The 281,690-nt window shown below is 42.0% G+C and overlaps 2 protein-coding genes across 2 annotated transcripts; both read right to left on the reverse strand.

Moving 5' to 3' along the window:
- Nucleotides 1–31,286: 31,286 nt before the first annotated feature.
- On the reverse strand, nucleotides 31,287–68,865 carry LOC126201769 (odorant receptor 2a-like). Its single transcript, XM_049936815.1, has 4 exons — nucleotides 68,827–68,865; nucleotides 46,940–47,053; nucleotides 32,351–32,506; nucleotides 31,287–31,377 (listed from the first exon to the last, which is right to left on the reverse strand). The coding sequence occupies exons 1-4, from the start codon at nucleotides 68,863–68,865 to the stop codon at nucleotides 31,318–31,320; spliced, it is 369 nt and encodes a 122-aa protein (XP_049792772.1). The 3' UTR covers nucleotides 31,287–31,317.
- Nucleotides 68,866–102,891: 34,026 nt separating this feature from the next.
- On the reverse strand, nucleotides 102,892–243,473 carry LOC126201928 (odorant receptor Or1-like). Its single transcript, XM_049936826.1, has 8 exons — nucleotides 243,219–243,473; nucleotides 226,074–226,223; nucleotides 209,203–209,684; nucleotides 202,014–202,113; nucleotides 194,142–194,255; nucleotides 179,391–179,546; nucleotides 113,630–113,929; nucleotides 102,892–102,939 (listed from the first exon to the last, which is right to left on the reverse strand). The coding sequence occupies exons 1-8, from the start codon at nucleotides 243,471–243,473 to the stop codon at nucleotides 102,892–102,894; spliced, it is 1,605 nt and encodes a 534-aa protein (XP_049792783.1).
- Nucleotides 243,474–281,690: the final 38,217 nt, after the last annotated feature.

Genomic DNA, 281,690 nt, shown 5'->3' on the forward strand with positions numbered 1-281,690 from the left:
TTTTTAGGTGGGGCAACACATTTCCAGGTGTGCAGAGAAGTTTTGCCTCGTGGAGGTGACTATTATTGAGCAACTTTATGGTTAGACACAGCATAGAATCCCATTGGGAAATGAACAACCTAATCCGTGTCATGCTTCGATGTGAACTCGAAAGAGTGGTACGATCCCTTTGCCTGTGTAGCTAAGCAACTGCCTCGCGTCCCGCCACGTATCATGCACGCTCTCCACCGTGCCGACTTAACGGCGATGCAGATGACCTCGTTCTCAATCGTTTAACACCGATAACTGCAGGATGGCGATCCGGGTACAAGTAGTGTCTGTCACATGGCACAGGGATATTTACCGTAGCTCTTGAAGAAGTAAAATCCAAACTTTTCTTGTAAATGTGACAATTGTCTTTAAGCAGCTTTAGTGTCGCTATTACTTACACGCCAGGTTAGCCGAGAGCGCTAACGCGGTGCTTGCGGGACTCAGGTAGGCGCGCCAGCCCCGGATCGAGTCCGCCCAGCGGTTTAACGAGAGGGTCCGGTGTGGCGGCAGGCATGGATCTGGTTTTTAGGTGGTTTTCCACATCCTGCTAGGTGAATACCAGGCTGGTCCCCACGTTCTACCTCAATTACACGGCTCGCAGACATCTGAACAAATTCGCACTCTTCCATGGATTACACAAGACGCCGGCATTGAGGGTACACTAATTCCTTCCCAGGGGGTACGGGGTGGCGACAGAAAGGGCATCCGGCCACCCTTTAAAATTAACATGCCACATCCGATTAACCAGCAGACCCTGCAAGTCAGGATTAATGCTTGGAAAGAGAGAGAGTGTCGCTATCACTTCTGGTGAAAATACCTCTTCGCACACTTAACGTTCATTTTTTCGAAGTTTGTCGAATCAACATCGTTCCAAGAAACGAATTTGGCAAGCTTCATAATTTCCAAAACCTCTAGTTCGTACAGCTGTTTTACGCATTCCCCACAAATCATTCGCTCACCATCAAACATAATTCTTTCTAGAAAGACCTCAAATTCTTTAAACTGTGACACTCGAAAGCTTGAAAGCGCGGCCCCTCACAGTTTTCTGGATGTGGTACCTTAGCAGACAGTGATTTACTGTCACTCAACTTTTTCATCATTGTGACGTTTATTTTGCGATTATCTGCTATCAAGCGTAGCGCAAAAACTCATATTGTTCAACTTCGTGAATCACAGATAATATAAGCTTATACATCTGTGGACCAGAGAGCTGCTTCGTGAAGAAATACGCTGCTGGCAACCTGAATTTGACTGAAAGTCCGCTTGTCCGCACTGGCTAGAATTGCTGATTTCCTTTGCACACATTGTTGTGACTCGATAACATCTACAAGCTGCTGCATCTGCACTGTATCTCGTTCTCCGAAAAATGCATCCAACTTCCTGTCATACTCGAATTGTTGCTTAATTGGCATCTCATCAATTACTAAGCTATATAGCAACTCCGCCTTCTTTAGACAGCTGCTTTGGATTTTGACTTTATCAAAGGCGTAACTCCTGTTTCTTGCGAAATATGACCATCAAAACGAGAAAAAGTACAGCTAGTGACTATTTTCAGCATAAAATATCTGCCATATTTGTAATCTTTGGGAAAGCAGTATTGCCAAGCGATGCACTTATTGTTTAATTACTTCCTCACTCCAGAGAGGCGATTTTTTATTAACACTATCTTGTTATTTGCTCCAGTAAGAACCGTATTTTAGGCGTCTTACCTTCTGATGATATATCGTTCTCACAGCAGGCTACGTTCCTGATTCTTTAGTTTGTTCTTTAATCTCCATGTTTAAGTTTCTGTGATCTTAGATCTTTTCCCAAGGCTTTCAGGTTGGAAAGCACGGCTTCTTCTGTTTGAACTGCACTTTCCGTGAATTCATTTAATGGAAGAATAGTGCTGGTTTCTTGTGCATGGCTTGCGCTTCTTTTACGTTTACTACACACCTGATCATCTGGAGGCTGTTTTTCAGTTTGTCGCTTAGATAATGTTGCTACTAGAATTTTATGGAAAAGATAATTCAAAAATGGGCTGGAAATACTACCTGTTTTCAGAATATTTCTGATAGAACCAGATTTATAATCTGCCACGGTAAAATGTTGACTGGAAACTACTGATGAACTTGACAGTGTATTTGGCGTGAAGTTATCTGGAGCAATCATTCGTAACCACGCATTTCTTAGGTCATTATCAATCGGAAATTCTTGGTAATTTGTGCCACTAGTTATTCCTTTTTCGCTCCTACAGAACGGCACGCAACAGTAAGGCATCTGCAAGGAATAATGAGTGTATTTCAGACTATTATATAAAGTAGTATCAACGTACTTTTCTCGCAAATTTTCAACGCAATCAGCAAAGCGCACAAAGGTAGTACATATTCAAACACTACAGTAATATTTTTACCATTATATGCGTTATGCATTGCTTACCTTCGTCAAAAGATGAATGCATTTAATCTTCAGACACAATAAATCAGCTAAATCTTATATTGCGTATTCACTGTTCACAGTCTTCAGAAGCACATGTGATTTTTGCACTAACAATTCCACCGTCCAGGAGTGCCTGGGCATAGCCAGGTAACATACTAGCGTGCAGTCGGTATGAGGCGCCAAGTGCGCGAGAAGTTGACAATTCCACGGACACTCTCAGCCCCATTTGATCTTAGAAAGTGCCAAGGCTGTTAGTGCATACTAGTGGGCTATGCTTGATGCATTATTCTGCAACAAATGTTAACTGAAATGTTTTTATGTCTGTTCTAGTAGTACCTGAATTCGTACGATGCTTTATAGAATTTGTCATGATACAGCATCAGCAGAGTGAAGTGAAACTCTACACATCGTCGTGTTTTGAAATCTCAAATAAATCTTGACTAGATTTGAAAGATTAAATATTTATTGCTTATTTGTCTTGGATTGTTATAAATAATTATATTTATCTAAGTCTGTCAACTTTTACACTTAACAAAAAAAATTCCCAACAGTTTGCGCAACTTGTTAAATAAAATTAATGTATCTTTTCTGTGTGATATGTCATGTTTTTTGTGGTCTGAAATCTTACCACTCCCAGCTCACTGCTTGCCACTGTTTTCAATGGCAGCAGAGTATGGGTGCGGCGGTGAGTGAGTTGTCACACCAGGAAAGGCAAAAAAGCCAAATATAGCTTTCTTTGCATGCTGCATACTGTTCAACTGCTTTTGTTCTCACGTGGTTCTGTTCTCAATCTTGGGCGTAAGAGAAGTGGTCAGGATCTGAAGAAGACCAGTTAGAATATGAATTGCAAATGAGGAACCACGTGGACGAAGGCACTGTTAGTGAAATGGCGCGGTGTCTCCATGGTGCACTGAACTGCCAGCTGCAGCTCAGCCTCACTAACCTCGGTGAAGTAGGTCAAGTCGTCATTATTTGGCTCGAGTCTCTCATCAGTGAGCAAAACTATGTCGAACTGTTTCAGGAGAGTCACCTTTCACGATCCCAGTTATTTCGGCTGCAGTCTCGTCTCGAATAGTTAGGTGACTGGGTACAGGATTTTCATAATATTAATACTGATATGAAGTAGTGTGTAGAAATCTAAGAGCTGCAAGACAAGATTACGAAATTCAAACATTGGGCTAATCTATTATGGTGGGAAGAAATTTCTCACGATCGGATAAGACTAGAAAATGATGGTGAATGTAACTGCATTTCCCAGAATGGAGGTCTTATAGTGATATGAAAGCATTTCAAACATTGACCTAATACATTATGCTAGGGATTACTAAATTGTCAATGGAAACATGTGATCAAATTGTACAAATCTTATATTTGTCTGTTTAATTACAACAGCAGCCTAATGCTTTCGAGATTCCTGATCTTGTAATTCCTCAGATCATTTACCCATTAATTAATGATCGGTTGGATAGTATAATTGATCAGGTTATGTGAAAATGATGTACCTTGAGTGTTTTGAGTGGTACAATTAATCACCATGGTTTGTCAGATAGGTTGAGAAATGAACTAATGAACAAACCCTATTTTCGGTTACAGGGTCAACAAGAAACCTTTGTGACTTTTGTATATTGAGAACATTAGACAGACCCAATTGGCATTATGTACTGAGGTCAGCGAAAATCAGTTCATTGATAATATTCTTGAAGAGACACTGCTGGAAGATCTTTCGCAGTTGGTTTTGTTAATAAACTCGGTAGTTTCCTTTGTCTTCTTTCCACTTCACTTCACTGACCCCTACTATATCTAGATTGAGCCTTTCCATTTCCCTTTTCAGATTTTCTAGTTTCCCTACCACGTTCAAGCTTCTGATATTCCACGCTCCGACTCGTAGAACGTTATCCTTTCGTTGATTATTCAATCTTTTTCTCATGGTAACCTCCCCCTTGGCAGTCCCCTCCCGGAGATCCGAATGGGGGACTATTACGGAATCTTTTGCCAATGGAGAGATCATCATGACACTTCTTCAATTACAGGCCACATGTCCTGTGGATACACGTTACGTGTCTTTAATGCAGTGGTTTCCATTGCCTTCTGCATCCTCATGTCGTTGATCATTGCTGATTCTTCTGCCTTTAGGGGATATTTCCCATCCCTAGGACAAGAGAGTGCCCTGAACCACTATCCGCTCCTCCGCCCTCTTTGACAAGGCCGTCGGCAGAATGAGGCTGACTTCTTATGCTGGAAGTATTGGGCCGCCAATGCTGATTATTTATCAAAATTTAGGCAGTGGCGGGGATCGAACCCGGGACCGATGACGTTTTGATTATGAATCAAAGACGCTATCCCTTTTTTTTTTTTTTTTTAATCTCATTTTGTTCTTTTTTGTTCGTTGCATCTGCTCGGTGCGGACGTCGTAAGACATCCGTTTAAGTTCGTTATTGATCGATTAGCTCAGTTTTTTTTTTTATTGCAGAGGGCTGCTAACCCTCTGACCGAACACGCTGAGCTACCGTGCCGGCTATTCCTAGACCACGGGTCAAGGGTTTCTGGTCAGATGAGTATCGGGTAATATCAACAGCAGCAGAAAATGGTATAACAGGTGTAGGATTCGTTATGAATAGGAAGGTAGGGCAGAGGGTGTGTTACTGCGAACAGTTCAGTGACCGGGTTGTTCTAATCAGAATCGACAGCAGACCAACACCGACAACGATAGTTCAGGTATACATGCCGACGTCGCAAGCTGAAGATGAACAGATAGAGTAAGTGTATGGGGATATTGAAAGGATAATGCAGTATGTAAAGGGGGATGAAAATCTAATAGTCATTGACTGGAATGCAGTTGTAGGGAAAGGAGTAGAAGAAAAGGTTACAGGAGAATATGGGCTTGGGACAAGGAATGAAAGAGGAGAAAGACTAATTGAGTTCTGTAACAAGTTTCAGCTAGTAATAGCGAATACCCTCTTCAAGAATCACAAGAGGAGGAGGTATACTTGGAAAAGGCCGGGAGATACGGGAAGATTTCAATTAGATTACATCATGGTCAGACAGAGATTCCGAAATCAGATACTGGATTGTAAGGCGTACCCAAGAGCAGATATAGACTCAGATCACAATATACACTCCTGGAAATGGAAAAAAGAACACATTGACACCGGTGTGTCAGACCCACCATACTTGCTCCGGACACTGCGAGAGGGCTGTACAAGCAATGATCACACGCACGGCACAGCGGACACACAAGGAACCGCGGTGTTGGCCGTCGAATGGCGCTAGCTGCGCAGCATTTGTGCACCGCCGCCGTCAGTGTCAGCCAGTTTGCCGTGGCATACGGAGCTCCATCGCAGTCTTTAACACTGGTAGCATGCCGCGACAGCGTGGACGTGAACCGTATGTGCAGTTGACGGACTTTGAGCGAGGGCGTATAGTGGGCATGCGGGAGGCCGGGTGGACGTACCGCCGAATTGCTCAACACGTGGGGCGTGAGGTCTCCACAGTACATCGATGTTGTCGCCACTGGTCGGCGGAAGGTGCACGTGCCCGTCGACCTGGGACCGGACCGCAGCGACGCACGGATGCACGCCAAGACCGTAGGATCCTACGCAGTGCCGTAGGGGACCGCACCGCCACTTCCCAGCAAATTAGGGACACTGTTGCTCCTGGGGTATCGGCGAGGACCATTCGCAACCGTCTCCATGAAGCTGGGCTACGGTCCCGCACACCGTTAGGCCGTCTTCCGCTCACGCCCCAACATCGTGCAGCTCGCCTCCAGTGGTGTCGCGACAGGCGTGAATGGAGGGACGAATGGAGATGTGTCGTCTTCAGCGATGAGAGTCGCTTCTGCCTTGGTGCCAATGATGGTCGTATGCGTGTTTGGCGCCGTGCAGGTGAGCGCCACAATCAGGACTGCATACGACCGAGGCACACAGGGCCAGCACCCGGCATCATGGTGTGGGGAGCGATCTCCTACACTGGCCGTACACCACTGGTGATCGTCGAGGGGACACTGAATAGTGCACGGTACATCCAAACCGTCATCGAACCCATCGTTCTACCATTCCTAGACCGGCAAGGGAACTTGCTGTTCCAACAGGACAATGCACGTTCGCATGTATCCCGTGCCACCCAACGTGCTCTGGAAGGTGTAAGTCAACTACCCTGGCCAGCAAGATCTCCGGATCTGTCCCCCATTGAGCATGTTTGGGACTGGATGAAGCGTCGTCTCACGCGGTCTGCACGTCCAGCACGAACGCTGGTCCAACTTAGGCGCCAGGTGGAAATGGCATGGCAAGCCGTTCCACAGGACTACATCCAGCATCTCTACGATCGTCTCCATGGGAGAATAGCAGCCTGCATTGCTGCGAAAGGTGGATATACACTGTACTAGTGCCGACATTGTGCATGCTCTAGCCGGCCGAAGTGGCCGTGCGGTTAAAGGCGCTGCAGTCTGGAACCGCAAGACCGCTACGGTTTAACTAGTTCTAAGTTCTAGGGGACTAATGACCTCAGCAGTTGAGTCCCATAGTGCTCAGAGCCATTTGAACCATTTTTGCATGCTCTGTTGCCTGTGTCTATGTGCCTGTGGTTCTGTCAGTGTGATCATGTGATGTATCTGACCCCAGGAATGTGTCAATAAAGTTTCCCCTTCCTGGGACAATGAATTCACGGTGTTCTTATTTCAATTTCCAGGAGTGTAGTAGTGATGAAGAGTAGGCTCAAGTTCAAGACATTAGTCAGGAAGAATCAATACGGAAAGAAGTGGGATACGGAAGTGCTAAGGAATGACGAGATACGTTTGAAGTTCTCTAACGCTATAGATACAGCAATAAGGAATAGCGCAGTAGGCAGTACAGTTGAAGAGGATGGACATCTCTAAAAAGGGCCATCACAGAAGTTGGGAAGGAAAACATAGGTACAAAGAAGGTAGCTGCGAAGAAACCATGGGTAACAGAAGAAATACTTCAGTTGATTGATGAAAGGAGGAAGTACAAACATGTTCCGGGAAAATCAGGAATACAGAAATACAAGTCGCTGAGGAATGAAATAAATAGGAAGTGCAGGGACGCTAAGACGAAATGGCTGCAGGAAAAATGTGAAGACATCGTAAAAGATATGATTGTCGGAAGGACAGACTCAGCATACAGGAAAGTCAAAACAACCTTTGGTGACATTAAAAGCAACGGTGGTAACATTAAGAGTGCAACGGGAATTCCACTGTTAAATGCAGAGGAGAGAGCAGATAGGTGGAAATAATACATTGAATACCTCTACGAGGGTGAAGATTTGTCTGATGTGATAAAAGAAGAAACAGGATTCGATTTAGAAGAGATAGGGGATCCAGTATTAGAATCGGAACTTAAAAGAGCTTTGGAGGACTTACGGTCAAATAAGGCAGAACGGATAGATAACATTCCATCAGAATTTCTAAAATCATTGGGGGAAGTGGCAACAAAACGACTATTCACGTTGGTGTGTAGAATATATGAGTCTGGCGAATTACCATCTGACTTTCGGAAAAGCATCATCCACACAATTCCGAAGACGGCATGAGCTGACAAGTACGAGAATTACCGCACAATCAGCTTAACAGCTCATGCATCGAAGCTGCTTACAAGAATAATATACAGAAGAATGGAAAAGAAAATTGAGAATGCGTTAGGTGACGATCAGTTTGGCTTTAGGAAAATTAAAGGCACGAGAGAGGCAATTCTGACGTTACGGCTAATAATGGAAGCAAGGCTAAAGAAAAATCAAGACACTTTCATAGGATTTGTCGACCTGGAAAAAGCGTTCGACAATATAAAATGGTGCAAGCTGTTCGAGATTCTGAAAAAAGTAGGGGTAAGCTATAGGGAGAGACGGGTCATATACAATATGTACAACAACAAAGAGGGAATAATAAGAGTGGACGATCAAGAACGAAGTGCTCGTATTAAGAAGGGTGTAAGACAAGGCTGTGGCCTTTCGCCCCTACTATTCAACCTGTACATCGAGGAAGCAATGATGGAAATAAAAGAAAGGTTCAGGAGTGGAACTAAAATACAAGGTGAAAGGATATCAATGATACGATTCGCTGATGACATTGCTATCCTGAGTGAAAGTGAAGAAGAATTAAATGATCTGCTGAACGGAATGAACAGTCTAATGAGTACACAGTATGGTTTGAGAGTAAATCGGAGAAAGACGAAGGTAATGAGAAGTAGTAGAAATGAGAACAGCGAGAAACAACATCAGGATTGATGGTCACGAAGTCAGTGAAGTTAAGGAATTCTGCTACCTAGGCAGTAAAATAACCAATGACGGACGGAGCAAAGAGGACATCAAAAGCAGACTCGCTATGGCAAAAAAGGCATTTCTGGCCAGGAGAAGTCTACTAATATCAAATACCGGCCTTAATTTGAGGAAGAAATTTCTGAAGATGTACGTCTGGAGTACAGCATTGTATGGTAGTGAAACATGGACTGTGGGAAAACCGGAACAGAAGAGAATCGAAGCATTTGAGATGTGGTGCTATAGACGAATATTGAGAATTAGGTGGACTGATAAGGTAAGGAATGAGGAGGTTCTACGCAGAATCGGAGAGGAAAGGAATATATGGAAAACACTGATAAGGAGAAGGGACAGGATGATAGGACATCTGCTAAGACATGAGGGAATGACTTCCATGGTACTAGAGGGAGCTGTAGAGGGCAAAAACTGTAGAGGAAGACAGAGATTTGAATACGTCAAGCAAATAATTGAGGACGTAGGTTGCAAGTGCTACTCTGAGATGAAGAGATTAGCACACGAAAGGAATTCGTGGCGGGCCGCTTCAAACCAGTCAGTAGACTGATGACAAAAAAAAAAGTTTCCTTTTGTGTCGGATATAGAGAACTTTAATTTTGCCGGTCAAAATTTCTTGAGAGTAGCCAGCTCGTGCGAGATTGTGTAACTTGTTTTATATGTAATAAACCGTGCCATTTCCTTTGGGACTGTCAGGTTAGATGTGAAGAAGGTAATGACAGATCAGGTTTTCGGAAATGGGGTTGGGAAAGACAAACAGGGTAGCAACCCGAGAGGTGTAACAGTTAAGTGGAAATCCTCCCTACCCTTTATCTGTGCCTGAGACAGATGGCCAAAGACAAGTAAACTGACCGAGTACCGTTCTAGGGGGGATGAAGGCGTTATGAGATGTTTAATGAGTTGTATCAGTTATAAGGCATATATTCGTAGTCCGTAAGGAGATCTTTGTGTTGCACAAAATATGAATGTAAACATGTCCAAAGACCCAAAGACGATGATGGAACATGCTTTCTCATGTAGAGAGGAAAGTGTGATATCTCGAAAGCACAATGTTCACACTGAATGTTTTCTTATAAAAAACTGTAATTAGTTTTTATTAGCCCGGAGAAAGACGTATTGAGATGTGTAGAGCTCCATCTCTGACAATATTGTTGTCAGCTATATTTTTTCTCCAAAAATTGAAGTGCAGTCTAGTGAAATTTTACTATCATTATCATAAAATCTGATGTGTAGTCGTACAACTTGTATTATGAAAACTCTTATTCCGACATGTCAGTATTCAAACACTTTTTGGAACCTCCTACTATCGGACATGTCAGTTTTCTTATAGAGAACAGAAAATAGAAATTTATTAATCTTCCTATAAATCATCAAAAATGAATTTTCTAGTATCCGACTCAGATTTTAAAAATATTTTATAACGTCTCCTAACTATTACTCTGCAATGCTCCTGTACGCAACAGACAGCAACTGCATAAGTATTTGTGAATAGGGAAGTGCTAAAATAATCCAAAAGAATTGACGGGCAGCAGTATGGTCGTCGGTTCACACACACAAACGTCCCTCGCCCCCTCACTGCCCCAACGTGATACGCACACGTGTCGGATAGGTCTTGCTGTTTGCCCCACCTAGCGTCAGAGGCATTCACACACAAGATTCGCTTCAGAGCACACACACGTCACCTGCAATTTAGTCAGACAGTAAGCTTCGCGACACAGTACTCGTTTGAAGAACAACGAGATATGGTTTTTCTTTTATGGAATAGCCGACGGTAATGCGCATGAAGCTCGACGGTTGTATGAGGAACGGTACCCGGCAAGACGCCACCCACACCCGCAAACGTTTACAGCAATTCACCGGCGACTTGACGAAACAGGCTCGTTAACGGGATATCATGGTGATGCTGTAACACCTCGAACACGATGGGGTGCTGCATTTGAAGAGACTGTTCTCGAGTGCTTCGAGGAAGCGCCTACGACAAGTACTAAAACGGTTGGACACAACATGGGGGTCACTCATTGGTTAGTCTGGGAGGTTTTGAGGGATGACGGCCAGTGTCCATTTAGTTTCCACCATGTCCAAGATCTAAATCCTGTGGTGCACTATGAACACAGGCTAGCTATTTGCCGGTGGTTTCTGCGACGTGCTGTACGAGATCCCGACTTCCTCGCCATTGTGTTGTTTACCGATGAGTGCACCTTCCATAGGGATGACCTTTACAACACACTAAACGTACATTACTGGACAAGGGGAAATACTCACGTCACGTACATCCACGGACACCAGGAACAATTTTCGCTCAACATTTTGGCAGGCATTGTGGGTGACTATCTGACTGGGCCGGTCCGTCTACCCCCTCAACTTACCGGGGCTAATTCACTTTTTGTAAGAAAATTTACCTGGCCTGCTGGAAGATGTTCCCCAGGACATACGGCTACGCATGAGGTTGCAGCATGATGTGGTGCCTGCACGTAACAGTCGTGCTGTGCGCGGATATCTAAATGAACTCTTCGACAGGCGAGTAATTGGCAAAGGTGCTCGTAGGACATGGCTGCCACGATCACCAGACCTCAGGTCACCGGACTTTTTCCTGTGGGGATTCTTCAAGGTTCTAGTTCACCCATCCAGACGCGAACCACGTAGAAGCGAAGAGGAATTCAAAATGCCGCCAATCACATCAGGACAATTCCAGGAATCTATGAAAGAGTTCGGCAAGACACCTTTCGACGTTACTAACCTTGTGTCCCGTCAGAGGGTCGCTAGTTTGGACACCTGCTTCAAATAAACAATGCCCTAACTACAAAAAAGGCTCTTTTCAGGGCTGAAACAATTTGTACAAGACTTTCTGTGTACGAACTAACAGCTGTTGACGGTTTGTTCCCGGTACTTCTTATCATGTGGAAGACTAGCGCGCTACCACCGATCGTGCGGGCCGCCTTGGGTACATCGCGATCTGCGGCAGGCAAAGCATTCGCGGTCATGCGCCGTCCAGAGCATCCGGTAACAGGGCAATCCCGCGGACAATCGGAGCGCTTGGCGCCAAGTTTCCGTAGTTTAAAACTGGTGCGTTGTCCACCTACACAGAATTAGTAATTTTGGTTCCTACTGGATCAGCTATCAAGGGTTAAAATTTCTTGACGCAATTTTTCTCCACTCCGTATAATTGTGAATATCTTTATGTATTTTGATAAATAATTCAAGCTGTTTGAATATTTTTGAACATAACAAAAAAAATTTGATGATCTGGATTCATTCGAACATAATAGCTACGTATCATTTGGCTCCTTTATTTTAATGGTTAATAAAATATTGTTTAATAGCCAGTAGAATACTATACTATGACTGACTGTTTCATTTTAATTATTGATAAAATCTTTAAACTTCTCGTCACCATCACCTCACATTTAAATTTCACGCAACTGTGATCTTGGATTTTAAAAATTTGTGACACATCAACCACAATATTTCTCAACGAATGCAGCACCAATTAGCAGCAGCTGGTGTAAACTAGCTCGCGTCCGCAGTAGAATATTGCTCGTGCACCCTGGGTAACACTAAATGAACTAGAGCGATTTTCGACAGCCAGACTATATCTTTGATCTCCTGGCTAACATACATGGATCCAAGAAGACCATTAAGTCTAGGTCCTTATCAGGCCCAAATGACACAGGACCTCAGGAAAATAATCCCATATCTGCCAACTAAATGTTGAGGGACTTGGCAGAGCCAAGAGTGAATACATCTCGAAGTTCCTGCTCGAAGAAAATATTGACATGGCCTTGATCCAGGAAACTCATATAGAAACCGAAACCAGCAACACTATAGGGGTAAAATCCATGGGTATGAACTACCATCGATCATATGGTGTCGCGATCTACTCGTATGTCCGGAACAACATCGTAAACGCCCAACTAGTACAGTCAAACACAGATGGCGATATCCACCAATTAACTACCAAAACATCCGATATAACTTTTGTTAACATATATAAGCCACCGCAAGTACAATGGCCCCAAAGGATGTTGTATGTCCATCCACACCCAGCTATATATGCGGGCGATAGAACAACAGATCAAACGTTGAACAACTTTCAAACTTGGCAATTCCCATAATCTCAGCTTAATTTTCAGTGCAAAAGACAGGGGAACTTTTAGATCGGTGGCATGGAACACGGAAACGAACGCAGACCTATGCTTTGTTACACAGGACACCCAAAACCGCCCAGTGACAGTTTCAAGGAGGGTATTGAACGACTTCCCACATACACAACATCACCCTATCATACTTGAGGTTGGCATAAAAATTCCAGTTATTCATTCCACTCCCAGATCCAAATGGAACCTGAAGAAAGCAGATTGGGACAAATTTGCAGCACAGTTAGATGAGATTGCCAAGCGGATATCTCTCAAAAGCTCTAACTAGGACCGGTTTGCAAGACCTGTCATCTCCATAGCAAAGAGGTTTGTAACACGTGGTTTCCGTAAGGAATATATCCCTGGTTGGAACTGTGAAACTGAAGAGCTGTATCAGGAGTTCCAGAACGGTGGATAGCCGGAGGTAGCAGACGAGCTTCTCAACCGACTTGTCGTAAGGAATGGGAAGAAACCACTAGCAATACAGTTTTTAAAAGATCTAGCAGGAAAGCTTGGAGCCTCTTGAGGAAACTAGGTAGCACTAATACTCCCACCAGGGAAATACCAGAGGTAACAGCCAACGAAATCGCCGCACGAATTCTAAAACTCTCCAGGGCTCCCAGCATGAAGCAGCACAGGAAAAATATGAAAAAGCAGCTAAAAACTCAACAGGAGCTCATCCAGAATACTCGAGACCTTTCACCGTAACAGAAATAAACAGAGCATTAGATGACACCAAATCTGGCAAGGCCCCTGGGTGGATACATCCACAATTTCTCAAAAACTGTGACAAACATACAAAGATGTGGCTGGCTAAATTTTACTCAAACATCTTATCAACAGGTTATCTCCCGCACAATCTAAAAAGATTATCTCAGTATTATCTCAGTATTAAAACCAAATAAACCGAAGAACCTGCCAGAGAGCTACCGACCTATTGCACTTCTTAGCGCATGCTACAAATTGATAGAAAGGACGCTTCTAAACAGATTAGGCCCTGTTATATTGGAAAGTGTCCCAGTGGAACAGGCAGCTGTGCTGACCAAGCATTAAGCCTCACAACGCATATAGAAGTGGATTTGAACGTCAACTAAAAACCACTGCTCTTTTTGTCGACTTAACTGCGGCCTATGATACAGTTTGGAGAGTAGACCTTCTTTTCATACTTCTGAGTAAAATATCATGCATCCAAATAGTATTCTTAATAAATAAAATGCTTTGTGACCGTCCTTTTCAAATAGTCGTGGGGGCACAGAGCAAAATAAGGAAACTAAATAATGGCCGACCTCAAGGATCGGTGCTCGAACCTACTCTTTTCAATCTATATATCTCTGATAGGTCTCAAACAAGATGCAAGAAATACGGTTATGCTGACGACCTAGCACTAGCTACGTGCAGTAAAACCATAGAAGAGGCCAGCAATATACTCACAGAGGACCTCTCCGGTGGGCAAACACTTTGCTGACTGGAGACTTACTCCTAACATGAATAAAAGTGAAGTGTCCAGTTTCCACCTCAACAATGAACAAGCAAATAAGCAGCCAGCAGTATATTTTAACAACCACCTCCTACGCTACAATCCACGCTCGAAATACCTGGGCATCAGACTGGATAGAACGCTGTCGTGTAAAAGGAACTTGGAGAACACCGCAGCCGGCGTTTACTAGGAACAACGTAATCCACAAATTATGCGGCACAAGCTGGACTGCAAACGCATACACACTTAGAACTTTAGCTCTTAGCCTGGTGTATTCCGTTGCTGAATACTTCTCCCCGGCTTGGCTAAATAGCTGTCACACAAAAAAAGTCGACGTCAAGCAGAATGAAACTATGAGAATAATCAGTGGTAGCTTAAGAAGTACTCCAGTTCCCTGGTTTCCTGTCCTGTGTCATATTGCCCCCCCCCCCCCCAAATACAAGCAGAAAATTTCAATAGAAATGACAAATGGAGGGACTACTGGGAGTCCACAATGCAAGTCCTTGGCCCCCACGTCATCGATCCTACTATCATGCCAGGAATGGAACTGCCTCGCCACGTATGGAAGACACTTAACAGAATTAGAACTTCACATGGTGCCTGTCAGGATGCACTTTACAAATGGGGATTTGCAGAATCATCGTCCTGCGACTGGGATGAACCTCGCCAGACTATCTGACACATTGCAACCACCTGTCCACTAAGATCATATCCAAGCTGCAGACACGGCGCTGGTCTGGATCAATGGCCTAGATATTACAATGTAGTTCTAATTGTCAGATATCATAATAATCCTAAATATGTATATAATTGTTTGTGTTTAAACTGTAAAATTATAAATATGTATATGTATTTAGCAGTATGTTTTGTAACTGTACATCATCATCACATTAACACTGACGTAGATATCTGTACTTGATTTTATGTTATTAGTTGATCCAAGTAAGCCACACGCTAAATAAAAAGTAGCAACTCCTTGAACTGTGGTCTAGAATGCACACTGTCGTAATAATAATGTAAGTCCTGTATTTGTCACAAGTGCATCAGCATTGCATCCATCTCGACGCCATCTATACACGACATATCTATTGGATGAATCGCTAAGCAACATTTTCTAACCATCAGCCTACCAACTGAAAAAAATGTTCAAATGTGTGTGGAATCTTATGGGACTTAACTGCTAGGGTCACCAGTCCCTAAGCTTACACACTACTTAACCTAAAGTATCCTAAGGGCAAACACACACACCCATGCCCGAGGGAGGACTCGAACCTCCGCCGGGACCAGCCGCACAGCTGCCAACTGAGAACGTCAACAACATGTCATCGTCGGAGAAGAGAACAGAATTATTTATTTTCATGTGCTTCAACCAGGAGGTGGCATACTTTCTTTGTCTTGTTGTATTGTTTTTGTGAAATGTAATTAAGTTTTGTTTCGATTTCTACACAAACAAAATTCCTACTACGTGACTGCAAATAAAGAGTGAAACGGAGGTGACCAGTGGTGATCTACTCAAAGGCGTGCAAAGGCAGATAGTGGTCTGTCTATTAAAAATTTTGAGCTGCACGAACACATGCTGACAATGCAAGCAGTGCCATCTGTTTGGATGCTGTGGAGGTCGTTGGTGGTCCTTCCTTTCTACTGCAGCCCATGGTAATAGAACGTTTACCTAAAGCCATTTTTTTTTTTTTTTTTTTTTGCCGGTTTTGAGGCATGGCCTCTGAGAATGTGACGACATGCGTCTAGGATGATCACGACGTTAACGGAACTTGTTTGCACCCCGGTCAGTTTCCGTTGAGCATGATACATTTTTATTTTTCAGCACAAGCTCAAAAGTACGCTGAATCAGTGGGGTCTCTGAAAAGCGCCGGCAGTGCACAGAAAGAGTGTTAGTTTCTGTCGTGACAGACTGCCAATTCTTCAACAATGGACGAGTTAGATTTTGAAGCTTTTGCCGACCATATACATCCGATTTCATTTTGCACCTATACTCTGGGGTTGGAAATGCCCCTCGTGAGGTGGCAGAATTGATAGTTACTGACGCCTTTGTTAGAGGGATAAACCTACATATTGCTGGCTTTCCTCCAAGCTTGCAAGAAGCTGTTCGTCCAGCATTGCTGAGAGAGGAGAATAGACATCTGATTCGTTTTCTTCTCTTGTCAGTGATACACGTCGTGTTTCTACAGCTGATACGAATTGTAGCAGCACTTGCTAAAAAGGAAAGCCGTTGCACGTAGTGTGTGACATCACAACATGGCGTCGTACGTTGTCAACAGAAGCTTATAGACATTCGCACTGCACGCTATTTATCGTTACTGAGCTCGTTCTTGAGCGTAATAGTGTAATTACTACGTGATTGAACGTGGTTTGTTTCTGTTTACTTTGTTCGGTGTTTAATTCTAGAAGAAATTTCGACGGGGCCCAAAAGTTATTGTATTTAAATTTCTGGTGGACGAAGCAATCAGGAAGAAATGGTTATCAAGAATTCACAGGAATAACTTTGCTCCCTATTCGAGAGTGAGTTTTTATTTTGTTTAAGTTCTTAAAAGAGACTAATTTTAATGATGGAGAGCTCAGTTTATTGTGATTCTTTTTCTTGATCTGACGACCCCCCCCCCCCACCTCTCTCCCCCCAGGTTAGCTCGTTTACATCACGTAAATTCGTTATATGGAGGGGCAGGTAGTGGAAATTTGAATAAATCTGGTAGTTGAATATAATGCAGATGGTAATCCAAGAACATCACACTGCATTGAATTCCTCTTTAATATTTGTTGCTAATAATAGAATTCGGTTTCTGAGGAATTGTGATATATACAGAATATAAATCACTGCAACATGAGCTTGCTGTAGTATTAAATTCTGCCTTCCGCTGCAAAAACTTTCAGTAAGCTGTCTGTTGAAAACCGACAAGACGTTTTGTACAGGTCTACCCAGTAAATCAAAACTTTAGGCAGCCTTGCAGATTTTCGCATTGGTGCTTGAGTTCCATCAGCTAATTCTAGGTCTGACGCACCAACAACATGTACAATAGTGGCTATAAAGTCCTCTACTTTGACGACATTTCTATGACATGACGAAATGCCTGTTGCCTTATGTCCATACAAACTAATATGGAGTAAGAGTTACTCAGGAGTTCTGCAATGTTACCTTGTTTTATGACACTGTCGGGATCTGAACGTAGCCACGAAGATGCTCCTGCAGTGTGGCTGATTTTTAGTGTGTTTGTCCAACGGCTGCAGACGATGTGTCGTGTGAGCAGCAAATGATAGTATTATTATACCATAATCACTAGCCAGCTGAATTGTCTCTAAATATTTTCTGTTGTTTATGTCAATCCAGCAAATACAAAATTCGTTTCTGGTCCTTTTTCTTTTTTCAATTTTCGTACAGTTTATAAAAATGTTCTAGCCATCGGACAAACAGTTCTGATGTTTTTCATTCATTAAGCATCCAAATGCTGTGTTTGGAGGAGCTCCCCTTTTTAAGAGAGCATTCGTTTAGCTGCACTTAAACATTAACATCTGCGGTATGAATTCGCCTGCCGCATTCATTACACATACACATCGTCATAAAACCCCTTTCTTCGCTTGTAACTGCGCCCACTTTCACGTAATAACAAATGATTTGGTTGTGAAGTGTGGATGATGTGGTCTCATCCACATTACATATTTAGTCAGCATTAAACTTATATTCATCTAATATTGCCTAATATTTATAAAAAAAAACCTCATTAACATGCTCTTTATTAAACGCCTTCCTTCGTGTCATCGATATTGCTTCGGGAACTCACAAAGACGAAGAAAGGTGATATTTCATAAACCTGTAACACCACTTTTTAACGATTATCTTTTTTCTTTAGCGAAGTGATGTGGTAGATGACGTTTCTTAGCAAGTTGGTAGGAAAGTGGCTTTAATTCAGTAACAGTTATTCCGAAGACACTATACTATAAATTAATTACATGCTGTGCTAATTCATCTTCCATCTCTGCTGTCATACCAGTATGTTTCCAAATTTTATGTTTTATTTAAATTCTTCAAATGACGACACATTGTAGACTTTGGTATATTACATCTTCTACCTCATTAAATCTAGTTTCACCATCTGACGTTTCGCTAAAGCTTCGTCTGCATCCTCCAGCTTCGACTTACTGTAAGCTCCCTTTGTCATATTGATCAGCTGAAACAATCTATTAACTAATTCTCTTCAAGTACGACTTTGGCAGTGAGACCTCTACCGTTTCAAACCACAACTACAGGCATAAGCTCAAAGTTTTTATCGTCTACGCTTAAGTGCCAGAATACCGCGAAAATTGACATGGTACAAAACAACTATTTTATCATCATATTCTTCCATAAAACTGCCTGAAAATGACCAAACGAATGCAACAAAAACAGTTAAACAAGTATATTCGCTAGTTATTTTTCTGTCGCGACAACCAGCGTTCCGCTCAATTGTTTTTGGTTACTCGCGGAGTTTTTACTTCAGTTTTGCACAACTTGACGTCGTATTAATTAATAGTGTTAGTGGGACGCGACTTAGGCTGTCGCATGACAAACGCATGTTAATGACAATGCATCCATTTAGACAAGGGAATTAACAAGTTAAGAGCCCACCATTTTTGATACAAAAATAAATTCACAAATTCATAAAACCAGGCCTAGAGAATTCTGCAGACTTTCACCGTAGCATTAGAGGCCCTAATGTTGTGTAAAGTCTTCCCAAGGATCTGGGCTAATTTTAGTTGCGCAAGTGTTACAGAGAGACAATTGTATCTGCTTTCCTATTATTATCCAACTACTTAAGGAGTGCTTCCTTTACAATGAGAATACACCACACTTTGGAGTCCGTGCGCTTTGAATTCCCACCGTCTATACCTTTTCCACTGAAACAACTCCAAAACCATCTGAAATGCTACACTTACTTGAGTAAAAAATTTTCATTTATAATATTTGTTGTAAAGTACACCTCGTGTTAACTGGGGGACACATACAGAGCGTCGGACAAGAGACAGAAGCTCTCTCTAATCGCAGCCCTCTGTGAATTATGACGTTTCATTCGTCCCTGTCCTGATGATTCGCTACAGAACAACACCCACCATGACCCTCTGACTGCTTGGGAATCAGCTCTCCCACTCTAGGACGTGCCCAACTGTACTCTGTGCACTGAAATATAATCAAAGTCTTAACTTTTAAAGCTACTGTCTCATTTATAAGTCTCTTTATATGCCCATTGCTTTGGAGAGAACTACATACACAAGTTCCCACAATTAAACGGAATTTTGTATATGCTAGGTTTCTAGGTCTCAAATCATCTTTGACAGAGCCGAGTAGTGCAGTAATCTTGGCAGGTGGAGAGAACGCACTCTCAGTGCTAAATCTTCTTCAGATTCTCCAAATCTTAAAACACATGCCTCCAGTACAACTAATAAAGGCCACATCTCTATGGCCCTCTTCATACACCTCCAGGGATGTTGCCAACTCCGTAGACAGACGAATCTGCTTCTCGGAACATCCGTTGCCCTTAAATACGACCGCGAAGAATTCAAGTTCCTGTGTTCGACTATAGGCGTCGGAAATAGCATAAGCTCTGCGCAGAAGTGTCTTAACGACTGCGTTGGTAGATTAGATTAGATTAGACTAGATTTACTTTCATTCCAATTGATCCGTAGTGAGGAGGTCCTCAAGGATGTAGAACATGTCAGAAAAACAACAATACACGACAAATATTCACAACTCAAACAAATAAGCTTATGTACCATTCCACAGGTCCCAAGTGGAATGATCGTCATTTTTTAATGAACACTATATGAAAGAGTCATTTTTAAATACTAAGTCACGGAATTTAAAATAAAAAAGTTTTTTTGTTTATATATATATATATATATATATATATATATATATATATATATATATTACATGTTTATTACCTTATAAATAAACAAAAAAACTTTTTTGCTACCAAACGATATATATATATATATATATATATATATATATATATATATATATATATATATATATATATATATCCGTTTGTCTGTTCTACCAAAGATAACCTATGCAAGGGGAATATTCTGTCAAGGAATGTCGTTGAGTAGCCTTTTTTCTCTCATAGCTGCCAAATGCCGACACACGGTGATCGATGTCTACATGAAAGTAGTTGTCACCCACCGTACCAACGCAGTGTCATCCTAAGGAATCTGGTACGCAGAACGTACGCTACTTCCCACACGGACAATGTGATACAGGAAGCTGTACACTTGGCGGAGGTGTTTAAGAAAAATGGCTCCTCCGAGAAGGAGATTTGTGTATCTATTAAGTTCGGACAATTACTGGAGGTGCAGGAAGGGGAGTATAGATCTGTGGCGTTTATTCCTTATGCTGGGGTTGATTTTAGATTTAGCATTAAGAGTACACTCGTACTATTCTACCCACCTGCCAAGATAATCGCACAACTCGACTTTGTAGAAGATGATTTGGGACTCAGGAAGCCTGTTATATACAAATTTCCGTGACAGCGTGGGAAAGTTTACATTGACCGTTCGATCCACACAATCCAGGACAGATACCTGGAACATAGCCGTCGCAAGAGGCGACAATAGCCTGAAAAATCGACGGTAGCGGAAAGTTCTTTCAACGAGACGAGATTATGACAGTTGCAGGTACTTCCGGTTTTCTTGGAACAGTGTTTATAAGGGGGAAACTGAAACCAGTTTGGCAGACAATTTAATTCAAAAATGGTTCAAATGGCTCTAAGCACTATGGGACTTAACATCTGAGGTCATCAGTCCCCTAGACTTAGAACTACTTCAACCTGACTAACCTAAGGACATCACACACATCCATGCCCGAGGCAGGATTCGAACCTGCGACCGTAGCAGCAGTGCGACTCCTGACTGAAGCGCCTAGAACCTCTCGGTCACAGCGGCCGGCTGACAATTTAATTAATGAAGCCAAGGGCTTCTTTGTTAGTAGAAAGTGGAACCGTGTATTATCTCGCATCACAACGTAACGTTTTTTCGTACGGCTGGCCCAAGTGTTTGCGGATAGTCTTGGAGTACGATACATTGTAGTCGCCGGTGTCCTACAAGGGTCGGAGCCACCATCTCAGTCCTGGATGCAGCACCTGTGATGGACAACGTGTGCGCCCTGTGAAGTATCTTTGACCGAGTGGTTAACTGTCAGTAACTGAAATACACGCATTGCAAGAACAAAGGTTTGTTCATTAATACACTAAACTAAGTATAGCTTCTGAGGACAATTTGCACTCGATAACAACTGAAATGTCTATATTTAATTATGCCTAACAGGTTTTCACTAGCACGAAGTCCATGAACGTCGAAGCCGCGAGGAGCAGGCAGGATAAGCAACTACACAGTTTCAAGAGGACGGGTGTTCGACGGCAGTCAGTTAATGAGCAACAAGGTGCCCTAACGTCACAGTCCAACGAGGCGGCATGCTGGTGGACTGTCATATGAGGAGCCTACGAAGCGGTAGTTTTGGGAGCGCCTGACGGAAGTCCAGCGCCGAATGCAGCTGGCAGCGATGGCGCTACGACATCTTTCGATGGGCAGTAAGAGCGGCAGGCGTTGTGTCTGTAGCAAGGAATCGTGGCGGATGACGGTCGGTCGGAGCCCGGAAAGTGATTGGCTCTAGAGGAGCGGAGGAACAGACGTCTAGAGCTGGGGACGCTCAGCTACCGAGCAAACCGATAGATGTCTGTATGGTCGCGCTGCCATGGTCCTACGCGAGTCCAGGGTGCCCATTTCTGCTGTTTAGCTCTGGAGAAGTCAGTTAGAGGTAACAGCGCTCTCGCAAACATATTACTCTTTTTCTACGATTTGTTAGAATTAAATGTCACTTAACGACGTTAAAAAGCCTTCACTTTTTATTAAGATAAATTTTAATGTCTACTTTAGTGAGACTCATGCAGAGCATACTGCGATGAGTCATGCAGTTCAGAAACGACAGTTAGTAGGTTCGCGTCCAACTGTGTACAACTTTTTTCCATTTTTGCGTGTGGAAAAGATTCACGGAATATCGTATCGATTTAATAAAAGTTTGTTTTGGAATATTCCTTGCTATTTACATACGAGCGCTCTCTCTCAGGAATAACTGTAAGATATTCTGACATCAGTCTCGTTAAAAACCAAAAGATTACACTGTTGTGCGACGAGCAGCATCAGACGAACAGCAGTGACATTTATATTGTTCCTTTTCACAAAAATTGGCTGAATACATCGCGATTTCCTAGCGTATATATCCACATAGTAGGCATCAAAATTTGCCTTAGGCTTGTCCACTATCTAATGTAGGTTCTCTGAATTTATCTCACAGTTTCAGTTTTTATGACGAAAGGTTCTTCAATTATGAAAAAATGTGTTGAATATAGCGTGAACCTAAACATTATGGTACGCTGCAGATCAGTCTGCTATCACCAATGCGTACAAAACCGGACGCCCCAATTTAAGCGCAACTGTCCTGCATTAAAAGGGCCTGGATATGGTATTTGATCCCATACCCCCACCCCTGGAAATTTTGGTTGTGGTGATACCGATCTGTAGCAAATCCAAAGTTCTAGCTTATGCTGGAACGTGATCGTACATCGAATAACATGGAATACTTCAGCAAATACTTTCATCAAGTCAGTACCAGTCCGAAAATGTTTCATAAACAAACATGAACAAAAGACTTAAGAAAACGATCGGATGAGAACGTATTGCTTTCTGCTTCTCTGCTGCGTCTCTCATAGCACTATGCTATATTTGAGTCACACGATTTATCTTAAAAATATATGCGGACTTTTTGATACCGATATGTTATGAACTGACATTATTTATAACAAAACGTAAAAAAGATTAACTTATTTGTGAAAAGTCTTCAATGTGCCGTTGCTCAGAATTAGCTTCTCCTGAACTAAAGAGCAGAAATAGTCACCTCGAAGTCACAAAAGGTCACGTTGGTGAGGCAGTAGAGGCATCCACTGGTTTTCTCGGTAGCTGATCGTCCTCATTTGTTTTAACCCTGGACTGTAGCGCAGGGGCCACCTAATTAAGAGTTCGCAGAACACTACAGGCGTGGCTTCACGTGGACATATCATCACGCGGACGCGAACTTCAGCGCTGTGTACCGGCGCGGCTTGTCCCTCACATGCTGTGGCGGCTGCAGGAGGTTTCAGCGACTCTTCTATTACCAACCGACCTGCTGTACGAGGCAGGGGTTGTACCTGGCCTGCGAAATATGCGCGTAAGTGTGGTGGCCGAACATCAGGGGCACAGACCCGTATACACCACACACTGTGCGGTACTGAGGCCTGTATGCTCTACAAGTGGTAGTCAAAAGAATACACGGTAGATAGAAAAACAAGTTCGTAAACTGTTCGTTATTTCACCTAAAATCATTGCCATAGCTATTTATTCATTTATCTCGCTGTGAGACAAGGTAGTCAATGCCTTCATGGAAAAACGGTTTCAGGTGACTATGGAACCACGACTGCACCCAGGCATGCTCCTCTTCATCTGAAGCAAATGGACGTCCTCGAGTGTTTTTTCTTCAGGGCTCCAAAAATGTGGAAATCGCATGGGGAGAGGCTGGGACTGTATGGTGGCTGCGTAAAGGTTCCCAGTGAAACTACTGCACCATAGTCGAAACAACCCTGGCAACATGAGGGCCGACCCACCTGTTGCCAAGATTGTTTCGAGAGTCCTTCATTCAACAGTAACGAAATATTTGTATCTAGAAGTCTTTATAGCACTATTTTACGACTTTCGACTATCCGTTACCAATGATACTGCAGAAAAGACTTCATGTATGATGTACCAACCTTGTATCACAATTTCTACTACAACTCTTTGCTAACAACCTTACTTATCACGTAGTTGGGAGTAGTGGCTTGTAATGAAAATAGTGCTTGTAAGTACGCCAGTAGATTATATAAAAACTAAATTCCGCCCGCACAGTCTCGGAAAGCCCAACGATACCGACCGGCTGCCGTGTCAACCTCAACCGACAGGCGTCACTGGATGCGTATATGAAGGGGCATGTGGTCAGCACACCGCTCTCCCAGCCGTTGTCTATTTTCGCGACCAGAGCCGTCACTCCTCAATCAAGTACCTCCTCAATTGGCCCCACAAGGGCTGAGTGTACCCTGCTTGCCAACAGCGCTCGACAGACTCTGATTGTGACTCATCCAAGTGCTAGCCAAGTCCGACAGCACTTAACTTCGGTGGTCTGACGAGAACCGGTGTTACCACCGCGGCAAGGCCGTTGGCCCAGTAGATTATACACAGTTTGAATATTACGTCCGTTTTGTTTTAAATAAATACGATTTGCAATACGCTAGTGTAGTGCATCTGTATATGCTGAGTATGCCAAAAATTCCTACGTGGATCGCAAGACACTGTTTACATAAATAGTGACACAATTAACAAACCTGGAAGAGATATAAATATGGTTCAATAGCTTTTGCACCAGCTACTTCTGCTATAAAGCCTGAGAATTTGACACTCGTTACATCTTCGTGTCTCTTACATCTTTAAAAATAGTGCTTGGCCACTACACACATTGGAAAGTCGTTACAATGAAGAAAACGTCCAATAAATGGTGCTGGTTTATTATTTTAGGGCTGCCTAACCATAGGGAAATTTAAGTCACACTGAGAATACAAAACTTTTTTAAAAAAATCTAATCAACTGAACAACTGACAATAAGGAACACAGGGTACTATTCTGAAACTTGTAGCCTACAAAAATAAAATGACTCCAAACACAGCGCGACTCGGGTTTAATTGGAAGACTGTAGGAATCAAAATCAGCAAAAAGCATCATTACGATTCATGATGTTGGTACTGGTTTCGAGCAGTCTCTCTGCAATGTTCAGCAACGACCGCACTGCGTCTAGTTGCAGGGACGTTACTTTGGACTGGACAGGCCATAATTCTGAAAACCAACGAACTTTCACGTGCCAAGGAAGCGCCGCTAAGAGGCCCTCTTTGTCATACGCATAAAGGAAGGCAAGTTTCGCTACCAAACACCTCATGGGAAAGCTGGGATAACCGGTAGCTTCCATGCATGTGGCTAGCGGATTAGCACCAGGGACTGTCCACAATAAGCATTCCGAGAAACTGGACCATTTCAGCAAAAAATGCTATCCAGGAGGCTCTCGTTCCCTGCTTTTGAGACACCGTGAAAAACCTGCTGCCGACCCTAAGGACAACCAAGCCCTCCTGACACACTCTCTTCTGGCGAAAAATCGAGTACTAGCCACTTCCAGCAAAATGTACCAGGCCCACACAATTAATTATCATGTAATCGTTACAGTGCTAAAACAAAACCAGAAGCTTCGTCCAAAGTTAACACTATGTACTGAGAGAGGCAGTGCAATAGATAATGCATATGATTCCCAGTCTGGAAGAATGGAATGCGATTCACCGTCTGAACATTACCATTTTGGTTTTGCATTGTTTTCCAAATATTTGAAGACAATTATCGGAATGGTTCCTTTGAGAAACGAATAGTCAGTTATCTTCTTCATACTTATTATATCCGAGCATGTGCTCTGTCATCTACAGAACATTAAACCGTAATATTTGATGCCTGTCACTTTTAGAAGCAAGGACTTTTGTTTTCAACAGTCATATAACTTTGAAACTATGTGGAGATATTTAAATTAGCTCAGACGTGTTAAGGATAGCCTCTCAAAGCTGTTGTACATTGATGTCCAAAATTAAATCAACAAAAATGGTTCAAATGGCTCTGAGCACTATGGGACTTAACATCTGTGGTCATCAGTCCCCTAGAACTTAGAACTACTTAAACCTAACTAACCTAAGGACATCACACATATCCATGCCCGAGGCAGGATTCGAACCTGCGACCGTAGCAGTCGCGCAGTTCCGGACTGAGCGCGTAGAACCGCGAGACCACCGCGGCCGGCTTAAATCAACAAACGGAAATTTTACAAGTGTTAATGCGTCAGGATTGGTCAGGAGGGGAAAGCAGTAGGCACCCGTCGAGGTGTAGAATAAAACATAGTTTAAACTGTATGAAGTTTTAATGCCGTAAAGAAAGGCAGGCCTGGAGAAGCCGCCGAGACTGAATGGGCAGCCGCCCACGAGTGCAGGAGAGGAGGGCGTCTGATCGTTTTGGAAGCTGTCAGCAGAAGAGAGCGAACGGCGTGTCCGCTCTCGGCAGCCGGCCGCGGTTCCACCCCCACTTGACCACCTCAAAGCCTCGGTCAGTTCGTAAGACGCATAGTTCGGTAGCGTTACCTCGTCAGCAACATGTGATTTTAGCTGCTGATAGTTCAAGACGTGAGTTTCGGGGTGATTCTATCCGGTTCTAGGCAACGTGACTGAGACGCTGCAGCTTACCGCCAGACAGAAGGCACTGACGAACATAACGTGAAAAAATAAAAATAAAACTTTATACTAATAAATCCATTCAGTATCGGCCCTCCCTGTACACAAGGTTTCGGTTATTTTGCACACAAAACAGTACAAACAGTAGAAACAACGTAAAAATTACAGAACGTAAACTGTTGCAACATACACAACAGTAGACGAAAATGTTCTTCGTTTCTTCCGTCTTAACAGATCTGCACACACATTGCGACAACTGGTTAATGTGCTCACTACGGGGCGTGATCACCTCTGGCAGAAACACAGGCCTGACAACGACGGAGCATACTGTGACTAAGGTCATCAATGTCATGTTGAGGCAACAATGCCCATTCTTCCTGCGGAGCTGCTCGCAAATCTTCGAGAGATGTTTGTGGGTGTTGATGTGATGCAACCCGTCTCCATAATGCATCTCAGACATGCTCTACGGGATTCAAATCGGAAGAGCGAGCAGACCACGCCATGCGTGCAGTATCTTCCGTTTCCGAACACTCGTTCTCTATAGTCCACCATTATGACGTCTGGGAGCACAGCACGTCGCAACGACTGTACATAATGTTCCAAGACCTCGTCACGATACTGACAGCAATTAACCTTTCCGATTCACCCGTACAATTTCATGAAGAGCTGTTCGAGTGGTCAACAAAATGCCAGCCCACACCATTAGGGATCTTTCCCACAATGTTCGGGTCTCAGAATCGTATTTCGATCCGAATCCGTCGAGAATCACTCTCCAGACCAAATCGGGGCTCATCTGTGAAAAGAATATTGGCCCGCTGTTCGACTGTCCAGGAGGCATGTACGACTCCACTCTATACGTTACCTTCTATGAAGACGCATCATAGGTACACATACAGCAAGTCCCCACAACATGTCCAGTGGATTCTCCGCTCCTGCCAGTCTGCATGAAATATGGAAGGTTGCCAAATTTTTATGATTCATGATACAAACTATCTGCCAAACTACTCGAGAGAGGTGATAACTCCCTATGTACAGCAATCTTTTAGAATGAAATTTTGCAAAGCGAAACGCCTTTCCCGCGCAACACTTCACCAAATATGTTAATTAAAACACATGCCTCTATTATTTCTAATGGTCTGAACAATAATTTAGGTTTCATTTTCATATGTCGCCACATCCAATACCGTTGCGCGATGGTAAATGGCTACCGTCACCTTTTCTGAACGGGATACTATTCGTAAGAAGGGATGCGTATTTAATTCTGTTATTCATTAATGCGAATAATAACTTTGTTATACGATTAAAAGGTATTTAAGCATTATTTGTCGTCAGTGGATGGGTTTGTGTAAGTGTAACAAAGGTATGTACATATTCTGAAAGAGATTTTGAGCCTCACAGAGACATGGAACAGACTGTCAGTAAAGTAAATCTGTACGTCACGAAGATATTATGGCAGCTGATGTAAGGAATACTCGACAACTTCGGAATTTGAAATCTTGTAAGCAGCTCTAAATTTTAGGAATAAAATATATTTTAAAATACTCCGTAATCATTTCCGGTGAATCTTATGTTATAAGGGCTTTGATATCCTGATACGGATATTCACTGTTGAAATGATAGTAAGCTGCAAGTTCATCGAATTTTGTTCCTGTATCCACATAGTCTTAGACTTACCAGCTTAAGCTAGCCAGGGAAGACGACCACACATGCAAATAGCAGTGACGACACATCTCATATCGATCTTTTTGTAAATGTAACATGAAGTCAGGAAGAAGGCATTACACCATTATTATAATAATCAGTAGTTCTGCATTCAGGCTGACTGGGTCGCAAAAGTAAAAGTCAGACATCAGGGAAGTAATGACTTTATTGTGACGTCTTTTGGAATTATCCATCATCAGATATCCAGGAGCAACTGCTGCAAACTGTGAATGTTTCTCTCTCAAACACAAGCAATCGCTCCTGGATGTATGATGATGGATAAATACCGTAACGCGTCATACGAGCAAGAAAGTCATTTCTTGTCTGATGCCTGGTCTTTACCTATTCGACCCAGCCAGCCGGAATGCAGAACTACTGATTATCAATCTTTCTGTTTTACTTTAGTCTTTCTGGGATTCCAAAATTTAAAGTAGCACATATGGTTCGTAAACCGCTTTTCTGAACTATGTATGAATGTTTTAAATGAGACTTTGTCTCACAGTTAATTAATTCCTCTTCTTCCGTACATTTTGCTGTAACCACCGAAGAGTAAATCAAGGAACTAGGGTTTCTGTTCCAGCTGCCGCAATTGAACTTTTCTTATTTTTTAAGCTTTTTCTGCTGAATGTCAGTCTGCAGAAATAGAATAGGTTCACAGCGTTTTATATACTTACTAATTTGAAGTTCTTTAATATAACAAAATCCATCCAGTCATACACACTCTTTCGCCACACAACAGCACTCGCTTTGCTAGTGATGACAGTTACACACTACTTAATCTAACTCAACAGGACAACACACACACACATGCCCCATGGAGGACTCAAACCTCTGATGGGGGAGGGGGGGGGGGGAGGGGAGCCGTACGAACCGTGGAAAGAAACCTCAGACCGCGTGGCTATCACAGTTAAGAGGAAGTGCACCATAGTAGCCCATGGCTAAATGCAGGTTCTTGGAAACACTTTTTAAATTGTTAATAATTGGTAATACTTAAGAGTTGTAAAACTAACACACATTATTATATTTCTGTTTCTGTTTCTAAGTCAATTACAAAGTTAAGCTACGATATTTAACTACTGATTCAGACTTCGTCAGAAATTACTTTTTCCGTATTCTTCAAAACCCACACAGTTTCATCCTCAACTTTCCTTCCGATTCTTTAACTTTTGTTACATGGGAGATCACGCGGTGTGCTCTAAACTGAAATACATCGAACTCGTGAATAAGAATTTAAAATAAACTGTAAAAGCTAGCAGAAGAACACAGAAAATGGTAATTTTCATCGTGATGTCGAACCTGCGAGCTGTCGCATAACTTTTTTCATCTCATTCCTTTCTGCATGACTAAACTGACTTGAAAAATGTAAATGGGTTGTTACAATATTCGTACAACTGTATCTCTCTCGCGTGGTAGACGCTTTTAGGCAATCATTTCTTCTCTCATTTACATACAGTGGGCATTCTGTTCGTTTATTTGGGCAAAAAGCAATAAAACTATTCAAAGGGATAAGAAAACTGCATTCTGTAATGTTTAACATGTCTTGGAATAGTTCTGAATTCCTTTGGTGAACAAAACAATAGGCTGAAGTTGCAGTAGGAATTCTATTTGTCAGTCTGTAATGGAATGCGTGGCCTGACCTAACTGCTGCTCCATTACTACTTTCAGTGATTTTTTTTTCCCATAGTAGCAATCTTGCATGAGATGTCCAACAATATTTTATAATAACTCCTCTTTTTTGTCTTTGCAGCTATAAATCGACCATTTCTTTCTAATTGTGTCCACAGCGATATGCTGAAAATACAGAAAGAAGTTTTCAGCTATCCCGAGCATTTCTGTTGCTATTGCTTACAGTTATTTTGAAATATATTAGCTTTATGATGCTTTCGACATTACTGTATCGTAATAATCAAAATTAATCTCAAATTATTTTCGTTGTACTTAAAAACAAGGCCAGTAATATAGTTTTACCGAGACCATTCCGTCAATTATTCGTTGGTGTTGTAGAGCTACGTGTTGAAATGCTGTGCACAAAATTTTATCCTTTATCAATACGTGTAATTCATGTGTAACTCTCAAGCGTCGTTTCACACTCTTCTTCCCTTTGATACTGCACTCGGCAGAGCCACGCTGTAGAACAAAGCGCACACTACACCCAGATTGACACTGCTGTGTTCGAATTTCGTCTGAACTTTCTCCACTCCGAACTACAGTACACGATATGCTTGCTTGCGTAACTTCCTACCGTACAGTTATGTATTCATAAAGTGTTAATACTGTTTATACTCTCATAGAAACACAACTTTATGTAACATGGATTCAATTATCTTAAAGACGAGTGAGCTTTTCGTAATACTAGAAAAGATTATCATTTATTTAGTTCTTTTAAGTAAGATCCTCAATCGCCGTATTGTGAAACTTGAAGGTAAAAGTTTGCATATAGTGGTGACCCGATGCATGAAGTTTCTGTTATTACAGTCATCGCTACTCCGGATTATATTAAGTATCTACACATTTATTTGCAAACCAAAGGCGTCAACATAATGTGATAGAAATCTCTGTGACATAAATTTCTAATTAAGTCTTGCAAAGTGCCAGTATGAAACATTAATATTTTGAACAATTTTGTGAAAATGCAAGATTAGATTAAGTACATTATTCACTCCAAAGACAGACAGTGTGGGTATACTCGTGGATTTAATACATATCAAAATAATACATAAATTTATTTCATATTAAATCAAAAGTCGTAAATGATTTTCATGGAGAGTTCATGAAATGACTGTTGACTGATATTTTATCAACAGAGCTCTGCTTTACATTTTCAGGAAACATTTAAATTTTTGTAGTACAGTTGTTTCTGCCGTGTTATTAAAACGTGCAGGACATTCAGTGTGGTCTTCAGGTCTGCCTCTTCGGTGACGTTTCATTTGCTTCTATGCATGTAGTAGAGCATGTTCAATAAGCCGTACGTTCCGTTCAAGACCTGTGAACAAAGCAAAATATAAATGTCTATTGCCACTACTTCACGATTCACACGAAAAGTAATCTCAAAAACATCGGGTTTTAACTGTCTCCAAGTTCCTTGCGAAATAAAAGTTACAACAATTACAATCAATAACCAAGAGAATCTAGATAACTAATTACATCTATATGACATCTCTACAGTGGATTCACTGAATCACTTGAAATACTGGAGTGATTTAGGAAATTTAAAATGAACCATTTCGACTAACTTGTTTTTTCAGAATGAGATTTTCACTCTGCAGCGGAGTGTGCGCTGATATGAAACTTCCTGGCAGATTAAAACAGTGTGCCGGACCGAGACTCGAACTCGGGACCTTCGCCTTTCGCGGGCAAGTGCTCTACCAACTGAGCTACCCAAGCACGACTCACGCACTGTCCTCACAGCTGGTCCCGAGTTCGAGTCTCGGTCCGGCACACAGTTTTAATCTGCCAGGAAGTTTCAACTTTTTAAATTTTTCTATACATTGATAATTCATCTGTGTACTCTTCATCAGTTTCGAAAGATTTGAAACACAATGTGTTCCTAAATTCTGTTTACGATCTTCTCGATCGTGTGCAGACCTCACATCCATTTCCAAAGGTGAACCGTTGCACTTTTGAAGGAATAAACATTTAAAACACCAGGTTTGCTCAATGAATGAATGACAGTACTGTACTGTGTTAATTTCTGCCTTTCTGGTGGCCAATTAATGCTGTCAGATACAGGTTTGAGCAGGATCCATGTCAGGACATGAATCGTTTCGCTGTTACAAGAACATATGTCCCCCAGTACTAACGTACAGTCTTTACATCTGACATACCACGCTCGGCCTCTCTTCCTACATCGATGACACGCATCATGCTCCATCACAACAACGGCTATAGTTGAGGATAACAGTGAAATTGCAGTTTTCGCCATATCTGTGATAACGCCTTACTTGTTTCTCACTCACCTGCAGCAGCATCTGCTTGGACAGTTTGCACGTCTTGCCCACCGTGATTACGATCGGTCGTACTGTCATCATCATGAAGATGCCCAGGCTGCGTTTGAATCGTGCGTCGTTGTTGACCCAGCCGCAGCAGAAGGCGGAGTACATCAGCCTCTCGCTCTGAAACAGGTTTGGAACACCAGTTACCCACATCAATAACTGTGCAAATATATTACAGAGTGCTGCGTTCGGTTAAGGTGTGCAAACGCTGTGTGGCCAGTTCCCGGCGATGTCTAATGTTAACATAGGATGGCCAAAATAAAACTGGACGGGAAAGTATTTTCGACATTTTGAAACAACTTAGTCTAAATAATAAAGAGATCATAAGAAACTAAAGCAGTCAGTTGAGTGTAAGTCCTTAAGTGTCTACGTTGTCGTTCTAATCGTCTTTAGGTTGGCATTAGTTAAATGCGCTCAACTGCCGCTAGATGACACCATTTTCTTTTTTTTTCAGGTTTTAGCTTTTTCACATCGGATTACCCTGCGCTCTTATGAATTGAACATGGCAGCACCACTCCCTCTCTGCACCGATAAGGAATAGCTCTCTGAAAACCTGTATGTCTTCTTTTATGGCGATACGAGAAAATCTGTGACAGATTTTGTATAACCGTCCAGTGACTGTTGAAGTAGTTCCAGACCAAACGTACAATTATGGTTCTGCATAGGACACCATCCAAAACAGGCCCAACTTTCGTAAAGTCTGTACAAGACGGGTCACAGAATAAACCAATCAAAAGAGCAAGCAGAATCGTGTCAGAATCTGCCAGCACGTACTGAATCGTCACGCTGACGAAAGTGAAATATTTTTGAAAGTATCATCACTGGAGATAAAATACTGGTTTATCACTCTGTTGAGAGCAGAGAGTTAGAGCTTGAATCACTCCAGGTCTGCAGCCGATACGAAATTCAGGAGGCAATTCTCTGCAGGAAAATTGTTGCTCAAATTTTTTAGGATGCACAAGGTTCAATTCTGGAACATTACCTGGAAAAGGGGTCAACGCTCAACAGTCAGCGTTACAGTGAAATGCTTTCTACCAACTTGATGACTACAACTCCAAACATATGCCACATTTTTTTTCTTTTTTTGAAAGCTTACGATTGTCCCTATATCACCCGTCATGACGTTCAAAGTCTTAAGAATATGTAACACCAGGTCTTTGATCATCCTGCTCAATCTCGTTGGATTTCCACTTCTTTGGTACAGTGAAAAATGGCTTACGAGGCAGGCGATTAATCTCGGGTAAAGAGGTGGCTTGCTGCTCAGGGAAAAACTTTTTTTTCAGAGAGACGTGGAAAACCTCGTGCAGAGACAGACCTAATGCATTGAAAAGCTGAGTGATTATGTTTAAAAATGATATTACTGTAAATGGTGACTCGTTGTCATAATAATTTAGAAAAAAACCTGTGCAGATATCTTTTGATTTTTAGGAGTGAATGCTTAATACCTCATTTTATTGCATCTAATTATCATCTGTGAAATGCGCAAGGGAACGATTGGCGAGAAGTACAAACGCGATGGAATGGTCATTTTAGACAGGCATTTCCTTTTACGCCAACGGCCTTGCCGCAGTGTTAACACCGTTTCTCGTCAGATCACCTGTCGGGCAGGAACAGCATTAGGATGGGTGACCACCGGTCTGCCGAGCGCTGTTGGCAAGAGGGGTGCACTCAGCCCTTGTGAGGCAAACTGAGGAAGTACTTGATTGAGAAGTTGCGGCTCCGGTCTCGTAAACTGACATACGGGTGGGAGGACGGTGTGCTGACCACATGCCCCTCCACATCCGCATCCAGTGTCATCTGTGGGCAGAGGATGACACGGAAGTCGGTCGGTACAGTTGGGCCTCCATCGCTTGTTCGGGCCGAGTTTAGTTTTATTTCCTTTTACGCAAAAGTCCCCATTAACTCTCAGCTAAGCTGCGTTACAGGAATTTACTTCAGTTCCAGTCAATACTGTACAGCAACTTAATGCGTCTGAACAACTGAAATGTGGTTGCTGTTGGCCTTAATAATACATCGGCAGCAGCTCCCGTGTTTTAATGGCATCACGAAAAATTCGCTATCGAGAGGATGAAAACAAGGAGATTGCTGTGGTGTGGCTGAACACGGGTATGTTAAAGTGTTGCAAATGTAGAGGACTCGTACCAACAACGTGGGGATAGTGAAACGGAAGGGTTAACTACATGGAATCATATCACGTCTTTATTAATGAAAGGTGCAAGAAGATAATGGGAACAGAAGACATGTAATTAGACAAGAGACGCTAAAAGCGACGCTGGAGGAAGGAGGAAGAGATTACTATTTAATGTCTCGTCACGACGATGCTGGAGAACCTGGTAGCAGGGGAATGGGGCATGTCGCGGGTACAGTGATGAACAGGCGTAGGACTGAGCTCCGACCAGCCATCCGACCGGTCTCAATAACATAGGCGTCACTGGGAGGAAGCGCTATTTTCGGGAGAAGAACGCAGTATAGCTTAAGTATACTGAGGAGTCAAAACAATGCGTTTTTTGTGGGCACGTGACGCAGACAGGAAAGTACACTGTCCAGTCACATTAACGTGACCACCTTTTAAAAGCCTGAATAATCACCGTTTGCAGCTCGGCCTGCTGCGAGATGTGCAGGAAGAAAGTGATTGAGGTTCTGGAAGGTTCCGACAGGGATACGGAATCATTCCGATTCCAGTATTAGGCAGATGCGTTAACTTTCTCGGTTGAGGATCCAGGGCGCGAACAGCCCGATCGAGGTTGTCACACACATCATCCAGGGAGTTTGGGGGCCAGGGAAGTACAATAAACTCATCCTGGTGCTTGTCGAGCTGAGTAACACGTTGCATTGTCCTGCTGGTAGATGCCATTCTGCCGAGGAAGAAACGAACTATAAGTAGGGATAGACATCTATCCCAAGGATAGATGCATATTTTGCTGATCCTTTGTGCCTTATAGAATGACGAGATCACCCGCGGAATGCTACAAAAACATTTGCCAGATCATAACGCTCTCTCCTCCAGCCTGAATGTCTCCGACGAATGTAGCAGGGTGTTTGCTTTCAGATGTTTCATACCGCGTACCCCAAAGTCGGTAACTGTCCGACGAAGCATAAAACGTGATTCATCTGAGAAGGCTACGTGTCGCCACTCAGTGGCCATCCAGTTGCGGTATTTGGTGGCAGTCCAGTTGCAGTACTCGCGCAAATTCCATTCTTCGTCGCCGATGAACAGCACTCGGCATAAGGGCTTGAACAAGGCACCTGCTGCACAGCCCATACGCAGCAACGTTCGCTGAACGGTCGTTGAGGAAATAGTGTTGGTAGCCCCTCGGTTCATCTGGGTGCTCAATTGCTCATCAGTTGCACGTCTATTCGTCCATACACATCTCCGCAGCCGTCGCCCACCCCTGTCATCTACGGTCCACAATTGCCTCCGGTTTTGGATAACTTCATTTAGCCATGCACGCTATACTCTAGCCACGCCAGCACGTAAACAGTTTAGAGATTTAGCCGTTTCGAAATTCTTCCACCCTTGGCCCGAAAGCCAATGATCAAGCCCTTTCCGACCTCCGATAAAAAGCTCCATTTCCGCATTACATAAGTGAGTGCACCGTTTTCCGAGTCCCTTTGACACTTTTTACAGAGGCGAGACGAATTGGAAGTTATTGTTGTTGTAAGAGCATGCCAGAAACAGAGAAGTATGTAGGCTGAACGCGTGCTACTACCGTGAGTATTTATACAAAGTGGCTGCAGGACTGTAAACCACTATTAGGCGACGTGGTGCGATATCCACGCCCCATCGTAAATGTGTTCGGAGGCATACCCGCCATGTGAAGCGGGATACGTGGCAGTCTGTGGCAGTTCTAACGACAGATTATGACGCTGTTAAGGGCACAATTTCTCATCAGTTGCACGATGAAGAACGAAGTGCTCGTATTAAGAAGGGTGTAAGACAAGGCTGTAGCCTTTCACCCCTACTCTTCAATCTGTACATCGAGGAAGCAATGATGGAAATAAAAGGAGTGGAATTAAAATACAAGGTGAAAGGATATCAATGATACGATTCGCTGATGACATTGCTATCCTGAGTGAAAGTGAAGAAGAATTAAATGATCTGCTGAACGGAATGAACAGTCTAATGAGTACACAGTATGGTTTGAGAGTAAATCGGAGAAAGACGAAGGTAATGAGAAGTAGTAGAAATGAGAACAGCGAGAAACTTAACATCAGGATTGATGGTCACGAAGTCAATGAAGTTAAGGAATTCTGCTACCTAGGCAGTAAAATAACCAATGACGGACGGAGCAAAGAGGACATCAAAAGCAGACTCGCTATGGCAAAAAAGGCATTTCTGGCCAAGAGAAGTCTACTAATATCAAATACCGGCCTTAATTTGAGGAAGAAATTTCTGAGGATGTACGTCTGGAGTACAGCATTGTATGGTAGTGAAACATGGACTGTGGGAAAACCGGAACAGAAGAGAATCGAAGCATTTGAGATGTGGTGCTATAGACGAATGTTTAAAATTAGGTGGACTGATAAGGTAAGGAATGAGGAGGTTCTACGCAGAATCGGAGAGGAAAGGAATATATGGAAAACACTGATAAGGAGAAGGGACAGGGTGATAGGACATCTGCTAAGACATGAGGGAATGACTTCCATGGTACTAGAGGGAGCTGTAGAGGGCAAAAACTGTAGAGGAAGACAGAGATTTGAATACGTCAAGCAAATAATTGAGGACGTAGGTTGCAAGTGCTACCCTGAGATGAAGAGGTTAGCACACGAAAGGAATTCGTGGCGGGCCACATCAAACCAGTCAGTAGACTGATGACCCCCCCCCCCCCCCAAAGGGCACAATTGTTACGGAGCACGCCAAGCGTACATTGTTGAATATCAGGTTCCGCAACACATGGACCGATGTTCTCATATGACATAGTCCACATAACGGCATCGTCAGTTGCAAATGCATTGGACATCGAATCAATTAGATTGGACGATGGAGCAGTGGAATCGTGTCGCATCGTGGGAATAACCACGTTTCTTGTCATATGCGAGAGACAGCAGGTCGAAGCAGGCCGCGGACGCAGGCCGGTGAGAGCAGTATTGTTCTGAGGGGAATACACACCTCGTCAGTGGCATCTATAATAGTAATCAAAGGCAACATGTCTGCTGTGGACTATGTGAACTTCATTATGCTCCACCTCCATCCCTTCATGTTTGTCTTCCCCGATGCAGATGGCATCTTCCAGCAGAAAATTGTCCGTGTCACAAAGCCAGAAACGTGTTTTTGTGGATTCAGGAGCATGATAGTAAACTCTCTTTGATGTCTTGGTCACCAAATTCGCCTCCACTGAACCAGATGGAACACATCTTGGACGCAATCGGTCGTCTGCTCCGCACCCACTAACGAACGACCTATAAATGAGAGCCCCGTGCGTAGGCACCTGGTGCCACATACTTCCCAAATCTTTCCACGGACTTGTGGAACCCATGCCACGTTCATCGCCGGTGCTACATTCCAGAAGTGGACAAATAAGCTATTAAGCATATCGTGTTACTGTTTTCGCTCACGAGTGTTTGTTTCCCTTGTTTCGATTATGTTTGTGACCGTGGCAAAAATCTGGCTAACTACTTTTTGCTAACTGGACATGAAATTCATTGAATTGAGGCGGAATAAACTATGTTTTGTTGTTCCATTTCTATTCATCCGTGAATTTCTCATTACTTAGCTATCCTTTTACTTGCTTTAGGTGTTTGTATTTACTGTTTGTGTCTGATATTCCCTTACTGATCGCCTACCTGTATTTCACAGATCCAACGAACGAGTCGCAGAACTTCATATTTCCATTATACTGACGCTTAAGAAAAGCATATAAGTATAGTCCTTGCCTCATGCGGTTTTGAATAATTAGTGAGGCTGTTGAACCTAATACACAATCTTAGATGTGGGAGGACAGCCAAACAGCTGTCTGATAGCGTGTTAGTGAAGCCTGAGATAGACGTCTCAAATGAAGTGACGTTCGAAAAAGAATACGAGACAGGAGAGTAGCATGGGCGGACTCGTGATCATACATGTTTTGTGTTTGTGGCAAAAACTTTTCTTTTCTCCTTTATACTTGTGAAAAGTGTGTCTACAGCACTCAAAGAATTTCTGCTTTCCCCTGCCTTCGTGGTCGCGAATTGCATCTCGAGAGTCAGCACGTTTCCTATCTCTGCTGCTTTAGTTTGTGGAGGCTTGCTGTCACTATTTGCTATTCACGCAAGAAGCGGTGCAGAAAGAAAACGCTGAGAACCTTTTGTTACGTGTGACTAAAGTACTGCTTGCGTTTAGCGAAATCTATTTCTAGAGTAGAGCCTTGTTACAGAAAATTAATATGGGATCTCCCATACAACGCTGTCTAGTTTTGTCTTAGTCCTCGACGTAGATCAGCTTTCCGAGTTACCAAAACATGTTTAGAGTCATTCCTATGGTCACGAGAAGAAAGCAATACCTTGCCAAGCTACTATTTTGTACAGTCATAGCTGCGTATAAAAATAATTAAGCTTTTTCAGTAGAGTGTTTCCTTCTTTTGAATTGTCTGTTCCTTTTTAAATATCCATGTGTTAAATTGCCACTTTTTTCTTTTAATTCAAGATTACAGATATGAAATCTAAAGACATATACTGCTCGCAGTTAAGGTCTGAAAGGGCCTTATGAGATCTTTAGGCGTGCGATCTGTAATTCATTCCTGTTACCTTGTGGCTGTGTAGTTTTAATTTTTTAGAGTACCTAATCTGAGTTAAATGAAGGGACGGAACGATGTTCTGGCAAAGCTCAGTCTGTCACCCTGGATCAACACTTGATTATTAACCAAGTATATTTCTTTTAAGCTCTTTTAGTTGTGATTTAATACTTTTAAGGCTTTTATTATTTACGTATGAACTGGATGGGTTATTAACTCATCTACTGAATAACGGAAAATTGTTATAAAATTTGTTAATTCTATTAACATTGATTGTCTCACAATTTGTGTCTAAAATTTAAAATTTTCCTTAAATATTTAAAAGAATAACTTTAAATGTCATTCTGATTGTGTGATTCATTAATAACTTTATTGTTGATCTTATAATGCCTCTTTTGGAGGAAGGGAAAAATTCCGTGTTAATGAAAATACTATTTTTCTGAAGAATCTAACTGTTCATAATTGTCAATGTTGTTGTAATGCTGGTCAGGCGAATATATGTTATAAAAAATCCTTCTCATTTGTGAGTATGCTGAGTTTACCACTGTCACCTCCTTGCTATCTGGCATTTAACTGACACTGATAATAAAAACCAAAGTTTTTTATGCTACGTAATGATCGATAATCTGAATCTCGTCCACACGATGAGCCGAAAGCGTTAATTATTTAAAAAGAGGATCTAACTCAGATTCCATTTGAAACGAAACTTCCTTTGTTGCTTCCGTTAGTCTGACTTCTCTTATTCCATTTCCTCCAACACTCATTTCGTTATTTACGTTTTTCTTTCGACCCGCCTCTCATAAAAAACATGAACATTACTTAAGAAAGAATGCCCATACATACACATAGCAAACATAACAATCTAGACTTCTGTGTTCTATAAGCGCCAGCTTTTCCAAGAAAAAATTGAAAATCTGTTTACTCGAAGCTCTTGATCTGCGTACCAGCATTGTATTGCTTTATTAGACGATAAAAGTGACAGTAACCAATCTAACATCACAGCTATAGTCCTCAGAAAGGCTGTGTTCACTTGCCGTATAGTCACCCGATTTCAAAACGTGTGATGTCTGGCCCAAACAGCAAAAATTCGTTATCGTAGTTTCAGATCTTTCATATGCTGCTGCAGATGCTGTATGCTTAGCATTTCTCGTAAATTGGAACGTTAATTTACGTGGACAGTGGAAGAATTGGTATTCTATTTAGGTCATCCTGCTGTCTGCAAACGGATGTCTGCAAACGGATATGAAACGGTATTTCTGTTATGGTTAACATAAAACAGGCTGTCGTAAGGCAGTGCTGTCAGAATGTCGCAGTTTAACTACGGCAGGTACCGACTTACCTGCACTGTCTTCACCTGTAAAGTCAATTGTGCCCGCAAAGCTCTGCTCTTCTTCTACCCTTCCAAGGGTGAGACATTTCCATCTAATTTAAGGTCCATGTATGTTATAAATTCCAAGATACAGTAGAATTCTTCCTGGATTTTTACGGACACTTCTTTTTACTTTCGACATAAGAACGTCTCTCTATTCCATGTTCATGCCTGGAAAAGCGACGAAATTAAATTTTCTTCTCAAGTAGATATCTCTAACCATTTTTTTTTTCTTATAACACAATCGTCTTACTTTTCGTATCGATCCGTTATCTACTGGTGAATTTTATTCCCAGTTGGTACTGTCGTAGCATCCATTGCCCATTATTCAGTAGCATATAACAATTGTTTCAGCAACATTTTGGTTTCCATATGTAGTCATTTCCAAATGCCTTTTTCGTTTTTCTTACACTTTACTGACAAAACCACTTATCTTTTTGACTGCCTAACTGCATCTGTCAATCTACGTAAAGACATCTTGCAGGTATCGTTACTTGTTTATCTTTGGATTTACACAAATTTATGTTTGCACTGTGATCAAGCTATAAGAGATTCATTTTCAGCTTACTTTCTTCGAGGGCTGAAGAGAAAATCTTGAGCATTCGATCTGCAGGACAGTCAGCCAGTATTACATCATCATCGAAAATTATGCAAGGTGCTTTTTCACCATTCATCTCCATGCCTTATTGTCTTATGATCATCGTCACTACATTTTGTTACACGAACAGGTTAAAACCCCTAAAGATAAAGCGAGTTGCCTTCTCGTACACCCTTATTAACCATTGCTTCTTTCTCAAAACTAGCTCTTCTTCCTAAACGCTTTGCTTCTAGATACAATTTCACCAGAAAAACTCGCCATTTCACGAAGAATTAATCTCTCACTTTTATTTTAGGAATCATTGGATTTTTTAAATTTTTGCCGCCTCTTGTAAAGGTATGTCTAGATTAAATACGAGAGATGGTACAAAACTCAGTTTACAGGATGGTATAGAGAAGAAACTAATATCAAGCTGTGCCAGATTGAAGACATGCTAATTTAAGACTCTAGGCACAGCTAATTTTTCCTAAAATTTCTCAGAGCATATAGGAGGAGGTAACTCTGAGTTATTAAAGTTATTCAGTCATGATTTTTAAGCTGTCGTGGTTCTCTCTTCACGTCTCCAGTGGAAGATGAACTCTATGCAGAAAATGTTGTGACATAACACCTAATACCAAACTATGTAGTTAGAATTGATTTAATATGATTTTCTAACCGTTTGGTGAATTTTTGACTGTGGCCAGAAACAGCTGATGTGGTCCCTATTGGACAGAAGGGATTTGAAGAGCGGACTTCAAAAATGAAACGCGTTATAAGTGTAAGTAGGGTGTTTAGGTTCTTATGTTGGTAACACCACGTAGCGCTCTGTATGAAAATCACTGACTGTGTGCAGTCTGTGGCTAGTTGGACTCACTGTTGGAATATTCGCTTGTGTAATGATGGGCAGTTGGATGGGAATAGCGCGTAGCGTTGCGCAGTTGGAGGTGAGCCGCCAGCAGTGGTGGATGTGGAGAGTGCGATGGCAGAGTTTTGAGAGGTTGCTATAAGCGGACGATCTGGACGTGTGTTCGCCAGAAAAAGGAAATTTGTAAAGATGGATGTCATATGTATATATATACACTACTGGCCATTAAAATTCCTACACCAAGAAGAAATGCAGATGATAAACGGGTATTCATTGGACAAATATATTGTACTAGAACTGACATGTGTGCTCAGCTGTTTGAAAATCAAATAACGTAAGAAGTTTACTAGCACAGTCATTCACATTTTCCTAAGGGGATGTTTCATAAGTTTCGCAGCAGTTAAACGAATTTTTTTGGTGTGGAAATATAGCAGATAGGTTATAGACTTCAGCAGTGGTGCCCTATCACATTGATGAGATTCATTGCACCACATACCCAGTAAGCCACCGGCCGTATTCTCCTATACGTATTAAAAGATTCGTGAACGTATACAGTCTATACCTTCATGTTTTTTGACTTCGAAGTTTCCGAGAAACTAAATTAAACCTGATCTTATATCTCGATCGCAGTTTTCAGAAGGATTCTGTTGAGTTTAAGACAAATTCTGCTGTAAATCGCAATTTTTTGTTCATTTAGTTATTTATTTGTTTATATCACGTGTCAAGGTTTGGGCCATCAGTCTATCCTACATCCAACCAGACATTCTGCAAATAAGTTTTTATTTCAGGGCGTTATGCAGTGTGTATTTAACTCAGCGCGACTTCGACTGCGGATGTATAAGAGCGTAATTAAGGCGAAACGTGCCGGCTAACTGCGACAAGGGGCGCTGCTGCTGCTGCTTCATGATGACGCACGTCCCCGTGCCGCAAATATCGTAGCCCAGAAGTTACGCCATCTCAAGAGCGAGGCACTCGACCACCCACCTCTCTCTCCATGCGATTATCAAGCCTTCGGTCCCTTAAGAAGGGCGTTGAAGGGCCGACAGTTCATTTCGGACACGGATGCTCGGCAGGCAGTTACGGACTTCTTTATCGCAGCAGAGCGCTGTGTGTTACCAGACGGGTATATTTAACTTGGTGCCTCAGTGAGGTGATTATCTCAATGCTCGCGGCAATTTCGCCTGATTGGCATACAGATTCTGGACTGGATGCCCCTCCAAAGGAAACGTCCTGGTCGCCCTTATATTTTGCACTACATTAATTTCGACATCATGTTATAAGATACAAGAAATATGCAACGCTATAAAATATTCAGCAATTACTGTAATACAGAAACAGAAAAAATAAACACAGTTTTTATTCGTTCGTGAGTATAACAACAGAAACAAGGTACAGGAAGCTGGATTTGAGCTATGAGGTCCAGCAGCAAGCAATTGACATGAGCTTAGGGGTGACAGAGGATAGAAAGAGTAACGCGATAAAACACGATTAATGAGGGAAGATGAAAAAGAAGTTACGTGACTGCTTGAGAAATGAAAAGAAAAAGAAGCTTAAATGGGTTAAGATAGGAGCATTTGTTTTACAATTTGGCAGAGGAAAACTGGACATATACGTCGACTTTTGCGGCAACGTTATGAGGGTGAACGAAGGAACGGCTTCAGCTACTACGTAAAAGCGACAGGGACTCTGACTGCGCGCAGAGTACTGGGTAGCCTATTACGGAGGCGCACAGCAGCAACGGTGAAGGACTTCGCAAATGTTCCTGTTTCATGGATGTACACAGGTAGAGTATTAGATATGCGAGATCTTGTGTTTGGATTATGATGAGATGACAGGCCCTTCATCTCTGAAGACAGGTAGCGGTGTGCACGTGCACTGTGAAGCCAATAAAGTCAAGTAATGTATTTGGTCGCAACCAACCTAATTTGGCGTATTAAGCAGCGATATGGTCAAGCAGACGGACGTTGCAGATATTACACAGAGTAGCATTCGTGTTCAGTTCTAACCGTCTAGTGTTTGCACTACTGGTGCCATGTTGGAATAGATCGCAATAGTGGAGGATCGGCAGAATAAGTGATAGCACAACTTCACGTATCACATCTTGTGGAAACACCTGTACGAGGGCTATTCGGAAAGTGAGGAACGATCGGTCGCGAAATGGAAACCACTGTGAAAATTCGACGAGGCTTTTCACAGACGTTTTGGGCACTGTCTCTAGTATGCACGTCGATCGCATCATGGCGCTCTTTTCAGTTGTGAGCGCACTGTGAGCGAGTAAAGGTGCCTAGAACAACGATGTCTCCCGTCAAGAAGGAAGGCCCACTGACATGCTTCGCCTTAATGAACGCAGCCCACGTAACACAACTGCCACACACTTCCTTCTTCATGCCAATTCTCAGCCGCACTTTGCAGGGGCAGTGAAGACGCTGCTGCAGCCTTTTCTATGGGAAGTGTTCGGTCACCCACAATACAGGCCTAATTGGCTCTTCCTGAGTATCATATCTGTTCACATGAAGCGTTGGATATGAAGACAACACTTGAGCGTAGGCTACGCGCTGTAGACCAGCGTAGAGAATTATCGGAAAGCACAGGCGGCTGCCTTCTATGACGGTGATGTTGGAAATTTGGTATAACGCTCCGACAAATGTCTAAGTCGGAGCGGTGACTATGTAGAGAAGTACCTGGAAGGTGTAGCTAAACATGCAAAGAAAACAGTTTTGATTTTCGCTGTGGTTTCCATTTCGTGACTTATCGTTCCTTACTTTCCGAACAACCCTCGTATATTCCGAAAAGTTTCAAGGCTTTAGAAGCAGTCAGAATTCTTCCCGTAAATGGCGACTGCATTTTCTGACCATAAGAGATGCTCATCTAAAGTTACAAAAAGGCTCTACACTGTTTTCTGATAAAGTATTGAAATGCTGACGAGAAGAAGAGGGGCAAGCTGTACGCGAAACTCAGAACTTATTATTTTCTGATGGGATGCTAAAATTACTTGTGACTTTTTGGCATTTAGTTTTAGTTTTGCACCCATCTTACCACTGAAGGCAGATCATCATTTTTGTGGACGATCGAAGTATTGATTTCTTCAGGTCTGGCTTTTGGGCTATGCACGAGATTGTGCGCATCAACGGGTTTTTAGAGAGCACAATCTATGACGTGTCAGTGACAAGAAAAACAGTAGTGAGCTCAGAACTGATCCCTCTGGTAATCACTGGGGAGTGTCCATCCAAGACGACTTTTCATTGTCGGCGACAATCACTTCAGCGTAATATCTTAAAATTTCTGCTGTTGCATTTTAATGAGCTGTTCGTTAAACTTGACGACCACAAATACTTTGTTCATGTCTAATAGTGTCAATACTGTGGCCTCACAACTCTTCATGTGTATTTCAGATGATCAGTAACCTTAATTAATACAGTGTTCGTCCTATGATGTTTATGAATGTTGGGGTAATATTTGTCATGTACTTTGAATTTGCTGAAGTATTCAGTAGTTTAGCCGTAAACAACATATACCTGAACTCTGGATACAACGGGTAAGACACTGATCGGCTGGTAATCACAAAGGGAAAGATTGGACTATGCTTCTTTCCATGGAGTGGAATATGTTCCATTCATGAGAGAAAAATTCCTTTCATGCCAACCACTCCCAACTGGGAGCCCCAGTGTTTGTTGCCTGAAAAAATCGAACCCTAATTTGGGTTCAAAAATGGTTCAAATGGTTCTGAACACTATGGGACTTAGATGTTAAGTCCCATAGATGATCAGATGTTCAGGTCATCAGTCCCCTAGAACTTAGAACTACTTAAACCTAACTAACCTAAGGACGACACACACATCCATGCCCGAGGCAGGATTCGAACCTGCGACCGCAGCAGTCGCGCGGTTCCAGACTGAAGCGCCTAGAACCGCTCGGCCACTACGGCCGGCCTATGCCTAATTTGGGACAAAGTTCAAACAGTCGTACTGAAAATGAACGCAGGGCTCGATCTTGCAATGTTTGGCTATAGACGTTGTGTTGCTCTTTTTGCTATTCGTTCTGCCTCGGAAGCAATTTAATGTAGTGCACTATACAGAATATTTTGATACCGCACAGCAGTTAGAATATTTTCGTACAAGTGCGCGTCGTTGACTATGACCTTGACGAATGGATCACCATGTTGAAATTAATTTCGTTTTTATGGTACAGTCTCTACTGTATTCGTAATTTTCACTGGGAGCTAAAATTTTAGACTCTCTCTTTATTTTTCTAGTTAGGGTTACTTCTTGAGAAAGTACTTCCTACTGCGTAATATTCAAAGAACTAATGGAGTTATTAAGTCTAATTTAGTCTACGTTAACGAGGAATTATCGTTATTTTTTTCTAATTTTGATGAAGCATTGTGGATTATCACGAAAAGCGTTTTACAGCTTTCATGCAGATTCCTACTGAAATAAACATGCAACTGCTCTGAGGAAAGGTGTGTTGAATATGTAGGTAAATGCTCGTGAACGGATAAGAACTATGTCCATAGCGCTTGACTGACCTCCATTTGTGTGTTTAATATCTGCATATAATTAGCATATTTCTGTAATGGTTGTTCAGATTTACTGTAACTAGCCTTCAATAAAATATTCGCTGAGTTTCAACTGCAGCTGCACACTAAAAATTCCAGCTAAAAAAATTGAAATGGCCGGCAGGCTATAGTTTAAGGCAGCTAAACGCAGATAATGGTTCCACTCACTAATTTTAAAATTATTACGAACTTCTACTAAACTACCCCAGTTATATAGACGCTATTAAGTCGATAAAGAGTGTTATTGCTCCTGTCGAGCACGAACAATGAAGAGAATGAAATAACTGCTTAACAATTTCATTAAATAAAATAATGAATAATGTTAAATATAACAGTCACAGACCACCCTGTCTTCTTCCACCCCCTCCCTCTCTCTCCACACTCTGCGCACAGTAGGCAAATTGGAGACGAGACATTACGTTTGGCATGTCCACAAATTAACGACATAACAAATAATTCTACATGTACTTGGTCGCTTACCTGATCGGACATGATGTGGGCAAATACGCAGTAAATTGTAGTTTCGTACAGAAGACCAGGTATTGAGAAAAGCGCATTTATGGCTTTTCCAATGTTTCCATCTCTCTGCAACAGCTATAGAAAGAAACATATTAAGAATTCAGCAAACAGTTCCAATTGGTAAGAAAAATAGAGGGTAGTTTACCTTAAATAATAGAAACTTAATTTAGCTTCTGTTCTGTACAACACTGATTAAAGTAGTTTATATAATGAATTGAATAAAACTGTACAACAGCAAAAAGTAGGGGTTGTACTTGGTAATTTGTAACAGAAAAACGTTGCACTTACTTTTTCTTACTGAATTGTCAGTAACATATACACTACTGGCCATTAAAATTGCTACACCAAGAAGAAATGCAGATGATAAACGGGTATTTATTGGAAAAACATATTGTACTAGAACTGACATGTGATTACATTTTCACGCAATTTGGGTGCATAGATCCTAAGAAACCAGTACCCAGAACAACCACCTCTGGCCGTAATAACGGCCTTGATACGCCTGCGCATTGAGTCAAACAGAGCTTGGATGGCGTGTACAGATACAGTTGCCCATGCAGCTTCAACACGATAACATGGTTCAACAAGAGTAGTGACTGGCATATTGTGACGAGATAGTTGCTCGGCCACCATTGACCAGACGTTTTCAATTGGTGAGAGATGCGAAGAATGTTCTGGCCAGGGCAGCAGTCGAACATTTTCTGTATCCAGAAAGGACCGTACAGGACCTGCAACATGCGGTAGTGCATTATCATGCTGAATGTAGGGTTTCGCAGGAATCGAATGAAGGGTAGAGCCACGGGTCGTAACACATCTAAAAATGTAACGTCCACTGTTCAAAGTGCCGTCAATGCGAACAAATGGTGACTGAGACGTGTAAGCAATGGCACCCCATACCATCACGCCGGGTAATACGCCAGTATGGCGATGACGACAACACCGCGATGTCGCCAAACACGGATGTGACCCTCATGATGCTGTAAACAGAACCTGGATTCATCCGAGAAAATGACGTTTTGCCATTCGTGCACCCAGGTTCGTCATTGAGTACACCACCGAAGGCGCTCCTGTCTGTGATGCAGTGTCAAGGGTAACCGCAGCTATGGTCTCCGAGCTGATAGTCCATGCTGCTGCAAACGTCGTCGAACCGTTCGTGCAGATGGATTTTGCCTTGCAAACTTCCCCATCTGTTGACTGCACAATCCGTTACAGCCATGCGGATAAGATGCCTGTCATCTCGACTGCTAGTGATACGAGGCCGTTGGGATCCAGCACGGCGTTCCGTATTAGCCTCCTGAACCCACCGATTCCATATTCTGCTAACAGTCATTGGATGTCGACCAACGCGAGCAGCAATGTCGTGATACGATAAGGTGCAATCGCGATAGGCTACAATCCGACCTATATCAAAGCCGGAAACGTGATGGTACGCATTTTTCTTCCTTACACGAGGCATCACAACAACGTTTCACCAGGCGACGCCGGTCAACTGCTGTTTGTGTATGAGAAATCTGTTGGAAACTTTCCTCATGTCAGCGCCACCATTGTGTGAATGATCTGAGAAGCTAATCATTTGCATATCACAGCATCTTCTTCCTGTCGGTTAAATTTCGCGTCTGTAGTACGTCATCTTCGTGGTGTAGCAATTTTAATGGCCATTAGTGTATATTTTATTAATGATTATTTCATTGTGTTTGATACTGAATTACATAATTATTTTACAATTAGCAGTTGTGTACTTCATTAGAATGTTGTACACATATGACTTTGCAAAACTCATTCTTGTGAACGTCTGATCTCTTTTTGATAAAGGAATAGCTTGTTATAAAGCAAAGGGTGTTATCAACTACCGAAATGGGGAAGCCATCATGCCTTTTAAATGCCACCTTTTTTCCATTCTCGTTTCCGTCTCTGGATTGCCTTTCCTTTCGCAAAAACGCGCGGTACTCTGGCCCAGCAGAGAGCATCGTTATATGGTTAGCAGGTGGCCTTCTCTCTTCCGTTTTTTGGTACACTTTTTCTTTGGAACAGATTTGCAGCAGGTTGAGTGGAGGTAGTAGGCAGCAAGCAGTGGTTGAGTAAGGTTCTGTTGCGAACCAGGCTCAAGGGTACATAACGAATTCCACGAAAGGTCACGCCACACATGCACAACCATTCGCCCGGGACTTCTGAGCTCTAGCAGCAGCCCCAAGATGGCGCTCACAAATTCCGACCACTTTCCGCTTCGACGCCACACCTGTCTGAGCGTCCTACTCGTCGTCAAGAGTGTGTATAACAGCCAAATTGAGCACTGACAGCCATGGACTACGTTGGTTAAATCTCGTATCAGAAGTTAATTGGATTGCATTCTGTTAGGTGTTGTATATCAAGTGCCACACGTGACAGTGCACCGAAGTTAAGTACCATTCAGTTACAGTTATTGAAAGATAACTTTATTAGCTATTTCAGGTTCAATGAATAAAACTATTTTCAAAATTTGTCCCTTCAGGTTTTCTGGTGGCAGAATTTAGAAGCCGTAATTATTCTTTTTCAGAAGTAAAATAGTGAAGGCGAGTTTGCACTGGTTCCCAGATCAGTTGCAAATACTGAGAAAATCTTAGTGAGAAAATCTAATTACAAAAATGATGATTAAGGTGAGTGTGAACTAAAGTGTTAAATGTTATTCCTACATAGAACTACCCCCATAAATTTCCATTAAATTCTCCGGAATAACTATGATTGCCGTAATAGTAATCAGATTCACGCGAGATTAACATCTTCAAAAGAAGTTCGATCTGAGTAAAAGCTGTTCTGTAAATGTAAATTTTATTACTCTTTGAGAGTTCGTAGCTAGACGCTACGATAGCCACTCAGTATTGTAGCAAGGTCATGCAGTATAGCAGGCGCGACCACCCATCCTTAAGAGACAATAAAAGTACACGGTATTCAAAAATAGAGCTGTGTGGTCGTTACAGACTTTTACAACTTTCTGAAATATGGATACCGCAATTCGTCCCTTAAATCCAGCAGTGAAAACGCCAAACGTTTAACACATCAAGCGTTACCGTCAAGTCTGAACAAATGACTACTTCGCGCCTGGTTTCTGATATCGCTTCTGTCATCATTTCTACAACTACGTCCATACTGTGCAAACCCCTGCGAAGTGCATGATAGCAAGGACTAACACTGTGTACCACGTACCAGTGTTTCTTCCGGCCCCAAACCAGTATGGAGCGTGGGCAGAATGCAAGCTGAAATGGCTGTGTGTTCGGTAGCGAAACATAGGGGACTGCAGTACATTCCAGGACATTGACTTAATACTCGTTTCTTTTAACTTTATATGTAGGCTTTCACTGGATAGGTGGCGTCTATCCTCAAGCGTCTTTCCAGTTCAGATGATCGACAGTTCCATGACGTCATTTCGCCCTTCACACAAACCTATCACCATTGTGCAGTCACTGTTTCTATCCGTTCTATATCCTCCATTATTCCAATTTAGTATAGGCCCTACACATTTGATCTGTATTTCAGAATGGATCCCACGAAAGTTTTGTCAGTAGTTTCCTTTTTAGGTCGACTGTATTTATCGAGCGACCTACTAGTCAACCAAAGTACCATCTAATTTACCTATAAATGAAAGTGTGATCAATCATTCCATTTCTTATGACCATAAATTGTTACGCCAAGGTACTTGTATGATATAACTGACTTCATTTATGACTCTTTGATATTGTAGTCACAGGATATTACATTTCTTTTTTTGGTGAATTGTGCAGTTTTATATTTCTGAACATTTAAATAAAGTTGCTACTCTTTGTACCATTCTGAAATTTTATCAAGATCTCATGGAGCATTTGTGCAATAGTTTTCAGGCCGTACTTTATCATTGATAACTGCATCATCTGCAATATCTCTGCCGTTATTCTTTAAAATGGCTGTGATCTGGGGACTTAGTGGGATATGGCCAAATGGGGGATGCTCCAGGGACCAGTGTTGGGGCCACTCCTGTTCCTTATTTATATAAATTGTGGGTAATTTTCTGATGACACTATTTGGGTAGTAAATAATGTTGTGTGGAACATTGGCTCGGTTTCAAATAGTGCAGTTCATGTCGTAAGTTCATGGCTTGTAGAAAATAAACTAACGCTGAATCACAATAAGACTCAGTTTTTATGGTTTCTAACACACAATTCAACAATTTCACAGAATGTGCATATGATTAGTGAAATTGAGCAGTTCAAATTTCTAGGTGTTCAGATAGGTAGCAAACTGTCGTGCAAAGCCCACGTTCAGGATCTTGTTCAAAGACTCAATGCTGCCATTTTTACTATTCGAACGGTATCTGAAGTAAGTGATCGTTCGACACGAAAATTAGTCCACTTTGCTTATTTTCATTCGCTTATGCCATAGGGTAAAAGGATACTTTTGTCTCAGAAACGGGAAGTTCGTGCAATAAGTGGTGTAAGTTCGCGAACCTCTTGCTACCCCTATTCACTAGTCTGGGTATTTTGACGTTCGCCTGTAAATATATATCTTATTTACTGTCGTCTCTTGTTAACAATATCAGCTTATTCCCAAGAATTAGCAGCTTTCACTCAGTTAATACTCGGCAGAAATCCGATCTGTATTTGGATCGCACTTCCTTAACTCTTGTGTAGAAAGATGTGCAGTATATTGTTGCATCCATTTTCAATAAGCTACCACAAGAATTCAAAAATCTTGGCAGTAATCCAAGCGCTTTCAAATCGAAACTAAAGAGCTTCCTCATAAGTCACTCCTTCTAATCTGTTGAAGAATTCCTTGAGAAATTAAGCTAATTCTCATGTAATATTGTTGATTGCGTTTGCTTAAACTTATGCCTTGACTTTTTCTGGGTTCATAAACATTTTATTTTATGTGTTATTACTTTTATGTTGTAATTTCATGTACTGACATGTTCAATGACCTTGGAGACTTGCTCCTCAATTTGGTCCTACGGAACTAGACGTGTAAATAAATAATACAAAAATAATCATTAATATACAGCATGAACATCAAGCGTTCCAACAAATTTCCCTGAGACACGCCTGAAAAAATTTCTATATTTGTCTATGATTCTCCATCCAGCATAACGTGATGCGTCCTCTCTGCCAAGAAATGCTGAACCCAGTCACAAATTTTGTTATACACTCCATATGATCGTACTTTCATTAACAAGCGTTAGTGCGGTTCTGAGTCATATTTTTCTCGGACGTCAAGAAATGCTACAACTATCCGACTGCCTTCATCCATAGTTTTCATGACTCATGAGAGTAAAGTGCGAGTCCGTTGTGGATCCAAACTGGTTGACATGGACAACGTAATTCTGTTCGAGATGCCTCATTATGTTTGAGATCAGAGTATATAATAAGATTCTACTACCGACTGATTTCTAAGCTATTCGAGGTTAGTTTTGTATGTCATTTCCCCCACCCTTCTGTACGTATGTGTTGTTTTTTTTCTTCTTCTTTTCCGTTTATAATCTGACATGGACTCCGTCACGCCTTGGAGCTATTCAGTTTTTGCGATCTCATCCATTTCTCACCGCAGTTGACACTAGTATCTACCTGTAAGACATTCAACTATGCTATGTTGCGAGGATAAGACTGTATCAATAATCCTGGCTCCTCTTTAATCAAGAAACGTTTGAAAACGGAGTTTAGCATTTCTGCTTTGGCTTTGCTACCCTCAGTTTTAGTTCCCAAGTCATCCGTAAGTGTATGGCCATTAATTTTCGTGCTGCTAACAGCCTACACTTATGATTAGAATTTCTTTGTGTTTTGAAAGAAATTTTTCTCTAAGATTCTACTATTACAGTCATTGAAGGATTCAAGTTTAGCGTTTCTGACAATCAAATATATTTCAACTAGTTTCTCTCTTTATATAGTCATATGATTTGTTTCACACAACTGTTCAGCATTCAGGGTCTCTTTGGAAATTTGTTTGCAGAGACTGAATACCATGGAAGGTCTCTCCAGTCGTGAACCGCTCTGGTGTGTGCGTATGTATCCAGCGTTTCGTCAAATATTCTTCCAAGCTTGCGCCACAGTTATGCTACATGCTCCTTTCCACTGCTAAGTGACCTGAGGTCCCCCTTCCTATATGAAACGCCTGCATTTTTGTCTAGTTTACTGAGCATTTAAATCTTTGTAGCTGTTTAAGTTGCACTTTTCACTTTAAAAACCATTGTTGCTGCAACTGTTTCAAGGTCACTGACATCTGTTTCAGTGCAGACATCCTCAAAGATGTCAAGCCTTCATTTCTTGCCTTTATATCTAATGTATTTTCGACGTGAGTGTTCGTCAAAAATATCTGGTGTAAATAGTTTTCAGAGAAAGTATTTAGTATTATTTTACACACCCCTTAAAACATGTAACTATGTCATGTAATTACACAATCATTAGTGTCCTCCAATAATGACAGTATAATTGTGGAATATATGTACTTATGAATTGAAATTTTCAGTTACATCTGGGGCGCGTCTGGTGGTCGACAGAAGGATTCAGTTATTAGCTTATGTGCTCTCTTGATATTGCGTCTTGTCCAGACAACTTCAGTTTCTGTTCCGATTGATTTAACTTGCTTGTTTACTACCAGTACGACGACTACACCGCCTCCATTTTCCCTTTAGATACACAATGACATTCGTTTCAAAAATCTGAATGCTGTTAATTTTAGGTTGTCGGCTTTGTGCACCAAGTATAATATGACCTCCATTGTTCTTCAAAGTACATCAAACATGAGCCCATTGTTGCAAATTCTTCAGGAGCTGATCACCCTAGTACGACAAAACGTCGAGCCTTTCGGAGCTACTAGGACTCATCAAGGTTGTTGTTACTGTCCGGGGACAACCCAGACAGCTACAACACCAAGATGAATCACTTCTCGTCTTTCGGCAACATCAATGTGTTTTCTTTTAAGACATGAAGATCACCTTTATTGATGATGATAAACAGCACAGTCGCCAGTTACAGTTGCATTTTCACAACACCCATGCTCCTTAAACCAAATGAAAACACTTTCAGTACTCTTTACTCTTCGTCTGCTATGTGCACGGAGAATCTTGGCCTTATCATAATAATAACAAGATCTGCCAAAATCTTTGTTAGCTACCTCATCAGTATGGTAGGTGAGATAAGCCATCACGGAACGTGAATCAAAACTCTCCAACTCAGCAGCAGCACGAGCTGTTTTTACAACAGTAACAATAAACCAACCGTTGCCATGACCAAAGATACAGGCAGCACTATGGGCGTCGTCGACGTGCGCGTCATCTGTTTTCAAGACCATTACTAACGTAGAAACGAAAATAAATTTAAAATACAGGCAATTCTTAAATTTTGCATGTTAACCATCAGTAATGGCGGTCGAAGACTTCCTATATGAGTAGTAACCCTCGTTCTGCCAACGTCATTGTCAAAGAAGGGCACAGTAGCGGGGAGATTTTCAGGAAAACCTCTTGCCCTTGTGGTACGGAATCGTCCCTAAAAGGCGAAAGAACCAGAAATGATCAACATCTGAAGGCAAAGGAAACCCTGCGTTAATGACATATAATCTGTATCCACAAGATATATGATTTGCAATTGAGAGTGTCTTTATGATTTCTCGATTGTCCAAAGATGCGGAGGTCTGCAACGCCGAGGCAACCGTGAGAAAAAGATGCAACAGCCAACGAAAGGTTAACGTTCTACGAGTCTGAGCATGGGACAGCAAAAGTTTTAATGCGGTAGAGAAGCTAGAAAGTTTGAAAAGAGGAATGGATAGGATCAGTCTAGATATAGTCGGGGTCAGTGAAGTGAAATAGAAAGGAGATATAGATTTCTGATCAGATGAATTCAGCTGCAGAAAATACTCTAACAACAGAAGGATTCGTTACGAATAAGAAAGTAAGGCAGTAAGTGATATATTATGAACCAATCACTGATATGAATGTCCTCAGGTAGCAAAACAGCACCAGCAAACCGACGATAGCAACAATAGTTCAGCCGTACATGCTGCCGCCACAAGTAGAGAATGAAGAGAGAGAGAAAGTAAATAGGGCATCAGCACGTAATGGGAGATGATAATCAAATAATCAAGAGGAAATGGAATGTCGTAGTAGAAAAAGAAATACAAGAAAGATTTACGCGATTATGTAGGCTTGGTAGCAGGAATGAGAGAGGAGGAAGACCTATTGGGTTCTGCAAAAAAATTTACTTAGGAACAGCGAGCACAACGATCATATATCAAAAGATGAAAAGGATTACTTGTTAAAGGTTCGGAGACACGACAGGATCCCAGCTGGATTATATAATGGTCAGACAGAGATTACGAAGTCAGCTATTAGCCTGTAAGGCGTATCTAGGAGCAGATACAGAATAGGATCACAATTTAGTGATTATGAAGAGTAGGATGCAGCTTAAGAGAATCGTCTGAAACAAGTGAAAGAAGTAGGATACTAAGTGCTGAGAAATAATGAAATGCGTTTGAAGTTCGCTAAGGCCGTAGATATTGCGATAATTAATACCGCTATATGCATTACAGGCTATATATACAGCGATCTAAAACTTGGAATCATAGAGGTTGGACAGACATTCATAGGTATAATGGAGAAAACTGCTAACAAACCATGGATAAAAGAAGAAATACTTCAATTGGTCAACTAAAGAAGCGAGTGCAAAGTACTGAGGGAAAGACAGAAATACAGCCATATAAGTCACTTAGTAAGAAATATGAACTGCACTGAAGCCAAAGTGAAATGCCTGTAGCAAAAACGTGAAGAAATCTAAAACAAAATGGTCGTCGAAAGTGCTGATTCATCCTATGGTATTGTCGAAGAACCTTCGCTGAAATAAAAAAAAAGTTATCAAAACTAAAATTGCAATTGTAATTCCGTTTTAAAAAGCATAGGAGAGACCGGCTACGTGGAAAGAGTACACTGAAGTCCTCTGTGTGTGAGAGTACTGTTTGATTGATGACATGTTACAGGAAGACATGGGAGATACAGTATTAGTCAGAGTTTAGCAGGGATTTAGAAGGCGTGGGATGAAATAATGCAGAGGAAATAGGTAACAACCCTACTGAATTTCTAAAATCAATGGGGTAATTGGTAACCAAACAACTATTCAAGATAGTGTGTAGAATATCTGACTGGAGACGTACCATCAGACTTTCAATACAGAAGAATGGAAAAGAAAAATGAGGAACTATTAGAAGGCGATAATGCTTTAGGAAAAATAAAGGTAGCAGAGAGGCATTTCTGACGTTGGCCCATTGGAATGGAAACAAGATGCAAGAAGAATCAAGACCCCTTCGTAGAGTATAATTCATCAGCTGCCAAAGATAGCACGGGCAGTTAATAGCTAGAACCATCTTACAATCGGCTCAACGTTTCGTTCATCCAAAATGTTGACGAGATTAACATACAGAAGAATGGAAAAGAAAATATACGATCTGTAAATGACGATGAGTCTGGTTTATAAAAGGTGAAGGCACCAGAGAGGTAATTCTGACGTTGCGTTTGATAGTGGAAGCAAAACTTAAGGAAAATCAAGACATTTACGTTGGATTTGTCGACCTACAAAAGGCGTCCGACAACGGAAAATGGAGCAAAATGTTCGAGATTCAGAGAAAAATAGGAATGACTATAGCAAAAATCTGGCAGTAAATATTATGTACAAGAACTAAGGAGGAACAACAAGAGTGGAAGAGCAAGGACAAAGTGCTTGGACTAAAAAGGATGTAAGATGGGAATGGATCCTTTTGACACTATTGTCCAAGGGTCACATCAAAAAAAAAAAAAAATGCGGAAATAAAGGAAAAGTTGAGGAGTAAGACTAAAAATTCTGGATGAAATGATTTGCTGGTGACATTTGTATCGTTAATGAAACCAAAGGAGAATTGCAGGACCTGATGAATGGAATGAACAGTCTAATGAGTACTGAATATGGAGGGAGAATAAATTGGAAAACGGAGAGTGTATTTAAGAGTGTCAGAAATGTGATTAGCAATAAACTTAAGACGAAATAGACGCAATCTTAGAAGCAAATTAAGGTGTGGCGTGAGAGACGAATCAAGGAGAACATAAAAATCAGACTAGCACAGGCAAAGAGGTACAAAAGAAGTTTACTGGTGTCAAATACAGCCTTAATTTGAAGAAGAAATTTCTGATAATGTACTTTCCAAGCACAGAATTGTACGGCAGTGAAACGTGTAAGAGCAACACCTATTCTGAGACGAAGAGGTTTGCACAAGAGAGTTATTTGTGAGCAGCCTCAAACTAGTAGTGAGAGTGATAACTAATAGAATATTTTTTGAGAGCAGTTCTTTGAATCTTGTACTAGAACTGCATAGTCTCCTAAATCTGTCTTTATCTGAACTGTGTGGAGAATCACATTGTCTAAAAACGTTTTTGTGGATCTCACACACAGATGCAGCCACTGATGTGTGGTATGCCTCTAAAACATTTACGGGACACTACGGTATTCACAACTTACGGGTAAGTTTCAGGAAGAGTAGTCTAGCTAGTCACGGAACCTTTCTAGTCTCGAAATGGTTCAAATGGCTCTGAGCACTATGGAACTTAACATCTGGGGTCATCAGTCCCCTAGAACTTAGAACTACTTAAACCTAACCAACCTAAGGACATCACACACATCCATGCCCGAGGCAGAATTCGAACCTGCGACCGTAGAAGTCGCGCGGTTCAGGACTGAAGTGCCTAGAACCGCTCGGCCACCGAGGCCGGCACCCTAGTCTCGAATTGAAGGGATTCCACTCGACTCAAAAACAGATATCTACAGTCAGTTCTAGAGAAAACGTTGCATATAGTTTCGTTGATATAGCGAGAGTCTGATTCGTCTTATCGATTATCTCGGCCAATCGCTCGAATGGATCAAGTACAAACTTTGACCCGTGAATAGGCATTGTTCGATCCAATGTCCGCCAGCAATCTATAGTTGGATCCACAGGCGTCCGCAAGAAGGGTGGGGATGAGGGCCAGGGTGGGGAGGAAAGGGAAGCGTCACTTGCCCCCTCCCCCGTCTCTTCCCTGGAATATGGTGTACTCAGAGCTGTTTTTTCTTCTTTCTTTTGTTTTTGCATTCATCACCGAATTCCCAAACACTTCCAGAATTCTCTGGAGTGTGATCAGTGTTGTGCGTCATCTGTAAAATTTACTCCTTGTAAGGAACATCTTGAAATTACACCAAAAATAGCAATTATAGAGTCTTGGTTCCCCGCTGGATAACTTTCTACGGACGTCCATGGCCAGAAGTATCCTGTTCCTATTCACTTAATAACAGCTGAAGTAGCCTTTTCAGAAAGTTTGACGAGACCTCGAGACATACACACCGATGATGATCTACAGCAGCTTTTATACAACAAATAAATCATCCCGTGCCCGAGTCAACACAGTACGGCTACATGGGGCAACATTTCGACTGCTACTAGTCTTTCTTTTTCTTTTTTAAGAAAAATTCTCTCAGTACTGATTCTTCCCAGAACGAATTTTCGCTCTGCTTGGATTTCCGACTTACCTGTCGTGATACCTTCTGAAGTAGCGCACCAAATACGAACACCAACGTCAGTTTATCCCACTAAAGACAATGCAAATTGTAAATTAATGTTAGCTGAAGATGGCCTTAGAGTACCAAACTGCTATTAATCAAAGATTTTCAGTCCTGATGTGGTATCCTGAAATGTTTCGATCGCTTTCACGTATGACAGACACACTTTCAGATTCGATTTACTTACTTTATGCAACGCCATTGTCGCTCACGGGATCTTATCAGATTTCATCTCAACGTTGGTCAATTATACAGGGTGTTACAGAAAGTTACGGCCAAACTTTCAGGAAACATTCCTCGCACACAAAGACAGAAAATATGTTATGTGGACATGTGTCCGGAAACGCTTACTTTTCATGTTAGAGCTTATTTTATTACTTCTCTTTAAATCACATTAATCATGGAATGGAAACACACAGCAACAGAACGTACCAGCGTGACTTCAAACACTTTGTTACAGGAGATGTTCAAAATGTCCTCCGTTAGCGAGGATAAATGCATCCACCCTCCGTCGCATGGAATCCCTGATGCGCTGGTGCAGCCCTGGAGAATGGCGTATTATATCACAGCCGTCCACAATACGAGCACGAAGAGTCTCTACATTTGGTACCGGGGTTGCGTAGACAAGAGCTTTCAAATGCCACCACAAATGAAAGTCAAGAGGGTTGAGGTCAGGAGAGCGTGGAGGCCATGGAATTGGTCCGCATCTACCAACCCATCGGTCACTGAATCTGTTGTTGAGAAGCGTACGAACACTTCGACTGAAATGTGCAGGAGCTCCATCGTGCATGAACCACATGTTGTGTCGTACTTGTAAAGGCACAAATTCTAGCAGCACAGGTAGAGTATCCCGTATGAAATCATTATAACGTGCTGCATTGAGCGTGAGCGTAGGTGGAAGAACATGGGGCCCAATCAAGACATCACCAACAATGCCTGCCCAAACGTTCACAGAAAATCTGTGTTGATGACGTGATTGCACAATTGCGTGCGGATTCTCGTCAGCCCACACATGTTGATTGTGAAAATTTACAATTTGATCATCAGAATCGAGGAAGTACAGTACATACTGACGAAATTAACATGAGCTCTAACATGGAAATTAAGCGTTTCCGGACACATGTCCACATAACATCTTTTCTTTATTTGTGTGTGAGGAATGTTTCCTGAAAGTTTGGCCGTACCTTTTTGTAACACCCTGTATATTTCAGGTACCACTTTGCAAGGTGTACTGTAATTACAAAAACAAATTAGTTTAGATTAGATTAGATTAGATTTACTTTCATTCCAATTGATCCGTAGTGAGGAGGTCCTCCAGGATGTGGAACATGTCAGAAAAACAACAATACATGACAAATATTTACAACTAAAACAAATAAGCTAATGTACCATTCCACAGGTCCCAAGTGGAATGATCGTCATTTTTTAATGAACACTAAGAGTCATTTTACAAATACTAATGCACTGAATTTAAAATAAAAAAGTTTTTTATTTATTTATAAGGTAATACAACTACTGTAATACTTATTTACAATGAACACATTACTGCACTGAAATGGTGCAGAAGTTAGGTTATACTAACACACACACACACACACACACACACACACAAATTTTCAATGAACACATTACTGCACTGAAATTGTGCAGAAGTTATGTTGTACTTATATACAAATCAGTTGGTTTTACTAAGAAATATTAATCTAATTCGTATTTAAATAGGACTCAATGCTGACCATTTACTGTTGAGTTCACATAACAGAAAATAATATTTAGTTTAATAACACAAGAATGTCAATGATCTGACGGGTAGGGTTAGCAGCAGTCTACGACTATTTGCTGATGATGCTGTAGTCTTTTTGTTACATTCTCTTTACTTCTGTGAAAGTCAGCTATTTTACTGCCTAAATAGTAAAACTTGACCACTGCCTTTAGTCTTTCATTTACTAATCTAATTCCTTGAACATCAAATGAGTGAATTCAGCTGCATTATATTATTCTTGTTTCGCTTTTTTCCAATGTCCCTCTTACAATCTGTTTTAAAAACATTATCTGTTCCATACAAGTGATCTTCCACGTATTTTGCTGTCTCTGACAGAATTAAAGTGTTTTTAATTGTTATTCCTGAACTTGAATACCTACTAAAAATTTCTCCTTGGTTTCCTGTACTGCCTGCTCAAATTGAATAACATGGAGGACGGGCTAACAGGCTACATACCCGTCTGACTCGTTTCTCAAGTACTGCCTCTTTTTCTTGTCCTTCTGCTCTTGCAACTACAGTCTCGTTTCTGTGGATAGCCTATGAGTTCCTGGTTTTTGTCCCTGATATCAATAGTCAAGATCGTTAAAAGCTTTTCGTTAACTTTCAGATATTATAAAGGTTATTGCCTTTTTTTAAATCTGCGTTAGTGGTGCGGTAAGTATTGCTCAGTGTGTTACTACATTTCTCTGGATTCCAAATGTTTCATCCTTAAATGGGCTTCTACTAGCCTTTATATTCATCCGAAAATAATGCGGATTAATATTTTGCAACCAAGACTTGTTAAATAGATGGCTCGGTAATACACGCACCTGTCAACACCTGCTTTCATTGGTACTGACACTACTACATTAATCTTAAAGTTTGAGGATATTTCGCTTGACTCATATATCCTGCATACCAACAGTTTTGTTATGGTTCTTTCTCCCAAGGATCTTAATAATTATGATTGAGAGTCATGTACTCCAGATACCTTTTTTCTACTGAGGTCTTTCAGTGTTCCATCAAACACTGCGCTCACTGTATTTCATCTCCCGAATATATTCAGCCACTTCTTCGTCACTTCCTCTAACATTCATTTTCATCTCCCGTCCTTTATATTAACTCTTCTACATTCTCTTTAATTTTATTATATTCGGCGCCTAGCACTCCCATACTGTTGCATGCCTCTACAGCTTTATATTTACCCTCTAGACACTCTTGATTTGCAGTTTTGCTCTTATTACCCGCCCCACTTCTTAAACGTAACTATTCCCTCTTTCCCTCTGCCTTTATTGTCTTTTAATGTTTTCGTCTTTCATTAGTTAAGGACAAAATCTCATGCATTATCCAAATATTTCTATTGGACCATGTCTTTCTGCTTCCTGTTAGTTGTTCCTCTACTGCCTTCACTATTTCACTGTCTCCCATCCATATAAAACGCTCTCCTTGTTTTTAAACCAATTATTAGGAATGATTAATATATGTTTTTGTAAAATTCCGCTATAAAGCTTCCCCTGCCACTCTCTTCACCTATTCCCTGTTCTCCTACTAAACTTACTTCTCATCATTTTCCTAGTGTCGAATTCCATCCCCTGCCCCAACCCCCAACACCCCCAACCCTCCCCACACCTCCACCACCATACGCAGACACACACACTCAATCATCGTTAAATTTTTGCCTTCCTTGTTGTGTTGAATAATTTATTTTATTTTATCTCATCATACATTTTCTCAGTCTCTTCATCTATACAGCTATACTGTCCAGTCACATTAATGCGACCCTCTGCCAAAGGCCTGAATAACTGTCTTTCGCAGCGCGGAACGCTGCGAGACACGGAAGAAGAGAGTTAATGAGGAGCTGGAAGTCATGGACAGAATTATGTAGCCATCCCGACTCTAGTGCCGTGGCCGTTTGCGCCAACAAGCAACGTTGCCACTGCTTCACTTGCATTCACGTAGGCCACTGGTAATAAAGAGGGGAAATATATTTGTGAACAAGCCTTCTCTTGAACATCCACTGACGGAAAAGTGAGGTGTTACACCTCGTACAGTTTGACCGAAAACTACCAAACTGATATTCCAGTGTTTCCATAACCGTGGCATGTGTTGATGAGAATTTCATCCTTATTAGAGGTCATTTGCAATGTTTTCAGCACAGAAAAGATCCATTTTCCCACATACCAGGAATGAATATATTTGGCCACATTAACAGAATTTTTCAAATGGAGATCGCTATTCGCGCCTAGCATACGCTGAGGTGACAAAACTCATGAGATACCGCCTAACATCAAGTCGGACCTGCTTTTTTCCGGCATAATGCAGTAACTTGACATGTAATAGACTCAACAAATCATTGGAAGTTCTCTGCAGAAATACTGAGCCATGCTGCTTGTATATCAGTTCATAATTGCAAAAGTGTAGCCGGTGCAAGATTTTGTGCACGAACTGATCTCTCGTTTGCGTCCCATAAATGTTTGATGTGATTCATGTCGGGCGATCTGGGTCGCCAAATCATTCGCTAGAATTGTCGAGAATGTCCTTTGAACCAATCGTGAATAGTTGCGGCCCAGTGACGTGATATCATTGTTTGGGAAAATGAAGTCCGAGAATGACAGCAGATGATCGCGATGCAGTCGAACATCACCGTTTCCAGACAATGATTATTGGGCCACAACCAGCTTGCACAGTGCCTTGTTGATGGGTCCATGGCTTGTGGGTTCTGCGCCACATTCAAACCAGACCATCGGCTCTAACCAACTGAAATCGGGACTCATTTCACCACGCCACAATTTTCCCGTTGTCTAGGGTCCAAATGATATGGTCACGAGCCCAAGAGTGGCACCGAAGGCGATGTCGTGCTGTTAGCAAAGGCACACGCGTCGGACATCTACTGCCATAGCCCATTAACCCCAGATATCTCCGCACTGTCCTAACGGATACGGTCGTCGTACATCCCACATTGATGGTTCAACTGGCTCTGAGCACTATGGAACTTAACTTCTGAGGTCATGAGTCTCCTAGAACTTAGAACTACTTAAACCTAACTAACCTAAGGACATCACACACATCCATGCCCGAGGCAGGATTCGAACCTGCGACCGTATCGGTTGCGCGGTTCCAGGCTATAGCGCCTAGAACCGCTCGGCCACTTCGGCTGGCATCCCACATTGACGACTGTGGTTATTTCACGCAGTGTTGCCTGTATGTTACACAACGTACGCCAACGCAACTGCTCGTGGTCGTTATGTGAACGCCGTCGGTTACTGGTTTGTCGATGGTGAGAAGTAATGCTTGAAATTGCCCGCCTGGCTAGCCGCGCGTTCTAACGCGCTACTTCCCGAACGGGAAGGTGTGCCGGTCCGCGGCACTAAACCGCCCGGCGGGTTAGTGTCGACATCCGGTGTGCCGGGCGCCTGTGGATGGTTTTTAAGGCGGTTTTCCATTGGCCTCGGTGAATGTGGACTGGTTCCACTTATGCCGCCTCAGTTACACTATGTCAGCGATTGCTGCTCAGACACTGTCTCCACGTATGCATACATCATAATTATTATAACAAGCAAACATTGGGGTTACACTCGTCTGGTATGAGGCGTCTCCAGGCGGTGGGGCGGGAGTCCACTGGGGGGGGGGGGGGGTCTGTATTGTACGATAACTCCGGATTCAGTGTGGGGTGACGGTGAGGTGGGTGGACTGCTGCAGCCTGTTGTGGGGTTGTCAACCACTGAGGGCTACAACGACACGAAGCCTCTCCGTCGTTTACACGTCCCCGGTTCAATACACGTACACACAATGCTTGAAAATTGGTTTTCTCCGCACACTCTTGACACTGTTGATCTCTAAATATTACATACCCTAACGATTTCCGAAATGGAATATCCCATGCGTCTAGCTCTAACTACCATTCCGCGTTCAAAGTCTGTTAATTTCCGTCGTGAGGCCATAATCACGTGGGAAACCTTTTCACATGAATCACCTGAGTATAAATGACAGCTCCATCAATGCACTACCCTATTATTCCTTGTGTACGCGCAACTACAGCCATCCGCATATATGCATGTCGCTACCCCAAGACTTTCGTCAACTCAGTGTGCATGTACTTGTAGCTTACCACGATCATTTGGACGTTAACAAAGGTGGCATGGGAGCATCACACTGATGTTTGACACACTCTGTGTACTCACATTGTACAGACAGATCCCGTAGACAGTCACCTGTAATAGAATGGCTGCAGAACAAGTGGTGAAAAGATGGACTCAGCACAACAGGTGGGGGAGGGCGGGGGGAGGGCTGCGACCATCACGCACTGGTCCTTCCAGAAAGACTACCCCGCGAGAAGATCGTCTCATTGTTCGACTCGCTCCGACGAATAGAGTGATGACGACAGCTTACATCCTGGCATTACAGGCAGAGTGTCGTCACAAACAGTGGGGAACTGATTACTGGAAACTGAGTTGAGATTTCAGACTGCCATGCGTCGTTTACCGTTGACACCAACCAAGACCACAGACGCATGCACGGTGAAGAGGCAGAGTCATCTGATATATTGAGTGGAATACGGTGGTGCTCAGCGACAAACCACCCTTCTGTTTGTGGCGGTCAGATCGACGTCAACCTGTCCGTAGACAACCTGCTCACAGGGAGCAGCTCTTCTCGAGATCCATACTTCTCCAAAACCAGAGTCATGGCGTGGTGAGATGCCGAATATGACAACATTCTACTGATTTGGTAATCTTTGAGAGGAGACTGAATACTCGCCAACTTGTGGAAAGAACGGTAAACCCTGTTGTCACAACCTTCGTGAGCAGAGCACCAAATGACAAATTCCAGCAGGATAATGCAAACTCTCACACTGCAGTTCACATCACAATCGCTTTGAGGTATGTACGAATCCTAGACTGGCCTGCTCGTTCCTCTAATCTGTGCCCAAAGAGCGTCACCGGGTTGCGATAGGATGAAGTGCACTTTGATGCTAGCCTACATCTGGGAATCTTCATGAAATGACGTAGCAAGTGTTTGAGAAAATGTGAATCAAGCAATGTCAATATAATACTCGCACTAATATCCTCATCCTCAAGATGACATTCAGAGGCTGTCAGCTCCCAAGCCATAATAAACATAAGAGCGTGTTCGCAGCTGTTGGCGGTCACATTTAACACTGATCTTGATGGTGGATATCAGTTCTGTACGGAATCAAAGTTTAGTCGTTTAATATCCGTTCTGTGATAAACACCTCCCAAAACACTGATAAGTATAGGACCGATCTCCATGGTGAACACTTTCCGTTTCCGTCATTATGTTTACATACGACCCGCATGACACTCTGTCACCTAAAGTAACAGTTTTATAGTACACTGACGACCTGTGTATTTAATCAACGGGGAAAACTCTACAGGGTGGGTTGGAAAACACAGGTCAATTGACCTGGAAAATGTGAATCAAGCAATGTCAATATAATACTCGCACTAATATCTGGAGAAGAATGGTTTGTTCTTATCACCCATTTGAAATACAGGGGTTCTCGTAGCTTTGGCCAACACATGCAAACCTGTCGCAAACAATTAAGTACCATGCTTTTACCAAATTCGTCGCACTTAATGGTATGTCAAATGTTGCAATCCATTTCTGCTGTAACAGGCTTGTTCTCCGTGTCCCGATGTTTCATCAACAAAACTCTTACCTCTCTTGTAGTGAAATATATGGAAAGTAGATTATTTATCAAAAGAAATTAATCCAAATAGCTATGAATGTCACACATTCATACAGCAAAGGAACTAGATAGTCCAAACATTCTGCAACTATACTCTTGCGAATAAAACTGCAAGTTCCCACTTAACACCGCAGTTGCGTACGTCGTTCACCTATTCATGTTGACGTTCTTGAAAGACATTATTGTATTGGCTTCCTCAGAAATAACACTCATTAGGCAAGGCGATTACCTCCTCAGAACTGCTTGATGTGCTGTCACTCGGACAACTCCCGTGGTATATAACTACCAGGTTAAATCGCTTTCATAGTACTCCTGTTCTACGCACTTTCATTTACAAACTATGAATGTTTTCAAAATGAATAATCTTTACATTAGACACTTCCACAATCCCACATCTACAGGGCGATCAGAAAGAGCCTGAAAGGCTTGTAAAGGTGTTGCAGGGGAGGTATGCTGATAAATACTTGTTAAGAAAAAAATCGATACCTTGAGCCGTGTTATTTAGCATTGGAGTTAGCCAATATGGTCATGGCACGGACAAATTCAAGCACTTTCACACGTTGAAATGCGATAATGCTCCGACGTCTGTGGGCACGCGAGCTACCACTTGTTGAAATGCTCATTACCATTTAAAATGTGCCTTTTCAAGCAAGGTGAGCAAAATGCACGCCTGTTCGGTTTGAGGAAACCATATGATGAACACGTTTGGTGACACTGTCTCTGGCAGACTGCTTGAATTTGCGTGCGCGACAATCTGGTTGGCTAACTTCAATGCTAAATAACTCGTGAATGGAGCAACGTATCGAAATTTTTTCTTAACAGCTATTTGCCAGCACAACCTCCCCTGCAAAAGCTTACAAGCTTTTCATACTGCTTCTGGCCACCCTGAACAACCAAAACAACAGCGATTATCACTCGTGACAGTAAGTAATTTGTTACAAACGTAATTATTAGTTATTAAGATACAGACACAGGAAATTACAGTCACATTTTCATCCACCAGATTTAAGGAAGTGGAACACACTGCTTTTCATGTGCGTTTCTATAGCAGTGAATGGGTACATACATGTGTTCCTATTCAAATCATCATCTCTCAAATAATCTTTTCACGTTGTTGGGCTTCATTACGGGATTTTAGAAATGCTCCCTATAAGATGCTTTTCTGTATGTTTTGTGTTTCTTTTTCTGTAGTCTCTCTCTTACAGACTTTTGTTATTTGTGTTTTCTTTTCACCTCCTGTTTGATAACAAAAGAGCTTCCATAGCATAGGACTTTAAAGGACGTCTGTGCAGCAGCGCTCGACTTCGAGGTACTCGCTTCGATTATTGGTGGTGAAGGAAACTTCCACCGCCATTATTTGAGCGGGAAGTGAAGGTCATATCGTGGCTAATGTTGCTGATCGCAAGACTTTGCATGAATGTTCTCTACTAGCTTCTAAACCTCTCTGCAATGGCTTATGAAGTGAGCGCATATATTGATGATGATCCATTTGTCGGATGCACACGTTAAACCAGGCCGACTCGTTAGTTCTGTCCTAGAGGAGTAGTGGTACAGGATTCCATCCTTACACTTCTCTCGCTATCCAACACAAACATGACACCACACTATACTAATTACAGTCACACTCAACAGATGAACGGAGGGGAAGTAAACCGTTTCGAATTAGACGTCTGAACAGCCCTATGTTTTCTCCCAGGTGACGTCCGCTCTTTCTTCTTTTTCCGGGAGTAAGATTTGAATTTGAATACTCAGCATTAAGTTGTGATCGAAAACATCCTCGTATAACTCTATTCAACCCAGTTGATTGTTTCTGCAGTATTTCTATACGTCATTGGGAGTGAATTCTCACTTCAGACTCAATAAATTTTATATACCCCACAAATTTAATAATTTTCTTTCGAGAATTTGTATTTGGTATCACCAAATAATATATCATTTTGAATTACTTAGTGTTATGCGTGTCCGTTTGGTATAAATGTATCAGGAGAGCGACGGACACAAAACGCATACCGCTCCCCCTGGATTCGTTCCAGTCCCTTAACCACTCATTGGTCCTCCATTCTAAAAGTTAGTATAACAATAAGCACAAAAATTGAGAAAAGTAGGTCAAATACTCTGTTAAATGATTTGTCTAAAATTGGCGAACTGAATGTTTCTCTAATCTATTTTATTTCTTACTTTCAGAAAAACCGTGTCTCAAAACATCTGACAGATTTCTTCAACCTTTTTTTTTATTTTTGAGGTTCGTTCAGAAAGCATTATCTTATTGACAGTCATCTACTCTCCTAAGACCTTCTGTTCCCTAATCGTCATGAATTTAGTACTTACTTCGAAACCATTTTGCAGTTAAATATCACACAGCTGTAGCTTTTTCTGCGGAAAATAACTAGACCTTAAGAGATAAACTTTTTGATATCTCATTTGTCTTCCTGATGCCTACTTTACTGAAGTGACCTATATTTAGTACTTTATTCGAAGGTAGCCATCTTAAAATCAAATACTATACCAGCACAGATTGTTATGCAAAGTGTCTAGGCCCTGAAAAGATGAATTTCAAACTTCGTTTATATAGCTAGCAGCAGCTGTGCACGATATATTTCCATTTTCCCTCAAGCTGTTAATTAAGTTTTTCTTCGTTATCCTGATTACTTTCTAGCAGTTAAATTTTTTTCCAAAACTAGATCTCACGCTGGTCAATTTAATGCCCGATTTGTCCATCTCCCCTCTCAGTTCGGCTACGAAAATTTGGACAAAAACGTATTGTGCAATTTACAGGGAGTCTTGTTTTCGATCCACCCATCTTATAACGAAATCTACGTCACGTTTACTTTTATAAGTAAAATGGAAAAATACTTACTACGGCGGCGACGAACAAGCTGGAGCACAGGTTTGCCATGTTGATGAATAAGAGAATGAATATAGACACATTCATTGAAGACTGCAAAAGGGCCACAGATCTATAACAAAATGAGCAACAAATTAGTATTATAGCTTTCTTATAGTAAACTTTCGGTCAAGTATTACACAAAATGTGTAATTTTGTTACGTATTATATCTGAAATACATAAAATTATATATAAAACAAGTTTTTGACGATTTTTAATGACTGGTATAATTTTGGGAACCTCCAATAAACAGCCAAATTTTCCAGTGTGTGTCCTTTCTATGCTGGAATCTTATTGTTTTGAACTTATGTGAGTTTCAGTCTAATATCAACGCAATACGAAAGTGTTTCACAGTTTTTATTACCTTCCAGAGCAATCAGCGGCTCCTTTTGTAGTTTTATCCACACTTTTTATATCGATGTATTATTTTTTGTAATATCTTACTGCCAGTCAACCATTCCCATTAACATTCTCATTTTTGTAAATATGCTGACACCTATCATCAGTTTTCTTTTCTATTTAATCTGAAAATCATATTCTTGTAAGCAAACAAAAAACGTTTCGAAAACTTAGAACGTGGACACACTTGTGTGTGGAATGAACTTAGTACGAAACGTTAAGTACATGATAGTACACGAATAATTGTACAGTAATTACAGAAATGTGCATTATATATGATCACCAGAAATGTGTACGATGTGAACTCCAGATTGCAGAAGTACCTGGGATACTGATGTGTTAGAGAGTAGCGCCTCGTGCACAACGATGTCGTTAAGAACGAACTAGCTGAGTTCGAGATGGCTGAAGAAATTTCTTCAAGTGATTCAGAAACTCTAAATCCTAGATTACCACACAGGGATTTGAAACCTGATTATCGCGAAAACCAGACCATTATGACAACCACTGCACCACCTCAATATGTAGGAGAATGTGCAAAAGATAAGTTCACCGTCAAGATAAAGCCGCGGCGCAGGATGGACCGTTCGGCGCCGGCAGAAATGCAAAACGCGGGTCTTGGCAGCCGAAAACTGAAAACCATGCGCTACAGCCCAAGACTGCGCCTTGCGGATTGCGCCCTGTAGCTGACGTTCAGCAGCTGCAATGCCAATAGAGCTATAGTAAAGGCAGAAGTCGTCAGCATACAGGGAAGCGGAGACAGAATTTCCTACGGCCGCAGCGAGCCCGTTAAGGGCTATTAAAAACAGGCAGACACTTAAAACAGAACCCTGTGGCACACCGTTCTCCTGGACGTGGGAGGAACTATATGAGGCCGCGACTTGCACACGGAAGGTACGATACGACAGAAAATTGCGGATAAAAATCAGCAGAGGGCCCCGAAGACCCCATCCATGAAGCGTAGAAAGGATGTGATGACACCATGTCGTATCGTACGCCTTCCGCATGTCGAAAAAGACAGCGACCAGGTGCTGACGGTGGGCAAAGGCAGTACGGATGGTCGACTCCAGGCTCACCAGATTGTCGGTGGCGGAGCGGCCTTTACGGAACCCACCCTGAGACGGAGCCAGAAGGCCCCGAGACTCCAGTACCCAATTCAAGCGCCGGCTCACCACCCGTTCAAGCAACTTGCAAAGAACGTTGGTGAAGCTAATGGGATGGTAGCTGTCCACCTCCAGAGGGGTCTTTCCAGGTTTCAAAACTGGGATGACAATGCTTTCCCCCCATTGCGACGGAAACTCCCCCTGGACCCAGAGACGGTTGTAAAGGTGGAGGAGGCGTCGCTGGCAGTCCACTGAAAGGTGTTTCAGCATCTGACAGTGGATGCCATCTGGCCCAGGAGCGGTATCAGGGCAAGCGGCTAGGGCACTGCGAAATTCCCACTCACTGAATGGAGCATTGTAAGATTCTGGGTGGTGGGTGTGAAACGAAAGGCTCCGACGTTCCATCCGCTCTTTAATGGAGCGGAAGGCCAGTGGGTAATTGGAAGAAGCGGAGCTAAGAGCAAAATGCTCTGCCAAGCTGTTGGCAATTTCGTCGGATTCTGTACAAACTGCTCCATGCAGTGAGAGCGCAGGGACGCTGACAGCGGTCCGATAGCCATAGAGGCGTCGGATCTTGGCCCAGACCTGCGATGGAGAGACACGGAGGCCAATGGTGGACACATACCGCTCCCAGCTCTCCTCCTTGCTTTGGCGGATAAGGCGGCGGGCCCGCGCAAGCAGCCGTTTAAAGGTGATGAGGTGTTCAATGCAGGGATGTCGCTTGTGACGCTGTAGCGCCCACCGGCGATCTTTAATCGCTGCAGCGATCTCAGAAGACCACCAAGGCACAGTCCGCCGCCGAGGGGACCCAGAGGAACGGGGAATGGCAGACTCGGCGGCAGTAACGATGCCGGTGGTGACCGATTGAACCACCGCATCAGTGTCATCATTAGAGAGAGGCTCAATAGCGGCAGTGGAGGAGAACAAGTCCCAGTCAGCCTTATTCATAGCCCATCTGCTAGGGCGCCCAGAAGAGTGACGCTGTGGTAGTGACAGAAAGATCGGAAAGTGGTCACTACCACACAGGTCGTCATGCACACTCCATTGGACAGACGGTAAGAGGCTAGGGGTACAGATCTAAAGATCAATGGCGGAGTATGTGCCATGCGCCACACTGAAGTGTGTGATAGCACCATCATTTAAAATCGAGAGATCGAGCTGCGACAATAAATGCTCAACGGTGGCGCCTCGACCTGTTGCCACTGACCCACCTCACAGAGGGTTATGGGCGTTGAAGTCGCCCAGTAGCAAGAAAGGTGGCGGCAATTGGGCTATCAGCGCAGCCAGGACATGCTGCGAGACATGACCATCCGGTGGAAGGTAAAGACTGCAGACGGTAACAGCCTGTGGCGTCCACACCCGAACAGCGACAGCCTCTAAAGGTGTTTGTAGAGGGACAGACTCGCTGTGCAGAGTGTAAAGGACATAGAGGCAGACGCCACCAGACACCCTTTCATAAGCTGCCCGGTTCTTATAATAACCCCGATAGCCACGGAGGGCGGGGATTCGCATTGCTGAAAACCAAGTTTCCTGAAGAGCAATGCAGAAGAAAGGGTGAAGGCTGATAAGTTGTCGGAGCTCAGCTAGATGGTGGGAAAAACCGCTGGACTTCCACTGGAGGATGATATTGTCCATGGCTGAGAAAGGCGTGAAGGGACTGGGAAGGCAATTTACGCCGCTTGTTCACTCACTGCCACCGATTCAGCACCCGTTCGAGTGACATCCATGGCGTCTGAGGGACCGGCGAGATCAAGGTCCTCAGCGGATGCCATAATCTCGACCTCATCCTCAGACGCAGAGCTCGAAGGGTGCGGTGGGGTCGGTGCCACCGCAAGTTGCCTTAGAGGTCTTTCTCTTGGACTTCTCTCGCTGAACCTTGGGTTTCACCAGCTGGGAAGGCTTCACCGATTCAGTCTCCGGGACGGAGGAGGATCGTGAAGCCCTACGCCCGGCCGCTGGTGGGGACTTATGCCACTGTCGGCCGTCATCCTTCCCGCTGGTGGAACCCTGGGAAGGGAGGGACCAAAGGGAACCCTTACGGGCGAGAGTAGCCGAAGAAGTTAGACGCTTCTCTGGCTGAGAAGCGGGGACGGACGTCCCCGATGGGTAGGAGGATGTTGCTCCTGAGGTAGGTGGTGCAGGAGCAACCGGTTGGGTAAAGCCCCCCACGGGCAAGGGGGCAGGGGGAGTCGTACTGCTCATCGAGCTGGCTGGAAGTCTCGAAACTGATGGGGCTAGCACAGTTGTTGTAGCAGCTGCGTAAGAAGATGTCATTCTCACAGGATGGAGTCTGTCATATTTCCTTTTGGCCTCAGTATAGGTCAGCCGGTCCAGGGTCTTATATTCCATGATTTTGCGCTCTTTCTGAAAGACTTTGCAGTCAGGCGAGCAAGGTGAATGATGCTCTCTGCATTTGACACAGATGGGAGGCGGGGCACATGGAGTATTGGGATGTGATGTGCGTCCGCAATCTCGACATGTGAGGCTGGAAGTGCAGCGGGAAGACATATGGCCGAACTTCCAGCACTTAATGCACCACATCGGGGGAGGGATATAGGGCTTGACGTCACAACGGTAGACCATCACCTTGACCTTCTCCGGTAATGTATCACCCTCGAAGGCCAAGATGAAGGCACCGGTAGCAACCTGATTGTCCTTCGGACTCCGATGAACACGCCGGACGAAATGAACACCTCTACGCTCTAAGTTGGCGCGCAGTTCGTCATCAGACTGCAAAAGTAGGTCCCTATGGAAAATAACACCCTGGACCATATTTAAACTCTTATGTGGTGTAATGGTAACGTTAACATCCCCCAACTTGTCACAAGCAAGTAACCTGCGTGACTGGGCGGATGATGCCGTTTGTATCAGTACTGACCCAGAGCGCATTTTGGACAAGCCCTCCACCTCCCGAAACTTGTCCTCTAAATGCTCGACGAAGAACTGAGGCTTTGTGGATAGTAAAGACTCCCCAACAGCTCTCGTGCAAACTAAGAATCGGGGCGAATAACTGTTACCTCCATCCTGAGACTTACGCTCCTCCCACGGCGTGGCCAGAGAGGGGAACGTTTTCAGATCGTACTTCTGAGCATTAAATTGAGCCCGAGAACGCTTAGAGACTGCTGGCGGCTGGCCGCCAGCGAGAGATGATGTACCACGCTTCAGTGCGGGTCATCCGCCCTGATGCCACCTACTCCGACCAAGGGCCCTCCCCACGGGCGCCACCCAGCCGCAGCAAAGGCCACCTGGCAGGATGGCCATTGCCGGGAGTCCTGATGCCCCAGGGAGACGGGCATCTTCTCCTTGGGATACGTGGGGAGTTAACGGCGCAGGCATCAGTAAAGCGATCCCTGTGTTGTCAGGGGGCTACAACCAACAGGGTACATGGCGGCCCCACCACAACGGACTGGCTACCGTGCTGGATGTTAGGTGACATGTGGTCCATGGTCGCCATCAGTGCAGAAAGTGGCACTGCACGGCGCAAGGTGGAAAGTGCACGCAGGAACGTATCCATGCCCAAGAGATGGAGAGCGGGCAGGACTGCAATGCAACGACAAAGAAGCTGGCGAAAGGTCTGATCGCTAGATGGACACAATGCACCAAGTAAGGCGCCCTTCCCCAATCGGCTCGCTCTTCGGAAAAATTTTGAGAGATGGAGGTCAAACCCAACAGGGGACCATCACATACGGCCGAAAAGTTTGAGACTCCTTGTAGTCGCCTCTTACGACAGGCAGGAATACCGCGGTCCTATTCTAACCCCCGAACCCGCAGGGGGAGGGGGAGGGAGGGGCGTCCCTCCCAGATACACACGGTTGCATACCTGACATTCCACCCTTTATACATCAGCTCCTGGATTTGTGAGGTGTTGATGCTGCTCTGCGTAGGGGTGACTGGATTATTTTTTATGAAGAAAGTTTAATAGCCAAGATTGAGTTCAACACTATTTATTCCTGAAGACCGGTTTCAACAGTTAATACCGTCAACTTCTGAACTTGAAAAAAGTTGTTGCTATATGTCCTTGTCAATTATAACCGTGTCTCATATGCCATGCTGACATTACACTGAGGTAGATGTAGGTAGAGGTAGATGATGTAGATGTAGGTGACAAAAATCATGGGATAGTGATAACACATGTACAGATGGCAGCAGTATCGCGTACACAAGGTATAATTGGCGTTACCTTTGTGAGGTGTTAAGGCCGGTGGCTGTGCCCTGTATCCGTGACGTTATCTTTCAACATGGTAACACTATACCCCTTGTAGTATATATGTAGATGCATATACTGGTACACATTTCTCGACAATGTAGGATAAACGATCCAGCAGAGAATGTGAACTTTCATATGGGCATAAATAAAAACTATACAAAATAAAATTTTAAAATGGAAGTACAGAAACAAATAAGATTCCTGCGAGTAACAATAAGAAGAGGAACAGGAAACAAAATTCTGACAACAAATGTTACATCAAAACGACCTCAAATCCATAATCTAGCAGCATTTCGAAAAACTGCACACACAATAAATAAAATGTCACATAACGGACAAAAGTATGAAAGAGGAATAGGAACACTACCACTCATTGTTATAATAATAACACCACGTAATACAGACCCTTTCACATTCTATATAGAATTTACCGCTGATATAGCCCCCATTTTAACCATAACATACGGTATATCCTCTGAATTAAAGACTAAGCCCAGTGACTGAGACACGCTGCCTCTATAGCCGCCCATAATTGCGAAAGTATTGTCAGTGCAGGATTTCGTTCACGAACTCACCTCTCAGTTATGTCCTATAAATATTCGATCGGATTAATGTCGGGCGATCGGGGTGACCAAATCATTCGCTCAAATTCCTTCTCATTAAAACATAGCTTCTAGCCCCTAGGTCGTCGCTGGAAAGCAACGAGTTTAGCGACCCACGGACTTCGTTAAAAACATACAGTGCAGGTTCGACTTACAAATGTTGGAAACGAGAAAAAAACAATAGTGCGCTTACGGCTCATGATCGTTGCGTTAACAAATCCACTACTTCCAACCAATTTAAGAGACCAAAAAAATAAACAAAAAATTTTAATCTTATTTGCATGTATGATTATGCACACCGCTACCAAAGTAAAATCATAAATAAGTAGATAAGGTTATTATTTCACAATTCAAGATACGAGATGACAAAAACGCCTAGCTACGAAGCTAGAAGAAGAAGAAAAAGAGGACTGAAGGGAAAACTAAATATCAGTTCCCTTACTTTTAACAAAAAGTATCCAAAATTTCATAGATAATTAAGGCACTGAAATAAAGATCATACTCGCTAATATCGTTCAAACACAATTATTTGCTGCATACTGCTGTGCGGTGTGGGATCCGTACTAGATAGGATTGGTGAAGGACACCAAAAAAGTTCAAAGGTTGTCTGTTCGTTTCATATTACCGCGAAGTAGCGGACAGAGTATCTCGGAAATGATAGGCAAGTTGGGGTGGCAATGATTAAAACGAAGAGTTTTCGCTGCGGCGAGAGCTTTTCGCGAAATTTCGATCCCCTGGACGCGAAAATATTTGTTTTGACATTCACCTATATAGGGAGAAATTATCTTTGTAATAAAATAAGAGAAATCAGAAATCGCCTGAAAAAATTTGTATGTTCGTTTTTCCCCGCATGCTGTTCGAGAGTGGAATGGTAGAGAAATATAGTGAAAGTCGTTCAATGATCCCTCTGCCAGGCACTTAAGTGTAAATTCCGGAGTTGTCGTACAGAGTCGTGTAGGTGTGGATGCAGTCTGAGTTATACCTAGGCCTAACTAAACTACATACCCATTTCACACGTTAAGGGACTAGAATAGAGGGCCTCTGCTGCCGAACGTTTCATCTGAATTACACTACAGGCCATTAAAATTGCTACACCACGAAGATGACGTGCTACAGACGCGAAATTTAACCGACAGGAAGAATATGCTGTGATATGCAAATGATTAGCTTTTCAGATCATTCACACAATGTTGGCGCCGGTGGCGACACCTACAACGTGCTGACATGAGGAAAGTTTCCAACAGATTTCTCATACACAAACAGCAGTTGACCGGCGTCGCCTGGTGAAACGTTGTTGTGATGCCTCGTGTAAGGAAGAAAAATGCGTACCATCACGTTTCCGGCTTTGATAAAGGTCGGATTGAAGCCTATCGCGATTGCACCTTATCGTATCACGACATTGCTGCTCGCGTTGGTCGACATCCAATGACTGTTAGCAGAATATGGAATCGGTGGGTTCAGGAGGCTAATACGGAACGCCGTGCTGGATCCCAACGGCCTCGTATCACTAGCAGTCGAGATGACAGGCATCTTATCCGCATGGCTGTAACGGATCGTGCAGCCACGTCTCGATCTCTGAGTCAACAGGTGGGGACGTTTGCAAGACAACAACCATCTGCACGAACAGTCGACGGCGTTTGCAGCACCATGGATTATCAGCTCGGAGACCATGGCTGCGGTTACCCCTGACGCTGCATCACAGACAGGAGCGCCTGTGATGGTGTACTCAACGACGAACCTGGGTGCACGAATGGCAAAACGTCATTTTTTCGGATGAATCCAGGTTCTGTTTGCAGCATCATGATCGTCGCATCCCTGTTTGGCGACATTGCGGTGAACGCACATTGGAAGCGTGTATTCGTCATCGCCATACTGGCGTATCACTCGGCGTGATGGTATGGGGTGCCATTGGTTACACATCTCGGCCACCTCTTGTTCACACTGACGGCGCTTTGAACAGTGGACGTTACATTTCAGATGTGTTACGACCCGTGGCTCTACCCTTCATTCGATCCCTGCGAAACCCTACATTTCAGCAGGATAATGCATGACCGCATGTTGCAGGTCCAACACGGACCTTTCTGGATACAGAAAATGTTCGACTGCTGCCCTGGCCAACACATTCTCCAGATCTCTCATCAACTGAAAACGTCTGGTCAATGGTGGCCGAGCAACTGGCTCGTCACAATACGCCAGTCACTACTCTTTATGAACTGTGGTATCGTGTTGAAGCTGCATGGGCAACTGTACCTGTACACGCCATCCAAGCTCTGTTTGACTCACTGCCCAGGCGTATCAAGGCCGTTATTACTGCCAGAGGTGGTTGTTCTGGGTACTGATTTCTCAGGATCTATCCACCCAAATTGCGTGAAAATGTAACCACATGTCAGTTCTAGTATAATATATTTGTCCAATGAATATATTTGTCTTCTTGATGTAGCAGTTTTAATGGCCAGTAGTGTAGAATCAATAATCTTTGAGTACCCAGGAAAGCCCTCTACCCCCTCAGCACCTTACATACAAAAAGAATCGATAAATTATGTACTATATTAATGTCGTAAAATAGCAGTTCTTCTGGCGGACTGATCTTATTCTTAATAAACTTCACTTCAGAACAAATATTACAGCTAGTTCCTTTATTTTGGAAAGTATATTTTAGAAACTAGCAAATATTTTGTATCTTATATCACAGAAAGAAAGTTTTACTCTATGTTGCAGACGTGTATTGGTAAAGTTTTTATTGTATTTTGAACCAATAAAACTGTCTACAACTAGAGCGGTTAATTACCTGAATCTGCTTTCTATAAAGGTTAAGGACACACTAATTCATTTCATGGGGCAACTAAGTTATCAAAATATTTGTATACTAAGACTGAGAAATTTTGAGGTACAGGACATTTTTGTTCTAATAAAACTGTATCTAGATAAACGTGATTTGTTTAATATATTTGTGAACATATCATCATAATCTGGTCCGATTTAAAACATAAGAAATTCATTCTACATATGAAACTTCCTGGCAGATTAAAACTGTTGTAAACACTGTGCTAATACAGAATTATTTATTATCTTGTAGAAGCCTAATTATGGTAAATTCTTATACCAGACACAAAATAATCAGTGTAAATTGTCTAGATGTGTCACTGTGTACCACACATTAATTTAAGCATAGGGTTTGTTAAAAGCTATTCGGTAGCGAGTTAATGGGAAGTTAGTTGCACTTGAACAGTTTTGTTATGTGTGAACGTGGTTCGTGGCGAAATCAGCGACGGTAATGCACTAATGACGACAATATCACATGTAACTTAAAGAGAATAGAAACAGTGTCAGTGTGTCATTCAGCGCATTTTTGGTAGTCTAATCCTTATTTAAATAAAAACTTTAAATATAATATATTTCTTCTGAAACTGCAACTACATCTTCAACTATCAACAAGATAAGTAAATTTCTTACGGGACGATTCCGTATAATTTTGTGAAAGAGTCTTATTTTTGGTATTAACTTCATTGTAACTCCTTTCATACTGGAGAATATTTTACATACAATTAATTAATGTTGGCTGTGATAATAAGCACTACGGTATCAGTTATTCTAGAACAGCTTTACATCAGCTTTATTGTGGACTTATTAGAAGTTAAGAAAGGTACAATCTTTAGCCAAATACTTCATTTCATATTTGGCAGTACATGCTCACCTCAATTATCATGTGAAGGTTGCCAGTGTACAGCCTACTGATATACTCTCATTGAAATTACTATTATTTCTGCAACTTTTAGTCTGATCTGTGGTAATTTTTTGAAAGACGTCTGCTTAAAACTTAGTGTGTTGCTTGTTAAGTGATAACAAGTTCTCTACAACTGGTTACTGTGCCTGTAACTGGTATAGAGGTGCATGTGTTATCATGGCAGCCTGCTATTTATTCTCATACAGTCCTCACATAAAAAAAACAATAAAGCAATTATTGCTGTAGGTTGGGTGCTCAGAAAAACATGGCCAATGAGAAGCGAAAGTGAAAAGACAATGAGACGTTCTTCTGATGTGAATTATTTCTGCAATGCTAACCTTATGATTGCCTGATGATGTATCACGTTCTTCACCAGTTGTCGATGAAGCCACTCATGTGCAGCGTTCTCTGTCAGCGCGTGTTCATCAACACACTGCCCACCGTTAAGTAATGCCAATCCTCTGCCATTTATTTTATATCTAGAATCAAGTCCCTCTCTCTCTTTTCTTCGTGTTTTCGGGTTAATATTTTCCAAGGCAGAAAGGTTGTCATTCAGAACTTCCAGTTCAGCTGCAACCATCAGCATCATATGGACAAAGAAGAGGTTTATACTGACGCACGACTCAGCTGTGACGAGAACACAGAAGGACTGGGCGACATACAGGATCTCGTACGTGGGCGACGCGTAGGCGTCGACCGGTAGCCACACCGGCGCCGGGAGCTGCCTCTGAGCCTCCTGCAGCCCCTGGTCGACCTTCGCGACGCTGCGGGACAGCAGCGGACAGAGGACCCAGCCGATCATCGCCGGCACCGCCACCATCTGCACGCGCAAAGATACTACGTCATCGCAGTTCTGCGTGGAGAGTTCAGAAGCAAAATCTATACATGAGCGTGGTCACAAACTATGGAACACCTCAACTATTAGCTGTTCAGCTGTTCAACTCCTCCTGGTTCAAGTCATAACCCTTGCTCGTCTTCTGTAGAGTGCCTGATCGGGCTTCGAGGGGAACAGTATCCGAAGAAGCGTAAAAAAAATTCTAATTTTTGTCTTAATAAATTCTCTATAGTTTTCTGAACAAGAAAGGGTTTACTTCAAGGAAATAGTACCGAAGAAAGCCGCAAGATTAGAGGAACTCAAAAGTGTCTGCACACATGACGACACTCCTATGTCACGAAGACACATCTGTTAAAAAGAGTGTTTTGTTTCTCACTTATTTATTTTTTATGCCTTTTTAGTTGCTAACGTCTTATTGATACAATGTTATCACAGAATTAATTATATGGCGGGACACAAAGTTCAAATGAGAATTTTAGCAAATGTATAGTGGAGCAGAAATGAAAACTAGTCTGGTGGAACTAAGTACTTTGAAAATAGATACCTGAATGATCTGCTATGTTTCAGTGATAGCGGAGTGTCGAAGTTTAAGGTTATGTAACTGATGGGTGGACTAAATATGCAAAGAACTTTAATTGCCATTGATCGTAGGAGAGTATTCGAAGCAGAGAAATCAGTGTTATAAACCTCCAAAGAAGCAAGAATAAATGCAGTCTAAAAAAAAAAGGGAGGGTGATCAACGCCAAAAAGAAGATGCATTAGTGTTACGCAGGGTAGTTACGCCAACAAGCTTTAACTAGAATTTTCTGGATGTTCACTTTTGTGATGTTATGTTACACACTGGTTAAAAACCATTAAAGACACAGGGTTTAAATTTTGTATACTACCTAAAAACGTACTCAACTAAAAAGTAGACTATTCTTATGACTTAAATTTGGAAAAAATAGTTATTAAAGCAAGTCTACGAATTAATTACTGAAATTTTTGATAATCATTAATAAAAAAATTTGAATCATGTTTTATGACGGTAACATCTTTTTAAACGTCCACTTTAAATACAATAGCGTAAATAAATTCCAGAAAAAAAAAACAAGTCTCTACTTTCCTTTTAGCTCAAGGTACGTGTTCCTAAGCTGAACATGCATCATTAATACGCTTTATTTGAGTTGCAACACAAAATGCAATTCCGAAAAAAAGGTGAGACCGAAAGCTGTGATTCGCTGATTCGTACAACAAATTATTCCCAAGAGATCTGTTAAAAGGTGGCAAGCATTACGTGTGCTTACAACTCTTCTTCATTGAGCTACACTATTTGGAAACTTGACAATTTTTTCAAGATTTGCCCTTGTGTTCACAAACCAGGCAACTTAAACCGTTCTTGATGACCGTAATGAGACTTTCACAATGCAGCGGAACGTACACTGTGTTATCCGACCCTTGGTATCTTGACTCACATAGGCGACAGTCTACCTACAGCTGGATATTTTAAAAAAGCAGAAGAAGTGTGCTGATAGATTGAAACTTTGACTCAATCGTTTAACACTTGGTCAGGTTATTTAGTGGTGCAGCATTGTCCTCGGAATCCGGCGAGCAGTTGGGAGCCGATAGGAAGTTCCATACATCGCGACGTTTATCTGTCAGTTACTGTAGCAAACTGACAAGAAATATGTCAGCCGTTGTCAGAGTGAAAAACCAGCAGTCTCACATACAGTATATTCGCAGCACCTTCATCTCATAGTCAGAGAAATACGTTTTAAATAATAACAGAAATATTGAAAGACGAGTTTCGTGATTGTACTTCATGTTGAATGAATGTTACCTGTAACACACAGTTATAATAAGCTACATCTACGTCTCTACTCTGTACACTATCTTATAGTGTATGTCAGCGAGTACTTCTGAAACATGGAGTGGTATGGCTCCTGAATAATTTACTAATACTCGCAATATCGAACATGTTCTCGTAGACTGACAAAGTCGTGGTAGAGGTATCTGACCATTGTAATCAAAAGAATAAAAATAACTTAAAAAGGGCTGGCTGGTAGCGAAATAATAGTCACAGGACGTTTCTGGACACTTCTTTTTATTCATTGCGCGTTTGGGTCTCTGCCCATCTTCATATTACCTAGTGATCAATATATATATATTACAATCTTGAAAAATTACACACGTGTAAAAATGAAGCCCCTATACCACACCACCATATAACAACAAGGCATTTAAGACATTTGATCCAAAGTGAACATACAACGTTGACGAAGTTATCAAGTGACGTCAAAACTGACATAGGTTTTACAATTCCACACAGAAAAATGAGATACCACCTAAACATGTGTGCTACTAACAGCTGAGTAAAGTGGCTGGCAGCCTTTCCCGCTTAGTAGAACTAGTTGGCGCTTGGTGGCCTACGATCTGTACTACTGCTAGGTGACAATCAAGGACACTGTTGCCGCTGGTATACGTGTGTTCCCTTTTGTAGAGCAGAAAAATGTTTTGGAATTGACCCACTGTATCGGCTGTCACGAAACAGTTTATTTCACCATTTAAAACAGTGTATTGAGTTCTTTGTTTTCACATCTTTATGAACGACCCTCTTTTCTTAATTTAGTTCCTCTATCCAATTTTTTTAGGTTAAGTTACATGTTCATTGTATACTATTCTTCTAATCTCTTCAACCCTGTTTTACCACTTTTCATAAATAGTATACAATACTCAAAATACTTATTCACTAACTCACTCCTTCCACCTACTCACATACGTTGTTGTTCTCAATTTAAGACATGAAACAAAAATTCTAAGTATATGTGCTTTCACATATAATGTCTTGATGAGCTAATCCTAGCCTATACTCAAATGGCCTATGTTGATTAGACTTCAAAACTGGAACATTTATTGTTTTCCTGTGCCACATTCTCTGTTTTCATCTCCTCTGCCCCTTGAATGTGTTTTCCCATTTCCAGACACTTAATCTCCCGTTTATGAATATTAATGTCCTTTTTTATTGTCAGTCTTTTTAGAGTTAAGTGGTAGGAAAGTTTGTCCTAATTTATTCAACTACCTTATTGCGTCTACTCTTGCCCTGTAAGCTTTGAGTCTGCCATATTCCTCAGTCCATATTTCTACTCAGATTTTAGGTACACAAGATAATATTCATTTGAGTTTCGAATATTGGCCACCTGAAAGGGCCCCTTCCATATGTCAAAAATTTTCGAAATCTCTGAATTTATCTCTTTCTGTTTCTCATAAGACTTAATTAAAATTAAATCCCCCATAGTTATTTAACCACATTTAATTTTTTCATTGTTTTTTCTTTGTCTACTTTGAAGTATTATTTAGCAGTCCCTTCTCCAGTTGTTCCTATTTGTGCTGTCACTTTATAACTATCTTTGATGGATACGACATAATTTCCTCCATCAAGCTCAGAGATTTTTGACCAAACATAGCCACACATGGTGTAAGGTTAGCGTTTCATCTTTGTTATCGTTCAGTACATCTTCCAGATTCACTACAAAGTTCACCCCAAGTCTGTGTTTCTTATTACAACAAGTTCTAGATAACTGCCTTACTTCATACAAATATCTCTCAGTTGGATTAATGGAAGAATCATGTGCTGCCATATCCTCATTTCATTTTTGAGATCTAAACAGCGGAACATTATCTGTTAACACAGTTTTTAGTTTTCTTTGGGCCTTCCTTTATTTCTTCTGTGAATACGACGCGTCCCTCATAATAGTCTACTTCCATTATAGCTCATATAGGTTTCCTATTCGCCTTCCGCATTGGGTATAGCCTCTCAAATTTTTAATCTGCGCCAAGCACTACATAAATGCAAATAAAATTCTGTTTGGATTTTGATACAGCCTCATATGGGTCTATTGACAGTAAATTCAAAACTTCTGTAAACTTCACACTATTTACACACAAACAAAATATCTTACTGATAACATTACCTTTGTGACATCTGTCACTGGACAACACTTGAGCTTTTACCTTCCTGACCACACTCTCTTTATTTTTTTCCTTGTGCTTCTTTGTCCCCACATGACTATAGCAGTTAATATAACTAATGCTCCTACTGCTATGTTCTTTGGATTAATTACCCCTCCCCCTCCGCAGTTGTTTAAAATCTTATCACAAGTTTTGAATAATACCCCTTTATATATCACATAGTTTCGGAAGCTTATCTCCTTTCTCACCCAAGTTTTGCTTTACCATTTTCCAAAATTTATCTCTATTTCATTCCCTGTTAATATTCTTGCAGATTCTTTTGATTTCCTTTCCACCTTCAAATCTCCTGATATCCAACATTTTTAAACAGGTATTTCCATAACAAATTACTGGCGGGCAAATGCCATTTGGTACAGGATTTTCTATCACTTTCACCGTATTTGATATCTCATTCAAACTGTTTGATAAATAGTTGTCATTTATTAATCTGCTATGCAGCAGAGGACACTTCTTTATGAAAGTTAATGCTCTATAATCAGCTTGGTGCCCCCACAAGTAGGTTTTGGCCTCTAAAACTAATAAATAATAGCAAGTGCTTCGTTTTCAGCCATGTTAAATTTTTTTTCAAACCGACTAGGAAGAATTATTGGTTTAGCTCACCCCTATTTGCCCTCAAATTCAACACCAAGACCATACCTAGCACTATATATTCCGAGACACACATGCTCATTGAGATTAGGCTGACTTTGTCGTACCACATGTCTGTTCCTGCTTTAAAAACTTAAAACATGCTGACAATTTTCTATTGACTTAAATGAGACTTTTTCCAGCGGCACGTTTCTTAAAGAGGGATCGCTGTAAGTTTGCTCCCTGACAAATTTATGGTAGAATCTACATAAATCAGTCATCAGTTTCGATTGCTTTTTATCTTTAGGCAGTCGACAATTTTCAATGTACTCATTTTTCCAGTTTTTTCTCTTATCCCTTTTGTGGATACAGTGTACCCCAAAAGTGTTAACACTGAATTTAAAAAAATTGACTTTATCGATCGTATAGTTATGTCCACTTTCAATAAAGCCTTAAATACACCGCTAAATTGCGACTATGCTCTCCACAATACTCGGTGGCTATTAACAGGTCGCTGGCATGTTCAGTACGGTTCTGACCCAATGCCTGATCTAAACCTTGTATCAATGTAGAGACAGAAACATTGGAATCAAAAAGACTCCTTTATACGGATAACATTCACCCTATGCATAATCCTAAATCGAAAGTGGTTATGTCTAAAAATTTTGGAATGCATACATAGTACAAAAATGCATGTATGTATGTGTGTACGCATGCGCGCGCGCGCACCTGTGTGTGTGTGTGTGTGTGTGTGTGTGTGTGTGTGTGTGTGTGTGTGTATTAATGTTCCAGATCTCCTCTTAAACCGCTGGACCGATTTCAACCAGTCTTGGTAAATGTATCCCTTGCTGTCAGGTAACAATCTCTGTGGAGATAAGAACCACCTATTACCGTAGTTTAGGATATATGACGCCATAAACAATGAGATGCTCCAAAAAATGTCACATCATGCATGACTTTTAAATTTATTACTTCTTTTATACTAACTCTGTTCGAAACATATTTCGCAGACAGTATCCACGTATGCCGCTGAAGGTATCTACACAAATACATCATTGTATGACACATAGCTCAAGGGATATAAACACTGAGATACGTGAAAAAAATGCAACGTCGATCATGAAGTTTTAATATATTTATGTTTTACTACTAGGACACTCCTGCTGTTGAGTCAACTTAAGAAAATAAATGACACTTGACTGTGCTTTTGATACGTCTCAACTGCAAAGTGCAAAAGACTGCAGGCGAAAACAATAGCCGTCTATAGAGCTATGAAGAGGCGTTGCCACAGGGACGGTGTAGACCTGTGAAGTGAGGCGTTTTCATGTATACATGGAAATGAAACTTTTTCATTTTCCTCTAAAAAACAGTCCATATTTTGTTTTCCTTTCTAATAGAAAATTGCTGTGTTTGTTAACTAGTCATTGTAGAATTTCATCTATATGCTGAGGTTTATCTGTTTGCCCTTGTAATGTGGAGTTCTGGGTGTTAGTGTCTATGACCATCGTTTGACCTGCAAATGTTGTCTTTACAATAATCAAAGAATTGTTGCAATAACCCTCATTTTTTCTGTAACACACAATTGTCTAATTCTGTAAATTTATTTTGCTGTGCTTCTCTACTTGCTATTAGTATTGGGTAGGAATTAACTGGGACTGGTTCGTGTGGTTTTGTTTCTGATTTCCACCTAGTCGTCAACAGCATTTCTTTCGAATATTCACTTTGAGACTCTGTTACAGCGTGTACCTCATTTATCAATGGCAGGATGAGCCCATCACTTATCTCTTCCTCTCCTTGTTGCCTTAGTCATGTTCTGTATCTTGTTTCCTAGTCAATGCTAGCACTCATCCCGCCCCAATTAACATTTCCTGAAATTTTTCTCTTACTGTCATTCACTCAATTTTAAATTTTTGATAATGTGTTTCACAGAATATTTCTGCGTTGCATTCAATGAACCGGTCTAATCGAATAATAAAAGCCATACTCTCAGGAAACACTAAAAACTACATTATATTTGCATTCTTCCTTTATTGCATGACTTAATAAGATTGCTAAGATTCTCTATAGCTCCAGCTACCATTAATAGCATCTTTGGCAGCTGAAAAGTTTCTCTAATATTTCTCAGTTGTTCAGTCATATTCTCAGAAACAGCGCTAATTTCCTCTCCCCCCCCTCCCCCCCCCTCCCCCCCCCCCCACACACAATATGTTAGAGCTTCTAATGCTGCCCATTACGTGTCTAGCCGTACTAGTGACTACCAGACTTATATCTACGATTGTCTATGTCTGATTTCTGTTTTATTCCTTCAACTGCCTCACTTATTTCAATTATAAATCCCGACAATTCTCTGCCTAACTTTCGCTTAATATCAGATAATTTATCTTAACGTTTTTCTTTCAAATTCAGTTTTCGTTTGTGAACGATTTGCCCAGGACTTGTGTATGCCCCTTAAGAACGTTTAGCCCAGATTTCACTTTATCTTTCAGCTCTTTTATATTTTTCTGCCCCTATCCAGTTTTTGTGAGAATCCCTTGTAGATTCTTTACCATTCTAGCAAGTAACTCACTAAAACTACTGAAGCATTTGACAAACCATGTCTAGAGTCTCTGTTACAGGATTGACTTCTAAGTTTTCTGTATAAAGTACCAGGTATATTGTCTTCTCTTTTCTCCATGACTTCTCCTTCGTCCTCCGTGGCTGACATTTTGCAGCAGGAATCTTATTAGACTTTCTTTCCAGATTTGCAGGTTCAGAACTTTCAAACAATATTTCATACCGTTTTAGCGAATCACAACTGCAGTGTTCAGTATTGGCAATTGTAATAAGCTGAAATACTGACCTCTCGCGGTCCAACCGACAAGTGTAACAGAACAACTCCAGGTAACAACATGCAATACTCACAACACATACTTAGATTGGTCTACTATGAACCGTCTAATTCAGTAGCATGTTTACAAAGGAGAGTATGCGGAACAGGAACATGCTTTCGAATTAACTCAACCTGGAAATAGGAACTCAATAAGGACCGTTTCATCGGTCAGGTAATGTTAAAATTCAACTGCCTAATCACTAGTTAGGACACTGTTCAGCTGAACACATCCATTACATTATACGTAAGTTTCATTCACTGACAACTATGAAAGGACACTGAATGGCCAAACAGTCATTTCACACAACACTGTTACATGGCGCTACCTTGAATGCACCAAATGTGAAGACAAGACACACTCACTCCCAAAAAGGCATTAGCACATCCATGCTACATTTAAACACATACAAATAACATTAATTTAAACAAGCCACTCAGTTCTAAATTTGTGACCGTGACAATTTTAGTTAACTGGTTTTAATAGAGTATGGGTCACGTAATAAGACTGAGCGACATGAAGTGGTTACAGGTTGTGTATGAAAGGTCAGTGGACAAAGCACTAATCGTCAATTTAATAAGGATTAGTCAAAGCACGCTACCTGTCGCGTTTTTTAATTCATCTCACGCTGATAACAATAGCTGCGTACATACTGCTAGAAGGCACTGCCGACTATACAAAAGTTTTGTCTTATTGTATTAGAGGTACTGACTTTTAATTCAATCAAACACATAACATTAAGCAATTCAGAATTCGCTCTAGTGCGTTACATCTTTCTTCTGCCTACTGCTTCATTCATTAGTGCCTGACTGAAAGAACAGTTGAGATCGCTGGTCCGTTATCGTATCAGAGACGTCGTGGAGTAACTACAGTTTGACCTACAATCCTACGTACAATCCTAACGATGTTTTTCAGAAATTCATTAAGTGGTTCTCTGAAAATGGGATCTCATTAAACTTTGACAAAACACAGTATATGGAATGACATCATTAATAAATATAGACTTCAATCAGAAATCGGTAGCTAAGGTAGAATATTCAAAATTTGTAGGTGTATGCATTGATGATGGGTTGAACTGGAAAAAACACACTGAAGAACTGCTGAAACGTTTGAGTTCAGCTACTTATGCTATTAGGGTCATTGCAAATTTTGGCGATATACATCTCAGTAAGCTAGCTTACCACGCCTATTTTCATTCTCTGTTTTCGTCTGGCATCATATTCTTGGGTAACTCATCCTGTGGACACTTATTTAAAGAGCTGTGGATCTACACTGTAGCCTCACAATATATACATTCACTTATGAAATCAGTTATTAACAATCCGAACGAATTCAAAAGTAATAGCAGTGTACATGGCTACAACACTAGGAGAAAGGATGATCTTCACTACTCATGGTTAAATCTAACTTTGGTTCAGAAGGGGGTAAATTATTATGCCACAAAAGTCTTTGGTCACTTACCAAATAGCATCAAACGTCTGACAGATAGCCAAATAGCATTTAAAATGAAATCATTTAAAAGGAAATTAAAAGAATTTCTGAATGGCAACTCCTTCTACTCATTAGATGAATTTTTGGATATAGTAAGTGGGTAATTTCCCCATGCCCACCCCAAAAAAAATATTAAGTGTCATGTAATATTTTGTGTAATGTAATATCTTATACAGAAAACTTTTATTAACCTGACACGGTCCACATCATTACGAAGTGTCGTATTCATGATCTATTGAACAAGTACTAATGTAATCTAATCTAATCTAATCCAACCTAGCGACTCCAGCACTGCAGTTACCAGCAGGCGCTTGTTCATTCCAACGCTGCGGAAATGCTTTAGTGATAGCTCAGAAAACGAGCCACTCAAATTTTCTCCGTGGACTATCACTAGATAGCACTGCAGGCTGATAAGGAACGATCTATAAAGCTGCCCCTTTGAGGAATCACAACGTCACACTTTCTCAAATTCCTTCCCAATCGGGCATGCAGTGAGGGAAGTACTATCGTGGGAGGAAGTACGAGGGGAGGGGGAATTCAGTGCGTAAAACAAAGAAATTTTTTCTCGGCCAGTTTCTCTCCAAATAATACAGAATTTCTAATTGGACGTCATGGAATATTCTCGCTTCAGCTCCTACGGTTTCATAACGTACGTGTCGGCGCTATACCTAGCCTTCAAAATGTCGTCTGTATTTGAGGTTCGTTTCAAGACACAGTTGTCATTGAGTCTTTATTGGCAGAAAACCACTGTATCGCAGATATTCACAGGCGCTTGGAGAACGTCTTCAGTTACCTCACAGTGAACGAAAGCACGCCTTGTCGTTGGACGAGGCATCTGTCATCATGGCAACAAGGTTCCACAAACCTTTCCGATCTCTCGCGTGCCGGCAGGCCGCACGCAGCTGTGACTTCTGCTGTGTTGGAACGTGCGAACACTCTCATTCGAGGTGACCGACTGATTAAAATCAAACGCCTCGTCTCTGTTCGTAATGCTGACACACTCGTCCACTAGTTGAGATACTCAAAGGTGTGTTCTCTCTTGTTCCTCGCCGCCTAAGAGAAGGCCGTAAAGAGCAACGCAGGACCATCTGTGCTTAATTGCTTGCGAGTTACGAGGCTGATCGTGACAGTTCTTTGTCGAACATCGTCACAAGAGCTTCACTTCCAACGGAAAACAAAATTGCACTCCATGGAGTGGTGCTACACAACCTCTCCTCTGAGAAAAAGTTCAAAGGCATACCATCAGTTCGTAAAATGTTGGCGACCGTCTTCTGGGACTCTGAAGCGTTATTCTGTTTAATGTTCTCCCTCATGGTGCAACGATCAACTCCGAAGTATATTGTGCTATCCTCAAAAACTGAAGAACCGGTTTCACCATATCCATCGCCACAAGAACTCAAGTAGACTTCTCCTTCTCCATAGCAACGCAAGGTCTCTAACAAGTCTGCGCACCCGAGAGGAGCTCACAAAATTTCATTGTACTGTCCATCCTCATACACCCCTACTGGCAGGATTTCGCGTCTTCCGACTTCCATCTGTATCGCCCAACGAGGGAAGCACTATGTGGGAAGGATTGGGTGGCTGATGGGGAGGTTATTGATGCAGCAGTACGTTGGCTCCGACGTCGATCAGCAGTGTGGTGCCATGCAGGCATGCAGGCGCTCCCAGTCAAGTAGCGTAAGGTCGTCGCATTGAACGGAGTTTATGATAAAAAATATGGTTTTGTAGCCCAAGGAACAAACAAACAAACAGGCCATAGAGGCCCAACAGTACCGACCGATCGCAGTGCCATCCTCAACCCACGGCGTCACTGAACGCAGATATGGAGAGGCATGTGGTCAGCACACCGCTCTCCCGGCCATTATCAGTTTTCGTGACCGGTGCCGTTGCTTCTCAATCAAGTACATTACTGGCCATTAAAATTGCTATACCGCGAAGATGACGTGCAACAGACGCGAAATTTAGCCGACAAGAAGAGGATGCTGTGATATGCAAATGATTAGCTTTTCAGAGCATTCACACAAGGTTAACGCCAGTGGCGACACCTACAACGAGCTGACATGAGGAAAGTTTCCAACAGATTTTTCATACACAAAGAGCAGTTGACCGGCGTTGCCTGGTGAAACGTTGTTGTGATGCCTCGTGTAAGGAGGAGAAATGCGTACCATCACGTTTCCGACTTTCATAAAGGTCGGATTGTAGGCTATCGCGATTGCACCTTATCGTATCACGACATTGCTGTGCGCATTGGTCGAGATCCAATGACTGTTAGCAGAATATGGAATCGCTGGGTTGAGGAGGGTAATGCGAAACGCCGTGCTGGATCCAAACGGCCTCGTATCACTAGCAGTCGAGATAACAGGCATCTTATCCGCATGGCTGTAACGGATCGTGCAGCCACGTCTCGATCCCTGTGTCAACAGATGGGGACGTTTGCAAGACAACCATCTGCACGAACAGTTCGACGACGTTTGCAGCAGCATGGAGTATCAGCTCTGAGACCATGGCTGCGTTTACCCTTGACGCTGCATCACAGACAGGAGCGCCTGCGATGGTGTACTCAAGGACGAACCTGGGTGCACGAATGGCAAAACATTTTTTCGGATGAATACAGGTTCTGTTTACAGCATCATGATGGTCGCATCCCTGTTTGGCGACATCGTGGTGAACACACATTGGAAGCGTGTATTCGTCATCGTTATACTGGCGTATCACCCGGCGTGATGGTATGCGGTGCCATTGGTTACACGTCACGGTCATCTCTTGTTCGCATTGACGGCACTTTGAACAGTGAACGTTACATTTCAGATCCGTTACGACCTGTGGCTCTATCCTTCATTCGATCCCTGCGAAACCCTACATTTCAGCAGGATAATGCACGACCGCATGTTGCACGTCCTGTACGGGCCTTTCTGGATACAGAAAATGTTCGACTGCTGCCCTGGGCAGCTCATTCTTAAATCTCTCACCAATTAAAAACGTCTTGTCAATGGTGGCCGAGCAACTGCCTCAACACAATACGCTAGTCACTACTCTTGATGAACTGTGGTATCGTGTTGAAGCTGCATAGGCAGCTGTACCTGTACACGCCATCCAAGATCTGTTTCACTCAATGCCCAGGCGTATCAAGGCCGTTATTACGGACAGAGGTGGTTGTTCTGGGTACTGATTTCTCAGGATCTATGCACCCAAATTGCGTGAAAATGTAATCAGAAATCAGTTCTTGTATAATGTATTTGTCCAATGAATACCCGTTTATCATCTGCATTTCTTCTTGTTGTAGCAATTTTAATGGCCAGTAGTGTAGCTCCTCCATTGGCCTCACAAGGGCTGAGTGCGGCCCGCTTGCCAACAGCACTCGGCAGACCCGGACAGTGACTGATCCAAGTGCTAACTAAGCCCGACAGCGCTTAACTTCGGTGATCTGACGGGAATCGGTGTTACCTCTGCGATAATTGTAGCCAAAAGAGTTGAGAATAATATTGTGTATTGGAATCCTGAATAAAACCAACCTGCTTTCAGTAAAAACAGTATTGAGTTGCTTATTTAATGCAATCTTAATATATTGGCCAGGCGTTCTTCAAATGTACGTTCTCAGAATTTCAACAGTAAACCTCTCCGTTATGCACAACGCCTCTTTTTCAGCTTGTGCCACTGGCTTCTGTTCAGCAGCACCATAACGCTATCGCGCTTGCAAAACGAGCCACTCTGTGTTGGGTCTTCTCTCTATTTCTTACTATTCCAGCCATTTAACGGTTCCATACTGATGAGCAATAATGAAGAACCGAGCGAACCAATATTTTGTAGCGGATCAGATTCTTGCTATGAATCTCGGTCTGGCATCTGCTCTTTCTACATCTACATCTACATCTACATGGCTGCTCTGCAAATCACACTTAAGCGCCTGTCAGAGGGTTCATTGAACCACCTTCACAATAATTCTCTATTATTGCACTCTCGAATAGCGCGAGGAAGAAATGAACACCCGTATCTTCCCGTGCGAGTTCTGATTTCACTTATATTCTTATGATGATTGTTTCTCCCTATGTAGTTAGGCTTCAACAAAATATTTTCGCATTTGGAGTAGGAAGTTGGTGACTGAGATCTCGTGAGAAAATCCCGCCGCAACGAAAAACACCTTTTTAGTGATGGCCATCCCAAATCCTGTATCATGTCCGTGACACTCTCTCCCCTAGTTCTCGATATTACAAATCGTACTGCTCTTCTTCGATCTTTCTCGATGTATTCTGTTAATCCTATCTGCTAAGAATCCTACACCGAACAGCAGTACTCCAAAACAGGACGGGCAAGTCTAGTCTAGACAGTCTCTTTAGAAGATCTGTTCCATCTTCTAACTGTTCTGCCAATAAAACGTAGTCTTTGGTTCGCCTTCCCCACAATATTTGCTATGTGTTGTGTCCAATTTAAGTTGTTCGTAACCGTAATTCCTAGGTATTTAGTTGGATTTACGGCCTTTATATTTGATTGTTATATCGTGTAACCTAAGTTTAACGGAATGCAGTCATATAGATTACAGCACACTTTTCATTGTTTGGAGTCAATTTTCACACCATGCAGATATCTTATACAAATCTGTTTGCAACATGTTTTGATCTTCTGATGACTTTACTAAACGATAAACTACAGTATCATCTGCAAGCAACCTAAGATGGCTGCTCACATTGTTTCCTAAATCGCTTCTATAGATAAGGAATAGCAAAGGATCTATGCCATTAACTTGGGGAACGCCAGAAACCACTTCTGTTTTACTCTATGTCTTTCCATCAGTTACTACGAACTGTAGCATCTATGACAGGAAATCACGAATCCACTCGCATAAATGGGACGATATTCCATAAGAACGTAATTTGGTTACAAGCCGCTTGTAAAGTACGGTGTCAAAAGCCTTCCGGAAATCTAGAAATACGAATCTATTTGAAATACCTTGTCGATTATACTCAGCTCTTCTTGTGAGTAAAGAGCTAATTGTGTTTCACAAGAAAAATGTTTTCTAAATACGTGTTGACTATGTGTCAATAGCCCGTTCTTTTCAAGGCAATTCATAATGTTCGAACACAATATAGGTTCCAAAATCGTGCTGCATATCGACATTAATGATATGGACCAGTAATTTATTCGATTACTCCTACTGCCTTTCTTGCATATTTGTGTGATCTGTGCAACTTTCCAGTCTTTGCGTACGAATCTTTCGTCGAGCGAACGGTTGTCTATGATTCTTAAGTGTGGAGCTATTGCGTCAGCGTACTCTGAAAGGAACCTAACTGGTATTCGATCTGAAACGGAAGAGTTTGAGTTGCTTGACTACTCCGAGGATACCTACTTCTAATTTACTCATGTTGGCACCTGTTCTTCCAATTTTGAAATATTTTATTCGTCTTCTTTGGTGAAGGAATGTCAGAAAGCTGTGTTCAGTAACTCTGCTTTATCAGCTCTTTCACCGATAGTATTTCCATCGCTATCGCGCAGAGAAGGCATTGATTGTGTCTTGCCGTTATCATACTTCACATACGATCAGAATCTCTTTGGAATTTCTGCCAGGTTTACAGACAATGTTTCGTTGTGGAAACTATTAGAAGCATCTCGCATTGAATTTCAAGCGTCTGTAAAGAACACTCAATCTCGGGAATTTTGCGTTCGTTTAAATTTGGCATGCTTTTTTCATTGTTTCTGCAACAGTGTTCTGATCTGTTTTGCGTACCATGTACTCTTCCACCATTGACACCAATCTTATCCTCGCGATATAGATAATCCGATTTGAATTTAGGACTGTGCTATTGTTCACTTCCGGTTTTACTGGTTTGGGACTTTACTGATTATGCCTCTTCTCTTTATTAAAACCAAATTAACATTTTCTCTTAGTGAGCGGCAAGGATGAACGTCCTCTTCTAACGTTCAGAACCGCACGAAAATGTGGTTGGAATAAAAATCACTCAACTCAGAAACAAAGGCAAGAGCCAACCGCATTCAAAACTGCGCGTCTCACTGTGAGAGGCATTTGAATGATCACCTGGTCAATGTTTAAAAGAGAATCTTTGGCAACGCGAAGTAACAAAATATCGATTCCGTAAGATCAAAAACATTTCGAAGACAAGGAAATTTTGCCAAACTCTTGATGTGGACTTCTTTGGGCAACATAAGCTCTACGTGAGAAGGATCGTTGATTTTGTAAGAGTACAATGTGAAAAATCACGAGTAATGTTACACAATCCTCATTTCATATCAGACTTCACTCTGTGCTTCCTGCACCGAATCAATATGTTTGCCAAAATGCAGTTTATGACATTGACATATCAATATCGCCGTTTGAAAATGTAATTAGGTGGCGTCAGATACTGGACTGTTTGAATGGAGAAGCGACGAAGTAGCTTTAGTCAACTGTGGATGCTGTTCTGTTCCGCTTCGCTTTAACCACTTCACTGAAGACTGAAGACTATATGAGCAGTAGAAAAATGGTGATTTTCAGACAGCGCAATTATTTTAACTGAAAGAGAGCGTAGTAGGATGTCACGGCCTACAAACACGTGTATTTTTGGTCCTATTACTTCGATAATTTGTTTATTCGTGTTACCAAAGTTCCTCTCTTAGACCTTGAATAAGTGAGCATTCAAATGCCTCTTGCTGTAATACGCGCAGTTCTGTACGTGAATGCTTGATACCAGCGTTTACTAGCGGTTCTGAGCGTTCGAAGTCACGATCTTTCGTTGTAAGAATAAAATGTCTGATCTTTCTCCGAATACAGAAAATAACTCATTTTAGAGATGCAGGACTTCGCCATGTGCACACCACACATCGCGTAATGCACGTCTGACACACAGACGCGAGCGCTACAGTTTTCGACCCGATAGCGCAAGTCGAAAGATCCGAAAGCAAAATCGTTATAGAATCGACTGAGTCTCTGGTTTAGACGTTCCACTCGAGCCTTAATCGGAGGATCACGATCGGCTCTGGGTACGACACTGCAAATTACGAGCCGTGGGTGGATTTCCCCACCGATCCAGATAGCCGTCTGCATGAACCGAGTATGGCCTTTGAACCCGGCACGTTTCTCTCGTGCCGACTTGAGTGGTTGTATCTATTGCCACCAGCAGAGACTCCTCCAAATCTCGGACGAGACCTCCCGGCAAATGTTAAAATACGACGCGTTTTAAAAAAATTCTACTCCTTGTTAAGTATACAGAATTCTTACATCTGTCTTACATCTCTTATATCTAATAATGGACACTACACAACAACTCGTTGCTGGGGAAAGAATGTAGTTCCGCGATTCATACTTCAAAATGTTTATTATTAAATAAAATATAATTCGTAAGAAATGAAGAAACATTAATAATAAAGCCGCTGATTGGATAACACTATTGAAACAATCTTGCACCTTTGTCAGTAAGTGTGGGTCTCTGAAACCCACCCGCCACCCTATACAGTGCGTCGTTGCGTAGCGCCCTAACCTTCGGTTCAAGAGCCAGAGTAATTCAAATGGTTCAAATGGCTCTAAGCACTATGGGACTTATCATCTGAGGTCATCAGTCCCCTATACTTAGAACTACTTAAACATAACTAACCTAAGGACATCACACATATCAATGCCCGAGGCAGGATTCGAACCTGCGACCGTAGCAACAGTGCGGTTCCGGAATGAAGCGCCTAGAACCGCTCGCCCACCCCGGCCGGCGCCAGGGTACTACTTGAGTAAAGTGGAACGTACTCGCCGCGAGGGATTAGCCGAGCGGTCGCCGGCACGGTAGCTCAGCGTGTTCGGTCAGAGAGCTGGTTGGCCTCTGTAATAAAAAAACTGAGTGAAACGATCAACAAACGAACTTAACCGGATGTCATGTGACGTCCGCAACGAACAAACACAACGCTCAACAACGAACAAAATGGAGAGAGGGGAAAAAAAAAAAAAGCTGTCTGGGGCGCTGCAGTCATGGACTGTGCTGCTGCTCCCGGCGGAGGTTCGAGTCCTCCCTCGGGCATGGGTGTGTGTGTGTTTGTCCTGAGGATAATTTAGGTTAAGTAGTGTGTAATCTAAGGGGCTGATGACCTTAGCAGTTAAGTCCCTTAAGATTTCAAACTCATTTGAGCATTTTTTTTTTTTTTTTTTTGGGAACTTACTCGAAACGTGTCGCAAAAATGGCTAATATTCACATTTCACCATTGCATGTTTCTCTAGTGGTCCGTGTTGTTACGTAATACGATTCGGAACTGTGTTAAGTGGAAAGTGCATATCGTCTCGCGACAGGTAGTGTAACAGACAGCCCGCAGTATTTTTCATTGGAACCAGGCTGACAATCTCTTTAAGCAAAAACAGTACAGATCCCGTTCGTACTTATGAAAAAGTATTACTATTTTCGCAGTAAGGTTTACATATTTAAAAAATCTCGCATATGTATGTATGTGTGTGTATGTGTAAACACTTCATTATGTTACTGGATTTATTTTTAGAATTATTGATTTTAAACTTTTTCCATTTGTGAGTCGAAACCGCAGTCCATAGTACGGCAATAATTGTCTGGTGAATGATCGCACTGGTGGAAACAGCAGCTTACGTTCATCGCATTGTTCTTCAGAGGATCTTCTGAGACAATCAGTAAACCCTCATACTGAAACACTGCGAATTCGGCTACATAGTTGGCTGCCGCTGTCCCCCGATATGTTCACCATACAACAGAAGTGGTTCGAAGAAACATCTGCCAGGCACTTAAATGTGAATTGCAGAATGTTACCTACTTGACAGCGTTATGATAACATCATGCACGTCTCACCAAAAAAGATTAATTTTTACTGTTGTGAGCCATGTTTGTTACCAGTTCAGTTCAGTTTATTACCATTCAGTCGACTAGAGTAGGCGAGGTGAAGACATACTGTTTCTAATCAAGAATGCTTTCCATTTTTATTGTCTGAATAGCAAGCTTCTATACAGTGTCTCATAGATTAAGGGTAACACTTACATGGAACATTCCGAGTAGGGATGGGTAAAAACCGACCTGTTAAAACATGTAACGGTATTTTACCTATGAATAAGCGGTTCTCTCGGTATTTGTTTGATCTCCGTTATAACAAGTGTGTTTTATATAAACGTAGGCTTCTCCCACCATTGTCACATTCAACAAAATTTTTCTGGGTTTGTGACCGCATTGTCAATACATACAAAACTACAGACCTTAGGTCCCTGATGAAAGCGACCTTCTTCAGGGTGTTTAAACAAAAACACCCTGAAGAAGGTCGCTTGCAACAGGCACCGAAACGTCGGTAGTTTTACATGTATTGAGAATGCGGTCACAAACCCAGAAAATTTTTATTGAAAGTGTGTTTTAGTTTTTACCAACAACCGGATAAAAAATGAAATATCAATTAGTCATGGCACCAGTGATAACTTTCTTTCGTTTTTAGTCATTTTTATTTAAAAAACTGTCATTGGTTTGAAATATTGTGCTATTACAGAAAATGGGAAAAGCCATCAGCCTTATTTTAATAACAGTGCCGACAGAAAGAGCAACAGACGTATGGCGTAAGAATTGCTACAGCACTGCTAAGACAGTAATGTCCCTGTTAACGTGTGTCATGGCTTAAGGTGCGAGTGTTTCTTGCAGTGTGCAAGACTCCCCCCGCCCCCCTCCCTCCATGGTCTAAACGGTAGCTTCCCGCTGTCATCGCCGGACACCCGTCGTATTGCAGAATGGCACCAAACCTACTCTGGAAATATTTTTACGAAGCGAAGTACAAAGCTCCATTTGTTTAAAAGATTAAAGATCTGTCTGCTATTTATATGAAATAATAAAAGGTGAAGAAAATTATGGTAACAGTAATACATTAAAAACTTAACAAAACTTCATTCGTAGTCTACATCTACATCTACATGATTATTCTGCAATTCACATTTAAGTGCTTGGCAGAGGGTTCATCGAACAATAAAAAGTACACAATAAAAACGGAATGTAATTGAGCTGCTGCCTGAGTTTACATAATATCCCTTTATCTGCTTGTAGCCCTTGAAAACGGACACATTAATACGAAAAAAAACAGACCTCTTGAACCTCGCTTTTCACCCTTTATCAATGATTATTCGCAATGGCGAAATGGTGGTATCCTTCCAGATTATAACATGATTTTTGAGCAGAATTCCAAAAAATTAGAATGAATAGGAGAATACAGCTGATTTTTTGTGGTGTTCAACCAATTATCACTTTTCGACAAAAGCAGCAAAGGTGGACAGAGTAACTTATATTTGCCTATTTAATTTAGTATTTTGTTTCTACTTATCCTGAAAATCAAAATGAGGATAATGGAGTGTAGTCAAATTAAACCAAGCTACGCTGACGGATTAGATTAGGAAATGAGACACTTAAAGTAGTAGATGAGTTTTGCTATTTGGGCAGAAAAATAACTAAGGATAGTCGAAGTAGAGAGGATACAAAATGCAGACTGGCAATGACAAGGAAAGTGTTCCTGAAGAAGAGAAAGTTGTTAACATCGAATATAGATTTGAGCGTCAGGAAGTCTTTTCTGAAAGTATATGCACGGAGTGTAGCCATGTATAGATGTAAAAGATGGACGATAAACAGTTTTGATAAGAAACACTGCGAATTCGGCTACGTAGTTGCTTTTGAAACGCGGTGCAACAGAAGAATGCTGAAGATTAGATGGGTAGATCACGTAACTGATGAGAAGGTACTGAATAGAATGAGGGAGAAGAGGAATTTGTATCGCAACTTGACTAGAAGAAGGGATCTGTTGGTAGGACACGTTCTAAGCATCAAGATATCGCCAATTTAGTACTAGTGGGAAAAGTGGATAGTAAAAATCGTAGAGCGAGAACAATAGATGGATACACTAAGCAGATTCAGAAGGATGTAGGTTGCAGTAGTTACTCGGGGATGAAGAGGCTTGCACACAATAGAGTAGCATGGAGAGCTGCATCAAACCAGTCTTTGGACTAAAGACCACAACAACAATGTATATGGAAACTGAGAGATTCAAAGTCTTTCAATCTATGTACGATGTCTACATTTAATTCAAAAATTAATAGGATTAAAAAAAAACGAAAATCAGGTATTTCAGAAACCTATCATTTTGAGAAGTTTTAACGGTCAGGTTAGACTGGTGTGCGAAAAAAAAACGATGTAACGGAAAACCGATTGTTTTAGCGATAAGCACCAGCCCTAATTCCGAGCAACCTCTGGTGTTCTTCTAGAGCGACAGCATATGTACCGAGACAGAGTGTCGCCCTCTCACTTCCGTCCTCATCAAGACACATTTCACAACACGTTACTGAATCAGATTTTATCACAATCCGCTATAAATGACGGACACACACTTGACTAACTGAGAACAGAAATCAGATAGTATCTCAGTAGTCCATCAGTATCTTCCACGAATAAACGTTGCAACGTTGTGACGTGGTATTGCGCTTGATATTCCGTCTTTTTTGCTATTTCAGTATTTTCCGTGATGCTGGCTTACGACATAGCTGCTGCATCTCGAAAAGCGGGTCTGGATGGATGGAGTTTCTAGAAGATGTTCAGTTAGGCTACGTCTTACGTTTCGGTCGTTGGTGTGAGACTTATAGGTATTCTTCGAAATTCTAAGATCAGCGAAATGCAACTTACTACAATTATTTCACTCTCGGACCGGAAGTTGTTGCTTGGTACTCCCATTCTGTAACAGATCCCGCAATAAACATACCTCAAACCTCCCTCTCCAATACACCATATTATTTCCTACTCTTTTTGGCTACAAAACGCTAAGCGTCGACACAATCTCCTTTCAATGTGACAGCCTTACACCACCTTCAAATGGTTCAAATGGCTCTGAGCACTATGGGTCTTAACATCTGAGGTCATCAGTCTCCTTGAACTTAGAACTACTTAAACCAAACTAACCTAAGGACGTCACACACATCCATGCCCGAGGCAGGATTTGAACCTGCGACCGTAGCGGTCGCGCGGTTCCAGACTGAAGCGCCTAGAACCGCTCGGCTACATCGGCCGGCTAAACCATCTTCCTGCAAGTGTACTTGGTCGGCGCCAGAGCCAACGTCTTGCTGCCTCAATCACCTCCCCATTATCCACATACTCCTTCCCACGGAGTGCACTCTTCATTGGGCCAAACAAAACGAAATCGGAAGATGCGAGATAGGGCTGTACGACGGGTAAGGAAGAACAGTCGAAAGAAGTTTCGTGAGCTCCTACCGGGTACTCAGACTTGTGTGAGGTCAACAGAGACGCCCGGTTAAGGTGACAAGTGTTTCACTGCGATCCGCCGATCAGCTCGAATGAGTGTGATCGCATGCCGGCCGGCACTTGGAACATCGGACAGGTTTGCACGACCTTGTTGCGATGATGATAGACACCTCGCCCAACGTGCTTTCGTTCACTTCCAGGTCTCCGTAGAGATTCTTCAAGCGCCTATGAACATCTGGGATGGTCTGGTTTTTCTCCAAAAGGAACTCAACGACAGCTCTCTGCTTGGAACGCACCTCCGCTACAGACGCCATTTATAAGTCTGCATATAGCAGCACCACCTATTGGAACTTCATGAAACTATAGGGGCTGAAGCAGTAATATTCCACGAACACTCACAACAAATTTCGCATTTGTAATCGAAATTGGCCTGGGAAATGATGTGTTGAATAACTTATTGGACGACCCTCGTACTACCACATCAGCTTTATTATTTTCAGTGTTACTTATCATTCTTTTCTGTACTTGTTTGTAAACACTTCCAATTTTAAGAAACTGGTAGTGAAAACAGGGCTCGCGTTTCGAGTAGAAAACCACGCTGTGCTCTAGCTGAGGCTCCCGTTGTGTTTCTTAGACTTACCTGACCGTAAAAGTGAACGTTGTTTGACAGCCTGAGGTACCGGCGCCGCGTCAGTTCATTGTCTCCACGGCTGAAGTGTAGCCTGGCGTCTGCCAGCAGTCGCACCGTGTGACGCAACGTGCCGCCCTGAGCCATGAAAAGCGCCGCCTAGGAGCAGAGGACACGTGCGGAAGTAGCGCTGCTTCTCTAAAAACAGCAACAGCGCCTGTGATTATGGGTTAAACTACTTACGAAGATCATTTCTTGCCGAGCCTGGAGGTAAACGTAAGTGCATGTGAGGTGAAGTAGTGAGCGGAAGTTCATGAAGAACTGAGTGAAAGCAATGCAATAAATAGTAGCTGATTGAGACACCAACCAAGGACATGAAACAAAAAAATGGTTCAAATGGCTCTGAGCACTATGGGACTCAACATCTGAGGTCATAAGTCCCCTAGAACTTAGAACTACTTAAACCTAACTAACCTAAGGACATCACACACACCCATGCCCGAGGCAGGATTCGAACCTGCGACCGTAGCAGTCCCGCGGTTCCGGACTGCAGCGCCAGAACCGCTAGACCACCGCGGCCGGCGGACATGAAACAGGACGGAAAATATAAGTACAGAAACATACATAACCTCTAACCTCGAAACAGCTCTCCACAAATACGCAATAATTTTTCTTCACGGCTAGTTTGCAGATGATATGCTGTCAAACAAATGACGAAAACGACCCCAAAAGTCGATGTTTAATAATACAGTTCAACTAGCGATGTAATTTTAAGGTGAATGTCCAAACAAAAAGAAGAAAATTGCAAATATTTTATTTCTTAGGCCTACAGTAGTTAAATTATTACAAATGGGATATTATACTTTACAAAAAATGGTTCTAATGGCTCTGAGCACTATGGGACTTAACATCTGAGGTCATCAGTCCCCTAGAACTTAGACCTACTTAAACCTATCTAACCTAAGGACATCACACACATCCTTTCCCGAGGCAGGATTCGAACCTGCGACCGTAGCGGTCGCGCGGTTCCAGACTGAAGGGCATACAACCGCTCGGCCACACTGGCCGGTTATACTTTACAGAAAATAAAAATTTAACGCACAGAAGATAACACATTGGTGTCGAAACATGTGTGATGAAATATAAAAATAAAAATAAACTAATTTTGTTTGCATAAGGCTGATTCCCAAAATAACCCAGCTTGTAAACAGTGTCGCTGACATAAGCCTGCCACTGGACACCAGATGTTCGTAACTGTCGGCCGTCAGTAAGTCACTTTAGACATTGCGTGGCAATTGTAGGTGGCATCCAAGCAGAAAAGGAGTAAACACCTAGCGGAAGTTAGATATAAGAAAGGATTAGCGGATAATGGTTCCATAGAAGCTGGCTACAGATCATTCGAAACGAAGTTATTAAACAAATATTTCCGCTTGTTGCTGCTGCCTTGGATCCATGGACACCTGTGTAAACATTCGGAAAACATAAGCGCGTCTTGATCCTCAGATGCAAACTCCGCAGTCAGGCAACAACTCTTATCAACAAGTTACTGGAAACTAACCCTACCAAGTGGCGATCCTTAGTTCGGATCTTAATACAATGGCAAACTAGCTGGAGGACTTGAAACCGCAGTCGTCAACATAAGCGATTAATATACAAGAGGAAAAATATGGAAGCACATTCGACTTACAGCGGTAATGCTTCACAGTAAATAAACCCCTGAGGTGAGATTAAGCAGTAGACACAGATGGGCGATGTTGGTTCTATTTAGTATTGTGACTCGCTATCGTTATACGATAACTCGCTGCGATAATAATTGTAACCTGTGAGCCTTCAGCTAGTTGTCCAACCATATGCATGTAACGCGACTTTTTAAGCAAAAACAAGTTGCAATGAAATAGAAAATAATGAAAATAATAAAAGGAGAGTTAGATTCTACTTAATAACTGATGTAGGTAACACTAAAGAGTTTAAGTTGAATGAACTAGTTTGTTCAGTCATTCAAACAAAGAAACTGTTAAAAATCGCGATCCTACAATAATTCATTTAAACATGGAGTAAAATTATAAAAATTCTCAAGTGCAGTTAATCATGCATAACTGCATCATTAGAACGGTAGTAGGTACCCCCAAGCCCCAGTTAACCATCACTGGTCGGCAAGAAAGAGAGCTCGTAATCGTTAAACTTACACACAAAATATTCACCAACACGTAACTATATAAACCCTACTACGGCGATCAACATTTTAAAATTCTCACACTCGTGACAAGATTCTCTCGCTCTACCTAGTATTAATTCCTAAAGCAAACAAAATAAGTTAAAGTTCAAAGTTGCACATCATCTAGCAGCCAACTCTCAGAAACTAAGACCCATTTGTATCGGAATATTTCTAAGTATGAAGCAATGTTAAAAATATTCACACTCAAATTTTGTCACCTTTATAAACCTGAATCTGCACTATCTGTTCCCCAACATATAGAGACCTGCACAGGCCGAGTGACGCAGTGAATGACTTCCAAGCGACTGCTTGCTCGCGCATTTAAGCCTTCGGTTCCCCCTCAAAAATTCACAACGTATTTAAAATACAGGAAGTGGACCACCGGTCAGAATATACGAGGGCGTGCAGAAAAGTAATGACTCCGAATTTTTTTTATGTGAAAACTCGTAAAGCATTAGAAATGTAACGAACATTATTAACATTCTACATTTTTATTTTTCGCGTCTACATATTTATTTCTTAACATAGTCAACTCGGCGACGAACACATTTATCCCTACGAACAGTTTGTTTATATTGTCACTGTAGAATGTCTGACTATCTTGACGGAGCCACAACCTCACCTCTGCTTGCACCGCTTCGTCACTGTCAAACAGTAGTTCTCGTAGGTGTTCGTTTTGGAAACAAGTGACAGTTGGATGGGGCGAAATCGGGGCTGTACGGAGGGTGGTCGATGACAGTGAACCCGAGGGGCCAGATTGTTGCAGATGTCGCAGCAGTCGTGTGTGGTCTGGCGTAGTCGCGCTGAAGGAGAGAGTGGGCGAACCCTTAGAATTCAAAACTCGGTTACAGCATGCTGTGTCTCACGCACAGGCATAGGGCTGCTAGTACATAGACACGAAGAATAAAGGTGTAGAATATTTAATAACTTTTTTCTTTGAAAAGCTGTAAGAGTTTTCAAATAAAAAATGTAGAGGCATTACCTTTCCGCAGAACCTCGTACATAAGTTACAAATATGTTATGTATGCTAAATTAAAGGTCCTTCTCTTCCAGTCCCCCTCCAACTATACCCATTGTAATGTAAAAGATTAAGCATATTAATTAAAACTGAATTTTACCCATGCGTACTAAAGATAAATAAGAGACAACGAACATGTAAAACAAGGTTAGCCTGCTCAAGAGATGCTCTTTTTTACATTGTAGAGTGGTAGCAAACCTTATGTTCAAATTACCATCTTCATACACATTAATATTTAATGAAATAAACTAGAAATCAAGTACTAACCCACACATATGTCACATGGTCAACGAGAAAGAAATATGGAAGGAGAACATGATGATCTGACTCATCTACATAATTAAAAATATAAAAAAACGCAGTAATTCAAAAAACAAAATATGTACAAATGTGTGTCATTCAGAGATGGTGGTGCTATAAGCTATCATCCAATACGTTGCTTGTGAAGATCTCAAGAATCATTTAATAGTTATTAGATTTTAATGTTTTTAAGATTATTCCTTTACTGTGACTACCTAACATATGTTTTCGTGATATTCGCACTATTAATGTCTTAATACACGCCATCTAGTGCTGTAAATATGCTTATGTGATTGGTTTCGCTTCGTAATGATCGTGAATTACTAATGAATTCGTTAAAATGGCTCTGAGCACTATGGGACTTAACATCTGTGGTCATCAGTCCCCTAGAACTTAGAACTGCTTAAACCTAACTAACCTAAGGACATCATACACATCCATGCCCGAGGCAGGATTCGAACTTGCGACCGTAGCGGTCACGCGGTTCCAAACTGAAGCGCCTAGAACCGCACGGCCACACCGGCCGGACCGAATTACTAATGAATTTCGAAGTATTTCGAAATAGTCATCTTCTGCCGTGTTCGAAGCGTCGTTACCTTCAAATCCGCTTACACACCAGACCATGCTTGCTGAAATCTAACCACTTGCCTGAACTCTTGTAGCCTGTGGAAAGCGACCAATTTGCGACCTCTGCGCGTCTGCTTGGCGGCGACCGCACGGCTTAACGTGAGGGCCTAAGCCACTTACCCTCACCTTGGCCTCACCAGCTGGACCAACATTTAAAATTCTGTGACTCAAAACTTCCACCTGACTAAAGGTCGCCAGAACATGCTTTTCGTTACATATGCCAGATCTTTCTGCGATCCAGTCAGTTTACATAGCCACGGAAAATGCTGCCCAGGCGGCTTTACGAAAAAAACTTCTAGCAGGTGACAAAAATGTTATGGAAAGCTTATGGAGTGTGTTCAACAAAGAACGAGAAGAAAAAGTACTTGATTAAAGCTACACTCAAGAGCCAAAGAAAATGGTACACCTACCTAATGTCATGTAGGGCCAGCACGAGCACGCAGAAGAGCCGCAACACGACCTCGCATGGACTCGACTAATGTCTGACGTAGTGCTGGAGGTAACTGACACAATTAATCCTGCAGCGCTGTCCGTAGTCGTTGTCGTAACGAGGAAAAATAACGATTTATCTTTATGTCTAAAAGGGCGTGATCGTTGGCAATTCAAGGGTAGAAGCATTTCCGAAACGGATAACTGTCAAACAGTTCGTGCGTCGCAGTGGTAAAAGTGTACTGTAGATGGCAAAATGGCGCTATCCAAAAGCGCCGCCGAGACAACTGTGGTATACCACGGGCCAAGAACGACAGTGGTGAGCCGGCCGGAGTGGCCGAGTGGTTCTAGGCGCTTCAGTCTGGAACCGCTCGACCGGTACGGTCGCAGGTTCGAATCCTGCCTCGGGCATGGATGTGTGTGATGTCCTTAGGTTAGTTAGGTTTAAGTAGTTCTAAGTTCTAGGGGACTGATGACGTCAGATGTTAAGTCCCATAGTGCTCAGAACCATTCGAACCATTTTTGACAGTGGTGAACGATGGCTGCGGACATGTGTAGAGGCGAACAAACGTGCAACTGTTGAGCAACGGACCACGCAGATGAACCAAGTGGCTACCTAGAACGTCTCCTCAACGACCGTTCAGTGAACGTTGCAGTGTAAGGACCTCCACAGCAGACCCTGGTTCATGAGCTGACTGCTGTTTATTGGCGACGAAGGCTGGAGTTTGCACGCCACTACCACCTGTGGCCATCCACTGAGTGTGACAGATGACGCTGTCAGATGAATCACGTTTCATAGTCCATCGGACAGATGGGCAAATGAAAACAAACACCCTGGAAGGATCATCGGAAGGGTCCAGGTCGAAGGGCATTCCCTGCATGATTTTTTCGTTCTAGAGGGCACAGTGGAACAAGTATGTCTCTATCCTTGTGCACTATGTCCATCCCTACATATAGTTTGTTTTTCCTCGGTACGATGACATCTACCAGCAGAACAATGCCATATGTCACACAGCTCACAGTGTTCATTCGAGGTTCGAAAAATATTGGGGTGAGTTTAACATACTCCCCACGACATCACATTCCCAGGATTAAAACCCAACCAAGAAACTGTGAGGTCACCTCTGTCGGGCTGTTCGCGTCACGGATCTTCAACTGAGAAACGTAGTGCAGCTGGCCTCTGCACTGGAGTCGGTACGGCCCCACATCCCAGTCGGTACCTTCCAGAGCCTCCCTGGTACTCTTTCTCCACGTCTCGCTGCAAATGGTGATTACTTAGGCTTCTGAGAGGTGGTCACATTGATGTGATTGGACAGTGAATAATACAAGTTTAAATTCAGTTTGAGAATTTTTATTCGAATTTATAACTTACTAGAGAACTGCGCAAATAAATTTACAATTATTAATGTTCTTTTTCCTATTAAACCAATCACTGCCCAAGTTGGACTGTGTAACGTGCACATCAAAAATGGTTCAAATGGCTCTGAGCACTATGGGACTTAACATCTATGGTCATTAGTCCCCTAGAACTTAGAACTACTTAAACCTAACTACCCTAAGGACAGCACACAACACCCAGCCATCACGAGGCAGAGAAATTCCCTGACCCCGCCGGGAATCGAACCCGGGAACCCGGGCGTGGGAAGCGAGAACGCTACCGCACGACCACGAGATGCGGGCTAACGTGCACATCCATATGAACCAATACACGTGATCCGTTATTAGTATCTTTGATAAAATTCATATTATAATGGTTTAAATCTTTTAAGCAGGAATCGGTAAACGAATTTCATCATCTTTATCCACATATTCAGCTTAAATAAAATATTTGGAACTTAGCTCACTGCGTTTGTTTCTTGCACTGTGAGAAAACATGTGGGTCAAATATCAAGGTGTTACAACACAGATGACTCGAGGAAAAGCTACGCAAGTGCCACAAAATGAAGTTCTGCTGAAAGTGAATTTAAAGATCCAACATAATTTCTTCAATTATATCTTCTCAGGATGCTGTAAAATTGTACTCAGTATGTTCTTTGTCCTCAAGACTTGTAACTCCTTTTCTTTCTTCTTGTTTCCTTTGTTAGGTCCCGAATAGACATTTCAGCTCTATACACACAGTCACGGTGAAATGGTTCAAATGGCTCTGAGCACTATGGGACTTAACATCTATGGTCATCAGTCCCCTAGAACTTAGAACTAATTAAACCTAACTAACCTAAGGACAGCACACAACACCCAGCCATCACGAGGCAGAGAAAATCCCTGACCCCGCCGGGAATCGAACCCGGGAACCCGGGCGTGGGAAGCGAGAACGCTACCGCACGACCACGAGAGGCGGGCGTCACGGTGAATTTGTTATTCCACAGAGAGTGAGTGTACCGTCCGTAAAGCCCAAACGCTGTAACACTTTCGCTCTCTTTATATTTCCACCATTATAAGCAATTACAACATCATATGTTGCACGTTTTACAACTGTAGATGATGAAAATGTTGTCTTGTGGCAAATCTTCCAGGTAAGCACATCCCGAGACTTACTTGGATTTCCATAATCATGCTTTCTTAGTAGTACAAGATTTGAAGGAATCTAAAAGTGAGATGCAAAGCGTACATTATACATTGCATTTCCTGTCAGTGTAGAAATTCTAATTCCACAGACGATGAGACGATGGCTCGAGAGCCATTTTCTCTCTCTCTCTCTCTCTCTCTCTCTCTCTCTCTCTCTCTCTCTCTTTCTCTTTTACTTTCTTTTTGTTCCTTCCCTACGATTTCGGAAACTACACATTGGGAAAAAGCTGTCAGTAAATTTTACTATTGGATACAAACAAAATCGAAAAATGAAACTCTTCGTCACTTTTTCAAACGTCCACCCTTAGATAGGCTGTGCGTCTGTCGCAGATCACATGAGATAACAGGAACGAAAGAGCAGGACATCCAGCTGGAGGACTTAAAGCCATCGAGGCACTTGGATCACGTATTTTCCGTGCCTCTGTGAGAAACGTAAAAATAGCCTCTCCGCTTTCCGTTGCACACACGAATCTATAACTTCTACCTCTAAAAAATCTGCTCGTTAGCGGTAAAGAATCAAGTTTCACGTCATCCCAAACAAGTACAGAGATTCTGAATATATCGACATGATTGCATTGAAGAGACATATTCATTACTGTAGTTTCTCTGTGTTTAGACACTACTCTTACTACGAAACTGAATACTGCATTAATGAACAGCCACTCCATTTGTTAATACATTCTTTTAGTCCACGACCAGCCTCAGCTTTTACATTTCAACCGTTTCCTAATGGACCTCAAAATTGTGCTGCGGGCAACGTCAAGTATTCTTTCGATTTTATGTTTATTAGCCACAGCATACTTTTCATATCCACTAGAAAATGACTTATGTGTAAAAGCCGAAACTGTCATTGACTAAATGCACATATTAGCGACTGGAGCAGCTACTCATTAATTATATTCTTTGCTGCTTAGCAGGTAAATTCACAACGAAAATTAGGAAAGTTATTGAGACGTAGGATTAAGGGAAAGCAGGAAAGGTGTGGACGGGGCCTAATTAGTTATCGTTGGTTGCACAGAAAACACATACACTTTATTTTTAAAAAACAAAACTCTCAAAAATCAGTTTTAAAGATTTTACTACACTGGCGACTGAAAGCCCTGTTGGAAGAATTGCAAGTTATTGTCGGCCGAAGGCCACAAGCGCTGTTACACACAATCAACGGCTGTAGGCCTGACTAAGAAAGGATTCAAAATTATTGGGGGCTGAAGACCACAAGCAATTTTCAGAATACTAAACGGCTGAAGGCCTGAATTACAAGGAAGGCAGTTGCATTTTAAAATACTAAAAGATTTTTAAAATAACCTTAATGAATTGTAACAGTCTATAGTGACGGCTGCAGGCGTTATTAAGAGAAAATTGAAAATAATTTGTCGGCTGAAGGCCACAAGCAGTGTTACAAACAATTAACGGCTGAAGACCGGGATTACAAGTGGGGAAGGCAATAACATTTTAAAACATCAGGGTAAATTTTAAACAGTTATGACAACTTGTCCAAATAAGACGGAGAGATCCACAGACAGTGCTCCCTGGATCGACCTGAGGAAGACAACAGCTGTCTAAGCGGTGAGACAAAAAGTGGTTCAAATGGCTCTGAGCACTATGGGACCTAACATCTGAGGTCATCAGTCCCCTAGAACTTAGTACTTAAACCTAACTAACCTAAGGACATCACACACATCTATGCACGAGGCAGGATTCGAACCTGCGACCGTAGCGGTCGCGCGGTGCCAGAATGAAGCGCCTAGAACCGCTAGGCCACAACGGCCGGCGCGGTGACACAGGCAGCCAAGAGTTTTATTCACGTAACAGAATGGCAACTCACACAAGGAGTAGCTTAAGCGCTGACAGACCGATTAACCAATCCGCTTAACGTCCGATCACCAGTACAACGATGGAATATTTTTTTGGCAAGGGCAAAGAGACGGACAGCACCACGTCTTCAGAAAGACACCCAAGGCCGAAGGAAATACTAGAATTAAGGTAGACCTCCCAAAAACATATTCCCCGTACAATTCAAGAGGCTGTCGAACTACACGCCGTGTCGGACAGCATCAACACAACGAGAAAAAGTACACTGCCAGAAAAGTACACAAACCTCCAGGGCAGGTAACTGGGGAGTTAGCGGCCACAAGGCAGAAAATACCGCTGGTTGCACTTCAGTAATAAGAATAATACTAAATCCAAACCAACATCAAGGAGTAGAGGGCGGCTAATAGCTTCCGCCAACCTGACAGACCCCACTTGTTGCGGTTGGTCTCACCGATCCTGGGAGCAGCAACACGCAAACAACGGCGATATTTCAAACAGCGGAGGTTTCAGTACTGGACACGATTCACTCAACTTCAAACGTCCTGGGTTCGGTCGTCGGCTACAGACCCCCGGTCCGACAGTGTCTGCACGTCACCAGTGGTCCCAGCCTGCCCACGTGCTGCGGGCCTCCTCGCTGCTCCGTCCAAAGCCGAACTGACGTCCGTTCGCAACTACTCACCAAATCCAGCACGCAGACAGCATTAATATAACTGCTCATTCAAAACCACAAGATACACACAGATGCGGGAAAACAATTCCACCAACAACTCACAATACTAAAACCAGTCACTGTGCAACAACACAGACGAATTATAAGTCGGCACAAACACAGAGAAGCCAGAAGCGGTCGGAAAACCAAACGCACGTCGTCCGCTGCGACGACCGACCGAACGACCAACCAACGGTCGTCCCCACTCAAGTCAGGCACGGAAAAGATCCCAGTATAAATCGTCAACTGACAACTTATTGCCATGAGGGCAGTGCGACGGGCGGACACACCCACACACACACAGGTGAAAGTTGCACTACTCGAATATCACGGCCCATTCGACTAAAACTCGCTGAATCGTGTCCTTGACGAGGTCGTGCACTCTCGCGACCACATCCTTCCGTCGGACAGTGCTGTGTGCCGCCAGCGGTCGGGCGAGGATTGGCTGTCAGGCCCTCACTGCAGCTCCGTCACAACTCAACTCCCTCGACACCATAGACTTACTAAATAAAAACTAGACCGCGCATTGGGGCTAGTGTCGCGTCCTCACATTGAACGTGACATAAGCCGCCATTTGCAAGGAAACAGTGCGTAAACATGGTTCGTTCGTGTGCTGCTTTTAATTGTAACAGTAAGAATGGAAGCAAAGACGAAGACAGAAACAATGTTACATTTCACAGGTCAGTCATTTCTGGTTGTTTGTTACTTTCTATTACTTGTATATAGTATTTTCATGGAGAAATAATACATCATGATCGTTTGTTTTTGTTTAGAATTCCCCTTACAAACGATTTTCTAAATGGGAAATGGATTGTTGCTACTCGGAGAGAGAACTTCCAACCGACAGCAAATCATTTGCTGAGCTCTCTTCATTTTGAAAATTATGTATGGAAAATTATGTAAATAGAATTCAACTGAAGGACGATGCTATATCGACAGTATTTGGATTTCCAACTCATTTGAAAAGGTATAGTGTTTGTAAAGCCAGTTAATGCATATGCTAAATGTAGGTGACAGTAGATTGTTCTATAGCCTAACCTGATGTCTATATTTATGCCTTATACTGTATCTAATAAACTTTCTGCTACAAAAATTGCAAGTTACATAGGGAAAAAATTGCAGTGTTAGATTACAGACAAAGGTACTTTGTTGCATGTCAAGTACTTATATTGTATTTGCACATAAATTACTAAAAATACTAAGAGGGTTAACGTACTAAGTTGAACTGAATGAAGAACTAGGCACATGATAGGTATTTAGATTTTTAATCAAATATATATTAAGTACGAATCAGAGGTAGGTCGAATAATTGCGTTTAGATACTTAACATGTGTTGCCAGGTGGTGATTATACTTCGTCAATGGTCAAATATTTGATCAAATGTTGCAAACTGAACCACTTTCAGAGGTGCTATCAGTGTTAAAAAATTAATGTGTGAATGAAATTCCAACGGTATTTAAAGTGATATGGGTTATTACAATTACTCATACCAATATTAGAGTGTAGACAATACTGTGCTAAACAAAAGTAAGCGTTCAAAATGTACACAGTAGTCAGCAAAAAGCAAACAGTAACTGACAGGAAAATTATGTGAATTAAATAATAATCGTACTGTCTGCTACTTTAAAAGTTTCATGTAATTATCTAATGCAAATAGCTCGATGTAAACTCGCTCCACTTTGTCAGGAAAGAGCCTTACATTCTTAAATTTCACGTCTCTATGCAGGCGTATTTCGGAAATTAGGAAACTTCATTCATTTAAGTATACTTTTAAAATAGACTGGAATACTCAGTACTTTTTAAACAAACATGTGCTTAATTTGTGCTTCAATTTGCTCTTGTTGCGTCTCATATACTTCAAACCACAACCCTAGTACTAGGATTCATCCCTGCAAATGGCGGCGATCAGCTGCTTCAATTGGGGGACAGTTGCCTCGCTTCTCCGCTACGGCGTGGTAGGGGCTTGCTCGACACACGACGACCCGGAAATACTCCAAAGATGGCACCACAGTACGGACTATCGATAATCGCTGCTGCTGCTGCCACTCACGGACAGACAAGGCGAGCAAACGTAGTGGCGCCAGTGAACACTCTAAGGAAAAAAAAAAGCCAGTATCGCTACTATTACAAGATGCCAATCTATGAATGACATCAACACGAGTCGCACACGGCTCAGTTATAACAGTTCGCGTAAATCAATGCGTACACAAAACACCTAAAAAAATTAATAGGACACAACGAGTAACAAAGAGGGTGACAAACGACATCTGACAGTGTCAACTGATACCTCTGACCACCTTGTGTCACGATCTCAAAAGCTATCCATATTATGGTCGGTTTAATCACATCTAATTATGTATTTGTACCAACAATCAGAATTCTCTACACACGGTACCGATAACCAGTTCCTTTCTCCCAACGTATTACATGCAACACATCACGTGCGTAAATAAAAAAGTGGTCTGTATAGTATACCTTGACGAAAAATCCAACCCCGATAGTAGCGACGAGGCTGCACAGTGCGATCTGCTCCAGCTCTTCCGGAGGGTCCGCAATCAGCTTGAGAGCCACACACAGCACCAGGATGGCGATGCAGGCGAGCGTCATGCCGGCGAGCAGTCGGTTGAGGAGGCGGGCGGCCCGGCCTCGAGGCCGCCAGAGACCCATCAGCCGGCGCAGGGTGGCGCCGGGGCGCACCAGCCAGTCGCTGTCCCCAGAGGGATGTTCCATACTGGTTGCCGCTGTGGGACACGCAGTCTTCAGAACCACTAAGCGCTAGGAACAAGTAGCATACAGAGTCTCAATGATTGTGTGGTGACTGTCTTTAATAATGATTGTGGTGTTGCTCACGCTGCTAAATACTGCATTTTCGGGTAACAACAAAGTTATTATGTGGCAGGTGTCATTAGAGCACAGTTAATAAAGTTATTTTATGTAATAATGAATAAACTAGGCACTCATCTTTTCGTATTTCCCACGCTGGTCTCGTTGTAAAATCATGGCTCAATCGTCGAAAATCTAGGTGGTGATGATTCCAAGATCGGATGCAAAGAGGCCTAGGTTTTATTCTGCGATATTCAAAAGTTTTGTAGATGCGTTTCACAAACCATTCTTGAAGATTACACTTTTGCAGGACAATGGTGATGTGAAAAAGTAATCAGCACTCCGAATTTAAGTTACACTTCCTTTTTATTGCTTTTGTTGCTATATCACGTAACACACAAAACATCACTTCACAATACAAAAGATATAAAGTTCACATTTTATAAGCTGACTACGTTATGCGTCTTTCCAACATAACGTCCAATACTTGACTTTTTCAAGGTCCGACTCTCTAACAACTAACTGCTTACGCGCCCAAAAATCAAGAGTTACAAGTACTGTAACAACAACAACGTTGTCCTATTGTACATATAATAATTTTTTTCTTCTGATTTTTGATAAATTAGTGTAATCGATGTTCTGATTTCATTTCTTTTTTTGTTTCATGCCATTATGTTAAGGAAACTATAAACAACTTTCAATGTAAATATTAATATTTATGTCAAATTTCAAGCAATGTTATACCAGAATTGAAATGTAAGAAACATTGAAACTATTGTAAGATATCGAAGTTGTAATTGTGCGTCTGGTCCATACTTAGGCAATGTATTGGGATATGTAGAATGCAAAACCTCTGGTGAATACCCTGTCTGTAGCGGAGCGGTAAAAGGTGGATGGCAGGCGAGCGCGGGAAAATGCACACGGGCGCTGCACGGCATTACGGGCTCAGCAATAGTAGTCGGAGTTGGCCATTGGTCTGAGCCACACGTTCTGGATCAAGGGGGCTCTCCTGGAAGACGTAGTTTCATCGAGCCTCGGATGTGCCGTCCCGACGCCTATACAGCATGGCAAAATCCCTTAGGCACTAAATGGAAAAGAATTGCGACGCTAAGAAGAAGCAAAGTGCCGACACATCAAGAGCCATTGCTGTGATTGTATGTGTGCACTGTGCCTCGCCATCTCGCCGCCCGCCAACCGCCGCATCGATACGAACAGGTTGAAAAATTTTACCAGAACTGTCCTATCATTTAATTATCCTCACTACTAACCTAGACAGGGTCCTTTCCATATGTTGTGCAATCCGAGTGTACCGAGATGAAGATTTAAAGTTTATGTTAATAATAATTACTTGCAGACCTAGCTATGTTAGAATGATGTTTAAAGAACTGTTTAGTTAATGAATCTATAGGTAAATAACAAAGGTCTGACAAAGTGGGAAGATAATTTTGAAATTCATTTAGTAATGAAGTTTAATTATTTTGAGGCAGATATAATGGTAATTAAATGAGCAGGAAATAAGCTAAAAAGAGTAATAACTCATATAGTGGAAATTTTGAGTGCTTGATGATCTCAATAAATTAATTATTTTAATACAGTGATCGTAACAGTTTCAGGGTCCACCCCCCCCCCCCCCTCATTCTTATTCATTTGAATTCTGAAGTGTTCTAAACTGATTAGACCAGCAAAGTTAAAGCCAATACAAAAACCAAAATTTATCAGTGTTTTACATTTATCAAAACTGACATTGTGTGTGTGTTTCGAAAGTGCTATTTCTAGGGTAACCTATGCCCGATTTTAATCAGATTAATAGACAGTACGAAGTTTCGTAGTAAACATTATAGCGTAATGTTGTGTATTTATGGTTCATCCATATTGGTACAGAAAGTGAAATTATCAGTTCAGTAGATTTTCTGGCTCTTAAATTTACCATATTATGCAGTGTTACTACGTGTTGTTATGCTCGAACGTACATCAACTTGTACAGGGAAGAAACTCAGTTAATGCCTAATTAGGCTGGCGACCGTATTATTAACAAATTGGTAACATCTTCTGTGTTGTTTCTTGTCCGTCCTGACGTGTAGTTGCATTGCGGACTTGCTTGACGTATCATTGTTATGACTGAGTGGGTGTAAGTCTGATTTGCCTCCATTCAGGTACACGCGGTCAATGTCTACACAAAAATCCTTTCTCTTAAGGTGAAGCCCGTCAACTTACTATAGTACAGGCTTAAGGAGTATCGTGTGCACTAGCGCAGCGTTTACAGCACGTCAAAGATCATAGTGACAAAAGAAAGAATACACATAAGAATAATATCGTTGCAACATAAACATATCGATGTATCAAAGTACCTCTACATTAATGAAATAAAATCTGAATGTTGTCTCAGAAATATGTTAACTACTTTACAGAAATACAGTAGAATATTGCTGGTATCGAGAGATTGAGTTGAGGTGCCGTAATGGTTACGTATTTCAAGTACCATTACAACCTACATGCTCAGTGCTAACCAAAGCATTGTGGTTTCACTGTTGTAGCATCCGTGTTTTCCTTGGACTTCGCTAATGATCACTGATGAACGAGAACATTATGGCCACTACTTACTGCGAGGTTAAACGTAGCCTACTGTGTGGATGGTCCCGGCGGAGGTTCGAGTCCTCCCTTGGGCATGGGTGTGTGTGTTCGTCCTTAGCATAATTTAGGTTAAGTAGTGTGTAAGCTTAGGGACTGATGACCTTAGCAGTTAAGTCCCATAAGATATCACAAAAAAAAGTAGCCTCATGCCCTACACAGCACATGATTCGGTAAGAGAGCAGACACTAATGGGAAATCATTTTAGAGACAGCAGACAGGAACTCCACTGACGTAAGCTATTCTGACTAAGGGTAGTTTGTTGCCCGTCGCTTGGGAACAAAAAATGATTCAAATGGCTCTGAGCACTATGGGACTTCACTTCTGACGTCATCAGTCCCCTAGAACTTAGAACTACTTAAACCTAACTAATCTAAGGACATAACACACAGCCATGCCCGAGGCAGGATTCGAACCTGCGACAAAGCGGTCGCGCGGTTCCAGACTGTAGCGCCTAGAACCGCTCGGCCACCCAAGCCGGCGCTTGGGAACAAGCGTTTCAGAAACGGAGAACTAGGTCGTGTGTTGGCGCACTACTGTCGCGACCGTCTATGGAAAATGATTGAAGGTCGGTGGGACCACGAGCTGGAACAACGTGTTGGACGTCCATGCCTCATTACAGAATGTGGAGGACGGAGGCTTCCCGCTTTGTAAAGCAGAATAGGCGGTGAACAGTTTCTGATCTGACAACAGAGCACAGTAGTGGTGCTTCGGAGCAGACCGCTCAGCGGGCGTTGTTGAATACGGATCTCTGCAGCAGACCAACCCTACATGCTTCAATTTTGTCCCATCTACATCGTCAGTTACGACCGCAGTCGGCACAGGATTACGAAGAGTGGAGCGTGGAAAATGATTGGATGAATCACGTTTTTTGGACGATCGTAGTGTTCCGATACGCCGTGTTCCACGCGAACAATGCTCGAAAAATGCACTGATTCATGGACAGAGACCGATGATGTTAGTACTATACTGTTGTGGACATCCACCAAGGTTTCCGATGGGACCTATGGTAGTAGCCGAAGGCACCATGACATGACAGCTGTGGACCTAATTAACATTACTACAGACCACCTGTAGCCCTTCATGCCTGATGTCTTCCAAGACAGCGAAAGCATCTTCCAATAGCGTAACTGTCCAAGTCACGATGCTAGAAACGGGCTAAGTGGTTTGCGGAACGTGATGGTGAACTCAAGCTGAAGTCTTGGCCACCAAGTTCCCCAGATCTGAATCCAATGGAACACAACTGGAGCACTACTGGGCGCCAACTCCCCGCTCATTAACCACCCACGCGTAATTCACGAGAATTGAGTGACATGTGCGTAGACATTTGGCACTACCAACGACTTCTAGGGTCAATGGCACGTACTACTGCATCCATTGACCAAAGCTGGACATACACACTATTCATCAGTTTGACTCGTCAGTGTACGCTGTCCACAGCCTGTATCGGACATCAGTTCAACATACTGATACTGCCACATAGAGAATTGGAGAAGTGAACTGCACGAAAGAGTGATGTAATTATAAATAAAATGCTTAGCAAAAAAAAGTAATAGTTTAGCGAGGCAACTGCAAAAGTACATAAGTTGTTACAGAACAGAATGAAAGAGGGCAATAATTGTAATGGCAAGCAAATAAAGACTGTGTAAAACGGATTTTACACGGAATTCTGAGATACAGATTAGAAAGAATTGGTGCAGTACAGGAAGAGATGGATAAGATGATGAAGAATACTGACAAACAAAAGGAACTGTCTCATAAATAAATTAGAGCCGTTGACATTTCTAAGTGCACGACACTTGCGTGAGTCTATCCTCATCTCACTGTTTTAAACTTATTTTCTTGGGTTAATCCGAAAGTTATACATTAGTTCCATCATAAAATAACAATCCTGGGGATGGTAGGGCTTTTAAAAGTTTTCTTGTGAAATCAGTCGTCGATTTTTATAAAAGTTTAAAACTCATTTCAGATGTCATTGCTTACAGAGGATGAAATGTCATTATGGTTCCAACAAACCCAGTCCCGTACGTTAGCAAAGCCACTTCAGTCACTGTGTATCGTATGGCATACATTAAAAAACGGCAATATGAATATACACGTATAAAATGAATATTTTAGACACGTCAGAAGAAAAAATGAATATAAAAATGTGTAAGACTGGAACACAGAGTTCAAACAACGAAACACTTTCAAAATATTGGTACGGAGAGGCGATTCTACTTCAGAAGCTATTGGCGTAACTTCTAAGACGTCATTTCATCGCTCTCGATACCACTAAAACGCATAATCCCTTACAGTGTGGCTGAAAGTTTAATGGGGCGCATCCAGTTGCAGGAAGGTGTCTGAACCAAGCCCCTTATTTAAGTACCCACACATCTTCCGAAACGGCTTCGGATACTGCTTAGTCTAATTCAATCCTTGCGCATTAGTTCTGTCCCGTGCAAGGGTTCCTCCTGTAAATACACCTGGTAAGGCCGTCGGCAAAGATGTTCTACTGGCTGCGCCTTTGCTCTAACGAATTTTTTTTTGTATGTTTATGTTAAGGATCGGAAATTGGAAATTTGTGGTAAGGTCTTATGGAACCAAACTACTGAGGTCATCGGTCCCTAAGCCTACACACTACTTAATCTAACATACGCTATGGACAACACACACACACCCATGCCCGAGGAAGGACTCGAACCTCCGATTGGGGAAGCCGCACGGACCGTGACAAAGCGCCTTAGACCGCCCGGCGTTAAGGATCGAAAACCTCTGAAATCAATACCATAAATGAAATCTTCTCTATTTGGATCGATTACGAGTTTTTCTTGTTTTAGTCAACTTGTGTCATAAATTCCTTTTTGCCAGTTTTATTTAGTCCTTTCTCATTAGTTATTCGATTTCCTATCTAATCTTCAACGTTCTGCTGTAGTACCACATTTCAAAAGCTTCTGAACTCTTCTCTTCTGTACACGTATACACGCCAGAAAAGGCTTCGTAACATATAAATTTATATCCGTTGTTAACAGTTCTCTCTTGTCAGGATGCTGATGCTTATGGCGATCATCAGTTACTTTGCTGACGAAATACCAAGACTTACATAATACTTTTACTGTCTCATTTCTTCATATAATTCCCTAACCATTACTTATTTAATTCAGCTACATTCCATACCGCTTTTCTTTTTAGTTTTGCTGATATTCGTCTTATTGTCTCTTTTTAAGAAACTATCCTTTCAGACGATCTTCTAGAGAGAAACAGGGCCGGTTATAATTAAACTGTCATTCTTCAGAGTACCCCCACAAAAACGAGTGCTCGTAGGACAATAAAACTTAATGGAAACATTTGTAAGGACATGCGGAAGAGAAATAACGAATAAACCATTCCAAGAAACACATTTTAATGTCCACATGAGAGGGTTCAAAACTGGTGATCTTGGCGATTACGCACTTCGAACGATCGGCCAATGATTCAGTTTCTCTCCATATGTGTTATGGAGAAACCTAGTTACCTCATGAGCAATGTGAGGTGGAAGTCCATCGTCCATCAAAACAGTTGAGTACAAAGCTCGTGTCACGCACAACAAGGATCACATGTTGGCAAAGCAGACCACAATAACATGAGACGTTCACGCTGCATGTCCTTGGTCTTGGGGGTTCGAGTTCTTCAAAGAAAAATGGACAAATCATTAACTGTTCCGTGGAGTCACATCACACAGTGATGCGCTCACTGTGCAGGACAACTTCACGAACGTTCGTTGGCGGTGACGACTCCCAAGTGCGACAGTTCTGAGTGTTCACTGCCCCAGTGAGCGTAAAGTGTGCTTTATCGCCCCACGAAATATTCCAAGGCCCTTTCCGTCAATGTCATCCCTTGCAACAAACGCGAGAGCAAAGTCTAGTCGAATGTCTGCATCACGTGGTGAATAATGTGAAGTTCATCCGGATACCATTTCACAATTATTGTTCCCAGCACTTTTTGAACGGTGGACCATGGAATGTCCACTGTTGTGACACGACTCGTGCCCTGCTTGAAGATCGCACATTGCCTCCATTATTCTCAGCCATGGCTACAGTAGCTTCTTCAACAATTTGTAGCGCAATTGGCCGTCACCCTCTCCCAGGAGCAAACCGAATCATTTGTCGACCTTTCGAAACAGCATAACCACCAAAATCATCAGATTTTAATCCTCTCATATGGAAATAAAAATGTATTTTTTCGCTGTTCGTTATTTCTATTTCATATGTCCTTACAAAAGTTTCCGCAAAGTTTCATCGTCCTAGGATCACTCGTTTTTTTATGAGGGCTCTCTCAAGTAGCGAAAGTTTAATTACAACTACCCTGTTCAATGCCATCGAAAAACTTTCAAATTTTTATTTCTTCTCCCTGAACTTTAATTCCCTTTCTAAATTTCTTCTTGGTTTACTTTATTTCTTTCTCAATGTACAGATTGAATAATTTCGGGAATAGGCTACAACCCTGTAGCAGTCCCTTCTTAACTACTGCTTCTTGTCATGTCCTTCGACACTTACAACTGCATTCTGGTTTCTGCGAAAGTTGTAGATAACCTTTCACTGCCCTTATTTTATCCTTGCTACCTTCAGAGTTTCCAAATGTGTATTCCAGTTACCACTGCAAAAGCTTTCTCTAAATCTATACTGCACAACATAATTAAAGGATAAATTTTTCGAAACCCCATAATTTCCACCAGTTGCGACGTTGAAGTTTGAAGTTTGACCTAAAGGTGTGAACAATCTTCCTCTGTAACGGTACAAAAGCGTGGCGCCCTGCCATGTCAGCCTCGGGTTCGACGACGCTTGAGACAGCAAGGTGTCCACACCTGCGGAAAAAAGGCCACAGCTCGGAGGTTCACGAGACGTACAAGGTGCCTTAATGATGTCACATTGGCACCAAACTTCTCCACAATTCTGCCCAACGCCTTCGTGGACGTGTTACACGATGGGAATGTCGTCACAGCCCCTTTTACCCACATTTCACCCGTTCATTTGACGCCACTGTGATGGAGGTCAGAACCGCGACCGACGAAGTTGAAATCATGCGGTTTTCTTATGAGTGGCCGAGGAAAACATTCCAAGCACACCGCCTCTCAGAACCGGTACGAAAATGCCTCATGGAGTGACATAAAGGACGTCAGCGAAACCAACCCTTTTCTTGAGGTGTTTTCCCACATTTTTCGTGATCGAAAACGACAGCTCGCACCACGATGACAATCTTTAACGCTGCTGACTCCGCCGGACAGTTCAACAATCCTCTAAGGACACTGTGACGCTACATTCTCATTAAACGTGATCTGACCTCTTTGGAGAGCAGTGCGACTGCAAGTTTTGCTGTCGTGCACATGTTGGAACCACCAGAGACCGTTCAACACCTTCGACGACATTTGGACGTGATCCAAAGCAGCAATGGAATGCCGTACGCATCTTTAAGACAAATTTCAAACTTGGTAGCAATGGGTTGGAATCAGGGTTTTTATAATAAGTGATACTTCAAATGTTATAAAGGCAGTTTTGCCTTTCTTCAATCTCTGATCTAACACAGGTATAGATCAGTTTGCCTCGTGTATTCCTACAGTTCTCCGGAACCCAATCTGATCTTCCCTGAGCTTGGCTTTTACCAGTCTTTCCATTCCTCTGTAAATGTATTTTGCAACCACGACTTTTTAAAGGGAATCTTCTGCAATGTTCAAATCTGTCACATTTACCTTCTTGGCAATGGAATTATTGCGTTCTTCTTAGAGGATGACTCTATTTTGTCTGTTTCATATAGCTTGCGTACCAGGTTGAATAGTTTTGTCGTGGTCTCTTCTCTAAAGAGTCTTAATAATTCTGTAGGAATGTCACCTACCACTTGTGCTTTGTTCCAATTAGGGCTTTCTTTGAATTGTCATATTCTCTCGCAGTATTGTATCCTACCTCTCCCCCCACCCACTTTCTGTTCCCTTTCCGTAATATTGTCTTCAACTTGGCTTCCTTTGTGATGTGTGATATAAAGGGTGGTCTGAGATTGTCTGGAAACCTCTTAAGGGTTTTACAAGGTAGGATGTGCTGAGAAATAAGAATACAATCGATACGTTGTGCCGTTTATAACTTAAGTAGCATTGAAGGTAGCCAGTTACGCCCATGCGCGGGCAAATTCAAGCAACCCGCCAGATACAATTAAAGTCACTTGTTCGCATAGCTAAGGTGTTAGTGCACAAGACCGCTCAGCCTTTGGCTCGGGCTCTGTCCTTACTACCGTCGAATATCCAATTTTTGTATCGTTCTCCTGTTAGGTTTTAGGAAAACGAAGAACACGTTTGGCGACACCGCCTTTGGCGGGCAACTGCGCGCTCAGCGGCCTGATTGCCTAATTTCAATGCCAGGTAACTCGGAAACGGCATAACGTTTCGAATTTTTTCTTTACATTTATTTCAAAGCATATCTTACCCTGCAACACCCTTACAAGCTTTTCAGACTGTTTCTGACCACCTTGTATATGAAGTAGGTGGCTGAAATAGCAGTGAATTCATGACGGTACTTGCAGTAAACCGTTTCCTTTTTTTCACTGACAGTAATTTGGAAGTTTCTGTCAAAAAGCCTAGCTGTAGTTTAGTTTGGAAGGAAATCCATCCTTTTCGAGCTGTATTAAAGCAAAAACGACACCTACAAATATACGCATTCAGGAGTACGACAGTTCAAACTCGCGTCCGGCCATTCTAATTTAGCTGTTCCTTGATTTCCCTAAATCGCTTGAGGAAAATGCCTGGATGGTTCCTTTGAAATGGCACGACGACTTACTTCCCCATCCTTTCCTAATCCGTTGGGACAGATGACCTCGCTGTTTGGTCCAATCCCCCCAAAATAACCAACCAACCAATCAATCAACACCTTCAAATATTTCGTTATATCTCACCCCAGAATGTTTGAGGTAGAAAGTACGTGCTCGCTGTAGTTGCCATTACGTCTGTAGCCTATTTGGGCTGTGGACACCTGCTCAAGGATGAGTCTACCACGTTTCAGGAGAGAAATAACTTTTTCGTTACAAATCTGGGGAAAGGTTTCCAATATCCAACCGGTTTGTGAGGAACTCAGCCAGTTATTTTTCATACTTTTAACCTTACGTGAATATGACATTCCAGATGAATATTGCCAAAACAAGAAGCCTTTTCTGGATTCGATTCATCAGTAGCTTCCTTGAGATATTTCATGGTAAACATTCATTTCATATTGTGGCACGAGCAGAGTTAATTTTTAAGGTCTGTCGATTTTTGCCTTGTTTTGTGTTCTAGGTCACAGGATGCTACCGAAGTTTCCACAGAACAACTGCGAGTTTCGTTAGTTCACTGTATGGTTTTTAAATTTAACTTTCGTTCCATAATCGGTTTCAAACTAGTCGGAATAATCAGATATATCACCTTAGTTTATTGGTATAGTTCCCTTTTATTTTATATCAGGTCTCAGTGTGTCAACGGCCTCGCCGCAGTGGCAACACGGGTTCCCGGCAAATCACCGAAGTTAAGTGCTGTCGGGCTTGGCTAGCATTTAGATGGGTGAGCGTCCACTTTGCTGTTGGCAAGCGGGTTGCACTTAGTTCTTGTGAGGTAAATTGAGGAGCTACTTGACTGGGAAGTAGCGGCTCCGGTTCACGAAAACTGACAACGGCTGGGAGTGCGGTGTGCTGACCTCACGCCCCTCCATACCCGCAACCAGTGACGTCTATAGCCTGTGGATGACACGGCGATCGGTCGGTATGAATGAACATCGTTGTTTTTCGGACGGTTAAGGTTGTACTCTGACTGGCAGCATATTAACTGATTTGCAATTACAGATTGTTATGTGTACTTCATAATCCTTCCGAAAGACCACACCCTGGCTACACTGCAGCTTCGCACAGAAATAGCGTGTACGCAGTTGAGGCAGCGGTGGTCTTTCGGGTTGATTAGTGGATTCCGGCTCTGGGTGTTCCGGGTTCAATCGCGTATAGTGTGAGGGACACGGGACATTTTTTCTCCCATGACGGCCACAGCTCCAGTCAGTTTGCTATCGAATGGTTGCTGGTGTGTTGGGCTCGCCACACGCCCCGTCCTAGAGCAGCGGCAAAGAAATGTTGTGCTCCACCTAGAGTCGGACCAAAATAGCCCTGTCACAGGATTGTGCCACAGATACTTTTTCCACTTTACGTGTACGTTATATGTATGAAGTTGAATTCAACGCATACTGGCCGTAATTACAACACAATGTTGTCGATTTCGGGGAATAAATCACAAAACGGCATACACTAAGTGACTGAAGTACGTCCGAACAGGTCGCGGAAGACCATTACGGTACTGACCGACCGCCGTGTCATTCACAGGCTATAGACGGCACTGGTTGCGGATATGAAGGGGCGTAGGTCAGCACACCGCACTCCCTGCCGTTGTCAGTTTTCGTGAACCGGAGCCGCTACTTCCCAGTCAAGTAGTTCCTCAATTTACCTCACAAGTGCTCAGTGCACCCCGCTTGCCAACAGCAAAGTGGACGGTCATCCATACACGTACTAGCCAAGCCCGATAGCACGTGATTCAAAGAAAAAAAGAATTTACCTACCTGAAGATAATGTTGACTGGTTTGAAACCGGTATGCGACGATAAACAAGTGTAAAAATTATAAACTGACTGGCGATGCTTGATTCACACACACACTACATTTAAAACGTTAATCACGTTCTCGTACCATGTGAGAACAGGAACTTGCAGTAAGGACTACTGCTAATGAGCTCCCATTGATTTGTTTTCGGGAGCACCATCTATTTGCGGTTACTTCTATCGCCTAATTCCGCAATATTTTTTTTTCTTTTTTTTCATCGCATTCTGACTGATTTTATGCAGCCCGCCACAGATTCCTCTCTTGCCCCAATATCTTCATCTCATAGTAGCACTTGCAACCTACGTCATCATTTATTTGCTAGAGATGTATTCCAGTCTCTGTCCTCCAATATAGTTTTTACCCTCTGACAGCTCCCTCTAATACATGAAACTTATTCCCTGGTGTATTAATACAAGTCCTATCATCCTGCACTTTCTTCTTGTCACTTTCCACATACACTCCTGGAAATTGAAATAAGAACACCGTGAATTCATTGTCCCAGGAAGGGGAAACTTTATTGACACATTCCTGGGGTCAGATACATCACATGATCACACTGACAGAACCACAGGCACATAGACACAGGCAACAGAGCATGCACAATGTCGGCACTAGTACAGTGTATATCCACCTTTCGCAGCAATGCAGGCTGCTATTCTCCCATGGAGACGATCGTAGAGATGCTGGATGTAGTCCTGTGGAACGGCTTGCCATGCCATTTCCACCTGGCGCCTCAGTTGGACTAGCGTTCGTGCCGGACGTGCAGACCGCGTGAGACGACGCTTCATCCAGTCCCAAACATGCTCAATGGGGGACAGATCCGGAGATCTTGCTGGCCAGGGTAGTTGACTTACACCTTCTAGAGCACGTTGGGTGGCACGGGATACATGCGGACGTGCATTGTCCTGTTGGAACAGCAAGTTCCCTTGCCGGTCTAGGAATGGTAGAACGATGGGTTCGATGACGGTTTGGATGTACCGTGCACTATTCAGTGTCCCCTCGACGATCACCAGTGGTGTACGGCCAGTGTAGGAGATCGCTCCCCACACCATGATGCCGGGTGTTGGCCCTGTGTGCCTCGGTCGTATGCAGTCCTGATTGTGGCGCTCACCTGCACGGCGCCAAACACCCATACGACCATCATTGGCACCAAGGCAGAAGCGACTCTCATCGCGGAAGACGACACGTCTCCATTCGTCCCTCCATTCACGCCTGTCGCGACACCACTGGAGGCGGGCTGCACGATGTTGGGGCGTGAGCGGAAGACGGCCTAACGGTGTGCGGGACCGTAGCCCAGCTTCATGGAGACGGTTGCGAATGGTCCTCGCCGATACCCCAGGAGCAACAGTGTCCCTAATTTGCTGGGAAGGGGCGATGCGGTCCCCTACGGCACTGCGTAGGATCCTACGGTCTTGGCGTGCATCCGTGCGTCGCTGCGGTCCGGTCCCAGGTCGACGGGCACGTGCACCTTCCGCCGACCACTGGCGACAACATCGATGTACTGTGGAGACCTCACGCCCCACGTGTTGAGCAACTCGGCGGTACGTCCACCCGGCCTCCCGCATGCCCACTATATGCCCTCGCTCAAAGTCCGTCAACTGCACATACGGTTCACGTCCACGCTGTCGCGGCATGCTACCAGTGTTAAAGACTGCGATGGAGCTCCGTATGCCACGGCAAACTGGCTGACACTGACGGCGGCGGTGCACAAATGCTGCGCAGCTAGCGCCATTCGACGGCCAACACCGCGGTTCCTGGTGTGTCCGCAGTGCCGTGCGTGTGATCATTGCTTGTACAGCCCTCTCGCAGTGTCCGGAGCAAGTATGGTGGGTCTGACACACCGGTGTCAATGTGTTCTTTTTTCCATTTCCAGGAGTGTATTCCTTTTCCTGGCAATTTTGCTGAGAGCCTCCTCATTCCTTATCAGTCCACTAAACCTTCAACGTTCTTCTGTAGCTCCACATCTCAAATGTCACGATTCTCTTCTTTTCCGGTTTTTCACTGCCACACAGTGCTGTGCTCCAAACGTACATTCTTAGAAATTCTTCCTCGGATTAATACCTATGTTTGATACCAATAGACTTCTCTTGCCCTTTTTTTCAGTGCTTGTCTCTTTTTCATGTCCTCTTTCCTCCATCCATCATGAGTTATTTTTCTGCCTAGATAGCAGAATACCCTAACTTTGACTACTCCATGGTCCCCAATCGCGATGTTTTCTCATTTCGACGACTTCTCAATACTTTCGTATTCCTCCGATTTACTCTCAGTCCATATTCTGTACTCATTCGTCTGTTAATTTCATTTAATAGATCCTATAATTCTTCTTCATTTTCAGTAAGGTTAACAATGTCATCAGTGAATTTTATTATTGGTATCCTTTCACATCTCATTTTAATTCCACTCTTGTACCTTTCTTTTACTTCCGTCAATGCCTCTTCGATGTACAAACTGAAAAACAGCGGCGAATGACTCTCCATCACAGACTTACATTCTTTTTAATCCGAGCACTTCGTTCTTGGTCGCCCACTCTTATTGTTCCCTCTTGGTTCTTGTACTTCTTGTGCATCGCCTGTATTTTTCTGTAGATCACCCCCATTTTTCTCAGTATTTCGAATATCTTGCACCATTTTACATTATCTTGAATTTTCTTTAGTCATGCTTCCATTATTAACCACAACGTTATAATTGTCTCTCTGGTTGCTTTTCCTTTTCCTAAAGCCAAATCAGTCGTCATCTAACACGTCCTCAATTTTCTTTTCCATTCTTCTGTACATTATTCTTGTCATAATCTTGGATGCGTGAGCTGTTAAACTTTGTGTGATAATTCTCGCACTTATCGACTCTTGTATTCTTTGGAATTGTGTGGTACATTGCCAGTCTCATACATTCTACACACCATCGTGAATATTTTCTTGCCGCTTCCCCCAATGATTTTAGAAATTCTTCCTTCTGCCTTATATGATCGTAAGTCTTCCAGAGCTCTCTTACATTCTGATTCTAATGCTGGGTTCCCCATCCTTTCTAAATCGACTCCTGTTATTCTTCTATCACATCAGACGAATCGTCCCCTCCTAGAGGCCTTTAATGTACTCTGCTCACCTATCCGCTGTCTCCTCTGCATTTAACATTTGAACTCCCATTGCGCTATTAATGTTACCACCTTTGCTTTCGATCTCATCAGAGGTTGTCTTGATTTTTCTGTGTGCAGAGTCAGTCTTTCCCACAGTCATTTCTTTTTCTATTTCATCACATTTTTCATGCAGTCATTTCGCCTTAGCTTCCCAGCACTTCCTATTTATTACATTCGTAAGTGACTTGTCTTTCTGTATCACTGAATTTCTCTGGACATGAAACTTCCTGGCAGATTAAAACTGTGTGCCGGACCGAGACTCGAACTCGGGACCTTTGCCTTTCGCAGGCAAGTGCTCTACCAACTGAGCTACCCAAGCACGACTCACGCCCTGTCCTCACAGCTTTACTTCTACCTCCTGCGAGCTCCTGCGAGAGCTTCTGTAAAGTTTGGAAGGTAGGAGACGAGGTACTGGTAGAAGTAAAGCTGTGAGGACGGGGCGTGAGTCGTGCTTCGGTAGCTCAGTTGGTAGAGCACTTGCCCGCGAAAGGCAAAGGTCCCGAGTTCGAGTCTCGGTCCTGCACACAGTTTTAATCTGCCAGAAAGTTTCACATCAGCGCCCACTCCGCTGCAGAGTGAAAATCTCATTCTGGTAACATACCCCAGGCTGTGGCTAAGCCATGTCTCCGCAATATCCTTTCTTTCAGGAGTGCTAGTTCTGCAGGTTCGCAGGAGAACTTCTGTAAAGTTTGGAAGGTAGGAGACGAGGTACTGGCAGAAGTAAAGCTGTGAGGACGGGTCGTGAGTCGTCCTTGGGTAGCTCAATGAGTAGAGCACTTGCCCGTGAAAGGCAAAGGTCCTGAGTTCGAGTCTCGGTCATGCACACAGTTTTAATCTGCCAGGAAGTTTCATATCAGCGCACACTCCGCTGCAGAGTGAAAATCTCATTCTGAGTTTCTCTGGACATTTTTGTACTTCCTTCTTTCGACGATCTACTGAAATATTTCTTCTGTTATACAGCTACTGAGATAAAACCAAGCCATTCTGCGTTCTTCCGTTTCTTTCCTTAATCTGAGCGATTTTGGGATGATTTATTCGATGATGCAAGTTGCTAGAATTTCTATTTGAAATTGGTAGACAATAGACGTGACAATTTGGTTTTGTTAGTATTGATTGACATCGCTTCTGACCATTAGGTATGCCTCTCATCCCTCACTCGTTACGTCATATCACATGAGAGGGGGGAGGTCCTTTTTTCTCTTCCTAACGTACGGTTTAGTTTAAGGACCTTCACGTTGCAAGTAATGTTTATAATTTTATCAACTTCTATTCGTTCGGAAAAAAAATATTGTTTTATCTGTTTGAAAGTTGATCTAACGTGTTTGAGAACTCGATGCTAGAGTATCACTGCAGACTGGACATTTTTAATGCTTCTATGAGAATCTGTTAAATTATTTCTAAATATTTAGTTCTCTTGTGATCTGCACAATCGCTTTTATGAGATGGTGAAGAAGTACATTGTGAAACTGTATATGGCCGTGTTAGCGCAACTGTGAAGTCTGCTTCTTCCAGCGCCAATTATTTTTAACACATCTTCTAGAGTAACGTTCAGTTTTGTACAACCAATGACAACGATTGTAAGAATTGCCGTGGCTAACTGCAGCCAGTGCCGAATATAAAGAAACAGATATACGAGAACTTTTACCAGTATTCGAATTTGAATTTGTGGTAATTTCTTATGGAACGAAATTGCTCAGGTCGTCGGTCCCTAGGCATACATACTACTTAATCTAGCTTGAACTAACTTACGCTAAGGACAACACACACACTCATGCCCAAGGGAGGACTCTAACCTCCGACGGGGGCAGCCGCGCGAACCGTGGCAAGGCGCCCCAGACCGCGCGGCCGCTCCCCGCGGCTTTACGAGTACGATGAACAGCTTAGCGACAAGTAGGGTCATTTAGCAAGTCTTTAATTACAAGTGTTGGTATCCTGTCTCATTAAGACAATAGTTCATAAAAGTTATCTACTTTTCCAAACTAAATATTGAGGGTTAGTTAATATTTGGCATGTAACAATTTTTGTCTGATGTTATTCCTCTGCATAAAGGAAAAACATTTATTCTCGGAATTTCATATGCCACTGTAACAATATGAGTCATAATTCATAGTCATCGTTTTACTTATGTGCCCTATTGAAGGCGAACCTGGCAAGAATGGTCCGCCCAGGTGAGTGCTACAAATCCGCAGAGACGCGGATGGTCCGGAGATAAAGCGGCGAGTCTGAGTGGTGACATACCTCTCCTGGTCACTGGTGAGCACCCTTCTGCTTCTGCGTCGGCTGTCCCCGGTCCTGCAACACCAGCACGAGACACTGTGCGCCCCTTTCGTTATTTAAGGTATTTTTCTCAGTCACGTGGACCGCGTGCAGTTCAAGGAAACAAGAAAGGTCCTTCTAGAGCAAATTCAAATTCCTCATTTGAGGCTGTAAAGTATACCCTGAGCTTTTCCAAAGCTGTATCGTTTATTGGAAAATTTCCGAGACACATCACTTATACATGCTGGCTTCATCTGTCTAATCTAGTGCCACGCGATGGAGCACACATTAAACATTTCAGACGAAATTGATACTTGCTTCCTAAGGTTAGCTGTTACTGTTGTTGATTGGCCACTTAACTAGAGAAACGAGAATAAGCCGTTCCATAAAAAAATCAGCAGACTACATAACGCTTCGAGGTACGCGCTAAGCGTACTTCTCTCCACGAAGAATGTATGCGTCCTGGGCGAGTGGCGATACTGTTTGTCCACCAACATTTACTTTCCCGGATTCAGTGAACGGTTTATATCGCCTATTATAAAAAGAAGTAAGTAATGTTTCTGTGACACTGCTAGAAGTGATAACCAAAGCATTAAGACACGATTTAAACAAGAAAAAAAAATAGTGCTCGATGATTTCGAGATCCCAAATGTTGTGCCTTGCTACTGCATACGCTACAATGTGCCGTTGCGCATATCACTACGAGTGCCAATAACATTGTTAACTCTTTTGCTTCCATCAATTCACTAAAGTACACAGTTTTAATTGGAACAGAATCAAAAAGTGCCTCGTCTTAAAATAAGTTCATAGTTCACATCATACCAAAACACACAAAAAATATGTTTGCATTTAACGTCCATCATACATAACCTACGAATTTCGAACTCACTTCCATTCATATTACAGCAAAACAAAAGAATTCCAAAAAAATGGTTCAAATTGCCCTGAGCACTATGGGACTTAACATCTGAGGTCATCAGTCCCCTAGAACTTAGAACTACTTAAACCTAACTAACCTAAGGACATCAAACACATCCATGCCCGAGGCAGGATTCGAACCTGCGACCGTAGCAGCAGCGCGGTTCCGGACTGAAGCGCCTAGAACCGGATGGCCACCGCGGCCGGCAAAGAATTCCTGCTATGAAAGATGAACACTAAATTTTTTAGAAAACTGTCACGAAAGAAATTAAGAGGAAAAAATTCATATTTTGCTGCCCTGTTCACACTTGAAGCGGTTTTGTTAGACTGTTGAAATATCGGTTTTCCGGTAGTAAGTTGTTTTACACAAATGACGTCTGATAATAATCTGTTCAGGTTACTGTTTAGTTAGCACATCGACTGTTTCTCTTCAAGTGAATGTGCTCAGTCAGCTTTTTTTACTTCTTCTTCGCTGTACAAATAGATTAACCTAAAAAAAGGGCTCTATAAGCTGGCTAAAGCCGGATATAAGCTCAGCCGAAATTTTTGCGAAGAACCTAACGGTGTTCCGAAAGGATAGGCTAAACACGGTTGGCGATGGCGTGTTTGTTCCTGTTAGAAGAAGTTTATCTTGTCGCGAAATTGAAGTAGATACTTCCTGTGGATTAGTATGGGCAGAGGTCATTGTTCGCAAACGGAATAAAATAATAATAGGATCCTATTACCGACCTTCCAATTCAGATGATACAGTTGCTGAAAGGTTCAAAGAAAACTTGAGTTTAATTGCAACACATACCCGTCTCATACGATAATAGTTGGTGGTGACTTTAATGTACCCTCGATATGTTAGCGAAAATACATGTTTAATTCCGGAGGTACGCATAAAATATCATCCGAAATTGTGCTAAACGCATTCTCTGAAAATTATTTCGAGCAGTTAGTTCATGAGTCCACGCGAATAGTAAACGGCTGTGAAAACACACTTGACCTCTAAGCAACAAATAATCCTGAGTTAATAACGAGCATCAAAAGGGATAAAGGGATTAGTGAACACAGGGTTGTAGTAGCGAGATTGAGTATTGTAACCCCCAAATCCTCCAAAAATAAGCAAAAAATATACCTATTCAAAAGAGCAGATAAAAATTCACTTAACAGCTTCCTGAGAGACAATCTCCATCCCTTCCAAATTAATAATATAAGTGTAGACCAGATATGGCTCGAATTCAAAGAAATGGTGTCGGCAATCAATTGAGAGATTTATGCCAAATAAATTACCAAACGACGGATCTGATCCTCCGTGGAACACAAAACTGGTTAGAACACTGTTGCATAAACAACGAAACAAACATGCCAAATTTAAATAGACGCAAAATCCCCAAGATTGGCGATCTTTTACAGAAGCTCGAAATTGAGAACTGACTTCAATGCGAGATGCATGTAACAGTTTCCACAACGAAACTTTGTCTCGAAACCCGGCAGAAAATCCAAAGTGATTCTGGTAGTATGTGAAGTATGTTACCGGCAAGAAACAATCAATGTCTTCTCTGCGCGATAGCAATGGAGATACTATCGAACACAGTGCTGCCAAAGCAGGGTTACTAAACACAGCCTTCCGAAATGCCTTCACAAAAGAAGACGAAGTAAATATTCTAGAATTCGAATCGAGAGCAGCTGCCAACAAGAGTAACTTAGAAGTAAATATCCTCGGAGGAGTGAAGCAACTTAAATCACTTAATAAAAGCAAGTCTTCTGGTCGAGATTGTATACCATTTAGGTTCCTTTCGGAGTATGCTGGTGCATTAGCTCCATACTTAACAATCATATACAACCGTTCGCTCGACGAAAGATCCGTACCCAAAGACTTGCATAGGTCACACCAATATTCAAGAAAGGTAGTAGGAGTAATCCACTAAATTAGGGGCCCATATCGTTAACGTCGATATGCAGCAGGATTTTAGAACATATATTGTTTTCAAACATTATGAATTACCTGGAAGAAAACTGTCTATTGACAAACAGTCAACATGGATTTAGAAAACATCGTTCCTGTGAAACACAACTAGCTTTTTATTCACATGAAGTGTTCAGTGCTATTGACGAGGGATTTCAGATCGATACCGCATTTCTGGATTTCCGGAAGGCTTTTGACACTGTTACACACAAGCGGGTTGTAGTGAAATTGCGTTCTTATGGGATATCGTCTCAGTTATGTGACTGGATTTGTGATTTCCTGGCAAAGGGGTCGCAGTTCGTAGTAACTGACGGAAAGTCATCGAGTAAAACAGAAGTGATTTCTGGCGTTACCCAAGGTAGTGCTATAGGCCCTTTGGTGTTCCTTAGCCACATAAACGAATTGGGAGACAATCTGAGCAGCCGTCTTAGGTTGTTTGCATATGACGTTGTCGTTTATCGACTAATAAAATAATCAGAAGATCAAAACAAATTGCAAAACGATTTAGAAAAGATATCTGAATGGTACGGAAATTGACAGTTGACACTAAATAACGAAAAGTGTGAGGTCATCCACATGAGTGCTAAAAGGAATTCGTTAAACTTCGGTTACACGATAATCAGTCTAATCTAAAAGTCGTAAATTCAACTAAATACCTAGGTATTACAATTACGAACAACTTAAATTGGAAGGAACACATAGAAAATTTTGTAGGGAAGGCTAACCAAAGACTGCGTTTTATTGGCAGGACACTTAGAAAATGTAACAGATCTACGAAGGAGACTGCCTACACTACGCTTGTCCGCCCTCTTTTAGAATACTGGTGCGCGGTGTGGGATCCTTACCGGATAGCATTGACGGAGTACATCGAAAAAGTTCAAAGAAGGGCAGCACGTTTTGTATTATCGCGAAATATGAGAGAGGGTGTCACAGAAATGATACAGGATTTGGGTTGTACATCATTAAAAGAAAGGCGTTTTTCGTTGCGACGGGATCCAATCACCAACTTTCTCCTCAGAATGCGAAAATATTTTGTTCACACCGACCTACATAGAGAGGAACTGTCACCATGATAAAATAAGGGAAAACAGAGCTCGTATGGAAAGATACAGGCGTTCGTTCTTTCCGCGCGCTATATGAGATTGGAGTAATAGAGAATTGTGAAGCCGCGCGGGATTAGCCGAGCGGCCGAGGTACTACAGTCATGGAATGTGCGGCTGGTCCCGGCGGAGGTTCGAGTCCGCCCTCGGGCATGGGTGTGTGTGTTTGTACTTAGGATGATTTAGGTTAAGTAGTGTGTAAGCTTTGGGACTGATGACCTTAGCAGTTAAGTCCCATGAAATTTCACAAATGGTTCAAATGGCTCTGAGTACTATGCGACTTAAATTCTGAGGTCATCTGTCGCCTAGAACTTAGAACTAATTAAACCTAACTAACCTGAGGACATCACATACATCCATGCCCGAGGCAGGATTCGAACCTGCGACCATAGCGGTCGCTCGGCTCCAGACTGGAGCGCCTAGAACCGCACAGTAAAATTTCACACACACAGAATTGTGAAGGTGGTTTGATTAACCTTCTGCCAGGCACTTAAATGTGATTTGCAGAGTGGCTGGCTCTGAGCACTACGGGACTCAACTGCTGTGGTCATAAGTCCCCTAGAACTTAGAACTACTTAAACCTAACTAACCTAAGGACATCACAAACATCCATGCCCGAGGCAGGATTCGAACCTGCGACCGTAGCAGTCGCACGGTTCCGGACTGCGCGCCTAGAACCGCGAGACCACCGCGGCCGGCATTTGCAGAGTATCCTTGTAGATGTAGATATGTAATAACAAGAAGTAACCTGACAACGCAAGCACATTTCAAAAACAAATGTTTCCACGGGAGCGAAAATTGGCTGTTGAAATGCAAATGCCGCATCTAGAGTCGCATTTCCAGAATCGAGACTGCAGTGTTTGCGTAGCCGAAGCGGTATTGGGAAAATTAGTTTACATAATATGGTTTTCGGTGCCCTATTTAAACATAGTGATAGACACGACTACCAACTAGTTCGGCTCTCAATTTGTTCGCCGTTTGCCGTGCGACACACGGGGTTCGACGCATGGGAACCTACAGATGCGTCCCTTATTCGGGTAGTGATGTTATATCTGAAACTTTAAACTTCAGCAATCGCTAAGCTATTTGTTGTAGAATAACAAACTTTCTCTCCGACCCTCTGAGCTGCGTAAGTTGCTTTTTTAATCAGTTACAGTAATACTGAATCGAACATGTAAATGTTCTCTCCATGGTTCAAATGGCTCTGAGCACTATGGGACTTAACTTCTGAGGTCATCAGACCCCTAGAACTTAGAACTACTTAAACCTAACTAACCTAAGGACATCACATACACCCATGCCCGAGGCAGGATTCGAACCTGCGACCGTAGCGGTCGCGCGGTTCCAGACTGTAGCGCCTAGAACCGCTCGGCCACCCCGGCCGGCTTCGCTTCATGGTTATAAAAGATTATCTTTATTGTTTTTTTCTTTATTAAACGAAATTTTGCGTTAAAAACCTTGAGTAGGCTGTTTCTTGCACTCAACTACTATGTATATCTCATTTAATTCCTAACAATGTGACAAGTAAAATCGAAAATGATATTCAATTGTAATTTATTAGATACTTATTTAATACTCTCATAGTACGAAGTTGGAAACAAGTGCAGCCACAGTCAATAAAATTCTTCTGGGCTTGAGGCCGCATTTTCAACTATAATATTCCGGCGTTTCGGCGACTGTTGAAAGACGCCTTCCTCAGGGTACACCCTGAGGAAGGCGTATTGCAACAGTCGCCGAAATGTCGGAATTCTATAGTTGACAATGCGTCCTCAAACACAGAAGAATTTTATTGACTGTGACAACGGCCACGGAAGCCTACGTTTACAAGTGCAGCCAGTAAGATATTAGATTTTGACAGTGTAGCTTTCCTGCGCTAAACAGTTTTTTACCCCTGATTTAGATCAGATCGCTTAATAATTTTTTTCTGTATGAATGACATTGGTTCATAATATTCTTCCTCTACCGCCATCCTCAGATCCCAACTTATTACTTAAAAGATAGAGTTCAGTGTCACTGTCGATTAAAATATATGCCGAAATGGGGCATCAACTGTCAACGCTCCCTGCTTCGGCATGACACTGAACTTTGCATCGTAATCTCTGAGTCTGGATCTGATGGTGGTAGTATCCGGTCCACCCAGTAATATTAGTAAAAAATAGGGATTCACCTGACAGTGTTAAAGCCTGCACCCCGTAGGGACTATTTTTGTAAATCGACCACCGGTGTTCACAGGTCAGTGTGGGGAAAACATGTGTTTGTAGATTCTCTTTAGCACAAGCATACACGCTTGAGGCGATACTGCAAAAATAGGAACATGTTCCTGATTGTGTCGTAGACGGTCATAATGAATTTATGGCATCTGTGGCTGTGTAGGAGCCAGCAGTAACACCAGTGAAAGACGTACTGATCACATGTCTCTACAACGCTGCTATTCAAGGACCTGTTGGACAAAAGATAACGAAGTAGTCGATCTGAAGGTTAACGTCTTACAAGACGTGAGCACACGAAGATTCGCTCGTTGGCTCTAATCCGACGCCAACGAGGATAAGCAACTTGGGTCGCACGATTTAACACGTCTCTGAACATAAACGCCACACGTTATTCTAACCCGCCAACCTTACCTCTCGACAGGCTCAGCTTATCACAAGCTAGGATAACGGAGGCCAGGGTTGCTGCCTGGTGTTTTGCCCACTTAGGAGAGAAATGAAAAATGATGCCCCTTCTTTTTTTTTCCTTCTATCGGTCTCCCTGATATCCACCCCCCTCCAGCACTGCCAACATCCAACGGCACAACAATGCATATTTCCTATTGCACTTTTAATCATTAAACTAAGGTGTCCATACGTCTTCATTTCCTGGGGATCGTCCTCAGTTTTCATACTGTGTCCTCAATTCCTTTAAAACTGATTCAGGAGAACAAATGTCCTCAGTGCCTTATTTTCTGTCCACTAGTTTTGAAACTTCTTAAAATAACCGAAATAGGTGGAATGTGCTGAGCATCATAAACTAGAACTCAGTTGAATATATCCATGCAACCAAATTTGACATCAACTACTTATTTTATATTATTGCAAACAAACGGACTAATAAATGTGTGTAACTACTTTCTTGTGCGAAAGAATTTTTCCTCGAATATGGAAATTATGCTAAAATGAGGGGAGACACGCCGAAGCATTAAACTAGGTCATCTCGGTAATGGTGATGTTGTTTCTGTTTTAATTGAAATATTTTTAGAATGAGGAATAAGTCTCATCTTTATCAGCCTCCACATTCGTCAAAGTACAGTATGTTTCATAAACTTTTGAAAACAATTCGGTGTTTTAATTTTTCCTCATTTTCATTTTTTCTCCTCATTTGCTAAATTTTTTCACCCTTTGCCACCACTAAAATCTAGGCGGCTGCCTGGTGTCGCCCTAATGGTAGAAACGTCCCTGAGGGGGGCCCATCTTGCCCAGATGATAGTGTCTTGTAGAAGCCACTTGCCAGAGCTAAGGAGAAGAAAGCAATGGTTTACGCAGTGAATACGAGTAGATGATCATCGTGCAGAAATCCAATGGCAATAAAATAATAACGCTGCAACCACATCTTTACAAAAAGCAGAGAACATTGTTGATTTTATTGGTCGCATTTTTATACAATTTACTGTGGCTACAACTATCATTAGCACGGTATCCAAACGACTCATTTCTTTGGAAGCCATAACATCTCTGGCAATCATGCTTTCAATTCTACTGGCTTGTAGAAAAGTAGTTCTTCTACTGCCGCCATAGCATCACAAAACTTAACGTAGGCGATATACTGAGCGTCTTTATTGCTACACATTGCTTCATTAAATTGAACTGAAGACAACTTCCTGAAAAGCTGAAGATGTAGATCTTAAACTATATCACCAATTCTATGGAAAATAGTAACTGTGGCCGGCCTGAGTGGCCGTGCGGTTCTAGGCGCTACAGTCTGGAGCCGAGCGACCGCTACGGTCGCAGGTTCGAATCCTGCCTCGGGCATGAATGTGTGTGATGTCCTTAGGTTAGTTAGGTTTACTTAGTTCTAAGTTCTAGGCGACTGATGACCTCATAAGTTAAGTCGCATAGTGCTGACAGCCATTTGAACCATGGTAACTGTGATCTACAGTTGTTATGAAAAATTGCAGCTGGCGAAAAAAGCTCTTCACGAATGGTGTGGGGCCTTTTACATCTTGCTATTTTATATCAAAATTTGTAAGAAGCGATTAAAGCTTTTTCATTCACAGACTAAGTTATTTTTAAATATTTTCTTGAAAATTATTTTAATTAGGAGAATTCTCGGGGTTTGTTAACATATTCACTGTGAAGAGTTTCCAAATGTCGCTTAAGTTTAGTATGTCACATGCTGTTCGCTGCAAAAAGTTTTGATCAGATGACGCACTGCGTCCTTGTTATTAATTTACTTCGGTGCCGATAATCCAACATTTAAGTATTCTTGAGAATATTTTCTTTATTTCACATACGAAACTGTGCTAGTCTGCGCACTTTTTGACGCTTCCCTGTCGTCTTATGGTCGCTTATGTTCTCTTACATATTTATCCATGATTCTGTACAAAACTACTGCCGAGAAGATTTAATACAGTAAAGTGCGGTCAACACGCAACTCAACAATATACACATTCACGGTAGATTCGATAACGATAGAAGAATCGACAGGAGTGAGACTCGCTGGAATTGAACGAGCAGCAGCATTTATACACGTTTACGTCGTAGTCGTGTAGCCGTTCCAGACTGCTCGAGGATAAGTGGAAGCCACGACAATCTCCGATACGGTGGGCGTTTAAAGTTTTCTCTGTCTCTGGCGGCAGTGATTGCTGGCGAACGTTAGCCGCGCGAGATTAGCTGACTGCCTGCAAATATTGATCGTTACATATTGGCAATATTCGGAATTTAATTTTTCGTATCGAATACGGTCATACTCCCATTGCTGCCAACGTCCGCGTTCAAATCTATGTGGCACTATAGCTACTGCCAACGCCTGGCTAGAAAAGGTGAGTTTCGACTTGGAAATTTCATCTGAATTAATACTCATGAATGTGCATTGCAATACTGCTGGTAACCAGTATATGCACGAGGTATGTGGTTCTGCAAAAGCAGAAGTGACGTGGGGAGGTTAGGATCACATCGAAATTTTGTCACCTGTACATTGTGTCTGCTAATTGTGTTGTACAGATTGATACAAGTAAGTGCCACTTTTGAAAATGCTTATCTCTGTAATGTACATTGATTAACCCATTTTATTTATTTGTGTAATTTTTGGCATTGCAGTTGATCAGTACGAGGCACACACGCCTGTGAGTTGTCAGCACTGGAAGAGAAGCAAGAAGACATTCCCCCGCCCACGTCGTCACAGGCTGCAGCGGCGGTGCTAATTTAGACACACCCATGAGGGAATCCATCAGATTTTACCGCGTTATCTCTAACACAGACAACAATAGATGTCCGTCTACTCTGGGTTTGTCAGTGTAACAGCTGAGAACTATAATCGAAAATTAGCTCACAAATACCAAAAGGTTGAGAAATGATGCTCTCAGTGAAGGTGATAAAATCTATTATATAATTGTCATATTATATACATTTGAAGTATCTGTTATAACTGGTGCAACTGGTAATTAATCAGTACCATTAATATTTTGAGCACTTAATACAGCATTCACATGGATAAATAGAATAATATTTATTGTACCAATATCATTAATCCCATGAAGTACGACATGACCCTTTTACCCACCACTATCAGGTGCTATTGCACATTGAGGAGCACCAGTAAATCAAGCAACTTTTGCACTGCCTTAGCAGGTGCATAGTCAGTTTTCGATGCAATTTATGAGATAAACAGTACTTTGTTGTGTTTCGAACAACTGGTTATTTTAGAGTTAACATATCATGCTCAGGTGTTGTCTACAAAAGAACAGGTCACAAATACAAAGTTTACGTTTGGTTTACTAAAAGAGGAAAATATTTTAAATAGAGCACCCTAAAAATTCCTACTTAAAGATACGCAGCGGACATGGTAGATTCGACAGCACGAACATACAAGTCTCAAGTTTAAAATGTAATGCTGTCATCGTACAATCTATTGGCACATCTCTAGACATGGTGTGTTCTCGCTTTCTTAGCAACAAACTGTCAGACCTGTCCGCGCAGGAATCAAGACACAATATTATACGTCGGTGGGTTGACAAATCGATACTTATATCAAAGACGTATTTTATAACAGATCTGTATATCTACTGGCAATTTAACAAATGGGCTTAGTGTGCATAGTGAGTATAAAATGGTAACTGTGTCTGCAGAGTCAGTTAAGATAGCCGAAAGAGCACGTCCCCTATTGATTGCTGCGGTTATTTCATGCAGAGTCGCTTGTCTGTTAGCACTGAGAACTCTACGCCAGTGCCGCTGTTCTCGGTCGTTAAGTGATGGCCGTCGGCCACTGTGTCGTCCTCGGTGAGAGGTCATGCGTGAAATCTGGGATTGTCGGCACGCTCTTGACACTGTGGAGATCGGAATATAGGAGAGCCCCGGAAATTGGGGCTAAGGCTACCTCGAATTACCAAAAACTCTGATAAGACGGAAATTTCACTAAATCAATGGGTAAATCATAAGTAAATGAGTAAATGTTTAATGAGCGCAATAATGACTAAAAAATAAATAAACAACAACAGTTGTATGTACTTGCATGGGCCCACATTTTCCAAGTTACAAAAAGATAAGTTACATTTCAAGGAAATTGTCCTACTCCTTTGTTTTAAAATAGAACCTCGTTTGTTAGCAACAATGTCACGCGATCTTCTAAGAAGCTCAGTGTCAGTAGCAGTAGCTTCCGCATGCTGCTCGATATAGTGCGACGCCACATATAGTGCTGCTAAATCGTCAGTGTTTGTGACTACTGGACATGTGTAACATCCAGTGCAGAAGCAGCGATTTTTTGAAGCTCTAGGCGTAGGACACTTCTCTATTGCCAGCAGCTTCAGTTTGTTGTCTCCACTTGCATTCTATGCAGCAACCTCTCTTCACGTGTTTATATATATATATATATATATATATATATATATATATATATATATATATATATATATATCGGGGGAGCCTTTTCTTCTTTTGAGTCCACACTTTTAGGTGGAGGCATTTTATAATTTAGCCCTGTTTCATCATAGTATGACAGCTGATCAGGAGTAAGATTTTCTTCCTGTATAATATTTCTTAATTTCACACAAAATTGTGTAACACTACGAAAATCCGTAGAAAGTTTCTCACCGCAAATTTCAAGCTGCCTTACGCCGTATATTTACTTCCACCTATCCAACCGTCTTGAATTTCCAGCAAAATCGTCCACATCGTCTTTTAACTCATTTCTAAAAAACACGGCTTTCTCTAGCAGAATAGGCCATTTTTGTCTATGTTGAGTAAACCAAACAAACGAAGTTTCACTCATTTTTTCATCCTCAGATTCCTTCATTGATTTTCTTTCAACTGACGAAATAGAGCAATTGATTGATGAAAACTTCTCAAATTTGTCTCTGTTTCTGTGGCAATCTCCAACCGCCACTTCACCGACTCCACACTCACTAGAAAGATCTTTTTTAATATTTCTCCTTTGTCTAGTCTTTTCAGTCTCCATTTTCGTATCCAGTGGCACAAATTTTCTCTTACCACTACCACACATTGTAATGTATGAATTAAAACATTAACAAACACATACATATGTACAGTACATATACATAGACATGTCACTTAAAAATTAACGTGACACACATGGGCTCACAACAGTACAAATGTTACTACACAGCAAACTACAGCCTACAGTGCATACAACAATAGCCGACCAGTGTTGTTAAATGTGTGCTGTTTAGTTACTTAGACCTATCTTTTTTTTGGGGGGGGGGGGGGGGGGGGAGTGAGTCATCAGCCTTCTGACTGATCCAGGCGCGGCGCGGCCCACACGAATTCTTCTCCTGTGCCAACCTCTTCAGCTCATAGCAGGACTTGCAATCTGCGTCCTCCATTATTTGCTGGACGTATTCCAATCTGTCTTTCTACACAGACTTTTCCCCCTCTACAGTTCCCTCTAATATCACGGAAGTCACTGCCTGATGTCTTAACAGATCCTATATTATCCCGTCCCTTCTCCTTGTCGGTGTTTCCCACGTATTCCTTTCCTCTCCGATTCTGCGCAGAACCTCCTCATTGCTTACCTTATCACTCCACCTAATTTTCAACATTTGTCTGAAGCACCGCATCTCAAATGCTTCGATTCTCTTGTGTTCCGGTTTTCCCACATTCCATGTTTCGCTACCATACAATGTTGTGCTCCAAACGTACATTCTCGGCGATTTGTTCCTGAAATTAAGGACTATGTTTCATACTTGTAGACTTTTCGTGGCCAGGAATGCGCTTTTTGCAAGTCCTAGTCACCTTCTGGTGTCGCCCTTACTCCGTCCGCCATTGGTTACTTTGTTTCCCAGCTAGAAGAATCCCTTTACTTCATCTACATCGTGACTATTGTCTCTGATTTTAAGTTTCTCACTGTTCTAATTTCTGCTTCTTCTCATTATTTTCGTCTTTCTTCGATTTACTCTCAGTTCACATTCTGTACTCGTTACACTGTTGATTCCGTTAAGCAGATCATGTAGTTCTTCTTCATTTTCATCAGCAAATCGTTTCATTGATATCTTTTCACCTTGAATTTTAATTCCACTCCTGAACCTTTCTTTTATTTCCATCATTGTTTCTTCGATGTACAGATTGAACAGGAGGCGCGAAAGACTACATACCTGTCTTACACCCTTTTTAATCCGAGCACTTCGTTCTTGGTCGTCCACTCTTATTATTTCCTCTTGGCTCTCGAACATATTATACATTCCCCTCCCTTACATATAGCTTATCCCTGCACCATTTTACATTCTCGAACACTTTTTCCATGCCGACAAATCCTATGATTGTGTCTTGAATTTTCTTTAGTCTTGCAACGTCATAATTGCCTCTCTGGTGCCTTTTCCCTTTCCTAAAGCCAAATCAATCGTCATCTAACACATACTCCGTTTTCTTTTCCATTCTTCTGTACATTATTCTTGTCAGCAATTTGGATGCATGAGCTGTTAAGCTAATTGTGCGGTAATTCTCGCACTTGTCAGCTCTTGCAGTCTTCGTAATTGTGTGGATATTTTTGCGAAAGTCATATGGTATGTCGCCACACTCATACATTTTACACACCAACGTGAATAGTCGTATTGCTGATTTTAGAAACTCTAATGGAATGTTATCTATCCCTTCTACCTTATTTGGTCTTAAGGCCTCCAAAACTCTCTTAAATTCTCATTCTAATACTGGATACCCTATCGCTTCTAAATCGACTCCTGTTCCTTCTTCTATAGCGTCAGAGAAATCTAGCACCTCATAGAGGCCTTTAATGTATTCTTTCCACTAATCCGCTCTCTCCTCGGCATTTAACACTGGAATTCCCCTCACACTCTCAAAGTTACCACCAGTGCTTTTAATGTTACCGAAGGTTGTATTGATTTTCCTATATGCTACGTCAGTTTTTTCAACAATCTTTTCTTTTTCGATTTCTTCACACTATCCATGCAACCATTTCGTCTTAGCTTCCCTGCACTTCCTGTTTATTTCATTCCTTACCAAAAAAAAAAAATGGTTCAAATGGCTCTGAGCACTATAGGACTTAACATCTGAGGTCATCAGTCCCCTAGAACTTAAAACTACGTAAACCTAACCAACCTTAGGACATGACACACATCCATGCCCGAGACAGGATTCTAACCTTCGACCGCAGCAGTCGCGCGGTTCCGGACAGCATCGCCTAGAACCGCGTGGCCACCGCTGTCGGCGGTTAACAGTAATGGTGGTATGCACATACAACTGATTGTCAGGCGGTTGCAATTAATGAAGGGTGGACAAAGGGGAAGCGCACTCCTCGAAATCTAATGTTAGCTGTCCATTCGTAATAGAAATGCATTAGGAGTCTGAGGCCACGGTTATTTCTGTGCATTATGAAAGGAAAGCCTACGTGGGACAGTTTTACCAATGTTGTATATAGAATATTGAAAGAAACTTCAAAATGTATAACAGTCGAAAGTGCGTAAAACGCAACATGCGGACAACTAATGAAAACGGGTGTCTAACCTTCTTTTACCTAAAATTTAAAGACCATCTCGAATTACATTGAACCTCGAAATACCAGGACTCGAATTACCCGGGCTCTACTGTATCGAATTCCCTAAGCATTTCCGAAATAGAATGTCTCATGAGTCTAGCTTCAACTGTCATTCCGTGTTCAGAGCCTGTTAACTCCCGTCTTGCGACCGCAATCACGTCGGAAACGTTTGCACATGAATCAGCTGAGTGCAGATGACAGCCCCGCCCACGCGCTGCCCTTTTATACCTTGTCTAGCGATGCTGCCGCCATCTCTGTATGTTAATATGACTTTCCCACGATTTCGTCACCTTTTTGTGTATAGACCGGGTGTCTCTCCTACGAGTCGTCAGCCACATTTTCTCTAGTCTTTCCGCAGATATTTCCAATTTTGTTTTTCCACAGTTTGGCTGGAGTCAGCCGAAACAGTTACTGCCCGTCGCATCTTTCATGCGACGTCCAGTGTCAACAGAAAGCCTCGGTTTCTGTCCCATTACAAACAAAATACTTTTCAAATCGGAATTTTGTTAGCTCATTCGATAGAACACTCCCAAATTAGTATAGTCCGATATTTATTTTATCGATATGTATTAACACGTACAGCAAGGAGACGAAGAATAAACAGCAACCCAGCAGCGACTCAGTAACTGCGTGCTTGGCGGTAGCAGCCGGCGCGGGCGAGGGTAGTGATGTCTGTCGCTCCCGACAAATGGTTCAAATGGCTCTGAGCACTATGGGACTCAACTGCTGTGGTCATCAGTCCCCTAGAACTTAGAACTACTTAAACCTAACTAACCTATGGACATCACACACATCAATGCCCGAGGCAGGATTCGAACCTGCGACTGTAGCAGTCGCACGGTTCCGGACTGCGCGCCTAGAACGGCGAGACCACTGCGGCCGGCCCCTCCCAACACATATCGATAAAACAAATACCGCACTAGGCTAACCTGCGACCGCTCTACCTAGAGAACATGTAAAATTCCTATTTAAAAATCATTTCGTTTCTAACGGGAAACAAACCGACGCTTACCGTAGGCACTGCGAGTTCGCATGGAAGATGTGATGACCACCATTTGTTTGGGCTGAATGCATGCAATATGCAGAAACAGAAATTGCAAATATCTGTTCAAACACCGGAGAAAATTCGCCTGACGACTCCTAGGAGCTTACAATAGCGGGGAAAAGGCAAGAATCAGAACTTAACTGACAATACTAAGTACGATAGACAATGATCACTTCACCATCCAAGCATTATCCTCCTAAAGTTGTTAACGGCGACCAAAGTGACAGGCATGCCTAATTATCAAATGATTATTTCGTAGACGAAATATACGGAAATGACATTATTAAAATTAAATATAAACATAATATTTGCACTGATAAAACTTAACATTCAAAAGCTTGATACGCATTTGTAATGTACAACACTGCCAGGTGAAGCATACGGTTAAATAAAAATCGACCATACATACGAGACAAAACTAGTTTGCAACAGCAAGGAAGTGACGAAGTGTAGAACTTACATGGAAACACAATATACACTTGAGGAGACTAGAGTCGTGGTATAGCTATGTGCACATATGCAGACGGCAGTAGCCTCACGTAGACAAGCTACAAAGGGCAGTGCATTCGCCGAGATATCATTTGCGCTCAGGTGATTCACGTGAAACGGTTTTCCGACGTGGTTATGACGATCGACCGAACTTAACAGACTTTCAATGCGGAATGATAGCTGGAGCTAGACGCATGGGACATTCCATTTCGGAAATCATTACGGAATTCAATGCTGCGGTTGAGACTCCCTGCTAAACCCGCAGGACAGGAGAGGTAGTTTAAACTGTGGAAAGGGGCCAAAACAAGCGGCTGTCAGTTATACTCGAACACACAACTTTATTTATTTGACCAACACTACAAGAACTAAGAAATTTAAAAAAAAAAATACACTTAATAACCGGCTGAATACGCCATACAATCTCATGTCTTAAGGGCAAGACCACTTAATTTAAAATCGGCTGAAAGCCAATAACTTAAACCAGAATCAGAAATTTAAGAGGCAAAACGCCTTACCTTAAAACAGTTCTTTAATTAGGCTGAAGACCCAAACAATCTGACACCTTAAGAGCAAAACAACTTTAACTTAAAAATCGGCTGAAGGCCCATCACTTAAGACTCAACTAAATTAAGTTTTTAAAAAGGCCAAAGGCCTTACTTAAAACAATTCTTTAAATTAGGTTGAAGGCCCAAACAGTATTACGCCTTAAGGGCAAAACAACCTTAATTTAAAAATCGGCTAGAAGCTATACAAATACAAACAACAAGAACAAATAAGAAAAGGCAGTACACCCAACGGGCGGCTTGGAATTCAGACACTAACGCTCGCTTAGGTGAGACAGGCAGTCGGCCCAATCATTCTCGATCCGACGACAATCCAACCGACAGACAGCCAACGGACCCACCGACAAGATAACTTCCGCTCCACGCGATCAGCACACAACAGGGAGTTCAACAGAACAACGTAGAAGGTATCGGCGCCCACTAGCATTCATACATTGAGCTGTCAAACTACACACCGTGCTGGACAGCGACAACACAATGAGGAAAATACACTGCCTGAATTTACTTCAATGGTCAGGGCAGGTAACCGGAACGTCAACGGCCACAAGGCAGAAGACTCCACTGGTGCACTTCAATTCAAAATAACCAAGTACAGTTAAACTCCACCGGAGGGTGGCTAAAATTTGCCAACTTGAGAGCACACATTGTTGCTCGCAGGAATGTCCCAACGAAATCCAAACGACACAATGTGAAAAGTCGCGACTTGCTGGTAGATTAAGTCAAAACTCAACTTTCGTGTCCAGGATCGGTGAGCCACGGATCTCGTAGCAATGGGAACAGCACCACACACTCTGATCGCGCGTGGACGCCGCCAGCGGCCTCGGCCAAACCACGCGCCGCAGAGATTTCCTCGCTGCTCCACGCCAGCCGACCAACTCCCAGGCCTGGAAACGGTGAAAGGACCAAATTTACGTTGGCCGATGAGACGACCAACCGAACGACCGACCAACGGTCGTCTCGCTCCAATCTCCGTCCGTCGGACAGTTCATGTGTGTCGCCAGCGGTCGACGAGCACTGGCTGTCGGTGCCTCACCTGCGCACCGTCCCCGACTTCACTGCTGCTGCATCCTAACGGCACTGCTGGTCCGTCCCGATCTGACTGCCAGACACACGACAACCCGGAAATACTATCGGTCGCTCCAGAGATGGTACGACTGTGCACTTATTGATACGCGCTGCTGCTGCTGCTCACAGGCAAGTAAGGTAGGATGTTAGTGACGCCAGTAAATGGAATCAGAAAACGAGACGGCAGTACCGTAATAGATGACAAACCATAAATGGCATGAACACGAGCTGTGCATGGCTCAGCGATCTCCACAGTGTCAAGAGTGTCCTGAGAATACCATATTTCAGGCATTATCTCTCACCACTGACAACGCAGTAGCTGACTCCATCATTTAACGACCGAGAACAGCGGCCTTTGCATAGAGTAGTCCCTTAGCTAACACACAACCAACACTGCGTCAAATAACGGCAGAAATCATTGTGGGACGTACGACGAACGTATCCGCGCGGTGAAATTTGGTGTTAATGGGCTGTGGCAGCAGATGTGTGGCGTGAGTTCCTTTGTTAACAGCACGACGTCTCTTGCAGCGCGTCTCGGGGGTTAGTGACCATATCGATTCCACCCTAGACAACTAAAGAACCATGGCCTGGTCAGATGAGTCCAGATTTCAGTTGGTAAGAGTTGGTGGTAGGGTTCAGTGTAGCACAGCCTCCACGCACCCATTGACCCAATTTGTCAACAAGGCGCTGTGAAACTTGTTTGTGGCTCCATAATGGTGTAATGGCGAGGACTGTTCTTTCGTGGAACGGACTGATTCCTCTGGTGCAACTGAATCGATCATTAACTGGAAATGGTTATGTTCGGTTACCTGGAGACCATTTTCAGACATTCAACGACGGAATATTTATGGATGACAATACATTCCGAACAATTCGAGCGTATGATCTGGTCAGCCATATCGCCCAATATGAATCTCATCGAACATTTATGGGACATAATGGAGGTTTTAAGGTTTTAAACATGGCTGTGTGGTTAGCGACAGTTTACAAAGGAAAATTAACAGCAATAGCAGCCCTCGATCGCAAAAAAAGGAGTCTTTTGACCCAGGTTTCGGCACTGCTATGAGTGAGTGTCAGGCCCGGGGAAAGGGGGGGGGGGGCGTGTACTGGGAACAAACGTGTATATGGAGAAAAGAAACGCAGCACCTGGCTTGATTATAATGATTGAGGTATGTACAATGCACATCCAGTTTCCACTAATGTACATAAAACTGAGAAGCAAAGACTTAATTAGCAATATCAGAACAAACAGCATTTAATTATAGTTCTATTTCTCTCTAATATTTGGAAGATAGATATAAGCTTTCCATAAATTGTGTGCTACACAGATCAGTCAGTTAGTTAAGTGGTAAGGTAGTTTTTGAAACAATTTAATATCTCTTTATCTTTTAGTATATTTATTTTCATCCCCTTCTCACGGTGCAAAATTTGAGGAAATTATTAATATTTAAAGCGGTATGCTTATTATTTCTGAGCTGCGAAAGTGGATGATGTGTTTTCATTAGGCTTTGTGTTCCTTGAACCGAGCCATAAACTCCTACTTCTTTGTTCTATACAGGCTCTCCATTTTCACAACTGTCGCAGTTCATTCTTATGCATTTCAGATTCTGTCACTGAATCTGTCTCGTTAGATGTGTGCCAATGGTATTTTCAGTAGTGTTTTTAGTCTGAAACCCAATTCTCACTTCCGTATTTTTGAAAGTTGAATTTTTTATATCCAAACAATAATTTCACTAGTGAACCTAGAAATCTTAGAGGAAGACAGATGTAGATATGTCATGCTCCAGTACCTCTAAAACATTTCAAACAAAATAATGTGCCTTTTTAAAACCATCTGTAAACTTCTCGTCTATTAATAATATTTGCTTCGCCCTTGTCTACATTTTTAAAGTTCCTCTTTGAAGAGCTCAATGCTGTACCGCTGACAGCCTCCTGACCGTATGGGGCGAGAAGAATGAAATGACAATAAAGAAAAAAGAAAAGTAGTTCGTCTGTACATGTAAATACAGATTTTTTGGTTGCCTTACTTGAAATATTTTTGTCTGTTAGTGAAACAAACTTAAACTCTCTGAATTTCTGGTCTATTCTTTTGAAAACAGCTCTTAAGAATAGCCTGTAAGTTCGAAACTGGCCAATCAGGTGAAATATAATAAAATATGGCGTTTCAGTCTTCGATCGCTATTCTTTATTTTCAATAACCGGTTTCGGGCTAGCTGCCCATGTTCAGATCATATGTTGTAGTTACAGAGTAACTTGTCCGTACAGAACACACAGTTCACTGTCATATGACACTGTCATGACACTGTCATGACACAGTCATGACACTGTCATATGACAGTGAACTGTGTGTTCTGTACGGACAAGTTACTCTGTAACTACAACATATGATCTGAAGATGGGCAGCTAGCCCGAAACCGGTTATTGAAAATAAAGAATAGCGATCGAAGACTGAAACGCCATATTTTACTTAATGAACGATCGCGGACCTCCCAGTGAGACAACCATGTCTTGTTTTGATAAAGAAATATAATAAAGTAAGTACTGGAGAGGAATTTCGCAGTTTCATACTTCTGTTTTTACCCAGACGTGTTTCAGCAGTTTCGCCTGCATTTCATTTTGATAAATTGTTGTTACATGTTAACCTATATTTTAGGTCGCATGGACTTTTGGGTCAAGAGTATTTACATTTGCAAAAGGAGTGATTAAAAAGTGCCAAATATTTTACATTAGTTTGTATGCAGTGTAAAGCTGAGATATATACCACTCAGTGGAGGCATTGTATGTTTTTCACGTACAGTATGACTAAAGATTTTAGTTTTAAACTAAATTTCTAAATAATATGGATACATACTTTTGTTTTGTACCTCGTTAAACGCTATCAGTTGTGCAAACCGGTAGCATAAAACATATCATAGAGTCTACAGCTTGTCAGACTACAAAATGTTTACTTTTTTCACTACTATGAATCGCTGTAAGTTGGAGTATTTAGCGTGTTACTTAGTTTTTGATGTTGTGGTGTTTTTCCCCCTTGCTTGTTTCGTGTTAACACGCCTATTCCTTTCCTTGGATTTGTCATCCAAGCACAGAGTTTGTCTGCATTTCACGTGTTGTTATGGCTATATTGTGTTCATTTGTTGCATGCCGTCCTTGTTTGGGATATGTGCACGAATTTAAAGTGTTGTTAACGTCTGTGATGCTTCGCTTCTGTATGTGTGTGTGTGTGTGTGTGTGTGTGTGTGTGTGTGTGTGTGTGTGTGTGTGTGTGTGTGCGAGAGAGAGAGAGAGAGAGAGAGAGAGAGAGAGAGAGAGATGGAGAGAGAAACAGAGAGACAGGGTGGAAAGGATTGAGGGAGTTACGGAGAGGCAGGTGGAGTCAGTGATGTGGAGCATGGGAAGGGTTGGGTAACATAGTTCTTTTGTTGTCACAAAGAGGCTTTTTTTGTACAGTGATATTTATTCTTTTAGTACTTTCTTTCCTTGGCCTGTTGGTTTCTCGATGTGACAAAAATTTTCCTCGATTGTTATTTTATAGTGTAGTGTGTAACAAGTTTTAAGAATTTTTAAAGTTGTTTCTGTGTTCGTTGAGTGGTGACTCTACACCATTAGATAGTCAGCAAATGTTGAGTGGGATCATTTACTTTTAAGTGCTCTGACATATTCTGATAACTGTGAAGGGCCTAAATTATTGTTAATTAAGAAATACCAAAGGTGAGATAATGACAATGTCCTTAATCAAAATTATGACTATAGTACCCTGCATTAAGAAACTGAAGTAATGTATGATCATAAAACATTACTTACTTTATCACTTGTAATTATAGCCTTTGTTATTCTTTGCATACCTGTACTAGCATGTGCTATTACCGTATTATTAACTGATAGAAATAGAAATATATTCTTCTTTGATCCAGCAGGAAAGGGTAATGCCATTTTATATTAACATTTATTTTTCTTTTGGTCACAAATTGTTAAATATTTTAATCATATGAAGAGTTGGTACTATTTCAGATATTTTGCTAAAAATAGGAAAATTCAATCACTTGTAACATTAGGAGTAATTTAAGCAGTATTGTCATTTGAATTAATAGGATTTATTGAACGAGCATGTCATTCACTTACACTAGTTATTGGTGTTGATGCAAAAATTAATTTATATCAGCAACTATAAATATATCTTCAGGAATGAAGATGCTTACTTAATTAATAAATCATTACAGAACAAAATTTAAGTTCAATCCACCATTTACATTCGGAGGTCTAGCATGTACAGGATAAGTAAATTCTTCTCCTGTCTTTATTTTATTTAACATTCACAATGTAAGAGAAATTTCCAGAACTCAACTGTATATGTGTATTGCATTTAATGCAAAGGTGACATTTAAAAGTCTGAGCTGGACTGGAATCCAAACCCTGATACCCCACTTCTCTAGAATGGTTGCCTCAGCTGCCATGGCCATCCGAGTACACACTTCCTGTTCAGCCCACATTCCCAAATGTCGCATACTACAGTTGTGGTGTCCTGTGTCTATTACACCCTATTTGCTTGCAGCTATTCAGCTGAGACTCACAAGAATTCAGAAGAGTGACTGCATCCACACAAGATATTATTTCCCCATCAAGCCATACATAAATATGTACTTACAATGTAGTTGTACACCCCCCCCTACACACACACACACACACACACACACACACAAACACACACACACACACACACACACACACACACACTATGTGTCATTTATATTAATAGAAGCAGTATTTGCAATTGTAGGAGTTACTTTTCAATGGTACACTTAATAAAAGGAGTTTATTATGACTATTACATGATTAAAAATCCAAATTACAGTTATATTCATTGCAGTAAATTTATCATTATTTCTTCAATACATCTTAGGATTAGAGGGTATACCTCAATGTTGCACAGGTACCCCAAATACTGATACACCATGAAGTACTGTTACAAGCATATGCTCTATATTTTCATTTTTCAAATTATTTTGTTCATTATTATTGTACAAGAAAGAGTAGTTACTAACTGTGCAGCTACAGAGAGGCAAAATATGTAGATCAACAGAATGACAAAATAAACTTTCAGCAGGACATATATTCAGAAATTCTATTCAGTTCAAGAGTATATTAGATTAGGACAGATGACTTGAGCACTACAAAAAGAGGTTAGGAATTTTATTAGAATGTTATAATAATGTGATTTTTTTGTGTCATTTCAAACTAGAGCTGCACCATTGATGGCAAAATTATCGTTTTTTGACCATCACATTGCAGTTTTATTAAAATTTATCACCATTATCACAGGTTATAACCATAGTTATATATCTGTCAATAGTGTTTATATATCTAAGGTGGGTTATGTAACTCAGGAACAACCCGAAATAATGGTAATGAATTATAGTAAAACTATTACCTCTTACACAGTCCAAAATTTACTATTTGAATGTCCCTACCAGGCATCATATTTATTTTCATTGCTCTACCATCATTATGATTACATATTGGTTTTCATTGCTCTACCATCACTATAATTACATAAACAACTATGTGACACTGTTTATACATTAATTAGAGGTAAAACAACTGCTCGAGTATAATACTGAAGTTACAGAGATACAGATTTTGCAGCTCTTTGAACATTACATTACATGACAAGGAATGACAAGAAGTCTTTGAGGTCTGTAATTATATACAGAAATTTTTAACACTATATTGCTCCATTCACCACTCTACATAGTTGGTGCTTTTACACTTGTACTCATTACAATCATATAGTAGCCGATGTAATATGTTGTAATAATTCTCTCAGTTAATTTTCTGATGAAATCCATACTTAGAAGAAATTGAAGTGAAATCTAGAAAGAGACATTTTGTGTACCCTTACATAATGTCTGTAGCAGATGTAGAGATTGATGGATACTGTACACTAAATTGAAAAATTTATCTGTAAATACTATATTACTTAACTAGCACTTCAAAATATTCATGAACAGAGGCTGAATTACAATTTAAGATAGGTGCAGCATTCAGATGATCAAACAAAGGATTTTCCAATAATGATCTTAGGTTGTTCTTAGGACAGAGTTCATAAATTTATGGAGAAAAAAAATACATTTAAAACAATTATCAGTAGGCTATTCCCTAAGGATTTAGTTAACAATGCAGCACTCAAGTATCAACCATCAGCTATTACAATTGTTATACCTTGAATATCAAATGCCTGAATGTTGTGACACCTTAAACCAAAAATAATAAATGTATATCCACTATCAAGAAGAAAGTAAATTCTAAATAACTCAGCTATTACCTCTCCTGCAATATTTTTATTGTATTTACTTTATTTAATAAAATACTTTTTCATTTAGACCAAGACCTATTGACAGACTACACAAAAGAATAAAACATGGAAACAATAATAAACTTATTCTCAACATTTGCTCCATCAGGTGCAGTCTGTAGTATGTCTATTTAAGTAAACTATTCTTAGGATTATTATTAATCACTTCAGTATTCTAATTAGCAGTACCATAGTCTAATACTGTTTGAAATACAGTAAAAATAACTGTACATAGTGATTCAGAACATTCTTACGAGTCATGTTTTGTAATAATATGCAATTTCATTTTAATTTTCGTTACAGTATTATAAAATAATTTTGGAAGGGTATCTCCATATATTTTCACAACAACTATTTGTCTAACATTAACTTCTGTCACAATGACATCAATGTGATTAACATTAGTAATATGTGGACGAATAGGGCTGAGTAAACATATACTTGCAAATGCCATAACTGAAGATACAACCTTTACATTAGTATATTTTATAAGATTAACTGATGAAATGAAAATTTACTGCTAATATTTTATTAGCAGCAAATACAGTTGCACTGCACTAATTACCAACATTATTAGGCAAGAAAGGACCATCAAAATGTATAAATTTATATTTTTATATACTAATAACTAAAATTTATTAATAATCCTATAATCAGCAGTAGGAATAATTCACTCACATATTCCCAATTATAATAACTTTAGAGGATTCACAAGCTTTGTTGTAAAACCCATTCAATCACACATTTCACTTATTATATTACAAAACTTGACAATTAATATAATAGATTTAGTACAGGAGAGATAATAATTAATAGTAGCTCATTCATAATTGTTACTGAAATCACTCTCATTACAATAGTTTAATGATGAGATTTATTCCATGAAGAAACAGGTAACAGATTGCTTGCAAAATTTGTTTAAACTGAATTACCACAAGGAATAAATTTGGTTTTTGAAACGAATTATATATATATATATATATATATATATATATATATATATATATATATATATATATATATATATATATATATATATATATATAAATTCGTTTCAAAAACCAAATATATATATATATATATATATATATGTTTCTTTTGAACTTATTTCAGAGGAAGTTTAGCATGAACTCGGAATATTATAACTATAATTATTTATTACTGTACTACAAGCTTATGGATGTTGAAAATACATTTTTCCTATTGTTGATGTTCTTCATAGGTCATGTCTTCTGTTGTCTTCAGTCACTGATCTATTTATAATTCTTGGCATAATCTCAATATCACAATATTTGACACCTAGTGAATAAATTCTCATCAACCTATAATCTTCGATTTGAAGCTACTGGATGTTGTTTACATGTAATTAATGTACAAAAATTATCCTGTTACATTTGTGGGGGTACATTATAAACTTTTATTTGAGAACATGTGTTTGAGTCCAGGTAAGAAATGATTTGTACAGCGACAAGTATGAATCAGTGTTTGTGCAGCAATGTAGGTACCGATTTTTATATTCTGTTTATCTGTTTCTCTTTAATGTGTTCATAGATTCATGATGCTTAACCCAGACGCTCCTGGAAACTTAGCAGCAGCATGGTCAGTTGGCAACGAATACACAGGAAATCTGCACCTGTTCCCAGATAGCAGCAAAACTTCTATGTGTAATCGTGCTTTGGCCACATGGTTAACACTGTAAAGTGAAAAGTGATATTGTCTTTGTTCTCATTCAGGGCTGATTAGAACCGACATTTACGAACTGGTAATGCACAAATACAAAGTATTACTTTCACAATGCAAGAAAGAATTTTTGTGTCCTTTATTGAAATTGCTGTCTTAATTTTGCTTCAGCTCAAGTTTTGCTATATATAGTTGATCTAAAAACTTACATGTATCTAAGAATCTATCACAGTTAGTAACTACCGTCTGCTTCACATCTCCTGTGCAGCAAGCTACTTAAATTTAAGTATTAACTGTGTTTTTCTTACTTGCCACTTCTTTTTCCGCTTTTTTTTTGCTTTTAGGAAGCTTTAATTTTTGAGTACTAGTAACAGTTTCCATAGATTTCGTGTTTGTTTCGAGAACAGTCCAGAGACACTTTATGCTTATTTTCATTGTTTCCACCAAGAAGTGTCTAGTAACCACAGTTTAGCCAGCTATCAGCCTCCTTTAGTGATTTACTAGTCTAATTAAATGTTGATTACTTAATTCTCTACAGTAAATTGTTGATTTCTTAGGATGGATAGGATGCGTGACTGCTGCGTACGGACGCAGGAGGAGCTGGCCACTGTTTGCGAACGGCTGATCGTGCTGATGGCCACGGTCAGCCGTCTTCAGGCTGCTGCCTCAGAGAGTAGAGGCAGTGGGGGGTCTGGTGCGTTGCATGGTACACCCCAGGTGTTTCATGCTTCACCCACTGTCCCTGCTGTCGAGACATACTCGCGGGTACTGGGCGCGATTGGGCCACCCTTTCCCCAAGGGGAGTGGCGGGTTCAACGGCGTTCACGTCGCACGAGGCGGAGGGTCAATTTGCAGGCTGGCCGTGTGGCATCGCCTGCTCTGCCTGTGAGTGGACATGTAGCCGCTCCTTCAGCAGGGTCCGAGCAGGCACACGGGGGGAACAGGAGGAGAGGTTTATTAGTGATTGGGAGCTCCAATGTTGGGCGGGTGATGGAGCCTCTTAGGGAAATAGGGGAAAGGTCGGGGAAGAAGGTCAGTGTTCACTCTGTCTGCTTGCAGGAGGGTCTCATCCGAGATGTGGAGGAGGCCCTGCTGGTGGCGATAGAGAGCACTGGGTGCACCCGACTGCAAATTGTTGCTCAGGTCAGTACCAATGACTCCTGCCGTCTGGGTTCAGAGGTCATCCTCAGTTCATACAGGCGGAAAGCCTCGGTCGCAGGGTGGAATCTGAGCTACCTATTTCTAGTGTCGTTCCCAGAACCGATCACGGTCCTCTGGTTTGGAGCCGAGAGGAAGGCTTAAACCAGGGGCTCAGACGATTCTGTGGAGATCTGGGGTGTAAATTTCTCGACCTCCGCTATCGGTTGGAGAAATGTCAGGCGTGCACTACACGCAGGAAGCGGCTACAGTGGTAGCGGAGTACGAGTGGACTGCACATGTGGGTTTTTTAGGTTAGAGAATTCCCTCCCTAGGCCCGACAAGACGCCTCCTGAGACGTGACAAGGTAGCAGTAGGCAAAACGCAACAGGGGATGACAATATTAATGTGGTAGTAGTAAACTGCAGAAGCATCTATACAAAGGTCCCAGAACTGCTTTCATTAATAAAAGGTCACAATGCCCACATAGTACTAGGGACGGAAAGTTGGCTGAAACCAGATGTAAACAGTAATGAAATTCTAAACTCAGATTGGAATGTATACCGCGGAGACAAGCTGGACAGTGAAGGGGGAGGCGTGATTATAGTTATAAAAAGTGCAATAGTATCGAAGAAAATCGACTGAGATCCGAAATGTGAAATAATTTGGGTGAAGGTCACGGTTAAGCAGGCTCAAACATGGTAATTGAATGTCTATATAGGCCCCCTGACTCAGCAACTGTTGTGGCAGAACACCTGAAGGAAAATTTGGAAAATATTTCGAGTAGATTTCCCGACCATGTTATAGTTCTGGGTGGAGATTTTAATTTGCCAAATATAGACTGGGAGACTCAAACGATTATAACGGGTGGCAGGGACAAAGAATCCAGTGAATGGTTTTAAGTGCATTATCTGAAAACTACCTTGAGCAGTTAAACAGAGAACCGACTCGTGGCGATAACATATTAGACCTTCTGGTGACAAACAAACCCGAATTGTTTGAAACAGTTAACGCAGAACAGGGAATGAGCGATCATAAAGCGGTTACAGCATCGGTGATTTCAGCCGTAAATAGAAATATTAAAAAAGATAGGAGGATTTTTCTCTTTATTAAAAGTGACAAAAAGCAGCTTTCAGAGTACTTGACGGCTAACACAAAAGTTTTATCTCAAGTACAGATAGTGTTGAGGATCAGTGGACAAAGTTCAAAACCATCGTACAGTATGCATTAGATGAGTATGTGCCAAGCAAGATCGTAAGAAATGGAAAAGAGCCACCGTAGTACAACAACCGAGTTAGAAAACTGCTACGGAAGCAAAGGAGCTTCACAGCAAACATAAACATAGAAAAAGCCTTGCAGACAAATAATAATTACACGAATCGAAATGTAGTGTGAGGAGGGCTATGTGAGACGCGTTCAACGAATTCGAAAGTAAAGTTCTATGTACTGATTTGGCAGAAAATCCTAAGAAATTTTGGTCTTATGTCAAAGCGGTAGGTGGATCAAAACAAAATGTATAGACACTCTGTGACCAAAATGGTACTGAAACAGAGGATTACAGACTAAAGGCCGAAATACTAAATGTCTTTTTCCCAAGCTGCTTCACAGAGGAAGACTGCACTGCAGTTCCTTCTCTTGATTATCGCACAGATGACAAAATGGTAGATATCGAAATAGATTACAGAGGGATAGAAAAACAATTAAAATCGCTCAAAAGAGAAAATACTGCTGGACCTGATGGGATACCAGTTCGATTTTACACAGAGTACGCGAAGGAACTTGCCCCCCTTCTTGCAGCGGTGTACCGTAGGTCTCTAGAAGAGCGTAGCGTTCCAAAGGATTGGAAAAGAGCACAAGTCATCCCCGTTTCCAAGAATGGACGTCGAACAGATGTGCAGAACTATAGACCTATATCTCTAACGTGGATCAGTTGTAGAATTTTGGAACACGTATTATGTTCGAGTATAATGACTTTTCTGGAGACTAGAAATCTCTCTGTAGGTATCAGCATGGGTTTCGAAAAAGACTATCGTATGAAACCCAGCTCGCGCTATTCGTCCACGAGACTCAGACGGCCATATACACGGGTTCCCAGATAGATGCCGTGTTTCTTGACTTCCGCAAGGCGATTGATACAGTTCCCCACAGTCGTTTAGTGAACAAAGTAAGCCGGCCTCGGTGGTCTAGCGGTTCTGGGCGCTCAGTCCGGAACCGCGAGACTGCTGCGGTCGCAGGTTCGAATCCTGCCTCGGGCATGGATGTGTCGGATGTCCTTAGGTTAGTTAGGTTTAAGTAGTTCTAAGTTCTAGGGGACTGATGGCCACAGATGTTAAGTCCCATAGTGCTCAGAGCCATTTGAACCATTTTTTTGAACAAAGTAAGAGCATATGGACTATCAGACCAGTTGTGTAATTGGATTGAAGAGTTCCTAGATAACAGAACGCAGCGTGTCATTCTCAATGGAGAGAAGTCTTCCGAAGTAAGAATGATTTCAGGTGTGCCGCAGCGGAGTGTCGTAGGACTGATGCTATTCACAATGTATAACATCGAAAGTTCACTGAGGCTTTTTGCGGATGATGCTGTAGTATATCGAGAGGTTGTAACAATGGAAAACTGTACAGAAATGCAGGAGGATCTGCAACGAATTGACGCATGGTACAGGGAATGGCAATTGAATCTCAATGTAGACAAGTGTAATGTGCTGCGAATACATAGAAAGAAAGATCCTTTATCACTTAGCTACAATATAGCAGGTCAGCAACCGGAAGCAATTAATTCCATAAATTATCTATGAGTAGGCATTAGGAGTGAGTTAAAATGGAATGACTAGATAAAATTAATTGTCGGTAGGGCGGATGCCAGACTGAGATTCATTGGAAGAATCCTAAGGAAATGCAGTCCGAAAATAAAGGAAGTAGGTTACAGTACACTTGTTCACCCACTGCTCAAGTTGATTCCGTATTTCTAGATTTCCGGAAAGCTTTTGACACCGTTCCTCACAAGCGACTTCTAATCAAGCTGCGGGCCCATGGGGTATCGTCTCAGTTGTGCGACTGAATTCGTGATTTCCTGTCAGGAAGGTCGCAGTTCGTAGTAATAGACGGCAAATCATCGAGTAAAACTGAAGTGATATCAGGTGTTCCCCAGGGAAGCGTCCTGGGACCTCTGCTGTTCCTGATATACATAAATGACCTGTGTGACAATCTGAGCAGTTCTCTTAGGTTGTTCGCAGATGATGCTGTAATTTACCGTCTAGTAAGGTCATCCGAAGACCAGTATCAGTTGCAAAGCGATTTAGAAGAGATTGCTGTATGTCGTGGCAGGTGGCAGTTGACGCTAAATAACGAGAAGTGTGAGGTGATCCACATGAGTTCCAAAAGAAATCCGTTGGAATTCGATTACTCGATAAATAGTACAATTCTCAAGGCTGTCAATTCAACTAAGTACCTGGGTGTTAAAATTACGAACAACTTCAGTTGGAAAGACCACATAGATAATATTGTGGGTAAGGCGAGCCAAAGGTTGCGTTTCATTGGCAGGGCACTTAGAAGATGCAACAAGTCCACTGAAGAGACAGCTTACACTACACTCGTTCGTCCTCTGTTAGAACATTGCTGCGCGGTGTGGGATCCTTACCAGGTGGGATTGACGGAGGACATCGAAAGGGTGCAAAAAAGGGCAGCTCGTTTTGTATTATCACGTAATAGGGGAGAGAGTGTGGCAGATATGATACGAGAGTTGGGATGGAAGTCATTAAAGCAAAGACATTTTTCGTCGCGGCGAGATCTATTTACGAAAATTCAGTCACCAACTTCCTCTTACGAATGCGAAAATATTTTGTTGAGCCCAACCTACATAGGTAGAATGATCATCAAAATAAAATAAGAGAAATCAGCGCTCGAACAGAAAGGTTTAGGTGTTCGTTTTTCCCGCGTGCTGTTCGGGAGTGGAATGGTAGAGAGATAGTATGATTGTGGTTCGATTAACCCTCTGCCAAGCACTTAAATGTGAATTGCAGAGTAATCATGTAGATGTAGATGTACTGCTCACCGGTGTGGGATCCATACCAGATGGGGTTGATAGAGGAGATGGAGAGGATCCAACGGAGAGCAGCGCGCTTCGATGCGGGATTATTTAGTAATCGCGAAAGCGTTAAGGAGATGATAGATTAACTCCAGTGGAGGACTCTGCAAGAGAGACGCTCAGTAGCTCAGTACGGGATTTTGTTGAAGTTTCGAGAACATACCTTCACCGAGGAGTCACGCAGTATATTGCTCCCTCCTACGTATATCTCGCGAAGAGACCATGGGGATAAAATCAGAGAGATTAGAGCCCACACAGAGGCATACTGACAATCTTTCTTTCCACGAACAATAAGAGACTGGAATAGAAGGGAGAACCAATAGAGGTACTCAAGGTACCCTCCGCCACACACCGTCAAGTGGGTTGAGGATTATGGATGTAGATGTAGATCTAGATGTAGATGTAGATAGCACATGCTCTTCTACATGATTTCGTGCTCAGTCTTTGCTAGTATTTGAGAAAGAAGATGAAGTGTGGAGCCATCTTGAGCTATAAACTTCCGCCAAAATAATAAAATTAAAAACAGTCTTGAGCTAAATTATAACACCTCAAGAAATACTTTACCAAAATTACTTAACTGAAATAGTGTACCGCAGTCAGACAACACATCTGCCAGAGTTGCATTCTTTGTCCTTTACAGGGAGCTAGAGAGTGAATACAAATGAATTTCGTGTGGTTTTACCCTTTGTTAAGCTTTGGACTAAGGCAGCGACCTGCAGTTATTACAGATAAAAAAAAAGATTCACTATCGGGCATTGCACCATGTTACTGAACCTAAGTGTTTAAAATCCAGTCACGAAAGCAAGTAAAATGTGAGTTTAGCGGCTTATATTCACCATGTGCAAGAAATTACACATCTTATTTACTCTACCAGGGTTGTCTTATACGCAGCAAAATGCTCATTCATCGATATTTTTAAGAAAGTATCTGAATGTTACATCCAACACCAGCATGACTGTTCTATATGTGGAATTGAGCACTCTGACACATGTACAATGGGCAATTGCTTTACTCGCAACTAAATGTCTGCATGTGGGTATTGGCTTTTGCAGAAGTTGTACAGGATATAAGAACATTACAAAAATAATTCGCCACATCAAGATTTTAAATTAATCACATGATGTATAGTTTTTTTTTCTAGTATACATAGCACAGTTTACTTTCGATCAAAAAACTTGATTTATAATGAAGTAAAATTATTTTAATCTTATGTACAAATATTGTTATTGTACTTATTGCCTCAATAATTTCTACATTAAATGACACCATCCTACAGGAACAAATAATTAATGCATGAGAAAAAGACCTCTGTCTTAGTATGGATTTCCCCATAAAAGTTCTGATCAAATACCCTTCTCTCTTCAGTTTTTATCTTTTTAATTATTGTCTAGAAACAGCACTTATTACAGATTGTAATCATAATACAGATTTCACACATTATAATTTCAACAGTATCCTAAATATTTTTCATTGTAGTCCTTTTTGCAAATTTAAAGAGGAGGGTAATGAGTGGATGAAAGATTGTAGATAAGCATAACATTTGGCATCTGTCCAAGAAGTATTGGTATCAATCAATAATCCTTTCCTTGAATGAGAGGTGAGTCATCTTAATCAGATTCGATTCAGAAGTATGGTAAATCTATCTTCATTACATAAAAATTTAGTTCAAGAAAGAGGTATTACTGTCAGTAATTTAAATTAACTAAAAACCTCAAATTATGCGAAAATGAAACTAACATTAAAGAAACTAGCGTACTAAATTGGCAGCTGAACTGGAATACCAGTTTTTATAAATTTTTATAGCTTAAATACGTTTTATTTTCCTATAAAAACACTTAAATTTTCATATTTATATTCCTAAAAGTTCCTTAACATCATCAGTGTCACAGACTGAATCGGTTTATTCATATAATTCTAAGAAATACAACTTAATCAAAATAATTACTAAGAAGATGACCTTTTGCACTCCATGTGTTGGGTACATTGACTGTACTCCATCTCTTGTGTAGCATTCCTACATTTTTTTCCAAAGCATTTATCAGGTCATCTTTCTCCACGTATGTGGTCTACATTAGCCTTCCATTTTCTGCTACTTCCTTTTATGTTTTTTCGTTGAGTTTATATATTCCTAAATATTTCCTTGAATCCTCACTAGCTTAGCAGCCACTGCTTCACTTGCGTAAATGTATGGCCTGCAGAGATTTCCTTTTTGTTTTTATTTAATCGAATTTTTGTGTTGTTCACAAATTGCAACATCATCTAAGCTTTTCACACTAATTAAGACCTTATAAGCATAGGCAAATTGCAACAACTTCTAAGTTTTTGGCACTGATTAAGGCCTTGTAAGCAAGGGCTTTTCCAAATGTACTTCTGAACAAAAAGCGATTCTGGTAGCTGGAGTCCAAAGCCTTTCTTCATCATGCCTTTTGCACTCTTGTAGAGATCTTTCCATAGCAACCTTCATTCCCTAGCAAATATTTCTTTAAATCTAACCGATAAGTGAAATACCAATGTTCATAAATTTAGCTTTAAATTTTTTTAATTTAACGAAATATTTTCTTAAAAACTTTCATCCCGTTTTGCACACCCTTAGGGATTGAGTTTCCAGAATCATTGAAAAACGTATTTTTTTATTCCTGAGCTGTAGAACACCAGTTGTCATAGATATAACCTTAAAAATCCTTTAGTAGTTCTTTATTAGTTATTTATTTTCAAAAAAATCTTTCACTCACTATTTTACCCCTGCAGTGGTTGGATTTCTGTAAGGCTGATAACGAGATTTTTATTTTCTGACTGAGAAAATAGCTTCAAAATTCCCTTAATAGCGACATACTTTCAAAAAGCCTTTCAACCCCTATTCCACCACCTTAGCAGAGGAATTTCAGACAATACCTTCTAAAATGGTGCCTACAGTATAAGAATCACACCCTCTCCAAGCTTCAAAATTTTATCCTTAGCGGTATGGAGCTGGTGACAATAAGTCAGTGAAAAATCTAACCCTCTTTCACCACCTTATGGATTGAACTTCCAGAAACGGTGAAACATGTACTTTTTTCATTTTTAACTGTGGAGCCAAACCCCAACCTTCAGAGATTTAGCTTTAAAAATTCTTTCACAATGAAATAGTTTTCTAAAACGTTTCACCGCCTATTTTACACCCTTACGGGTTCAATTTCCAAAACAGTGACACACGCTTGTTTTATTTCTAACAGAGAACAAATAGAAATTTTCATGGATTTACCTTCAAAAATGCCCGCACAATGAAATATTTCCTTAAGGGGCTCCGGAAAGGCTCAAAATCATGAAAAGTTCAATTTTTACTTTTTTGCGTTTTCTGAATCTGCAGACTATTACCTTTTAATAGATATATAATTTATTTAATTCCGAAGACTACAACTATTTTTAAATTTTTTTTGAAATGTGTTCTACATGGGCATGACCCACTGTGGCGCTGTTAAACTGCTGTCAAATGGTGTTATTATTAACGTCCGTGTTCATCAGGTACATTTTAGTGATGTGGGATAAAGTATGTGTTGTGGCTAACCTGTGATGGTTCAATATATATCGCTGGTGTGATTGTCGATTGTTTCATGTTTATTAACTCTGTCTTTATCTCGAAAATATTCGTAATTAATTCTGTTTCTTGAGTCTCTGTTTTGTTGAAGTATAATAATGAGTAAAAGTAAAGTTATTAGAAATCCTCTGAAGGTTTTTAATAAAAGGAGAAATGTTGGAAAGCCAAAGGTATTTAGAAATATGGGAATGAAGATAGGTTCTAACATGGTACGAGCGATGCTTGCTTTAGACAAGGAACGCCTTCGGGCTGCAGACAGGGCTGTAAAGAGTCTAGAAATACAAGCAAGAGTAAACAGGAGGAGGAACAAGAGGAAGCTGGAGGAGGAGTTTGCAGAGGATGAAGATAATCCATCCTATGGACCTGGAATGCACTAAAAAGTTAATCCAATCTTTGTCGCTCGATTCCCAAAACTTTTATTTTCTCATACTAATTACATGTTTTCTAAGGATCTTCCAAACATATTTGTTTCAAACTTTCAGTAAATGTTACACAGTACCTTCTGCATAATGTAACACAGCCTTTTTCCAAAAAACTGTATATTTTTGAATATATAAATAAAATATTGCAAAAAAATATTGTGAATTTTCATTACAATTGAAAAAAAATCATCTTTAATAACCGAACTAAAATTTTGTAAAATCCCTGTGTTAAGTTGTAGCCCATATTCCAATAAATAATCTGTAAAAAGTTCAACTTCCTACCTCAAATACTTTGTGAGGAAAGATGTAATTTATAAGCGTTATTTTAACATTGCAAGTATAGGGCGTTCCGGAGCCCCTTAAATATTTCCATTCCCTGTTTCACCCCCATAGGGATTGCATTCCAAAAACTAGTGAAACATATATTTTTATTTCTAACTGAGAAAGCAAATTTAAATGTTCATAGATTTGTCTTTAAAAATGCTTTCATAATAAAATATTTTCATAAAAAATGTCATCCCCTATTTCACCCTCTTAGATATTCAGTTTCCAGAAATGCTAAATCAAAATTTTTTTGTTTCTGACCAAGAAGCCAAATACCTATGTTCATAGATGTAGCTTGAATAATACTGTAGTAGTTCTTTAATAGTGATATATTTTCAAAAAAGCTTTCATCCGCTATTTCACCTCCATAGGGTTAAATTTTGAAAAATTTCTTTGTTTCTGACCGAGAAACCAAATACCAATTTTCTTAGGTCCAGCTTCAAAATTGCCTTAATAGCGACATTTTTCAAAAAGACACTTCATCTCCTGTTTCACCCCTTTACCCCTTATTTCACCGCCTTAGGGTTGGAATTTCCAAAAATCCCTTCTTAAACGACGCCTACAATATAAGATCGACACCTTACCAAATTTCAAGTTTCTATCCTTAGCGGTGTGACCTGGGCGATGATGAGTCGGTCAGTCAGTCAGGACATTACCTTTTATACTGAGAGATTTCTGTCATAATGTTGTCTCGTACATCCTTCCACTCTTCGTAAAAATCTCGTTTCTTGAGCCTCTTGAAAGCTTCTTGCTTTCTTTAATTGCTGTTTCTGTCTGCTGCGTCAAAATTCTTACTTCTGTACAGTTTTGTGTTTCCTTTCCTTCTCTAGAACCTCTTCGCTGTTTTTGTTTACAGTTGTTTTCAATTTTCCCATTCTTCCTCTGAATGTTTTAACATTTCCAAATTTGCTAACGTTTTTGTGATCCGAGTTCGATAGAGACTTCTTACACCGTTGTCTTCTAAAATGTACCTTAAAAACGTGTTAATTTTTTTTCACCCTAACTGATTTCTTTGGGTTTCTCCAATTTCCATACACAACAGTTATTGAGACTAATAAGATGTGATCTGATCCACATCCACTCCTTGATAAACTCTGCTATCTCTAACCTGTCCAGAATATTCCTCATTCGTTATTATATTATCTGTAATAGATCTACACTAAAGCGCCAAAGAAACTGATATAGGCATGTGTATTCAAATACAGATATATGTAAACAGGCAGAATACAGCGCTACATTCGGCAACGCCTATATGAGACAACAAGTGTCTGGCACAGTTGTTAGAACTGTAGAGGATGGGTGGTTACCGAGAGGAGCCCTATTAAAACTCGGCGAGAACTTTCCAAATGATTTATTTCTTCCAACTATAGTGCCCTTGTACACCTCAGTCTGTGTCACAGGGCCCCGCAATGCTGGGGAAGCACCCCAGCAGCCTGTGCAATGCAATGCCTTGGCCGGCCCGCTGAGTTCCAATGATGTCAGGATGGCTGCGCCAGTAGCTGACTCAGCGGCCACTGTCCTCGTTGTCTCAGCGCTGCTCCGCCGGGAGCCATAGGCCATTCCTGCTGCTGCTTCTTCCTCGCTGGCACAGAGTGGCCCACCGCTGGCTGGCTGCAGACCTTGCGTCGGCCTCAGAGGGTCGAATCAACAATCTGCCGTGGACTGGGACGCCAGCGCCCCATCTGTTGCTGCGTGTTCGACCTCACTGTCCAGGAGAGCTGCCACGCTTGAATGAATCTCGTTAGAAAACGGCACCTATTTGTACTCGACTGTTTTGCCAAGCGCGCCACTTCGTGTCACGTATTCATAACACTTAGGTTGGCCAGTGGCCCCTTTTGTCTGTGACTTGCGCCATGCAAACTGCTGTGTGTGCCTTCTCCGGCAGTTCTATGCCCTGTGGCCTCTATTTGGCTTCGCAACTGCTGTTACATGTAACCCACTGCAATCCGGCCCACACCTGGCTGTAACTTGTGCTCAGAATATCGCACAAAACTAACTTTCCCTATCCTAAACGGTGGTGCGGCTACAGAACGGTTACTGCTGCTACAATGGAAGGTTATCAAGACTTAAATAAGTTTCAACATGGTGGTATAGTCGGCTCACGAACGATGGGACACAGCAAAGCCAAGGCAGCGATGAAGTGGGGATTTTCTCATACGACCATTTGACGAATGCACCGTGAATATCAGAAATACCGTAAAACATCTGATCTCCGACATGACTGGAAGAACGGGACCAACGACGAATGAAGAGAATTGTTCAGCGTGACAGGAGTGCAATCCTTCCGTAAAGTGCTACAGATTTCAAAACTGGGCCATCAACAATTGTCGGTGTGCGAACCATTCATCAGTAAAGGCTTTCGGAGCCAAAGACCCTCTCGTGAGCCTTTGATGACCGCATGACACAAAGCTTTACAAATCTTCTGGGATCATCAATACCGACATGGTGCTGTTGATGGCTGGAAACATGTTGCCTGCTCAGGCGAGTCTCGTTTCAGATTGTATTGAGCAGATAGACGTGGATGGGTATGGAGACAACCTCATGAATCCGTAGACCCTGCATGTTAACAGGGGACCAGGCTGGTGGAGGCTCTCTAATGATGTGGGGTGTGTGCAGTTGGAGTGATATTCGACCCCTGATACGTCTAGACACGACAGGTAATACGTACGTAATCGTCCTGTCTAATCACCTGCATCCATTCATATCTGTTGTGCATTCTGACGAACTTGGACAATTCCTGCAGGACGATGCGACAGAATTGCGACAGAGTGGCTCCAGGAACACTCTTCTGAGTGTAAATACTTCCGCTGGCCACCAAACTCCCCTGACATGAACATTATTGAGCATATCTGGCGTGCCTTGCAATGTGCTGTTCAGAAATCTCTATCCCCTCGCTCCCATACGGATTTGTGGACAGCCCTGCAAGATTCATGGGGTCAATTCCCTCTATCACTACTTCAGACATTAGTCGAGTCCATGCCACGTCGTGTTGCGACACTTCTGTGGGCTCGCGGGCGTCCTACACGATATTATAGAGGTGTACCAGTTTCTTTGGCGCTTCACTGTAGATCCCCTTGCTGACAAAGAAAATTTATTTTCTTCCAAAAGAAGCTACAGATTTTTAAATGAGTAACAGTAAAAATATTCTGAAGCATTTTGCTGGTTCCATTAGATATATTTTCTCCAAATGTGCCCACTAGTTTTGGAGCTGGTATATATACAGTTCTGTCATTCAGATCTACCGATAATAATATTTTACAAAAGCCATTGATAAAGATGTTTAGGCTTTCAACCTATTGAAAGAATTTTTCCCAAGGTCAGTCACACCAAACTGAGAGGACTACAGATCAGAAAATTATTCATTGTGTTGGCTGATGAGACCTTCGATGGAAAACTTATGAGTTAGACGCTTTGACTCCTTTCAAAGCCATTGTTCTTGGTTTCCTGGACAGGTAGTTCAGCTTGAGCCAGTAAGAAGAGTGCCTCGAGGCTGTTGCGAACTTCACTACTGATGCTGACGGTGATCTGTCACGGCATGCTTATACTATGGCGAGTGCGAAAAGCAAAGTTCAGTGCGTCGTTCTACAGACGTGAAGCAAATTTCTTATGTTTTGCAGCACAGCATGGGCAAATACAAGCGAGCAGACCAGACGAAAGCCGCCACAGCGTAGGGTCGATAGGCGGTACACCTCGGTGAGCTCGCCGATCGACTACGGAAGCAGCAAGAAGACGATCGTACGCTCGACCCTCTTGTTCGACAACATTCGAGAGTGTTCTGGAATGTTCCACGATGATCTGGAACGTTCCGGGATGTTTCCAAACATTCTGGAATCTTCCCAAATGTTCCAGACTAATCTCGGACATTTCAAAATATCCCAGATCATTGTGAAAGATTGCAGAGCATTACGGAATGTTGTTGAATGCCCTCGAATGTTATGGACTGTTCGAATACTCTCGAATGTTCTCAAATGTTCTAAAAATTTCTAGAGGGCGAAATTTCCCATTCCTTCAAGTAAAAGCGGGAATCTCCTTCATGGCTGGGGAACAGAGGACTACCATACCACTTAAATCCCTTGATCGTAGGGGGACGCGTTTCTGAGTTTTATCGGCACCACATTTTACACTTTCTTTTATGAGACATATTGATTATATTGTACATTACCCATCTTCCCCTATAGCGTAACCCTATTTTTCTCAGAAATTCGATCTCCTTGCATCATTCTACATTGTCGAACGCTTTTTCTAGGTCGACAAATCCTATGTGCTTGTTTTTTGACTTTTCTTCGTTTCCATTATCAAACTCAACGTCAGAAGTGCCTGTCTGGTACCTTTACTTTTCTTAAAGCCAAATTGATCGTCTGATGATTTTACTAGACGGTAAATTACAGCGTCATCGCAAACAATCTAAGGGGCCTGCTCAGAGTATCAGCTAGATCATTTATGTAAATCAGGAACAGCAGAGGGCCTATGACACTACCTTGCGGAACGCCAGATATCTCTTCTGTTCTGCTCGATGATTTACTGCCTATCACTACGAACTGTGACCTCTCTGAGAGGAAATCACAAAACCAGTCGCACAACTGAGACGATACTCCATATGCACGCAATTTGATTAATAGTCGCTTGTGAGGAAAGGTATCAAAATCCTTCAGCAAATCAAGGAGTATGGAATCGATCTGAGATCCCTTGTCGACAGTCCTCATTACTTCATGGGAATAAAGAGCTAGCTGTGTTGCACAAGAATGATATTTTCTGAATCCGTGTTGGTTACGTATCAGTAAGTCATTTTCTTCAAGGTGATTCATAACGTTCGAGTACAGTCTGCAGCATTTCAGATATACACTTGCTTGGACATCGACGACATCTGCAGCTTTCCATCGTCAACAGTCGAGTTTTGCTAACTGAAATTACTTGATTTTAAAAATGTGGTCGAGCAGTGGTTACACATTGCTATTCAGCTACATAAGCTACAAATAATACTTGTTGTCTACAGTTTAATATCGCAGTAACTTCTCACTTTAAAAATCATCAAATCAATAGCCGAATGCCAACGATTCTCTTTCGTCTCCGCAGAGTAGAATTTGCCAATTCGATTTGAAAATTCTCGACCCCATCGCAGAACGAACGCGGCATTTGTTTCTTTAATAACGAGACGATTGATTATTCAATAGAAAATTCTCAGATTCAGTGGATATGGTGGCAGTGGAACACCTTACGAGACTTAAATGCGGTGGGAATGATCTGTTTCTACAGAGCACAACACATGTCACTTGAGATATCTCCTTATAGCTGTCTTTTTAAAGTCCGCAGTCTGCATGTGACGTCTACTGAGGTGTGACAACTTAAAATCGCATCTGTCTGGAGGGTATGCTTCAAGCTGGCTTGGTAGGAACATACAACCTAACTCAGTTACGCACCCTTCCGCGGCCAGAGTTTTCTGAGTATCGTATCGTGTCATAATACTGGAGAAACCAATGTCTCGGCCATGGTTACAGTGATTTTCTGGGTCTGTCCAGTACGATACTGAAAATGCAAACGAGTTCTTATTTTTCACTCTACAAACATCCAGCATCAACATCTGAATGCATCGTGGATATTATTGTAGAGAAGGAAAATGATAGTCATTTTATTTACCAAAGACCAGTTAAAACCATTTTAGAAGATGGGACAATGATGGTCTCTTAACAGGGTAGTACAAAGCTATACATCTTACTAGATTTCATCACTAAAATAAAATTCTTCAGTTTCACTTACTGGATAGCGAGTTTGCAGCAGTGAAAGTGCAAAATGTCTCGGCATGCAGACTCGAGACTGCAATAAAGTCTAGCACAACACCCGAAAACTGTCTTTTCGTTCAAATAGCAATATCCTTGCGTTTACCTCTTCAAAGTATTTACTTTCAGTTTCAACTGCATTATGCTATAGTCTTCTGACATTTTGGGGTTGTGGGAAATGTTTCCTATTTTCCCTTATTAGCATGCAACAAGTTTTCGCGAATGCTGATTACATCCTGTGTTTCGATAGAGATTTGCGTAAAATCGTGTCACGTTCAAAAGTATCCAAACTACCGGAATTACTGCCCAAATTGTTGTTATGTACATACATTTCCTGATCTTGTTTTGAATGTCTTAATAACGATTAATTTTTTATCATAATCAACAATCATACTATGGATGTATGTTAATTGTATAAATGATGCTTGTCTACATAGTTCTTAATGTTTCTCTACACCATTCTATTTCGTTACGTGGCTCCTCATCACTCCTGGTTGTCGGGCTGTATGGCGGGCGACAGTCAGGTTGGTGTCCTACCGCTGTCTGGGGCGCATGCAGACACGTCCTCGGCCTGGAATCTCATTGACTGGAGTAGCACTTTCTTCAGAGATGAGTCCCTCTTCGAAATGAGCACTGTTGACCAGCGAAGATGCTTCTGGAGATGACCCGGGTAGCAGCGCGATACCAAGCTGACTGTCGCCCACCATAAGGCCCAACAACCAGGAGTGGTGGTCTGGAGTGCCATTTAAATTCACGGCAGCACCCACCTTGGTTGTCATCCGGGGCACACTTACAGCACAGCAGGACGTCGACGATGTTCTACGGCCCATTTTGTTGCCCTTCATGGCAAACCATCCTGGACTTAAATTTAAGCAAAGATAATGCGCGTCCGCACATGCGGAGACTTTATACTGCTTGTCTTCTTGTTTGCCAAACCATACATTGACCAGCAAGATCGCCGGATCTCTCCCCAACTGAGAACATTTGGAGCATTATGGGCAGGGCCCTCCAAGCGATCTAACAGCCCAATGCGAAAGAATTTGGCACGATAACAATCACATGGACATCCAGTAACCCCATCAATAAATCCAAAGCCTACTGACAGCTTGTGTAAGGACCAGAGATCAGCCATCTCGTTATTCACTGGCTCACTTTGTGAAACTCTTTCTTTTGAACAAATCATCCTTTTTTTTAACTGTAATCATTTGTTTGTCTCCGCCTGTACATCACGTCTACCTATTTCTGCCCCATTCGGATAATACCCACGTGGTGCGTAGTTTTTTATCTTAGAGTGTTTATTACCAGTTTTATATATTTTCACCTACTACTTACTTAATGTAACCAAGGCATGCGTTTTTCTCATTCAGTGTTGCAAAATCTGCAGTTGGTATCGTCTCTATAATACCCAACCAGAGCAGCGACCGAAGAACTGCATGCTGTCGCCAAAATATCCGAAAAAAAGGAAGACACAAAAAAAGTCTTCCACTCATCTTACTGATTCTTCTTCTCGAACAGATTCCGCTTACGCAGATCGTCCACCAAGAGATTTCTTTTTATTCCTGAAGGCATTTGTTATATCTTGCTATATCAATGAATCCAACTATGTTGTCTTTTCTGAGGAACGTTTTTTTCTCATTCAGAGTTGCAGAGTCGGCAAGTGGCAGTGACTGTCAAAAATACAGCCAGTCGATCACTGAACGGCGAACAATCTGCAATGGCTAATCCCTGGTTGAAGAAGAAGACCTAAGTCTCTCAGTAGACTGAACGTCTCTGATTATTGTTGCTGACCCTCAAACTTTATCGTATTAGCAATAATGGGTGAACTGGTAAGAAAACCCATTAGACTAGATTATCTTGTTGTTGAATTTTTCTTGCAAGTTTCTTTCCTCATTTCTGTGAATAACCAATCTCTTAAAATCAATTTTTGATTAGTCTGTAACTTTGTTTTCTCGAAGATAGGTGAATTAAAACAAATGTACTTCACCACAAAGAATGCAGGTTTAACGCCATTTGAAATTACTGACGATTGGTGATAGGCTATTGTTATTTATAACCTATTAAAGAAACTTGAGACGTTTCAAGAGAGATTTCAGATAGGCATTGAAGGAAATACACAGTGAAATAAAAAGTCACTTTTTCGAAACACCGTAATTGTTTCCCATTGCCTACAACCGACCTCTGTGATGGTGCAAAAGCATGGTACCCTGACCCTGCGACGTCAACATCTGGCTCAGCCACGCTTCAACCTGCAAGGTGTAAATAGGTGCAAAAAAAATGGCTACAGCTCACAAGTTCATGTGAGGTGTAGGTTGGGTTAATGATGTCACATCGGCATCAAATTTCAGTTCTACGCAAGACCATCTTAATTTCTCACACGATCAGCAAGTCGTCACAGCCACTTTTACACATATTTCCCCCTTCTTTTGAACGCCTCTGCGATGCAGTTCAGAACCGCGACACCAAGCGGTAAATCGCACGGTTATCTTGTGTTTGGCCGAAGAAAACTTTTCAGACACATCGCGCTCAGAATCGACGCGAAAGGGCCTAAGGTACGGCATGAAGGGCGTCAATGAAACCTCCAGTACGTTTGGGGTGTTTATTCCAACACATTCCGCAGGCAATTCTTCGACACCCATTAGAAACAGTTGCCTGACATCAGGCACTTGAAGAGCCATGAGGCACGACTCAGCTGAATGGGTGTCGAATTCCCTGACAGGTACATTTCTAACATGCTCAACAAAGTGCGTGGGTTGTACCTAGGCGGTCCCGAAATGGGTAGCCTTAGAGGAACTCTCTGCCTTTTTATTCACGAACATGTCAATATTCCACCCCTCTGTCATCACATCACAATAAGGCGCGAAAGAAGAGGGCTGAAAAAGCATAAACATTCCTTCCTGCTTCAGTTACGTTCATATTACATCGAATAGTTTGGAACGGCTCCTAGAGGTCTCCTCCCGTATTTCATATCGAAACTTGCGGTCACACTACACTTCAAAGGGGCCAGATCACATTCATTGTGGTTACAGCCCCATGATGTCCCTAGTGTATGCTTGAATCCCCCGGAGGATGTCAACAGTATCCAAACTTGTGAAGAACGTCGTCCTGTCACTCATAGCACTCCGAAATGTGTGGGAGTCAACGACCTAAAGGAAGGGGTGGTTTCATCGACGCTCTATACGCCAGCTCCTGGGGGCTTTTCGTGTGTGGAATGTTTCCCTTGGCCACCCATGAGAAAACTGCGTGATTTCAATACTAAGTGACACGCTTCAGAACTCCATCGCAGAGCCGTGAAAAGAAAGAGTGAAATGTGCATAAGAGATGTGACGACCTTCCCACCGTATGACACATATACGATGTTACTGGGTGGAATTACGGTGAAATTTGGTGCCACTGTGACCTCAGTATCCCACCTTACATTTCATACGAGCTTCTGACATGCGACCTTTCTTTCACATGCGCCCACACCCTGCTGTACGAAGTGTCGCCGAGCCCAAGTGTGACGTCGCACGGCGCCACGCTTTTGCACGAGTAAGAGGAAGTTCGTAGGCACCTTTGACCCAAATCTGAAACCTACGTGTCTCAAAGGGAGACAATTACGGGGCTTCGAAAAAGTAATATTTTTTGCGCAGTGTGGTTGTGCTGCGAGTTAATGTAAATTAAAATAAGGAATTATATGCAGGAGTATACACAAAACTTGCCCGCACAGCTAGCCATGCGGTCTAACGCTCTCCTTCAAGAGCGGGAAGGCGTGCCGGTCCCTTACACGAATCCGCCCGGCGGACTTGGGTCGAGGTCCGGTGCGCCGGCCAGCCTCAGGATGGTTTTTAAGGCGGTTTTCTATCTACCTCGGCGCATGCGGGCTGGTTCCCTTTATTCCGCATCAATTACACTATGTCGGTGATTACTGCGCAATCAATATTTCCACTTCCTAGCATGTGTAGATATTAGAACGAAGATGTCTCTAGCCGGCCGAAGTGGCCGTGCGGTTAAAGGCGCTGCAGTCTGGAACCGCAAGACCGCTACGGTCGCAGGTTCGAATCTTGCCTCGGGCATGGATGTTTGTGATGTCCTTAGGTTAGTTAGGTTTAACTAGTTCTAAGTTCTAGGGGACTAATGACCACAGCAGTTGAGTCCCATAGTGCTCAGAGCCATTTGAAGATGTCTCTGTCAGCGTCTGTGGCACGCAATATTCAGGTTAAGTGTGAATGACTGAGGAAGACAGGAGAAATGACAAAAAATTTTGAGTCGTCCGCTACATGTCACAAAGCTCTGTCATGATAAACACGTGAGTTTATTGATGTAGCATGTTGCTAATACAGGAATATGTCGTTTGTGTTGCATTTAAAACTAGTAGAAGCTCACAAATAATAGTATTTCAGGTCATCAGCATACAACCGTATTATGCTTACGATGTCCGCGTTATTTTCATTCTCAAGCAATTGACTGTGCACTGTTTAAACAAGTGACCACTGTCATGCCTAGCGGCAAAATTGAGTTTGTAAGATTTAGCAAGTTCAGTAACAAACTGAATCAACCGTTCGTAATTTATGCCGTTATATAATGCATATTAAAACCAATGGCTAGTTGTAGTAGTAGCACTCACTATGGTTCGTTAACCAATCAGCACACCTGCATAAACCATTTAGTACTGCCTATTACGAACGTTTCAACTATGACTGACTTTAACTTATATAGAGGTAGCGATAGCAGGAATATTCACTGAACAGATTATAATTAGGTTCATTAAAAAAATGGCAGGACATGATCCACGAAGAAAAATTAACATTCCACTCAACTAAAATTTGTCAAATTTCAGAGGAGCGTTTAAGGAAGGAGATATAAAACACCGAGACCACTGTCAACTCACCGGTGTTTACTGAAATGCAGCACGTCCCCGTTGCAATGTAAACTACAGGCCTCGCTATACAGGGCCTGTCGCATTAAACAATCTTAGCAACCACGACGAGGTTTTCTTGATCACGATCATTTGCGGATGAAGAAGTTAAATTAAATCTAGGTCACATTTCTGTTCTGCTGTAGAATATGGAGAAGTATTAATCTTCTACGAAAAATGTTGTATTAAGGCACCTTGATCGATACTGCAATATAAATTTCCGATACATCGATAGCCTAAATTTCTTGATGTGCTCCCTTAAAAAGTGCACATCATAGTTGAAATGCGATAAACTGGAGATAATGAGATCATATTTTCCTCATGAATAAGAGTTTAACCTAGTTAATTCCGATTTATATTTGACGATTGATATGCTACTGCTTGCCGATGTATTCGAAGACTTTCGAGGTCCTTGTCTTAAGACATATGAGTTGGGTCCTGCTCATTACGTTACTTCACCTAGTTTGATGCGGGATCGTCTGCTAAAAATGACTAAAAAATTACTGCAGCCTATTACCAATATCGAACAATTACATTTTGTTAAGTGTGGCATCAGAGATGGTATTTTCTACAGCTAATGTAGACAAGCACTTGCAAACAGTAGGTACATGACTGTCTATGACGATAATAAGATCGAGTCTTTCATTATATACCTTGATGTTAAAAGTCTGTACAGATGGTCCATGATGCAGTAACTTCCTGTCTCTGACTGTGCACCGATGTTCGTCGACAGGTTTGATGTAATGAGTGGCCTGACAATTCAAACGTAGGATATAATTTAGATTTAGATTTAGAAGTGGGTCTTGAGAACGCATAATATTTACAGAAACTTCATTCTGATCTACCATTACCTCCAGAGAAAACTGTACCACCACCTAGCATGAACAAACCGGGAGTTCTAAAGAAGCTCATATACAGCTGTGTGATGCACTATGGAAATTTAAAGCAGTGTCTTAAGTATAATTATATTCTACGGAAAATTCACCAGATATTACGATTCCGTCAAGTCACCTACATCAAGCAGTATATAGATAACGCTGAGAAACACGTGAATGCAAAGAATAATTTCGAAAAAAATTTCTTGAAACTCCTGAAAAATAGTATTTTCGGCAAACATATGGAAAATGTGCAAAAAATGAGCGATGTGAAGCTAGTAACGAGATGGACACGTAGATACGGAGGTACTTCTCTGATTGCAAAACCGAATTTTAAGCGTAGTACGTATTTAACTAAACTAACTTAATACGGTGTTTGATAAGCCAATAGCTGTAGGAATGGCTATTTTATATATTTACAAGAGTCTGCTTGTCGATTTACATTATGGTTAAATGTTGAAAAATTGAAGTTTCAACCACTTTTCACATAGACATGAAATGCATTCGTAATTGCGAATATGGACTACCATCAAGTGTATAACGTAATGACGACACTGAAAATTTATGCCGAACCCATATTTCCCGCTTATCGCGAGCGGTCGGTCGTCTTACCATTTCGCTATCAGAGCACGACTGCCAGCTCTACCCAAACTACCATATGTTGTCAACCATTTGTCCACAAGCAATACACGTACTTCCATTATGCATAAATACGATATTACAGGCTGTGTTTTTCCGAATTACGATGCGAAGTCCCTTTGGACATGTAAGCATGTGCGAAGGAACTTTGCATTGTCATTCGAAGTAACACAGGCACTGAAATATCGTACTTCTCATACAGGTAAGATATAATGGTTTTTCTACTTTCAATTACTTTTCAAGGTCACTCAGCTACCTGAGCACTCAATTTATGTTAGCGAAGTGTCAAGTTTAATAATGGGTGAGCCATCGGCAAACCCAACCTGATTAACTATCGCATCTGTACATTTTCCAACGCTGGTTCTTTCCTTGCATGTAGGTAACCTGAAGTCAAAGGTCAAAGTGATCCACAGTCGCCATATGTAAAACTACTGACGTCATCTATTGCATGAAGTTTCACTTATTATAGTCTTCGGTTCTCTGGTTTATATTTAACATCTAAATCTTTATTTGCCAACCAAAGAAGCATACATACTGTAATATAAATCTCTACAACACAGAAAATTTAATTTTTTTGCATGGTATCAGTATGAAATATTAATATTTTGATCAGTTTCGTGAAATCAAGATTAGGTTAGATACCTTATTCATTTTATCAACAGGTAGTGAGGGTATACTAATGGATATGGCACATATGAAAAACGCTTAAATATATTCCACATATGAAATGATAAGCTTAGAGTTCATATTAATTCAAAAATCGTGAGACATCTTCATGGAAACTTCATGAAACAATGGTTGACTGGTATAGTATCAACAGAGGCTTTACAGTTAACATACGTAATTAACATTCAAATATGTTTGTGCTGTTTTTCTTTTTTAGGTGTAGTGGATTAAGAGTTTTCCTCAGGTATGCCTCTTCGGTGTTGTTTCCTTTGCTTCATTGCATACTGTAGAGCATATTCAGTAAACCATACGTTCCGTTCAAAACCTGCGAAGAAAGCAAAAATATTTTTCGATCATCTCGTGACTCACATGACAAGAAACATGAAAAACATTGGGTTTCGACTCTAAAGTCATTAGGAAACAACCACACCGATTTCCGAAACCCAGAGAACTTCGAGAACGCTCATGTAAGTACACGATGATAACTGTTTAGAGGACTTGAAGTACTTGAAGAATTTTAAGAAATTTAAAATAAATTATTTCAGTTTACTGTTCCAAGATTTATCTATGCAGCGGCAAGTCATCTGCGTGCTCTTGATGAGTTTAGAAATATTTTGTACGCAGAATGTTCCTAAATTACTTTTACGATCTTCCCGAACGTATAGAGACTAGTCCGCTCGTTACATATATATTTAAATAGGTACCCATTTCAAGAGATTAACCACGAAAAGTTTCAGAAATGAACGTTTAAAACAAAGTGTTTTATTGGTTTTATTCAGTGAACGACTGACAGTGAATTTCTGTGACTTCGTTAATTGGTACCTTTCTAGCAGTAAGCACTCAAATATCTGTTTGAGTAGAAACCATTTCAGTACATGAATCGTTTCACGGTTACAGGAACAATCGTTTCCTGTGCTACTGTATACTTCTCACGTAATACACTAGGCGTATGTTCGTCCACTGATGGTGTGCATCACGTTCTACTGCAAGAACGATTAGTACCGAGGATAGAAATTATTTTGCAGTTTTCGGTATATCTACGATAACTCACCTGCAGCAGCATCTGCTTGGACAGAGTGCACGTCTTGCCCACCGTGATTACTATCGGGCGCGCAGCCACCTTCATGAAGATAATCAGGCTGCTTTTGAAACGAGCATCATTGTTGGCCCAGCCGCAGCTGAAGGCCGAGTACATCAGCCTCTCGCTCTGAAACAGGTTTAAAACACCTGTGACGCATATCAACGACCGTGTAAATGATATTACAGAATGGTGGGTCGGTTAAGGTAAGCGAACGCTGTATGATCAGTTACGGCACCGTCTGTTGTTAATATAGATTGGCCAAAATAAAACTGGCCCAGGAAGTGTTTTCAGCAATTCGAAAGAACACAGTCAAAATAGCAAAGAGATCTTATGAAATGGGGACACCCGTTGGGCACTGTGGAAGAGCAAAGTCATCTTTCCTGGAAATAATGATGTCAGCGATTTCCTGGAATACCCTGCTCCCCTTCCCCCCTCTCGTCTCACCGTTCCCCCCTTCCAACGCCCACCTGCCCCCCCCCCCCCCCAGTGCCAATGATGTTACGTTTTTACCTCTCGACGTCACCGTGCTGTCTGCCAACCGCTGTGGGGCTACAGGGCACTGATATCTCAGCCAATGAGGAACAAACTCAGCGCCCCCTCGGAGCGATATCAATTTTTTATAATTCGAATGGGTCAGAATCATCATTCGATCACTGTCTGTACAAGGAGTTTGCGTTCAGAAAAGAAGGCTTTAACAAATCTGTTTAATGTAAACATCCATCAGGAAAAGATGTTCACAGCTTTCTGTGTCAAGAGGCGAAAGGCGTGATAACGGAGGAGCATATGACATTTTACCCAACAGTCAAGAGGAATAGTGTCCAACAAATAAAGGCAATGCAACAGAACGGCAAGAAGACGCATTACCTGACTGGATCCACCACCACAACGAATTTCATTTGCTGGAATTGTATACCCTTTTCAAATGTCTGTCAGGCTCACTCCCACGCAATCAGCGGTTGTGTATCGTACTGCAATGCAGTCTGCCGTGAAAGGCACTATGAGCCCAGGCTGGCACTAGCCCCCTATGTTGGCCATACTTCCTCCCGACTCTTATTTGCGAGCTCTCTGGCTAGGAGACGTTTATCTGGCCAAGCGTGGGAATCAGAAAAAGAAACGAACACGGGGTGTGTGGTGGTCGCGTGTGCCATGAGGCGGAGGTCGTTGCTGACCGACGAGATGTTGTCCGGCGCGGCAAACTGGCAGTCTGTTTTCCTGTAATGCCAGTGCGAAGAGAAGGTTAGGTGCCGCACGCCGCATGGTGGTGGATAGTTGCAATACGAGCAGACGGTGAATGACAACTCATTGCACGTGAAATATCCCGCAGGACAGGAAATCTGGTTTCGTTATAGCATTTGGACTGTGCTGTGTTATCCACATACCTTGAACGGGTAGCCACGTCTTCACGATTTCTTTCATTCACCTACAGTGCAGTGTTGACTGGAGACTGACCTGTTTTGTGCTCTCATATAATACAAATTCCGCGGGTGTACACGCGTTCTGCGGCCCCACTGCGAACGTAAAATGTTCTTGTTTGATTTGTATGATTCTGGTTTGCTACCCTCTCTGTTACGGTGATGCTTCATTTTGAGGTTGATGTGCACTGTGCATCTGTGCTGATTTAGTTTCGAGGCCCGCTGTTTGTTCTAGGAAATGCCTGTGCCAGTATATTATGTGTTTCTTGTGGCTAACACTGGCCCGTTTCAGGTGCCATCTGAGATGCTGTATTCTGTATTTTGAACGGAGCTCTGAGGTGGATGCCAAAGGCCTAGATGTAAGTACGCGCGGCCATAGACTCAAGTCGACTGATAAGTAAGCGAAGGAATCGCTTCTTACAGCCTTTGATTTTTGGTAATACGTATTGAGGCATTGAGTGTGGCCTCCCTGTTAAATATTGCCTGTTGATCACTGTCTCAATACGTTTTAACCAAAAATTATAGGTCATGACTAATTGCCTTAAATTTGGTCCTGATCTGGTTAAAATTAGTAAATGTCACATTTGCTTTGAAGGAATGTTTTCTGGATGTTATGTGTTATCAGCTTTTTCTAAAAATTTATGTGATTGTGCAGAGAAAGAGGTAACGCTTATGGATAGGTTACTTATTTTTTGCCGGCGGGAGTGGCCGCGCGGTTCTAGGCGCTTCAGTCTGGAACCGCGCGTCCGATACTGACTGGACACATATTTTAAAAAACAGATACAGTTCCGGCAAATGCAACACACTTTGTCAGAGGACCCAGTCAGATAATGTATCTTCTTGCCATTCTGTTGCATTACAATTATTTGTTGACCCGTATTCCTCTTGATTTCTGGGTTAACTGTCATACACACCTGCGTTATCATCACTTTTCATTCTTGATACAAAAAACTGTGACTACATTTCTCTGATGGGTTTTTACAACAAACAGACTTGTTGAAGTCTTCTTTACTCAACGCAAGCCACTCATTAATTGAGCACTTGAGACTCACACGTATGTACAGAATATAAGCACATGAATATGTTCTCGCAACCGAATTATAAGAAATTAATCTTGCTCGAGGGGTGTGGGGCTGAACTTGCACGCCGTTGGGTGAGACGTCAGTGCATCACGGCCACACAGTGATTGACAGACAGCACGATGACGTCGGCGCGCACACCTAACGCCATTGTCGACGGGCAGTAACTATCTGCATTTTCATTCTAATGTTTCTTTAGGTTGGTAGTACAGTTTATTGCATTCCCCAGCCACCCGACGGAACCATTACCTTTGTTTGTGGCAGGCTTAAGGGCTTTCACATCAGTTTGCTTTGCGCCGCTCTCTGTCTGCCCCAATGAGGATTAGCTTTCTGAAATCTGTTTTTTTTTTCATTTTTTCTGTTTCTAAGGGTACCGAGAGCTGAAATCCATCGATTATTTTCAGTATAATATGGGCGTAATGTTTTACCAGGGTGAAGAATTTAGAAATGGATTGAACAATGAAAACGCGAGTGAACAAGCGGGAAGGTCGAGGAACAAGCAGGAAGTACAGTCGCGTCGATTACTGATCCAGCATTGGGCAAAGCACTTTACTGATTTTAAATAACCTCTCAGCGACTATGCAGTTGTACCAGAAGAGCCATTCTTGTGCATGTGCTTCATCCATAAAAGGCTCAACTTTCGTAAAGACTGTGGAAGACAGCTCCCAGAATAAGACAATCAAGAGCAAAAGCGCAACTTCGTGAGCATCTGTCAGCAGACACTGGATCTTCGTTATAACGAAGCGAGATATTTTTGAAACGTATGGTCAATGGTGACGAAACACTGGTTCATCAATTAGAAAAAGAGAGCAAACGACAGAATACGGAATGGAAACACCCGCGATCTGCAACCAAAAGGAAATTCGAGAGTTTATTTTCTACAGGAAAAGTGATGCTCCAAAGATAGCTTCTGGAGCATTCAAAGGCTTCAGAGTAAGAATATGCATTCCTCGGCGTTTGAGCATCCTACAGCCAGTGATGACCTCGCCACGTCATATTCCCATTTGTTTCTTTCACTTAAAGGTGATATAAGAGGCGGTCAATTCACCCATGAAGAGGAAGAGAAAGTGGTACGCATGTGGCTTGCTGTTCAACGGAAAATATTGTTTTGTGTGAGTACTGGAAATCTTGTACAACGTCAGGCGAAGTGGGCTGAAGAGCAGAGTGACTACGTTCAACAATGACACTGTTAATGTTATACTGTTGTAATAATTTAGAAAAAAGTTATACAGATATCATTTGACATGTCTTTGGAATTTGGTGTGAGCGTGTAACAACTCATTTTATTATATGGGAGACAAAGAAATTGGTACCTGTGAAATCCTGAAGGGAATTGGCGGAGAGAAATAGAAACGAGATGTTACGGATATTTTAGGCAGGTGTAATGGGCGATCAAAAAGTTTCCGTCTGGGGTGTTGCTGCAGTGTATAGGCAACCCACCGCGATTCTGATGTGGGTATACAGGGTGTTACAAAAAGGTACGGCCAAACTATCAGGAAACATTCCTCACACACAAAGAAAGAAAATATGTTATGTGGACATGTGTCCGGAAACGCTTACTTTCCATGTTAGAGCTCATTTTATTACTTCTCTTCAAATCACATTAATCATGGAATAGAAACACACAGCAACAGAACGTACCAGCGTGACTTCAAACACTTTGTTACAGGAAATGTTCAGAAAGTCCTCCGTTAGCGGGGATACATGCATCCTCCCTCCGTCGCATGGAATCCCTGATGCGCTGATGCAGCCCTGGAGAATGGCGTATTGTATCACAGCCGCCCACAATACGAGCACCAAGAGTCTCTACATTTGGTACCGGGGTTGCGTAGACAAGACATTTCAAATGCCCCCATAAATAAAGTCAAGAGGCTTGAGGTCAGGAGAGCGTGGAGGCCATGGAATTGGTCCGCCTCTACCAATCCATCGGTCACCGAATCTGTTGTTGAGAAGCGTACGAACACTTCGACTGAAAAGTGCAGGAGCTCCATTGTGCATGAACCACATGTTGTGTCGTACTTGTAAAGGCACATGTTCTAGCAGCACAGGTAGAGTATCCCGTATGAAATCATGATAACGTGCTCCATTGAGCGTAGGTGGAAGAACATGGGGCCCAATCAAAACATCACCAACAATGCCTGCCCAAACGTTCACAGAAATGAGTCGCATGTCAACACAAGCACCGAAGTCCTTCCTTCAATTGGGCCAACTGGCGGTGAATCGAGGAAGTACAGTACATACTGATGAAACTAAAATAAGCTCTTACATGGAAATTAAGCGTTTCCGGACACATGTCCACATAACATCTTTTCTTTATTTGTGTGTGAGGAATGTTTCCTGAAAGTTTGGCCGTACCTTTTTGTAACACCCTGTATAAGCACTGATATGTAGGCAAGGGGTCAGTGTGGCCTTAGAACGGATATTTCATGTTCGCCCCTTATATTTCCTACTGCGCGAACGTCACTAGGAGCTCATGGCTAAGCTGGTTTAAAGGCTCTTACTTACTCGTAATTTCCAGTCAGCGCTATATGGCGGTTTGAAGAGTCTGCGCAAATAAAGTGCAGTTGCAGGTTCACTGAATAATACGGCAGCAGCAGCTGCTACATTTTCATGACGTCACGAAAATACTCCTTCGGAGTGCAAAGCGGCCCCAATTTTTGCTCTTGCGTACCGGCTGGAAACACTAGGGACGGCTCGTAACCAACGTAACCAATTTGAACGTAATCCGCTCCGCAGTAGCGAAGGGCACTTATGTTTTTTCGTCTTTCCTGTTTTGCGTCGTCCTATGGCGTGATCACAGAGACATTGACATACGCGTGAATAAAACGGTAAATGGGGCCACTAGGACCCCCCCCCCCAGTTCGGCAGTAGTGTCAGTGGCACCAGCCCACGTTTGTTGAGCAGTTTAAAGTGTACCTACACAGAGAAACACATGACAATGGTCCTAGGTGTTTGCAGCCAGTCAGCCACTTGACACCCCTTCGGTGCCAGGTACCTGCCTGCTGGCTCCTAGGATCACTTCTCAGAGTTCCTCTGTCAAGGCACATTTTTAATATTCTCAATAAATGTACGCAGTGCCGCAGAGGGTGTTGCCGAACTATGAGATGAGGGGAGGACGGGGAGGCGGTCTTAGAGAAATCCTTTGCCGTTTTGTTCAAGCATGCGTCGACGTCCAATCCCTCCGTGAACGCAGCACAGGAGGACGTGAAACAGGATGTCTGAAAAAGCATAATGACCCTTCGCTGCTTCGGGTCACGTTCAGATGTCGTCGATTGGCTATGACCGGTCCCTAGTCTTTCCAGTCTGCACGCCAGAGCAAAAATTGCGGCAGCACTGCAATCCAAAGCAGTTCGATCGTGTTCAACGGAGTTGCTGTTCACTAATGACTCAGAGATGTTTGGAGCGTACCGGAGGTGTCAGCAGTGTCAAAAATTGTCAAGAACGTCGCTCTGTTGCTCATCACACTGCGAACTGTCGCTGACGACCATAGAATGTGTGTGAATCAACACACCAAGAGAAGGAGTTGTTTCATAGACGCCGTTTTTCAAAAAAAGAATGGCTCCAAGCACTATGGGACTTAACATCTGAGGTCATCAGTCCCCTAGACTTAGAACTACTTAAACCTAACTTAACCCAAGGACGTCACACACATCCATGCCCGAGGCAGGATTCGAACCTGCGACTAGCAGCAGCGCGGTTCCGGACTGAAGCGCCTAGAACCGCTCGGCCATAGCGGCCAAACGCCGTTTTAGCCACCCCGTAATGCCTTTTCGTGTCAATTCTGAGCGGCGATTTGTCTGAAATGTCTTCCTCCTCCACGCGTAAGGAAACAGCGTGATTTCAATCCTGGGCGTCGCAGTTCTGGCCTCCATAACAGAAGCGTCAAAAGGGATACAATGTGAGTAAGGGTGGTGTAACGACTGTAACACGTCCACAGTGGCATTGGGTGGAACTGTTGTGAAATCTGGTGCCAATGTGACTTCATTAAACCGCCTTACACCTCGTATGAACTTCTCAGCTGTCACCTTTTTCTCGCGTGTGTCGACTCTTTGCTGTTTGAAGCGTCGGTGAGACCGAGTGTGATATCGCAAGGCGCAAAGCTTTTGCACCGTTATAGAGGTAAGTTGTAGGAAATCTTTGGCCAAATTTCAGATTTATGCGTTGCAGTGAGAGGTAATTACGGGGTTTCGACAAAATAGTCCTCTACTTGTGTTGTGCAGTGTAACTGGACGAAGTGCACTAAAAGTGGCGGTGATCTTGGGAGTACGTGGGTATAGGAAGTACTGGGGACATCCCAGATACAGCAGTGAACCAAACATCCGATCCCCGAAACGGTAAGGTGTTGGACCATTTCATCTGAATAAGGTAAGCGTCAGTGGGTGGAGAATACTTTAAGAAGTATTCTATTGAATTTTCTTTAATAAACGAGAGAAAGACGTAGTATAGCTTATCAGTGATGAGACATAACATTACGACCACTACACATCGCGAGATCTAAAGCCGCCTGGTGGTGTTGTGGATAAGTGACGCCGAAAGGGAAGTATATAAGCGGAGCATAGATGAGTGAGTAATCATTCTAGCGAAGACACTGGTCGCAAATGAGAAAATCCACTGTTATAAGCGACTTTCACAAAGGGCAAAAACGAGAATCTCGGAAACTGAGAAGCTGATCGACTGTACGAGTGCTGCTGTATGACCAGTTGCTGGACGTGGCTGAAGGACGATGAAACCCCAAGTAGGCGGCAAGCTGATGTCCACGCCTCACCACCGAACATGGTTAGGAGCATAGCCTCTCTGTGAAGTACGACAGGCGGTGATCTGTACAGGCACAAGTGTCTCGGAGCACACTCTTGCTGAACATGGTGTTCTGCAGTAGACGCCCCTACGTGTTCCCATCTTCAGTCAGCGACATCGTCAGTTATGATAGCAGTGCACACAGGATCTTGAAAACTGGATCGTGAAGAAATGGAAACGTATCGCCTGGTACAATGAATCTCTACTGTTGCTAAATCAGGTTAATGGTCGTGTCGTCGTCTAGCGAAACGACCCATTAACCACAGGACCGTAATTTTTGGATATTTCGTGACCTGTGCGTCGACAGTAGTACCACCTACCTCCGGAAACTTACCAACGACTTCCCGAATCCATGTCACTCAAAAGCACTCCTATACTGCGTCCCAGAAGTGGAGCAACATGGTGTTAATCATCTGTTCATAACGTTCAGGCTCACCAGTTTATTTTTTCCGTGCTTCTATAGTATTTTTACGTAAGACAGATACTTTAATATGCATTTTTTATCAAATGGGCACAAAATACATTTAATTTGGACTGAAAAATGTTACTTTATTTTTCTATTCCTATTCATCCGTTTTTTCTCAGTATCTAGTTTATCATTTTACTTTAAGTATTTGTATGTATATTTTGTGGCTCATCTTGTCTATTTAACAGTCCTCCTGTATTTCACAGCCCACAGCCCCTACGAACAAAATGTACGAGTAACAGACGGAGAGCTTAAGAAAAGCATGAAAATTGATAGCCCATGTCTCATGGGGTTTTAAATGATGGGTGATGCTGTTGAATCTACACTACTGGCCATTAAAATTGCTACACCAAGAAGAAATGCAGATGATAAACGGGTATTCATTGGACAAATATGTGATTACATTTTCACGCAATTTGAGTGCACAGATCCTGAGAAATCAGTACCCAGAACAACCACCTCTGGCAGTAATAAAGGCCTTGATACACGCCTGGGCATTGAGTCAAACAGAGCTTGGATGGCGTGTACAGGTACAGCAGCCCATGCAGCTTCAACACGATACCACAGTTCATCAAGAGTAGTGACTGGCGTATTGTGACGAGCCAGTTGCTCGTCCACCATTGACCAGACGTTTTCAATTAGTGAGAGATCTGGAGAATGTGCTGGCCAGGGCAGCAGTCGAACATTTTCTGTATCCAGAAAGGCCCGTACAGGACCTGCAACATGCGGTCGTGCATTATCCTGCCGAAATGTGGGTTTCGCAGGGATCGAGTGAAGGGTAGAACCACGGGTCGTAACACATCTGAAATTTAACGTCCACTGTTCAAAATGCCGTCAATGCCAACAAGAGGTGACCGAGACGTGTAACCAATGGCACCCCATACCATCACGCCGGGTGATACGCCAGTATGGCGATGACGAATACACGCTTCCATTGTGCGTTCACCGCGATGTCGCCAAACACGGATGCGACTATCGTGATGCTGTAATCAGAACCTGGATTCATCCGAAAAAATGACGTTTTGCCATTCGTGCTCCCAGGTTCGTCGTTGAGTACACCATCGCAGACGCTCCTGTCTGTGATGCAGCGTCAAGGGTAACCGCAGCCATGGTCTCCGAGCTGATAGTCCATGCTGCTGCAAACGTCGTCGAACTGTTCGAGCAGATGGATGTTGTCTTGCATACGTTCCCATCTGTTGAGTCAGGGATCGAGACGTGGCTGCACGATCCGTTACAGCCTTGCGGATAAGATGCCCGTCATCTCGACTGCTAGTGATACGAGGCCGTTGGGATCCATCACGGCGTTCCGTATTACGCTCCTGAACCCACCGATTCCATATTCTGCTAACAGTCATTGGATCCCGACCAACGCGAGCAGCAATGTCGCGTTACGATAAACCGCAATCGTGATAGGCTACAATCCGACCTTTATCAAAGTCGGAAACGTGATGGTACGCATTTCTCCTCCTTACACGAGGCATCACAACAACGTTTCACCAGGCAACGCCGGTCAATTGCTGTTTGTGTATGAGAAATCGGTTGGAAATTTTCCTCATGGCAGCACGTTGTAGGTGTCGCCACCGGCGCCAACCTTGCGTGAATGCTCTGAAAAGCTAATCATTTGCATATCACAGCATCTTCATCCTGTCGGTTAAATTTCGCGTCTGTAGCACGTCATCTTCGTGGTACAGCAATTTTAATGGCCAGTAGTGTAATATAGAATCTGACAAGTAATAGAAGAGACAAACCGCTGTCTGATAGCTCGTAAGTGAAGCCTCTGAGTCACATCTCAAGTGGACATGTGACAAAAGTTTGTTTTCTCTCCCTTTTTTGATATCTGCAGAGTCAATTTTATGTGAACCATCCTGAACTATTACGGGACGTAATTACTGCGCAACGTAACCTTGCGCTTTAGATATCGTTTCTTAATATGGAATCTTGAGATATCCTGCAACCAACTAATGTTGTCGCATGAAAAATAAGGACAATGTCCACAGTTAGAAATGAATTTGTGGGACTTTCTGGTCGTTTGGCGAACTATGAATGTGACCAAAAGCTACCGTAGTGGACAGAAAAGAAGTGATTGACGCACTCAACAGTGAGAGGCGATATAAGGTTCAGAGCTAGGAAAAGCACTTTGCTGGTGCACAAACTGACCTTAGCGGAGGTGTCCTATTACACTGACGAGATACACTGCAATCCATATCGAATATGCCATCGCCTTCACTCTCCTACACCCATTAAGAAGATACACATACAGACTCTAGAGTTTAGTCCTTCATATTTTTGTTTTGGCCGTATTATCCCACAGACTAAATAAAAACAAGTCCTATCTCGCGATTCTTATCACAGTTTCAAGAAGGTTTCCACTGGGTGTAAGGAAAATGGCATAATTCGTCAACCGGCTGCGCTGGCCTAGCGGTTCTAGGCGCATCAGTCCTGAACCGCGCCACTGCTACGGGCGCAGGTTCGAATCCTGCCTCGGGCATGGATGTGTGTGATGTCCTTAGGTTTAAGTAGTTCTAAGTTCTAGGGAACTGATGACCTCAGATATTAAGTCCCATAGTACTCAGAGCCATAATTCGTCATATTCATTCCTTTTTTGTTTATTTAACCTTACAAGGTCTGAGACATCAGGTCCTCTCTTACATCTAATGTTTTGCATTAGATTCATTATGATAACCACCTTAAAAGGTACATCTAAGGTAAATATTATAAAATATTTTGTAATTACTATACTGCAGAAAGGGAAAAATGTACCAGGGTGTGCTGGAAAGTAATATCTCCAAATTTTTCATATTGAAACTTTTAAATAATTTTATGTAAAACAAACGTTATTAGGCTATTCAGGCTGTTTTAGTTTTATATCTAGACAATGCCCTCTTAGACAAATTATAGATTCAGGCATATCTTCTGAAGAAGGCTCAATTATTTGGGCTGAAACCTAGGTAAAGGTTGGTTTCAGTACCGCAATCGAGGCTGACAGTTTCTTATATAAACGTTACTAACATTTACATCTTTATTCTTCTTGTCTGCATATTTGCAGCCCTCTGCAGCTAGAGGTAAAATTGGAAATTTATGGTAAGGTCTTATGGAACCAAACTGCTGAGGTCATCGGTCCCTAAGCTTACACACTATTTAGTCTAACTAACTTACGCTAAGGACGACACACACACACACACACACACACACACACACACACACACACACACACATGCCCAAGGGAGGCTCGAACCTCCGACGGGGGTAGCCCCGCGGACCGTGACGAGACGCCGCTAGAGGGCTCCGAATTGCAGCGTGTAACACGACGGTGTGTAACATAACTATGTCGACCGTGGAAAGCAGCGCGCTGTAATCGACTTTCGAATTCGAAGAGTTCGTTCACACATGGAGTATCCTTCGTTTCAATATGACAGTGCCAGATAACACACGTCACTGCGACATCTGCAACAATCCGACGGCTTGGCTTCACTGTCATCACTCATCCTCCATATAGTCCCAACTTGGTCCCACCCAATATTCAGCAGTTTCCAAAACTTAAAGATCACCTTCGAGGAATTCCCTCTGATAGTGATGAAGCGGTGCAAACAGAGTTGAGGATATGGCTCCATCAACAAAGTCAAATATGCTATAGGGACGTTATCAACAAACTAAACTCTAATCGGGAGAAATGCGTTCGTCACCAGGTTGACTACGTTGATAAATAGATATGTAGGCATGAAGAATAAAGATGTAGAATGTCAATAAGGTTCGTTTTACTTAAAAACATTTAAGAGTTTTCACAAAATAATTCGGAGGCATTACTTTTCAGCAAGCCCTCGAATAAACACAGTTTAATTCGTTCATGGGTACAACGCTAGAGACATGTTACATGATGGCAGATTTAAGGTATGAGTGCTAGACAGCAGCAGTGGACGTGAGAGAGGGGTTAGAGGACGGTGAGGAAGAGGAACGTGACATAAGAGGATTAATGAAGACAGGAGAAGGAGAACGTGACATGACTGACTGGGGGGAAGAAGCGCAAATGGGGGAAGATGGAAGCATTGGCGTTACTAAAAATGGTTCAAATGGCTCTGAGCACTATGGGACTCAACTGCTGTGGTCATCAGTCCCCTAGAACTTAGAACTACTTAAACCTAACTAACCTAAGGACATCACACACATCCATGCTCGAGGCAGGATTCGAACCTGCGACCGTAGCAGTCGCACGGTTCCGGACTGCGCGCCTAGAACCGCGAGACCACCGCGGCCGGCTCATTGGCGTTACTGCTTGATATAGGAAAAACACGATATATGCGTTAATTCTTGGGGAAACGTTATGAGGATGATAGAAGAAAGTGCTACAGCTCCTTCTTAAAAGCAACAGGAAATATGACTGTGCACAGAGTACTGGGTGGCTTATTCCAAAGGCGCACAGCAGCAACGGAGAAGGAGTATTGCAAATATTTTTGTTTAATGGGTGGCCACAATTACGTTGCTGCATAAGTGAGGACCTGTGTTTCGATTATGATGAGATGACAGGTAATTAACCTCTGATGCAAGGTACTGATAAGCACTTACAACGAGAATACGGTAAAGTAAATATACTATGTAGCAGTCACGTAACTTTGCTGGCCGCAACCAATCTAAGTAACTTTGCTGGCCGCAACCAATCTAACTGGGCGTATGAAGCATGGTCTGCGGTCAAATAGACGGATGTTATAGATGTAACACCGATAAGCATTTGTGGTTAGGTCTAACCGTGTAGTATTTTCACTACTCCTGCCATTTTGAATTAAATGGCAAGGTGGAAGTTGCTAGAGTTAGTGATCGCACAAGTTTACGCTTCACACTCTGTGGAAATATGTCCCGAAACTTTTCAAGGTCGACAGGCTATCAGAAATCTTCCTGCATGTAGTAAACGTATCTTCTGATCAGATGAGATGCTCATCGAAAGGTACACCCGGACTAGTCACTGTTTCTTGATAAGGTATTGGAATGCCGTCGAGAAGAATACTTGTAGCAGGCAGTTGTTCGCGCAATTCAGAAATTGTTAATTTTTGATGGGACACTAAGATTACTTCGGGCTCTTTCGCAGTTACTTTAAGTCGCAGGTTTTGCGACCATCTTACCGCTGAAGACAGATCACCATTTATATGGACGATCGTAATATTGATCTCTCCAGCTCTGGAACTTGTGTAATGCTGGAGACGGTCGGCATGGAAAATGTATTTACAGGAGGACAAAAACGATGAGAAGTCATTGACAAGGTAAACAACAGTGAGCCCAGGACTGATCCTTCTGGAACTCCTGAGAGAACATGCTTCCAGAATGAATTTTTCATTCCCAGGGACAACACATTGGTGCCTGCTTTTTAAGAAGCTTTGGCATCGCTTCAGCGCACCATCTGAAAATTTTAGCAGTCGCTTTTTTATGAAAAATAATCTAAGTTGATGGCCTCAAATACTTTGTTGAAGTCTAGTAATGTCAATATTATGGCCTCGCGGTTGTCCATTGGAATGTTCCACATAAGTAGTTAGTTCAATTAATACGATGTTTGTGCAATGTTGTATATATAAGCTGGAATAATATTTGTATATACGTTGAATCTGCATAAGTACAGTATTCAGTGATATATATACAATCAATATATTTCAGATCTTTGGATACAGCGAGTAAGATATTGATTGGTTGTTAACCACAAGATGATTCAATGTTTCTCATTCTTAGTGACAGATCGGATTATGCTTCTTTCCATGGTGTGGGATGGATTCCGATCACGAGATAAAAAGTAGTTACCTCCCAAATATTTCCACCTGGGAAATATACTATTTGCGAGCCCTAATATGGGCCAAATTTCAAAGAGCCATAGTGAAAAAAAAAATACCGGTCGATCTCGAAATGTCTGGGAACGGACTTTATGTCGCTCTTCATTTTGCCTCGGATGCACTTTAATGCATGTAATACACGGAAGTTTTTGATAGCGCACAATATTTTCAGACATATGCACGTCGTCAACTATGATCTTGTCAGATGGATCGACATGTTGAACTTAAATTATTTTTCGTGATTGAGACTTAACTGCACTTGTAATTTTTACAGGGGCTGCTGATTTTAGACTTTGACTTTATTTTTCTTTAATAGGTCGCTTTTCGAGACATTTTTGTTGTTACTGTGTTCCGCCTGTGTGATATCCACAAAGCAAGTGGAGTTATTAAGTCTAATTTATTCAATGTTACCGAAGAATTTTCTTTATTTACTTGGGGCTTAATGAAGCAGTGTGGTTTTTCACAAAAAAGTTTTACAGTTTTCATGCAGATTCCTACTACCTTAAAGACGGGATAGCTCTGAGAAAATATATTGTTTTAAATATTAAGGGAAGTTGTCGTTAACTGATGTGTTGAGGGCTTGATCTCCATGTGTGTATTTAATATCTGGGTATGATGCACATACGTAAGTCTGAAGTAATTATTCACATTTCATTTAGATAGTCTTCAACAAAACATTCAACGACTTTCGACAGGAAGTGTAGGCGGAAAATTACAACTAAAAAAATTCCAACTGACATAAGGTTATACGTTTAATGTAGATAAAAGCAGATAGTTGCTCTTGTCAATCATTTTAAACTTATGACAAACTTATCCTAAGTGACCCTTGTTGTATGGAAGATGTTAAGTCGATAAAGACTATTATTCCATCCGTCGAGCAAGAACAGCAAAGACAATTGCATTACTGCTAAACTACTTCAACAGATAACAGAATGAATAATACTAAAAATAACAGTTGCAGACTCTCTCCTCCTTCTCCTCCTCCACTATCTCCTTCCACAACCCCCTCTCCCTTCCCAACGCACCCTGCCTCCCCCTCCTCGCCCGTACTCCCCCCTCCCTTTGAGCTCTGTGTTCATCGCAGAGGAAACATTATTTAAGACTTGTCCACATGTCAAAAATAAAACGAAAACACACAATACTAAATGTACTTCGACACTTACCTGGTCGGTCATGATGTGTCCGTAAATGCAGTAAATGGTAGTTTCGTACATCTGAGCGGGTATTGTGAAAAGTGCATTCAGCGCTTTCCCTACATTTCCTTCTTTCTGCAACAGCTATATAAACAAAAATATTAAAAGTATCACTAAGTACATCCCAATAAATTCCAAGGGTAATCTTTAGTTACCTTAGAAAATAGACAATTAGAGTAGCTTCTGCTTTGTAGGTGAACCAATGACAGCAGTTATTTAATGAGCGTACAAACAACATGGCAGGAGTAGACATCCATGCTTGGCAACTTTCTAATATAGATAGTAGCTACCGTAACATATACTTTAAAGTAAAAACTCCATACGTTGAGATACGTGCGCGCTTTCTACTATCATTTCTATAACTACGTCGATACTCTAGAAACTATAGTGAAGTGCGTGGCAGAGGGGGGGATTTTGTACCACACCCCTTAAGGTTTCTTCATGTTCGAGTCGAGTTTGTAGCTGATGCAGAATGAGAACTGAACGCTGTACGTGGGCTATGTCTCAATTGTCTTCGCGGTACTTATGACAGCGAAGCGTAGGAGACTGTAGTACATTCCTAGCTTGCTCATTTAACTTTGGTGTTCGAAACAAATAATCCTGAGATAATAAGAAGCATCAAAACGGATACAGGAATTAGTGAACACAGGGTTGTCGTAGCGAGACTGAATACTGTAGCCCCCAAACCCTCCAAAAATAAACGAAAGATATACCTATTCAAAAAAATCAGATATAAATTCACTTGACGCCTTCCTGAGAGACGTCTCCGCATCTTCCATACCAAAATAGTACGCGTAGACCAGATTTGGCTTCAATTCAAAGAAACAGTATCAACAGCAATTGAGAGATTTATATCAAATAAATTAACAAACGACGGAGCTGATCCCCCTAGGTACACAAAACGGGACAGTACACTGTTGCAGAAAAACTAAAAGGGCATATCACATTTAAACGAAGGCAACATCTCAAACATTGGCGATCTTTTACAGAAGCTCTAAATAAAGCTCGGACTCAATGTGAGATGCTTATATAGTTTCCACTACGGAACTTTTTCGCGAAACCTGGCAGAAAATCCAAAGACATACTGGTCGTATGTAAAGTATGGTAGCGGCAAGACACAAAATGCCTTCTCTACGTGATAGCAATGGAAGTACTATCGACGACAGTGCTGCCAAAGCAGAGTTGCTAAACACAGCCTTCCGAAATTCCTTCACCAAAGAAGACGAAGTAAATACTCCAGAATTCGAATCAAGAACCGCTGCCAACAAAAGTAACTTATAAGCAGATATCCTCAGAGTAGTGAAGCAACTTAAATCATTTAATAAAAGCTAGTCTTCCGGTCCAGACTGTATACCAATTAGGTTCTTTTCAGAGTATGTTAATGAAATAGCTCCATATTTAACAATCATATACAAGCGCTCGCACGACGAAAGATCCGTACCGTAGACTGGAAATTTTCACAGGTCACACCAATATTCAAGAAAGGCAATAGAGTCATCTACTAAATTACAGGTCCATATCATTAACATCGATATGCAGCAGGATTTTAGAACATATATTGTGTTCGAACATTATGAATTACTTCCAACAGGACGGTCTATTGACACACAGTCAACACAGATTTAGAAAATATCATTCTTGTGAAATACAACTAGTTCTTTACATACACCAAGTGTTGAGTGCTATTGACAACGGATTTCATATTGGTTCCGTATTTCTAGCTTTCCAGAAGGCTTTAGACACTAGACCACACAAGCTGCTTGTGGTGAAATTGTGTGCATATGGAATATCGTCTCAATTATGTGACTATATTCGTGATTTCCTGTCAGAGAGATCACATTTCATAGTAACAGATGGAAAGTTATCGACTAAAACAGAAGTGACTTCTGGCGTTCCCGAAGGTAGTGTTATAGGCCCTGTGCTGTTCCTTATCTATATAAACGCTTTAGGTGACAATCTGAGCAGCCGTCTTTTATTGTTTGCAGATGATGCTGTCGTTTATCGTCTAGTAAAGTCATCAGAAAATCTAAACAAATTTCAAAACGATTTATAAAAGATACCTGTATGGTGCGAAAATAGGAAATTGACTCTTAGTAACGAAAAGTGTGAGCTCATCCACACGAGTGCCAAAAGGGATCCGTTAAACTTCGGTTACACAATGAATCAGTCAAATATACAGGCCGTAAATTCAAATAAATGCCTAGAAATTACAATTTTGAACAACTAAAAATGGCAATAACGCATAGAAAATATTGTGGGGAATGTAAACCAAAGTCTGCGTTTTAGTGGCAGAACTGTTCGAAAATGTAACAGATCTACTAAGAGATTGTCTGTACAACACTTGTCCGTCCCTTTTTTGGAGTACTGCTGCGTGATCTGGGATCCTTAATAGATACGATTAACGGAGAACATGGAGAAAATTCAAAGAAGAGCAGCACGTTTTGTATTATAGCGAAACAGAGATGAGACTGTCACTGACATTATACAGGATTTGGGGTGGACGTCATCAAAACAAAAGCGTTTCACGTTGCAGTTGAATCTTCTCACGAAATTTCAGTCACCAACTTTCTCCTCCGTATGTGAAAATATTTGTTGACGCCGACCTACATAGGGAGAGACGATCATCTGAATAAAATAAGGGAAACTAGAGATCGCACGGAGAGATAGAGCTGTTCGCCTTTCTGGGGGTTGTTCGAGACTGAATAATAGAGAATTATTGTGAAGATGGTTCGATGGACCCTCTGCCAGAGCATCTGTATAGATGTAGAAGTAGATAAATAAACTCACAGCAACCGGACACAAAAACCAGCCTAATAATATCATGAACAGGTGACACTTCTTTTAATCTTATACCAACACTCCGATATCTTCTAAAGCTATCATATCTGGACGGAGAGAACATAATCTAATGATCTCTTGTGTGCAACCCAGACATAGTCACAGCCTCTGATGTGCAGTGTACTGCTGAGTCATTTCGCGCACTGCAATCCTCTACACATTCTCGTAAGCTTAAGTCATAACAGCCTAGTTTGTCACAGAGCCTTCGAATTCTCGGGTTCAGTCGGCACACAACTGCTTTCTATGAATGATCCAAATATGAACTTTGAGTCCAGACAACATGCACCAGCGTCCATCAAAAAACTTTAGCTAGATGCATTCCCTTAATTACTCCCAAAACAGCCTCTTCAGTATGTTGGATGAGTCCCTCAGACAAACACGTGGAGTGTACAAGGTGATCTAACACTTCCCGGCGATGAGTCGGTGTCTGGGTGAAGGATAGCACTTGATCTACCTATGGTGTCAATTGCAGCCCTCCAGGCACACCCATTCGCAGTACTTTCCAGTCTCTTGACAGCATTCAGCACTATTTATACTTGCTTTAGATCACCATTTAACTCTTCCTCTTCCCATGCCCGAGAAGACCATTCACAGAGGGACTACATTACCTCTGGTGCTACACTTTTCTCAATAGCGAATAAGTAATTTTAAACTACGCCTACAGATTCTCCTTTAATTTTTGGATCTTTTACACTACAACAGCAGTGGGGCGGTTGGCTAGAAATTCGTTTCAGTCTATTCAGTTTTATACTAATATTTTATCCAGCACGCAACAAGCGCTTGTAAATTCCTGTGAAAACAGTCTGCATCGCGCTTGACTACATTTCCAGCCCTTCATAGCTAAGAAAGACCGTATTTGATTCTGTGGGTCCCGAGTAAGTAGCTCCTGAATTCATTTAAGCAAGGTTTCAAGAAAGAACTCTTATATTCAGAACTCCTTTGTATCACAAGCACAAAATGTTAGCATTTCAGCTAAACTGTTTTCTTTCCCCAGCTCAGAATCCAAATCCTGTTCACCGTTCTATAAATTGTATATCTATGAAATAACAGTCAGGCCTATCAAAGATGTGAAAGCGTAAAGTTTGATGCTTCGCTCTCCACGCGGTTTTTTACTACCAGTACCACAAAATAGCTCGTTAAACCAGAACAGACTCTAATGTTAATGAGACAGTTCAGTTTTATGCAGTGCGAATCAAGTAAGGTGACGATCTCTCTCAAAAAATGAAGTCCCATGCTTCTTGACAGAGCGTAGGGAAACGATGCGGGTGACCCGCACCGCCGTGCTACGCAAGGTCCTAATGGAGGTGGTTTGCCATTGCCTTCCTCCGACGGTAATGGGGATGAATGATGATGATGAAGACGACACAACAACATCCAGTCATCTCGGGGCAGGTGAAAATCCCTGACTCCGCCGGGAATCGAAGCCCGGATCCCCTGCTCGGGAAGTGAGAGCGCTAACGCGACACCACGAGCAGCGGACAATCTCTCTCAAGATGACTTAAAAATTTCTCCGCACATTACGAGGCTCGTAACAGACCGACACTCACTCGCCGGCCTACTGCTACAGACTGCCGCTCAGTGCTCTGCTGCGACTGCCTGTCTACTCCCGGTGCGGGCAGCAATGGAACACCCGCTTTTCGATCGCCAGCGCCCCCAAGCCTGTATTTGGAGAACAACCCTCTTGTCGCATTAAATTTCTAACAACACTCCCAACTGGGATCATAACTAATTCCTCAATTTTGCTACAGTAGATAACTGTGTAAAAAACATATTAGTCATTCGCCCTACTGTTCAATCTATTCATCGAAGCAGCAATGACGGAAATAAAAGAAAGGGCCAAGAGAGATATTAAAATTCAAGGTGAAAGCATATCAATGAGAAGATTTGCTAATGAATTTGCTATCCTCAATGAAAGTGAAGAAGAATTACAGGGTCTATTGAATGGAGTAAACGGTGCAGTGAGTACAGAATGTGGAATGAGGGTAAATCGAAGACAGACGAAAGTTTTGACAAGTAGCAGAAATAAGAACAGCGAGAAATCTAACTGGTTATCAAGAAATAGACGAAGTTAAGGAATTCTGCTACCTGGGCTCCAAAATAATCCATGACGGACGGACCAAGGAGGACATAAAAGCCAGAGTAGCACTGGCTAAAAGGGCATTTCTAACCAAGAGAAGTCTACTACTATCAAACATAGGCCTTAATTTGAGGAAGAAATTTCTGAGAATGTACCTTTGGAGCACAGCATGGTATGTTACTGAAACATGGACTGTGGAAAAACTGGAAAAGAAGAGAATGGAAGCGTAAGAGATGTTGTGTTACGGAAGATTGTAAAGTTAGATGGACTGATAAGGTAAGGAATGAGGAGGTTCTCGGGAGTATCGGCGAGGAAAGGAATGTATGGAAAATACCGACAAGAAGTAGTGACAGGATGGTAGGACATCTGTTAAGAGATCACGGAATAACTTCAACGATACTAGAGCGGAGGTGTACAGGGCAAAAATTGTAGAGGAAGACAGAGATTGGAATACGTCCAGCAAATAATTGAGGACGTAGGTTACTACTCTGAGATGAAAAAATTGGCACAGGAGAGAAATTTCTGAGAAGACTGATGACTCAGAAAGTAAACTACTTAAGTTTTGATTCTCTACTCCAATAAAGATAGCTTGCACGACTTTTTGAGCAAAACATTTAGTAGTCACTGTCCTCTGAACTTCGCTTTCTGTCGCTGCTATATTATTTAAGTCCACTGGATAACGACGAATTTTTTTTTTCTTAAAGGTAAAACATTTTTTGCGTATTTTTGGGTGCTGATTTCATGTGAAGCACATAAAATATTCAATCACGTTAAGATTTGATACAAGTCGAGAATATCTGTGAGGTAAAGAAAATGTATCAATGTAATAACCACAATAACGCCGACACTGTTTTGTCATATTTTGCAGTGTTACCTGCTACAAAAAGTTGTTTTATTTCATAGGCTGTAATAGAACTACTACAAAACGAGCACAAGACCCAATAATTCTGCCCTTAAGTTGGATGGAAAAACGTCTTATTGGATCCTCTGGTGCCCCCAAAAAAAGTACTCACCTTGCTATAAAACTTGAGAGTATCAAACAATTTACAGGTATTAAACGCTCACCAAAAGATGGTGACACTTGGTAACGTTACGTGTCGCCCAAAGTCTACGCATCCGACGAATGATGATAATGACAGGGGAAATCATTAATTATTTAATCAGCTTTGGAAAGAAAACTGTTGTTTTTGCGTGTAAAATGCACCGATTTTGCACTTAGATGATTTCTGCACACCTTCTACACCAGTGTACCAAGGACGAACATTGTACTCTCATTCTGTCACAGTAAAGAAATAGGAAACCAGGAAGTACACGGAAGTAGTGTTATACGAAGGTGTCTGTATCACACAAAATAGTTATTAGCCAATCATTTTCAGTTTTCACCTAAAGTTCAGATACGTCTGGATCGTTTTCTGGTAGCGTAGTCACGTTTCGATCACCATTCTTCTTGCTTTGCGCAACGTCGCTGTCTCTATAGTACCCTTCTTCCGACTTCATCCATTAGTTAATTAGTTAGTTTCATGAGTCACTTTGCACGATACCGTAATAAGGTGCAACGAGTTAGTTTACAGAATGTTAATTTACTTGGTATTTAAATATTATCACGTGCTGGCCGTTTACATATCAGTTCATGTAATAAAATACAGTATCTAGTTTAAAAACACAAGTAAGTATGTAACCTTTTCGTATAAAATAAGCTACAAGTGTATAATAAAAAGACGAGCAGAATACCCAAAAAAAGGATTTACTGAGAAGGAAATTTTGCAGCTTATGTCAAATTTAGCTTTACTATCTGCGATATATTCAACATCTTTTGGTAAATAATCAAAGTTTTTAGTAGCAACATTATTCACGGCTTTCTGAGTTAAATGAATAGTGAAGAAAGTCAGTTTTTTCTCTAATATCGTAATCTCGGATTACATTACTTCTTCTGAACTCTAACGGATTATTTATAATGAGTCTGGCCAGTGGATAACTGGGAACTTGTCGCTTGGTCCGATGAATCACATTTCATGTTATATCAGGTCCATCGTCGCGTCTCGATGCGCCGTCATCCATGCGAATGGCTTTCCAAACAGTCACCGTGCCACGTACGTAGAGCGCTGCTGGTCTATATGCTACATTGGACATTTCCCCGGGCCTTCGTGGGATAGTTGGTAGAAATCAAAAGCACCGTAACGGTAGTGAACTACATTAATGTTATTGTGGATCACCTTCATCACTTCATGATTGATGTCTTCGTCGACGGCGATGGTATCTTTTAGTAGGATAATTTGCCATGTCACAAGACTAGAACCATCGGTGGCAAGGCGAAGGCTTCACTGGATTCCAAGGACACCCCGGTGGCGTCGAACCTCGGACCCCAAGGGGTGTGGCCGGCGGCTAGCTGAAGGAGACTGGTACGACACATAGGTGTGCAGCACTCTGTCGCCGAACTCTTCACTGAACCGTTCGCTGTTAGCAGCACCCTCGCACACTGATGATTTCCTGCTCTTTTGCTGCGGGGGTGGCACGCACAGCTGAGTGACGCGATCTTGCGTTACCGGAGTCTTGCCTAACGTGTCTTAAGGTGTGGGGTGTTTTGCAACATGCCTTTGGGACGATAAGTTAGTCACTGAGTCCCAAAATTCCTTTGAGTCGCGGTATTCCATCCGCACCGCAACAACCCCTTGTTTCAATTTCCTACCTAGAATTTGTGTTTGGAGCTACTAAATGATTTACGATTTCGAAGATATTTTGTGTAATGTATGACTGTAAGTTATACACATATCAGGAGGGCAGTGGACAGAACTTGTTGCCCACTCCTCCTGAATTCGACTCCAATCTTTCAACCACTTTGCACAGTATTTTAAAAGCTAGTATAACAATACGCTCAAAAATACATCACTTTTAATTTTTATGACTAAAGTACAAAAGAATCTACTTACTATGCTGGCGACAAACAAGCTTGAACATAGGTTTGCCATGTTGACGAATAAGAGACTGAATATAGACACATTCATTGCTGACTGCAACAGGGAGACAGATCTATAACAACACGAGCAACAGGTTAGAAACAAGACTTTCTTAAATTAAAGTCGCTCTGTTCTACTAGGCATTACATGCCACTTTCTTTCATGTTATGCTCTTAGCATATAAAGTCATTAGCAAAAAAATTTTAAAATGGTTCAAATGGCTCTGAGCACTATGGGACTTAACATCTGAGGTCATCAGTCCCCTAGAACCTAGAACTACTTAAACCTAACTAACCTAAGGACGTCACACACATCCATGCCCGAGGCAGGATTCGAACCTGCGACCGTATTGGTCGCACGGTTCCAGACTGAAGCGCCTAGAACCGCTCGGCCACAGCGGTCGGCATTTTTAAATAAGAAGGGGAAGTCATTAAGAACTTTTGATGATGCAGTATAATTTTGAGCACTTCTGCTAAACAGTCAAATTTTCCAGTGTTCATCGTTCCAATTTAGAAATCGTATTGTTTTGAATTTATGTGAATTTCATTCCAACTGCTGCCATTGTAACACGGAAATATTTCACAGTTTTCATTACTTCTCAGGACTATCAACTTCTCCTTTTGCAGCTTTACCTTCAATTTTATATTACTTTTTGTAGTATCTTTCTGCATAGGCGCATTCCTTCATAATATTCACTTTGGTGAATTTGCTTTTCTCCTTTCATCAATATGTAACCCTTACATTAATGTAACCATTGCCTATGTTCGACTTCAACATGTAATAACAGTTGCAGGCGGCAGATGGCAACACTAATATATAGAACAGATAAAGCGGTGGAGGGGGGGGGGGGGGACACAGGAAACAGGGATGACGTTGTCATAATGCTGAAACGGAGCGATTTATCTGACGTCCAAAAGGGCATGATCATTGACTTTCCGGTCAGGGATGGAAGCATTTTCGAAACGGGTAACTCTGTAAGCTGTTCGCGTGCCGCCGTGGTTAAAGTATACCGTGCATGACAAAATGGTGCTATCCAAAACTGGCGCCGAAGCAACTGTGGGCGTAGATGACGCGAGTGAAAGACGGCTGCAGAGATGTATACGGGAGAACAAACGTGCAACTGTTGAGTAACTGGCTGGCCAAGTGAACCAAGAGACTACCAACGGTGTCCCCTCAACTACCGTTCAGCGAATGTTGCTGCGTGTGAGCGTCCGCAATAGGCGCCTGGCTCATGCACTCATGTTGAAAGTTGTTCATAGGCGACGAAGGCTGGAATTTGTACGTCAGTATCGCAATTGGCCGTCCACTGAGTGGCGGAGTCGTTCTTTTCAGATTAATCATGTTTTACGATCCATCGGACACATGGCCGTTGCTTGTATGGAGTACAGCAGCCTGCACCAACTGTCGGAAGGGTCCAGGCCAGAGGACATTCGCTGGGTTATCATGTCATTCTGGAAGGCACAATTGATCAACGGAAGTATGTATCTATCCTTGGGAACAATGTCCACAGCAAGATGCAATTCGTTTTACCTCGACAAGGTGGCATCCACCAGTAGGAGAATGCAACGTGTCATACGGCTCACAGTACAGGTACGTGGAACTAAGAGTGCCAGGACGCGTTTACCATACTCCCGTGCTCACCAGAGTCCTCGGTTTAACTCCAATCGAGAATCGGTGGGACCACCTCGATTGGGCTGTTCGCACCATGGAACCTCAACCGAGAAACCTAGCGCAGCTAGTCACAGCACCGGGGTCGGCATGGCTCCACATCGCTATCGGTACCTTCCAGAATCTGACTGAATGGACATTGTATAAGGGCAATTCAAATGAAAACGACACAGATGGAAAACAAGTATTTTAAAAGTAATAGCCGTAACTGATAATACAACTGTACCACCGTGGGAGCGTGCACCTCTTCATCCGAAGCAAATCGAGGGCCACGAATATCTGTTTCAGGGCTTTATAAATAAGGAAATCGTAAGGGGAGACCGTCCACATGTTATCGAGGTTCTTCCCCTACACAGAAAGTACGTAATATATACAGAGACTGCAACCTGAAAAAGAACAGTCTTACAACATTCCAACACCTTTTCGTTGGCGTCTTTGCACCCATTACATTTCGCATCCCATAACTCTTGCCGTAGATGTATTTCATTGATGAAATTCATAGTTATTTCACTTTACTGGTGAACCGTTACTGGTGAATCACAAGGAAGTATGAACATAAAGATTTGATTGTTATTTCATATCAGTCTAATGAATTCCTTTAATGAGACGTCTGGTACCAAAAGGTATATCGATGAAATTTGTAATTTTAATAGGTATGTCGAACAGCTGTATGATTCACCGGTATCCGTAAACTAAAGGGTGATCGCAAATTAACGAGACTAGAGTCTTTCACCTTGGTGCTGGTCTTAACAACTCCCGGACGAATTCCTTTTAAAGGATATATTCAGAAAGTGTTTTAGCATTTTGTAAAAGGTATGAATTCAGCAACAGTTTACGACTTAAAGTTTTGTAAGGAGTTCGCTCACTTAAAAAAAAGGATCCACAAAGTCCGATTTCTACTTTTCTTGCTAACTTTTTCGGTTGTGGAACGAAAATGCAGGAGAGCCGCTCTCGCTTTTGTTAGGTCGCGGTCCTAGTGTGGCTCCTGTGAATGTTACCGATGCAGAAATGTATTGCTGCAGACATTGGCGGGAAACAGTAGCCGGCAATTTAGCCGAACATGTGCCTGCAATTAAAATAGGTAGCTATATTGCTGGTAAATATTGCGGAGTATGTTGTCGCTAATAAACTGTTTTATGACTTACGTAAATGTACCGCAACATTCTCAGGCAGAGAGAAATTGTTCGTCTTACTCTTCTCAGCTTCTGTCATGTCCCTAGGACTGTATCTTGTGTGTAAACTTACTTCATGTGATCTCCTTCCATTTTCCAAATTCGTCTTGGACATCAATTATTCTGCTACTTGTCTTCTAAATTGTTAACAGAGATTTTTTGTACAAAGAACAATAAACGATGTATTTATTGTTAAATGCAATATCAATATCTGTGCCACCACTTACAATCAGCTTTGAGCAATGACTTTAGTTTACACCCATACTCAACTACTTCGATTTCTTTTTGTAATGTGTAATTATGGAGGGACGTGGAGTATTTACTTTTGTATTTTTTACTTCTGGTACCAGTAGTCATTTTATTCCCATTGTTGTAAGACACAAACTATTCTCTTGTCTTCGTCTAGAAACACGGTTACGCCCATATTACAAATCCTGTGCTCAAAATCAGCTGTTGTTAGTTAGTCATTCTCTGCCAATTGAGGTATAGCCTTTCTTTCTCTCATAACTGTCCCACAAGCGTGTATGTTGCATGTTATCAGCATCACAAGCACTCTAAGGGACGTCAAGTTCACAGCTTGGGATTAAAACTGTAACATTGGGGAGGATAGCAAATAGTGCGAATATATGGTAGGAAGAATACACGATTAAAGTTCTACGTAATATGCAGTGCACAGAGTGTGAGTTACACAGAGAGAAATTGTTCGTCTTACTCTTCTCAGCTTCTGTCATGTCCCTAGGACTGTATCTTGTGTGTAAACTTACTTCATGTGATCTCCTTCCATTTTCCAAATTCGTCTTGGACATCAATTATTCTGCTACTTGTCTTCTAAATTGTTAACAGAGATTTTTTGTACAAAGAACAATAAACGATGTATTTATTGGCAGTAACTGCACTAACCCCGATTGTCATCGAGTCGAATGACGGACACGGGTTTCTCATTTCATGCTACTTCATTTACAATCCATGATTCATTATAAGGTGATAAAAGTGGAGAATGTGCTGGCCAAGGCAACAGTGAAAACTTTCTTTATCGAGGACAGCACGAGCGTTATCTCGTTGAAGATCTCAGAGACAGGTGTCAACACTCAATCTCGATAGGACACGGTGCTGCTGTTCGACTTCCGACATACACTGGTGGACGTTTCTCCTTCGTACAGGAGGCCTGACATAAGGTTCTCAAAAACAAAAACATTCAAATGTGAGTTCTGAATGATGAGAGGTCTGCGTAACCTTTCCTACTTATATGCAGAATATAAATGACACTACTCCTGCTTATTTTGGACACTTGCACTGAACTGCTAACAATTTGAATATTCGTGCCAATTTGACATTCGTTGCCTGCCGATATCATTGTGTAACATTTTAAACATCAGAATTGTATTTCCTTCATCCACACAACACTGCAGCTCCCAGTAACAAGTAGCCCTTCCCTCTAAGCATTCATGCACTTTACAGGGACAGATGAGATGGTAGTTAGTGACTACATTGTACATCCAACATTGAGCCATATACATGCCGTATGAATATTTGACCATAAAGCGAGTCTAATAAAACCTAAAGAGTTAAAACTAGCTATAACTGTTTCGTCTGCTAGTCTTAAGAACTGAGGCAACAGCAATAGGTAAAACTAGCTAAACTACTGTGTCCTACTAGGATGAGGTAACACTAACGCTTATGAAATACGCAGTTACAAAAATTAAAGTATCACTACTCAGCGCGGTCAGTTAAACAGTTTATGATGTTACTGTCACAATGTGACGTTACTATCACTTATCGCTAGGCAATATTATCCTGTTTTCTGTGGCTAGTTCGCAGCTATCTAGTGAGTATACTGGAGCAGTATATCTGAGACGGCAGCCACAGTAGGTGTCGTGGTGCCGGAAGTACCTCTATAGCCTCACTTGTCGGCAGAAAGACAGTCGCTGAAACTCTTTTATCTTTTTCTTTTCCTTTTTTTTCTGCATGACTTCAAACGCTCAGACGCCGCGGCACCAACTCGCCATTGAGGCAGAGTCTGTAGCGTTCATTATAAAAATTTGATTCAGCCAATAGTATTGCGTCGACTTGGACAAAATTGTAAGTTGACCAATCATGAAGACACTGCTCCAGCCGAGTGCCAACTTCGTGCTCAAAAATGTAACTTGTACCAAAACAAAGTTCCGCGCTATTTCCCTGCTCTTTCATGAACTTAGCATCAGTTTCCGCCCGATCCATTGGCAGCAGCTCCCCCCACCCTCCCCGTTTCCCCCCGTGTAAAGTTTTTAGAGAGCAGAGAAATGAGGGCCGTGAAGTTAGCCCATAGATACGGCGTCAGCTGTGGCCACTATTGGGACTTGTCGGAGCACGGTTCCTGTATAAGGGATTGTAACTAACGCAATTGCGGTAGCGCGATCCATATTCTGTGCAGTTCGTTACTTCCTTACTTTTCCACTGGACTTGTGTTGCTTATGTTGGTTGTATTTGTGGATTCTTATTGTGAAGTTGACGCTGATTACGCGAGCTGCCAGATAAGCAGACGTTGTCGGGCTACCCTCGTACAGTGTTCCACAGATTTTGGCACATACCACTGTTCAAGTGTCATTTTTTCATTTAATTTGAACTACAGAGAACTTTTCTGTCTGTTAATCTCATTGTGATTTATTTCAATCATTAGAGCAAATAAATAACTATTAACTTTAGTCTTGACTATATATATATATAAACCGGTTTTAATCCCAATTGATTCCTTTCACTGTCTCGGTGACGTCTTTGTGCGCAGTGGCCTACTACAAGGATAACTTACTCACTATTTTGTTAAAGCAACGAACATTGCACGTGTTCGACTTGCCTCACCGGAACACTGGGATAACTGTTCAAGTTTCTTTTCATTTCCACAGGTAAGCACGTAATAAACGACTAAACGAAACGCAATACATAACCAAGTAAACTAAGGTTTTTGCAACAAAAAAAAAAAAATAGGACCGTAAAATTATGTACAATATTAACATTATAAATAAGCAGTAATTTTTTTCTGTGTGATCTTATTTCCAGTAAAATTGGCCTTCAAAACACATATTATAGTTACACGGTTTATCTGCGACTATCATAACGTTGCAAAGATGTTTTGTAAAAATTGTTACATAAAGATTTACAATGCAGTAAAACGTTTTGAGGGGCTTATGTGTTTTCACTTTACTATGTAAATGTATTTTTGTTTTTGTATTTATGAACAAAGGTTTATATTTTGGCCAGCTTTCTTGTAGTATGATTTCCCATTTAAGTATGTAAATGTAGTTTGTTTTATTTCTTTGTGAAAAAATAGTCACACTTGGTTTGATGTATGTCATCAGATAGTCCTTGATGTTTTAAAAAACGTTATGTAAAATTTGTTAAACAAAGTGGGTCTCATGGTGAGAGCCCTATGTTTTGTAAATATTGTAATTTCTTAACTTTTAAAGCCTTTTGCGAAACATTGTGTCAATACAAATTTGGTTATATCTTTTAAAACTCTAATTAAGTAAAAAACACGTACAAAACAGAAAATAATCAATGTAAAATATGTAACTGCAGCAGTACGTACTACACGTCCATTTAAGTGCATGCTTTGTTTAGAGTTAGTAGAGAGTTAGTTGCGAATGTGTCGCACCTGAAGAAGAGTTATGATATGTGTGAATTTGTTTTTTGAGGAAATTGTCGGCGGTAACACTGTAAAGGATGATAATTATCTTGTGTAAATTAAAGAGAATGCAGGCTTTGCATTACGCATTGTAATTTCTGGGAGCTGAATCCTTATTTAAATTACAGTCTTGTAATATACCATTGATTTTGCAGAAATTAAGACACCTGTTTCCACATCTGAAGCTCTAAGCACATTTTCAAGCATCAGTAAGGTAAGTAAATCTTTTCATGGAAAGTTCCGCGAATTTTGATAAAATAGTTTTATTTTTTGTATTTGTTCACATTAACTCTTTTGCGCTATATAATATTTTATATACAATTAACTAGCGTTGTGAGTCATCAAATACACTCAAATAAATCATCCTTAATGTTCCTGTGTTTTGTTTATCATGTGATGTAAGTTCTCTATAATTGATTTCATGTCTGTAATTGGCTTAGAGTTCCATATGTTCCTTGTGGCAATGGATGTGGTAAACAAGAATACAAACTAGTGTTTAGTCTCAGAGGCAGTCCCCTCACACAAAGCAACTAAAAAGTGGTTATCTTTTTTTTAGTTTTGGTTTAGTACACACAAGAAAATGAGCAACCAGAAGCAAAAATGAAAGAAAAAGGCTATGAGAACTTCAGCAGCTTCTGTTACGCATGATATCTGCACTGCTAACCTTAGGATTGCCTGATGATGAAGCACATTCTTGACCAGTTGTTGATGAAGCCACTCATGTGCAGCTTTCTCTGTCAATGTCTGTTCACCAAGAGACTGGCCACTGGTAATTAATGATAATTGTCGGTCTTTTCTTTTATATCCAGAAATAAATCCTTCTCCTTCAGTTGTCAACATTTGCAAATTAATGTGTTCCATTGCAGAAAGATTGTCGTTCAGAACTTCTAACTCGGCTGCCACCATCAGCATCATATGCACAAAGAAGATGTCTATGCTGAGGCAGGACTCAGTTGCAACCAGAACAGAGAAAGATTGGACGACATACAAGAACTCAAATGTTGGTGAAGCGTAGATGTCAGCTGGGAGCCAGACGGGCACCGGCAGCTGCCACTGAGCCTCCACCTGCTCCTGGTCGGTCTTCGTGACGATGCGGGACAGCAGCGGACAGACGGCCCAGGCAGTCACCGCCGGCACTGCCACCATCTGCCCAGACAAAGAAGACACGTCATCGACTTTCTGGGAGGACTCTGCGCAAGAAACATCTATACATAACGGTGGCCAGAAACACTTGACAGATATAGTGCTGGACTGTTCAATCTGTCCTGGACCTAACAATAACTTTTGTTCGTCTCCTGCAGAATGTCAGGTCAAGTTTTAAGCCACTCTCTTCATCTTTCACTATGCAGTGGAATGATCGTCTTGTTGATTCGACCCCGAGTATTTGACAGATGTGGGCAACAGTCTATTATTATATATTAAAAAAAACAGAAGGGAACTGTCAGATTGAAGCTTTGACTGGATCGTGGCACATGATTGGGTTATTTAGTGACTGTCCATAAAAGCCGCCCCGCAATTAAGAACTATTATGGAGTTACATTCATTGTACCCCATATTTGTCAGATCAGCTTATCTAAAAGTGAAAAATCATTAATTTCAAATGTATTCGTGGTAACGTAGTATGATGGCATGTCAGAGAAATACTTTTTAAATAATGACAAAAAGTGTCGAGAGATCAATTTTTATAGTATAAATCTTATTGAAGGAATGAAAGCAGCATTTGTCTCCTTCTTATTATTATTCTTCCACTGCCTTTCACAGCTTAGGCCTACTGAATTGTTTTGGCCTCAGTTTCCTCTTTTAAATGGCCGTCCCATGTCCCTCTTTCCTTTTGGTTTGTTTTACAAGGCCATCTTAGGAACCCTTGTTTCTCCATTCGTTTCAGATGTTCCTTCAAGTTTTAGTTACGTTCTTCTATTTCGTCACTTACCGCAAAAATATTCATTTCTTGTTTATAAGTGATGGGTACTCTAGTTCTACGATATGGTAATGAAATCGGGTTGTAAAGAGAAAAGATTCCAGCCCCGTTCAAAGGGCTGAAATGAAATTTTTTCAAGTATCAGCATGAGTATTGAATTTATGTAATGCTTATTGTCATTGTTATTATTACGATTATTACTTATGCTACCTGCAGCGCACTTTATTGAATTTATTTAATGCTTATTATTATTGTTATTATTACAATTATTATTTATGCTAACTGTAGCGCACTGTTATAATAATCATGAGTTATAATCTACACCTGTGTTATGCAAGCCATCCTACATTTTATGCCAAAGACTGCTTATGAAGGTGTGTAGTGAAATGACCCTTAGAAACGTTATCAGACTCTCACAGTCCTGAGTTTGCTCTAGTAACAGCCCTCTACACCACTAACACGTTCACAAAATAGATTCTGCAGAGCATAAAAACGCTTTAGCATCAACACAATTGCCAAGCAGGCTTATATAACTCAGTATGGGCTGTGTCACCAAACGGGACATTTCGCGATTTGAATCAGTATACTATGGTAATAAATACAGTGATTTCTCTTCCCATCTTTATTTACGTCTCAGTTTTCTTCTTTTTTTTCTTCTACTTAATTTTTTGAAATTATATTATGTGTATTCTGTACACTAATTTTTTTCAAATTTTTCAACCTTATGTTATTGACTTTTCATAAATGGTGGGTAATCCCCAAAATACTTATTTACTATTTCACTCATTCCACCTATTCATACCTCGTTCTCAAAGTAAAGCACAGGACCAAAATACAAGTATATTCATGTTCACAATTAATATCTAGATGAGCAAATCCCACACTAATCTACACGAACGACCAAAATGGTTTATTGCCTCCTTGTTTCCCATTCTCTATTCGTACCTCTTATACCTCATTAGTGTTTTTCTATAATGTGTTCTCTTGTGTCTCAGAATCCATTTGTATTTCTTAATCTCAGTCTTTTTTGGCCTCAGCGACACAAATATTCATCGTAGTATGTTTAACTTCTTTTCCTGAATTTGTCACTTTGAATTTTATATTAAATTTAATTAAAACCAAATCATCCATGTTTATTACAGTACTGTTAATATTTTCATCACGTCTCTTTTGTCTACCTGAAATATTAATTATCGACACCTTCTTCAAGTATTCCACTTCATACTCTGGCTTCTTACCTATCTTTGGTAGATAAGATATAATTTACTCCCTCGTAACTTCATGTGCGGTCGGTCATATTTGACCTCATTCAGTCGTCTTTCATACTTGTTACAGAATTCGCCTGAAGTCTGTGTTTCTTATTATAGTAACTTCTAGATAAGTATCCTGCTTCACCTATGCATCTCGCAGTGGGATTACTGGTAAAATCAAAGGATGAAATATATGATGTGGTGCCATACAATCCCTCCATATTTTAGATTTAAACGGTGGGCCGTTATCTGATAATATAGTTTTTGATCTCGCGATTTCTTCTGAGCCATCAGAGGAAGGAGTTGATACAGCACTGTAACGTTTTTCATGCAGCGTCTTGGACGCAGTCCTCCCCGCCGGAAGAGGCACATCAGCAACTGCATACACGTCGACTGCCACCCCGCTACATGCCGAAATTACCGAAGACAATAGCATTTGTTACAAATGGCATATCGTTAGAAATCCCGCAACGAAGCGTCTGCTCAACCACATGCACCGAGAAATAGGCCACTCTAAGACTCAGCGACGGCTTCGTCGGGAAAGAGACAAGTCGCTTACTCGACAAAATAACACGGATTGCTCAGCGAGCCCAATGCGAATAATTTCCAGCCAATCGACTATCCAATGGATCAAGCACATGTCAATCTGACTCACGAAATGCTGTCACGATTCGTGGAAGCACACGTAGATAAAGAAGACTTAAGGTGAGTTACCGCTGAAGAGGTCCGCTGTCAGCATCACCGCTTTGCACCAAGGAAGGCGGACCTCATCTGCAACACCATGCTTCTCCCCTGCTACCGCCGGGTCTTGACCACTTGACGGCCGTTTTCAACGCAGTGATGACAACTGACAACTTCCCTGAACTGCGGAAGCACACAGAGATCGTGGCCTTCCTCAAGCCTGGAATAGAAAACCGCTCCCCGAAAAATTCTCGACTGATAAGCCTACTCCGTGGAGTGTCCATGATACTCGAGCGTTTCTTCCTGCGACGCCTTCTCGATCATATGGAAGCAGAAAACATTTTACCAGTCGTCCAGTTCGGGTTTCAAAAAGGGTATTCTATAACCGGCTACTGTGTTTGGCGGAGGTTGCAATGGAGGCCTTCGACTACCACGAACTCTTTGGACTCCGTGTGGCATGACGAATTTGTGTACAAGCTACTAACACGCTGAGCCCACGCTGAGCGAGACTAGTGCCCAACTATGTGAACTGACGTACTTTCTACGTACCTGCTGCCGACGGTGAGTCAACATATCGTCCCGTCACCTCCAGTGTACAGCAAGGATCGGTGCTTGGCACGATCCTCTATACTTTCTATACAGCAGATATGTCCACAAAAGCATGGGCGAAGCTGACCTTGTCCGCTGATGACACATGCTTGTGCACTAAGGGCCTCAATGCACAAATACTGCGACGGTGACTTCAGACGACGACAAATCAACTCAGCGTCTGGGTGACAAAATGGAGGCTAGCTTTCAAACCAAACAAGACACAGGCCATCATCATTATTAACTGGACGGGCACAGCAGCTCTGCCTCTCGTCGCCGTCAGAATAACACCCGTAAACACGGTGTCACCTGCCTGATACCTTGGCGTCACGCTGAACAGACATCTAACGTGGCGTCAATACGTAATAGAAGTATGAGGAATGGCCCTTGGACGACTCAGAGACCTATATCCAGTCCCTAATCCACATTGTGAGATGCTCACCCATTTCGGTATCACTGTCTACAAATGCCTCAACCCTCTCGTCAAGTATGCAATATTTGCTTGGGGCAATGCTGCCGGAACCCACCATCATACAGCTGCAAAGAATTCGGAACAGGACTTTTGAGACTGGCACCCTACCTTCCTCTGGACTATTCATAGTGAGAACTGCACCTACTAGCTGACGCACGGCGACTGAAAGAACGATGTCGAGAAATTGCAAGGACGTTCTACCAACATACTGCTAGCTCTGCGAACGCAAATATAAAGAACTTGACAACAGAAGTGAGTGATATCTCACTCTACGATGGCCACATCACTTTATGACTAAAAACAATAACTAAAATATACCAAAATAGCTACTGAGTTAGCAGCACTAGGTTCCACTACATTTTCTAGGGGTAATGGCAACCACACATAAGAACAAGACGTAAATCAATCTTAAACTACAAGTTAAGAATTCCCATTACTGATGTTCTCGTCAAGTATGCAACATTTGCTTGGGGCAATGCTGCCGGAACCCACCATCATACAGCTGCAAAGAATTCGGAACAGGACTTTTGAGACTGGCACCCTACCTTCCTCTGGACTATTCATAGTGAGAACTGCACCTACTAGCTGACGCACGGCGACTGAAAGAACGATGTCGAGAAATTGCAAGGACGTTCTACCAACATACTGCTAGCTCTGCGAACGCAAATATAAAGAACTTGACAACAGAAGTGAGTGATATCTCACTCTACGATGGCCACATCACTTTATGACTAAAAACAATAACTAAAATATACCAAAATAGCTACTGAGTTAGCAGCACTAGGTTCCACTACATTTTCTAGGGGTAATGGCAACCACACATAAGAACAAGACGTAAATCAATCTTAAACTACAAGTTAAGAATTTCCATTACTGACGTTCGCGTCAGCTCATCATCCACACACAGATCGTTCAAGTGAAGACAGTTGACACATCCTTGTAACACGCTAATGCAAGCTCACTGCTCTCTACTGGATTCGACTATTGATTCCTACACAGACTATTAATTGCTGTTTTGATAACGACTTCGCTAGTACTTACGTACTTTCTGATATTATTGTTCCGACAACAAGTAAAAGAGTAAAAAAAATTACGTCCTGTTTCTCCTCATATCAGTACTCCCTTAAAAACCTTTCACAGATTTTTAAGAACTTGCATACGTCTCTGGTACATTTGCTCTTCTGTAACTTCAATAGAGTCCTTGTTTCTCGAAGTTTATTTTATTAGTCTTTTATGAATCAAGTTTGTTGACATTGTTAATCAGGAGATAAGTGAATTGTTGTCTTTTTTTTATTTATATTTGGGATTGAAACCCCACAAAGTCAAGATCCCACGTCAAATCTTCTTCATTTGGATTGATTTCTAGCTTCGACTAACAATCTAGCCATCTTGAAATCATAAAACATTCTTGATTAGTTTTTGTACCATTACAGCTTCACATATCCTTAAAATCTTTCTTAAAATGACAACATCCATAGATGATAGAATTAAAAACAGCTTTTCATCGTTCGTGGCCAATGTAATTGAACGATGGTCATAAAAGAAGGGCGTTAGGCGCTACATCTTAGAAAATGACACAATCACTATTTGTATCTTTTGTAACAGAGATTGTTATTTTGTAAAAAGAGATCATCGTGTGTGATCTTGACTTCATGGATTTTCAACCCCTAATACAAATAAAAAATATTATGAATCAGCCTCGTAACTCATTAATAAAAGTTGTAATATATGTTCCCCTTGGATTAAACTCAGTGTTGGATAAATAGTTCTCCGTTACAGCTACTTCTTGTGACCTCATTGCTACTCAATGCACTGAACTTTCTTACTCGAGTTCCCTAATCACCTCTGTCGTAGTGTACCCCAATTCTTGCGTTTTCCCTCCACAAGGGATTAGATGTTCAAAAAAAATCTTGACTCCATTCTCTTTCTTTCTGCTGTAGAGAAACAGGGGCTTTTAAGTAATACACAGGATTTATTTTCTTCCTTTTAATGAAATTTATAATTCTGACTGGCTGTCCTGATGCCCACTTTATCCCTTCAACTACTTCATTTACTTCAATTTCAAAATATGACAATTCTTTATCAATGTTTCCTCTAATAGGCTAATTTTTATTCTCATATTTTTCTTACAAATTAAAATTCAGTATTTCAGTGGTTTGTTCACTCTTTTCTAATTTGTTCATAGTTTCCTTAAAAAAATCTTTGACTCGTTCGACATTCCAGAGACTCCTCTCCAAGGGATCCATAGAAAACGATAAATGTAATGTAATATCTTTTAGCCCAAATTCCATTTCATCTTTCAACTCTTTCAAATCTTTCCACCCCTCTCCCATATTTTTATAAGATTCCATTCTACTCGTAGATTGTAAACAACCCCAGTAACTGGCTAAAAAGAAACTGCTGAAACATTAGGACCGACTTTAACTTTCATTATCAACCTATTTTCTAGAGTCTCTACTACAACTCTGACTTTTAAGTTTTTTACATAAAGTACCAGATAATTTGTCATGTCTTTTCCCCCATTATTTCTACTTTGAACTCCATTTTTGCCTCGTATCTGATTCAACAAATCTTTGGATTTTCGTTCCAGATTTGCAGGTTCAGGAATTTGGAATAATTTCTCATACTCTTTTACCAGGGAACAATTACAATGTGCGATGGTGGTGATCGCATTACGTTCGAACATTAGAACACAGTTCCCTAGCCTTACAACCGATACATGTAGCGGAACAGCTCCAGGAAACGTCATCTAACTATCAGATTACAGAGTCCGATCTACTAAGAGATGTCTATGCCGATAGCGTGTTTACAAAATAAATTATGCAGAACAGGAACATGCTTTCGAATAAAGTCAGCCTCCAAGTAGGCTTATAACTCAATAACGAATGCCATCGACCAGGTACTTCTACTGCCTAATCATTAGTTAGGACACTGTTCAACCGAGCACAGTGCAACATTTTATACACAAATATAACCACTGACCGCTATGAAACGACACTGAATGTCAACACAGTCTTTGACACAATACTTCTGCGTGAAATTGCTTTGAATGCAGAAGACGTGAAGCCAAGACAGACTCACTACCAAAACGGCATTAGCACATCATTATCTTATTGAAAACATATACACATAAAAAATAATTTAAACAAGATATTTAGTTATAAGCTCCTGACTGTAGCAATTTATACTTCAATATTCAGCACAGAGGAACTGTTTCAAAAGAGTAGGCGTCACGTAATGAAACCAAACATACTGTTTCAAATGAACATAATACTGTAATGAATCAAACAGTGCCTGTAGTCGCAATGCACGGTTCAGGCACTGTCCGCCGCAGCCAACAATCCATGTCAACACAGTTTTGTCAGTCGCTGCTATGAAGATGATGACGTACCTATGACGCAGCGGTCTACACCTTCACTGGGTCTCGAACACTCGACTACTGCCTGACCACCCAGCCTACACTCTGCCACCATCGCTGTCCTACTCGCCAGGTCCAAGCCACCTTCCCATGTTCCAGGGCTTCAAGTAAGCTCTCTCGAACCCTACAGCGCTGGGCCCTGAGGAAGCCAGCCATAGCCATCCACCCTCTGATGCAGAGTTTGGGCGCAGGCTCGCCGTACCGTCACTTGGTCAACTTCCGCAGGACAACAGTAGACGCCGCAGTCGTGTCTTCTATGGTCTCAGTCACACGAGGCATCCACAGGCCCTGATGCAGCACCAGTAGCCACTCAGTATGTGCTACTGCTGGTAAGGACGGCAGCTGCGTCAGAAGACGCTGTGGTGGGGTATATTTTGCACTTACTAGGTTTCAGAGATCAAAATAAAATGCATTGATATCCAAGGCCTGCATCCTTCTGCTGTACTCACACCCATTTGCAGTAGAGAATCAATCGCCACGCCGGCCGGTGTGGCCGTGCGGTTCTAGGCGCTACAGTCTGGAAGCGCGTGACCGCTACGGTCGCAGGTTGGAATCCTGCCTCGGGCATGGATGTGTGTGATGTCCTTAGGTTAGTTAGGTTTAAGTAGTTCTAAGTTCTAAGGGACTGATGACCTCAGATGTTAAGTCCCATAGTGCTCAGAGCCATTTGAAACATTCAAACGCCACGCAAGGCCATCCCAACACTCCATCACATTTGGTGACAGAATTAACTACTGAAGATTCGTATGTACGGGCAACATAGACTGTCCTTGATGCTAACACCGTTTTCTGGTAACCATTTTTTTCGGTAAATTAGCTGAAGGAAGGATAGGAAAAAACTACAGTCGGTACTTACTTATATTGTAGGGTAGCCTCTGTTGTCTGTACATTGGCCATACATCCAGGTCTTCAGAAGTTAGTTCTGCCACCAAATGTGATTGGGTTCTGGATGGCTTAGCATGGTGATTTATTCTCTACCAGAGAATAAGAGGGAAAATGCAAGAAGGTACTGCCGTGAGCAGCGTAACAGAGTGCTAAGAAGGAGGGAGAATTAGTGGAAATCTTTGTAGACCACGTTAGGAAGATTAATATTACCACATATGACCTGACTAAGGAAGACAGCTCCAATAAGGCCATATTACATGCAACCTACTAGACAGCACTTGATTCATTTTTGCAAAAACTACCTCTCATATGTCACTTAGGCACTCGTGGATTTCTGAAGCAGTAGCCTCTGCAACAGCATTAACAGAAGTTGATATTGTCACCAGACCCCTGGGAAACGAAAAAAATGGTTCAAATGGCTCTGAGCACTATGGGACTCAACATCTTAGGTCATAAGTCCCCTAGAACGTAGAACTACTTAAACCTAACTAACCTAAGGACATCACAGACACCCATGCCCGAGGCAGGATTCGAACCTGCGACCGTAGCAGTCCCGCGGTTCCGGACTGCAGCGCCAGAACCGCGTGGCCACCGCGGCCGGCCCTGGGAAACGAAATTAATATTGAATAGAGGTATTATTTACTGTAAATGTGTTCATCCAGGTCACTGTGGTAAACAACAATGTCAAACAAGTAAGCAGTTAGGGCACCCTGAACAAAATTGTAGGAACAAGCGTTCGTAGGAACTGGAAAGTTGGTCACAGGTTGGAACTTGTGTGGCTCCATTAAATGAGGCAGGGGCCGATAATGCCACAGTACAACACTCCCAGTAAGAGCAAGCATAGGGCATCTCTGCCGGAATCAGTGGCAGACTTTTTTCTGACCAGGTCTGTGAAAGGAAAATTGTGCAATCTTATAGATATGGGGTCACAAGTATCCTCGTCAAGTAGGAGCGTACTTGGTAGTGTAAAACTGAATCTATCATGTTGGGGGTTAAACAGGGTAAGTGTGGGAAATTTTAATTCACTCAGTTTTGGATTCCAGATAGGTGGGGGGAGGGGGAGACAGGGGGAGAGGGGGAGGGTGGGGAGTAGAAGTAATCCCTACAGTCATCAGTAGCTATGAAGACATATTTGGTTTAGATTTCTTGATTGAACATCTTGCAAAAGTTGACTTAGAATGTTGTATAGCAGAGCTGAATGGAATATCATTTCATCTCGGTTTTATGGCCAGAACACACTGTCACAAGGATCGCCCCAGTGCCAGGGTTGGTCATATGAACTGTGTACGCAGTCCATTGACATCAACTTACTGGATATGATACCAAAATATATGTGTAAAGTGATCTGGTTAGATGTAGTAACAAATTTTCTGGTTAATTCTTTGTCTGTGGCTGAGCTCTTGACAGATAACAAGTACTGGATCAAGCACACTGTTTTATACGACATAGTATGTCTTGTGCACAAGAAGTCAGCAGAAGCCGTGTTTGGCCGGCCAGAGTGGCCGAGCGATTCTAGGCGCTACAGTCTGGAACCGCGCGACCGTTACGGTCGCAGGTTCGAATCCTGCCTCGGGCATGGATGAGTGTGATGTCCTTAGGTTAGTTGGGTTTAAGTAGTTCTAAGTTCTAGGGGACTGATGACCTTAGATGTTAAGTCCCATAGTGCTCAGAGTGATTTGAACCATTTTTGAAGCCGTGTTGTGCCCACCAATCTAGATAGCTTTAGTTCCAAACAAGTAAAACTACCACACAGTGTTCTGACAGTCAACTTAGAAGTACTGGACGAGGATGAATTGAACAGAGATTTAAAAACAATCTACATGACACCAGGACAGTCTGTCAGTCTAGCTGTGCTGAAGGGAAAGTAACACATTTCCAGTGATGTGGTGAGGAGAACATGGGGAGTTCGTTAGAAGAAAAAACTGAGTTATTTACTCCTCCTAGACCACTGCCTGTCACGGCACTAACTCAACATATTGTAAAATGTAAACTTTCGTGGCCAAAGACGTCACAGTTAGTAAAATGTTTCCGGCCATTATGCTGTAGTCGAATGGATTTCACATTGAAATTCAGTCTTTCGTCCCGATCTGTGGAGGATATTTTCAAGGGCTTCATAGCTTCTTTGAATGCCTGATTCATATCCTGGCTCGCTAGCTAGCCAGGTGTGCATCGGACATTCACAAATGCTACAATCCCCATTGAATACTCCTCTGCAGATGGAGACGAAACGTTGGGTTTTAAGGTAAAATCCATTCAACCACGGCATAATATCCCAGAACATTTAAATAACTGCAACTCAACATAGTTTTCCCACTGCAAATGAACCGCCTGAGTATACGAAACCTTACCTAGTTCTACAACATTTACAGCCTATAATGGAATATCATGTAAATCGATAACTTCATGAGGGGATGTACCAAAAGTAAGTGGCAGTAAAATATGTAGGCTTCATAGTGAGTACCAGCATTTGAACCAATGGACAGTCACAGAGACCTACCCCTCAACTAATAAAACAGAGACCTTAGACAATTTAGGCCAATGTTATAAATTTATAACAATTGATCTATGAAGTGTTAATCATCAGTTAGGAGTAGAATTAAAATCGACTGAAACGGAAATGAAATGAGCGTATGGCATCATTGGCCTGTAGGCCCCTATTCCAGGAATTTCTGCCGCCAAGTGTAAGTCTTATTTCATTCGACGCCAGATTGGGCAATCTGAGCGTCGGTGCTGAGGATTAAATGATGATGAGGACGACACAACACCCAGCCCGGAGCGGAGAAAATCTCCAATCCGGCCGGGAATCGAACCCAGGCCCGCTTGTATGGGAGGCGAGCACGTTACCACCCAGCTACGCAGGTGGACGAAGATCGACTGAAAAATGCATAAACAGTTCTGTATGGTCGCTACCACTACGGTCGCCTCCCACTTGGATTAAAAACGCCTCCCACTTGGGTTAAAAAACGTGCCAGCAACCTTGCAACACCTATTAGACGTGGCCTTAGAGGATTAAAATCAAAGAAATGTATAATATACTTAGACGATATTATTGTGCTCCCAACAGTTATCCAGGAGACTGTACACTACAGTGGTGCATTTTATCACGTACATGCAGCACAACTAACACTCAGCTTGTAAAACTGCCATTTCGTATTCCGAGAAGTTCATTTCTTGGGCATTATTATCAGTCAGTAAAAATGAAATGATCGTGTGGCATTGTTAATCAGGAGGCCGGGGAAGTTCGGTCGCCAGGTTGCAAATCTTATTTCATGTTACGCCACATTGGGCGACATACGTGTCGGTGACGATGAAATGATCATGAGTACACCATAACACCCAGTTCACGAGCAGAGAAAATCGTGTGGCATTGTTAATCAGGAGGACGGGGAAGATCGGTCGCCAGGTTGCAAATCTTATTTCAGGTGACGCCACATTGGGCGACATACGTGTAGGTGACGATGAAATGATCATGAGGATACCATAACACCCAGTTCACGAGCAGAGAAAATCTCCAACCCGGCAGGGAATCGAACCCAGGCCCGCTTGCATGGGAGGCGAGCACGTTACCACTCAGCTAATCCGGCGGAGTAGCAGTAAGTATTGCGTTTGCACATGCTCACGACTTGTTAAAGCCATGAGAAACATCTCGACACCCACCACAGAAAAGGAATTGCAGTCAAGTTAATTTTTATAGAACTTTCATTCTGAAATTCACTGAAGTCGTAAAAAGCGTCACACAGTTGTTAAAGAAGAGAGTGAAAATTCAACTATCTCCAGGTTGTGAAACAGCATTTGCAAGATTAAAAGATTTTTATTGATACAGTTATGAGTTCTTAGTGAAACATCATACATTGTATTACCTAATAGAAATAATGAATCAAACAGTGTCTGTACCTGCAGCACATTCCATACATTGAGCACCAGTGTCTACCACTAATGCCAACACAGCACCCTCAGTATCAAGCTGCCTGTGCTCTCCGACGTACTTCCGCAAGGCAATGACCAAGTCCTTCGACAATGATCGCCCATCAAGAAGCTCCCGTGTCAAGGAAGAATGTGGCAGCACTCCCTCTTCCACATAATTAGCTTCCTAACAGCTGTATTTACACCTCCCCCCCCCCACCCCCACCCTGGGGCCAGCCGTTCGTCATAGGACAACTGGGCCAAGCTTGAGGCTGTGGTAAAGATAACGACATACCCTTGACATTGCTGCTATCACTGTCACGGGGTCTCAATCTTCGACTGCTGCCTGAAAGCTGTAGTCTATGTTAACATTGTTGTGGATCAACTGCATCTCTACATACTTGATTTCTTCCCTGATGCTGAGGGATTCTTCGAGCAAGATAATCTCTGTGTCGGGCCACAGTCATGGTACTGTGGTTTAGAGAACATGATAGACTATTCATGCTGATGTCTTGGCCAATAGATCATAATCTTTACTCAGTGGAATACGTCTGGGATGGTTTCGGGCTCCGTTTCGACAAACCACCGCTCTTAATTTACTAAAATGGCATGACACGTGCTTAGGCGACTGGTGCGACATATCTCTGGAAACCTACCTAGGACTTGTCGAAATCACGCCATGCAGTATCACTGCTGTATTGCGTTCCACACGTGGGTCAGCACACTGCTAAGCAGGTCATTATGTGTGGGCTCATGGGCGTTGATCTGTTATTAAGTGCATCTACATGATGGCTCAGTATGTAAACAAGAATGACCTATGCTTTCTTCCAGCCGTTGATAGCCTCCCTTACTAGCATGAGCTACGATAAGCAGCTGTAGGAGAGGGAACAACTTCTTTTATGTAACTGATATAGAATCTCACCGCTATCTAAACCAGAGTAGCCTTAAACTGTTCAGTGATTTTAGTTCGGTTTTTTGATTGTACGATCACTTATCACTTATCATCTGTTTCTAGGAGGAAACGTATTGCAATTTCTACAGGTGATACTATTTTAGAACACTGAATTCGGTATTTCGTCTTTTCTATTTCATCTTCCATTTTGTTACCAGCATGGTGACTGAGCAACTGAATAGCTGATTTCCATTAGCTTATTGACTTTATGCATGACCAAAATCTCAGGATTTTTACTCGGGTCGGTTAAATGTTTCCCTGACAGCTCTTCTTGCTCTCATTTTGGCGTCTTTCACCTTTTGTGTGACAACTAGACTTTGGCTTCGCTAAAATCTGTGATGAAACTCTTTTTCCTTTCGTAGCGATTTTCTGACTCTTTTACTGAACCATTGTGGCTGTTTTCGATCTCTTAAAACGTTGCTAGACACATATGAGTCTAAGGCGCGCTGTACAATTTTGAATTTTATCATCCGCCACATATTCGTCCTCAGAGCGGAATATTTGATGTTGCCTGCTCGGATACTCTACCTACGAAAAATGTAACAGAGGGTAAAAATGTTTTATGTACGTTTAACTTGGAATGTTTTAGAAAATCAGGCGTATAGCTTAGAGTACCAAAGCAACACTAATCTTTCGAGAATGAGAGTGCCATTTTATAAGCTGAAAGAAGTAGTGGTAGCAAGCCGTTTTTCAATGAAGTTTCCTGTTGCTTCTGCTAATCATAAATATTTTTCTGCCTTCCTGAACATTCCTTGTAACATCTGTAGTCACTGATGTTATAATTACGTTATGGTCAATAGTTCCTTGCTCTATGTTAGATGCTTCGAAACGTTTTTCTGTGCTAGTAACCTGTCCTAGGATGTTATGCTCTCGATCTGGTTACCCAAATGTCTGCTTGAAGTATTTTTTTGGGAAAAACTTGTAGAACAATAACATACGAATCCCTAACTCTAGCGCCAGTTGTATTCACATAACCATCGTTCTATAGTTCGCAAAATGAAGTATCCTTCTATTATTCCAACAGTATATCAGGAAACTTGCTCGCAATGTTGAAAGGGGTGTTAATATTTGTTCACTTCAGCTTGTCTTATGACTTGGGTGCACACGACAGCGCGCAATGTCACATACGACACTACGCGTCTGCAGCAACATCTGTGTGTCGGCCGCTCCTCACGGATTCTGCTAGCAGAGACAGCGATTCCGCATCCTGTAAACGTGAAGCGACCAACGACCGGGAGAGCAGCATAGCAAAATATGAAATAGGATGTGACGATTTTTGAAGGGAACTTGGGTAGAATGCGGTTTGCTTTATTAAGCGATTCAGTACACATTCTTGGAAATCACGCAATCAGATTAACTTCTGTTTGTATTCAATGTTTGCAATAGACTCAACTGCTCAAACAACATATAAAACAACCCAAGCGGATCAATTGCCAATGCAAAATCAATAAATAGAAACTATCAGCAAAATTAATAATTTTTTAATAAAATTTCAAGTTTTGTTGAAGCGTTCCGTCTCTACTTCTCGGGTGGCATATAAAAACATGTTATTACAATTTAGAGCCTCTTTCATGCTTATCCTCACCCAGATTAATTCAGGCTCTGAATTTATCAAATCGTCACTAGATAATATGGAGTTCTTTACGGCAATAAATACACCGCCACTATTAGTTGGCCGTTGTGATACATATATTCCTATAAATTCTTTATTCTTTATTTTAATTCCATCACAGATGAGTTTTCTTATGCTGGCGACTAATTTCGAACTAGCAAGTTCATTTTCAAACCAGCCCTATTAAAGCTGCACTAATACAGTTCGTTTGGTGACAATCAATTCACATATAGGTAATACACATACATGATATAGTTGCATGGAATGCCAGGCCGATTTTACAGTGCAGATGTATTCATGAAGCGCAGCTGAAGTAGACTAAGTTGTTGAGAGTCATGTCGGAAATACGTATACACAGGGTGTTTATAAATTAATATCGGGGTTTTAACGCGTTATAATATTTATTATATTAACCTTACAGTTAGAAATGATATATCAAATGAAAGAGCAACTCAAACAGTTTCACCAAGAACCTTATAAATGTTCAGTGTGAGCACTATTTGTCACACGGCACACATCAAGCATATAGCCGAGTTCTTCCCGAACATTGATGTGTCTTCAGTGATTGTAACAACAGCTGCTTCAATCCGGTTTCTTAATTCAGGGAGGTCTGCTGGTAGCGGCGGCACGTACACACGATCCTTGATGAAGCCCCAAAGGAAAACATCGCATGGCGTTAGATCGGCTGAACGTGACTGACAAGCGACTACATTGTGTTATGCCCCGTATTCTGTCTTTCTCAGCACACAGTTGCATCTTCTTTAATGTGGGGTTTCGGCGTTGCAGCAAAATCCCAGAGGGCGGGTCCCATAGGACATGCCGCGCGGTATAGCCGCGAGGTCTAGGGCGCATTGCCACGGTTCGCGCAGCTCCGGCCGTCGGAGGTTCGAGTCCTCCCTCGGGCATGAGAGTGTGTGTTTTGTCCATAGCGTAAGTTAGTTTAAGTTAGATTAAGTACTCTGTAAGCCTAGGGACCGATAGCCTCAGCAGTTTGGTCCCATAGGAACTTCTCTCTCTCACATAGGACATATCTCCATGAGAGTTTTTGCAAGCTGTTGAATCAGCTCATCTGCGTCTTACATTGTCGTAACTGGACTGGAAAAAATGATTCAAATGGCTCTGAGCACTATGGGACTTAACTTCTGAGGTCATTAGTCCCCTAGAACTTAGAACTACTTAAACCTAACTAACCTAAGGACATCGCGCACATCCATGCCCGAGGCGTGATTCGAACCTGCGACCGTAGCGGTCGCGCGGTTCCAGACTATAGCGCCTAGAACCGCTCGGCCTCGCCGGTCGGCAACTGGACTGGGACTTCCCGACATTCTTCTTCAAAGTTAGTGAAAAGCGACTCGCTACTTCTATTACTCTTAGTCGATGATCTGACAGGCTCTCATTCTCGAAAAATTTTTGATGCGTTGTACTCCAAGTAATATGCTTGCTTCTATAACAGATACTGAGTTAAAAGTACATGATACGTTTGACCTCTGTAAAATTCTTGTTTAGTCTTCCATTTTACTCGATCTGTCAGTTCGAAACATATTTCATAAAACACCACCTTACATACGAAACCCTCAATAGACAACAGTCATGATTTATCGGTCATTCGAGCAGTTCAGTAAACGCTCTTATTCTCAAACTCCTTATATTGAAAAATAAAAGCGAGCGACATGGTTGTGACATGAATGTCTTAATTAGGTTACACAGTATTACTACCAGATCAACTACATTACTTTTAGTATTGTACGTGCTTCTCTGGGTACTTTCAATTTTAAAAAATTGATGGTAGACAAACAGGAAACGCTATACGAAAAGAGTAACAGCTTGAGTGAGGCTGCAGGTGCAGTTGTTCTAACCTGACAGTAGTAGTAAATGTTGTTTGAAAGTGTCTGGTACCGGCGTCGCATCAGTTCATTGTTGTCTCCGTTGCAGAACTGTAGCCTGGTGTCCTCCAGCAGTCTCAGTGTCTGCCGCAGAGTGCCGCCTTGTACCATGAAGAGCACCGCCTACGAGCAGAGAACACGCGCGGAAGTGAGGCCACTCCTGCAACAACAACACCACTACCTCTGATTGTAACACACAGCAGCAGGGTTAAAAAACTTTGCAAGTGGGCATGGGAAATGAGTGTGTATTTTTTCACCATTTTTGGCAAGAGGCCGTTTGGAAAGTGTGAACCGGTCTCTATTCTCCGCAAGATACCAAGAAGAACACGTTCGTTCTACTGCTATTCTAATAGGTGACTACAAAGAACATCTGTTTTTGATAATACTTCCTGATGTACAAGAATAGCCGGTCAGTCCCTAAACATATTCAGTTTATTCATTAGGATCAGTTAAGAAAATCGGGACATACATCATACTTTTTACTGTCAGTTAAAATAATCATCCCTTATGTGGGACAGGAGGACCCAGATGACGACAAGGTAGTTCAATGCCCAGTCGTCCAACGTATCTGTAGGAAATGGCTGATTTAACTGAACTATGTGTATATGTGTATGTTTATAATTTTGCCCGAGGGCATGCAGCTTTACTGTATGGTTAAATGATGATGGCGTCCTCTTGGGTAAAATATTCCGGAGGTACAAAGTCCCCCATTCGGATCTCCGGGCGAGGGCTACTCAAGAGGACGTCATTATCAGGAGAAAGAAAACTGGCATTCTACGGATCGGAGCGTCGAATGTCAGATCCCTTAATCGGGCAGGCAGGTAAGAAAATTTAAAAAGGAAAATGGATAGGTTAAAGTTAGATATAGTGGGAATTAGTGAAGTTCGGTGGCAGGAGGAACAAGACTTTTGGTCAGGTGAATACAGGGTTATAAATACAAAATCAAATAGGGGTAATGCAGGAGTAGGTTTAATAATGAATAAAAAAATAGGAGTGCGGGTAAGCTACTACAAACAGCATAGTGAACGCATTATTGTGGCCAAGATAGGCACGAAGCCCATGCCTACTACAGTAGCACACGTTTACATGCCAACTAGCTCTGCAGATGATGAAATGTATGATGAGATAAAAGAAATTATTCAGCTAGTGAAGGGAGACGAAAATTTAATAGTTATGGGAGACTGGAATTCGAGAGTAAGAAAAGGGAGAGAAGGAAACATGGTAGGTGAATATGGATTGGGGGTAAGAAATGAAAGAGGAAGCCGTCTGTTACAATTTTGCACAGAGCATAACTTAATCATAGTTAACACTTGGTTCAAGAATCATAAAATAAGGTTGTATACATGGAAGAATCCTGGAGATACTAGAAGGTATCAGATAGATTATATAATGGTAAGACAGAGATTTAGGAACCAGGTTTTAAATTGTAAGACATTTCTAGGGGCAGATGTGGACTCTGACCACAATCTATTGGTTATGAACTGCAGATTAAAACTGAAGAAACAGCAGAAAGGTGGGAATTTAAGGAGATGGGACCTGGATAAACGGACTAAACCAGAGGTTGTACAGAGTTTCAGAGAGAGCATAAGGGAACAATTGACAGGAATGGGGGAAAGAAAGACATTAGAAGAAGAATGGGTAGCTTTGAGGGATGAAGTAGTGAAGGCAGCAGAGGATCAAGTAGGTAAAAAGACGAGGGCTGGTAGAAATCCTTGGGTAACAGAAGAAATATTGAATTTAATTGATGAAAGGAGAAAGTATAAAAATGCAGTAAATGAAGCAGGCAAAAAGGAATAAAAACGTCTCAAAACTGAGATCGACAGGTAGTGCAAAATAGTTACGCAGGGATGGCTAGAGGACAAATGTAAGGATGTAGAGGCTTATCTCACTAGGGGTAAGATAGATACTGCCTACAGGAAAATTAAAGAAACCTTTGGAGAAAAGAGAGCCACGTGTATGAATATCAAGAGCTCAGATGGAAACCCAATTCTAAGCAAAGAAGGGTCTATATAGAGGGGTCTATATAGAGGGTCTATATAGAGGGTCTATAGAGGGTCTATAGAGGGTCTATATAGAGGGTCTATACAAGGGCGATGTACTTGAGAACAATATTATGGAAATGGAAGAGGATGTAGATGAAGATGAAATGGGAGATACGATACTGCGTGAAAAGTTTTATAGAGCACTGAAAGACCTGAGTCGAAACAAGGCCCCGGGAGTAGACAACATTCAATTAGAACTACTGTCGGCTTTGGGAGAGCCAGTCCTGACAAAACTCTACCATCGGTGAGCAAGATGTATGAAACAGGCGAAATACCCTCAGACTTCAAGAAGAATATAATAATTCCAATCCCAAAGAAAGCAGGTGTTGACAGATGTGAAAATTATCGAATTATCAGTTTAATAAGCCATGGCTGCAAAATACTAACACGAAATCTTCACAGACGAATGGAAAAACTGGTAGAAGCCGACCTCGGGGAAGATCAGTTTGGATTCCGTAGTAATGTTGGAACACGTGAGGCAATACTGACCTTACGACTTATCTTAGAAGAAAGATTAAGGAAAGGCAAACCTACATTTATATCATTTGTAGACTCGGAGAAAGCTTTTGACAGGTGTTGACTGGAATACTCTCTTTCAAATTCTAAAGGTGGCAATGGTAAAATACAGGGAGTGAAAGGCTATTTACAATTTGTACAGAAACCAGATGGCAGTTATAAGAGTTGAGGGGCACGAAAGGGAAGCAGTGGTTGGGAAGGGAGTGAGACAGGGTTGTAGCCTGTCCCCGATGTTATTCAATCTGTATATTGAGCAAGCAGTAAAGGAAACAAATGAAAATTCGGAGTATGTACTAAAATCCATGGAGAAGAAATAAAAACTTTGAGGTTCGCCGATGACATTGTAATTCTGTCAGAGACAGCAAAGGACTTGGAACAGCAGTTGAACGGAATGGACAGTGTATTGAAAGCAGGATATAAGATGAACATCAACAAAAGCAAAACGAGGATAATGGAATGTAGTCGAATTAAGTCGGGTGATGCTGAGGGAATTAGATTAGGAAATGAGACACTGAAAGTAGTAAAGGAGTTTTGACATTTGGGGAGCAAAATAACTGACGATGGTCGAAGTAGAGAGTATATAAAATGTAGACTGTCAATGGCAAGGAAAGCGTTTCTGAATAAGAGAAACTTGTTAACATCTAGTATAGATTTAAGTGTCAGGAAGTCGTTTCTGAAAGTATTTGTATGGAGTGTAGCCATGTATGGAAGTGAAACGTGGATGATAAATAGTTTGGACAAGAAGAGAATAGAAGCCTTCGAAATGTGGTGCTACAGATGAATGCTGAAGATTAGATGGGTAGATCACATAACTAATGAGGAGGTATTGAACAGAATTGGGGAGGAGTTTGTGGCACAACTTGACAGGAAGAAGGGACCGGTTGGTAAGACATGTTCTGAGGCATCAGGGTATCAGAAATTTAGCATTGCAGGGCAGCGTGGAGGGTAAAAATCGTAGAGGGAGGCCAAGGGATGAATATACTAAGCAGATTCATAAGGATGTAGGTTGCAATAAGTACTGGGAGATGAAGAACCTTGCACAGGATAGAGTAGCATGGAGAGGTGCATCAAACCAGTCTCAGGACTGAAGACCACAACAGCAACAACATGTGTATAATGAAAACGTGCAAGAGAATTGGCGGTAAGCTACACATGTTAGTTTGGCTAGCATGATCCGGCATAGCTGAACTCACGAAGGAAATCCAATTAAATCACATGAATTTCATTCACAAGTTGCCGGGAGTGACATTACAGCATTATATACACGAAGCTCAGACACAAAAGAAGCATAATAGGGCCTTATCGAAAAATCCTCACCTAATTCAAAGGCGTGCCTAATACCACGTGCGTCGATCGACAATAAACCTCAATAATGACTGAGAAATTACATATACAAATTGTCGGGAATAATATTAGATCAGTACCTAATCTATTTAAGTTAAGAAGAAAGCACTGAGGGGATCTATTTGACAATATGAGATATGTGAAACACTGTCTGGTACCACGTGCATGCCGGCCGGAGTGGCCGAGCGGTTAAAGGCGCTACAGTCTGGATCCGCACGACCGCTACGGTCGCAGGTTCGAATCCTGCCTCGGACATGGATGTGTGTGATGTCCTTAGGTTAGTTAGGTTTAAGTAAGTCTAAGTTCTAGGGGACTTATGACCACAGCAGTTGAGTCCCATAGTGCTCAGAGCCATTTGAACCATTGAACCACGTGCATGCAACGAAGAAATGTTAATTTAATTATAAAAATCACATTCGAAAACTATGGAGAAGGCAGAAAGAACGATATTTAAGCAAATATATATATATATATATAAGACAAAGAAGCACGTGGGGGTTTATATGACTCCATGATCCATACGAAACACTGACTTGTACTATGTACAAGGAATCATAAAGAGAAATTGCTCTAACTACGAAAATTACATTTGTTATTTATCCGAAAGACTGGAGAAACATTATTTAACCAATATGTCAAAGAACAAGCATTGTAAGAACCTGTTTTAATGCACAAAACTTAACAAAGACCCATCTAACCACACATTTTGGAAATCGCAAAGAGACGTCGAAGCATTTAAAGAATTAAAAAGCACAAAACTTCGGAAATAACGTAAAGCACTGTTCAAACAAATTTAATAAGACTGCTAAATCATCACTTATACCCTAACTAACCTCAACGTTCCAACAGCATCGTACCCCTGCGGTCACTCTCATTGCAGCAGAAAAAATTTAACCGACTGGTCTTGCTCTGACCAGCCGCGTGGATAGAGTAGCAGTTTTTTTCTTGTGACGCATCTCTCCCAAACACACATCATGCCAAAACCCAACTGAGACCGCAGAACACGTCACCCAACGCCAGGTTCTGCAACTAAACCTGCTTGAACTCTCTGGCCAGCGATCTCCATGTCTGTTCACGGAGGCGAAGATGTCGACCGTGTGTATTCCCTTTGCCAAACTGACGGGCTTAAGAAAGTTGCTAGCAGATTGCTATAGCTTCTGTTACTATTAATAGCAAGAAAGGAGCAGATAAGCGTACCACTGTTACTCATATATTACTCTTTTATAGCAAATGGAGGTTTACTCTATTTCTCGTCTTGTGAAACGTGTTGGTCCAGTATTCGGCTACGCGTTTTATAACCCGAAATTCCTTCGAGCAGGGATGCCTCACCAACCATGAGGAGCAATCAAATTAAAGAGAAACAGGTGGAAAAAAGTAACTAAGCTGTTTATTACTTCAACAGTAATCGCCATAAATTTTAATACATTTATTCCACTTTGCTACGAGATGGTCAATGCCTTCATGGAAAAACATTTGCTGTTGAGAATCTAGGCGTTCACTTCTTCGTCCGAAACAAATGTGGACTCGCCCACATGTTGCCGAGGTTGATGCAAATGTTTCACTGGGAAGCCCATCTACATCCTCCATACCTCTATACAGTCCCGATCTCTCTCCATGCGATTTCCGTATTTTTGGTGCCCTGATTACGCGGCTGTCGATTTGCCTTGGACGAAGAGATGCGTGCCTGGGTACAGCCACGGTTCTGTAGGCAACCATATACAATTCTCGGTGAAGGCACTGACCGTCTTCTCTCGCAGTGGGACGTATGTATTAACACCTACGGCGATTACCTTTGAAATAACAGTTTACTTACTTTTTCCCACATGTCTCGTTTCCATTTGACTGCCTTTAAATTATACAGGAGCATTGCCAGCCGTTTCCATCGTCTTATTTAGACGTTGTAACAGGAAGCAGAAGTGTGGAAAAACGGGTGACCCATATGAAAACCACATTAACATTCACGCACCCACTCGTGCATGTTCTGGCGGCACAGGATATAAATACAATATAGCAAAGCCACTTCAGAATACAACAGTCATGAGCAAGGTACAACCAAATACATATGTAAAGCAGCGATAAGTCGTATGGGGAACACAATCACGATATTTAAAGTGGAAAATATACACAAGAACATTCACATATACTCCATACAAATCCTTCACAATGTACTTATATAACAAGAACAATCAAAATGCACAATAAGATGACAGATCTACTCAAAACATCAGTGAAGGATTGAGATCTATACTGTTGTTTACGTGCCACTGACATTTATTAACATTTACTTAATGTACATATGTTACTAAAAGTAAAGTGTTTGCTTCCACATACCATAAAAGCAGTTTTCTGCGTGAAACAATGTGTAAATAGCAAATAACGTCCTTTATCTAAACCTGATTATGAAATTTTAGCTGTTGTTGTGTCCACAACATAATGGTAGGACTGTCCACAAAATACACTGCGTGAAAAAATTATTAGTACATTCTTGAAACCATCTATTGAAGCATCAAAACCTTATCTGTGTAAAAAAAAAAGGCGTCAAAACATACGTATCAGAAAACATAAAAAGCAGTGTCATGATGGAAGCATCATTACACTTAATATCTTAACAGTGACACGGTTACAAGTCAAAAATTTTTGCCTGTATGCAACTTTTTCATCTTAAGAAACATGAAAGCAAGTATAAAAGAAGAACGTATATTGCAAAAATAATTTTGAAAACTTTCGCAATGCATCGCATTAGGTTGTTTGTTTTTTTGCGGTATCATGTAATCAACTTGATCGGTTGTCTATGTCCTAAATCTGTCCACTCTCTAGGCAGTTACACTCCCACAAAGAGTGCGCTTATTCCTGGCTGTATTTTTAGCAAAAGTTTAATCACACGAAATTGCTGATTTAGATCCATAGATGTTAGTGTTCATTGGAGGCAGAATCGCCCAAAATGAACAAAGTTCATTATAAGGTCATTCACGGGTTCGTTGTTTCAGAGCACAAATGGGATTTTAGTCTATAGCATGAATTGTAACAAGCTGACCATGTTCTCTGCAACTACTCTGTGGAGAACCAAGGGCCTCAACGGTCATTTGGGGGTAACGCTGTCGCAACATTGCTCATCTGTTGTTCAGGTGCATCACACCGGTACTGCAGCAAATGCGGTACAGTTTAATGGGCCTCTTACGTAACCTAATGCTGTTCACGCCGGATTGTGGAGAATGTTTGTCCACTGCCTAGACACCGTGGGTAATCCTTTTACTCTTTGCCTTAGCAAGCAAGCTAGTTTACTACGGCAGTTAACATGCCAGGGCCGGCCGAAGTGGCCGTGCGGTTAAAGGCGCTGCAGTCTGGAACCGCAAGACCGCTACGGTCGCAGGTTCGAATCCTGCCTCGGGCATGGATGTTTGTGATGTCCTTAGGTTAGTTAGGTTTAACTAGTTCTAAGTTCTAGGGGACTAATGACCTCAGAAGTTGAGTCCCATAGTGCTCAGAGCCATTTGAACCATTTTGAACATGCCAGGAGAAGCCTCCAGTCCCCCTTAATGCGGAGCGTCTCTGTAGTTGAGACAGTCTGGGATGGAAAAAGCTTTTGCCCCTTCGGATTTTGTGGCGCCGACAGGTGAGGAATGCCCCGCTGCTCGGGATCAGGTGATGGCCTTCTTCAGAGCGACTGTGTGGGGCCCTGATATGGTCAGCAACCTCTCAAGACAGAAAAGGAATTCCCATGCAAACTATCGAGTGGCCCTCTTCTTAAAGGCATTGCAGCTGTGCATGACCTCTTGCGTTTGGAGGGGCAATGTTGGCACCACGAGAGAAAATCCTGTTAGGTTACTGCCCTTGCCCAGCCCACCAGTTCATGCCATGAACGGTCATGCGCAGCTTGATCGCGGCCCCATGACATTTCAGTGCTGGTTGACTCATCTGCCACCCGTGTTCATGTGTCTTGGCACCTCCATGCGCAATTCCCATATATTCATGTATACACATGTATGTTCACAGGTAATGTGAAAATAACTAAAGGATTAGTACAGTATCTATTCATAATAGGAAAAGACAAATCCTTACCATTTTGAATGAAGTGAGAAAAGAGTTAACACTTGACAATCTTTAAAATATATTTCAACGTAACAGAGTTGATCTATTTATGTTGATGTTATTCTTTTCTTTTCTGTTCATAATTATTTGCAGCTACAACAAGTGTCAAAACTAAATTAGCATGTATGATATTTTGGGTTATAAAAATTCCCCATTGTACATAAAGTATAAGAGGCATAAAAGAAAGGAAAGGAGCAGAAACACTGTGACTGTGGTTCAATTCCTAATCGTACCACCGATCGATGTTTTCTGTGTCGTTCCTAGTACCATATCCAACGCCAAACAAACTATTCAACATGCAGTTCTATTTTCTTATTTTCAGCTGCTATCGCTTTTAGTGACAAATACCCTGCGTGCAACGAGAAATCTTGGTCTATCTAAGGGAAGTCCCACTACGATTCTTCTTTCCCAGGTGGAAAACCATGACCTTCTGCACTTATACATGACAACCAAAACACGTTCAAATTCCCTGGTCTCATCACAATACCTGAAAAAGGAAATTTATAACACGTCATAGCTTCATTTGGTTCATTGTCTTTCTACATAATTTTGTGGCGTGATACATCCCGTGCTGATACTTTCCGTAACGTAGCCTACATCACATTTAAATAATTCCGCCAGGTCCTAAGAGTGAGAGGTCACCAGTCCCCTTCATCAGTTTCCTTGATCCCCAGTTGCACAGAGATGAAATCTGTCAAAATTTACCATCAACCCTCCTTCATATAACCATCTCCTGAGTCCTGTTAAAGAGAATTTCTTATTATTACAAAGTGATTATTGTAAAAGGAACCAGTTGGAACCCTTATAGACAAAATATTGTCCGTAAAGCCGAGTATCACTTGACCTGATCCAGTTTCATACAACAACTCATGCTCACAATATCCCTTCTTGTCATTTAAGATCTGTTTACTTGCTGCATTCTCATTCCTTCCAGTGTTACAGCTCATAATTTCCTTTTGGTTCCTTTTCTCGATCTATATAATTTATTTCCTTTCTAATTTACAACGTTGTTCCTTCTTTGTTTATCTCTCGTGGGCTTGGAAACATGTTTAATTGTTGAATTAATCATAGCTAAATATGTGATATTTTTTTTTCTTTTTATGGCCTCATAGCTGGAAGAATTTATCATTTTTCGAACAGTATCCGATCTCCTTGTTCATGCATCATTCACATTTACTTACACAAGACTTTATCTTACACTACAAACGTTACTGCTCGTTCAAGTTTTCAAAACAAAACTCCAGGTGCTTTTTTGATAGGGACACACAGACACAAATCAACCAACTCGGACAAAACCACCTTTCCAGTCAGTTCCTACAGTCGTTCCCAGAACTTCACGTTTTTATTGAAACCAAAACACTTAATAAAATTCGATTGTCAAAAAATTATCCAAGACCACAACATTTAAATATTTGTCAAGGATCACAGTCCTCCGACACCCGTAAGTTACTCACTCATCCGGCATCGTTAGTTCACCTACACATGCAATAAATTAACCAGGCGAAAGAAACAAGCTCCACACTGCCAAGATATTATACAAGATATCACACCTAATCTTAAAGGAAAAGAATCGACAAAGACTTAACAGCAGTGGCACGGTGCGTAAGGAAATCAAACAACAATAAACTATACTTAACGAACTATTATGAATATGCCTAATAGACATTATCAGAATTACAGACAAACTATAATTACCATAAGAGATTAAGGCGTCTTAACTCTTCAATAGAATTTTATTCTACGAATGACTTCATATCTGATAGATGATGAATGCCATAGGATTTTCCCGTCGGCTGGTCCCGGCGGAGGTTCGAGTCCTGAGTCCTCCCTCGGGCATGGGTGTGTGTGTTTGTCCTTAGAATAATTTAGGTTAAGTAGTGTGTAAGCTTAGGGACTGTTGACCTTATCAGTTAAGTCCCATAAGATTTGACACACATTTGAACATTTTGAACTGACATGTGATTACATTTTCAGGCAATTTGGATGCATAGATCCTGAGAAATCAGTACCCAGAATAACAACCTCTGTCTGTAATAACGGCCTTGATACTCCTAGGCATTGAGTCAAACACAGCTTGGATGGCGAGTACAGGTGCAGCTGCCCATGTAGCTTCAACACGATACCACAGTTCATCAAGAGAAGTGACTGACGTATTGTGACGATCCAGTTGCTCGGCCACCATTGACCAGACGTTTTCGATTGGTGAGAGATCTGGAGAATGTGCTGGCCAGGGCAGCAGTCGAACATTTTCTGTATCCAGAAAGGCCCGTACAGGACCTGCAACATGCGGTCGTGCATTATCCTGCTGAAATGTAGGGTTTCGCAGGGATCGAATGAAGGGTAGAGCCACGGGTCGTAACACATCTGAAATGTAACGTCCACTGTTCAAAGCGCCGTTAATGCGAACAAGAGGTGACCGAGACGTGTAATCAATGGCACCCCATACCATCACGCCAGGTGATACGCCAGTATGGCGATGACGAATACACGCTTACAATGTGCATTTACCGCGATGTCACCAAACACGGATGCGACCATCATGATGCTGCAAACATAACCTGGATTCATCCGAAAAATTGACGTTTTGCCATTCGTGTACCCAGGTTCGTCGTTGAGTACGCCATCGCAGGCGCTCCTGTCCGAGATGCAGCGTCAAGGGTAACCGCAAGCATGGTTTCGGAGCTGATTGTCCATGCTGCTGCAAACGTCATCGAAATGTTCGTGCATAGGGTTGTTGTCCTGCAAACGTCCACATCTGTTGACTCATGGATAGAGACGTGGCTGCACGATGCGTTACAGCCAGGCGGATAAGATGTCTGTCATCTCGACTGCTAGTGATACGAGGCCGTTGAGATCCAGCACGGCGTTCCGCATTACCCTCCTGAACCCACCGATTCCATATTCTGCTAACAGTCATTGGATCTCGACCAATGCGAGCAGCAATGTCGCGATACGATAAACCGCAATCGCGATAGGCTACAATCCGACCTTTATCAAAGTCGGAAACGTGATGGTACGCATTTCTCCTCCGTATACGAGGCATCACAACAACGTTTCACCAGGCAACGCCGGTCAACTGCTGTTTGTGTATGAGAAATCGGTTGGAAACTTTCCTCATGTCAGCACGTTGTAGGTGTCGCCACCTGTGCCAACCTTGAGTGTATGCTCTGAAAAGCTAATCATTTGCATATCACAGCATCGTCTTCCTGTCGGTTAAATTTCGCGGCTGTAGCACGTCATCTTCGTGGTGTAGCAATTTTAATGGCCAGTAGTGTATATGATGCTCATTTGTAATATTGGTTCATGTACACAAGCTACATTCTGGTTTCTCAGATAGTCAGTACAGTGAGCTGCTGACGATGCCTCGTCATCTGGGCTGGAGAATGGGCTGTAAAGTTCAGTTTGTAAAAGAAGATTCAGTCGACTATTTAAACAAATTTAGAAGACACAATAGCGTAATGTATGGCGGTTTGCACTCGCTTAGGTATACTCAACACAACATGTTGGTCCGGCCGGAGTGGCCGAGCGGCTCATGGCGCTACAGTCTGGAACCGCACGGCCGCTATATTCACAGACTCGAATCCTGCCTCGAGCATAGATGTGTGTGATGTCCTTAGGTTAGTTAGGTTGAAGTATTTCTAAGTTCTAGGTGACTGATGACCTCAGCAGTTAAGTCACATAGTGCTCAGAGCCATTTGAACCATTTTTACAACTAGTTGGGACACAGTTCACTGTGCACCAGACATCCCCAGGTGTTTTGTTCGAAGGGTGGAAGGTTTGGACATCATGCTACTGAATGTAGACAGTGCACTGGTTATCTCTCTGACATAAGAAGTAGGTGCGTTTTAAGTATATTCATTTTACATGAATTAGTGGTTTAAAAATCCCACTCTCATATTACAAATAGGCCGTCTCTTTTCTAGTAAAGGCTGAGGAAGACGTGGAGCAGCGGAAGAGAGTATTGAATAAGAATGTGCTAGTGAGTAGGTATTACGGTATTCATATGTAAGAATTAGGTATATTATCGAAAAGAGATAGAGGAAGACATACTCTGCGCCAACCGTATGATATAGAAGTTTTAGCGCATGACGTTGACGTTCTAATAGTTAACCATTACATTTCATACATAGGTTGCGCACCTCTAGTAACTTAATCTGGGTATATTATGTAGCAGAGCACACTCAGGTCATTTCATGACTACTAACATAACATTTGAAAGTAGGGCATGTATGAAGGCGTGAAAAACTGTTTATAAAGAATAAAAGTGCATTATTATTTTGATCAATCCTATAATGAAGTGGTGTAGTAACAATATCGACCTAATGAAACACTGCCAAGAAGCGCTACCAATTGTCGATCACATTAACTAAAAACATTAATACAACTTTATATATATATATATATATATATATATATATATATATATATATATAGTTTCTCTCTATTTAATACAGTTATTTTGTTCATTGAATATTTAAATTAAACGTTTCATACAATAATCGTCTGAAAATGTAATGGACCACTGGAAGTGTGTACACAAGATTCATCATCACAGCTTAAAAATGATTGAATATCTGTGACATCACAAGAATGAATGATTTGCAAAATGAATGGAAATACATTTATTGATAAACTTGTATTTCTCTCTGTTCTTATTTTTAGCATTACCACAATTTTTCACCCTGCAATATTATTTAAATATTATTTGTTTAACTGCAATGAACTCTGCATGTATCACATTCAATCCAGTTGGGCAGCTAGTATTAATGTCTATAGGACTCCACATACATGCAAGTGACACACTCGTCTGTTAATTCATCTACCCCATGTTAAGTGAAATTGTGGCACTCTGGCCTCATATTCACTGCTAAACTCTGACGTTTTTCCAGGACGTCTACTGAACCTAATCCTTTTAAGCATTGTAAAACAAATTATTCTGGAAGGTGCCATAACGTTGCAGCAGGAAAACTATGGAATTTACCTGTTCTAGTGAGAAGGAGGGGTTTCTGCAGATGCTTACAACTTGTTTCAGTGGATTATATAGAAAACTGTTTGTAAACAGCTCCTTCAAATTCAAAAAGGTTTATTAAAGGGGCCATAATTTGTTTCTCCAAACAACTGTTACCATGTCTCATAAATATAAGACATTTCATAAAATTTTCATAGGTTACCGCAAATGTTTTGGAATTGTTCACTAGTTTGCCATCCTTTTTTTTTAATTTCAGACGTAGCCTTCACAATGAAAAATATACAATAAGAAACGGCACAAGATACTGGCTATCTCAGCTATCTTAAACCTTACGTAGTTATAAAACGAGAATTACTTTAGTTCAACCATTTTTAGAGTCATCCAACTACCCACTTTCGCTTACTTTACAAAGCCATCTTCCGAAATACAGAATATGTATTTCATCATAAATAGCAACAAAAATTATAACAAACTGCCCCAGGTTACAGTAAAATTGTAACATATTGCCTCATGTTACAGTGAAACGGTAAAAAATTAGGCTGTATTCTGCCCCATTAATCACATTTGGCTGGTGTATATCTACACATAAATAATGTACCTTGATACTATTTTTACATATTATTTTAATATTACGCCGTAGGTATGTAAATACATTTGAATTTCACAGATATAATGCATATCTTTTTACTTTCAGATTGCGGTTACGTAATTTTCTTTGTACATCTAGCACCATTTATACACCTCACTTTAATAATTTACTGTGACTGGTTGGAAAGTGGGGGCTTGACGTCACGCCGCCAGGTCAAGGTTAAAGGTCAAGGGTCATTGGTCCTACCCCTGAGTGCAGGTAACCAAACGGTCAAATTTCAATTTGAATCCAGAACATACATAGCATTCTTACTTACTGGTTCAATAAAGTTTAAATTTTTGTATCAGTACTTAGATGATGAAATATTCTGTAAAACATTTAGGGGAGACGTCCAGCATATTACGGAGATATTACAGCATTTGTGGGAGGTTGGATTAACCGTGCTGTCACTCAAGATTAATTTGGCACACTGGAAAATATGTTTCTGGGTGGGATGTGCAAACAGGGCAGTCTCACACACAGGCTATCGCTAACTTTCCTCCAGTGAAAAACAGTTAAGCGGTTGCTAAATTTATTGGTATGGATTTTTTTATTGTACGTTAATCTGAACTTAGCACAGATGGCAGGACTCTTAAATCGGTTGTAAAAGATAGGCTGCATGTTCCAATGGTCTGAGTTACAACAGTTGAGTAAGTGTTAGGTAATACACCAGCAATTCCTGTTCCAGATTTCGACAAACCGTTTATTTATCAGACTAGCGCATCATTCTCACGGGTTGCAACAGTATTGTTGTAGATGCATCAGGTAGAGAGGAGTCTGGCCGCATATGCATCTCGGGACTTGTCACCTCTTGAAAGGAAATATTCCATTTCTGAATTAGAAGTCTTAGCGCTCTCATTCGTGGTAGATAAATTTCTTTTTTTAAAATATAATCTAGTTACTTTTGAGAAATACAGTGTAATATTTAAAATTAATTATAAAACAGACTTGAAAGTAGAAGCAAAATCCACAAGAAGTTTCTTTAGTGATCCAAGAAAAAGAGCGATGCATCTTTAGAAACACCGAATTTCCTACAGCCTTGGCTTTCTGCATACCTTCTTTGTATTCAGGAACCTGGAAGTCTCCTGTGTGATTGCTTGTTCTGACATTTGCACGTGTTTGCCCGGAACATTCTTTATTGATTTGTGGAAAAATGCTCCTGTCAAAGCATAAAAAAGGCGAATATGCTCTGCTTTAAAAGAGTCTGATAGAAAAGTGGGGAAACAGCTGTCTGAATCCTCTTTTCTCCTTCCTCAACAAAAGTTTTGGCGTTCGAACATAGTCGCACTCTTTTAAGGCAGAACATTATGAATATTTTTACCCAATCTCTTCTTGTAGTTGAAACATCATACTCAGCATCTCCCTGTCACTGCCACTGTTCAATACATGTTGCTCTCCCACTGCTTCCTTAATCTCCCATTGGTTTACGGTATACCGCGTAGCCACTGTGTCCTCTCTCACTCACAATGTCTCCTTCTCTTTCCCACTACCACTGTCTCCACCATACTTGGGCAGTTCGAATATTCTGGGGGACCCAAGCTATTTTTCCCTGTTGCCATGCGTTTAAAATTTCGGTCCAAAATGCGTTCTGCCCTTTACGTCTGTATTCGCCAGTCTGTTACGGTACATACCCCTAGTCCCCTAGTCTCCACTCACCTGTATTTTTCATTTCCAATGTCTCCTCTCTCTTTTACTCCTACCGAGCGAGGTGGCGCAGTAGCTAGCACACTGGACTCGCATTTCGAATTACGATGGCTCAAACCCGCGCCCAGCCAGCCAAAATTAGGTTTTCCATGATTTTCCTAAATCGCTCCAGGCAATTGCTGGGATGGCTCCTTTCAAAGGGTAAGTCCGATTTTCTTCCTCATTCTTGCCACAATCCTAGCTTATGCTCCGTCTCTAATGACAATAAACCCTAGCTTGCTTCCTCCTTCCTATTGCTCCCACTGGTTCTACCTGCAACCATCGTGACCACCAGTATCGCCTCCCTCTTTGGATCCGACTGCTATGCCCTTCATCGGTCTCTCTTGCTCTCTCGCTGCCACTTTCTCTCTTCCACCGTCAGTTTCTCGTCTCCCACTGGCACTGTTTCACATCTCTTTCAACGTCACTATCTGCTACTCTCTTTCAGACAAAAACTTGAGAATATATTTCACATGCAAAAAGTTTTGGAGAGGCAGGCGGAATGAGAATTGAGGCAGTTGGTTCCCTACTTTTCTGTCAGTGTCTTTTAAAACAGATCATATTCGCCTTTTCTGCGCTCCGACAGGAGCATTTCTCCACAGCTTCTCTTCTTTTTCCCGCTACATCAGCGTGTGCTGTTTACATAAAACGAATCCTATAGGTCAGTAAAGTTTTGACAGTTTATTTATATACATGGACACAATTACATACTTTGACACATATCAACAACAAACAAGTACACATAATGTAAGGTTAATACAAAATCGTTCACGTTACATTTTTTCCTGTATACTTTGCTGAATGATCTCAATTCATCTAAAACATTCGCCTTGTAATTTGTATCTTAAAAGAGTAAATACGTTGTTAGAAGTATTTTACTGAATTTGCAGTCTTTCCAGTTTTACGTAATTTTGGGCAATCATTTTAAGTTCTCTTCAGGCATGTTAAGACACTTTTTAGGCCATTTTTTCTCATTACAGTACCACTTTGGCGATATTTGTGTAGGCGTGAAGTAACCATTATACTCGTAAAGAGACAGCGCATCATACAGTTTTATTGCTGAAAAAATGATGACTAAAAGTATAATTTGGTGACCTCAGGACCCTTGCAATGACCCATATTTTCACAGCATCAGAAAAACTACAGATACGCCACAGATCGGATATTAGGGCATATTTTACGTACATAAGTACAGTAATATTTAACCTCTGCATCGTGGTAACGGACTATGGTACCGAAAAAAGTTTCTAAATTTCCCGATAATGTCATGATAAGAATTTCGAAGCTCTGCCATGAATAGTAACTATAGAATTAGCCATTCCCTGAATTGCTGTTTTTCGTACCTAAAAATCACGGTTTTCTGGTTCACCACAGGAACAGCCCACTAAAAATTGGTGCTATTATAATCAGCCTTAAGGTACATCACAGACCACATCTAATGCAAAAGAACTACGGATTTTCTCAATTTGCCTGGGCTGCAGGAAGTACGTATTGTTACGTATTTAGCACTGTACTGTAGTATAACTACGGTATGCTAATTCTTCCGATAGGTATATGACTGATCACTAGACCAAGGGCTCTACAAAACACTTGACCCCTTATCTCTGTGATCAACTGAGCCCGAGATAAGAGCATCAAAAAATTCGGATTTTCGACGAGGCTTTTTGGAGTACATTGGTACTGTGTGCTGTCATGCAGGAATCGATTAAACAGTTCGACAAATATATCAATGGAAAATAAGTTTTCGTCTGCATATTATTTTCTTTACACATCGAAAATGCACCCAGCACATGCAGCATCTGTAAATAATATGAAGGCGTAAATGAAGAATAGATTGTCAAGATTACCCTGATGATAAATCCAACGCCGATAGTAGCGACGAGGCTGCACAGTGCGATCTGCTCCAGCTCTTCCGGAGGGTCCGCAATCAGCTTGAGAGCCACACACAGCACCAGGAAGGCGATGCAGGCGAGCGTCATGCCGGCGAGCAGTCGGTTGAGGAGGCGGGCGGCCCGGCCTCGAGGCTGCCAGAGACCCATCAGCCGGCGCAGGGTGGTGCCGGGACCCAGCAGCGAGCCGCTGCCCGCCGAATGGGGTTCCATGATGGCTCCTACTTTAAGAGGTGCAGTCTTCAAACCCACTCTGAGCCAGCGGCAAGCAGTACCAACGGTTGCAGTGATTGTGCAGTGACAGTCTCAAAGGAAACATCTACTTGTATTTCGCAATCTCTTGGTCAACTGATATGTTAGCCTACAAAGTTGTAGTATACCAAAGCCCCGTTTGCTGAGCAAACAATGTGGTTTCACAGATGTAGCGTCCTTGTTGTGCTTGTGTTGCTAATACACACTGATGAGCCAAAACATTATCGCCACTGCCTACCGCGAGGTTGAACGCAGCCTGCTCACATGAATCAGTAAGAAAAGTGCATAAGCGAGGCAGACCATGGGAAATCATTCTAGCAACGATACTAGCCGCAAATAGGAAAATCCACTGACGTAAGCGATGCCGACAAGGGGCGACCTAAGCGGAAGTACTGAAGGCATCCCGCACAACGAATACGTTGCAACTAGCTCAACCCCCGGAGTGCAGACGACTTGGAACTTTACAACGCGAGAACTCGGCCTGCTCATCTAGGTAGCTGCACGAACAGCGCCGCGGAGTGCTAACCAAGGGGGTACGGGTTTGATTATCGGCATGGTCAGAGATTTTTCTCCGCTCGGGGACTGGGTTTTGTGTTATCCTTACATGCATATCATCATAATTGACATTTTATTTAATCGTATGGCTAGGGCCCCACGTCGGGCAGGCCGTTCGCCGGGTGCCGGTCTTTCAATTTGATGCCACTTCGGCGACCTGCAGTCGATGAGAATGAAAGGATGATGATGAGGACAGCACAACACCCAGTCACTAGGCGGAGAAAATTCCCCAACTCAGCCAGGAATCGAACCCGGGCCCAGAGGATTGACAATCCGTCACGATGACCATTCAGCTACCGGGGGCGGACATAATTGACATTATGGTTGTGAGATGGCTATAAGGGCAATTTTCCGAAAGCAAAAAAAAAAAAAAAATACTCGTGACCAGACCAGAAAAAGTTGTCAGTATCACTCCTGCCAGGTCTCCTGGTGGCGTATGCGGCTATGGTACAGGTCGTTGGTAAACTGCGCCTCTTCATGCATACGCCATGTCAAGTACCAAAAATGGCCCGCACGTATCCGTCCGCGAGGTAGCTATTAGCTTGGCGCTCGAGCTCCGGAGAGCAATTCCGTTCCAGCCAGTAATAGCAAGATCTCCACTATGTCGTGAAAAGGACTTCTATACAGCAGGCCACCTCCTTAGGTGAGATTCTAAGTGATCAGCGACAGGCTCGTTGAGACTTGCTAGAAATAGTACAATTGTTTTGGTAGCCAACAGGATTGTGTAAGACTGGAAGTTTCTGTCCTTATCGGACTTACATATTTCACTGTGTCGGCTCTCGATACTTCTTCAGCGAAGTACAGCATAAGAGTTGTTAAGTGTTTATTCCTCTTGATTGAAACTGATTTGGACTTTGGTTTTAACCTGAAATGATAAGCTAATTTTTCCGTTTTAACTTACAGTTATTATCACTTCAAGACTCTGCTCATTAAAGACTGCGCGACTGCAGAAACTTAATGATTTTAAAGCAAAGTTCTTAAGACTTCAAGCCTGTATTCACTGAATATCGTGTTCTCTTTCAAATATCACGGATTAATCACGTTTCTTGTTTCGCTAGGTCGATGGGCGGATGTGGATACACCATCACCCAGGCGAACGGTTGCTCGAAACATCCACTGCCCCGCGGACGTAGGCCGATAGGATCGGTATTATACCACGAGAGCTATGGACTACGTGAACATTATTACAGACCACCTGCATCCCTTTCTGACTGATGTCTTTCCCGTCGGCGATGGCGTCTTTCATTAGAATAAGTCTGTGGAACAAGTGCAGAATCGTCTTAGAATGAAATGAACTCAAGCTGAAGTCTTCGCCACCAAATTAGCCTGATCTGAACCCGATGGAACACATCTGGCACGCTGCTGGGCGCCAGTTAAGCGCCCACTAACTACAGGCCCGTAATTTACGAGAACTGCGTAAGCTGTGCGTAGACATCTGCTGCCGAATTCCTCCGGAAATCTATCAGTGACTTGTCAATTCCATGACCCGCAGAATCGCTGCTGTACTGCGTCACCAAAGAGGAACCAAGACGTTGTTCAGCTGTTGGTCGTAATGTTTTGTCTCATCAGTATGTGCTGCCCACTGCCTGTATCGAACATCAGCTTAGCGGCGGACAGAGGGTGAAGTGAAAGCGAAGAAAAGGTGATGCAAGTATAAATAAAACGCTTAACGAAAAAAGGAACAGCCTAGACAACTGCAAGAGTACTTAAATTATTACTGAATTGAATGAAAGGGAGCAATAACTGTAATGCTAAACACTGAAAGAGTTTGTAAAACACAAAACAAATGGAATTCTTAGATACAGAGAAGAAAGAACTTTCACAATAAGGGAAGAAATGAATAACATTATGACGTATACTTAAATAGAAAATGAGTTGCTTCATAAATAAACTGAGGTGGCTGATATTTCTAACTGCACAAGACTTATGTAATTTTCTGCTGATCGAAATCTCCTTCAAGAGTTTACACATCTCTTCCAGCCAGTCATAACATATCCATTGTTCCAAACGTACGAGGTCGTGCTGAAAACAATGTCTTCGAATTTTTTATGCGCTAGCTCTTAAAGCTTTTTTAAATAAGACAAACTTTATTAACATTCTACATATTTACTCTTCGCGTCTACACATTTATGTCTCAACATAGTCACAGTGGCGAACACATTTCTGCCAACACAGAGTACAAACAAGAATAACTTTTAAAGGTATCGTTCGTCAATGCGAGTCCAATGCTGGTGTAGCTTCTAAGATGAAATTTCATTACCCTCTATACCAGCGAAGTGCGCACTCCATCACAAAGTGGTTAATAGGTCTATGGTGTGCGTCCAGTTACAGGAAACTGTCTGTACACAGCCTCATTTATGTATCCACATCTTCCGTGACAGGTTCGGATACTGTTCAGTCAAATTCAATCCTTATGCAGTAGCTGTGAGTTCGGAAAATATGTTCCACTGGTAGCACCATTGCTCTAATGAATTGTAGCTGGTCTGGGCGAGTGTTTCTGTTCCCGCGATAGTTGTTCGTTTAGATTTAACACTGTCTCTTCTGGCTGGTAGTTGGGTTTGATTGATTGGAAGTGGCATGTTGATGGGGATCTTTTGTACTCCCTCAGGAGAGCACAAGTTCTTCAGATATCTAGTGGAGATATTCCCAATAGTGAGAGAAGCTTCTGACGCGAGACAAATTACGTCGTTTCTCTTATAATACTCACAATCAGAGGACCCCTACGGACGTTACTATGGCTACGCTATGACTGTAGAACTTGCTTTGTACACTCCTGGAAATTGAAATAAGAACACCGTGAATTCATTGTCCCAGGAAGGGGAAACTTTATTGACACATTCCTGGGGTCAGATACATCACATGATCACACTGACAGAACCACAGGCACATAGACACAGGCAACAGAGCATGCACAATGTCGGCACTAGTACAGTGTATATCCACCTTTCGCAGCAATGCAGGCTGCTATTCTCCCATGGAGACGATCGTAGAGATGCTGGATGTAGTCCTGTGGAACGGCTTGCCATGCCATTTCCACCTGGCGCCTCAGTTGGACCAGCGTTCGTGCTGGACGTGCAGACCGCGTGAGACGACGCTTCATCCAGTCCCAAACATGCTCAATGGGGGACAGATCCGGAGATCTTGCTGGCCAGGGTAGTTGACTTACACCTTCTAGAGCACGTTGGGTGGCACGGGATACATGCGGACGTGCATTGTCCTGTTGGAACAGCAAGTTCCCTTGCCGGTCTAGGAATGGTAGAACGATGGGTTCGATGACGGTTTGGATGTACCGTGCACTATTCAGTGTCCCCTCGACGATCACCAGTGGTGTACGGCCAGTGTAGGAGATCGCTCCCCACACCATGATGCCGGGTGTTGGCCCTGTGTGCCTCGGTCGTATGCAGTCCTGATTGTGGCGCTCACCTGCACGGCGCCAAACACGCATACGACCATCATTGGCACCAAGGCAGAAGCGACTCTCATCGCTGAAGACGACACGTCTCCATTCGTCCCTCCATTCACGCCTGTCGCGACACCACTGGAGGCGGGCTGCACGATGTTGGGGCGTGAGCGGAAGACGGCCTAACGGTGTGCGGGACCGTAGCCCAGCTTCATGGAGACGGTTGCGAATGGTCCTCGCCGATACCCCAGGAGCAACAGTGTCCCTAATTTGCTGGGAAGTGGCGGTGCGGTCCCCTACGGCACTGCGTAGGATCCTACGGTCTTGGCGTGCATCCGTGCGTCGCTGCGGTCCGGTCCCAGGTCGACGGGCACGTGCACCTTCCGCCGACCACTGGCGACAACATCGATGTACTGTGGAGACCTCACGCCCCACGTGTTGAGCAATTCGGCGGTACGTCCACCCGGCCTCCCGCATGCCCACTATACGCCCTCGCTCAAAGTCCGTCAACTGCACATACGGTTCACGTGCACGCTGTCGCGGCATGCTACCAGTGTTAAAGACTGCGATGGAGCTCCGTATGCCACGGCAAACTGGCTGACACTGACGGCGGCGGTGCACAAATGCTGCGCAGCTAGCGTCATTCGACGGCCAACACCGCGGTTCCTGGTGTGTCCGCTGTGCCGTGCGTGTGATCATTGCTTGTACAGCCCTCTCGCAGTGTCCGGAGCATGTATGGTGGGTCTGACACACCGGTGTCAATGTGTTCTTTTTTCCATTTCCAGGAGTGTATTTCATCATACTCGGTACGTTGTTGCTGTTTTTAGTCCGAAGAACTGTTTGATGCAATTTTCAGCCTAAGCCACCCACTGCAAATCTTTTCAGCTCTGCATAAGTGCTGTGTGCGACGTCTATTTGTACCTCCTTACTGTCATCAGTCCGCCTTCGTAGCCGCCTGGGCAATGCGACAGACCCCCGGGGTGGGGACCCCGGATTCGACTCCCGGTACTGCCACAGATTTTTCGTTGGTGGGAGGACTGGACTGCGGTGCACTCAGCCTCGAGATGACAATTGAAGAGCTGCTTGGAGAGACAGCGGCTCCAAGGTCGAGACGTCCGGGAGTGCAGTGTGCTGAGTGCATGTCCCTCCACAGAGCGTCCAATGATAATTGACAGGATCACACAGCGGTCAGTTGACTACTGCGTTGTCTTGAGGGCTTGATCGTTGGGTTTCCTTTTCCTTTCATTTCTTACTGTAATCAAGCCTTTATCTTCCTCTACAGTTTTTCTCCCGTGAACTTCCTTCTAATATCAAATTGACGATTCCTCAATACCTCAGAATGTAACCAACCAAAAAATTCGTTTACATTAGTCAATCTATGTCATAAATTTCTTTTATCCATCTTATCTTCAGCACTATTCTGTAGCAGCAAATTTCAGAATCTTCTATTCTCGTCTGGTCCGTTTTCCCGTTCACGTTTCACTTCTGTACAGGGCTACACACGAGACAAGTACCTCCAGAAAAGAATTTCCGCCACCTAAATTTAAACTTTTCTTGCTGTTACCAGTCTGCGCTTTATATCCTCTGTACTTGTTCATCAACATTTATTTTGGTGTCCAATTAGCAAAACTCATCTACTACTTTTAGTGTCTCATTTCCTAACACAATTCCGTTAGTATCATCTGATATAATTCGACGACGTTCCATTAGCCCTGTTCTATTTTTATTGTTGTTCATTTTATAACCTCTCTTCAGGACGCTGTCCATTCCGTTGAACAGAGCTTCCAAGTCCTTAGCCGTCTTCCGACAGAAATATAATATCACTGACAAGGCTTCAAGATTTTATTTCTTCTCCCTGAATTTTAATTTCCATTACAAATTTCTCCTAGATTTCCTTAACTACTGCTGCAGTGTACAGATTGACTAACATCGGAGAAAAGCAAAAAAAAAGTCCCGGTCACTTTTCAACCGCGTCTTCCCTTTCACGTCCGACTCTTACAACTACAGTATGGTTTCTGTACGAGCTGCAGATAACCTGTCATTCCCTGTATATTATACCTGCTACGAGGTTGAATAGTTTTCTCGTTGTATGTTCTCCAATGGATCTTTGGAATTCTGTAAAAGTTCCGATTTAGGTCTTTCAGTGGTCTGTCAAATTCTCTCGCATTATTGTAGCTCACATCTCTTCTTCAGTCACTTCCCATTCTGTTTCCATAACAAAGTCTTCACGGTCATTTCGTTTGCAATGTACGTATGTGTCTATGTATGTTCCATCTCCTCCTAAACCTCTGGACCGATTTCAACAAACTTATTGGCTGGAAAGCATCGCGATGGCGATAAGAACCACCTACCTACCGAAGGGGTAGGGTTGGCGGTGGGAAAGAAGTGTAGCCCACGACGTGAGAAAACCCAGTATTTCGGAATGAGAGTATTCACAGACTTAAAACAATCTTTACACATAATTTCAAATCTTTAAGAAACTTTTTCTCGCTGACAGCCCCCAAAAAATAATGAAAGGTAAAAAAATCTATCACTTACTACATGTTTTCTGTTCATGCAGTACAACTGCCGCATCAGGCATGACGTTTTAGTTTATTACTTCTTTACTTCTAAATGTATTCGTGACACTTTTTGTAGATATTATTCATATTCCACTGAATGTACCTGCAAAATTATATCATTTTGCGATTCGTAGTCCGGGAGATATGGCGTCATAAACACTGAGATGTGTGAAAACCTGCCGTATCACGCATAAAGTTAAATTTATTACTTCTTTACTGCTAACTATGTTCACAACGTATTTTGCAGACAGTATCCATAGATGCCGCTGAATGTATCTACAAAATTATATCATTGTACAACACAAAGTTCAAGAGATATGACGTCATAAACATGCCTGAAAACGAAACTGCAGGGTGAAATTTACTTGAGATACTCGTGAAACAGGTGAACAGATATGTTTCAGATATGTTAAATATATGTGAATGTGTGTACGCTGGCAAAGACACAGGTAAAAGGCTCATCCTAAACCGCTGCATCCAATTCAATTAAACTTAGTAGACGTACTACTTCCTATCTGCAAATAAATATCGTTGGGAGTAAGAGCAAGTAACCTCCTACTGGAGTAGGGGTGATAACATGTAGGAAGAATGGGATAGAAGAAGATGGACAGAGAGATGGGAGAACGAGGAGATGGACACAGATAGGGGGAGGAGCAGATGGACAGATAGAGGAGGAGGAGAAGATGGACAAAGAGAGGGTAGGAGGAGGTGGACAAAGGGATGGGGAGGAGAAGATAGAAAAGGGCAGGTGGTGATTGACAGAGAAGTGGGAGGAGGAGATGGACAAAGAAAGGGGAGGAGCAGATGGACAAAGAGAGGCAGAAGGAGGAGATGGACAAAGAGAGGGGAGGAGCAGATGGTCAAAGAGAGGCAGGAGGAGGAGATGGACAAAGAGAGGGGAGGAGCGGATGGTCAAAGAGAGGTGGGAGGAGGAGATGGACAAAGAGATGGGAGGAGCAGATGGTCAAATAGAGGCGGGAGGAGGAGATGGACAAAGAGATGGGAGGAGGAGTGGTAAAAAGGAGGGGGCAGAGAAGATAGACAAGGGTAGGAGGAGATGGACAGAGAGAGGTGGGAGGAGGAGATGGACAAAGAGAGGGTAGGAGGAGGTGGACAAAGGGATGGGGAGGAGAAGATAGAAAAGGGCAGGTGGAGATTGACAGAGAGGTGGGAGGAGGAGATGGACAAAGAGGGGGGAGGAGCAGATGGACAAAGAGAGGCAGGAGGAGGAGATGGACAAAGAGAGGGGAGGAGCAGATGGTCAAAGAGAGGTGGGAGGAGGAGATGGACAAAGAGATGGGAGGAGGAGGTGGACAAAGGGAGGGGGAGGAGAGGATAGAGAAGGGCAGGGGGAGATGGACAGAGAGGTAGGAGGAGGAGATGGACAAAGAGAGGGGAGGAGGAGATGGACTAACAGAGGGGGAGGAGAAGTCAGACATGAGGAGGAGAAGATGGACAGAGAGAGGTGGAAGGAGGAGATGGACAGAGACAGGGGTAAAAAGGAGGTGGACAAAGAAAGGGGGAAAGAAGAGATAAATAGAGAGGGCAGAAGGAGGAGATGGACTAATAGAAGCTTCGAATAAATACACATCCAGGCAATACAGGGTACTCAGTTGATATATACATATTTATTACCTGAGTACGAGGCGTCTTTGTGGTGGATCTTTCTTTGTTTTTTTTCTTTTTAATAGAAAATCTTAAGGAATTCTCTATCAAACAACATGTTGTTTATCATACAAGCTGTTGTTTGGCAGGGAATTAGTTTTAGTTATTCATGTAACACGCCTCCGTTCTAAGCTGTATCGAAACAGCAATGACTCTCCAAATCTTTCTTCATACCCTTACCCCGAATATGTTGTTGCAGAAACTAAGTGATGACAGCAGCTACGATTACCTCTGCAGCCCATTTGGGTTATCGACACCTCATCAGTGATGGCCATACTAGGAGAGGTATAAATTCTGTTCGTGATAAATATGGGGGAAATTTCCCACTTCCAACTGGTTTGTGAGGCTCTCAGCTAGCTATTTTTCTTACATTTAATCTTGCATGAATATGACATTCCAGATGAATACTACCAAACCAAGAAGCCTTCTCTGGAGACGATGCGTCAGCGGCTTCGTCGGTATGTTCCATAGATAACTTCCTTTAACATAGTGGGGAGCGAGCAGCGTTATTTTTAAGCTCTATTGGTTTTCACTTTGTTTCTTTTGTGTTCTCGATCACCTACTGCTATTGAAGTTCCCGCAGTCTATTTCGAAATTCCGTTTATACTGACTTTGTGGGTGCTACTTTACCTTGCGTTGAATAATCGGCTTCAAACCAGACTGAATAATCTTCTGAAATACCTGCCAAGCCTATTACTACAGTTGTCTTTTATTTCATGTAGATGTCACTTGTTATACGCCATTTTCTGGCTTATTTGCGTAAATCGAGAATGTTGTATTGCAGTTGCGGTATAGTTTGATAGTACCTCATACTTATTATGTACAGAAAAATTAAAAAAGATAGAGTCTTTGGCACAAGCCTGCCACATGTTTTGATACATACAAAGAGCTCTGTGTATGTATCAAAACATGTGGTGCGTGGTAGAAATCATCTCAGTAACAAATCTAAAGTGTTCAGTGAGAACTATTTACGGGTGCAACAACAAGGATGCAGTGGGAATGCACTTACATCTGTTGGACGAATGCTATGAAAACAAACACTCGAAACCGACGTTTCACGACAATTAATCTGTAAAAAAAAAAACACACCACATGTCATAAAGAAAGCGTGTAAACCGTCTGAGGATGAATCACAACGATTCGAAACCAGTAACGGTATCCTTTGAATAAAGGAACTGAAAGTAAATTCGTGGCTGGTTGCTATCCTAACACCATCAACAATTGTAATTCAGCCTGTGCTGGTCGCAGTTAGTGCACAACCTATCCTATTTCAGGTGCAAAACCACGATATGCATGTACCAAACGACATGTGATGTAAAGAAAAAAGGAATATATCAACGTGAAGATGATCTGGACTCACTAGAAACTGGTATGCAACAACAAATAAACATAAAAAATATAAATTTGTTGATAATGCTTGTGTTACATAAACCACGTTGAAAATGCCAGGCTTATAGTCACGCCATGTGAAAAGAAAACCTTTAGGTAATAAAGAGGACTGGTAAAAGGCTTTATTCTTTCCATTGATGTGCTTTCCGAAACACCATGCACCTCCCAATGCCTTGCTTTCCTAAACAACGCAACCACCGAGATGAAAGTATGCCACTCTCCGGTCTGCCGTTTCTTTCCCTGATCTGAGTGATTCTGGATTATTTATTCAATTATACAAGTTGGTACAATTTCTATTTGAAATATGTGTACGTTAGACCAAATAAAGTGTTTTAATTAAGATTTTTTGACGGCACGTCTTATTGCAAGATATGCACTTTCTCCCCCCCCCCCCCCTTTCCCCTGCCACGGCTGATCACATTTCCTTCTTTTTTTCTCATGCTAACCTACGATGTAGTTTATGGATAATCACACTGCAAGCAACGTTAATTTCGGGTTTACAATTTTATCTATCTTCATTTGTGATGAAGAAATCGTATGATGTTGCCTTCTTCAAATGAAGATCTAACTCTTTTTAAGAACACAACTTTAGAAAAGCATTACAAAAAAGGACATCAAAATAGGATTCCCATTCGAATTCCTCAAACATACAGAACGACCAGAGTTCTGGCCGATAGGAATAGTCGTAAGATGTTTCCGTTTTCGGAGGACACGCTACGCCGAAGGGGAAGAATTACAATAAACTCACACGTTTTCTCGTATGGAACATCGAAGGTTTGAAGAACGCCCTGCCTCTCTTCCCAACAGAAACGCTAAGAAGCTATGACGTCATCATACTTACAGAAACTTTCCTAACACAGGAATACAACATACGAGCATATTACGGAATCCATTCATTCGACCGTCAGACTGCTGGAAGGCTAGCAGGAGGGGCCTCAATTTTTCTCAAACCGAGCATAGGAGCAATAAAACAAATAATAAAAGAAGAAAACACAATCACGGTAAACATTAACCAACTCTCAATCATCGGCATGTACGCACAACCACATATTTCAACAGAAGACATAATTGAAAGAATTACAGAAGCGCTACCACAAACGAAAACAGATTCTCGCAGAGGACGTCAGCACTAGGATAGATAAAACAACCTTAAAAACGTAACTGATTAAGTAGACACTAGAAGAAGCTCGATATTCTCTCATTAACGATTACAACATGAAAACTTACATTGCTCCGAAAGGAATCAGCACCATAGACGTAGTCTTCTGCAGAGGAACAGACATCAAGTCACTCAACCAAATCGCACTATGGAACTCGACCGTGGCTCCGATTAGAAAGCATCTACCAATCTCAAAAACCTTTGAAATCACTCGCCGAGATCAAGCGCCCATACCACCAAAGAAGAAAAATCTAGGAAATTAGATTGGAGAAACTTGGACACAACACCGAAGAAATAGACAAAGCAAGACAGTTAATACAACAACAGGAATTAACTAAAGCAGTAGAAATATGCACGAGAACTCTACAAGCTTGCCAAATCAAAAGAAAGAAAGAAAATCGCAACCATGGTTCAATAAGGCCTGCTATAACGAACGGAAATAAACCCTGCTAGCACTACATCCAGCGAAGAATACAAATCACCCAAATGACCTATACCGAGCAAAGAAGGAAATATAAGACACTAATCAAGAAGACGAGGGCAGAGTATATTGAAGAAGACGCCAGGAGGCGCGGATTAAGCACCCAAACTGAAACCATTCATTGTTGTTGTTGTGGTCTTCAGTCCTGAGACTGGTTTGGTGCAGCTCTCCATGCTACTCTATCCTGTGCAAGCTTCTTCATCTACCTACCTGCTGCAACCTACAGCCTTCTGAATCTGCTTAGTGTACTCATCTCTTGGTCTCCCTCTACGATTTTTACCCTCCACGCTGCCCTCCAATACTAAATTGGTGATCCCTTGATGCCTCAGAACATGTCCTACCAACCGATCCCTTCTTCTAGTCAAGTTGTGCCACAAATTTCTCTTCTCCCCAATTCTATTCAGTACCTACTCATTAGTTATGTGATCTACCCATCTAATCTTCAGCATTCTTCTGTAGCACCACATTTCGAAAGCTTCTATTCTCTTCTTGTCTAAATTATTTATCGTCCATGTTTCACTTCCATACATGGCTACACTCCATACAAATACTTTCAGAAACGACTTCCTGACACTTAAATCTAAACACGATGTTAACAAATTTCTCTTCTTCAGAAACGCTTTCCTTGCCATTGACAGTCTACATTTTATATACTTTCTGCTTCGACCATCATCAGTTATTTTGCTCCTCAAATAGCAAAACTCATTTACTACTTTAAGTGTCTCATTTCCTAATCTAATTCCCTCAGCATCACCCGACTTAATTCGACTACATTCCATTATCCTCGTTTTGCTTTTGTTGATGTTCATCTTATATCCTCCTCTCAAGACACTGTCCATCCCGTTCAACTGCTCTTCCATGTCCTTTGCTGTCTCTGACAGAATTACAGTGTCATCGGCGAACCTCAAAGTTTTTATTTCTTCTCCATGGATTTTAATACCTACTCCGAATTTTCTTTGTTTCCTTTACTGCTTGCTCAATATACAGATTGAATAGCATCGGGGAGAGGCTATAACCCTGTCTCACTCACTTCCCAACCATTGCTTCCCTTTCATATCCCTCGACTCTTATAACTGCCATCTGCTTTCTGTACAAATTGTAAATAGCCTTTCGCTCCCTGTATTTTACCCCTGCCACCTTCAGAATTTGAAAGAGCGTGTTCCAGTCAACATTGTCAAAACCCAAAGTCCCAGCAAAATATACTATCTTAATGGAATCGTGGGAAAGCCAATTCAAAAACATCCTCAACCATTAAAGTCGGCCAACAGCTTTTGAACTGACTCCAGACACAACGACGTCAATCAACCCCCATAACAAAACAGGAAGTACTTGAGACAATGACAACAGCAAAAAACGGAAAGGCGCCAGGCCAAGACAGCATCTGTATCGAACACCTAAAAGAACCACTTCATGTCATGCAAGACTACTGGGTAGAACTAGTCAATGAATGCATCCACTCCGGGAAAATACCAGAGCAATGGAGGTAATCATTAATCAATGTGATGGAAATGCCGTGTGTCTAGGGCCTCCCATCGGGTAGACCGTTCGCCTGGTGAAAATCTTTCGAGGTAACGCCATTTCGGCGACTTGCGCGTCGAGGGGGTGAAATGATGATAATAAGGACAACACAACATCCACTCCCTGAACGGAGAAACCACCGACCCAGCCGGGAATCGAACCCGGGCCTTAAGGATGACATTCTGTCGCTCTGACCGCTCAGCTTCCAGGGGCGGACAATCAATGTGATGTACAAAGGGAAAGGAGACCCCTGACATCCTCATACCGAGGTTGTTGTTGTTGTGGTCTTCAGTCCTGAGACTGGTTTGATGCAGCTCTCCATGCTACTCTATCATGTGCAAGCTTCTTCATCTCCCAGTACCTACTGCAACCTACATCCTTCTGAATCTGCTTAGTGTATTGATCTCTTGGTCTCCCTCTACGATTTTTACCCTCCACGCTGCCCTCCAATGCTAAATTTGTGATCCCTTGATGCCTCAAAACATGTCCTACCAACCGATCCCTTCTTCTAGTCAAGTTGTGCCACAAACTTCTCTTCTCCCCAATCCTATTCAATACCTCCTCATTAGTTACGTGATCTACCCACCTTATCTTCAGCATTCTTCTGTAGCACCACATTTCGAAAGCTTCTATTCTCTTCTTGTCCAAACTAGTTATCGTCCATGTTTCACTTCCATACATGGCTACACTCCATACAAATACTTTCAGAAACGACTTCCTGACACTTAAATCTATACTCGATGTTAACAAATTTCTCTTCTTCAGAAACGATTTCCTTGCCATTGCCAGTCTACATTTTATATCCTCTCTACTTCGACCATCATCAGTTATTTTACTCCCTAAATAGCAAAACTCCTTTACTACTTTAAGTGTCTCATTTCCTAATCTAATCCCCTCAGCATCACCCGATTTAATCTGACTACATTCCATTATCCTCGTTTTGCTTTTGTTGATGTTCATCTTATATCCTCCTTTCAAGACACTGTCCATTCCGTTCAACTGCTCTTCCAAGTCCTTTGCTGTCTCTGACAGAATTACAATGTCATCGGCGAACCTCAAAGTTTTTACTTCTTTTCCATGAATTTTAATACCTACTCCGAATTTTTCTTTTGTTTCCTTTACTGCTTGCTCAATATACACATTGAATAACATCGGGGAGAGGCTACAACCCTGTCTCACTCCTTTCCCAACCACTGCTTCCCTTTCATGCCCCTCGACTCTTATAACTGCCATCTGGTTTCTGTACAAATTGTAAATAGCCTTTCGCTCCCTGTATTTTACCCCTGCCACCTTCAGAATTTGAAAGAGAGTATTCCAGTTAACGTTGTCAAAAGCTTTCTCTAAGTCTACAAATGCTAGAAACGTAGGTTTGCCTTTTCTTAATCTTTCTTCTAAGATAAGTCGTAAGGTTAGTATTGCCTCACGAGTTCCAACATTTCTACGGAATCCAAACTGATCTTCCCCGAGGTCCGCTTCTACCAGTTCTTCCATTCGTCTGTAAAGAATTCGCGTTAGTATTTTGCAGCTGTGACTTATTAAACTGATAGTTCGGTAATTTTCACATCTGTCAACACCTGCTTTCTTTGGTATTGGAATTATTATATTCTTCTTGAAGTCTGTGGGTATTTCACCTGTCTCATACATCTTGCTCACCAGATGGTAGAGTTTTGTCATGACTGGCTCTCCCAAGGCCATCAGTAGTTCTAATGGAATGTTGTCTACTCCCGGGGCCTTGTTTCGACTCAGGTCTTTCAGTGCTCTGTCAAACTCTTCACGCAGTATCTTATCTCCCATTTCATCTTCATCTACATCCTCTTCCATTTCCATAATTCTGTCCTCAAGTACATCGCCCTTGTATAAACCCTCTATATACTCCTTCCACCTTTCTGCCTTCCCTTCCCTTCCCTTCTATACCGAGGTATAGCACTCGAAAATACATCCTTCAAGATATTCATGAAAATCTTAACAAACAGGCTCACAAAAATGATAGACTCACAAATACCAGAGAATCAATTCGGCTTCCGAAAAGGAAGAAGCACGCTACACGCCGTAAACTAGCTAATGGAGCAATCACACTCAGACATCCAAGAAAGAAACACTTTGTAGTTTTCCTGGACTACCGCAAAACCTTTGACCTCATCGACAGAGCGACGCTAGTCCAAAAACTCAGTCATCTTATAGGAGCCACACACCCGTTGGCAATCACAATCTCAAATATTCTCAGATACAACAATATCCAAATATCAGACAGCATAGCAATATCCACGAACATAATCCAGACAAACGGACTTCTACAAGGAGATCCAATAAGACCAAAGTTATTCAACATCATGACCGACATCATCACAGACATAATCTCAGACGTCTCAGCATCACTTATTCTCTATGCGGACGACATGGCAATAGGCTCAGAAAATGCAGAAGAGCTCCAAGGCTCCAAGGCACACATAGTGGGCGGAAAGAAATGGATTGCAAATAAACCACAGCAAAACAAAACAAATGACTTTTAGGAAAGGAGGTAAACACGCTCCCAGAAATACAATGACCCTGCACAATAAACTTTTAGAGGTAGTATCTTAGAGTCACCCTGCAAACCACCTTGTCATCCTTCAACAATCATGTTAAATAACGAGCGGCCGCAGCAATAAAAGCCATCTGCCACACCCTCAACAAATATCACTTGATACAGCAACGTTACTGTTCAAGACAGCCATTTCCCCAATAGCTACCTATGGGATCAGCTTCATATGGGATAAACTCACCCTAAGCGACCTGATGACAATAGAAAAAGTCAAAGCTCGCTACATGAAAACGATTCTAGAAATCGGGAAGTCAGCACCCTCAAGGCTAACATATGTATTAACCAAGGAAAACTACTTCATCGACGACATTAAAATGCAGTTTTGGCTGCCATATACCGGGCCCTACGAGAAAGCACGTCAAACCCTCACCGAGAAGTGCAGAGCCATCTGGCCCGATTTCTACTCCACAGACGCCAAACTACAAGCTGCGACACATAGTAACGCGTTACGCCACGCATGGATTTCACCACAAACTCTGCCAAAACAAGAGATTTCACCAGCCGAAAGAAGACTGTGTCTGTGATTTGTGCAAGAAACATTGTGAGAGATACCACGCTCAAAACTGCAAAATGAGGAAGACCTCAATTATAAAACTTGCTCTGGAATATTCAATTGTAATTTGTAATTTCTCTTTGGGCATTGGGCGCTATTCAATCAATAATAATAAAATCAATACAACTCTAACAACTTCCGTGTTTCCATGATAATTTATTTTGAAACTTTTTTTTTTCCTCTTATGAATTGCACAATCACATTTTAGAGAAAATGGAAAAATAAACAGTGAAATTGTATAATGAATTTTTTTTATAACACATCTTCTAAAGCAACCTTCAATCTTGTGCAATTACTGACAGCCGTTGTAAAAATTTCCGTAGCAAAGTGTAACAGGAGGCGAACATAAACAGGGACTAAAGCCCACACGAGAACTTTTACGACTACGACCAACAAGTGTTCTCATTCTGTTGTCGAGGACTGCCGCTGCAAACCAATTCGCAATAGCAACATGTCTTGTTCTTCCTTGCGATATTCGAGTACTCGTCTTTGATTATCGAGAGCACGATGAAGACGTTGAAACCAAGACCATCTCACCGCCGAATGACAAGTAGAGAAGTTAGGAGCCCCCTCAATTACTGGGTTTCTCACTCATTATGACAGCGGTTCACAAAAGTGATCTAATACACATTTCCAGTCTCAGACATAACTTTTCCACGCTAAACATTGCTCGGTAGTTAGTTTTTAACATATAACACTTTTTGCCTGGTGTTACTTCTCTACAGTTAAAGTAAAAACTTACATTTGATCTCAGGATTAAATGTGCGATGACAACATTATGAATTATAACTGATAGTCATCACCTGTACCTTACTGAACCCAAATGTGGCAAAGACGATTCGCGCAGCTAAGAGCTACAGCTCCTAGAGACCTTTAGAGGAGGGCGGTGGTGGGGGGGGGGGGGGGAGGGGGGGTAAAGAAAGAAAGCGTCGAGTCTCAGCCGTCCAGATTCGTGACGTACCTCTCCCAGATGTTGGGCTCCCTTCTGCTTCTGTGTCGGCTGTCTCCGTTCCTGAAATGCCAGCACAAGAGACTGCGCGCCCCTTTCGTTATTTAAGGTATTGTTCTCAGTCACGTGGACCGCAGGCAATTCAAAGAATCGAGCAAGATGATTTTAGAACAAAGACAAACTCTCCATTTGAAGCTGCAAAGTGCTCCCTGAGCTTTTCCGCAGCTGTATCGCTTTTCGAGACACACCAATTAAAGATATTGGTACCTGCAAACAGAGCCCTAGTACAGTCATTAACGGCCTTTAATTTTTCTCGAAATAACACCCACCTAACAATATAATGTCACCCTATGGAACGCACATTGGGCATTTCAGAAGCAAAGTGATATTTGTTTCCTAAGATGAGCTGTTATTGCCGTTGATTGGCCACTTAACTGAAGTAATATGGAGTTCTTCTGCTACGAACGAGAATAAGACACTCCATAAAAAAGTCAACCGACTGCATAACGCCTTCGTCGTACATGCTAAGCGTACTTGTTTCCGCGACGAATATATGCGTTCTGAGCAACTGACACTTTTGTATGACAAATAACTTTTAATTTCCTGTATTCAGTGAATGCTTTAGAGTGCTGAATATGCGTACAACAAAAATTGTTTTTTGTGGAAACTAAAACTGATAAACAAAGCTAGAGACACGATGCAAAAATAGGAAAAAAATATTGCTCGATTATTGTGAGATCCCAGATTTTGTGACTCTTTACTTCACGTTCTACAATCCGATAGCACATATCTCGCTATGAGTACCAATAACATTGTTCAATCTTGGGCTTCCATTATTTCGACAAAGTATATGGTTCTAATTGGGTCAGATCCATAAACTGTAGTGTTTTAAAAATAGGTTCATAGTTTACATCAAGCGAAATCACAAAACAAAAAAATTATGGGTGCGCACTTCGAGTCCGCACGATAAATCATTACAAGTGTTTCGTATAATATGTAATTTAACTATCAAGCTCTTTAATATGGTGGTTACAGAGAGTAGTATAATTGTTATAGAATAGATACATCACCTATTTGAATTGTCTCTGGTCGCTGTATGCCCATTGGGCGAGCTATGTAATCGCTTTGCCTCGTTGTCTCCTTTCCTTTCGACGTTACCGAAATTCTTGCATTCATTCGTTACTGGACTTCCCAGGCTTATTCCTTTCCATGCGAGATTTCCTTTGACTTGTGTTTTCTATAATACCGAGCGTACTGTAGTTACACCTTTCATTATTTTGTAATATTCGTTTTAAAATCTACTTTCACTTACATCAGGTTAATATTTTTACTATCTCACTTTGGGCTGTAGTATGGCTCCGTCGCTCCTCAGAATGAAGACAGTATCAACTGCGATAGCTAAAAGCGTTTCCGCGCTACACCAGTTTATAACTTTACTGAAACTCATTCGTAACAATCACGATGACGTCAGAGGCAAAACAAATACAGTATTGCGCGACCAACACGTACAGACATGACCTGTCCCTTGTGGGCCTAACCATTATTAACGCTTATTATTCTCGTAATTAGCAGTGATTCAAATCTTACCGTGTTTTGTCACACAAGAAAGCTCGATCGACGAGCGAATACATTTTTCTCGTCATAACTTCTTTGTTTGTTTTTTATAGCTCTGACACCTACGAATTTCGTAGTAAATTAGTTTGTTTATATTTAATGCCTCTCAAACGTGTGCATTTCGTATTCACTTCCATTGATGTATAGAAAGCTAAACTCCGAAGTTTAAAGAAAACTGCGAGGAAAAAAAGTCACGAAGAAAACAAGTCACAAATTATTGTAATCAGCGTCGCAAGCTACAGAAAAAGACAATGCCGCCTAGATGCCTAGGCACTCCCGAATCCATAAGGTCTATTCTGCTTCTGTGCATCTCATTACGAGACTGTAGAAATCTATTTCTTTCTCATCGGGAATAGTAGTTCTAAATCTCAGAATATTTTCAAAAGCTTTTCAGACAGCATTCACGAAATCTATTTTCCGACTTCCACATTCAGGTAGATATTCTGCAACTGAGTGTCAGCAAACTTGTCGGAGAATTACTGTAAAGTTTGCAGCTTTCACCTATTTCGGTTTATTTTTAAATATATCTACACATGCATACTTCTTCAGTCATATAACTGTGTTTATTGAACGTCATGGGTACTAATACATAGATCACATTCTTCTTTTTTAAAAGAAAAGCATTTGAGACACTAGCTGTACATTACTATTTTAGTCTCCACCGGTTTCAACGTTAGCAATCATTATCACGGAGGAAAATCTGTACATCGATTAATGAGAAATGACGTACAGCTTTTCGTTCGTGAAGACAGTTGCTATAACTGAAACGAGTTGAGAATAGAGCAGTATATTTGCAGATGGTGCCTCAAAATGCTTTCCTTCAAATACCTGACAGCCGTAAACCGTCACCTACAAAAAGCTTTAATTTTCTTACTTTGTTCTAAATAGTTCTCGAGGTATTTTCTGTGGCGAATAACTGTCTAATTTGGAATGTAAAAGGGAACACGTTGCACCGGGCATTGGCCCTTCACCATCCTCACCGCCATGATAAACGGAGCTCCCGCTACTTCATCAGCTTTATTTAGTTGTTCCAGTCCCCTCAACTACCTCCAGGGATCGAAACCTGGTACTCTGAGTGGCAGTAAGAAATGGTGACCATTAAGTTAAGCAGATGAAGTTGGGCTAATTTGCAGAACTGAAATGCAGACGAATGCTCAAACTCTATGAAACAGGGGTTCTGCCTGGCTGTATAGCTAGTTAATTGCACCATAACAAATCTATTGTGATTTGTATATAGTACCAATGACCTGAAGGTAACTGAATGAGAGGCAAACCAAATCGTAAACAATGAGCAGATATTAAAATAGGAAATAAATATCTGGAATGAGTTCACGATCATTATGAACTTTCGTGCATAGTACTGTCCAGACTCTAGACCGTGAACGTCCACAGTCTGTATGCGGCCGGCGAAACCATTTCGTGTGACCCGCGGAACCATAATTGTTTTCCCCGTTCCATACAGAACAACACTACCGGAGACCTTACGTGTTTAAGTAGAAGAAAATACATTTCAAAAAAATCAATAAAAATAGCAGTTGGAAGTTCTAGTGCAAGCAGAATTAATAATTAATACGCCTTTATCAACCCTGCGGACACGTGGTCCAGGGGTAGCGTATTTAATTAGTAATCAAAACGTCTTGGGTCCTGGATTAGAACCCAGCCCCTATTCAAAATTTGAAAAAAATCATCAGTAGTTGCAGCCGAAGACTTCAGGAATAAGAAGTCACCCTCATTCTGCCAACGGCCTTGTCAAAGAGGGCGAAGGAGCGGACAGAGTTTCAGGGCACTTTTTCGGCCCGCCCCAAAAAGGCGGAAGAATCATCAATGTTCAACTCCATGAGGATGCAGAAGGCAAGGGAAACCATTACATTAAAGACACTTAATGTGTATCCATGAGACAAGTCATCTGTAACTGAAAAGTGTCATGATGATCTGTCCATTGGCAGAACATTCCAGGCCGCCCGCGGTGGCCGTGCGGTTCTAGGCGCTCCAGTCCGGAGCCGCACTGCTGCTACGGTCGCAGGTTCGAATCCTGCCTCGGGCATGGGTGTGTGTGATGTCCTTAGGTTAGTTAGGTTTAAGTAGTTCTAAGTTCTAGGGGACTGATGACCACAGCAGTTGAGTCCCATAGTGCTCAGAGCCATTTGAACCATTTTTTTGAACATTCCAGATTAATCCCCTTTTCGTATCTCCGGGAGTGGAATGCAAAGAGAGAGGTGACGACGATTAAAAGTGGAATAACCAACGAAGGTATAACATTCTACGACTCGGAGCATGGAACGTCAGAAGTATGAACGTAGCAGAAATCTGGAAAGGGAAATGCAAAGTTCAATCTAGATATAATGGGGATCAGCAAAGTGAAATGGAGGAAAGATGACGATTTCTTGTCAGACGATTATGAGACAACATCAACAGCAGAAGAATGTGGTTCAGCGTGAGAACGATTGATTCTGAACAAGAAAGTAGGGCAGGCAGTGAGCTACTGTGAACAGTTCAGTGACAGTTGTTCTTATCGAATTTGGCAGCAAACCAACGGCTACGAAGATAGTTCAGGTATACATACTGATGTAACAAGCATAAGACGAAGAAATAGAGAAAGTGTATGAGGATATTGAAAGGGTAAGTCAGTATGCAAAAGGAAATAAAAAACTAGTAATTATAGGGGATTGGAGCGCAGTTGTTCAGGAAGAAATACGAGAGAGGGTTACGAGAGAATACAGGCTAGGACGTAAGTATGAGAAAGGAGAAAGACCAATTACGTTCTGAATAAATTTAAGATGGTAATAGCGAAAACTTTGTTCAAGAATCACAAGAGGAGAAGGTGTACTTGGAAAAGGCCAGGAGGTACGGAAACATTTCAGTTAGATTGCATCATCTACATCTACGCGATTACTCTGCAATTCACAATCAAGTGCCTGGCAGTGGGTTCGTCGAACCTTCTTTAAGCTGCTTCTCTACCGTTCCACTATCGAACAGCGCGCGGGGAAAACGAACACTTAAATCTTTCCGCGCGAGCTCTGATTCCTGTTATTTTATTATGATGATCATTTATCCCTATGTACGTGGGCCCCAACAAAATGTTTCCACACTCTGAGTAGAAAGTTAGTGGTTGATTTTTCAGGAGAAAGTCCTTTGTTTTAATGACTGTTACCTCTATTCGTGTATCGTATCCGTGGCACACTCTCCTCTACTTCGAGGTAATACAAAACGAGCTGCCCTTCTTTGATCTGTTTCAATGTCCTCCGTCAATCCTGTCTGATGCGGATCCCATTCCGCACAGCAGTAAATCAGAAGAAGACGGTCATACATGACGTAAACAGTCTCTTTAGTAAACCTGCTACATTTTCTAAGTGTTCTCCCAATAAATAGCAGTCTTTGATTTACTTTCCACACAACATTATATATACGATCGATCCCTGATGATCAGAGAGAGATTCAGAAATCAGATATTGGTTTACAAGGCGTATTCAGGAGCAGATATACAGGGGATATGCAAAATAATGTGAACATCTGTACTTACTTTCTCATAAAAAGTAACTTTTGACAATCATTCATTTCAAATTAAAGAATTTACTAATTTCTCCAACCCTTGGTCATCCCGATTATTGAAAAGAAAAATCAGTTGTTTCCTTTTATATAAGACAAATCTATCGGCCAGCATTGCACTGAGCTGCGTCAGAAAATTTTCTTATAGGAGCAGATATATACGCGTTATCCGGCGACCTGATTGAGGTAAGATTTTTCAATTTATTCAGAATGAATTTTCAGGGCCATGACGCAGCACTGCTGACGTCCAAAATTTACCAGTTTAAATTCACAGTCATTATTGAAACGTTTTAAGTGAGCGACAACTTTTTATTGAGAGATTAGTCACATTGTATTATTGTTAGGTTACGGAAATTATTTTGTTGGGAGGTTACAACCTTTACATTGACGATCAGAGCACAGAATTCGAACATGAGCTTTATCGTGGTCTGTAATCACGGCATTTACCTAAGACACATCTTCCGGAATACGTAATCCGAATTTCGGAAATCGTTTATCGCTATCTTGTTTATATTTTGATTCCTGGAGAGTTTTTTCTAGACTGGTCAAACATCGGTTTTTCGATCGTTAGTTCCTTTACATAAATTATGTCCGGAAATCATCTGTTCCGGTTACTGAATTGGTCGCACAATAGTTGCTTCAGGTAAATATCAGAGGTAGACAGTTTGTGCCAAGTCTGATATTTCCAATTCTTCTTCATTGCACGAAAACATTAGCCAAAAAAATTTAAAAAATAAGATATAACCTAACAACAAAGCGCATCTCGAAAACGATTGTGCTTTTACACGGGAGCAAAAACCCGATTCTCCAAGTGGAAATCCGGTAGCTATTATCATTTTTCCAGAGTAGAAGCACTGAGGTGACAAAAGTGAGATGCCTCCTAAAGAAAATCGATAGTTTGGGAACATAAAGTCCATTGATGTCTGCAAATAGCCTTCAAGTAGCCGTACATTAACATTCCCAGTCAATGATCGGTTCAGTTAGACCAGAAGACCCAGTACATCCCATGTGAACACAGATCACACCATTATGTAGCCACCACCAGCTTGCACAGTGACTTGTTGAGAACTTGGGTCCATGGCTTCGTGGGGTCTGCACCACACTCGAACACTATCATTAGCCCTTACCAACTGAAATAAGGACTCATCTGATCAAGCGACGGTTGTCCGGTCGTCTAAGGTCCAACCGATGTTGACAGGAGCACGGGAAAGGCTGTTAGCAAAGTCACTCGCGTTGGTTGTCTGCTGTCATTGCCCATAAACGCCAAATTTCGCCGCACTGGCCTAACGGATACGTTCGTTGTACGTTCACCATTGCTTTCTGTAGTTATTTCACTCTGTGTTGCTTGTCTGTTACTACTGACAACACTGCGCAAAGACCGCTGCTATTGGTCGTTAAGTGAAGGCTGTCGGCCATTCCGTTGTCTGTGATGCGAGATAATGCCTAAAATTTTGTATTCTCTGCACACTCTTGACAATGTGAATCTCGGAATGCTGAATCCCCTAAAGATTTCCGCAATGTAATATCCCATTCGTCTAGCTATTACTATCTTTCCGCGTTCGGTTCGGCTTCAAAATAAAATGGTTCAAATGGCTCTGAGCACTATGGGACTTAACATCTGAGGTCATCAGTCCCCTAGAACTTAGAACTACTTAAACCTAAATAACCTAAGGACATGACACACATCCATGCCCGAGGCAGGATTCGAACCTGCGACCGTAGCAGCACCGCGGTTCCGGACTGAAGCACCTAGGACCGCTCAGCCACCGCGGCCGGCGCTTCAACTTCGTTCGCTGGCTGCCGTGCAGCACACAAGATTCTACGCATATCTATAGAAGCTTACATTCAATGGCGCCCATACCGCGAGGCAATGGTGGGTGGGTGTCTCCGTCCCCGACCCCCCACCATCCCCAGCTCTCAGTGAAAGGAAACAATAAAGGTTAGTGAGGTGTTTTTCTTTCAAGAACATTGTAAAGTCAATATTATGCAGGTTCGTAATAGGTCAGAACTGGAACGTTTTTACGGTTCTTCTTCCAGAATATTAGAAGTACTTCGTACCCCAAGGTCTAGGCCCCTCCCGCACAAACAATTTCACTGTCGCTCTTGCTTCTATTATTCGGTTAGTAGTGTCTTGCTCAGGAGTCGTGGGAAACATGACTATTTTTGTGTGTTTGAAACGGTAAAGCTGTAAAGTCGGTAAGTCGTGTAGTGCAGAAAACGAACAAACGTGAACAAACTTTCTCACCAACCTTTCGTGTTGCGTTCGTTTCCTTTTTTTCCCTTGATCAGTTTCAGCAATGTTGACTTGCAGATGTGAATTATTTATTTTACATCGCTATGAAAGCCTATGTGTATTGTTCTCACTTTTTTTCTTAAACGAAATATTGTCTGAAAAACAAATACTGTCCGTGTTCCATTTTAAGGTAATTTCTAACATTGTTACTGTGGAAACGAAAGAAGTTGTTAAATTTTAACTTACGATTTACTTAACTCCCCCGAAATATTTAAGTTGGAAAGATCTGCAAACAGAAGGTTATTCAAGTTTCGACAATGTGGCCTGCCTCCACTAAAAACTTTCTTATCTCTGATGCAGATCGCTTAATAAGTTTCTTCTGCATTCATGTCGTTGTTTTATAACATACATCGGCTATCGCCATCATCAGATCCAAACTTTGTACTAACGAAAGAAAGTTGAATGTCATTGTCGAGTAAAATCTATGCTGAAGATTGCGCATCAACTGTCAACTCTCCTTGCTTCGGAATGGCACTGAACTTTGTACCATAATCTCTAAGTTAAGATCTGATGATGGAAGCATGCTATATAGCCAGTATTATTTGGAAAATATAGTGATTCACATAATAATGTCAAATCTTGCAGCCCACAGTAACTAATTTTGTAAATCGACAGCCTGTGTTTATTGGACAGTGAGAAGGAAGCATGTGTTTATCGATTGCCTTTTACAGAAGCGTACACGCTTGAGGCGATATTGCGAAACGAGGGACATGTCACGGACGTTCCTTAGATCGTCTTGCTGGTATAGAAGCCATCAGTAATGTTTTGGGGTAACCACAAGCGCCGGAATGAAGACGAACGGAAGACCAGAGAAAGCGGTGAGGAAACGTCGGCCAATGTTACGTGGAATTGGACCGTGCCACGCCAGGAGCGACATCTGAGAGAATTGAATGCAAGCGTCGCTCCTGCCAGCCTCGGGGCCTTATTCTTCGTGAGTGCTCCGTCGTTTCCAGGCGTTTTTTTAAGTATCTCACTCTGTGTGATTTTTATACTGTGGCCGACTGTTAACTTGTGTTTGACTTCAGTGTATTTTAAGTGCGCCACGAATTGCCAGCTGTGTTCGACTTTTTAACTGTCCCCCACTGCATGTCCACGTATTAGTGTATATTGTAACTTCCATTATCTCCATTTCTGTGTTTTTATATCCCCCTTTTTTCGCCCTTTTATGTACGAGTTCCCCTTTTTCTATGTTTGTACAGCCATTCGGCTGAAGAGCGGCGAACTGTGCCGCTGCCAGCCGTCCCCTGCCCATATGGAGCAAGGACATGAAATTACAATAAAGGGGAAAAAAAGACAGCCTCGTGGTTCAGATAGCCTCGGTGTACTGACATTAGTGCGGAGCGTGCTACAAGAACAACTAGTTGTGATCCTTGTCAGTTACTTTTGTTACTTTTGGCTACAGCGAGGACTACTACTGCTGACATGTTACTTGTGACACCGATGTATCTCTAAAGTTAATATTGTCAATTGTTTTATAGAAATGAAACTGCTAATGTTGTTTGTTTGAATTGTTGTACAGCATTCCGAGAATGCTGCATCCCTTAGGCGACAAGTGGGCAAAATCCCACAAGTAATACCAGACAAATGTGCGCTGATCACAGGTCCTTACGACACTGCTGTTCAATGAGATACTAGACGAAAGACAAAGTAGTAGTCGATCTGTAAGCGAGCACTATGAAGATTTGCTCCTAGCCTCCCTTCTGACATCAAGGAATCCCAGCAGTTCCTGTCACACGATTTACTCGTCTCTGACTACATATGCCAAATATTAGTTTGAAATCTGCTAACCTCACCTCTCACTTACCAAGAGAGGCTTTACTTGTCACAAGCCAGTATAAATGATTTCCAATTTTCCCAAATTGGAAATTTGTGATAAGGACTGTGGGACCAAACTGCTGAGGTCATCGGTCCCTAGGCTTATGCACTACTTAAGCTAACTTAAATTACCTTACACTAAGGACAACACACACACACACCCATGCCAGAGAGAGGACTCGAACCTCTGTCAGGGGGAGCAGAGCCAACGTGACAAGATGCCCGAGACTGCACGGCTACCCCGCGCCCAATTTTCCCAGTTGGTAGTATCTTATAAGAGTATCTTGTGAGAGTTAAAATGAAGACTGCAATTTTTATCCAGCGAATATGACCAGCTCACAATCACTGATCAACCGAAAAGAGTTGGGAATATTACACATCTCCGAGCGTTGTCTGGAATACTTTAACAGCTGAAGTAGTGTAATATGGAAGGCAACGGGAAGCCACCACATTATCGTACCGATAATTCTCTAGAAGAATCTAATGATGACTTCCTTCTGGGTAAAATATTTCTGTGGTAAAACAGTCCTCCGTTGCGAAACTCTTCGAAAAGTGCTGTGAGACAAAACGAAAAATGTCGTAGTGGCTGAGTGGTGTCTTACGACATTAAGTCAGCGTGGGACATTAGAAAATTTAATGGTAGAAATGGAAAGAAGGCAGATAGATACTCGTATTACTGAAAGCAATTAGATGTGCTGGAGCGGACAGACACTATTGGTGAACTTGAATGGAAATCCAAACATTCTAGTCATACAGATGTGTATGGCAACCACAGATACGGATCAAAATTAATGTAAGTCGAAGAAGTATACGATAATGTAAACGATAGAGCCGGACAGTTCAGCGTTCAGACTCGCTCGTAATCTCGTAGCCGTCGCGTCGCACACTCGCGGCGGGGAGCTGCAGTGCGGCAAGGGCCGGCGGCGGGCATCGGCCGCACCGTCAGACCCCTCAGAGTTCCGTCTGTCGCAGCGCTATGGCGACGGATGAATAGCTTCTGCAAAGGTTATCAGAGGAGAATTACTTTCTACTAGACAGACCCGTAATAAGCAGGAAAATTTCCAGCTAAGGTACTAATTGTTTAGTTTTATTAAAAATTCCCATCATTTCACGACAGATGAACGAGGTGCCAAACAACGTTACTGTATTTTCCTAAAGTTCTCCTCGTTTACTCTTAACAGTAATTTGACATGAAAGCGCTTAAGTTTTATTTTCACATCTCTAGTTTCTGAACAGTGGTCGATAAATACTGCGTGAACTGACGGATTTTTTTCGCTCATCGGGTAATTTATCTCGGTTTCAGCTAAAACTAAAATCTGTCACAGACAATGGCTCTCAAATATCATCAAGTGTCAATGTTAAAAAATTTAAAACGGAAAAGAATTTTTGGACTCGAATTTACAAAAAGAGTTCTTCCGATTTGTTCGAACTCTTTGAATAATATTTATTACTTACCGAAGGAACTCTCCACCAAGTTTCAACTTGGGACCGTTGTAGGAACAATAACCATTATATTTTCCGGTTTGCCTTCTTTTTGCCCCTCTAGTTTAAAAAAAATGCCTTTATTATTTTAAAGAGGTACCAAAAAAAGATAGTTTTAGTCGACAGAACAAAAATTATTTACTGTCATCTCTAATTCGAAATAATGGATGAAGCGCACACATGTGGTCCTGTGGGTTTCTTTCAGTGTCAGAGAGAATGATACGAAGCTTTACTCGTACACAAGGGAATACCACGAACCTGAAAAAAACACATCTGCAAAAATATCTCACACATTCGACATCCTTAACGATTTCGGAAAACGATAAAGACATAATTAGTACAAGAGCGTCCTTATGTGTCTTTTGGATCTGTGGTCCTGCAATGTTGTCAGTACAAAAGGGTTTATTAGTCTTTCACAACAAGTATTCGGTACTGGTGCCAATCATGTCACAGCGAGTGAACAAGAGAGTTTGCCTTCTAAACGAACTGTTTCTCGACGTATAAGAGCTATAGCAATGAAGTGAGAAGTGGTATCTCGCATGTAGTCCCGGGTCCGCAACTCGTGGTCTAGTGGCTAGCGTTGATGCCTCGTGAAAGTTTCAGGATTGGACTGTGTGAAGATTGCGTATTTGTACGGGCGCTGATAACCGCGCAGTTGAGCGCCCCACAAAGCAAACATCATCATCATCATAATCTTCATGTAGTCACGGAAGCTAGAGACCAAAATGATTGTAATATAACATGCGAAAGTTGGGCTTACAGTTACCGCAAAACACGTCATCTTACTGTCATATAATCGTAGACGTTGAGGACTGGTGTAAACTAAGAAACAATGTGACCCTCACAACGAAGTTTCCTGAAGTTACAAAAACAGACGAAAATATTTCACATTTTCGACAACGTACTATTCCATGAAAAAGTGTATGAGATCGAGATATTTAATGTGGAACTAAGCAAAGTAACATTTGTAATGGATCAAGGGGCGGAACAAGCACCTTCAAGACATCTGCCATGTACTCTGCACTACACAAAAACAGTATTAACAAATTAACAAACATATTTGATGAGTAGTTTCTTAGGCCGATATTACACGGCCAAATCGTCTTCGACAAAAAACGGGATCAAATATTCATCATATTTTCTTCGACAATGGTAACTGACGTCGCGAAGCAGGAGTATTACCGCCGTAGACCATATATAACATACACTATGTGATGAAAAGTATCCGGACACCCCCAAAAACATACGTTTTTCATATTAGGTGCGTTGTGTTGCCGCCTACTGCCTGATATTCCATATCAGAGATTTCAGTAGTCATTAGACATCGTGAGAGAGCAGAATGGGGCGCTCCGCAGAACTCACGGACTTCAAACGTGGTCACGTGATTGGGTGTCACTTGTGTCATACGTCTGTACGCGAGATTTCCACACTCCTAAACATCCCTAGGTCCACTGTTTCCGATGTGATAGAGAAGGAGAAACGTGAAGGGACACATACAGAACAAAAGCGTACAGGCCGGCCTCGTCTGTTGACTGACAGAGACCGACGACAGTTGAAGAAGGTCGTAATGCGTAACAGGCAGACATCTACCAAGACCATCAGACAGGAATTCCAAACTGCATCAGCAAGTACTATGACAGTTAGGTGGGAGCTGAAAAAACTTGGATTTCATGGTCAAGCGGCTGCTGATCAGCCACACATCACGCCGGTAAATGACAAACGACACCTCGCTTGATGTAAGGTGCGTAAACATTGGACGACTGAACAGTGAAAAAACGTTGTGTGGAGTGACGAATGTGGCTTCCCGATGGCAGGGTGTGGGTATGGTGAATGCCCGGTGAATGTCATCTGCCAGTGCTAACAGTAAAATTCGGAGGCGGTGGTATTATGGTGTGGTCGTGTATTTCATGGAGGGGGCTTACACCCCTTGTTGTTTTGCGTGTCACTGTCACAGTACGGGCCTACATTGATGTTTTAAGCACCTTCTTGTTTCCCACTGTAGAAGAGCAATTCGGCGGGGATGGCAATTGCATCTTTCAACACGATTTGGCACCTGTTCATAATGCATGACCTGTGGCGGAGTGGTTACACGAGAATAACATCCCTGTAGTGGACTGGCCCGCACAGAATCCTGACCTGAATCTTATAGAACACCATTGGCATGTTTTGGAATGCCGACTTCGTGCCAGGCCTCACCGACCGACATAGATACCTCTCCTCAGTGCCACACTCCGTGAATAATAGGCTACCATTCCCCAAGAAACCTTTTAGCACCTGATTGAACGTATGCTTGCGAGAGTGGAAGCTGTCATCAAGGCTAAGGGTGGGCCAACACCATATTGAATTCCAGAATTATCGATGGAGGGAGACACGAACTTGTAAGTCATTTTCCGCCAGGTGTCCGGATACATATGATCACGTAGTGTAGACCTCATATGTCCCCATATCTGCCGTGTTACGACTTGAAACCAATATCTAAGTCACGTGACTCGGGACAGAAAACCGAGGTCCCGTCATAGTGCGCTGTGTGAAATGCAGCTGACTGTCACAGTTTTTCTCATTTGTAGCTGAAATCAAGCATTGATTTTGACAATTCAACGAACTGTAATATTACTGTTACGCATGTATCAGGACAGTTAACTTAGTTTCTCCGAAATTCCTGATAATAAAGCAGTGGTTATTGGTTTTGCATTTCGTCAAGTCGAAATGTATTCACAGTTCTTTTTAACAAGCGACGGGATCATTGTTCTCTAGTGAGTACTTCTTTTTTGCGCTGTGTATCCTTGAAGTTCATGTCTTCACAGGAGTGGAAGATAAAATAACAATTTCCTACGAAGCATTAGTTTTCTAACGATTCCTCAAGAATTGTGTGAAATGTTTCTGTATGCTTTTGTAAGGAAGGAAATTCGTTTATGGGCATAATGTCAGCTATTTACGCAAAATAAGCGCATATATTTTCTGACTTTCGCTTAATACAGTACACATACCGAAACGATATCAAGGCAGGAAGAGTAATATATGACAAAACGTTGTTTATACTTATGTAGTGAGCTAGATATTAACATTATGTCGTCTCAAAATCTTAGTCACTCAACGAGTTTTACATGCAGGCGCCAACATCCATCCTAACTTTCTACTTATGGAAATACTTCTGCAAGGATTTTGAGATAGTTCTCTTTCACACTTCAAGTTTTCATCCGTTTCTGAAGTGTGTAGGATGGAAAGAAGACTTCTATGAATATACACTCCTGGAAATTGAAATAAGAACACCGTGAATTCATTGTCCCAGGAAGGGGAAACTTTATTGACACATTCCTGGAGTCAGATACATCACATGATCACACTGACAGAACCACAGGCACATAGACACAGGCAACAGAGCATGCACAATGTCGGCACTAGTACAGTGTATATCCACCTTTCGCAGCAATGCAGGCTGCTATTCTCCCATGGAGACGATCGTAGAGATGCTGGATGTAGTCCTGTGGAACGGCTTGCCATGCCATTTCCACCTGGCGCCTCAGTTGGACCAGCGTTCGTGCTGGACGTGCAGACCGCGTGAGACGACGCTTCATCCAGTCCCAAACATGCTCAATGGGGGACAGATCCGGAGATCTTGCTGGCCAGGGTAGTTGACTTACACCTTCTAGAGCACGTTGGGTGGCACGGGATACATGCGGACGTGCATTGTCCTGTTGGAACAGCAAGTTCCCTTGCCGGTCTAGGAATGGTAGAACGATGGGTTCGATGACGGTTTGGATGTACCGTGCACTATTCAGTGTCCCCTCGACGATCACCAGTGGTGTACGGCCAGTGTAGGAGATCGCTCCCCACACCATGATGCCGGGTGTTGGCCCTGTGTGCCTCGGTCGTATGCAGTCCTGATTGTGGCGCTCACCTGCACGGCGCCAAACACGCATACGACCATCATTGGCACCAAGGCAGAAGCGACTCTCATCGCTGAAGACGACACGTCTCCATTCGTCCCTCCATTCACGCCTGTCGCGACACCACTGGAGGCGGGCTGCACGATGTTGGGGCGTGAGCGGAAGACGGCCAAACGGTGTGCGGGACCGTAGCCCAGCTTCATGGAGACGGTTGCGAATGGTCCTCGCCGATACCCCAGGAGCAACAGTGTCCCTAATTTGCTGGGAAGTGGCGGTGCGGTCCCCTACGGCACTGCGTAGGATCCTACGGTCTTGGCGTGCATCCGTGCGTCGCTGCGGTCCGGTCCCAGGTCGACGGGCACGTGCACCTTCCGCCGACCACTGGCGACAACATCGATGTACTGTGGAGACCTCACGCCCCACGTGTTGAGCAATTCGGCGGTACGTCCACCCGGCCTCCCGCATGCCCACTATACGCCCTCGCTCAAAGTCCGTCAACTGCACATACGGTTCACGTCCACGCTGTCGCGGCATGCTACCAGTGTTAAAGACTGCGATGGAGCTCCGTATGCCACGGCAAACTGGCTGACACTGACGGCGGCGGTGCACAAATGCTGCGCAGCTAGCGCCATTCGACGGCCAACACCGCGGGTCCTGGTGTGTCCGCTGTGCCGTGCGTGTGATCATTGCTTGTACAGCCCTCTCGCAGTGTCAGGAGCAAGTATGGTGGGTCTGACACACCGGTGTCAATGTGTTCTTTTTTCCATTTCCAGGAGTGTATTATTGCTACGCGTGGCTTCTATACTGCGCGACTGAGTGTTCGGGTGTTTTGTTTTGAGTTTCCTGTCGATTTTCCATTCGGTATGGTGTACAGGAAGGATCAACGAGTGTTTCTGGTGTTGAACTATGCAAAAACAGAATCTTACGTGGAATGTAGGGTCGAATCCATACTAAAATTTCCTGGTGTATATGTTCCAAATATTTCCACGATATGGAGAATAGTAAAGAAATTTCATGAGGCTGAAACTGTGTTACACAAACGAAGGCCTAGAGAACCTAGTGTTTTAACAGGAAATAAATTAGACGAGACAGGGGAGGCCTTGCAAAGAAGTTCGAGAAAATCTCTGCGCCGTGTGGCATCTCAGACTGGTGTGTTAAGAGCATCTGCTCAGAGACATCTACATCTACATCTACATTTATACTCCACAAGCCACCCAACGGTATGTGGCGGAGGGTACTTTACGTGCCACTGTCATTACCTCCCTTTCCTGTTCCAGTCGCGTATGGTTCGCGGGAAGAACGACTGCCGGAAAGCCTCCGTGCGCGCTCGAATCTCTCTAATTTTACATTCGTGATCTCCTCGGGAGGTATAAGTAGGAGGAAGCAATATATTCGATACCTCATCCAGGAACGCACCCTCTCGAAACCTGGCGAGCAAGCTACACCGCGATGCAGAGCGCCTCTCTTGCAGAGTCTGCCAATTGAGTTTATTAAACATCTCCGTAACACTATCACGCTTACCAAATAACCCTGTGACGAAACGCGCCGCTTTTCTTTGGATCTTCTCTATCTCCTTTGTCAACCCGACCTGGTACGGATCCCACACTGATGAGCAATACTCAAGTATAGGTCGAACGAGTGTTTTGTAAGCCACCTCCTTTGTTGATGGACTACATTTTCTAAGGACTCTCCCAATGAATCTCAACCTGGCACCCGCCTTACCAACAATTAATTTTATATGATCATTCCACTTCAAATCGTTTCGTACGCATACTCCCAGATATTTTACAGAAGTAATTGCTACCAGTGTTTGTTCCGCTATCATATAATCATACAATAAAGGATCCTTCTTTCTATGTATTCGCAATACATTACATTTGTCTATGTTAAGGGTCAGTTGCCACTCCCTGCACCAAGCGCCTATCCGCTGCAGATCTTCCTGCATTTCGCTGCAATTTTCTAATGCTGCAACTTCTCTGTATACTACAGCATCATCCGCGAAAAGCCGCATGGAACTTCCGACACTATCTGCTAGGTCATTTATATACAGGGTGTTACAAAAAGGTACGGCCAAACTTTCAGTAAACATTCCTCACACACAAAGAAAGAAAATATGTTATGTGGACATGTGTCCGGAAACGCTTACTTTCCATGTTAGAGCTCATTTCATTACTTCTCTTCAAATCACATTAATCATGGAATGGAAACACACAGCAACAGAACGTACCAGCGTGACTTCAAACACTTTGTTACAGGAAATGTTCAAAATGTCCTCCGTTAGCATCCACTCTCCGTCGCATGGAATCCATGATGCGCTGATGCAGCCCTGGAGAATGGCGTATTGTATCACAGCCGTCCACAATACGAGCACGAAGAGTCTCTACATTTGGTACCGGGGTTGCGTAGACAAGAGCTTTCAAATGCCCCATAAATGAAAGTCAAGAGGTCAGGAGAGCGTGGAGGCCATGGAATTGGTCCGCCTCTACCAATCCATCGGTCACCGAATCTCTTGTTGACAAGCGTATGAACACTTCGACTGAAATGTGTAGGAGCTCCATCGTGCATGAACCACATCTTGTGTCGTACTTGTAAAGGCACATGTTCTAGCAGCACAGGTAGAGTATCCCGTATGAAATGATAACGTGCTCCATTGCGCATAGGTGGAAGAACATATTGACGAAACTAAAATGAGCTCTAACATGGAAATTAAGCGTTTCCGGACACATGTCCACATGACATCTTTTATTTATTTGTGTGTGAGGAATGTTTCCTGAAAGTTTGGCCGTACCTTTTTGTAACACCCTGTATATTGTGAAAAGCAATGCTCCCATAACACTCCCCTGTGGCACGCCAGAGGTTACTTTAACGTCTGTAGACGTCTCTTCATTGAGAACAATATGCTGTGTTCTGTTTGCTAAAAACTCTTTAATACAGCCACACAGCTGGTCCGATATTCCGTAAGCTCTTACTTTGTTTATCAGGCGACAGTGCGGAACTGTATCGAACGCCTTCCGGAAGTCAAGGAAAATGGCATCTACCCGGGAGCCTGCATCTAATATTTTCTGGGTCTCGTGAACAAATAAAGCGAGTTGGGTTTCACACGATCGCTATTTCCGGAATCCATGTTGATTCTTACAGAGTAGATTCTGGGTTTCCAGAAATGACATGATACGCGAGCAAAAAACATGTTCTAAAATTCTACAACAGATCGATGTCAGAGATATAGGCCTATAGTTTTGCGCATTTGCTCGACGACCATTCTTGAAAACTGGAACTACCTGTGCTCTTTTCCAATCATTTGGAACCTTCCGTTCCTCTAGAGACTTGCGGTACACGGCTGTTAGAGGGGGGCAAGTTCTTTCGCGTATTCTGTGTAGAATCGAATTGGTATCCCGTCATGTCCAGTGGACTTTCCTCTGTTGAGTGATTTCAGTTGCCTTTCTATTCCTTGGACACTTATTTCGATGTCACCCATTTTTTGTTCGTGCGAAAACTGAAATTGAAACCATACAAAATAACAGTAGTGCATCAGCTGAGTAATTCAGGTACTGTTGCTTGCCGTAGTTATTGCAACTGGCTGTTATAGAGTGTACAATATGGGAAAGTTGATCCTGAGGTGCTTTCTTTCTGATGAATCATGGCTGCATATGTCAGAGCACGTAAATTGTCAGAACAATCGACGTCGTAGCTCCGAAAATCCTCATGAATTACATCAACAACCTCTGCATACCGTGAAAACAAGAGTTTGGTGTGCAATTAGTGGAAGTGAATTGTTGGGCCAATCTTTTTCCACGAAACAATACATTCTGACAGGTATGTGAACAATGTATGGCATCCTTTGTTTTCGAGAACTAATACCTAATGAAAATATGTAGGTTATTTCATGTAGGTCAATGCAAGACCATATATCGCCTATGCTTCTACAACAGCAATACGAAGTGTTTTGATGGTAGAATAGTTGATAGACCTCTTTGTTCTCCAGATCTGAATCCGTGTGATTTTTATCTTTAGGAGTGTTAAAAAATAAGGTGTATGCAATCAGTCCCCATATGCTCGAAGAGTTGGAAGGCAGGGTTCGATTAGTCATCTCCCCAGTTTCGGCAGCCGACATTCGTCGAGTGTTTGTTAACGTCTTCAGATGATGTCAGGCTGTTCTTACAACGGAAGGACATTATTTTCAGCACCTAGTGTAAATAAAGATAAGCATAAGTTAATCAGATGGCAACACTGTGTATGCGTAACTCAGAGGACGCGTGCGCGCAGCCGACTACCGACAGATTGGTGTCCGGGAGATAGGAGCGATGACGGCCGGCGGATGCGGTCGCGGCAACCCGTGCCCCCCCCCCTCCCCCCCCCCCCCGCGCCCCGCCCACCCCACACCACCGGGCGTCTTTCATGAGACACACTGTACAATGATGTACTTCAATAGGCATATTCAGCGACATACGTGGATCCTGTTCGCAAAATGTGTTGCAAATAGATTTGGTAGCAAAGATGTAATAAATTCAAACGTCATGCATAATGTGGCAATTTTTCACGGAACTCAGCGTTTATGACATCATATACCCTGAAATGTGTGTACATCTACGTTTATACTCCGCAAGCCATCTAACGGTGTGTGGCGGAGGGTACTTTACGTACCACTGTCATTACCTCCCTTTCCTGTTCCAGGCACGTATGGTTCGCGGGAAGAACGACTGCCGGAAAGCCTCCGTGCGCGCTCGAATCTCTCTAATTTTACATTCGTGATCTCCTCGGGAGGTATAAGTAGGGGGAAGCAACATATTCGATACCTCATCCAGAAACTCACCCTCTCGAAACCTGGACAGCAAGCTACACCGCGATGCAGAGCGCCTCTCTTGCACAGTCTGCCACTTGAGTTTGCTAAACATCTCACCCTGTGACGAAACGCGGCGCTTTTCTTTGGATCTTCTCTATCTCCTCTGTCAACCCGACCTCGTACGGATCCCACACTGATGAGCGATACTCAAGTATAGGTCGAACGGGTGTTTTGTAAGTCACCTCCTTTGTTGATAGACTACATTTTCTAAGGACTCTCCCAATGAATCTCAACCTGGCACCCGCCTTACCAACAATTAATTTTATATGATCATTCCACTTCAAATCGTTTCGCAGCATACTCCCAGATATTTTACAGAAGTAACTGCAACCTGTGTTTGTTCCGCTATCATATAATCATACAATAAAGGATCCTTCTTTCTATTTATTCGCAATACATTACATTTGTCTATGTTAAGGGTCAGTTGCCACTCCCTGCACCAAGCGCCTATCCGCTGCAGATCTTCCTGCATTCAGTTTGGTGTAGCAGTTAGCATTGTTGGCTGTCATGTTGTTTGTTGCCAGTTCAAACACAACCATAGGCAATTATATGTTATTTAGTATCTATAATTTCTGAAAGGTTCTTGAAATTTACTATGTAATGTTTGTGTACCCTTCAATATTTGATGTTTGTATAAAAACCACCACTCTCTGCCCAGAAGGCAATTCTGTTCTGACTGTATGCTGGTGTTAATAATAAATGCGTTGTCAGTGTTAACAAGGAGACCACACAACAAACAGTTTGTGTGATCTTTTATATTTATGGCACGTGAAGTTCAGATTTTAAATATCGATGCAACACTCAAAAATTCTCAAGAAAACCACCTATGTAGTTTTCTGGATGTCTTTAATATCTTGAAGTAACACTGATCAGCAACAGGTAGCCTGGCTCTGTTGTAGAGTGCCTGCCCATCTCATGGGTGGCCTGGGTTTTGTTCCTGGCTGTGGTAAATTTGTAAGCAAAAGTATCTGTTCTATGAGCATTTCCATGAAGAGTAACACACATAAAGATGAAGAAACATTTTATTTGTGTTTTTTAAAATGTAAATGATATTCATTAACAATATTTTATAAAAGATCAGTAATTAAGAATTTATATTTGCGATGAACACTGGATTTTCAGATTTAAATGACGTAGGTATTCATTTAAATGGGAGAGGGGGAGACAAGGAGAGAGAAAGAGAGAGAGAGAGAGAGAGAAATGGAAATGAGACTCGAACCAGTGATTGTCAGTCTTGAGCAGTACCAACATTTTTCCATCTTTAGGCTTCATGGAAATGTTCACAGAACATGGACTTTTGTTTAAAATTTTGCATTGGCCAAGAATTGTAACCAGGTGGCCAACTTGGCAGCTGAGCAATCTATCACAGAGCCATGCTGCCTGTCAAGAAATCAGCTTTACCAGGGACACTCGGAGAGTTGTATATGGTGCTTTGGGCAATTGATATTTGAGTTCTGAACTTCACGTACCATAAATATAAAAAATTACAAAAATCTGATTGTCATGCAGTCTCCTTGTAAGCTGTTTACTTCAATGATTGCCCTTCTTTATGATCTGTACTTGATTCTGGTTATGATGTGACACTGTTTGGTGGAGTCATCAGGTATTTAAAAACATCTACATCACCAAGGCTCCATTTAGGCAACATTAAAGCCATCACCTACATGGACAGGAACCAGAATACCACCAAATTCCCATGGTCCATTCAGGAGATCAACAGATGCTGAAACGCCAGTAAGTCATGAAGAGTAGCTCCATATCTACGTCAAGTTCCAGGCTGAACTGAGGAAATCATTTGGCATTAATCAGTAGCAAATCCACTTAGTGGAAGAACAGTTGAAGAACAAGCCCCATTGAAATGGAGAAACAACAACAAATGTTTTGGCTCTC

This window comes from Schistocerca nitens, chromosome 1 (assembly GCF_023898315.1).
Source record: "Schistocerca nitens isolate TAMUIC-IGC-003100 chromosome 1, iqSchNite1.1, whole genome shotgun sequence".
NCBI classification, from domain to species: Eukaryota; Metazoa; Arthropoda; class Insecta; order Orthoptera; family Acrididae; genus Schistocerca; species Schistocerca nitens.

What these genes read in the sequence shown, in the direction of transcription:
- LOC126201928 (XM_049936826.1), bottom strand. Translation starts at nt 243,473, where the DNA reads ATGGAACCCCATTCGGCGGGCAGCGGCTCGCTGCTGGGTCCCGGCACC. An exon ending in CATCATCAGGCAATCCTAAG is followed by an intron (nt 202,114 to 209,202) that starts GTTAGCAGTGCA and finishes GTGTTGTTATAG; the next exon opens with ATCTGTCTCCCTGTTGCAGT. An exon ending in GGGTTGGATTTTTCGTCAAG is followed by an intron (nt 102,940 to 113,629) that starts GTATACTATACA and finishes ATGTTTACACAG; the next exon opens with GTGTCCATGGATCCAAGGCA.
- LOC126201769 (XM_049936815.1), bottom strand. Translation starts at nt 68,865, where the DNA reads ATGGCAAACCTGTGCTCCAGCTTGTTCGTCGCCGCCGTA. An exon ending in GCTTGTTCGTCGCCGCCGTA is followed by an intron (nt 47,054 to 68,826) that starts GTAAGTATTTTT and finishes TTCTTTCTATAG; the next exon opens with CTGTTGCAGAGAGATGGAAA. An exon ending in CCCACATCATGTCCGATCAG is followed by an intron (nt 32,507 to 46,939) that starts GTAAGCGACCAA and finishes AACCTGTTTCAG; the next exon opens with AGCGAGAGGCTGATGTACTC.